The 287,256-nt window shown below is 40.1% G+C and overlaps 1 protein-coding gene across 4 annotated transcripts; it reads right to left on the bottom strand.

Moving 5' to 3' along the window:
* Positions 1-99,438: 99,438 nt before the first annotated feature.
* On the bottom strand, positions 99,439-285,507 carry MID1 (midline 1). 4 transcript variants are annotated; one of them, XM_086768102.1, is made up of 10 exons: positions 285,386-285,507; positions 203,812-204,527; positions 150,194-150,289; positions 134,100-134,207; positions 130,854-131,002; positions 127,287-127,414; positions 119,088-119,231; positions 106,978-107,139; positions 104,310-104,517; positions 99,439-102,746 (listed from the first exon to the last, which is right to left on the bottom strand). In XM_086768102.1, exons 2-10 carry the CDS (start codon positions 204,469-204,471, stop codon positions 102,398-102,400), a joined length of 2,004 nt encoding a protein of 667 aa, XP_086624228.1. In that variant the 5' UTR covers positions 204,472-204,527; positions 285,386-285,507; the 3' UTR covers positions 99,439-102,397. The 4 variants fall into 4 exon arrangements, with proteins under 4 accessions (XP_086624228.1, XP_086624232.1, XP_086624239.1 ...); XM_086768106.1 differs by lacking the exon at positions 285,386-285,507 and adding an exon at positions 252,399-252,621; XM_086768113.1 differs by lacking the exon at positions 285,386-285,507 and adding an exon at positions 247,809-247,915.
* Positions 285,508-287,256: the final 1,749 nt, after the last annotated feature.

The following is a 287,256-nucleotide window of genomic DNA, read 5'->3' as shown; positions in this document are numbered from 1 at the left end:
ATGGCTTTGTGCAAATGAGACATTAATCAATGGTTTATCCTAAAGAAGCATTACAGATTTCAAGACACGCTCCAGAGAACAAGTTTGATAAAACTGGTGTATCAGCAATATCCTAGTTTAAGTTAAATTATTAATTTCAGAAGCTGGTGCTGGAGTCCCGGAGCCTCCAGCTTCTTCCACGGATTGCTGTGGCCCTAACACAGCCCAATGCACACATCAAAAAGCCAGGAGGAATCAAGTGTACAGCAACTTAAATAAACAGTAACAGTTCCTGTAGTTTGTAGTTGGTCATGAGGGACTGAGCCTTAGACCTGCCTGTCGTCACTTCTGAGGGCACACCTGGGAAATGGAAGAGAAACTGTTGAGAGGAATTCAGCACTGCCCTGTGCACTGCCCCTGTGCACCTTGTATTCCGGCCTAGGTGCTCATTTTGCCTAAACCACATAGCCTATTGACAACCGTGTGCCCTTTTGCTCCTTTAGGAACAAATACATTCCTTCCCATATATTTCCTACAAGCAATGTTATTCCCCTGTGCTGTCCTGCTCCTCTCTTGCTTCCAGCTCCTCTCCACTGTGGTGGCCTGGATGCCCACCAAGCACAGTCTTACAGACACTGCATCCCACACTAGAATCATAGAATCATAGAATCACATGGTTGGATGGGACCTATAAGATCATCTAGTCCAACCGTCTTCCCACTACCATTGCTGCCACAGCTACTAAACCATATCCTGTAGCTTCTCATCAAGCCGCCTCTTGAACACTGCCAGGGATGGAGACTCCACCACCTCCCTGGGCAGGCCGTTCCAGTGCCTTACCACTCTTTGAGAGAAAAAGTTTTTCCTCAAGTCCAATCTAAACCTCCTCTGGTACAACTTGTGGCCATTTCCTCGGGTCCTGCTTGTTGCCTGGAAGAAGAGGCCAAACCCCTGTTCATCACAACCTGCCTTCAGTGCAATGAGGTCTCCCCTGAGCCTCCTCTTCTCCAGACTAAACAATCCCAACTCTCTCAGCCGCTCCTCATAAGACTTGTGCTCCAGACCCCTCACCAGCTTTGTTGCCCTTCTCTGGACACGTTCCAGGGCTTCAATGTCTTTCTTGTAGTGAGGGGCCCAAAACTGAACACAATACTCAAGGTGTGGCCTCACCAGTGCCGAATACAGGGGGATGATTACCTCCCTGCTCCTGCTGGCCACACTATTTCTAATGCAGGCCAGGATGCCGTTGGCCCTCTTGGCCACCTGGACACACTGTCGGCTCATGTTCAGCTGAGCATCAACCAACACCCCCAGGTTCCTTTCCTCTTCACAGTCCTCCAGCCACTCAGCTCCGAGCCTATAGCGCTGCATGGGGTTATTGTGGCCAAAGTGCAGGACCTGACACTTGGCCTTGTTGAACCTCATGCCATTCAGCTCAGCCCAGTGATCCAGCCTATCCAGATCCCTCTGAAGGGCCTCCCTACCCTCAGGCAGATCAACACTGCCACCCAACTTGGTGTCATCTGCAAACTTACTGAGGGTACACTCAATCCCCTCATCTAGGTCATCAATAAAGATATTGAACAAGATGGACCCAAGTACCGACCCCTGGGGGACACCACTTGTAACAGGCTGCCAGCTGGACTCGACTCCATTAACCACCACCCGCTGGGCACGGCCCCCTAGCCAATTCTTTATCCAAAGAAGGGTATACCTACCCAGTCCACGGACAGCCAGTTTCCCTAGGAGAATACTGTGAGAGACTGTGTCAAAGGCCTTGCTGAAGTCCAGGTAGACCACATCAACAGCCTTTCCTTCATCCACCAGTCTGGTCACCCAGTCGTAAAAGGAAATGAGGTTGGTCAAGCATGACCTGCCTTTCGTGAACCCGTGCTGGCTGGCCTGATCCCCTGGATGCCACTCATATGCCGAGTGATCTCACCCAAGATGATTTGCTCCATAACTTTCCCAGGTACTGAGGTCAGGCTGACAGGCCTGTAGTTCCCCGGATCCTCCTTACGGCCCTTCTTGTAGATGGGAGTCACATCGGCAAGCCTCCAGTCCAGAAAGGCGCACGTGAAGTGGATGGGCCCCTCTCAGGGCACACGGGATTTTGTATTGCTGCCTGCTGGAGGACACAGCAAACATGGTGCTACTGGCATTGGTACGCTGCAGAGATTTGTTACTGGTTTTTGGCTTGCTATCTTAATGCAGTATCAAAATGGTGGACTTTTCAGGAAAACAGCCGCTGCATTTGCACAGATCAATCTATACGCCATCTCAACCACTAACTAGTGACTTCACAGTGAAGGCAACCAGGAGCTGGGACATGACTGTGAGAACAGAATCCTGAAGCAGTTATGATGAGCTCTTAGGCAGAATGAGACAGGAATTGCTGACCTGTAGCTGCAGCATTTGGTCAACTCTGCATCCCTCCTTTAATCTTTCTTGCGTTCTGAGCATAATTAATATGCTCAGTCGGAGCACATTGTAAGCACAGTTTTGAGCACAGTTAGTGATTTCAACTCTTGCTATCCTAAGAATTATCTTATATATTCAGGATCAAAACAATCTGATACAGTGCTTTCCCCAGCCACAGCAGCTAACTGGTTAGGAAGATACCACCCTACGTAACAACCAGATTGGGGAGAAGTCAGTATTTGGCACGTCTTCAGCTGTATTTCATTTGAGAAATGATTCTGCAGCCTGAACAATCAGTGCATGGCTCTTTGTGAGGATTTGCAAAGCCCCTGCGGTCTGTTCCTGGCTTCCTCAGCTTTTGGAGGGATGTAGGCCAGCTGTCACTATAGAGCACATACTCTACAGATTAACCAGCCTTTCTTAATCCACAAAGATTCAGCAAAGGGCACAGAAAAAAAATGCACAGATTGCTTAGGAAACTAGACAGTCAACTATTTTAGCTATGCAAAGTTGCTTTGTTGTCTCAATGTGGTGTCTACAAAGGCATCCAACTCTCAGAAGGACCACCTCCTGTGACATGTTCACTGGCTAGTTTCATCACTAGGAAGGAGTAATACCTAAAATAAAGCTAAAATCACATGTGTTTCTAGCAAGTACAACCAATGTTATTGTTTTTCTTTCCTAATAAATTCTAAAAGACAACTTTTTCCCCTGTTGAAGTAAGTCCACTCTTTCAACAGTTGCTAGTGAGAACCGGACTGCGACTGTGCTGCACAGAATTTGATGTGGAGTGCTGCAGGGCTGGTGCATCAAATGCTAGCTGAGTGTTTCTCCTTTGATACATGCAGTAGAACTGAGAGGCTGCAGTAGTTGTGCCACAGAAAGGACTATTCCAAATAATTAAAAAGTTAGATAAACTGTAGTTTCCTGCTTCTGAAGTTTGCCATCAGCTAACATGGAAAGGTAATTCCCTGTTATGAAGCTTTATGATTTATAAAATATAGTTATGATTGAATCATTAACAAAGATGCATTTTACTTAGAGACAAATTTTACTCCGATTAAGTGATCATCAGGCACCAAAATTTCAGAATGAACTAGAGAGTGCAACTAGACTCTTGAAGCCCTGAAGCCTGGGAAGAGAGATACCTGAGCTCTGCCACAGTTCAGAGATGACGGGGGGACACAAACTCTGCCAAAGGCCCCAGAATGCTCCCAGTCAGCACTGAGTTCCAGAAAAAAGTAAAGCACAACAGGTGCCATCAACCAGCCCTTTCCTTTTTCATAGTAGACTCATGGTTAGAGATTCTTGGGATCTGGTGGGGCTGGGATGCAGATTACTTATAATGTTAAGTAAATGCCCTAATCCCCTTAATACAGCTCTTCTAGGTGTTGAGTGGGACTTGACCTCCTGGTGTAAGCACAGCTCACTCACCCCAGTGCAGCTCCTTCCTTGCTAACTGCTGCTCTAGTTGGCTTTCTGGCAAGCCAGAAGGAGCATTGCCCTACAAGCATTTCTAGACTTCTTAGAGATGTCTCAGCTGGCTATGCTGAGTAATGTTGAGATGCAGACTCTGTATCTTGATTTTTATAGGGAACTTAGGCTTCTGCTTATACTGGGAGATGAGGTCCATCACATACTTAGGCCTTGCTATAGCCTGAACACAGTAATTGGCTTCATTTAAGTACAGTTACAAGAACAGAACAGATAAAACCTGAGGTTGCTTCTGTAAAATTCCTCACTTTGGAATATCCTGGTTTCTAGACTGCTAAACAGTTGCTTCACTGTTTCAGATTCCTTAAGGTATTTCACCGGCACTGAATATTCAAATGGTCAAATGATTGAAAAAAACCGCAACAAACCAAGCTGAAGAACAGAACACCTAATATTCATTTGTCATTGACTAGAATATTTAACCTTCACCTATGTAATCACTGTTTGAGGTCAATCACCATTTGGATTACTGTACTAAGTCTTGATTTTTAATCTTTATTCTACTTTTGGGCACCTGTTTAATCATATTGTTTATTTTTTTTTTAATTTTATTCAAATGGTACTGTAATTAGAGGTAGAACAAAGGTATAAACATGGTCTGGCTGAAGGTTTTCCACACCACAGATAATCAACATTGAATCTAAATTATATTTTGGTCACATGTCAACTTTTAAGGAACACTATCACAAAGCACTAGTCACAGGAGCATGAGGAATAAGTCATAACCTCCACTGCACCTCTCCTTTCCAAGCCTGCGGGAAATGTACATGAAACTATTCCCTTTCTCTCTGCCAAGCCGGGTTTGAGAAATAGAAATCCCGGCACTTTCAACAGCTACAACAACTCCTGTTTAGTAAATCTCACCATGCCAGACTGTCTCCTTCCAGATACACAGGCACTGTTCCAACTATAACAGGTTTCCCTCTGCACAAGGATAACCAGGTAGGGCAGGCAACTAAGTCCCCCATCTCCCTCCTCCTGTTCTCACTTCCCTGCTCTGCTCGGAACACTTCTGTCTTTCTCCTCATTCAGCCTCCAGTCCCAGCACACTTTGCCTCTCTGTACAGCTTTTCTGTAATAACCAAAAAAAGTCCCCAAACCTCAAACAAATCAACACATGCGTTGTTTCTGTTGAAGTGGGACTAGTACGCAGAATGCAAATTTACCAGTAACAAAGTAATTAACTAAGCGATAGTCTAGTTCCCAGCATTATTTCCACTGAATAAACATTCAATGCTGGTGAATTATAAAAGACAAGCGCTTGAGGGACCAGGACCAGAAGCGAGCTTGCTCATCTGATGGCCTAATACATACAGACCACAGTAACAGATTTCTTCTCATTTGCTCTTCTACTCCATGTTATAATTCTGGCTTCTTGGTGTTCAAGCTTCAACAGTATGGTGGGAGAGGGGGAATTATTCCTTTGCCAATATCTCTTTTTCTCAGGAGAATGCCCCATTCATTAGGCTATCAAGTATTTTGCTTCTCTTACTGAAGCTGTTTCATTCTCCATGAACATACTCTTTAGGCCAGGAAAGAAAACAGCCGCCTTAGCAGTGGTTACATTTGCTTACTAAGTGGAGAGGTAAGAACTGAATTCCAGGCTCCTGCCTCTCAATATCAAAACCATTGAGATGTTTGTGTTCAATAGGTAAGTCTGTGTGGGCAGGGAAACAAGGGAACTGTGAGAAGTGGCTGGTGTAAGTGCCAAAACCTGATGTGAAATCCAGCTGGATATCCAGCCCGGAATAAGACCTGTGGAGAGGAAAGGTTTAATGTACATCCATCCTCCACATTTCTAACAGGCAGCACCCCACCGAAAAGACCAGTTTCTACAGGTTCTATCATAGGTGTCCAGAGTTACACCAGACATTGTACAGGATACGTGAGCCCTGAGCCCTTCATGTCAGCCTCTTAACACTGACCATCATCTCCAGTGCAAAAATTTGTGACAGCTGTGATTGATGATAGATATGGAGGGAGCAAGGGGCATGATTAAAATGTTCTGCTAGGGCAAAGGGGCATGCTGGAGCATATGCAGCTGCCCGATGGCCAGCCTCTCACAGACAAATACAGGACCTGCCCTTCTGTGGCTCACACAATGAGGCTCTGTGAAACGGATGAGCTCTCTCTTCCTACTCCCTTACAGAAGTTTACTCTTTGTTAATCAGAGAATTGCAACTCACTATTGACACAAGGTGAGGAACAAGAAAGAAATGGTTGACCCTTTCCACCCCTGCCCCTACCAGGGTACTGCCTTCATCCTGTATGCGCCCTCAGCGATGTATTTATGTATTCATTCTCTTGGTTCCTGGCAAAAAGACCCTCAAGCAAAGCCTGACCTGCACCACTCCCTTCCCTTGAACTGCTGGCACACCAAGCCCCACACAGAAACATCAGGCACTCTTCTCTACCCAAAGTGACATACAAGAGAAGTTATAGCAGCAGCATGGACACCTCCTCCCCAGTACAGCTGAAGGCCACCACTACCTCCTCCCATCTCCATTGTCCTGGTGCTTTAGGGCTCTGGGAACAGAAATACCCAGAGGAAAAGGTGGGGGCCTGCTATACTTGGCCGAGGATCCTCCCTGTTGGGACTGACCTTGTAGCTGGCCCTCAGAAGGCCTGGCTGGCCATTTCCTTCCCACTGCTCCTTCCTGCCAAGCTCACGGCTTGTCAGGGGAAGGAGCATTCAGTGAGTAACTCTATGGCACCACACAGCCATCGCAGGAATCGCACTTGGCTCATTTTCTCCCAGGTGCATACAGTTGGCCTCTCCCCAGATCAATGGAAAACCAAACCCACCATTACATCTACCGCAGCTCTGCCTGCACCGAGCATGACAGGCTGGCAGTTCATCACAGCCGCCAGCCACCGTCTCTCCTCACATCTGTCTTGCCGTGCCAAAAAGGCCTCACAACTGCCTTTGCATTTAGGTTTTCTACGAAAACACCTGCTACTCAGCGTATTTTGTCATCCCCCGGCGCTAGATTCACCCTCAGTCTTTATTAATCATCAGGTAAGGAGCAGGGGTTCAGTGCGGGGGCGGAGGCCCACAAGGTGGCACTCGCGCCCTCGGCATGGCGGCGGCTGGGCCGCGGGGCCCGCCGGCCGCGGCCGTTGGGGAGCCCTTGGTGCCCACCGGCTTCTGGCTCTTGCAGGAGTCAAGGCTGTTTAATTGTTTGCTCTAAATGTGTCGTTTTCCTCACGAATTATTATTATTATTATTTTTTTTTTTTTAGCTTGATATACTCTGCAGGGAAAGGGAAAGGGAGAGGGAGACTTCTTTGTTTGGACTTTCTGGCAGAGCGAAAGCACGACTGTCTGAGTTGGCTTCTTAAACCACATATCACATCTGTAAAAACACACTGGCAAAAGGAGGAAAAAATAATTTGCAGTCCTTTCCTGGTGATTTCTGTGAGGCTTTCATGTAACCAATACATTTTCATCAATTATGCATTTAGGTCACAGGAAGAGCTGGAAGAAGGAATTCCTTTGCTATTTTGAAGCTGCTGTCAAGAAGAAAATATAGCCAAGCTGATGGAGCTAGAAGAAATGCAGTTTTGTTCTTCTGTCCTGATATTTTTCTTCTTTATTTACTTGACGATCATTCCTATTTGTATAAGCATTTCCCGCTGCATAGAAAAGTCTGTGTCGGGAATGCACAGAGGCTGTTAGAGCATGGAAATCTCTTATTTTGCAATGGCAAGTGTAAAATGTATGTAAACGCTATTAGAGAATTGAGTAAAAGACCTTCCCTGAAAAACATTTGGACAGATCCAGAAAACCACATAGGCTCCTTGGTGGCAGCATTACCATATGTAACCTTTAGGCTTCTGTGCAATTTACAACCCCGAGTTAGGTGCTTAAATACCCTTTTAAAAGTATAGTGAGAATTAAGTGCTGAGGACTGGGTTTCAATGTAGCCAGCACACAGACCGTGCAGAACCTGATGTTAGCTACTGAAAAACACCAGAAGAGGCCTTAAAAGCTCGCCTCTTCCCTTTATTGGAGACCACAGGGGTCTCTTGTCCCTCTAGACAACGTGCCTGAGCAGAGTCTTGGAGCACATATTACTTGCTCATTCTTTCATTCAGAAAAATGTCTGAGAATGTGTGGAGGTGCTTCTGGTGCTGCATCCCACATCTCCTGTGCTTAGAGCATTGAGCAGGAAGCAGAAAATGAGGGCTCAGGGCTTTCCATCTCCCTACTTCTTTTCAGGAGACTGCCCCCCTGTCCCCTGCCCAATACCACTACTCCCCCAAGCAAAATTAACATGGGAAAAGCAGGAGGGATAAGTGAGATATTAGTGCAGTTAGCAGAAGACAACTCTGCATTCCCACCCCATCTCCCAACTCTGCTTATGTATTTTACTTACTTTTCTTAAATGTAAATTTATCACCAGGCTTGGGAGCAAGGACAGAACTGAAGTCTCCCGCCTCTGAAGTAAATGGCACAGCAATTAGCCTGGAGAGTTTCCCATTGCATACTGTGCCAGCATCATGCATTCTTGTGGCCCAGCTTCAGCAGGAAAGGCCAAGACTGCTTTTCTGTCTGCTCTTTCATAGCCTGAAGGTTACAGCAGTCTCTTGGGAGATGAGGCTGTAGCTGCTGATCGCTCCAGGCTGAGGAGAGTCTTACAGCCAGGTGCTGCTCTTCCGGTGCATCGCTTCTTCCTTAGGTTGTGTACCTGAAAGTAAGTAGGTTGTGACATTCAGCAAAGCCAGAGCACCAGCCTCAAAAGGCCGGAGGTGGGTGCCAGAAGGCTGGCTTGGCTAAGATAGATCAAGTTCTCCCATGTGCTGGAGGCTGTCTCCAAAAGCTTAGGGAATCATGGCAAAGAATAGCACAGTTATTTAGAGATCTGTAGGTGGCTTTGAAAGACATGGATCCTGAACAGGAGCCAACACAACTTGTTGCTTGGGGTAGCAGCATCCCTCTCTCCTAGGAAGGGTAGAGGAAAGAATAGCAGAGAGTAACTGTTGTACCAACAGAGCTAGAATACCCTGGGATCAGGATTAGTCTCTTGGCTAGCACGTATTGCCCTGTACCAGTTTGTTTGCATCAATACAGCTGGCAGTGAGTAAATAGATTCCTACTGACTCTGAGGGATCTGAGAGAGGTGATGGAGATTTTCTGAAATCTCGTTTGAAGTTGTCAGACACCAAAGGTGCTTATTACTAAACAGGTACATTTCCAGCACTGGACTGAGGTCTGTCTCTGCTAAGAGTGAAATGCAGAATGTGCCTCTTTATTCCAGAGCAGTTTTTATTTAGTTGATTTTATTTTGGAAGTGAAAGAGTTAAGAACTACTTCAAAAGCTAAATTCAGCATATTTGTATGAAATATACGCGATCATTTAGGATATTTAAATTGGTTCTTAAAATAGTCTCTCCAGAAAACAGAAAAATCTTCTAACTGGCTTGAAAGGAAAAAATGTTAAATTCTGCTATAAATAAGATTACACATGCAAAAGTTAGCAGTTTGCTTATGTTTATGAAATAAATCTGTCCTGTGAGACAGGGCATTGGAGGCAGGGCTTCTTCATGCCTTCCTCTCGGAGGTGTCCTACTTTCCACAAATACTAAATATTCATTTCACAGGATGAGAGTGACTTTCTGGAACAACCTCTAGGACTTTTACCTAAGGCCTGTGGTTCTGCTGCTCCCTAGCTTTCTCTAGTAAATTGTTAATTATTTAGTCAATGTTGACCAGTAAGAATAGAAAAAAAAAAAAGTTCTTTCTGATATCATCTGCTAGTCGTGGTATTCTCCTGAGGATGGCTCCTAAATCACTGGGCTGCTGACTAGCATTAAAAAGCAAAAATGGCATTTCCAAGAGTAAAAGTCTTCATTTCCTTTACTTTTCTTACAAATACAATGAAGTGGATCATGCTAAATGAAATAAAATATTTTTGTGACATTTTTTTTTGTTGAGGAAAAAGCACTCAAAAGTATTGCAGTCTCCCCCCACTCAAGAATTTAGTTTTATTGCTTAGGCAAAAGCATTAGTCATTTATACAGCACCTCTTAACCCCTTGCAGGCACTTAGGCTCAGATCTTAGCATTTCTTTCAAGGCTGTATCTTACTGAATTGGCAGAATAAAATCTTGTCCTTTGTTAGAGTAAGTACTAAACCATCCATTTACTTTGTGAGGCATAAGATTTACAGCCTGTTTATGAAAGATAAGAAAAATCAGGCTTTGAAATTCCCCTTGATAAATTTTGCAGCAGTGGAAGTATTAGCATTGCTCTTCTAGTCAATTCCTAGTTTGAATAGTTCTGGTTTACTTCGCTCTAAACCCTGTTTACTTTCTGTTTTCCAGCACTGCTATCAGCAAGAAATTACCTTTCACCCTAGAACTGTATTTTTTTTCTATTTCTGTGCAATAGTATATATTAAAGTGTGTTAAGTGCTTTTAAGCCATTGACTGGCAGATACTATATAAATATTTATCTTTGTTATGATTGCTTAAAGCGGAAGTCTTAGAGGTATATAAAAGAAAAAAATTAAGTAGCCCCACCTTCTGCCCTTATCTATTTCATAATCAATTCAGCAAGAGAAATCCCTCACAGAAGCAAAATGTTCAATCTGCCTTGCAGCACAAAACAAGGGTAATTTTAATGTATGCTAAGTTCCCAGATTTACAGTCACAGTTGATCCAGTTTTAAAATGACTTGCAAAACAACTTATCCCAGACAAATGTAACTGAATAGTTTAATTTTAAAAAGCCCTATTTTATATTACCTTCTTTGCAATCAACCTGGATTCTTTTTTTTGCTTTCATTTAAGTGGAGTTTACTCAGAATATTCCAGCTAGTGGGATGGTGGAAATAGGAAAGATGTCTGGTTTTCGGGAAAAAGACTATGTGGCACTCAGCAGAATGAGTTTGCTGGACCGTTCTCATGTTATTGTTCCAGTACCACTAAGGTTTACATAAAAAACCCCAAAGTTTCAGAGAGGCCAGGTGCCTTATATTATATGCTTGAGTGTTCCTTCCTGACCCAGTTGCTTTTCCCATTAGAGTTTTGTCCCATTCTCCATTTGAGGTTTGTTTCCTGTTCCTTTTCATTTCACCTTAGCTTTTCACTCAATGACATCCAAATAGAAAGAGACAGTCATTGCCATGGTTTTCACTCTAAAACTGAACTTCCTGGCTTTTATGGCTTATAATCAATCCCATAATGTCCTGCGATTTCTATGTATGAGTGGCAAGAAATAAAAGGAAGTTTATTTTGCCTATATGCAGACAGGCCAACTTTCACACATTAGGAGCAGCAACTAATCACCCACAACATTTCCTAAAGTTTATGGTGCTGGCAGACAGCTGTTTTCATTCTGATATGATGGTTTCTTTGCAGACTCCTGCTGCCAGCAGTGTCTCAACCACTTTACTGGCGCTCCATGCATCGCACATCCTGAGCTACTGCCTTTAAAACTCCTTTCTACTTTGTAGACACAAAAGCAAACTAGACAGCCAACAAATACTAAGGAGACAGATACTGTTACTATAGCCATCTACTGTACCAAAGGGAAATTTCAGTTACAAACACCTAGAAATGAAAGAAGAAAATGGTAACATGTGGGCATGCATCCCAGCTGCCCCAATATAAGCTTTTAACCTTACTTCTTGGTTTGAATTTTTCTTCCCTTTTTTATGTCTTGGCCCTTGAAGGGGTAAAAATGCATTAACTCTACTGTTTATGATATAGGAATTTTCTAAAAAAGTTACTTGTATTCTCTGGAAGTTAACCAATGTTACTGTGTATACATGTATCCTACCTATGCTATAAATGTATAGAAGTTTGAGCCTTGCCTAAGTAATCATTGATAACAGTATTTAACGGCTCTTTAATATTTGACTTAATCAAGTCAAATTAAGAGACTGGGGAAAGCGCTCATTTCATCTCTGTAATTCTGTCTGCACGGCTTTGTCTGAAATCTCCTATCTGCAAACTTGTTCCAATGCTTCTCATCTTCAAAGACTTCAAAAGTATGTTCTTGAAGCCAAGAATATACCCCACTAACAACCAACAGTCCAAGTGTCTGTCTTTAAACAGAATTAGTGCTGGAAGACCGGCATCTTACACCATGTGTGGCATTAGGCTGTGTTCACAAAGACCAGTGTGAAGTACCTATAAATATACACTTTAACCAGTTCAGCCTGATGATTGGCAGCTTGAAGATAAAATCTTCTAGGAATAAAACATGGGAAAACCTCAACAAATTCTGCAGGACTCTGAACCACCATCCGTTGTTAAATACGGAGAAGAAACAAATAGCTTTTGGGGAGGGGAAGAGTTAGCTTTAATCCATCCCTTTAACAAATATTTATGATCTCTGAGTAATGAGGTATTAAAATCTGAACATTTGAAGTATATTCACTTTCTTTTGCTCCCACTGATACAGACACATTTGTAATTATGCGTATTTGTTCAGTACAGTCATGCTGTTTTTAACTTCTAGTTATTATTTATGTGATTATAGTTCCTAGGAGCCCAGTCATAAACCAGAAGGCTACTGTGCTAAATGTAGAAGGCATGCAAAAAAATGTCTTGAATTCCAAAGATTATAGGAAATCTGCCTATTAACTTAAATGTTATTTTTCCAGTTGGTTTTATCATGGTTCTGATTAATCTACTATACAAAAAACCTTAGCAAGCATAACCAAAAATCAGCACAAAGAACAGATCTTAAACATGGCATGATTTGCCAAAGCATGTAAATCTCTATACAATTCTGGCAGTATAATGTAAGCTACAGTTTAAAATTAATTGAAAAGCTCTAAGTATTTTGTTAAAAACCTTACCAACACAGGTTCAGTAAGGAACAAGTGAAGACATTATTTTATTTGTCTTTCATGTGAGTGATTGTGCTTATAAGGTGAAAAAAAAAAAAGTCCCTAATGCAGGAATTAGAGTGAAATTCTGTGGGGTCTCCGTTGTATAAGAGCTCAAACTTGTCAGCTGTAATGGCCCTCTCTTGTGTTACATCTGAGGCATGTAGATTTAAAGAAGCTGAAATAAATGAATAAATAATGCTTCTTTTTGAAAGTAGCTAATGCGCAGAAGAATACATTGTCCCAGAAGACACCAAAGAACACTTCTCACGCAGCTAAGAGGTGCTTGGTTCTTGCAGAGCCTACTTAACTAGACATCAAGAGAGACCGTCTCTTCGGGTGACTTCTCCAATGACTTAAAGGCACTGCTATAGCGTCTGCCATGCTCCTTTCCATAGCAACGATGCAGTTTTTGTGACTGGGGAATATCCACCGCCTCAGCTGGAAAGCAGCCTTTGGTCTCAGCAGCATCTAGTGCAATGTCATGTTATTGTGGGAGTGGGTTTGATAATCAGATGGAAAGAAGGAAAGATGGTATGTTACAGCGATGTTTTAACTGCTAAGTGCAGGGTACAGGATAGCCATTTCTGTAGGTGCAAGCCTATTAAGTACACACAGGCACTGGAAACTGATTTGATATCAGCTAGGTCCCTGTTACATGCATTAAGTGTATTCGTCTTGGGAATGCTGCCCAGTGGCTTGTTTTAGGACTTAGGCCACGTTAGGCAGAGCATGCCTCCAGCCCCCAGCGAGACACAGCCCCTCTGGCAAGCCCAGCAAGCACAGCCCCAGCAGAGCTCTGCTGAGCATGATCCATCCCTGCTCCCCTCCTGCACTTCACTTCCAGCCAGTGGATGGTTTTCCCGGTGCCCTGAGCAAGACAAACATTCGTAACGGTGCTCCTTCTGAAATCTCAGGGGTCCCTTGCCTTTAGCTGTCTGCCTGAGGAAGGTCACTGTGGCCAGTGTCCCAGCAGTAGAAACATGGGCTCAGAATTGCAGGAAGAAGAGTTGAAAGAAGCAGTCACAGCTGAGTCACCAGCCCTTCTCATAGCTGGGGCCAGATAACAGCTTGCATCCTGTCGATCAGCACAGAACAGGACAGGTAACCCTCAAGAGGCAAGTATTTGCCTATTTGCACCCTTCATATCAGGCAGCTAGCCTGTGCTCCTGGGACTCTCATGCAATCAAAAAGACCATAAGCCTCTCCTCAGAACTATCTGCTAGATGCACATGCCATTTCTGCTCTGGCTGCCTAGGGAATCAGCATCCCTTGTCTGGAAACATAAAGATCTTAAATACCTTAAGTAGGTGGTGTGAGTGACTCCCTTCTCTGCTCCGACTCATCAGTGGGTTGGCAGTTGATGGCGATGCAGGCAGGTGAGAGGAGAACAAAGGAAATCACCTTTATTTCTGGAAGAAGAAAAAGAATGTTCTATTTTTCTTTTAAAGTACGCAGGATAACTGATTCATTTATTCATAGTACTTGGTTTTTAATCTGTCAGAGAATAATGACCCATTATTTTATACTTTTGGGAAATGACACTTTCTAGTACCTGGTATTTGCAGCTGTCAAATTATATATGTCAGCATCTGTCACTCTGCAGTGGTGCTTAACGAACGAGTTTTGCATATCCCAATGAGCTTCTGCTAGGATGGAGGAAAATATTAACACCTTTTCTGGCAACTGTAGGGGCTGACTGCTTTTTTGGCACATTCACTTCTGCTCCGTATAGCCTTACCATACACAGCCTGGACTGCACAGTCTCAGTGGTTGCAACAGGCCTGATTAAATATGCTAATGTACAGATTTCTGCCCATAAACTGCAAAATGTAATATCTTCCATTCCTAGTTCAGATGACTTAACGAAAAATGAAAATAGCAGCATTAAAAAAAAGTACGGAATCTCTAATAGCAGGAGCTATCAACAAAAGTTTAAAACCTTTAGGCCTTGTCAAGTTATTTTGAAGTAAAGACAGTTCTCTCTGGTCCTCAGGCTCTCCATGAGACAGTCTTGTCCAACTTACACCCCAAAACTTGTCAGAGGAAAAAGCAATGAGTCACTCACCACATCATAAAAATAAGGGGGAAAACAGCAGACAATAACATATTTGAATGTTTAATTTTGCTATTCTAAGAAACTAGGAAGTTACTCATTGCCACAAAGAAACCAGCAAAATCCTATCTAGCAGATTTTGCCCAAGTGAGTGTGGCAATGCAATGTCTAAAGCATCAGATGTCTCTGCAGACTTCTTCGTATCTCTAACTCTGAACAGCTTCATCACTTTCAAGGATACTGTGTCCAGCTTATAGCTGATCCATACACAGAGACAAGACCCTTCCTTGATAGATAGTAAAAAAACCTCAAGCTCACAGAAAGAACTTTTTCCTTTTTTGTCACAAATTCTTCATCTTTTACTACATTGCAAACTGGTATCTATTTTAGAACAAGTTATCTGAGCAAAATAGAACAGTTTACCTAGACATTATTTAACAATGCCATGCAGGCAAGCTCATCATTAGCATACAGGAATAACTTTGCTTTTAAGGCTCATTGGATACTGTGATTTATGCAGAGTGAAAAGAACAAAAGCCAGACAAGTTAGATAGCAAAGAGCAGGTGATGCTGCTCCGTGGAGGAAGTATATTGTTCCCCCACTCAAAAACATATGTCTTTTTTTTTTTTAAAAAAAAAAAAAATATATATATATATATATATATATATATATAAAAGAAAGGCTCCCATGGCAACTCATATTCTTCACTAATGAGCTTTCCAGGATTGCCAGGGCTTCTGCGATCCATGGGCAGGACCCTGGACCTATCTTAGAGACACAAATCTGTCGCTGGGCTAGAAACATTGAAAGGGGCAACATATGGGACTTTGGTCTAGGCCCTTTGGAGCAGGACGGGTCATAACCTGACCCCTTGATTTTAGAGAGGATGACTATGGTATATTAAAGCAGCTGTATATTTTGGTATTGTGTTCTGTGTGTTCTAACATGGTGTGTTAACTTTTCTCACTGGAATTTCAATGGGAGAGAAGTGTTAATTCCTCAAGTGAGTCATGCAGAGGAAACTTCACGCTGAACTTCTATGACCAGACACAGCTGCTCCTCATATCAGATATAAAAACTAAGTATTTCAGAATCAGAGTTGTTATATTTTAGAGAAGATCGTGTTTGCTGGAATTCCCTGCCTCTGATGCATGGCAGTTGCCAAATCCCTGTACATTGTAGATACTTAACAAGTCTGTGAGCCTACGTGTTTTTTTGTGGCTCAACAAGGAGTTAGCAAGAAGTAGGAAAGATCTGCTAGGAGCCTATTTCCACCTTATTTCCTGCTTAAACTTACTTTTCTACAGTTCAAATAGGCACCACAAGGGAATGTAAGTTACTGAATCTTTGCTTACACTGAACAGAAGCTGATGCCGGCACAGTTGAGTCCTGGAGATTACACAAAGCTTTCTGCTGATGAAACGAGTGGATGCCACCCACAGCCAAGACAAATCCATGGACTGCAGATCCTACAGACCCTGAAGGACAAGGGCAGTGAGACTCATCATCCTGCTTAAAGTCCTAGAAACTAAAGCTGACTCCTGGCTCCAGCTTACTCATACCCACAAATATCTGCATTGTTACACAATACACTTAATCACGGAAATCTTTTAAGTTCTTCACTTGGTCATACCATTTTAATAAGTGAGCAGAAAATCATCCCAAATATCTTTCTTTCCCCATAGTATTACATATGAAACAATATATGTCAGTAAGCTAACAGCCAAAGTGGAAAGCCCAGCTAAATATATGGTAATGCTACAAAGGAAAATAAATCAGTGATGTCATGAGCTCAGCAAGCACTGCTGTTGAAGAAAAATGATCTTCTGAAATTCTTCTTCTGTCGTTCCTCTGGCCAAAAATGGTTATCAGATTAAAACTGCATATATGAAATTAATTTATTCCTGAAAGTCAAGTTTTCAGCAAAATTACTGTTCTTAAATAGCGCTTATTAGTTGACTTAAAGCTTCCTAGAATTAAGTCTGATACACCCTAATGGCAGTGATTCCACTTATTTTTGCAAAAAAGTTTTATGCCAAGTCTTTCATTTATGCTTATATTGACAATAAAAGCTACCAGTATTAACTGTGATTGGAACATAGTTTAGTGATATTTCAGATATTAGCCATGGGATTAATCTGACTAAACAGATTTCTGTATTGTAGATGTCCTCTACATCTGAACTAACCACCTTTGGCTTTCTCTGTATGGAAAGGAATGGATTTTTAAATACAGCACAGGTCACCTCATCCTAAAGTCAGCATCTAAAATACATTTCCAGTGAATCTCACTGCCTATCTCTCTGTTAATAAAGGAAGAAAAAATGGAGTAAATAGATGAGCTGTAAGCATCTATGGGACAGAAATCTGAAGTAAAGTGAGAGGAATTCCAGCATCAGAAAATATTAATGTGAATCAGGTTGTACTCAGATTTATGGTGATCAGCTCAGTATTTACAAGGAAACCTGAGTATTTGCTGCTCCTTTCTATCAAATATTGTATGCAGTAGGGACCATCTGAACTGCATGTTCAATGGGGAATAACAGTTTGCTAGATCAAGAAAAGTGAGTAACAAGAAAGCTTAACGACAAAAATGAGCGGGTGGGAAGTTGAGCTCATTTGGCAAAGCCCTTCAAATTAAAGCCCTTCAGTGAAATCACTGATAGTAAGCCATGAAATCAGAGCCACTGACCTGAAGTACAGGCTAGACCTAGCATCACAATATTTTTACCCTTCTAAAATGCTTAAAGACAGTCTTTCCTTTTTTAACTGTCTGGACATTAACTCACCTTATTTTAGTGCACTCACAAAACCTTATGCATTTGAGCAAATCATTGAAGTAGAATATAAACCAGCAGTGAACTAATGTAGTTTGTGTGGCATTAAAGAACATGCATAATAAATTTGGGGTTTTAAATACAATAAATCAGTCATTTAAATTTAATATAAGCTGTGTAATTTTATTCTGCTTCATTAGCCTATATAAACACAATAAAATCTGTCACATGTGAACAAAGGGCCTCCTAGAGGTGATATTTTAATTGTAATAAAACTGTCATCTAGATTAAGAGGCCAGCTGAACAATTCATTTCTTCATAGAAGTTAATGCTGTTCTAGAAAATGAGCATTAGGTTGAATTTCTCCTGATGCACTAGTCCTCGGGAAACAAGAACTTTGTTTCTGCTCTCTACTGCAACCAGCCTGCTCCATGGCCCTAGCATCACTCTGAAGTAAAAGGGAGGGGAAAAAAATGGGCCATGAAGCTCTGCTTCTGCTGCCTCCTTTGGACTATTGTCTTTCACATCAGTGGGAATTTAGCTTGGAGAAAGGATTCAGGGAAAAGCCTTCTAAACTCACTAAACATCCTCACCTGCTTTAGTCAGGTAGGAAGCAGGGATTTTCCCTGATGCCCCCTGCGTGGACCAGGGCACCACAGGTGCACACCCACCCTCCCTGGCATATTGCCTCCCATAGGAGTCCCTGAGCCGTTCCCCTAGCTTGGGGGTGTGGGAGGGGGAATTACCACTCAGCAACGTGTGCTCACTGACAAAATTGTACCTGCATTTCCTTCCTGTTGATTTAGGAAGAAGAATATTGTTTTGTTTTTTTTTTCTTCTTAAAATGTTAATAGAACTCATGGCTTATATTAGCTGGCTGAGAAGCAGAATACTCGGATCTTCCCCTGATTGGCTTTAATTGCTTGACTAGATGTCTTTCAGCTGGTAACTATGAAATATTCACAAGTGACATAATCTAATTCCAGCCGGGATAGTTGACAATCAAAAGCTAATTTTGCTGGCTTTACCTCCCCCTCCCCTCTCTCCTCCAGATGCTCTGATGCTGCTCTTCCATATTTTATTACTTCACCTGAGACCCTGTGTAGCCTACACAGGGAAAAACGCGGCGAGGGTCTCTTTCATCAGCCTGTTGTGAAATCACTAATCTGCACTGAAGGGGAAAATAATCTTTCATGGTAAAGAATTATGTGCAATTGTTTACCTTATCCTCTGAATTTTAATCCATAAAACCATTTCCTCCCTAAGAATAGAGCTGCATACTTTCTCAGACAGGCATTTAGCAGCCAGATAGAAAAGCCTCCAATGTGCCTTTGACTCTGATTTCTTAATATCACATTTTAAAAAGAAATGTCTCAGCAGCTCCTCTAAGTGACAGAAACAATATAAAGCTTTAACGGGGGACAAGAGGCATCTTAATTTCTTCAGCGAATAAAAGATTCTGCCAGGAATTTTATGGACAGATTTACATTTCTTCAAAACTACCTCTTAAAACAGTGTCAGTCACTCAGATTTCTTCATCCCTGGTCTGGGTACCTCTGCTGTATGCAGGGGCCAGCAGCCACTCTTTCGTTTGACTAATTGCGGACCTGCTCCTGTCGCAGCTTTAATTTCTGAAGGCAGCGATTTCTAACGCTGAAATGGTCCCAGTATTTCTGAGGAGTCCCCCCTGCATTGCCTCCAGAGCCTGCACCCTTGCTTTACGCTGCGGTGGTGCCTTGGGGTAGAAATACATCCCGTGGGATCCATGGCTGCCCTGGAGCCCGCACTGCTCCTCACATTTGGGAGGCTGGGAGGGGTGTTTGCACAATTTTCCATGGAGTAGGTTAGACACATCCTGATGATCGCTACTCTCCCCTAACGTTTTCCCTCCCTCACGCAGTGCAGAGCCCTCCTGGCCAGGTATTGCATCTTCGAGCAGAGGGATCATCCATCTTCCTACGGGTCAGCTGGATGTTTTTAACAGGAGAAATGTCTTGGATCAAACCCAGTTCCAGAATACAATGTGCTGTATTGGCCTTACTAGAAAAACTAGTGAAAAAGTCTTTGATGTAAGATATTAACAAATCTAAACTGAAACATTTCCATGTCCCTTTGAATTTCACTGTTAAGGTTTTCTTGGCCCCCAGAGAACTCTCTAACCTTCAGAAGTGAAAGGCCAGTGTATTAAAATAAATATATTGAGAGCTTACTGTATCGCTGGGTATCACCCTTGTTTTGTAGATGAAGAGAGGATAAACACAGTTTGTTTGTGCAAAGAAAAAAAAAAAAGAAGAAAAAAAGCTGTAAGAGGTGAGGGCAATTTTAATGAGTTCAAGATAATGGGTATCTGTTCCTGAGGAGCACAGCCAGGCAGCCGGCCCACGTGGCAGGAGGGAGGGAGAAGAGACCTCCCCACCGCGGCGTGCCGTCCCACAGCCCCCAGTACACATGCCCGGGTTCACCTCCTAGTAACTCCTCTGTGCTCATTTCTTCACTCAGCACCAGCTTAGCACCCTCTGGGCTGGGAAGGTGCAATGGGGGACTTAAGTGTCCCTCCTTGCCTGTGTGGCCCTGCTCCACCAGCACGCACCAGAGCTGGTCCAGCACCACAGCTGCCACAGCCTCAACCATTCCTAAATGTTTAAGTGTTTACAGAATCCAGGCTAAACATGTAAGCCATTACAGATAGTTTCAATCTCCAATAAAAAACATAAAGGCTATCTCTGAACTGACCGCATCCCAGCTCCAGCCAGGAGCGGGGCACAGCAGCACGCACCGGTCCGTGACTCTTCTCCTCTGGCCTGGCCGTCTGCCTGTAGACAGAAAGCCCAGATGCACAACTGAGAGCTGAGATGCTTCCAAACAGTGCAGCCCTGGGTCACATCTGCACAGAGAAGTGCAGCGAAGCCTAAGATCCCTCTTTTTGAGGCAGCTGAGACCCCAAAACCAGCTTGGGTCCAACAAGCATATGAAGTGCTTTGCCTGACATAGTCCACCTGGCATCTTTCCACGCTGACATGATCATATAGCTTTAGGAAGGGTTTGTTTTTAGCTAGCCACTTCAGACAGGAACCTGAATAAACACAGTCCTGTGCAAATATATATAGCCTGTGCAAATATTAGGATATTAAGCATGCAAAGAACCGTATCATTTAGTTCTCTTCAAAGTCAAAGGTCCCCAGAGCAAACATTGATAATTGCCTATGTGAGAGCATGATGTCATTTTTCCAGTTGAGTTTAAAGGCGGTAATGAGCAGCGGTAAAACTTCGCTTCCAAAGATTGGTTTCAAAACGTGTCATCACAGAGGCTGTCAAACTCTGGTCATTTTATATGGAGCTGGTAGTGGTTTAGTGCAATAGAACAGAGATCAATATAATCAGCTAATGCCTTTGGACTTTACAAGGGTACTATCAGCTGAAATCAGTTGTTTTAAGTAATTTGTAAAAGGTCTATGATTGGAAAACATTTTCCCCTTTCTTTATACTACATTTTGTTTTCCTGGAGTTTAAAATTACCCTGTTTGTGTGGGTCTTTAATCCGGCAAGAGAGAGATGAAATAATTTCTACACCTTTTTATAGCAGAAGCTAGTACTGAAAATAAATGCAGTTATAAATCCATCATAAGGGTTTTAAGTTTGCCGCAGCAAGTTCTTCCTAAAATAGCTGTGAGTCATTCATGCTCCCTTTGGCATATTACAGATTTTGCCCACTGGGAATCTTCAAACATTCACTCATGTACCTTTGATTTAATGCTAGAATCCAACCAAAACAGCAGGATAGCAAGCAGCCATTTCCAACTGGTCAAAATTCAGCAAGTTTCTACTCTGATCGCTTAACTTAACTGCAAGTCACTTGAGGCACCTGTATAATTAATATTATGCTTGGCACTGTCAGGTAGAGTACCAGCAATGATACCTTTAAGCGCTGACACTGGTATTAGTATCTTCTTTGGCTTTAGAGTTGTAACAACATAAAATAAAATTCATTCGATTGCATACAAACCCATGTAACTTTGCAGTTTAGCAGCATCGAGGACACTGTGTTTGTTCTGCAGTTCAGAAGAAATATCGCTGGCCATAGCACACTAGCTATTACATATCCAACAGAGAAGAGGTTTTTCCTGTTGTAGGACCTTCAGATAAGAGTTATAATAGTTGTACCTAGATCAATACTGATGAGTAGTCTCTTATCTTTTGGCAGCAGAGAATCATATTTTTGGATACTCAGTGGATGTAAAATATGATGTAAGAGCAGCTCTCGCTAAAATCAGTTGATTTTTTTAGTACAGATATCATTGTATCAAGATTTCACCAACGTGTCAAGTTTTACTGTTAGCAGCAGAATTGAGAAGGAAAGTCTTTCCCAATCTTCTGACCATATTTTTGAGGTTTTGTTTTTTTTTTTCCATGCAAAAAGGAATTGGAGAATCACATTTTCTAAAATTTCCATTGTCCAGTAGCCCAAAGAATTTTTCTTTGGGCAGGGAGGGAAGAAGGAAAAGGGGAATAGGGAAGATTAACAAAATGGAAATAAAACAGCCTCAGAATACTGGCACAAATTTAAAAAGGCAGGGGATATTTTCATAGAATCACAGAATGGTTTGAGTTGGAAGAGACCTTTAAAGGTCAGCTAGTCCAACCCCCTTGCCATGGCCAGGGACATCTTTCACTAGATCAGGTTGCTCAAAGCCCCATCCAACCTGGCCTTGAACACTTGCAATGATGGGACATCCACAGCTGCTCTGGGCAACTTGTTTCAGTGTCTCACCACCCTTACAATAAAAAAAAAAAAATGTGTTCCTTATATCTAGTCTAAGTCTACCCTCTTTTAGTTTAAAACCATTACCACTTTTCCTATTGGAATGGACCCTACAGAAAAGTTTGTCCTCATCTTTCTTACAAGCCCCATTTAAGTACTGGAAGGCTGCTATAAGGTCTTCCCAGAGCCTCCTCTTCTCCAGGCTGAACAGCCCCAACTCTCTCAGCCTATCCTCATAGGAGAGGTGCTCCAGCCCCTGACTATTTTTGTGGCCCTTCTCTGGACCTACTCTTAACAAGCCCCGCGGGGGCCCCAGAGCTGGATGCAGCTCTGTTTTCTGACAAAACATCTTAACTGCATGAGAGTGCACCTATATAGGATGAGTCTAAGAACAACAGAAGGGAGAGCTAATGACAAGGCCAATGTTTCTCCCCTGGGCTCTTTCTAAGCTTTCCCAGGATCATATATGTGATAAAGGGTGTATTAGATTCTCTCAGCAGAATTTATTATGTCTATAGATGCTTAAAAGACAGATTTTAACTTTGCATGTGTTCACAGAGGTATTTCAGTTTGAGCTGACTTTAGTTAATTGGCTGAGTGCAAGAATGGAATTTAGTGGTGAAACTGTTGTATATACAATGGGAGTACAAGAAGGAAACTCAGGTCAAAACCAGCACAACCTAGCTGAGATTTCTCCTGTTTTGTTTCACCCCCCACTTTTTCATGGCATAGTGCACAGGAAAACTCCAGGCTCAAACCAATCCTCATCCATCATCTAGGAAATGCAGAAGCAGAAGTGTTGTGGAAAAATTCAAAGGTCTGATTTTTTTTTTCAGTTGTACTTGGATTGAGCAACAGCTGGGATTTTCCTTGCAGATAAGCCAGTGGGAAAAAAATATATGGGGAAATATGGGACAGATACACTGGAAAAAATAATTGAAGATCACAGATCTGTCAAATATTGGGTATGCTTATATTACAGGGCAATGCAGGTTTACAGATTGAGAGCTGGGAATTTCATTATTTCCATAGAAGCCAGTTATCCAACTTAAATTACTTTTTAATTAATACATCTATTTTACCATAGATAAATGGTAACCCATTTTCTAACCCTCATAGAAGGGTTAGAAAATCCTTAAAAACATTTAAAAAGGTATATTCGGGGATTTCCAGTTGTTCCAAAAAAATTCTTCTTAATCCAGAACTGGACACCCCATAATTTGTAAAAAAATGTATTGAAGGCAGCTTGTGTGTATCATGTGCTCTACAGTAGTCAAATATCTGTCCACAAGAAAAAAAAAATGTACTTGAAGAAAAAATACATTTCTACTGAGGAATATTAAGGTTCATATGTCATTGAAGGTTATTAAAGCTGGGCTCAATGCCATGTTTTGCCTTGATCCTTTGGATTCCAGGAAAAGATTGATTGTTTTTTTCCCAACAATTAAACTCCCCTGCTTTCTTACAGTCATGCAGAATGATGCCAGTTAGACTAGTAATAAATTGCTTACATTTTTCCAAGCATGAGGTCTGTTGATTTTGTAACACTAAGCATTTTCTTTCTTTTCGCTGTCATGTATTTTTGGCTATGACAAGCCATACAGAGCATGTCGTGTATTTGCTATATGACAAATTTGCTATTCTTAAAGAAAACCACACTGGCTACGTTGGAGGTAGAGTATGTGGACAGGGGCCATCATTCTGTGGCTTTACCTTCAAATTTTTCTGGTCATTGCTCACAAAAGACAAAGAATTTTGCAGACAAAGCTATTTCTCTGAAAAACTGAAGTATTTTGCTTTGGATGGAGGATAGAACAAAGCCCCCAGCAGAAAAAAAACAGCAGCGCTGTGTAGGAAGCAGTTGTGTAACTAAATGAATGGATGCACAGATTATTTTTTCACCTGTGGAGCACTACATGCCGTAACCCTTTTACTCTTTAGCTTTATGCCCACTGTTCTTGTCTTCCTCTTCCACACCTCTTTTTGCCATTTTTTTTTTCTGAGTAGTTCATTGGAGTCCTTGGAGAAGGTGCCTCTTCTGGGCCGGCTCCGCGGGAGCTTCCTGAGTTCAATGAAAGAGGGAGAGAGGGAGAGCTGCAACTCGGGAGGGCCGTTCAGCAGATCCTGAAACAGGTGTCTAAGACAGGTGGCTGAATTGCCCTCTGAAGGGTCCTAGCATTTTTTTTTAGCAGAGCCTGAAAGGTCAAAGCAGCCCATCTTTTAGGCAAGTGAAGATGGTTCTCACTTGGAATAAGCAGTATGGACATAAATAACCTGTCCTAGGCTGGTGAAATCTACTACAGGAGTTCATCTGGGCTTCAGACAGGCTGAGTTATAGAGATCTGGTTATCACAGCATATGAGGTTGTGAAGAGCTTCAAAGCAGCTATTTCCCACTTAAGCACAAAAAGTCAGTCAAATGATGAAGGTTTGCAAATTAATAATTCCCAGATGGCATGAGAGGAGCTGCTAACAACATTCTTTTATTTTTTTTTTCTTCCTTCACCTCTGTAGTTAGAAGTAGAGCATGGATAACCAGCTCAGACTGGGCATTTGACAATTTTTCATCCATATTTCTAGCTGCAAGAAAGCCTATGAGCTGATCTGGTGAGTCTCATATGCAGAGTGACTGTCATATCAAGTCTGACCATATCTCTCTCAGACAAAGCTCATAATGGTCCACGAAAATTGTGATGGGAGTCAAAGACCAACTGTGTGGAGAAGTCAATGTTTTTTCAAATTTACTGTCCCGTCTTACTATAGTCCAGTCTTTTTAGTCTCTGTCTCACTGGGCAGTTAAGAAATTTCATACCTCCCCAACATCAGTAGTTGCTGGAGTGGCTGTGCTCCTCTCCTGCTCTTCTCTGTGGCACCTTACATGTGTTGAGAAGTGTGGCTCTACATTGGGAAAGCACTGCCGTTCACACAGCTTGCTCCCTGGCCGCTTTCTTCCTGTTAGTGTAGCTGCAGATATCTTCTTTATCCATATACACATATAGAAACCCCAGTAAAGAGATTCCTTCACAGACTAAGGAGCGAGGGACCATGGGTGAAAGAGTGAGCTGCTTTGTCTCACGTTTTTTCAAAGATGGGGGTACTTGAGCTGTTGGAACTTGAGCTGAAGAAAGCTTCCTGGAGATAAACTTCTGATCTTGCGCAGGTTGGGACTGCTGGCTGAGAGACAACAGATGCCTCTGGCTGGAAAGTGCTCTCCTAGAGACTATTTCAGTACCTCAGGTCATTGCAAACCTTCCACTTGCATTCCCTGACTACAAAGTCTCTGTATTTTTTAATAACTCGTTTACCAAAAAAAGTAGAGATATCAGTTGAATTTCTTTTTTTTCCCTCTTTATTGCACAATTCAAGTGGCTCCGAGACAACTAAAAAGGATGAATAGAAAACACTACAAATAAACATTACTGCAAATGCTAATACAGTCTTCAATGAGTTGAACCGTAAGCCTCTTCTAGGCTCATGCATATTTCTTTTTTTAAAATGTATGTGTGCAAATGTTTACGTCTTCTTTCCCTCCTTACCCAATATATTCTCAGCATTGGTGCTTGTGTTAACAATTCTCTTCCTTCAACCATTTTTTTGACATAGTCCCCATGAAGTGAAGAAATGAGGAAAAAAAAAAAAAAACAGGGAAAGAATTTTGGTAAGGGCTCCTCTCCTGTCATCTGGGGATTATTAGTTTACAAACCCTCAACCTTTGACCTGATATTTTTGCTGAAGTCTGAGTGAAGAACAAACTCTCTTTGAAGCTCTTCACATCATGTACTGAGGAATGCAGGATCACCAGCACTTTGACTGTTTAAAGCCTGGATGAGTTATTGTAGCAGGTTTCACTGGCTCGGGGTTGGGGCAGGGCTCTTTCCCCTCGTGATCAATCAGGAGGGATCCATCTCATCTGATTTTTTTTTTCCTTGTAAAAGCTGTCTATCTATTCTCAGTATTCATCAAGGTACCCTCCGTGGAGACACGTGGGCACCCAGAGAGGGCATTTTAGCTGACATGAGAGGATATGCCTGGAGGTGATTATTTCCCTCCCCTGAATGCAGAGGGAGACCAGACAAAGTCTGATCAGACAAAATCAGCCGAGCAAAGACTCCAGTTTATAGACACCGTTCGAAAGAAGGCCAAAACCTTATTTTTTCAGTGTTTGCAAAAACTCTGTCACCCAGCACCGCCACACTCAGCCATCCAGACAAAGGATTTAGGAATAACACTGCTGCTCTCAAAGAAATATCTTTTTTTTAATACATTTTTAGACAAGTTCAGTATAAACGATTAAAAATAAAATATTGAGGTTTTTTTTTTTTGTTGCTTCTTGTTCTAAATAAACAAAGAAGGCTGAGGGAGACTTGTTTCTTACCATTTGTAAAAAATTAGTCAGATCTTGGTAGTCTAAACAGCATTGCCAACTTTCACAATTTCTGACAGATCTCACGATAATTCACACTACTTATAAATGTTTTGAAATAATTCAATATGCATATTTTTAAAAAAAGATAAAAATAATATTTTATCCATTATGGTCACAGAGAAAAGCTAACATATGTGAAGCATTACTTTAAAAAAGTAATAAATGCTAGAATATCGTATATTAATTACGTTGACTTACTCATTCTGTTCTATTCTATTTTGTTCTGTTCAGCTTTATTCTATTCTACATATTTAAATTAAGACTCAGCCAGGTGGTAATGTCTACATGTTTTTTGAACAGAGAATAAATTAATTAAAACAAAATCAAGATCACAAGAAATGCATATGAAAGCAGTTGTGCATGAAGAGGTAAATGTATTCCAGTGGAGATATGTAAGAGTAACAGCAGTTTCTCAATTACTTCACTGTATATTCTAAAGATACTATTCCAAGGACCTGTATTTTCCCACAAATACATATATCAGCAAGCGTATTTTTCAGAGATATGAGCTTCATCCTGTGAGTTAGTGCAGAGGAAGAAAAAAGTATTGGGTGAAAAGAATTAAAGCTGTCATTTAGAATGGTGTTATATTTATAGCTACCTTACTATACAGGAAAATTAAGAATTTGTGCTTGGATTATTCTTTCCTACTTTGAAAAAAAGGGCAAAATGGTTACCCTCTAACAAGGACCTAGCATGTGAACTGTGATCTTAACAATCTGGGGCTGATTGCATTTGAAAGGCAGCTGCCTTTTTGAAAACAGCCCAGAGTACTTCTCACTTCTCCCTGCCTTGTTCAGAAGGGAATCCTAGTTTAATGCATTACCCTACATGAAGTTACAGGGCACGGGGGCAGTGGGCGCAGGAGCTCTGTGTGATGGGACCACCACAACCCTGGAGCAGCCGGGAGTGGCATGTGGCCACACGTGTACAACCGGCATCGGGGTCGCTCCCTCCAGCACGAGCCAGCCTGGGACACCAGGCAGCTCTTCCCTCCTCCCAGCCGCCCTCTTCAACAGCTGTCAGGTGTAATAAAAGCCTTCAAATTTGCAGCACAGCCTGAATGACAAATCATCGTATGTTTTACCCAGGAAATATCCCCACACCAGACAGAAATTCACTGTATTGTGCAAGACAACCTCGCTAATGCACTGAGGCTGAAATGGAGACGGTGCTGTCAAACGTGGTAAAAGAGGGAAAAAGCTTAAAAGGCAGCACGTTTGGGAATACTAACAGAAAGGATGCAGGCATGCCTCCAAGAGGGAGCCAGCAATAGCAGCAATGTCCCAGAAGGCAAAATGTCTCTTAGCTTTTGGGATTTATTTGATACTAACATATCTTTAATGCAAAAGACAAACAAAACCTGAAATAAATGGTAGGCTGTTTTGTTGGAGCTTTATGGTCAAACATGCAGTTGCATGAGCGTAGTATCACTACCTTGTCAGAAAGGTGGAAAATAAGGACCATAGCTTCAAAGATGGAAAGTTCAATAGAAGGTAGCTATAATGTATTGATTTTTCTTGCCCTTGTCCCTGGGGCACAGTAGGTAGGAAAACTCTGAAGAGGGACAAGAAGATTTTTCTGTTTGGACAAAACACTGATTTTACCCTCCAACCTGCAAAACTCTGTGTATTTTGTTTGAATGAGATTCGTTGACTGGGGTACGCTCTCTGTCATTGGGATTCATCCTATCTGACTTGAGATGTCTACCATAAAAAAGTTTATACCTGGGTTGCTCACACATACCTCTTTTCACAGTCAAAGAAAGAGGCAATCCTAGGATTTGGCTCTTGTAGCATGCATACATGCATAGAAACATAGCTTATGAAGCGAGGTACCAGTTTCCGTATGAATTTCACCTGTTAAGTCCTTGCTGGGTAATACAGCCAGATGTATGTACATCCAACTTGGAGGTAAACATCTGCATCTGGTCAGATAAATCACATCTGAGTGTCTGTTGTTGACTGAATTCCTAGTTTAGTGTGGAAAAAAATGCATTGATGTCAGCAAAAAGATGAAAGGGTTTAGAAAGTAACTGGAATGGGAAAATATGCCTGCCTCATTTAGAAGTACGAAAGCAAGTTATTTGGAACGTCTTCCTTCCTGGTATAAGGCACTTCAACATTTTTCCAAATGTCTAATTTTATCCTTGATAGATGATTGTGTATGTAAAGATTTCACCCTTTGTTGGAAGCCCTTAGAAAGAAATCTTCTGTTCTTGAGGTGAAAATGGATCATGGCAAGAAGAAATAAATTGGTGGCTGCTGTGTTCCTGAATTGCAATTTTTCTTTTCAAAAGTCTAACTGTTCTCCTGCAGGTTTGTTTTGTTCCTTACTTGTTGCTTGATAACCTTGATTTGTAATTACCATCTCATTTTAAAACCCAGAATCTGAATGCAGTAGACAAATGGCTGGTGTAACCGATAGGTCAGTGTTGCATACGTTGGATATGGTCTCTGAGCGTGGAATATTTATTCTGACATTTAGAATGCAGTTTTGCTGCCGTGCCTGTCCTGAAACTATTGGAAGCAAATCCTGATGTCCTTATTCTGTTTTATCATGCTGGTTACTGAACCACTTCTGTCCAACACTGAGACTTCTAGCTACAGCAATGCGTTCTTTAAAATGTAACATTAATTACTGAAAAGTGCATTTACCTTACACCTTTCTAAAGCAAGTCCCAAGAGATCTAGGCTACTTTTCTTCTCATCTCAAGCCAGTTTTGTTCATGTCTTCCAAGTAAATTTTTTATACTATTTCTTGCTTTATATCACTGTTTCAAGAAGCAGAGAAAAATCAATATGGACTGGTTAGAGCATAACATTTAAAATGGTAATATTAAAGAGTTAAAAGCGAGGTACAGAGAGGAAAGCATTTAAATGAAACAGACCAGGTGAAAAAGAAATACAGTGCATCATGCACAGAGAATGTGTTTATTGGAGTAGTCCCAGTTTCAGATCAAAGATATTGCAGTAGTGGCTGGAATCCATAAAATATTTTCAATGCCAGTAAATGTTTCACAAAACCATGCAGGGAAGTCTAGGATGTTCTTTTTCAGTATCATATTAAAAGAGGGAAAAAAAACCACCACAAAACCAACTCAGACCAGAAGTCATTAAACCACTGATCAGGATTTCCTCTATCCTATAATATACTAGAAGGCAGTTCTTTCAAATACAAATTCTGATGTGAAAGAAAAGAAGAAAATAAAAGGTAGACTTGAAAAAAAAGAAAAAAAAAAAAGAAAAAAAAAGTTAGACTAAATGCTGCCTGCTGAACAGCAGCCAAAAACTGCAGCAGGAGACTTGGTATCAGAACCGCGAGCAATCTCACATGGGTGCACAGCAGATCAAGGGAATGACTTTGAAGGAAGACCTTGTGTGTGTTTACTGTGACCTTATAAACCTGTTAAAAGAAAGGATGTGGAAGGCGAACTGAGGAAGTATGCTGCTGGGGTTTCTAGCCCAAAGCTTCCACTGTCAGTTTGGGCTACTGCAATCAAATGTTAGGGAATGGGGATTTATTTCTCAAAATATTTATTCTTTGTCAATGGGCAAAAATGTGGACAATCAACACAGTTTTATGGAAATGACATGATCTATCGCAGCAAAGTGTGCAAACCTGCATATGTAGGAGATTGTCCCCATTCAGCTATACCTCATCCTGCTGTCTGGTACCTCCAGCATGGCCACAGCTTAGAGCAGTGCTATAGAAACTCATTTTTGCAGCTGTCTTGCAAATCATGATGTTAAATATCACTTTCCTTACGTGAACAGCAGACACGGACAACCTGAAGAAGTGTAAGCATAGCTACTATGCTTTTCCTATGTTTTTGCAAGGTGACTTTCCCATTTCTCCTACTCTCCTGTCTTTGACTGCTTGCTCTTGTTCTTGATATCAGAGTCAAAATATCTTTGCTTGGGAATTCTGTCAATTTATGGTCCCAAAATTTTTTCTTGGCCCAAACCTCCCTGTGGTGGAGGTGTCTGCTGACAGCTTGGTGTCTGCTGAAAGACAGAGAATAATGTGACTGACATAAGGAGGGTGAAGTCAAGGCTAGATAAATTATTGCACGCTGCTAGATTTAATTAGATTGAGTGCAGCATTCTGAGTTTGCAAATTATTACTAGGTGACTTTTTAGATTTCAATTCATCTCACCTAACCTGAGAGAGAGAGAGACCTTAAGGGGCGGTTCGTCACTTCCAAAAATAGATATTTAATACAGGTAGGACAGCTTTGGGATAGGAGGACAGACTTGGATAGCTCATCAAGGGAGTAAACAAGGTCAAACACTGATGTTTTTATTCAATTGACCTAGTGTGAAATGTGTCATCCTTAAATGCCCAGCTACATCTCTCATAGAGATTTTTTAACAGTTGCTTCCAGCTACTCTCTGGAGCTGAGAAACATTGTGTATGCTGAACTATTTGGAAACAATCCCATTTTTAAAAAATAATTTGAAAATGCAGTATGTTGAGGTTAACATCATCCATCTGAAAATCTTTGGATTGGATGAGTATTTGAAAACAAATACAAGGTGTGGGGTTTCTGAGGTAGTTTGGTCAAGACTTCTAACTGGTTGAGGATCAAAAGTTGCATTCAGATCAGGCACTCTCTTTGCACATATGGTATTGCTATAACTAATTAGGCTGGGATTGTTTATTTTGCAGGAAGTTTAGGAAAAACAAAATTTTCCATGAAAGAGCTCTTCAGTTTCTAGCCAGCACTAGCAGTATGAGCTGTATCACCAGTTATCATAAAGCTCTTCTGCCTAGTAGTCTCCTGGCTCCTTTCAATATTTGACCTCATTTTAATCTGCAATGCTAGGCCAGTAGTCAGATGTTTGGTATCACCCTTGTCTTATATCTCTTTGCTTACATCTTTACTTCAGTTATAAGTAGCATGCACATATCTAAACTGTTTTGAGCTGTCAGTAGTCACCTTTGCATCTATCTTCACAACTCTGTTCACACATAACACTACCTGCACAAGCCTGAGCAAGTGAGAGCTGAGGACAGTCATTACGCAAACGACTCAGCAGAGACCATAGAGGTTTGGCAAAGTGTTAAACCACCTGAAGAAGCCGAGCCCCTGTTTCAGGAATGAGATATTCACATTCAGTAAGAAGCCTCAAAATGTAAATTTTTTAAAGCTCAAAATTGTCTCACCCAGCTCTGTTGATTTCAGCAGTTAGGAATGGGCTGAGATCAGAGGCAGTAACACCAAAACTCCAAAAGAAAAAACCATTCTCACATGAAATTCAGAGACACCTAATGTCAGGAAATCTTACAGGAAGGTTTATCCCCTGAAGATACATAACAAGATTCTCCAGCCAAAGAAGACAAAATTAGTACCGTGAAAAACATCCAAGCAAAACTGTATCTTGTGCCCTCTAAAAGTCCGTCTATGCATCTCCTAGGCTAAAAAAAAAAGGAAGTGATATGTAGTTTACTTTTGTACTGGTTTTGTGATTCTGCTAATTAACAATTTCTCCTTAAAAGAAAGTAATATTTGCATTTTTATTTATTGGTTACCCATGTAGCTCTCAGCTTGCTAAGATTTAGCCTGAAGACGTGGGGCTCTGAAAAAGAGCCATTTGGGTAGAAATATCAGTGAAAGATACTTCTGCTGTCTGTTTTTACTATGCTTCTTTTGCTTTTGGGCAGGCAAGCATGTTGGCCCAAACAAACATCATAAGCTTGTCACTGAAGATCTCTCCAGATTCAACCAGCTCTTTTCTTGTGAAGCTCGTGCAAGAAGCTGGTGTTCAGAAGTACTGTTTTTTCTCCAACAGCTTGGTCTATTTCCAGCAAAGACCTGTGACTGGGGAACCACATTAGGAACTCTGCATTTACATGTTTCCTCATGCAGTGTTTATATAGACCATCAGATTTGGCTAGAAATTAATGTCTTTAATACAAGAACACATTCCTTGAGTCTGTGCCTTTCCATTAACAAAACCAGAGCATCTTCACAAGTACGGTACCTTTCAGTGAGATTCATCTCTCCTGACTCCGGATAGTAACAATGAAGATATCTGCACCTGAGATTATTGAATTGTCTTAAGCTTCATTTGCAGTCAACGGAGAAAACCTCTAGGGTGTGATTCATCTGGCTTATTTGAGATTTTACAAAATGATGAATTGCACTTAGAAGGCCATCTTTCTCTCTATTGACTGCAAAGTGAGCCTGGGATGTTTACCTGAGGTGCAATTATCTAGTGCTACAGCTTGTGTCATAAAAAGACAGAAAGAGGGAAAGAGGTGTCTCGTTGGAGTAATACCTAGTAAGAGAAAGGCCAGTACTGGTACTAGGGGCCTCATAACTAATCCTTCTGACTATGGTCTTTATACACAGGACTTGGTATTTCTGCTGCCTCCTTTTAACTTGTTTATTGGGTCACTTGTAACAGCTTATTAGTTGCATTCCCGCTTCTTCTGACAACAGTTGGCCCAATTGTCCAAAACTAGTAGGATCTGATTCACGACCTTTCTTGACCTCTCGTTAGGATTGCAGCTGGGCTCCAGTTTATCAGCAACAGTCTGAAACAATTTTAATCATTGTTGACCTCCACAGCCAAGCAAGCAACCCTATTAAAATTAATGAGATGGCAACCCTGTAAGAGCAGGCAAGACTGACTGATGGGGAAGCTACCTGATGGCAGCAGAGTCTCTTGACAAATCAGACACACTCAGGTGTCTTGTCAACTTGGCACTCACTTTATTTTCCCACATGAGCCACCAGAAGTAGACACTTCTGCTTCTTTCCACCTAGCACTCACTTCCTCAGGGCGAACAACTGCCCAGAGCAATCCAGTCCTATTACTCTCAAAGGATCGTGTAGGAATATACAGCTACACTGAAAGAAAATGCTACAGTAGGAGGTGGAAGTTTCCTTAAAAAGCTATTCTTCCACAAGAAATAAAGATGAACAACATTTTTAATCTGTATATGTTTAAAAGCAGAATGTTGACTGTTTATTTCTGTTGAAAATTCATATTAAAAATAGTATATCTGGTACTGAAGAATGTAAAAAATCTGATGTAGCAGTGGTGTCTCTGGAGAATTGCATTTGAGCACTTCATGTTCCTCTACTCCTCAATTGGCTGAGGTTGTCTTTCTTCAAAGCACATCACAGCAAGCAATTCCTTTTCTACTGAGAAGTGAGAAAATGAAGAGTCATGGAAATTAAGTCTGATAAAGAAGAAAAAATTAGATTCTCATAAATTCTGTTCTGAATTACAGCTTTTTTTTTTTTTAAATATTTAACTGAAAGGTTTATTTTCTCCATGAAAAGGGAAACTCCATCCTCACATAACTCTGTTTGGCAACCATTTGGAAACATTACAAGTGCCGTGCACATACAGCCCTGATTTACCATCCTCTCTCGAGTCTTCCATGGCTCGGTACCCCATCTCATGAGGTGTCACACCGTACAAAAGAGGTCATTTTCCAAAGAGTATGCTAAAGACTTGAGTCCATTAACTCTTAGAATAAGGTTGGATTCATTCCACTGAAACTATTAGAAAATGCCTCACATGTTACTGAGGTCTAATTCTGAGCCCTCAATATATAAGGCCCCAGCACACATTGGACATTGGAAGTTCATGTTTCTTGACTGATTAGAGAATTCCTCTGGTTAGCATCAGGGACAAAGTTGGTGGTCTCTGGTTTTCTTTAGCTTTAATCCGTTAGCTGGTCAGGAAAGCTGTTTCAGAGAGCATTAGCGAAGCATACATGGAAAGGGGACAGAGGCCTTGGTGTTATGCAGCTTTCAAATTCCCGAGAGAACAAACAGATAGGCTGCAGGGGACTTCTGAAAGGGTGCAATGTATGGCAAAATTGTGAAAGCTTTCATGCAGGGGGACTGACTCCATGCTAAACTGGTGGAGAGCTGGAGAAGTAGCTCAGAGCAAAAGCATCTTACATTTCTTATCAAACACTCCAAGGTTATCGCAAACAGCCTCACACGTTTGTGCTGTGGGGCTCCATTAAGTGAGATTCTTTCCCCAACAACCCACACTGCCTACAAGTTTCTCTCAAAAGCTTTTTGTCTGACCTTCCGGGTAATTGCACATGACCTATAATTGCAGAGTTCTTTTTTTTTCTTTATTTTAATTCAGTGAACAAAAGTGTGGGTCTTAGGTTTTTGAGACTCAGTATCTTATTTTCAGGGGCTCATATTAATACTTAAATACTCTCTGGATTCGGTTACCTTTATGTTTTGTACATAGGCCACCTAAAAAAAGTCAGGGGAAAAGGCAAAAAAAGCAGCAACCATGGGATTGTTTCCAATTTTTAAATAAACTGGAGCATATTTAAACAGCAATGCATTTTGCAGTTGTCTTTAAAAGAAACATTCTTACATATTGTATCAGATTTTTTATTATTTTTGCAAACTGTAAAGAAAAATGCCCAAGAACTCTGATGGATGCAGTGACTGTGCAATTTCTTATACAACTGTAACACAGGCAGCTCCACTATCAGAGAAATAATATCCTTCAGGATTTCAGACTGTGTATTTATGAAGGCTCAACAGAGTGTCACATTAGAAATTCTGCAGCTCCATTTGTTAATGATCCATGGAGCGAGTTGAAGCAACCAAAATCAACATTGATTGCAGAAAGAAGGACAGGGTGGTAGAAGTTACTCCTGAGCATAAGAGCCTGGGAAATTCTGTACAAGCAGCCAGGAAAGAAGCAGAGTCATGTTTCTGCAATCAAGAAAGACAACAGAACAGCTCAAGATAAACATGGAGGACCCCGGCAGTGCTCTGCAGCATCTAATAATAGTTTGTTCCTTGCACCTGGAGACAGCAGGACTGTGTTCTGGGAAGACGAAGCACGGGAAGGATGGAAGGCAAAGAGTGACTAAAGACAGTTGGCTTTGGTTTTTTTTTATAAAATCTCCTTCTTCCTTCTCTTTCTTCCAAATCTGAGGTACTGAACTTTACCTCCTTCAGACAGTGTGAGACAATCTCCCCATCACCCACACATTTTACCTCTCAAAATTAAGCAAGGAAACAAAAAGACAGGAGCAAATATCCTGATCACTGGGAATGGGAAAAGGAGTGAGGTCCTCTTCTTTATAAAGGGTCTTGACTTTGCTTAGAGCCTTTTTTCCAGCCATTTCAAGAAACATGAGTTTGCTGCTGCTGGAGACTGTGCCAAGCTAGTTTGGGAAGGAAAGTCTACAAACAGCATTGGTGACTGCCTTAATTAAGATGAGCATGGAGATGGAGAGCATTATTCTACTATGGGTGAGACAAGGGATTGTAAGTGGCTACCAAGTCACAGGGCAGCAGTACATCCCTCCTATGTCCCTTTTTCTCCTTTATTCAGTAAAGCCATCACTCAGGTGTAAATAAGAGACACTGCCATAAAGAATCAAAAAAGAAAGGAGGATGGTAAGTGCACATAGCATAAAAAATATACTTGTCTATTTTAAGCTAGTAGTGAGCCAGAAAAATCAGTGAGACAACTTATTATATTTCCTCAGCAAAACCCTGCAACAACATGTCTTTTAACCAACAGGACTCACGGCACAGCTGACATCGGGAGAAAATATATGTGTATTTGACAAGGTGTGCTCAAAGAGCTGTTGGAGCCGTGGGGCGCTTGTCACAAGCTCTTTTTTCTGACAGCACCAAAATTTCAGCACTGCAGCTCCTAGACACTCGCTTTGACAAAGAGAGAGAAGCAGAGTCCCACGGTCGCCCCCTTAGTGCCTTTCAGGGCGAGGGCAAGACAGCTGAGATGCTGTCAGCAGCAGTTGCACTGATGCTACGGGAGGAGGCAGTGCATTTTCTCTGATAACAAGAACTAAAGTTAATAGGGATTTATCTAAAATAAAACTAGTTTAATTTCTGTCAGGGTCCAGTGTGAGACTAGGACTCCTTAGGATAGAAGAAAAGGAGAAAGATGGCACAAAGCAGTTTGAAATCTTAACATCAATTTGGCTACTTGATTCTGAACTAATAAGTGAATGGATGGAGAAATGAGGGAAAGAGAGGATACTAATCAACACTCTGCCACTAGTAGTTGTCAACAGAGAAAAAACAGACTGTTGACATTGATTTTTATGATCAACTCTTGCTCTCTTCGAGTCACCAGTGTCCTGGGGTTTTAATGTTCCTGAAGCCTGGGATAATTCACTCTGATCTTTTAGAGTAAGATTAGGAGCAGAGGGAATGCATGAAACAGTCTCTATGGATTTGTAATGTCATGCAATCTTGTTGCCTCTTAGTGTCTTAGGAAAAATTATCAATGCAAAATATTAAAAGCAGTTTGCTTGGATTTGGGTGAGAGTTGGGTTTTTTGTTTTCTTTTTTTTTTTTTTTTTGCATTTTTAAGTGCACCAAGTTGAATTGTACCATCTGTCTCACTGAATTCTCATTCTGCTTTATGGTGCTAGTGATTTTGAAGGCAATAGAGTTAGCCAGCTTGCAATATCAGCTGTAAACAGAATTCAAACTTTTTGGATCAGAACTTGAACTAAACATTTTACATTAGGAAATAGTTGCCATGTTTATTTTTATGTCAGCATTTAGGCCTGGCCATGGGTGTTGGATATTTAATCAGAATATTTTTCTCTTTAGTACTTCTCCTTACTTCTTCCTTACACACATACACACTCTGTAGACTTTCCAGGCATGTTTTAGAGCACCAAAGGTAGCTACTCATTCAGCTAACAGAGAGAGCTCTTAGTAATTATTTCTTAAAATAGTTAACTATTAACTAGTTAAATGTCTGATGAAGTAATGCTTTCTGCCTTAGGTGTTTGAACTCAAGGAGTGAAATATTTTCCTTTTCTTTATTTAGAAAAAAATCAGAAAAATAATACTAATCTATTTACCGAGAAAGTCAGGGCTTTTATTTAAGTAGCAAAAGCCTGTCTCTTTGTTTAGTCCATTACACTCTGTGGCTCTGTTCAACTTCAGGCAACATGTAGATGATCAGCATTTTGGAAAAATCCTAACAGCAAAACCAAAGTAACTCACCTGCATGCTTGCCCAAAAAACTACTAGCCTAACTTTAAACAGTGTTAGCTGATGCATACATGATTCTCACTGCTTCCATTTTTCTCTCACGCATGTTTTCCATCCAGACTGGTTCTCCTTCACCTCCCTAATTTCTTCCCTTTTTTAACTGTACATCCCTTTATCTTTTTCCTCTTTACTGTGGGAATATAGTAACTACTCGATATGTTTCCTTACAAGTATATGCATTTATATCTATCTGAATTTAAATATTTTCTCCACCTTCTGGCAGGGGGACTCTCTATTAGATTGCAGATTTGACATTACAAGCAGCTTCCAACAAGCTGTAAGGGCTCAGAAAGAGAGTTCTCCAAAGCAGCTTTGCTTATGATTTGCTCCACTTCCTCTTGGTGGGACTGCCTAACAAGCACCATGCAGACAGCCCATCCCAATGAGCTGCGGGCAGCCTGCCTAATGCAAACCAACCATGCCTACTCAGATAGATGGGTTCTCAGCACGCAAGATACTCTTCAACTACTCAGTGCCCACATTTGCTCATTTGTTACCTGCACAGATGCCTTCAGCAGACAGGAGACACAGACTCGCTATTACCTCCTCTCTATCCTCCTAAATTGTGACCTGATTGTAAAAGGATAATTAGATGGAGACTCTGAGCTGCAGCCATATGTTGCTTCTTCACCTGAGATGGCATCTATTCCCTTGGTGCAAGACACCCTTTTTTTTACTGCAGCCCTGGTATAAAATCGGATTCAAAAAGCTTATTTTTCACATCATTAAACCATTCCTTTCTTTTTGCTTCTTTGAATTTAACTTTGTTAAGGTATTTGGTCTTTCTCTTATTTTAACACCTACTGTCATTCAGCAGAGAAAACAGATTATTCCATGAAACAGTAGGGAGAGATATTCTGTCCTCTTCCTTTCCCAACATTCCCTAAAACCTGCCATAAGCCATGGCTTACTACCGCTTGTATAGGACTCCAGACTGACGTGTCCCACAAGTTGTACAGGTTTCAGAAGGCAGTGATCTTCAGGCTCGGTCTTTGCTGTCAGGCAGGCAACAGCAATAGAAGAGGAAGGAGTGCTTGTAAAGACTTTCTGAGCTTATTATCTGAGTAGAGCTTTGTGGAAGACATTTTTTTTTTTGTAAGCAGAGCATCCCAAAGTTTGTTTTGGTTTGGTTTCTTTGGGTGGAGGGAGATGCAGGAAGATTTCCACCCAGCAGGTCATGAGCAAGTTCCTTCCCTGTGATGGCCACACATTGCTCTGTGCGATCATAGCGGAGATCCCTCCAGCCAGCCAGCGTGGTGGGACAGTTTCCTGAGGAACTGTGGGAGCGCTTCATGCCTACATTCACATTGTATTCGAAACTCATCATCAAAGCAGGATTTCTCTTGATTATAAACAAGTGTTAAGAATCATACACAGTTGCAAATGACTAAAACTCTGTTGTTTGAGGTCTGGAGTTAGAATGAACTGGAAAAAAAAACAGTGAAAAAAAGGTTTTATGGAATCTTGTATTTGTTCTTTTATTATTCAACTGCTTAATTTATTTTTTTTTTTCTTAAAGAAAAAGGATTTTAGTGTATGATGACAGGATTTACTCTGAGCATATAGAGCCATTTATGGAAGATTTCTCTGAAGACTGAAGAAAACATGAGGTTTAAAAACAATTTGAACAAGAGTAATGTACCAAAGTTTTTGCGGTCTCTTTTTTTTTCCTATGTCAGGTCATTAGTTAAATTCACTTTTCACATTAAAAAAAAGAAAGTTCCTTATAGTTTAAGACATTTTAGCTCTCTCTAATAATAATTCAGTGCTATCTGCAGTTAAATTCAGAAACAGAGAGAGATATTTTTAATGTCAATGAACTCACATTTTAAAAAAATATTATCTGAAAGGAGATCTGCTTCGAAACAATGGGTCTTAATAGTAATGAGTGACAGTCACACATTATATTTTATACAGAGAGCTGTACAACATATTACATAAGTGACCTTATCCCTATGAGACTGGTAGGAATTATTCTCCCCAGTTTGATAGGGAAGACAACTATAGAATAAAGATGGTAAGTAACTCATTCAATGTGATACACTATACAAACAAAGTTTGCCAACAGATTTTCTAATGCTCTAAACTTGAAGGTATGCTAAAGTTATCAGAGTACTTAATATTTTAATTCACCTAAAAAGAGCTAAGGAACTGGATTCACTTCCCATTTTAAAAATTAAACAGTGTTTGTACATAAATTACTAAATCAACTGCAAAGACCTGAAAAAAATCAATGCTGTGGACAACAGAACAGTAAGAATGGAAGAGAGAAAGACTCACATGGCATAAAATAATTGATGATGTAAAATTCCACCTAGACTTTCATAGAAAATGCTCATGAGATTCATAGGAAAGAATCAATCCTGAAAACGCCCTGTGTCAAGGAGGCGTCTTAGATCTGAACATGTTTTTTGAGTGAAGTCTTGCAGCTTTCCTGATTCTTGTAGTCAGCCACAAAAAAACTTCCTGCCAGACACCCACAATGTTTATGACCATCTATTTTGAGAATTATTTCATAGCCATAATTGAAACAGTAGGTGAAAGAAATTCTTGGAAAGCATGTTCTTTAGAATAATGTTGTACATATAGATGTATAAAATGATAAAATAGAATCATTATCAGTCTACCAGCACATTCAATAAGTTCATGTTAAAAATGCAACAAAAATAGTTCACATTAAGGGATATAGGCAATGTTACAAGCATAGGAAAAAGTACAAACTCTGTATCCCCAATGTACTGAAATTTTCCAGATGTTGACAGTGTGTCTTAGATGACTAGACAAATGCTAATTCCAACACAAATGGCCAACCAATGAAAGAATACAGAAGCCATCCTGTTACACCCAGCCAAACCATAGATGCAGTGCTGACAAGAACATATTTGCTCAGGGAGAATAAAAAAGCCACAGAGGAAGAGCCAGGAGTTATGTCTCCCTTGTGATAGGCACTGTATACCCTTGTAATAAGAAGACTGTCTGCAACTCAGCGGGCTTACGTGTCATGGAGTTTGGCTGTGGACAGTGAAAAAAAGGTTACTTCAGCCTTGTGGGGCTCCAATATTGTTCAATTCTTGGAGATTTTAGAAAACATCAGTGTGCTCATTTTAAAAGTTCTGAAGAAGCAACAGAAAAATTATGTCATTCAATTTTTAAGTCTTGAAGACAATTCATGTGGATACCTTCTCAAATGGGATACCTGTCTGTAAGGGTAAAAAAGCACTGTAATGCACAGAGCTAACGTTACACAAGGAGGGCTATAGTTTAATTTTAACACACCTCCATTTTGAAAAGGTGAAAATCTTAAGAGCAAAACAGTTATTTACTTCACAGAATACTTAATAAGAAAGGTGAAACTTACTGCCAGACGATGTTGTAGAAATCAGAATCAAATATAACTACAAAGAGACTGCATAAATGAATGAAGGATAAGACCATTGGTGACTGAGAACCCAGGGGAGGTTAAGATGGAAAGAAGGTATCTGTGACAGGAATATAATCATTCAGACCAGTTGTGAGAAGATGGTTTTAGATGTCTAGCTCACATATGATTCAGAGTCCTTTACACTGAAGTATGCGTTCCTATTTAATCACTGGAGACATTTAGGTGACTTCTGAAGGTTGTTCGAGTGCCTGAAGGTAAACTGTGCAAAGCCACTGGGATAAGTTTCATTACCACAGATCAGTATTTTCAGTGCTCTATACCCATGTGGCTAAATGGAGAAGCAACAATCGAAAGGCCTTGATAAGAAAAATCCTTTAATTTTTTTTTGCTTCATCTGCTGTGTACCTTACTGTCTAATAAGAAAGTGCTATGAAGATAGCCTTTATTCTGCTCCATAAAATGTGTGTGCTAGTGTTTTCATTATGCAGCTCAATAAGCAGCTTCCCTCCTCCTGCAAAAAATCAACCTCTCCAAAAATCATGTTCACAGTATATACACCTACATGCACAGAGAGATTTTTTTTCCATACAAAGACAATTTTGAATGTAACTGCATCACATCCCTTTGCTAAGAGATGCAGTTTCATACCCAGTGTAGGAATATGCAGTTGAAACAATTTGTTTTCTGTAATAATTACTCCTTTAGGCAAGGAGGGATATTGCCATGTGTTTCAGTTTAAAATATTCTTGCTTTACCTTTCTTTTTCTGTAAGACATTAAGAATGGTTTATTCTTTCTGTGAGTGGCCGAAGTTTACAACTAGGTTTTAAGAACATTCCCACTTTTTTTGATAAACACCTGCTTTTTAATTTAAAGAGCTCAGACTGTAGTCCAAGTTAATCAGCTTGGACTTCCAGATGTAGGACATGTTAAATCACCGCGGCTTTTAAGTATACAGGAAATCCTTTTGGAAATGCTTAGTGCATATGGTACTTTTGAAGTTGTTCAAGTTCATTTTCTCCCTCCTCCTTCCCTCCCCCACAAACTTTCTCCAATGCTTTTTGATTTTGTTTTATATGGCCCTTGAATCGTATTGCCGTGGACCTTTGAGGGCCTGAAGTGAGGCCTGACATTCTGTATCTAGACTTAGACAGTTTTCTCTCCAAAGGCAAGGACACCATTTTGTCCCCAAATACAGGCACACAGTTCTGAGTCAGTTTATCCAAGATACATGGATGGAAACAGCAGACATGACATGGGCCCGTTGGGAAACCCGCATCTTGCTGGAATAGCAAGAGGTAGGTGAGACAGCTAACAGTGCCCAAAACAACACTACCTGCCTAGGTTCAGGCACCTGAATCCTGTTCTAAATGTTGGCAACACACCACAGCGTACTTCTACCTCTAAGCTTGGTGTCTAAACCCCACGTTATAGTCAGTGGTCAGAACTAGGCAGGACTCTTTCCACTCTAAAATGCTGTGAGGCATGCCCAGAAAATCGATTTCTCTCTGTTGACTATGAAACGTGTAAGCACCGAAAGCTAGGTGAGATGAGTTACACCTTAATGTCCACATAAACTGACGTAATCTGGGAAACTCCTGGCCAACTCAATTGTTACTTTGTACTAATGCAGAAAAATTTGGCCTTGTATTACCTATTTTTTATTTAAAATTTTCTATGATTAATTGTCATCATTAAATTCCTTTTACATTTCCTTAATGGAGAGAAATTAAAGGTTTTCCCCTTTTCCACTCACATTTTCATTTGGTTAAATGCATTTTTCAGGGGTGAGCAAGTAGCCCATTCTAATTTGTGAATTGTATAAATATTCAGGGTTCTTTAACTGCTTAAACTCTCACAACCACTATTAATTAATTCTAGGTTGCCACTACTAGAATTTTCTGTTAATTAGTATGTTTATGTGCCAAGATGTGAATCGCAAGTTACATGCTCTTTGCTGGTGAGTATATACTGCATTTCACATGGTGCAAGTGCTTTTACAACACTATAGTCATCGCAAATGTTTCACAGATTGAATTTACATGAGATCACAGAGTAACTCATTACATGAAAGAAGCTTTAATATACTGCAGTCTTCAGTCTTTCTATATGAAATATGACACACACTTTATGTACTGTATATGAAACATATGTCTGTCCCACATAAGAATTAAGGGTGCAACGGCTTCACGATAAACACCTGTCGCCAGTGTATCTAAAATATGACTAATGTTATCACAAGATCTGAAACACTTTACCCTCATGGTGACTCTGTGACATGTTGCTATCCCCATCTTAGTGAATCATAGAATCATAGAATCATAGAATGGTTAGGGTTCGAAGGGACCTTCAAAGGTCATCTAGTCCAACCCCCCTGCAAGGAGCAGGGACATCCCTGACTAGATCAGGTTGCTCAGAGCCTCATCCAGCCTGGCCTTGAACGTTTCCAGGGATGGGGCTTCCAGCACCTTTCTGGGCAACCTGTTCCAGTGTTCTATAACTCGCATTGTAAAAATTTTTTTCCTAATTTCCAATCTAAATCTACCCCCCTCTATTTAAAAACCATTACTCCTCGTCCTATCGCAACAGGCCCTACTGAACAGCCTTTCCCCATCTTTCTTGTAGGCCCCCTTGAGGTACTGGAAGACCGCTGTCAGGCCTCCCTGGAGCCTTCTCTTCTCCAGGCTGAACAGCCCCAATTCTCTCAGCCTGTCCTCGTAAGAGAGGTGCTCCAGCCCTTTTATCATCTTCGTGGCCCTCCTCTGGACCTTCTCCAACTGGTCCATGTCCTTCTTGTGTTGGGGGCTCCAGAACTGGATGCAGTACTCCAGGTGGGGTCTCACCAGGGCAGAGTAGAGGGGGAGAATCACCTCCCTCGACCTGCTGGCCACGCTCCTCTTGATGCAGCCCAGGATGCGGTTGGCCTTCTGGGCCGCAAGGGTGCATTGCCGGCTCATGTTAAGTTTCTCATCCACCAGCACTCCCAAGTCCTTCTCCTCAGGGCTGCTCTCAATCCATTCTCCGCCCAGCCTGTATTTGTGCCTGGGATTGCCATGACCCAGATGCAGGACCTTGCACTTGGCCTGGTTGAACTTCATGAGGTTGGCACAGGCCCACCTCTCCAGCCTGTCGTGGTCCCTCTGGATGACATCCCTCCCTTCCAGCGTGTCGACAGCACCACACAACTTGGTGTCATCGGCGAACTTGCTGAGGGTGCACTCTATCCCACTGTCCATGTCGCCGACAAAGATGTTGAACAGGGCCGGGCCCAGCACAGACCTCTGAGGGACACCACTCGTGACCAGTCTCCACATGGACATTGAGCCGCTGACCACCACTCTCTGAGTGCGGCCATTCAGCCAACTCCTTATCCACCGAGTGGTCCGTCCATCAAACCATGTCTCTCTAGTTTAGAGAGAAGGATGTCATGCGGGACAGTGTCAAAAGCTTTGCACAAGTCCAGGTAGATGATATCCGTTGCTCGTCCCTTGTCCACCGATGCCGTCACCCCATCATAGAAGGCCACCAAGTTGGTCAGGCACGATCTGCCCTTGCTGAAGCCATGTTGGCTGTCACCAACCACCTCCTTGCTCTCCATGTGCCTTAGCATGGTTTCCAGGAGAATCTGCTCCATGACCTTGCCAGGCATAGAGGTGAGGCTGACCGGCCTGTAGTTACCCGGGTCTTCTTTATTCCCCTTTTTAAAAATTGGGGTTATGTTCCCTCTCTTCCAGTCATCGGGGACCTCACCAGATAGCCACGACTTCTCAAATACAATAGCCAGTGGCTTGGCAACTTCATCCGCCAGTTCCCTCAGGACCCACGGATGGATCTCATCAGGACCCATGGACTTGTGCACCTTTAGGTTCCTCAGATGATCCCGAACCTGCTCTTCGAGTACAATGGGCAGTTCTTCATCCTCGCAGTCCCTGCTTGCACCTTCTACAGCTTGGGCGGTGGGACAGGAACTCTTGTTGGTGAAGACTGAGGCAAAAAAGTCATTGAGATCCTCAGCCTTCTCCATGTCCTGGGTAACCAGGACACCAGTTTCCTTCCGGAGGGGGCCTACGTTTACCCTGGACTTTCTTTTGTCCCCTACGTACCTATAAAAGCTCTTCTTGTTGCATTTTATATCCCTGGCCAGATTCAGTTCTGCCAGGGCTTTGGCCTTCCTTACCTTATCCCTGGCCACTCGCGCAGCCTCTTTGTAGTCCTCCCAGGCTACCTGTCCCCACTTCCACCCTCTATAGGCTTCCTTTTTTACTTTCAGTTGGTCCAGGAGCTCCTTGCTCATCCACGCCGGCCTCCTGGCCTTTTTGCCCGACTTGTTTTTCATCGGGATGCACCTCTGCTGAGCTTGGAGGAGGTGCTCCTTGAATATAAACCAACTTTCCTGGCCCCCTCTCCCCTCCAGGGCCTCCTCCCATGGCACTTGGCCCATCAGGTCCCTGAAGAGGCTGAAGTCCGCCTTCCTGAAGTCTAGGGCAGAGAGCTTGCCATGTAGTTTCCTTGCTGCCCCGTGGATCTTGAACTCCACCATGTCATGGTCACTGTAGCCAAGGCTATCCTTTAGTTTCACATCCCCGACCAGCCCCTCCCTGTTGGTGAGCATAAGGTCGAGCATGGCACCCCTCCTTGTCGGCTCCTCTATTGCCTGCAGGAGGAAGTTGTCGTCCATGGGCACAGTGCAGCACAGGCTGGCAAAGTGACATCCCGAAGGCCACAGGGGAAATTTAAGCTAATATGGGCACTGGAAACTTTATCACCCACCTTAGCCTGTATCATCCATGCTCTTCGATTTCCAGAAATATGTATTATTAACCTGTATCTCTTACTTTTGTGGGTTGTGGGGTGATTTCTTTATAAAGAGTTTTATTAAACATCCCTGTAAACATTCAAGGTCAGATTGGATGCGGCTCTGAGTAACCTGATGTAGTTGGAAATGGCCCTGCACCTTACAGGGGGATTGGACTCGATAACCTTTAAAGGTCTCTGCCATACTATTCTATGATTCTGTGATTCTCAAATCTTATTATACTGTTCTAATAATCTTAATCTTTGGTACATGTATTACATGCAAGATAGTGCTTACCACTTAAATTTTATGATCATCACAATGTATTTGTAAAGGAGAAATTTAAAATTACTTCTTTGTATTAGTGTTGTGGTTTTGTTAGTGAGGGGGGGCCTAAGGTGGCAGCTTCTGTAGGAAACTGCTAGAAGTCGCTCCCCTTTGTTCAGTGGACTCGGCTGGGCCTAGGGCGGATGCTCTGCTGGCCAAGGCCGAGCCGATTGGTAGCAGAATGTTCCGTGATAACACCTCTGTGATAACGTATTTAAGTAGGGGAAAACAGAAAAAAAAAAGAGAGAAGATGTGAAGAAGCTGAGCGGGGGCAGAGGTGCAGAGGGGGAGGCGCAGGCCTCATGGGCCTTGCAGGCCTCACCCTCTGGCCTCTTGCCAGGTGGCCGATTGGGCCCAACTTGGCCCGGCCTGGCTGCGAGAAGTGGAGACGAGATGAGATGGATGATGTGAAGAGATTCTGAGAGGTGTCTGCCAGCCTGTTGTGAAGAACTTTTCTTGTGAGAGGAACAGCTGCAGACGCTAAGGTCAGTTCAGAAGGAGGGGGAGGAGTAATGCGGCTCCTGGCCAAGATTCCCCTGCAGCCTGTGGTGACGACCATGGTGGAGCAGGTTGTCCCCCTGCAGCCCATGGAGGTCCCAGAGATCCACTTGGAGCCCGTGAAGGACCCCACATTGGGGGAGGTGGATGCCTGAAGGCGGCTGTGGCCCGTGGAGGGCCCGCTGGGACAGCCGTTCTGGAGGGACTGCACTCCGTGGCAGAGATGACCCACGCCGGAGCAGTTTCACGAAGGACTGTGGCGTATGGATGGGACCCCACACTGGAGCAGGGGAGGAATGTGAGGAGTTCTTCCCCCGACCATGAAGAAGCGGCGTGAAAAAACATGTGATGAACTGACCGCAACCCCCATTCCCTCTTCTTCCCCCGTGCCGCTCGAGAGGGGAAGGTAGTAGAAATAATGTTAAGCTTGGGAAGAGGGAGGGGTGGAGGGAGGCTATCTTGTTCTCTGTTTCATTATCCTGCTGTTTGTAGTAATAAATGAATAGTTTTCCCCAAGTCGAGTCTGTTTTGCCCGTAATGGTAACTTTAAGGATTTTCTCCCTGTCCTTATCTCAAACCTTGAGCCATTTTTCCTATATCATCTCCCCCTATTCTCTCGGAGGGTGGGAGGAGTGAAAGAGAGACTGCGTAGTCTGGTCCCGATCGGGGCTGAACTACGAAAATTAGTAACTCGTAAAGGGTGCATATAAGAGGATATTGAAGTCGATTAATAATGCTGATAAAAGAGTTCATTGGTTTGCACTAATCTGGACAAGTTTAGGCAGGAAATCAGCATTGCTGCAGTGGCCCTCCTATAGGAGTGAAGGGAGAAAAAGCTCAGCTAGTTTGAGGGTGGTTGCTCAGTTTACCAGAAAAATTTTCTGAAATGGCAGAGGATCAGACTCAATGACCCAGCAAGTCTCTTCTAAGCCTTTACTCCTTATTTGAACTTTCATATTTTCTGTTGTTTGATTACTTTCTTTTTAAAACTTCTTACAGGAGGCCTCCAGCATTTGCTGTTATAGCTTTTTATTTTTATTTAAAGAGGGAAAAGATTGTATTTAAAGGTTGAAGGTGGGCTTCACTGAACTGTCTTCTCTTAATTCCTTGCCTTAGTCTCTTTTGAGTCCTTTTCTTTGTGTTGGTATTTGTCTATTTCTCATTAGTTCACTCAATTCCACTGAGTAGAATTTCCTTTTAATTCACTACATTACTCATTTTTTAAAGACATTATGTATCTGAGGGAGATGAAATATAATGCAACTTCAATGAAGCACTGTATTTTTTCTTCCTGTCTTCTACTCAATCCACCTGTTGTATGTGTATGAGGCACCAGCAGGAGATTTGAGGAGGAGTTTGCAAAACCAGGAGAGTCATATTCATAAAGAAAATCTAAGAGAAGATAAGTCACCTTTATTAAAACCAAGCCTCTGGGATTTTTATTTTTTAATCCAGGAGAGAGAAAGTTTCCTGGTAAAAATCAGAAGTCAAAGGCTGTGATTAATTTGTCTTTGTAAGGTCAAAAGTAAACAAAACACTCCCAGAGACAATCTGAAGTATTAGGACTTTATCCGTCGGTGTAGCTGCTCAGCCCTGAGTGGTATGAAGTCAAGCAGAGGCTCCAGAGCAGGAGCTCCCCTGACAATCCCCAGCACTCCTATTCTTGCTGGTGGAGTAGAGATAGGAGACTGGGCATCTGAACAGTTTGAATGAGGCTGTTCCAGATTCTGTTTCTCATTTATTATTATTCACTACTGAAGTGGTGGAAACTGGGAGGGAGCTTCTCAATACGGTGTGATAGTAGCCAGTTTGGAAGATTCTTCTTGGATCATTCTCCAAAATCAGTGAATAATAACCTTTTCTAATGTGAACTAAAGGCAGGAGGCCAGCTGCAGTAAAAACACGGTCCAGGTCAAGTCTGAAAAGCATCAGCTGGATAGTTGTTCACTACCCAAATCTTGGAAACTACCCTTCTTACACCAGTTTTGTGACTTGTCTGATCACAGCACAGACCTGGCCCATAGTGTTGCGGAATTTCCACAGGAAATGTATGAAGATAAGGCTTGATCCAACAAAGTGCTGAGCAAAATCCTTTGCTTGTGACACCTATTCAACAAGAGTGCAAATAGGGCCCATTATTTGTCTGGGAGGAATTCAAAGGGAAATAATGACAAACCTATGTGGTAGACTTACTTAGGGAGCAAAAATTGAAAGTTACTGCATGGGAATGGAAAAGAAAACCTTCAAATTTGGCAGCTTTCACCTGGGTTTTTTTTTAGGAAAAAAAGAACAAAAGTGATTTTAACAGAGGGTATTCTAAACAAAACCAAAATATTTTAAGAAGATAGTGCATTAAAAGTAATCACAAACATGCGTAGAAACCCAACCCAGCTGTCCTTGTTCAGGCAAAAGCCTGAACAAAGTAGTTCTTACCTGAAAAGCATACTGGATTGACCTTGCTTGTATAACATAAGGCAAGATTCAACTCATTATTAGAACACCTAAAAAGAGGTAGTATTAATAAGAGACTTGCAGTTGCTTGGTGGTAGATGTTTAAGCATCATTTTAGATGCTAGAGGGTCGCCTGCTTGGACCAGCTTCTCCAGAAGATGTCCTATGACTTCTGTGCCATGCCTGCTGGTCCTTTATGGATCTGTTGGATGTCCTAGCACATCTCCATTGACATAAGGCACCTACCTTCAGGATGACGTTAGCAACTGATTTTCTCATGTAGCTCAAACACAGACACCTCAATTCACATGGCTTAATTCAAGGGTGAATCCTGCCTCCATATTGTCCAGTACATCACTGGAAAAGAGCTGTGGTGACATTACATGTGGAGTTGTAACAAAACAATAGATCAAGCAAAGAGCAGAGGCATTACTTAGTAACTGCAGTAATGATTGACGATAATTCAGCTGGAGCAATTGCACTGACTTACAAGAAAAGAAATGATGAGAGGGCAGTAAGACAGAAGAGACAGGGAGCAGCAAGAGCATTTTGTTGACATTTTTCCCTAAACCACATGATTTTACAAGGAAAATCTTATCTGAAAGTACAAAATACATCAAATAAAGACCAGGAGGCTTTCTGATGTGTTTTTGGTGTTCAGTGTATCTTTTCTATCATTCAGGTATGTGGACAACTCTGAAGACCAGGTGGCACTCGTGTGATAAAGCTTCACATAGCACAAAGTCCCTAGTTATTTATAAAATAAAGGTCGTAGAAACAAAGGTAGGTTGATTGAAGGGAAGTAATAGAGATGTTCACATAAGAAAGTGTGCAGGACAGATGCATGAATATTATTAGAAAAATTCACAATGAGTCCCCATGGTGAAATGAGCAGCAGGTGCTGGGCTGCTGCAGGGGAAATTAAGCAGGCGGTTTGAAAGGGCAGATAGATACCATAGCCCTGGGACACATTCATTATGGCAGAGGAGATGTGAACACTCCCTTAGCACATGCAATTACACTCTGCTGATTTGAAAACAACCGATTTTATTGTGAAAAATAAAGTCATAAGTGGACAAACAGTCAAAACAGCTCTTGATATTTTCTGAGGGCAACAACTTTTCTATGACATGGAAGCACCAGAGAAATCTGAAGCTATTAAAAGAGAGCTTTGGGGAAGGCATTATTCTCAGATTTCAGGACAGGAGCAGTGGCGAGTGCTGGTCAAATAAAATTCCCGAAACCCAGAGAAAGGGTCTATTTTCCTCGTAGAAGACAGTCATTGAAAAGGAATAAGATGATTTTAATAACACTAGTACCTCTACAGAACAAATATATCGGTTTCAATTTTTCTTAAAAGTCTCCGATGCATTTATCTTACAAGGTGGCAAATGAAATGCTATTCTAGTGAAGGCCAAATACTCCCACTCCCCAAGAGATAAATTGAGAATAAATTCACTGACCTCGGTGTAGCTAGTGTGGATTATGCTATTGTGTCATGAAATGAAAGTACAATTTGGCTCTTGCTCTGCTAAGCAAGGGAACTGTCAGCTTCATAAATGAAACCAGCCACATAGCAACAGCCTGGCTTCCCTCATCCAACACAGACTCCACTTTTAATTTCCATTTGTATTAAGGACGCTTTATTTGGGTCATTAAGAATTTCTGTATTAACACATCTGCCTTTGACTATGGAAACCAGAGAGATGGTTTCCAAAAGCAGCAGGCATGTCACCAGTGAAGGAAGAAAAGGGAAGATCCAGGAAAACAGCTTTAAAACATTGTAAAATGTGTTAGTTATAACTAATTATTTTAATCCATATATTAACTGGCTGAAAATACAAGATGTATTGCAAGATTTTATAAATACATCAAAGACTTCTGGTTACATCAAAAGACATTCACATTCTTTATCTATTATGCTTAGGGCTTAAGGTTTTCTATTAAAACCAGTTGTCATTTTTTCCTTTGAAGAGCAGATGCTCTAAAAGAATATTGATACTTCAAAAGAATGTACCTTGTACATGGGGTAGCACTTAGTAAAAATTTTGTCTTATGCTCCTCTCTCCCCGTCTTGCAGAAGAGAAACATGAAACTAGTCAATGCATACTGTCAAAAACTCCATTACCATTACGTTAAAAAGAAAATTCCTCATATTTTGCCCCCCTTCAGTCTACTCTGTACTTGTTTGAGACGTAGGAAAGGCTTGGATTCACACCTGCTTGGACAGAGCGGGGAAGCTAAGCCTAATACTGTATGTGGGGAACCTTATTGCTGTGCAGTCTTATTGCGCTTTTACTTTTGGAATGGTCAATACATTGAAACAGGTCAGAATCACTCACCTGAAGCTGAAATAAAATCACCGTTTTTAAGACCTTTCCCATAAGATTTCAGTAGACTTTGAGTCGGTCCCTCAAATGCTTTATAAGTCAAGCAGAACTGAGAATTACATCATAGAAACATCACAAGGTAAGGGGAAATCCGATGCTTTTCCCCATCAGAGAATATTAAATGGCCATAAAATTTGGAATATAGGGGTGTCAAGAAACGTAACTAATGAGTGGGAGGCAATAAAGAGGTAGAGAAAGTTATATGACCGTAACTGAAGAGCAAACCAAATCAAGACTTGCCAAAGAGACAATCCTGCTAAGGAAAGGTTGCTGCAAAGATGACGGACCCAAGCCCTCTCAATTTAAGGTAAAGCAGAAGGCAATGCCCAGAGAGTGAGAGTTCAGTTCAGATGTTAGGAGACTCTGAAGGCAGGACATATGAACAACGTAGGAGGGCAGTGCAGAGCTGGAACAGATGCCCAGAGACATTGTGGGATCTCCCTCTCCAGAGGATTTCAAGATGTGGCAAGACATTGCCAGGGCTGACGACTGTCAGTAGCCCAGCTTTTTGAGCTAGATGATGCCAGAGGCTTCTTCCAAACAGCATTTCTGCAAGTATCTGTTTTGGTGACGGAAGGGCAGCATCTGCTTAGTATTGCCATGTATCTTCTTGGAATGAATCTTGCTTACAATATGGCAATACTTTGTTCTATTCATGCTGAACATGAAAGGGCATGTCTGGTGTACTGGGGCGTATTTGTACTCAATATAAATATATTATTGGCATTTTGTTCAAAATTTGTGTAGTAGAAAGCTTAACATCAGATTCTCCCAGTGTCCTTGATATCTATGGAGAGATTTCACAAGGATTTTCAATTCCTATTGCGTTCATTATTCCAGAGAAATTGCTAATCTTAACAGGAAACAATCATCAAAATGAAGCATAACTATTTTGTCTTTGTGTATAAGCTTTTTTTTTTTTTTCTGCCATTCCTACTTATATGGGTAGGTAACTACCAGCTTCACCTCTCTGCAGTGTAGTTACCTCATTTATTTACAACTCTATCCTAGAGCAGTTTGAATAATCTTACAGTACATATAATAATTTTAAACAATTTGTTTTTATTGACAGATGGGATTACTATGAACACCTAGTGTAACCTAAATACTTCACTAAGTTAATTTCTTCTTTAAGATAATACATACATTTTAGAAAAGTATGCAGTCTTAATTTTAAAATTGCTGCTGCTGTAGAAACTCCCATTATTCTCAATAACCTGTTCCAAAGTTCACCTATTCTGGCCATTGCAATTTTGTATCGTACTTCTAATTTGATTTTATTTCATTTCAGCTTCCATTCACTGTATTTTGTTATATGAAAGGTTGTATCTATGTAAATAATGTCTAAATGGTGCCACGTAGTTTAGTTTTCAAAGAATTTGTAAAAGTGCATCTTAACAATATGATATTGTCTCTTATGTGCTTGAAGTTACACAAGCACTTTAAACACTGAATAGGAAATTCAGTTCAAGTTTCTCTTCCATTTTTACAAGTAAATGAAGATCAAACAAACCAGAATAAAAAAATAAATCAACAAGAGAAAGTACAGTACATGTATGAAAGCTCATTCCCATGAGTTTATAATGTCAGTAACACTGGCTGGCTCATTTTTAATTTATATCAAAGGCAATATTTAGGCATCTAGTGCAATTCAGTCAATTGGAGATCAGAATATTGTCTGAACTATTTAACTCTTCTACAAGTTTAGAAAGGGAGGATCCCAGAGGTGCTTCTCTTCTGAGTGATGAGCAGAGACTTAACCCTCTGACTCATATCAAGTTTAATGCAGATTGTGTCCCCAGATTCCCATCTCTCCCTCCCCCACTCCCAATTGTTAAGGACAGCATGTGTAAATAATAAGCAAGCAACCAACTTGGTTTGTTTAGGTTCCCATTAATGTCTGAAAGGGGCTATGGTTGGTCTTTATATATTTATTAACAAAGGAAATCCCATGGTGGAGAAGTGTTATTTAGGTTAAGGAACTAATATAACCTGTCCATAAAGAAGCTTATGCTGATAATTAGAGAACTTCTAGACATTATTGCAGACAAGATCTGGAATAGCTTTCTACTTGGAGGCATTAAGGAAAAAAAAATCTAATTAGCTGTAAAATAGAGCTTGATCAATTATAAACCTATGGGGTTACAGGATGTGACTGCCAGAAATGACAGGGGACTGAACTCAGTGAAGTTCCTCTACTGCTTTGATTTTTACTAGAGTATTTCAGCCCCTCTCAGTTGTTCTCTTGCCTAGCCAGAGTTTCTCATGTGGGACACTAGCTGTATTCATGATATGAGAGAGAAGAAACAGGACTGATGATTTCATAAGAATTTCGGTTCATTACATCTTGTTCCTCTCTGACCCAAGACCTCCATCATCCTTTTTCACGGCAAAGTGTGCACTTCTCCAACATGGGTCTGTCTCTCTGTAAGTGTGTTCACTAGTTAGGTGTAAATCTGTAGGTACATTTCTACTCCACCTGGCCTCTTCCTCTGCTAATGACATTACCAGCTCCAGACTTGCACAGATTTCTTTCAGTGATGATTTCGCCCACACTTTCTTGAGAAAAAGGGAACTTTCCTCTGTCTCATTCCACTGCCATGGGTACAGGTACCCCATTTTGCCATGCTCAGAGTATGACATCCCATCATCTGCACCTCTTATCTGAGCAGCAGGGCCAGCTGCCTGTCTGCATCCTTACTGGCTTACGTGTCCTATTGCAGTGGAGAGCAATTCTGAACCTCAAGGATCCCAATGGAGCCTGTGACCACATGTTTTCATTTGTATTGTCCTCCACAGGGCTTATGAAGCATGTTAATGGTAATGCCAAAGACAGCTCTCCAGCTGCAGGCAACGTAGGCACATACTTCACTGGATTGCCATCGTGCATGTACTTTGGGATACCCCAGAGAAGATACAGCTTCCCAACCTGACAAAGCTTTTGGCAAAGGACAGAGACACAAAACATCCCATGTCTCTTCTAAGTTCACACCCATAAAAACAACCTGTGTCATGTTTAATAGTTTACTCTCTCTCTCCTACCTTATTATATGGAGTCATATCCATTAATATACGTGAAAATAAGCCTGCGCTATAAAGGAATGGCTGGCAAGAAGTTTTGTCCTTCATAGTTTTCTTAATTTGAAGACACTTTGCATCTCAGGCATTTTGAAATAGGACAGAACAGGAATTTTGTCTTATTACAACTTAACGTATTTCAGATTTGGATGGGTACAATTACCCTGGAAAATGCTCTGGGCATGGTATCCTTCAAACTGACTTTAAACAGGATTGGATAACTACGCAGAAAAAATCACCTGCATTCTGTAAAGCCTTGTCTGTAGGCATTTATCATATTCTACCCCATGAAATAATGAGGCAGATCACCACAAGGGTAGACCAGATGGATAAAATAAAATAACAATTTCTCTTTAGCTGTTTGTGTCTTCTTTTACCCCACGTTGCTTGTTTTTTTTTCTGTTAACCAACTCTTAATTTCCTCCTCCCAGCTTGCAGAATCCATTCATTTCAACAGAACATAAGCCACCCTAGAGCCATGAAGTTGAAGAGGTTACAGAATTTAATCAGTTTGTTTACAGTATTCATCCTTTTAATTTTTAACAGCCTACATTTTCTCTGTCATTCTCCCAGGGCATTATGGCAGCAGCAAAGCTTTTCCAGACAAAGCTGCCAAGCCTGAGCTTTCAAAATTTTCCCTTCACAGCTCAGGATGAATGCCACTGTGGTCTTACTGGAGGAGGCTCTGAATTAAAACAGGAACCATTTCAAGCTATAGGGTCTGTAAGAGAAAAAAGGTTGAACTTGCTGTGGAATTAGGATATCTCCTTGTTTTCTGGTCGGTCTGCATGAGACGTATCCCAGGCCCTTCCCTCCTGCTGTTTAGAGCTCCACTTTTGTAGAGGCCCCTGCCTCCTATGGAGGTTCTCCCCAGAGCCCACATGCCTTTCCTATCTGTCCCGCTGCAGCTCTCCTGGACCAGCAGTGACTGTCCCTGCCATGCAGGATTTACCCTGGAGTCAAGGGGCCCAGGGGATATTGTTATTCTTTATCCCTCACTTGTAACTTAGCCAGCTGCCATGGCAGAGAAGTTTTTGGGAGGACAGGCACCGCAGAGAATGCACTTACAAGCATGACGTGTAGGGAGCTCATGGGAAGGGATGAAGAGCTCCTTTTTGGCTCCGGGAAGTATAACAAGAAACTAAGCAAAATAAAACAATAAAGTTTTGGAGAAAGTGAGATAAATTATTCTGTAAAAGAAGAATTCCAGCCTCTGATGCAGAGATTTGGGATTTTGCAGTGCATAGCCCATGGCTGTCAAAACCACGACTGTTTGTGAAGTAACGACCATCTGAGGAGCAACCTTCTAGCGCTTCAAGCTATAAAAGTTGTAGATGTCAGGGGTATCTTAAAGGGGAATAGCTTTAAGAATGAAGTGTTTGAAGGAATCTTGTTGAGACATACCACACTGAAGATAAATCAATGCAATCATTCCTGGAAAGCCTGGCTGACAAATTTCCCTATCGCATAGTTTGTGGGGATAGCATAAAATGTTTCCTGCCTTAATCATACAAACATTCCTGGTAATTTCAGAAAGACCCAGACTAAATCTTGGAATAAGGCAAATAGGATTCAGCCAAGAGTTTTCTAGTGCTTATGAAAATTCCCCAGGAGTCAGAAGGAAAATTACAGCTATTTTAAGGTAGCCTAGAATATCAGAGATAATGCTTGCTGTGGACTTTTCAGAGGAATTTCAAATTTAGAATCATAGAATCATAGAATGGTTAGGGTTGGAAGGGACCTTCAAAGGTCATCTAGTCCAACCCCCCTGCAAGGAGCAGGGACATCCCCAACTAGATCAGGTTGCTCAGAGCATCATCCAGCCTGGCCTTGAACATTTCCAGGGATGGGGCCTCCACCACCTTTCTGGGGAACCTGTTCCAGTGTTCTATAACTCGCATTGTAAAAAATTTTTTCCTAATATCCAATCTAAATCTACCCCCCTCTGTTTTAAAACCATTACCCCTTGTCCTATTGCAACAGGCCTCTCCCCATCTTTCTTGTAGGCCCCCTTGAGGTGCTGGAAGAACGCTGTAAGGTCTCCCTGGAGCCTTCTCTTCTCCAGGCTGAACAGCCCCAATTCTCTCAGCCTGTCCTCATAAGAGAGTTGCTCCAGTCCTTTTATCATCTTCATGGCCCTCCTCTGGACCTTCTCCAACTGGCCCATGTCCTTCTTGTGCTGGGGGCTCCAGAACTGGACACAGTACTCCAGGTGGGATCTCACCAGGGCAGAGTAGAGGGGGAGAATCACCTCCCTCGACCTGCTGGCCACGTTCCTCTTGATGCAGCCCAGGATGCGGTTGGCCTTCTGGGCTGCAAGGGTGCATTGCCAGCTCATATTGAGTTTCTCATCCACCAGCACTCCCAAGTCCTTCTCCTCAGAGCTGCTTTCAATCCATTTTCCCTCCAGCCTGTATTTGTGCCTGGGATTGCCACGACCCAGGTGCAGGACCTTGCACTTGGCCTGGTTGAACTTCATGAGGTTGGCACGGGCCCACCTCTCCAGCCTGTTGAGGTCCCTCTGAATGGCATCCCTCCCTTCCAGCGTGTCGACGGCACCACACAACTTGGTGTCAAATTTGGTAGAAAAAGTGTCATTCTGATTAGATTCACTAGCTGCAGAGTACAATTTCTACAATGCTGCAGTGATTTTGGTTGGATAGATTTTCCCCCATATTAAGAAAACAGCTTTCTACAAGACAACAATGACATATACAAGAATATGGCATATAGTACTTGTCTATATAGACTGTCTATATAGACTGTCTCAGTCTCACATGCATTAAGCTTATATAACTAGACTCTTATTTACAAACCATTTAAGATCTTCAGTGACAGGTGATACAGTTGCATAACACAGACTATAAATACATAAACTGGGGAAGATGTTAGGTTCAGCTACAAACCTAAACTACTCAGCAGACTGCATGGTTCTTCTGTGAAGTTTCTGTCACTTCCAACCAGTGGTAAATAAAAGCAATGTTTAAACAAATGGGCCAGCCACCATCTATCCCGTTTAGGGAATATGACTACCCACGCAAATTGGAAGAGTATTTTTACTGCAGAAAGTATCATTCTTTCAGGACAAAGGAATTTCTGTTCACAAAGAGTTATCTGTTCTGTAGCGGCCTGATGCCTCTCAAATGCAAGTTGTCAGCAATTCCCGGCAGCGAGCTGGATGCAGAGGACAGCTGAGGGGAATGCCGGGAGGAGCCGGGCTCCAAAAAGGCAGCGCAGAGAGAGAGCATCTGGCGGTGGGGAACCGTGACCGCAGCCACTGCAAACCTCACACAGGGAGACACTTACCAGCACTTCCAGTCACATCCTTTCCAAGGAGATCAGCAATTCTCGTTATGGACTTCCTTTAGGACTTCAGTAAGGACCAAGACTTTTCTTCCCATCCACTCTTGAATCAACTGCAGAAACAGAAAATGTCTCAGGACCCCTTGGGAATGCTTGTTGGCTATCTAAGCAAAACCACAACATTATGTAGCTGTGGGTATTGAGTCCTTTCTTGGATCAGTTTTATTTTATCAGTCACGTGTAAAGTTGTATCCTGCTGGTTGCCCGCCCTAAGCCACACAGTAAGAATTAAAAAAGGAAATAAAAAAAAAGTGGCATTCGGGGTACAATTTCCAGAGGTAATTATTGTGGTCCAGTCAAAACATTGTCTTTTTTTTATAACATATGGGGATGAAAAAAGACAACATATTCCCTCACGGCATCTTTCCGTGCTTCCGCTGCAACAATTAAGTTAACATGTCACATCTGCTATACATCCTAACGAGGGAAAACAGTAAGGATTCTAACCCAATTCATCCAAGAGCAAGAGCTCTGAGATACTTGTTTCTATAACCCTAGAAGCAAAGTCATTGTTATAGCTGAGGTGTGTGACTGGTACTTACCTCTTTCTCTGTACCTACAAGCAGTTCACACAATTTAATATTCTTGTTTTCGTATTCCAGTATCTATCATACTTTTTTTTTTTCATAGAGTTGCTAACCTGGTAACAAACAAGTAATGTCTGTCATACATTCATGTGTATAAATGTCTAAGGCACCATCAAGTAAGGAAGTAAAAGTAGAATCAGAAATTAGTCAATGGAATGAAAAAAAAAGGGTCTCAAGTTGCCAGAACTCTGTCTAATAAGTGATAATTGAATTTTTAGACTTTCAAACTAATCGCTTTGGCTTTTGAAGAAAAGGATCTGTCCCCCAAATAGTTTACACCTAAGTGGAAAAACAAAGTTTTGGCTCAGGCTTGATCACAACTACTAAAATTGTTATTCAGGCAAATCCAGATTTCGGGAAGAACTAAAACTTTGATGCCAAATTTCTGTTTCTAGCCTAAATTGTTATATATAGCATGCCAAAAATATGTCTAGAAGAACTAACCTGCCTGAGGTTAAAATGTTTTCCGTGATATACAATGTTTGGTTAAAAATGTATTTAGGTCGATGACAAGCAAAGCAGGGTGTAATTTAATTTGAAAAGAAATTACTTTAATGCTGTTAAACTCACTGGGAAAAGTCAGATTCATAAAAGGTAAAGGGAAATGCTGACAAACCATAACTATCACAGTGTTAGAGAGTAAAATGGTGTTAAATAATGTGCATATTTTGTGAGGTATTCTTTTTATAAGTGACAGGAGAAACATGCATACTTTGCAAATTTTAATCGTAGCAATCACTTCCAGATCAACAAAGGTTTATATATAACTTCATTTGAATAAAGCAACTGCAACGGGCTTCATCTCATCTGAAATTAAGGAATTTACAGATTGAGCCCAATATTCAAACACCTGAATTTAGGTGTCTACCCTACCCTCTGTATGTGAGTAAGGTGTTACAGTGAGTTGAAACCAGTATCTAGAATTACTTTTCATCAGCTGAATCTCTTTAGACCCAAGGAGGGGAAAGTTCAGTTGCCTGAGCAGGCCTTTTGGGATAGTAAATGTTTTCTCTGCTTAGATATTTTCAATTATTCTACACAGTTGCAGCTGCTGCTGCAGAGAGTCATAGACCAGATCTGCCAGCCCTGAGTGGTCAAGGCCTCGGGTGCCCTAGTGCATCTCATTTGGCACTAGTTGCAAAAGTTTAGGTAACTGAATCTCACCTTTTGCTTATTGTGGTTACTAGGGGTTCGATTCAGTTGCCTAAATGAGGGTGACCTAAAAATAGGCCATTTCAGAGGATTCAAGATGTCAGGAAAATCTACTCAGCTACAGCAAATATGCGTCAGGCCTTATGGGCAACGCACGCTATGATAGGCAGGCAGATAAAATATCTTACTTAGGGCATCTTAAAAGGCAATAGGTTGCTAAGTCGGGGCAAGACAATGCAGGTGTCAGTTTTCATTGATTGTACCAGGAACATAAGAGTCTGAATCTGGAACTGAATTTCTGGGTGAGTCCTGTATTTAAGCTGGCTATCACAACTCCCTCCATAGTCAGCAGAGACAGATGCCTCCACAGTCCCTTGCCTTAGACTTTCATTTCTGCATGGAAGGAACCTTTCTGCAGAAACACCTCTCCTACTCTGCTTTGATTAGAGAGGGAACCAGTAGGAAAAGCTTACAGGAAAACAACAAAGGGGAGATGAGAAAAATGCCATCTGAATTGTGTATTATTTAAGCACATCAGCCTCTTCCATTTGTATTGGCTTGGATAGGATCTACCAAGTTCAAACGAAAATCTTTAACTTTTAATGTGAACAAATGCAAGTCCAAAGAAACTTCAATTCACTGAACTTGAAAGACAGACTGTGTAATAATATGCCAGGTTGTTCTGCTTTTATAGCCCATCTGTTTCAAGTGAAATACTTGGTGGGTTTGTATTGACAATAGAATTTCTTGGCAATTATAGTAGAACCACATTTTGGTACGAAATCCTTTTGCCTTTGTATTCTTATACAGGCTACTTGGAAATTAAATCAGCCAGTTGTGTTCCTCTACAATCTCTTACTGTCATTTTGAGAAAATCTCCACAGAGTGATGTAAATTCTCCTGCATGAGCAGGTCTCACTCCAAAAGCCGCCCAGAGGTCCAGAGGCAAAATTCTACCTCTGTTTTTTGCTGTCACCAGCCTATAATAATCTATTTTTAAGGTAAGAATTGTTCTACTTTTTAAAGCAATTTCAGGACAGGAACTGTTTTGCCACCTTCTGAAAATTGTTATGGAGTATATTGCTATTTGTTTTTTGACTTTTTAAGCAAAGATACCCAAGCTAGTTTTGTGATTGCTACTTGTGACCACACTTTGGCTACAGGCCTCCCTTAGAAGTAAGAACAATAGCAGAAAGATGAAAGGATCATCTTTGTTTCATGTTTTTTTTACCCCCCCCCAAAAAAAAAAAAAAAGGAAAAGGAAAAAGCCACTTGCTGCAGAAAATAACGCCTCTCTTCCTAAAACATAGATTTAAAAAAAATTATTCCAGCTTTCTGGTATTCGAGTAGCTAGACAGTTTAGACAGAGTAGTGTGTTTTTACTCATCTAAAATATAAATTTTATAGATTTTCTAGGTGCCAAAAAGCAAATAAAAGAAATCAGCATGTAATGCTGCACTAAATTAATTTAAATTGCTGTGCTAAATTTATTTTCCTCTGTACTCCAGATTAGGTTTCAATGGATTTGACCGTAACAATACTGAACGTCATCTGTATTTTAGTACTAGTCCAGACTCATCCTGACTCAGCTGTGAAGTATTTTGCTGCCAGGACGATCTCACTCAGTTTGACTAAAGATATTCTCAAAACTCTTCCAGTGATTTCTAACTGTACTGTGGTCACACTAGATAGGAAGCACACATGGTTGATATCAGATACATACATTTTGAATGCTGTTTATCAGAAAGGAGTATGATGTCAGTGCATAGCGTAAGGGCTTTCAGTGGTGTTTAATAAGATCAGTGCTATGATTTACTGTGAAATTGAAACAGAGTTTTGTGCCAAGGGCATTATGAGAATAAGATTGTGATTTGCTAAAATACAAGCTTAAGGGAATACAATGCAAAGGGAGTTAACGGTAGGATCTGGCTGAAAACAGACATCTTTCTTAGCTTTAGCTTTCAGGAAAAGGAGAAGAGCTAGTTTTGATTCAGAGCAGATTCATGAATCAGCTAAAACTTCAGACTGTAAATCTCCTTTTGATCCATTTGAATATGACAAAGGACTTCACTGGGGTGAGACAGCAGCTGCAATCAAAACTTCATTATAATTTACTTTCCAACAGTGATCACCCAGTAATGAGAGAAAATGCCCTTGTAGATTGTACCCTGTGCCAGAAGGACAGAGCGAGCCCCCTCCATGACCGTTCTCCAAGGGAGGATTCGTGTGAGTGGGACATCTTACCTTGAGGAGAAGCTAGTGAGATGCTTTTCAGCTCGATTAACAGTATTCCTCTCTGCAGCATGTTTTGCAGCTGAGCAAGGACCTGATAATATTCAGCATATAACAGCCTGATGTGGACAAAGCCAGCAGCACTGCACTTGTACTCAGTCATGTCCCCTCCCCTCCATGAGATGTTCCTGTATTGGCTCAGTTCTGAAAACTCACAGTTTGATGTTCTGATGTGGAAACAGAAACTGAACTAAATTGCATCATGCCAGGAGGAAGAGCCACAGTGTGTCAGTTTGTCACAGTGCTGCATACTATCTCAGCTTTCCCCCAGAAAGTGTGATTTCATTCTTTTTATCAAAATAACCTCTAAACTGGTTCTATAACTCATACTTTTGAAAACAATATAATTAGCTAATTCTTTACATTTTGCAAAATGTCCCTAACTGTGTTAGACCCCCAAATACTACATTTTTGCCCCTGAAGGTTTTAGTTTCCAATGCTTGAAGCAGTAAAGCCTCACCTCCATGTGTTTCAGTTTTATCCCTCCGTTCTTCACTTGCCAATGCATACAAATTAAGGCCTAGGTAAACCTTTTCAGGATGCTAATGGCGAACTCCCCCGTTCCCACGATAGTGCTAGCAGGGTGCAAGTCTATGAAGAAAAAAGGAGGAAATTAGCCTGTCACTCTGGGAAAGCAATGCCTACTGATACAAGGAACAGTCTAATCTCAGTAGCCTTCCTAAACAGTTTACATGAAAAAACAACAAACAGAGGGAAGGAAGGAAGAAAAGGATTTCTGTTGTGAATTGACAGGAATGGCTGTATTGGGTTTCTGCTGATGAAATCTCTGCGCAGCAAAGAGTTCGAAGGAATAAAGGAGGCTTTTATGCCTTATTAGAGTGAAAGAAAACAAGACATAATGGTGGAGCTGAATATGAAAGCAAGCTTCTCAAAACTTACGTGAATATTTGGGGATTTACACTTCATGTTTCTGGATAAGCAACACATCCACCAGTTTCTCGTTTTGGTCATTTTGGACATTTATGCATGTCCAAAACAGAGATTATACACTGTAGTCAGAGATGATAGCAGCTCACCAGGCTATTTTAAATGCAGATTAAAAACTACTGAAAGCGGACTGGATTCTGGATACTGGATACTATACCAGTAGTGTGCTAGTAACAGCAAGTTATTTTAACATAGGCCATACAAATTACATTTACATATACAGTCCAAATGTTTGATCTTTAGTACATTAGCAGTATGCAAAACGGAACGCATTTGAGAAATCCCTGGAATACAGAAGAATATATTTAATACCAATAGACTGCACAGAAGAGAGATAAACTTCCAGATGACCTTTTGGACATAAGATTAATATTCAATGGGGAGATGGTAAAAACTTGACTTTTTAAAAAAATACAAATGTAAAATTCCTTACAGCATTCTGCAACCATACACTTCAGAGATACATTAAAATGTCAATATTGGAGCACTGACACTTATGGAAATACTAGGTCAATGAAGTGGTGAATCTGATTTGATGAACTGGATAACTGGTAACACACAAAATCTCAGAGCTTAATTCTGTAATTTTATTTTCTAAAGCAGTGAGAATGCCAAAGAAGGTATGAGGAGAAGATTTAAATCTTTCAATAGGGAACATAATGACCCAGAGTACGTCAATTAGACGTTCTGCCCTCAGGAGCATGTAGGACTCGTGGTTTCACAAAGTGAGGTCTCTGTCAGAAATACTGGCTGCAGATATTCCCATTACTATATTTTCCTGAGTTCACCTGCACAGTTTCTTGAATGGATAGACTGTGAACTCTGTTGGGGAGTCAATCAGTTTAATGTAATTTCTGGCAAGTTTTTAGGGTTTAATTGTTGGAATTTTTTTTAGTTCTGAGCAACTACACAGAGACTCATGCTGGAGCATGAGTCAGTATTTCCTCCCGCCCTGCCAATTCACACTTTGTATTATGAAATCTATTAGCCTGTATGTAAAAGATTAATATAGCAAAGCTAGTGTCTTGCTTGATGACAACAAAGGCATTGCATGAACTAAATGCATTAAAATGGTAAAAGATAATTACCGAGAAGAATTCTAAAGGTTTGAATATAATTTTTGTCTCATACCAATCACCTCGCATCCTTACATTTGCAGTTTCACTCAGTACTTCCTCATCTTTTGTTGATCATAGTTCTGACTGAGTTTTAACCAGCCAAGTTAATTTTGAAAGGTTTAGATTCTGTGTAACTCCAAGGGTTTGTGAAGGAACTTCAAAAGCTAACTTTAAAATTTCAAGAAAATGTCCATGATATAGGAACTCTCCTTGCATACCAGACATATTTCACTCATCAGAATTGCTTTCTTTAGGCTGCTACTCCACATAACCAAACTGACTCCCTGCATCTCAGAGCTTGTTGCTACTCAGTCTTTTGGGGGGGTTCTGGACAAGACACGAACGGACCAATAACCTGCTTAGAAATGCTCCTTTGGAGAACAAATTTCCTCAGGTTTAGCCAGCCATCCTAAAGTCATATTTAACATGAGAAAAGTGTAACATAAATAATTTCATGATAAGCGCAAGGATCAAAAAAAAAAATTATTATGTTTGAAGACAGATACACAGAGATAGGTAGAAACCATGCCTGCTGACTCTGGATTTTGGTAAACTCTGTGAGGGTTCCCTACTGCTATTTCAACTAAAAAGCTGTTGGCTATCAGTGGGGGTCTTTTCTTCTACATAGGATAATGCACAGAGGCAAAAGTCGTCTCGTATGTTCAGTTCCATACAGACTGATCTGTTACTACGGAACTCTTGTTACTACGGAATCATAAGTACTTTTTATGATTAATAAACTTTATCAAGGTGTCAGTTTTACCACATCTTGCTGGCTGACCATTGGAGTCTGACTTCTCTTCTGCATTGAGATATTTTTAAAATTTGCTGGGTCAAAGCCAAGCAGAGATCTTCCTGTAAACACAGCTGTTTACTGAAGATAAATAACATGTCCTGCTAATAACCTAGTACTTCCGAGTGCTACTCACTGTTTTCAGAGAACTACTGACTTTCTAGCAGTTGCATACTAACTTGTGTGTATTATTTTGCAATAAAGAAATGGAGGTTTATATTCTTTCCAAGACTGTTTATGTTTGTCATACGTATGCATTAATGGTACCCTAACTGTCTTTATTAATTGTTACCCTTAAAGTACCCATTATCTTAGGAACTTTGAATCTGTTAAGGTCAGGAATAGCTTTTTGCAAGGAGTTTCAAATACGAGTTTAGAGGTACATTGAAGTGTAGAGAAAAGTGCCTAAAACATTTTGATGAATTATTTATTATTTATCACAATAATTAACTCAGACAAGAGGAAGACACAATCTGCAAATGCAGAAATTATGATAAATAGGCGGTCCAGCAAATAAGAAGTACTAATTCAAACCCTCTAAATCACAATGTGATGCAGATGCAAAATAAAGCAGAGCCAATGTATAGGAAGGAACAGATGGAATTCCTGCATCACAGAACAAATCGCCATAGGAAACATCTGGAAATTATCAGGAAAAAGCAAACAAACAAAGAGGTCCCCTTAAACTCTGGAGCTTGCTAATCACAAGTCATTGTTTAAAAGAAGCTGGAAAACAGAGGTACAGCAGGTATTGTGAACAGAAATAAACATAACTAAAAAAAAAGAAAGGATACAACAATATTTGATAGTTGCAGTATTTTGAATGCGATATAGCATCCTTAAGGAGAGGCTGAGCAATGTTGAGATGATATTGCGTCTCCAAGGCATATCTGAACATGGGAAAAGACTGGTGTTTGCAAGGGTTAATTAAACATATTCTAACACATTAAAACACATACAGCAGACAAGGCAGTGCAGAGTTCAAAATGAGTTGAACTGTTCTTGTTGGAAACCTGGGCATCATAAACATCTGTAAACAGAAACCTAAATCTATGCAGATGTGAGTGTGTCTAATACACATAGAATCATAGAATAGTTTGGGTTGGAAGGGACCTTTAAAGATCATCTAGGCCAACCCCTCTGCAAAGAGCAGGGACATCCCCGACTAGATCAGGTTGCTCAGAGCCTCATCCAGCCTGACCTTGTGTATTTCCAGGGATGGGGCTTCCACCACCTCTCTGGGCAAACTGTTCCAGTATTCCACTACCCTCATTGTAAAAATTTTTTTCCTAATATCTAATCTGAATCCACCTCCTTCTGTTTTAAAACTGTTATCCCTTGTCCTATTACAACAGGCCTTCCTGAACAGTTTCTCCCCATCTTTCTTATGAGCCCCCTTAAGTACTGGAAAGCCGCTACAAGGTCTCCCCAGAGCCTTCTCTTCTCCAGGCTGAACAACCCCAACTCTCTCAGCCTGTCCTCATAGGAGAGGTGCTCCAGCCCTCTTATTGTCTTCGTGGTCCTACTCTGGACTCACTCCAACAGGTCCACATCCTTCTTACTTTGGGGGCTCCAGATCTGGACGCAGTACTCCAGGTGGGGTCTCACCACAGCAGAGTAGAGGGGGTGAATCACCTCCCACGACCTGCTGGCCACACTTATTTGATGCAGCCCAGCATGCGGTTGGCTTTCTGGGCTGCAAGCGCATGCTGTGCAGGAAACATGCTCACTCTTGTCTGGGTGCTTTGCAGGGGCAGGGTGCTGTGCTGGCTGAAGAATACCCTCTGCCAGTCCTCTGCTTCAAGGCTCTGCTGCTCAGCGGGGCTGTGCCCCCTACGGTGCTGCGCCCTCTACGGTGCTGCTTTTATGGACACCTAGTCAAAGTGAGCCACTTCCTAAAGACATGTTTTGTAAATTAAATCCCTGTTTCAGTTAGGTCGGAGAAGAATATTCAGCTTTCTCAGTGACAAGACATATCACCTCTTCATTTAGTGCATGGGTTTCTCTGGAAAGCTCCTCTGGAGTATCTTGCTTGACCCATGCACTGAGAAGAGATTCTAGATCCTCACTCCACATTTGAGATCATTATCTGAAAGCCAAGCATCTAATATGTAGGAAACATCTTACACAACTTGTATATGCTTTAAGTCTTTACTGATATTGACCCTACATCATCTGTGGTTCTGATACACACAAAACATGCTTTTTTTTTTTTTTTTTTTTTCCCCTTCAATTGCACATTATATTATTTCGGAATTCTGAGTGGTTTTAGGATCTGCCCCTGCCCAGATGCTAAAGAAATATATCCAACCCAAGATATCTTACATGAGCAAAGAAAGATAGCTTTGAGTAACAACTTTAAAAAAAAATCATAGTAGTCAAGATGAGGAAAATGCAGTTCTCATTTATATGGTCAAGTCAAATAAAACAAATTAGGTCTCAGTTAGTCCTTTATTTCTTTACCAAATTTATAGCTCCCATATGTGAGATTTGTCAGTCTTATGAGAATGGCGCAACTAGCCCTAACTACCTCTGGTTTAACTTGAATTTAAATGCTCTTATGTGCCTATTTTTATAGAAATAAAATCTCTTCAGAGTTAGTTTATTATTTTTACAACTTGACATTTTTTATATATGTAATATTTGAGACCATATATTTCAGATTTCTTTTTCTAAATCAGCTTTAGTAAAGTGGAATTTAGCTTTAGTAAAGTGGTAAGAATTGCTCTATAAAACTTTGCTGGAGGAAAAAGAAGAAAAGAAATGTGAAAAGTTTGAGATATGAACCACAATCTGAGCATACATTGTTGTCTTTAGCAAAATTTTGTCATAATAGGAATGGTGGCAATAACATTTTAGATTACATCAATTTTCGCATGACCAGAATACATTTCAGTTTATTTTCTACGTTTATTGCGATGCTCAAGGTTATGCATCTGCCAGCGATGCATTGTCATATAATGAAGGTAGTAAAAATGTAATGAAGAATAATATCTGTCTTCAGCAGTCCATTGCAAGGACTCTGTGCTGGTATAGCCTTTACAACCCTGGAAGAATCATGTTTGTTAGCGTTGAGCATTGAGATATGTGATACAACCATGGCAAAAAGAATATGTGTTTTTACTTCCCTGTCAGATTGTTGTTCAAAACCATTGGCTGTTTGGAGCAGATAGGGTAGCCATCCATAGCTAGTATGGAAAGTAAAGGATGTATAAGCTTGTATTTGACAGAGACAGCTCTATCACAGAAGAATGGAATAGCATATTTGGGTCTACATTTTATATGTTTTTACTTAGACACTAGTGGTTTGCTTATCTTCTTAAAAGCTTTATTTGCCATAATGAGAAACAGGACTGGGATTAGGCAATTTTACAACAATATTTTAATAACTTTCTCAACAAACATCTTCAAATCACTCTGTCCCACGGAGACCTTGGTGATATATTTTTTTTTTCCAGATAGTCCCCAGAAACTTGTTTTCTTTTGCTCTTTTTAGAAATTCCCAGCAGGGAATGATCTTACAAAGGAAGAAAGGCCGGTCAGCCTCACCTCTGTGCCTGGAAAGGTCATGGAGCAGATTCTCCTGGAAACCATGCTAAGGCAGAGCAAGGAGGTGGTTGGTGACAGCCAACAAGGCTTCACCAAGGGCAGATTGTGCCTGACCAATTTGGTGGCCTTCTGTGACAGGGTAACAGCATCGGTGGACAAGGGACAAGCAACGGATATCATCTACCTGGACTTGTGCAAAGCTTTTGACACTGTCCCACACAACATCCTTCTCTCTAAACTAGAGAGACATGGGTTTGATGGATGGACCACTTGGTGGATAAGGAGTTGGCTGGATGGCCGCACTCAGAGAGTGGTCATTAACGGCTCAATGTCCATGTGGAGACCGGTCACAAGTGGCATCCCTCAAGGGTCCGTGTTGGGCCCAGCCCTGTTCAACATCTTTGTCAGCGACATGGACAGTGGGATAGAGCGCACCCTCAGCAAGTTTGCTGATGACACCAAGTTGTGTGGTGCTGTCGACACGCTGGAAGGGAGGGATGCCATCCAGAGGGACCTGGACAGGCTGGAGAGGTGGGCCCGTGCCAACCTCATGAAGTTCAACCAGGCCAAGTGCAAGGTCCTGCACCTGGGTCATGGCAATCCCAGGCACAAACACAGGCTGGGCGGAGAATGGATTGAGAGCAGCCCTGAGGAGAAGGACTTGGGAGTGCTGGTGGACGAGAAGCTTAACATGAGCCGGCAATGCACCCTTGCAGCCCAGAAGGCCAACCGCGTGCTGGGTTGCATCAAGAGAAGCGTGGCCAGCAGGTCGAGGGAGATGATTCACCCCCTCTACTCTGCTGTGGTGAGACCCGACCTGGAGTACTGCATCCAGTTCTGGAGCCCCCAACACAAGAAGGACATGGACCAGTTGGAGAAGGTCCAGAGGAGGGCCACGAAGATGATAAAAGGGCTGGAGCACTTCTCTTATGAGGACAGGCTGAGAGAATTGGGGCTGTTCAGCCTGGAGAAGAGAAGGCTCCGGGGAGACCTGATAGCGTTCTTCCAGCACCTCAAGGGGGCCTACAAGAAAGATGGGGAGAGGCTGTTTAGTAGGGCCTGTTGTGATAGGACAAGGACTAATGGTTTTAAAATAGAGGGAGGTAGATTTAGATTAGATATTAGGAAAAAAAATTTTTACAATGCAAGTTATAGAACACTGGAACAGTTTGCCCAGAGAGGTGGTGGAAGCCCCATCCCTGGAAACATTCAAGGCCAGGCTGGATGAGGCTCTGAGCAACCTGATCTAGTCAGGGATGTCCCTGCTCCTTGCAGGGGGGTTGGACTAGATGACCTTTGAAGGTCCCTTCCAACCCTAACCATTCTATGATTCTATGATTCTATGATTCTATGATTCTATGATTCTATGAGTTCATTGAAGCAGACTTAAAAATTCTGAGAAAGGAAAATGCTCTAGAAATTATTTGTAAACAGAGTCTAAGCAGGGAAAGTCCTTCCAGAATGTGAGCTAATAGATATAGCACTGAGATGCAAGTAACATCTTCACCAGTGAAATACACAGAAGATATGCAAATAAATAGGAAGAGCTGTTTGTACTTCTTAACCTCAAAATCTGTATTCGTAGACCCATTCACTGTGACAGTTTTTATTATGTCTTAATATGATCTTTCTACTTGCCAAACATATATAAATTCTTTTGAGATTTCTGGGAGGCAAGGGAATTTGTGCTAAAAAGTAGGAAAAAAAGTATAACTATACTAGCCATTGAAAATATCTGCAAATGATCTGCCATACAGCTAGCTGCATGAAGGAGTGGCGTTTAAATTCAGAGTTTTTTCTAAGTTATTAATTTCACAGTCAGTGCTGGAAATTTTTCTCTGTTCTTTTATATTGCTCCAGATTGCAGTTGGTAATGCTTTAAGAAATAGCATGAAATTAGAAAATAAACCAATTATCATTGCCTGTTCCTTCAACTAACTGTCAATCAAAGTTCCCATACAATTCTCCCAAATCTTTCTCCTGCTCCCCTAGAAAGTATCGGGCTTGTTAAAACTTATTTTTCCCTGCAGCATAATACTGTTAAAAATATGTCTGATTAAATTCCTTCAGCTTGAAATTACTTTCATTCCGTTTGCAGGTCATGTTGAAACAGCCTTTTTCAGGTGAAGATTCACAGTGCCCTTTGCCATCCTTGCAGTAGAGAAAGCAAACTTGTTTCTGGCTAAAAAAAGACCATATTACAATAGAAAAGAAATAAGCATCACATTTTTTTCCTCATAATTTTTTCTTCCATCCTTATCCACAGAGTATTTTGCTGAATAGGGAATCCTGCCTTAGCTCCTTTAGATTCCCAGTTGTATAAGTATAAATCTATCAAAAGTGAAACTTTTTTAAGTGCAAAAATACTTATTTTTAATGCTTTTTCTTGATTCTAAATGTCAGAATTACTTTCTGTTCACTGAGCAGAGGAAGGCATAAAAAGTAAGATTTATCACTGTCTGATGGGCAAGACACTTTTACCAGACTGCTTTATGGGATAACGACTGCTTATAACAAATGTCTAGCTGTAATGGGCAACTTTTGTCCCTGAATGAGGTGAGAGCTGGGGCACTCTGGTGACACATCAAGGTTCAGATCCCAATTTCAAATCTAGCAGAGAACCCTTGTTCTGGGATTGTCAGGACAGCGGATGTACGTGAAGGTGAAAATCCCCAGGGCTGCAATTACCCCTGAGTTTATTTGAGAAAGCAATGACCTGCCTTAAGTTTCAGGTAAGGATGCCTGGCAGCAGACTTGAAGTACACAGAGGTGTCCACTCTCTCAGCAGGAAGGAGCTAACCTGCACAACCAAACCTTTCCCTTGGTATTTCTCACTGGTATCCTGCCTTCGGGAGGGTATGCTGCTGAGGCAGCAGGTTACTCGTGTGGAAGATATCGATGCCAGCAGGCAGCAGAGCACCAGACAGTATGGTGTGGCAGTCCCACTGCATTCAAATCTGACACGAGCTAATCTTTTGGAGAATAGTTCAAGAACTGATTTTTGTCACGCATTTCTTACATAATTCCCCAGACACTACTCCGCAAGCTGCTCAGCCCAGAAATAGCATTTGTGACTGTGTAAGCATGCTGCTCTTAGAACATATCCAGACTTCATGTTTTCCCTTATTCCCTGTTCGAAAGCTGCTTGGAGAGGGACAATGCTGAGTTGAGAGCTGAGCTCTCTCTTCTTAGAGAGCTGAGTAGGTGCAGAGCAGCACAATATTGACTGTAAAGAACTTGCTGTGTCTGTTACCATGAGACACATTTCCTTCCTACGTCTCTCTTGGATCTCACCATTGTAAAGGGCACCCAAGTCGTGCAATACCAAAAAATTCACATACCATTTACCTGATATTCACCATTATTCTGGGGTACCTGATTATATACAGTGACACACTCCATCTCTTCAAAGCCTTTATAATTTGTTGATTTTTTTTGTTACAGGATGAAGGTTATATTTTTGTTGCTCCTGATTTTAAAATAAAAAAAAGTACAAACCTGTCTTTGCCCAGATGAGGACAACATTTTAACTCTGGCAGACAAACCTACACCTACTTAAAACCAAGAACAAACAGAAAATGAAAACCATCTCTGTCACTTCTCAATAGCCACCAAACAAAAAAAAAATTAATACTTTTTTTTAACCTTTGATACAGGTAAACCACATGTGTATTCCCTTTACTAATCTGTTTGAACAGAAACTTCTTACTTGCCCTGTTGCTGTCACTCAGGAAAGGAGCTGCTGGTCAGACACAACAGTATTCCTCTAATCACTTCAAGAACCATCAGAGAATGCCTGTACAGTTTTATTTACTACCCTGCTTGAGAGAAAAAGCACCTACTGAGGGGCAGGGAGCAGACCATACACTCTTCCGTCATGCCCACAGAGACAATTTAGTTAAATTACAAAAAGGTTTGTCTCTGCGTGGTTCCTTTGCCCATACTCCAAGCTGGCCAAACATGCTCCAGCCCAAAAGGCAAGTGCCCTGTACACTAGGAGGGCACCATGCCCAAGCTCATATACATTGTCACTAAGCACATGCTACCTACTGGCCTTGGCCGATCCAGTATAAGGAGAGATGCTGCCAGCATAAGGAGAGATGCTACAAGCAGAATAGTATGCATATGTTAACATGAGAAATATGTTTTTGAATGAAGGCAAATTCTAAACACAAAACCACAAGCATACAGATGGATGGTTTTATTGATGTAATGATTAAGTACAGGCAAATTTATGAGATGTTAAGTAACGACATGGTTTTTGTTGAAGAGAAAAAAAAAGAGTAGTAAAAGACAAATTATTGTCAGGAATAAGACTCAAGTTCTCAGCTAAAAGTACTGAGCAGATTCCATGAAATGCGAACCAAAAGAAGAATAAAAACTGTCAGAGCCAATTAACAGAGCCTCCTACTGCCTGTACTTAATGTCAAAAAATTATGAGACATCCACAGGGAGACAGCTGTTAGACGCACAGAGATACTGTTACTGACCTCGGTAGGAAAGGTTAACGTGAACCACAAATCTGAATATCATCAGCATGCTTGCGATAATGAAAGCCATATGACACAATCAATGCTTCAAGGAGATTTAAATTTAATGAAAGATCTGAAAGGCTCAGGACAGAGTCTTGAGGTTCACTGACACTCACAGTGCTTACGACTGCGAAAAGCTTGATCAGCATGTGGCATCAAAAGGGTGGTTGGTTATAGGGTAAGACCCAAATCTCATCCCAACCCATGGAGCTTGTCAGATGACAACTGTTGAAGCGATGCCAAAGGTAGCTGCTCGGCTGAGCAAATTTGAAGAAAATCCACAGAATGACACTCAAGATCCTTGTTTCCCCACAACAACTGGCCTGAAAATACAAATCCACCTGGTTATAGGCTAATCAAATAGTCAGTTTGAGACGACACAGGCTAAAGGATGTGTGGAAGGAAAGACCATAAAAATAAGTGCAAGTTTCAATGAACTATAGGAGACGCTAAACCCTTTGTGTCAGTCATAATGGGAGCTTCACATTGGTTTTGGGAGGTTAGAATGTGAAAAACTAGAATCTGGTGTGAATCCAGAATGACTCACTGAAATAACAAAAATGAGAATTTTAAACATTATTTCCTTCCCTGACAGTTCAAACTCTTAAATTAGGCCCATCGTAGCATGGATAAATAATCTTTCTCCATTCTAACAATTAGTTCCCTAGCTGTGTGTCCCCTTACTTGACCAAAGCATACATGATGTTGCTGGCAGACAATAAAGATATCAACATAGTATTTCTAATTCGAACTCTGATGTAGACTTACAATAGGGAGACTTAAAGTATGTATAATTATATGTAAAGATTCACATAATTTAAGGCATGCATTGTTGTATTGCATTCCTGAATATTCAAAAGGTCAATAAACTTTTTCTTCTGTTGAGATACATTTCAATGACCACACTGTTCAGCTCTGTCGCTAAGATTTTTTAAAGGCTCTGAGGTCATTTCAAAGCTAGGCTGAGCTATACAATTTAAAAAGAGGTGCATAGGGAACAGTCATTCACAGAGAAGGAAATGACTAATTGGACTGGACTTTGACTTCAGTTCAGTGATATCTCTCAGAGATACTATTTCCTGTCCATGGCTTTTAAGGATGCAGAGTGTTGTAAGAAATTTGCTTCAGAAACACAATTTCAGTCTCTCTGAGAGGATACAGACATCTCTGGAAATCTCAGAATCCCAAAACAGAGTAAAATTCAGCTCAAAAAGCCCTTGGATATACTATTCAGTAATTAACACCCATCCTGTTTTGGAAAACATGACACACAATTGCCAATTCTGTGTTTGACTTGCTGTGTACATAGGCAAGATTTTCGCAGCACATTGGTGTGACTGTGCATCTGTTTCCTTTGTTGTGTTGCTAATTAAGTTTTTTTTTCCCCAAAAACAACTCAGAAAACACACATGAGAAATTTTTATTATATTTGTACAGTAGTAAGGAGTCTTCCAGGAAAAGTCTTAAAATGAAAAAGAAAAAAGTTAACAGAGTTTTAATGTAACCTGAATTTCCTAGAATGTTTTCAGGAATATTTCAGTAGTGACTGGAGTGGTAACACTTACTATCTTATCATTACACTACTTGTACACCATTATAGCATATAACAAGAAACAAGCAACTACTGGTCCTGGCAAACTTACAGCCTAGACCCACTCACAAAAGCCTGGTGCCCGTGTTGGTGAAGCAAGTCATCCGTAGTTGGGTTTTTTTTTTTCTCATTAAGCTCTTGTTCTGCTTTGCCTGTGAAAATGGTAGCTCTCCTTGCACTGGAAGTTATTTACCATCATGAAATATTTTGGTTTAGAAAATATTTATTGTCCAGTCTTCTGTGTGTAGAAATTATTAGCTTTTTTTTTTTTCATACAAAACCTACAAGTGAGTCTCATGATCTGGCTTTCCTGCCTGCATGCCAGCCTGATTTCAGTGGGAAAGGTGGTGCAGGCTCCCCTGCTCTCCAGGATTCAGTGGACAGGGCGCTCTCCTGATGTGCTAAGCTGGCCAGCTGCTTCGGTGGGGGACACCTGTAATTCCAGAGCCCTCTGTTTGCTGTAGAAGACACATAACCACTATTCTAGTTGTCCAAATGAAGGAAATAATTTCAGGCGCTAAATCCCATTTTCCCAGAACACACACTACAGAGGTAGCTCCCTGAGCAAATACAGACATTGATGCTAGGACAGTCAGGCATGAAACTCAGGTCTGTCTTTGGCACAGCTTTAGCAGTGGCAAATCCTGGTCTGAAAGACTAATATGCCCCCACACAAGGTCTAGAGCTCTTCAAGTCCCTAAGTAAGCCTGGCAAATTTGGCTTCTGGGCTTTCCAAATTGTGGCAACACCTATCACATCACCATGAATTCTATGCTGAATCCCTGACGTATTGGATGTTTCCTCATGTGCACGGGCACACGTGTGTCCATGTGTGCGTGTGTGCTTTCATTTATTTATATGCAAAAGTACCTTCAATATAGCTACATTATTAACCTGTTCTTTATGTATTATGTATAGACAGGAGAGTGAGGACAAGACCGTGAGCAATGTTTCAACAGGTTAGCTTGAGCCCATTTCTCTGTAAGCATGCATAAAATATATGATGGTGTGCTATAAAAACTTGGGAATTTTTATGGAGAGGGATTTGCCAGGTGACCTGAATGGAGACTGAGTAAACTATGAAGAACATGAGCAGCTAGAAAAGGTAGCCAACAGATGCAGCACTTGGTGCAGCAGCCGCTGGTGCAGAAGGGGGCATAAGAGGGGGACAGAAAAGCTGTACAGGTGCTTGGCAATGGTGGTGACATGCCACAGGGCACAGTCCCATTGAAGCAACTCCCTCTGGCACAGAAGAGACCTCGACGCAGAGAGAGCTCTCCCAGGAGGACACAGGTCCAGGGAACTGAGGGGTGGCCGGTCCCTCTCTACGCAGGCCGGGGCAGAGGGGCTCCTCACCTGCAGCCCATGGGCACAGGAGGAGGCTCTGGGTCACCAGGGAAAGGAGCTGGAGAAGGAGGTCAGCAGGCTGCGTGGCATCAGGCATGATGAAAAGGAGAGTGGCTTGAACTTCTCTGTGGCTACAAAAGGAGGCTGAGGGGCAGGCAGGGTCTGTGCCTATCAGTTTAAGAAACTGAGACAATGGCAAAGGCTAGAAGCTGGTGACTTTGGGCATCAGGGAGATGACTGCTTCTCTGCCTGCAGGTCTGCACCTACCAAATGGGTTCAGTGCCCTGGTAGCAGTCAAGGGGCTGGGAGTTGTCCCCAGCCCAGCACCACAGCTGCTGAGCCTGAGCCCCATGGCCGCACCTGGAAGAAGTAGCTAGTGGGAGCAGTGGGAGACTCCCTCCTGTGGAGATGATGGCCCCTATCTGCCAACCTGATCTGCTTTTGGGGGAGATTGCTGCTTGCCAGGGGCTTGGAGAAACAGCTATGCTCCTTGGTCCCATGCTATTCTTCCTCATTGGCACCAGCAATAAGCCAGGGGAGACCTGGAAAGTGTCATTCATGGCTTCACGGCCCTCATGGCAAGGATGAAAGGCTTGGAGGTTTACATGCACATGATTTTCTCCTCAATCCTGTCAATGAGGGGAAAAGGCTTCAGGAGGAGTGGACAGGTCCTACAGCCCAGTCCCTGGCTGTGCATCCTGTTGATGGGGACTGTCTAGAAGAGATAGGATCCAGGTGGCCAAACAGAGCAAGAGCAGTTTTGCCAACAGGCTGGCCAGCATGGGGAGAACATCATTAAAGGAGGAACAATGACAGATGGAAATGATGATCCACAGCCAAGAGATGAAATGGTAGACTCGGTTGGTAACCAAAAGATGTGCACAAGGAGACTTAATCAACAAACTGGGCCCAAGGAGGCCCGACTCAAGCATATGCACGCAGGTAAGGAAGTGCCAAGAGAACAGCAAAAAATATATGAACTAGATAAATGAACAGTGAGGTGGACTAAAAACTGGCTGAATTGCCAGATTCAGATGGCTGTGACCAGTGGCACAAAGCCCAGCTGGAGGATGGTCACAGGGGATCAGTACAATTGCCGATACTATTTAGTGTCCTTATTAATGACCTGGGTGTTGGGACAGAGTGCACTCTCAGCAAGCCTGCAGGTGTTTCCTACAAAACTAGGACAAGTGGCTGATACCCTAGATGGGTATGCTGCCATCCAGAGTGACCTTCACAGGCTGGAGAAATGGGTAGAGAGTTACCGCATGAAGTTCAGCAAAGACAAATGCAAAGTCCTGCGTTTGTTATTCCTGGGGACGAATAACACCAGGCACTTGGGGGCCAAGTGGCTGAGAAGCAGCTTGGTAGAAGAGAACCTGGCTGATCTGGTGGACATCAAGTTGGCCATGAGCCAACGTGGCAAAGAAGGCCAACAGCATCCTGGGCTACTTTAGGCCAAGTGTCATCACTAGGTCAAGGGAAGTGATCCTTTGTCTGTAGTCAGCCCTGCTAAGGCACCTCTGGAGTGCTGGATCCTTTTTTGGGTTCCTCAGAACAAGACAGACATGGAGATACTAGAGTGAGTCCAGTGAAGGGTCACAAATGTGGTTAAGAGACTGGAGCATCTTCCACACAAAGAGAGGCTGAGAGAGCTGGAGGGAGAAAGGAAGACTTTCCCATCTCAACCTGGAGATAGGAAATTTCAGCAGGATCTTGTCCATTTATACATAAAAATACCTGGTGGGGGGAGTAAAGAAGAGGAGCCAGACTCTGCTTGGTGGTGTGCAGTGACAGGACAAGAAGCAGTGGACGCAAACTGAAACACAGGAAGTTCGGTTTAAACATAAGGAAAAATTTTCTTTGTCTGAGGATGATCAAACACTGGCACAGCTTGCCCAGAGAGGCTGTAGAGGCTCTGTGGAGACGTTCAAAACCTGACCAGACATGATCCTGAGCAACCTGCTCCAACTGACTCTGCTCTGAGCAGAATGGTTGGATGAGATGATCTCCAGAGCTCCCTTTCAAACTCCGCTACTCTGTGGTATGCCTATTTCAGTGAAAAGATGCTCATTTTTTAGAAATGTGGTCATTTAAAAAAATGCTTGTAAAAAAGCCTTACGCCACATTACATTAATTTTGCACTTATCATACCTGTGTGTGCTGATGTGTGGGGTTTTTTTTTATGAATGTATGGAAGCATTCACGCATAAATCTCAGACAAAGGGAAAGACTGATATACCCACAACTAATGTAAGCACATGTACACATTTCTTTAGACATTTCATTACCTTATTTCTTATCCGGAACTTGTACACTGCCTAAGACTATGGAGCTCAAGCCTTGTTTGGTGTCTCTGTGTCCAATGATAAATAAAAATATGTGTTAGCTATAATGAAAGGTCAGAAAACAACAGATACCTACAAATTTCCTGTGGTTTTCAGACAAAAGACACTTCTTTGATGCACGAATGCAGCATACTTTTTTTTTTATGAAAATGGAGAGTGATATTAAAAGGTACATTTTTCCATATTAAATGTTTTCATGATACCATTCTTGTTCAGTCGGTGAGAGTTTCCAGTTAATACTCCATACAGAAGTAAGGGGGAAAAAAAAGATTTCCTGCGATTTTTAAAGAATACCAAGCAATCCAATCTCACTTGGCAGGGATTTTTCCACCACCTAAGAAAGTATCCATTTTTGGGTCAGCAATGAATGGCTTGTCTGCAGCAGGGGGCTTTTAATATTTCAGCTGTGTTCACCAGGCAGCGTGTTACTACAGTCTTTGACAATTACCAGAAGGAATGCAGGAACTGTCAAAACATCTGTTTTCCAGCACTTGCATATATAAAGGCTTTCTAAAAAGCACAGGTACTTGGAGCCCTGAGCGCTTAGTGCAGTACCAAGGATAGAGAAGCAGAGACCTTGGTTTCCTTTTCTTTCTGTATCCCATTTACTATTTATTTGCAATTTCATCTCTTTTATAGTGTTTTGAGTTATAGTCCCTGCTCAACTCCTTTTATTTTCTTCTCCTATGTTGCAAGTGCTATTTTATTTCTTGTTCCCCCCCTTCTTCCCATTTTATCTATCTACTTTTAAAGCTAGGGACCTGCTAAACTTCTGATTTTTGTCTGGATCCTCTCTGGCCCTGATACAACACCTGTAGCTTTTTGATCATGATTTTGAAATCCCTCTGTGACCCCCCCTCTTCCTGCTGTGGAAGGGATGATCCAGAAACAAATTGAAAGATGATGCCTGCTCAGCTCTGTGCCCACAGCCTCTGCATGATGTCGAGACAGTGGTTGTATGTGGAAAGCTTGGGCATAAGGAGCACCACAGTAAAAAAAAAAAATACTATAATACCATTCAGGGAAGAAAAAAAGTGAAGACTTCAAAACTTGATGAAAAAGGGACTCCTATGAGGTTATGGAAAAAAAAAAAAGACAGCAGAAAGATGAAGAAAAAATGTCTGTGGAGAGCAAAGGTGCCTGTGGGGACACATTTTGAGAAGGAAGAGAGATGTGAGTAGGGTGGGAACTAACAAAAAGAATTATTCCCATCTGCCTTTCATCTGGTACTGAAAAAAGGTCCATGATGTACTCCTAGGCATGTTGTCAGATGAAAAGTAGCTCAGAATTAGAAAGGAAAATAATGGCAGATTTACAACATAGTTATTAGAAATCCCAACCAAAGCTGCAAAGAGCCGTGGGGTAACAATGAAGGGCAGCCATTGCTGACAGTAGCTAGAATTAGATTTGATACCCTGTAGAGAGAAATGTCTCTTGGTCCTGAGCACAAGGTGGATTTTTTTACTTCCTTGTGCCCTGTGGCGTGTCTCCCTGGAAGAATGCACAGTTGTTTCTGAGTCGTTGCAGTCAAGGTCTCAAAGTTGCTGAAAATGTCCTTTCAAAATAGCAAAAAGTTGTAACATCTTAACAAAGCTTTGGAGCTAAATGGATAGTTTTAATTCCTCATTATGTCAATAATTTGCTCTGTAATTACAGCTGATACAGTAATAAAGATAAATGATAGTCAGCTAAAATTATGTAGAAGGATAATTGTCTCCTTAAATCACACAAAGACATCCATTTGCATATGGCAAAATCCTGGCATGTTCTTTAGCAGTCCTGTCATTTGTGCTGATTTCCCAACAACATACAAGCCTAATTTGTTCTCGGGTTTTTTTGAGGAGCAAGTATAAAAACAATTGATCCAGACTCTGGCCATTCATGCTGAGGCTGGATTTCTTTTATGCCTCTTTCTGCGGGACACCCAGGGAAGCTGAGCAGAGACCAGCCCTTTTCTGTTTCAGGGTTAATACTCCTGGTCCAAGCCACCCGCATGAACAGGCACAGGTTTGCCCAGAGGCTGCTGGAAAGGCTTTCCTCCCCCCCGCCAGCAGTGCCTGTCTCGCAGTCAGGGTTGCGTGGCCCTGGGAAACATGGATTACCAGCCCAACTCTTCAGCCTCTCTCCAGCTCTTTAACCTCACACATCGGCTGCAGGACCCCAAGCAGGGCCACACAGGTTTCACCACTCTTGGTATTGCCTTGCTGTATCACCCACGACAGAATAGGGAGAGCTCTCTTCCTTGGGCCTGCTTTCTTTCCCAGATATGACCATTGCTTTTTGTGGGAACACCAGTACCTTTCTATGCACATTCAGTGGCTGGCTGCTTAGTTAAGGGGCTAGCTAAATAATTTTTCCCCTTGAGAAAAGCTGATTTTTGCCAAACAGTGTGGTGACTAGGGATATATCGTGTAGAAGTGGAGGAACTGTGGGCTGCAGGAAACTCTATGTATGACACATTTGTATAAAGGCTGCCTCTCTGTGTGTGTATCTGTCTGTCTGTCTATCCATCTTTATCTGCTTGTATCTATTATTTGTATTTTCATTTCTGCTTAAGTACAGTGTGATCAGTAATCATCAAAGGCAAGTTACAGCTGACATTCAATGACCAAGTGTCTTTGAATTAAACCTGAGACCAGCCTGTTGCAAAGAACTCTCATCTTACTTTGCAGAAGAAACAAACTAAATGCGACAGGAACCCAGAGGGGCAGAAAACTTTCAGTTGGTCTGGTTGGCATTAACCACCTCACTACCCCAGCATAATGAAACTCCATCAAACACAATGAAATTCTAGAAGCCCCGAGGATTATGTGAGCTGTCTCCTACAAAGCAGACTTGTACTCTCCCTGACTGGTGAAAGCCAGTGGAAAAACAACTGTCTGCGGCTAATGGAAATTATCAACATCTTCTTCAAAGAAGCTAGCTTGTCAAGCTCCCTGAAAACAGCCATAATTTCAAAAAGAATAAGGAAGTTAGAAAAGCCACTGTCTCCAGCCTGGGAAAATTGCTGAGAGGCAGAGAGTGAAAAGCATGTGACGTCTGCCATCATGCTTCGTAACTGAGCTGAACTGGTCCTCAAGGACAGTTACTTAGGACAATGAATATCAATCTAATCCTAAAACTCCTGTTGTTTGGCTCTCTGCAGCTGCAGAACTGCAGAGCACAATCTACAGAGTCACCACACCTGGTGTAATTGGCATTACCGTGGTTTCAATTATTCCTCCTTAACAAAAATCAGTGACTCATGGTAGGCAGTAGTCTTTTGAGCCCAAATGTTCCTCTTTTCATATTTTCAAAATATAAAGAAAACATTTGGGATTGTGATGGGGTGTTATGTGATGTGATGTCAGGCCCACAGAAGGCTGACAATGCTCTGGCATAGCCAGCAACTTCATGAGATTGTTTTTCTCTCTAGGAGGAATCAGCATCTGGAGGAAAAAACACTGAGTCAGACTATCCACACCAGACTTAAATAATGCTACCTGTAAGAAAAGAATGAACTAACTGAAACACCATATTCCATTTCCATATTTTCCTTTATTTACAAGACTGGATAGAAGTTATCTAGAAGAAGTTGTACAGTTATCTAGATAGAAGTTGTACAGTTATCTGTACAATTGATGTTAGGAGTGCCTTATTTTAATCACCAGCCATGAAATTGCTCTCATCTAGTTTAAGCTGACTCAAAATAAATTTGTGAGTTTAGCTAATCATCTAGGCTCCTTCTGTATTCTGTGGGGACTTACAGATATTTATAAAAGGTGATTCATTCCACCCTGAGTTTTCAGGACAGGGTGGAATAATTAGTCTTCAGAGGTGTCTGTCCTTCTGCCTTGGCTATAGCAGGAAGCTAAATGCTAGTTTAGGCTAAATGATTAGCATTTAATTGGTAGGCAAGATTAATCCCAGTTAATTTTAAAACTTCCCTGGCTACAACACGCTTAATGCCTTCCCATGAATTCTGTAACAGACTTTATTATTGCTCAGAGGTGGAAACGAGACATGGTTCAAGCTCTGGAACACACAGGCAGACTTCTGCCTTGTGCTGAGCTGTTGGAGCCACATTAGCCCTTTATCTCAACTTTCTTGTGGGTTCCATTTTGTGGCTGTGACTGATTTGAAACCTGGTGTTTACTTTTCAGTGGTAACAATGAACTGAGTCTTACAGAAACACAAAGATATCCTAGGCAAAGGTCCTAAGAGACAGGAGACTTTTTTTTTTTGCTGGGGTTCTGTTATTTGGGGGGTTCATGTTGAGAAGAGTGGTGACTTTCCTGCTTTTTTTTTCAGGGCAAAAGGCTGAACCACACATATCTAAAGCCATGACATATCTTGCAGGATAAGGATTAAGAATTACACTAGATAGAGATAGGATTTTTTCAATTATGAACAAGTTAGATGCCTGATGAAGAACATCATAGGAGAATGGGTGCAGATCACTCTACCTTCTGCCTCTTGCCTTTTCTTCCTCCCTCCCAATCTTCCCTTTCATTTTCAGCTCATGTAGAATCTCTCAATATTAAAATGTTATTTTAGTAAATTTTTTTGCCTCCCAGATTCTGCCTTCAGTGAGAATCCACTTTGATCATGATAATTAAATGAATTTTTCAACAGTAGTACATTAAATCGCAATTTTGTGGTACTGAGTTTGGATCACAATTCTTCCTAATTTTATGTGTAAATCTGGCACTTCCTACAGTCACTGTGCAGCACTGAGAGAAATGAATCACTGACCTAGGGGAGAGTCATATAACACAGCTTCAGGTTTCTGTTACTGAGTTTTATAACAGTAGTAACATAAGAATTTATTGCTGACCTGATACACTGGAACAAAATCTTGCTGCTTAATAAAGCTATTAAACACTCTGGATTTTTCCCACGTAAGAGATCAAACTTACAATATTACCCGATTTTCTCTGGCACTACTAGTCAGTATTTAATGCCATTGTACAGAACTGTATGGTTTGTCCATAGATTTTATAATCCTGGAAGATACTGTGTCTGGAAAGTGTTTTTATTGCAACTCAATACATCCTAGATATTCCCATCAAAGCTTAAACATCACTCCATCAACAGTGCTTGTTAGGGAACGACACCTGGTGTGTGTATAGGAAAGGTTATTATCTTTCCCTTTCACAGTAGAGGTTTCTAAGTCTTAACAAAGGACTAGCTTTTTATAGCTGAGATTAAAGCTGAGAATATGACAAGCAGAGAGAGGTGCTCCTCTGTTTATTGAATTATCTGATGATTTAAACAGCAGGGGGAAAAGATAATTTTCCCCCAAAAGCATCTTTTTTTTTTTTTTTCCCCAAACAATCATATGTGTAATGCCAAGTTCTAAAACCATTATTTTTCTAGGAAATTTTCCACCTCCATTGTTTCAGGTATATCTGTTTCTCAGAAAGGGATTTTTGATTTGTTTAATTCTTGAATTATGTGTTTTCACGTGCAGCTGAAACTAGATTAATTAAAAGTGGAATTAAGGTAAGATTTTCCTTTTTAAACTATAATTCTGTTACATTAATCACTGGAACAATTTCAATATAAAATCTCTCCATCTACTGAAATCTTTAAACCCACTTTGACTGCACACTTAGGAGACACACTCATACTGGAAGGTACTGGTGTAAATCACTGAATTAAACTGAGTTTTACTACAAGGGCGATTCAGCCTGGCTCAGCGAGGCACCATTGTGAACCCGGTGAACCCAGCTCAGTGCTGCTTCTGTGGAAGTGCTGATGGGGGATCCCTGAGCCCTCTCCTAAGCTAAAGCCACGTCAGCAAAGAAAAGTGAAAACAAAGATGATAGTGAGTCTGTCATGGTCAGTCCAGGACTTCAGAGGGAAATGCTGATGTGAAGGCTGTAAAACTATCTGGTGGGGGGGGGAAGTAGAGAGGCAGATGATGGCAGTTCAGCAAGATGAAGGCTCAGTCATGCAATGAGGGATGGCACTTTCCCTGCCTGCCTGGTGGCTGGAGGGCTAGCAGAGCCTTGCCAGTGAGTGGTGAGTGTATTAGCATTATTAGCCAATAAATACATGCTGTGTACTCACAAACCGCATATAGTCCTTCCTCAAGCTTTTGCACAGGCTGAAGGATGCCCAGTTGATAGGTCGGTCATTACAACTATGCTGATGCCAAGGGAGCCAGATCCACCTGCCCCTCGCCAGCAGCCCCCTCCCTGTCCCCCAAATCAGTTTGCAAGGCTGCCCTAGCACACTTGCACATGGTGCCTCGTGTCCTCTGAAAGACATGTTCCTGCTCCCTCTCATTGCCACGCTCATGGCGTGCCTGTGTGCCAGAGGTGAGACTTCCAGCCCAGGGGCTGGCCTCGATGGCCACCCTCCACATAATACAGAGAAGCAGCCAGTCTTCCTCTCTGGGCTTAAAACCTAGCAATGCAGCTATCTAGATACCTATCTGCATGAAACTTTCATTTATTTAGGCAAGATATTAAAGGCAGGTAATATATAGTGTGAATATATACACATTTATTTACTCTAACTATGCCGTGATTTATGAGTAAACTGGGATAAAAGTGTTCCTTAAATGGCATAAGACCTTCATCAAGGTCCTGCAAGCGCCTTCTCCTACTGCTAGACAGAACTTCTTTGACTCTTCCCCCGGAAGCTGAAGGTATGGCTATGAAGTGCTTGGTAGCAAGTGCTGCTAACCTGGCAGCATCTGGCCTGGAGACACTGAAAAGGAGAAGAGGAACCTTCTGTAATTTAAACAGCTTGACAATAAAAATTATGAGATTCTTAGTAAATGGAACACATTTAATATTGCTTGTCATGTTATAGCTGTTCATTGATCAGGAGTCACAGCATTCGCGTATCTTTTCAGTTTTTAATATTAAATTAAAATTGATCCTGAGGCAAACATTGAATCTTTCTTCAACTTTTTGAATGCATTTTTTCTTTAAGTTTTTCTATTCTATTTTTTTTTTTAAAGCACAAGAAAGAAATCTCCAAAACAGATGGGAAGTTGGGTTAAATTCACTGATACAACTGGAAAAAATGTGAGGCTACAAATGTGTGGCTTTTTTAAAAGAAGTGTATTTGGCAAAAAGTTGTTAAGTCTTGTTGCCAGGACACTTTAAAAAAGTTTTTATTTCAAATCCATTTTATGAAGACTTAACCTTGCATTTCACTTACATCAATGGATGAGACGTTAAGTGGTCAAAGCATGGATGCACATATGGACAAAGACCCACACTCTGGGAACGCCATCTGTAAGCCTGCCTCAGCTGGAAAGTACATGGGAATTATGTTGCAACAAAGCAATTCACTTCTTCTACTTTGCCTCCTACCACTATATGTTAATTTGGGAAAGTCCAATGTTCATGTAGCTCTACAGCTTCCAGACCACAACTGGCTTGTATATGGCCAGCTTAAAAACCGGGCATTTGCCAAAGTGGACATATCTAAAAAAGAACATAATTATGTGTGTAATGGGTCCTTGCCACATGGATGGTCTCCCTGCTAATGCTGAAGGCAACATGCTGCCATCATTAATTTTTATCTCCACGTGTGTATGGCACGCGGGAGACAAGACCCAGACTGGGAGAGCCGTCAGAGTGCACGGAGATCAGGAGGGGCCTGGGGCTGGGGCTGACACCCTGGCCGTGGTACCAAGCCAAGGGGGCTGCTGCAGCAGATGAGTCTTTCCCTGGAGTTCTCCGGGCTGTAAGCAGCCGGGATGGCCAGACAGACAGGAATCTGGCAGCTGCATCCTGAGAACACATGTGGCCTCTGTTAGGGGTGCAGAAAGGACACTTTGCTTTTCTCAGGCACAGCGCCTCGTCCCCCAGCGAACACAAATCCATCAATCCCTCTGCAACGCCTGTGGAGGACAGCAGCAGGGAGGCAGCACCGAACCTCTGTGCACCTCCAGCCACTGCAGCTCAGTGTCCTGGGAACAGAGAGATCTGGCCTTACATGAATAAATCACACAACACAGATGGAGGAATTTGTGCCTTTTGCTATATACTTCTTTAAGTATGATAAAGAGCACCTGTTAGCTTCTTCTATGGAAGTAAAAATAACTTCAACTGACTTTTTCCTTATGCATATTCTTTTCTGACTCTAAGGTTCCCCATTTGCATCACAGTGCCATCCTGATTCCCAATGGTATGAGATTTTTTTCTGTATGTTCTCTTTTCTTCCTAGATTAGGCTAGTGATGCATTGTATCCACTAAGGACTTTTCTAAAATCAGATGTGAATCTCCTTTCTTTACTTCCTGACTTCTTTCAAAATCGGAGAGAACACCAGTAATTCAAATGCAAGTAGCGGTGCTGGGAATGGTTTCTGACTCACTGTAATTACTGGCACAAAAGCAGTTAAATAGAGATACTTATAAATCTGCTATGAGGAGCAAACGGAAAAGATTCTCCTCCTCCTCCTTCCTATTATACATAAAAATATCTATTCTGAAAGGGCAGTGAAGTAAAAAAAAAAAAAAACCAAAACCAAACAAACAAAAAAAAACCACCAGGATTTTTTCCTTTTAGCCTGAGCCTCAAGAAGCCAAGTCTCAAGTATGCCCAGGAGGACCTACAAAAAACAGGGTGCCAAAGTTCAGCAGTAACGTAAAACTGAATGAGCAGAGATTCCATTAGAGATTAAAATGACAAAATTAAGGTCAATTAATTTAGGTCAACCAAGGAATGACCCAGTTGTTAACTATGGGCCATTTTATGTGTGTAGAGTACCTTGCCTGCTGCTCTGGAGAAGCCATGTCTCCTATAGATCACATCTGCCAGCCCTTGCATGTCTCCCATGCCCTGGGGTTTCTCAAATGGCAGTAGATGCCTATACTTAGGCTCTAGCCATTTACATATTGGCATTTAGGCGTCTTGGTTTTGAACCAAACATCTCATAGAATATCTGTTTCCTTTTTCATCTGCTCTGAAATTAATTTGTTTGTTTGTTTGTTTTATACTGCATATACAGAAAACTTTTAGTAGTTCCTGGAAAAATAATCACTTTTTTTTTTTTTTTAGAATAACAGTCATCATTGTTAACTCTTTCTATGCCTCTTCATGTAAAATAGATTGGTAAGCACCTAGAAAATAGCTACAAAATGAGTAGCAGTTAACATGCTTTTGTCAAGAACAAATATATCTGACAAATCTTATTTGCTTCTACAGTAGGGTAACCAGATCTGGGAAGAAAGGAGAGGCAGGGCTTGTCATGTAGTTAGTACTCAGTGAAACTTCTGGCACCATGTCCTGTGACAACCTTAGAAACAAACAAGGGAAATGTTCTCAGACTGAAACTACCACAAGCAGGTGTAAGAGTCCTTAGAAAAATTCTGCTCAGAGATGAGCTATCATTGAGCTCATTGTCTCAATACTGGCACTGATGGGTATTACTTAGAGGAAAGGAGGGTCTGTCTCAGGCTGAACACTTCTTGCTTAGCTCCCAGACACCCCAAAGAGGTGTCTGACAGAAAGCCAGACTTTAAATTCATTGCAGCATGGGACTGAAAACAAACATGATTATAAACAGACATACACCTGACAAGGTGAGGACAGACTGAAGGTAGCTCTCCTGAAGAGTCTACAAGGATTGCAGTGACTGTGATGGGTATGTGATTCAACATTGCCATGGTGTCATGAGAAAGGCAACCACTATACTGGGGTTTGAAGACTTGCAAGATGATTTGTTTTATCGTTGTGCTCCTAACAGTTGCTAAAGTCCTGCACTGAATTTTGTAGCCGGTTTTGGGAACTGCCTTTGTAGTAAAAGCAATGTAGATCAATTGAAAAGAATCCACAAGGAAGCAATACAGATGATGACAAATCTAAAAAACTATGATTTATGGGGAAAAACTGAATCAGCTAAAGACTTTAAACCTAAAACAAACAAACAAACAAGCCACTATAGGGGATGTGGCATCAGTCTTCAAGCACAGCAAGTGAAATGTTGCTTAGCCGCTATATTTGGATGTTTATGGCTCTTGGTGTCACAATTAGCTTCAGTTAAGCTCATTCAGTAGGCCCATGTGTGCTCCAGTTAAACCTCTTCACTGGTGTTGGTATGCCACAACACCATAATGGGGCTCAGGACATACTCTGAGAAGGGCAAGGATGCTATATGCCAGCACTTGGGCCTGGCCTAGCCCTGCGTGGGAGAGCTGATGAGACACCAGCACAGGACTGCGACAGCTGCAGGCACACTGAATTCACCGAGAGTTTCCCTTGACTAAAGTGATTATAAAGCATGTTAATTCAAGGAATTATTAACTACATACCATGCCATGCCTCTGCCAAGAGAAAAGTGTAGAGATGATAAATCTTGTATTGTAGTTGGCTCATCTACTTTATAATTTTTTCATTTTTTGGTAATAATAGGTGACTGAATAGGTGTGATTATTCTAGCACGAGCTTGATGAGCAGTTCTGAGCAAGTTTAGATAGAACATCTCTGAGGCAAGGCTGTGGGAACGTGATGGAAAACTGTCTTTCAGCCAAAAGTGAAATTAAATACATTTTTTGTAATGCTGGCTGGAATTTGTGACTCAGAGATAATCCCAAAACTATGTTGATTTAGAGAGAGAGAAAAAATTCCTCTGAACTTCATTTTACTCATCTTGCCCATAGTTCATTAATCCCAGTAAACCCCCTTTTTATTCTCTCTCTCTCACCTGTGCACCTCTCCAAATTTAGCTTTGCTGTTATTACCCTTGACTTCAATGGTTATACACTACAAAATAATTTTGGTCCTTAACTGTTTCAGTTTCTATGAAATTATGTGGGGGAGAAAGCTTGTGTGAGCAGGGAGGAGTGGCTTGGTTTCAGAGAGTCACCTTGATCTAATGTGAGGGTATGAGGCTGGGAGCCCTTCCCCTCCCCTTGCCATGAAGGCTGCTATCCTTGGTCATAAAAAGCCAGGCAAATGCACCCATATGTTGACCTGGTGTTTTTCCTCAGTACAGCTTTCACTATTTTCCTAAAGGCTATCACTGGGATAAATTTCTGGAAAGTTACCTCCAGCTGCATATGCCCTGTGATTTCCCTTCAGTGGGAATTCTGTAGTGAGGCAGAGATTCATGAAGAAATTACTAGTCTGTTTACCATTATCTTAAACTGAGATTAGATAAGGTTTAACTACCTCTCTTGCTTTTGTTAAACTCGATTCTGCTCAAACTAAAATAATTACTGAAAGTCACAGGTAGACTTTAGCAGAAATTAAGAGGTAGAGTTAACATTCTTTATTACAAAAAATCAAGACACATTCATACAATCCAAAACTTGTTAATAAATTGTTATTTCTTTTCATATCCACGATTTCCTTCGCCTGGTAAAAGAAAATCACCAACAGATGGCCAAAGCACCATCTTTTATAACCCAAATCATCTAGATTACACATTCATTTATATATATCCCAGAATACATCTGCAGTATCTTATTCCAATAACTAAGCATCAGTTCATTTACATCTACATGAATTCCACATTTTAATACCATTCGGAGCACAATAACCTTACAAAGATTTTGTCAAAATCCTTTTGGATTACAGTGACTGTGGTTACATTTCATTAGCATCCTTGATAGTGAGACCTCACCAATGCCTTGGCAAAACTTCCTCATCATCCAGCATCAAACATCCTTGCCATCCTTCAGACACATTCCATTCCAGCAATTTGGCACAAAACCATCCATCATTGTTTTTAACCACTTAATCAGTGCCTGCTTCTGTGTAAAAGATAAACCAGCTCTACTTCTGCCGCATCAACTCACCAAGCTGCCAAACCTAAAGGACTCACAGGGACACAGTACCCACCTAGTTACATCATTTACCAAAAGCCTTGGTAGGGTCAACCAGAGCTGGAAAAACGTGGCTTCACATTCCCGCTGAGTTATTGGAAGGGCCCAGTGTTTATAAGGAGATAGAACTAATTCCATACTTGTATGGATTGGGAAATACCTAAGGATACGAGGCCCTGCTTCCACGTGAATCAGGATCGTAGGCTGACTGAGTTTTAGGCAGCAGAAATGAAGGAACATTTTGTTCAAATAGTGAAAATGAACAAAAGTAATGAAGCAAGTTGCCACAACCAGTGAAAATAAGTTACAGTTTAAAAACTGTCTCAATTTCAGTAATCAATGATATTACAAATCACAAAGGTAAGGAGAAAGACAGATATTTTACAAAAGGTTTTAATGCTCTGTTGTTCCCTGCTGTTGGACATTTCAAATTTCTCCTTCTTTTTAATGAGTAGAAAAGGAAAAGAAAATGTTCTTAGTTCCTTCTGTCATTTATTTCAGTTCCTTTACTTTCTGCTGCCTCTTCCAACTCTGAGACCCCTAAGCAGTGCAGTTTCACAAGCTATTCCCATACTTTCTGCCAACAGAAATCTTCAGACTGATCCCTCCAAAGCACACAAGACTGTCTCAGTCCTGTCCATATTCCACTTTTCACTGTGACTTGAACCCCATTAAATCCCTCTTTGCCAAGCCTTTTCCAAAAGATTTGCCTAGTTTGGGTGATTTTCTGGCAGTTTTCCTTAGTTATCCTTCCTGGAGCACTAATCCTTTTCCAGTCAGAAAGTGCTTCCTGCAGAAACTCTCACCTTTTATTAGAGCAATTATTTTTCTACCAGCCTGAAGAGCATCTACAATCTTCACTGTAACATTTCTCCAGCCTGAGTAATTTCCTTCCCTTTTACGAAGAACAAGCAGTTAAGAATAGTTTGCATGTGAAGGGTTTTTTCAACTGTGCACTCTATTAACCTGAAGGATGAATCATACCTCACCACAGTATCATTAGGTAAATATGCATGCTGTTCAGAAAGACATAAAAAGAAACCTCTGAAAGTAAGCTATACAGTGTAGAGAGGGGAGTCTAAGATAAAACCCCGGAAAAAGGGATATTTACATCCATCCACAGAATATTTTTCTCTCACCATTAAGATTTTCTGGACTGTAGCCATCCAAAACAATCTGCCATGAATATAAAAAAGACTCTTAGTTATACTTCAGAGAACTAGCTCTATTTCCTTTGCAGGAGATGCAAATAAATTACCTAATAAAGTAAGTGCTCCGACCTCAACATCTGACTTAGATGATAAAGAGGTAACACTTTCTTCACCTATCTCTTATACATTCCTTCCAACTTATAAGTTGGCTGCTTTTCCATTAGAAGAGAATTATGCCGAGGAGCTCTTGATTCCATAAACAAAACCCATTTGCCACAGACACTGTGAGTTTAATACTTGTACTTGGTCTATCATATCCATATATGCTTACTATTGTGAAGAATGAATGATGCAGCCATGTCAATTAGTATCTAGATATTCTATCTTTGATACAATCTTGTAGTTGCATGTTGAATTCAGGAAACACCACAGGAGACCTGGTTATGATATCTATTAAAACAAACTTTAAGAAGAATGATAGAACAATGCTAACTATTAATAGATCACATTTTGCAGCATTGGTTAACCTACCCAATTTGGAGTCTAAAATACTTGTGCATACAATCAATGCAATAGAGTGCATACAAGCACATATAATCTCCAAGATGGTTTGTTGTGTGGTTGAACAGATGCATTTTCATTCATTGACTTTGCCTGGATGGCCATTTTACTGAAGCATTATTATAAACTCACATTGAAAAAACAAGGGCTCAGTGGCTAGAACAGTCTTTGGTTAGGGGAGATGTCTGCATTTAATATGACTTTTACTTACAATGTTTCACCTTGTCCATATTTAAGAGGAGAAATTCAGACTTCACAGACACCAATGAAAAATTGCCAGCCTACTTCAGCACAGCAGGGATTTTAACTCAGAATCTCTCTGTAAATTTCTGTATTCTATCCAAAGAAATGGATTTACTCTATAATCACCACTATAAAAATGTCAATATCCCATTTGCTAAATATATAGAGTGATAGTCACTTGATTTGCCTTTAGCTATCTAAAAGTCAGGCATCAAGTACATGTTAGCTGTCTCTGATTCCTCATATGACCCAATGGTGAAAGATCAGTCATGGAGTGAGATTCTTCCTGTTCCAAGTTAGATTGCTAGAACACCTGGGATGAACCCTTGGAGAAGTTATTTTCTTCCCTTTCATTATAGAAGATACCTAAAAAATATGCTTAGGCCTAGTCAACTAATATTTGGGCATTTGGATTGAAGGGAGATTAATCTTACCCACAAAGCTTCAGCTCCAAAACAGCAAGATTCCTTTTTTACTCCTGCTGTCCTGTGAAGTAACCTTCTTGATTTCTATGGACCTAACAGTTCATAATGGTTTTAAAATAGAAGGAGGCAGATTCAGACTTGATATAAGGAATTATTTTTTTTTTTACAATGAGTGTGGTGGAACACTGGAACAGGTTGCCCAGAGAGGTGGTGGATGTCACATCCCTGGAAACATTCAACGTGAGGTTGGATGGGGCTCTGGAGCAACCTGATCTAGCTGAAGGCTTTTTGCAGAAGGTTGGACTAGATGACCTTTAAAGGTCCCTTCCAACCCAAACTATTCTATGATTCTATGATTCTACAAACAGGTTGACTGCATTTATTATCGTACCAATATTGATTTATTTAAAACTGTTATTCTTCTTTCCTGGTGCTACCCCTAATCATGTGTTTACAGACTCAACAACCTTGTCTCCCTTCAGCCATCGATTACTGGACTAAATAAACGACATACACATCTCCCCTTCTAACCTAGGCTCTCCCTTGGCTTTCCCTTCTGAGGATCCTTTCTCTGATCCTGTGTTACTGAATATCACCTTTCTCGACTATGGTAGACCAGAACTTTGCAGTCTTCCAAATGAGCTTCTACCAGACTCATTGCACCATGGTATCAACTCTTTCTTGCTTTACCTTCCCAGATGCATTCCGCGGTTATTTTATTTCTGTCTTCAACTTCTATTTCTATTTCTACCTTTCATTATCAGTGTTCCTGTCATGATAAGTCTTCCACTTGCTTTCTGTTATTATAATGTCTGATTAAAAATATGTCAGAGATGAAACAGTTCTAACAAATAATAATTTTACACATATAGGTTTGGTATGACCCTTCATGCAGAGGAATTTGACAATTATTTTCCTCCCATATGTCAAAATTCTAGGAGAGTGTGGAGAAATACAAGGGACAATGATGTTCCACTCTTTAAAATTAACTGTGAAGCCTGCCTGCCCACAATCACTAACAGATATGGTGCATAAGGAGGTGGCTTTCCACGCCTTCATGGAAACACGGAAAAATGCATCCCAGTCTTACACAGACCTTCCCATGATGATGATTGCCACTTTCAAATTTTCTCCTTGAGCCTTTTGGACACACTTTTAGAAGATGTGTCATGTTCACATCCTGTCCTGCAACAAATTTCCTTTGTGTTTCCTGACTACAGCAGAAGCTGGGGAAACTACTAGAGAAATGTCTGAACCTTGCTAGTGTAGCTAGTTTAACCTCTCTTTCTACATGGTCAGGTTCCTTAGCCAGAGGAGCCTGCTTAAAGCTTCATAGCATAATTCTGTTGCCACACCAGATGTGGAGAGAAGGGCCAGACTGTGGCCTCACTGTTCCTGACATGAGAAAGGCCAGGGAAGGATTAGAGCTGGAGACCTTTGGGAGTTGGGTTGCCTCTCCTTCTACTTTTGGGGAAGTAGGAAAAGTTGTGCCAGTGGGAGCTCTTCTGGGGAAAGTTGCACCCACACACACCAACCCACCCTTCAGCATGATTTGCAGAGCTTTTAAATTCCCCAGACAGATAAAAGGCTGTCAGGGCTTTAGCACTTCTGTGTGCAGAAGTGCAGGTGCTTTATACTAAGTCCATAAAAAATTTTCCTGTCCCCGTACCAAATAGCAGCTTTGTAGCTGGAAAAAATGATGTCTATTCCCACACCTATATAAAATTGGTCACTTTTTTTTTTTTTTTAAATGCTACATGTTTCTTCTTGCATGGTTAAAAATACATGAAAGCATTCATAACTTGATAGTAATTCATCCTTGAAACTGGCTAATGGCTTATTCAGGCTCCAAGACTGGTGAGAACTCTGTACTTGTTCCTGCTAAATTTATTCATCCTGAGAGATTTCCAAGTAACACTAATATGGAGCACTGACTTCATAAGAACAGAAAGACAAAGCGTTCCTGTTTCATCCTCTCCATGAATGGATGCAGGAAGGCAGCATGAGGATTCTAACAAGAAAGGATAGTTTGGGTAGAGTTGTTTGAACTATTGATTATGAAAAAAATAACATTTTTTTTCCTCTATTGTTCTTTTTGTGCATATCATCTAAAGATTTATCCTAATTTCCTTAATTTGTCTTGCATTTGTAAGAATTTACAGCATAACTCAGGGTCCTTTCTTAATAATAACTCCTGTTTGTCTAAATATATGAAATGTAGGAATGCTATGACCCAAATCTTAGAAGAGAAACAATACCAATTATTAATTTTACAGGAAAGAGTCCTGTTTTTCAATTGTTCAGCCCTGTGCTACTTTGTACTGATCATTATTCATGCACATGTCAAGGCTGAATTCAGTTGTGTTTCTCTCTGTTCACCTACATGAATATTTCAATGAGAATTGATGGGATGCTCTCCTGAACTCAGTGTGCAGCTGTATTTATTCTCTAGGTCCTGTGTTTTTCCTCACCTCTCCCCTCTGCCATAAGCTACTGACATTGTATCATCAATGTTTGTTTTCAAGGAAGTTTGACAAAAACATAATAGCTTAAAAAACCTCAAACATTTTCAACTCCAACAGATGTTCAATGAGGATGTGGATATGAAGTGATGGATAAATTGAGAGAGAGGTCAGTCACCTGATGAAATTAAAAGAACACGTTACTGATTGTATTAAGGAACACATCTCCACTTGCTAATTTCTAATTCTAGGTGGGATCTACCACTGGTTGTAATTGCTAGTCGTGATTATCAGAGAGGCCTTCCACCTCTTCCCACACCCACAAATCTATAGGAGCTTGTTTCAGCCTCAGTTTATCCATCACTGCTACTCATGCAGACAAGATGACAGAAATATGGATTAAATTTCCCCCAGCCAGTGGGAGATGATCTCACTGTGCTAGCACCACCTTCACATCTGCCATAGGGAGGACTTTTTACATATTCCATAAGGAATTCAACCCAATGGTTCCCAAAAGAGACACATACTTCTAAGCTGGGAACTACTGCTAGAGAGGACAACAAGGCCTAAAAATGAAAAAAAGAAAAAAGAAAAAAGAAAAAAGAAAAAAAGAAAAAAGAAAAAAGAAAAAAGAAAAAAGAGCTGGCATTAATGAGGTTAAATATATATATTGCTATTAAAGGGAACTTGTTCCAGGATTATCCTAAAAAAACCCTACTATTCCTCTTCTTGTGCTCCTTAATCAGGTCTCATTACATTGTTTTAATTAGAGAGCAATATCACTGCTTCAAAAATATTCTCAATTTTCAAGTTGCCATACTGCATCAGTGTTTTGGGTTCTCATTTCATTTTCTGTGAGCCTCCTGAAAAAGGTAATTTTCAAGGAAGTAGAAAATAAATCCAACTTTTTAAAACACAGACTTCCTGCTACTCTAAAATCCGAAATTGAGACTGAAAGCAGAAAAGACAGGTGAAGAAATAGAAGAATAACAGAGAAATATTTTCAAGTGTAATAGTTTGTTCTCCATATAAATATAAATGAGAGAGAAATTAAAAAAATTACTAATGAAAACTTTTCCATCTTCTTGTATGGCAGTTTGCTGTCATTTTTAAAATGTTTCAGTGATCTGAGACAGCTATAGCATTTTTTCACTGTTCAATGACTAACGTTATGCAAACCACAAAGCCTCCATTTGCTGTCTTTCAACCTTTTGATTATAAGCTATTCTATGAATACATGGATTTTTGGGAATGCTCCCTATTACCATGTGTCTCTGTGTATTAAGAAGAAATGAGGTAATATTCCTTGAAAGGAAACATCTCTACATATTCAAATAGTTATATAAATTAGGACAAGGAGTTAGAGGAAGTAAACTTCTACACTCTTTAGTTATTATCCATTTTTAAATGGAAGTCCAAGAACAATAGTCTTATGTTGCAGCATTATATCATAACTTATGTATCTGCTGTTCTCATGATTTTTATAAGAGTAACACAGCACCTGCTAAGAGAATTTTTCCCACCCTACTTGGAGGAAACAGCAAAGCTCTGCCTCAACAGTTCACCCAAGAAGAATGTTATTGAACTGTACATTTTAAAAGGACCATACATTTAAAAACACACCTGTGCTGGCCTTGGGAAACAGCTCATGAGAAACTGCAGTTTTGCTAACAGCTAATGTGCTTTCTCCAAAGACATGATCTAATAGGAATGTTGAGCTGTTCACAGGGGCTCCTGCTTCACTTGGGTTTGACCCTTTGGAAACTGAGGATTCATGGGCTTGAACCTACCTTTATGTAAATCAGGACTACCTCCTTTGAAGTCAACAGATGTAAAGATCTGGAGGAATAAAGCAGAATCAAGGCCTGGGGCTGTCATCCCTGCCCTGCTGCTTTTATTCAAGTTAGGATTTCAAACATATAATTGCAATATTTTTTCTCCTGTCATTTGGGAATGTGGATTGGGGCTGAGCCGTAACACAAGGAGGAATAGGTGCAGACTTGCTTTGCAGAGCTGCAGCGTGGCACCAGGGCAGGTAGCGGTGGCAGCTTTCCAGCTGTCCTGTCCCTCCAAATGATCTCGCTTAGCACTGCTCCAGAACTCCCTCTTTTGCCACCTCCGTCCCTCTCTCAGGCAGCAGTAATAGTGACAATGTTGATCACATTGTAGGAGAATAAGACTAAAAAAAGTAGAGGACCTCATGCCTTCCTAGTAGAGTGTCGTGCTTCTAAATCAGAGCTGCCCCAATACTGAAGGTATTCAATCCCGTAACTTTCCTATATCGTCTGTGTAAAATACGTGAGCGTCTCACCTTGAACTGGTATCACTAGTTGTGTTAGAATTTCTCACTCAACGTAAGGTGAATCCCACCTGGGAAAGCTATGGTCACTTAGTCAATGGCTTTAGATCATTCCGAACATTGGAGGTGATGTTGCAAAGATTATGGTTGTAGTTAATGGGTTCAGAGGCACGTGACACTGTAGGGCTTGCCAAAATAAGTAACATGATGGAAGATTACCTTACTTACAGTCTTACTAACATGGTCTGCACTTGAATCAGAAAATCAATTTCAAAAAAATAAAAAAACAGAACATTCCACTCAAGCAGTGGAGTTCATGCAAAAGCCCACCTCACAAGAAAATACTTGGACCTGCACTGTTCAACTCCCACACGAGTGACGAATCAGTCTGTCCTGGCACAGAGATTTACGTACACAGATGCCTGAAGCCTCATGGTCCAAACCAAGAGTCTCACCTACACTGAAGCATTGTTAACAACATTGCTCTTTGGTCTCTTTAATTTTTTAAATATGAAAATCAACTGCTAAATCAAAGGTTAAAATGTAAAGAGAGTTTCTTTCACTTCAGAAAGTGCAGTAAAAAATAGATCATCATAATGGAACACCCGCCATCAGCACTTGGGAGTGACCAGGGCTTTCCTCCACATGGAGAAGACAAAGATTAAGGCTGAAGTTCAGAATACTGTGCTGAAGATGATAATTTCTAAATGGGCAACCAACCCAATAACACAGGAAAATACTGCATTTTACATTCCTATATCTGAATACACACTTCCACTACTGGAAAGATCAGTATGTGAAAAGACATCAGAGATGGTGTTACAATAAAATTGCTGGTACATCACTGCATAAGCAATCTGTGCACATTTGTTTGTTTATCATTAGCTTCCCAAAGCTGCCCCACCGACGGTCTTCAGGCCGAGTGCACCCTGACCAGTTACTGAGATGGCCCAGTGTGTACTTTCTGTGTGAGTCCAACACTTCTTCACTCCTAAATCAGAAATGAAGACAGTGTTTCAAATTAAAACAACTAGCCTGAGTTTTGGCGATACAGATAAGAGCCACTAGCAGTTCTCACTTTGTTTTGGTGCATGGGCTTACCTGAAATTTGTGCTGTTGTAATTAAAAACAGAATCTGGGAACTACTAGACATCTGCTTTATCAGAATAATTAAGAAAGGAATACTTACACTGTGTTTGAGGTCAAATAATAGTTTAATGAAATCTCCCACAGCTGGTGACTCTTCATAGTGATATAAATGCTGACCATGTCAAAATGAAATGGTCAAAGAGCTGACACTTTAATTTGTTTAATCAGTAATGTCCTGTTCAACTTCTATCATGGAAAGAATATAGTCTTTGCAATTAAGATGCAGGATTAAAGCAGATAATGCACGCTGCTATTTAGTGACCTACTATTGCTAATGTAATGACAACATGCATGTGTTTTCACCTGCATTTGCAGATTTCCAGCTTTTCACAGTGTACCCACACCTGAGGGACTTTTATTTTTCCTATCCCTGGGACCCACTGCTCAGTGAAGGTCTCTTTGCTGAGCAATTGAGAAATGGGATACCCAAAACAGACAAAGATAAATGCATGGCAGAAAATGCAGCAATCTCAGCTCTCTCGTTGCTCTCTGAAAGCCATCAGTGGGAAACTACAGTGGGCTGGAGACAGTTGACTAAATAATTTATGACCTACAGCCCATTCCTGAATGATTTTTTTCCCCATTAGACATTGATTAACACATGGAAAATCTTATCCAGCCTCAGAGAGAAAAAAGTCCCCCACCATTCCACTACCTCAAGCTTTGACTACCTTGAGTGGATGCTATAGTCTTCTAAAAAGGTTGTGCTACAGTTTGCTCTAACTCTGCTGAATTACACCTTGGGTTTTAAGTACACCTTTGAAACAATCATTATACCAACACAAGCTTTATCTACTACATTCATTGCTTGCATCTCAGCAGACTATTCCTCAAAATTCTGCCTTTGTTAAACACGGCATTATAAAATGCTACCTCATTCCTAGTCACAAAACTTTCAAAAATCAGGGAAAAACCCTCATCTAAGACTGCACACTACATTAAAATACCATGTTTTATTTTTACATGAGGATTACCACTCCCCTAGATTTCAATTTGTTACTATGGACCATGCAAAATGCCACAGACCACAGAGGCTACATTTTCAAATGGATTTTTTTTTTTTATTGATTAATCAGGCATTGAATCAAGTATTGTAAAATAAACAGATTTTGTTCATTTAAAAATGTCCAAAAGAATACCATTCATAGCAAACTTGTTTCCTCATAGTCATACAGAATATGAAATTGTTCAAGAAACAAGCAAAAAAGGAACATCTGACTAATTACTGTCAGTCTGTGTGTGTATCTATGTCTGTATGTATATACACAAATTACACACTATATTTGTGCATATACTGGTGTGTGTATACCCATACATATGTGTACATATATACACAAACATATGTGCACAAAGAGTACTGACTGAATTGACAGTCCACTGGAGAAATGTGGCTTAGCTCCAAATGAAGTACTCTGTGTTAAAATAAAAATGATACAGCAAGGCCTGTAGATAACAGGCCATTCTTCTTCCATTGGCCAAAACCATGATCTGTCTTTAGACTCACAGTCAATTGTTACAGTGAAAATATGTGAGATCATTGGGGGTCTTTCCAAATTCATGGTATTACTTCCATCCAGCTCAATCTCTGCCAACATTGTGTGGTCAAACGCTGAACAGTGTTTTCAGTTTGCCCACTCCTGAAATCAGCTTCTAGATTTAAGATTTCTGGCAAAAGAGAAGATACACAGCCTTGCTACGTGTACTTAGGTAATATATTCTTTCATTTTAGGCAAAAACTTTGCTACAATTCTACATCAAAACTCCTTTCCTCTGGCATCTTTTTATCACTTTGCATCAGTCATCTCCTGTAAACTCACCATAATAATTCTCATGCCATCTCAGCTGCCTTCCAAACATCCCAGGCCAGATCATCTGGGCAATGTACATCAGACTGTATTGGTAACATTGTGCTCAATTATAAAAAGTAATGTTTGGGAATTTATTTACTTTTCATTTTTTATATTATACATTTCTTTATTATTAAAGACACCATGATAAACCCTGCCATTCACTATATGTACACATTTTCCTTTATTTATGTCAACTCTGGAAAGATCAGTGGCTCCTACCTGTGAACCATGGGATGCTGCCCCAGCTGAAAGCCATGGTACCAGCAACGTACTGTCAGACTTTTCTCCATTTAATTCAGCAGTTAGCAGGGCATATAAAGGGAAATCAAAGGAATATGGATAGGCATTTATTTTCTATTAAAAAAAAAAGGAAAAAAGCTGATTGACATGTATGTATTTCTCATCTTGCTCATAAATTTTTGATATCATCATAAGGCAAACTGTAGTACAGCTTGGTACCTGGAGAATTAGTATTTTTAAAAATCTGAAGCTGAGCTTGGGACCATTTTACTTTGGATCCAGTAGTGAAGAAAGTTCACTTCATTAAGGCATCCTTTTCAAAAGACACCTACAGCATGGTTTAAATTACTGAGCGAATCTTTTCTTAAAGCTGATATTCAGTTTATCCTCTTCTACACAGGCAGATTCTCACCACTTGCATAGTAACAACAAAATACTGTAGGAAAACCATTCTTTTAAAGTTGTTGTATGCCCCAAGTATCCCCCCCAAATGATAATTTATACATCAGCATTGTAGCAATCCCAAAGGGCTTCTATTCTGTAGAAGGAAAAGAGAAAAAAAATGCACCTGATTCAGTGTTGAGATAAAGTAGGTACAACCTCTCTTGTCTTCACTGAAGTTCATCCACCAACACAGGGATGAATGTAGGGCGTGCCCGTGCAGATTCCTGCTGCTGCTGAAAATCTTTTATTTACTCCTCATTCACAAAGAAAACTGTGCTTTCCCAAACAACCCAGGACAATGATAACTATGAGCAAACCCCAGCTGCAGTGTTTCTCCATACAGCACATGTAAAACAGATTTCCTTGCTTTGTTTTAGAGACTACATAGTGTACGACAATGAAACATTTGTATTTAATTTAAAATCAATGATAAAGTGGTATATGTCTCACTTCCGAGTTGTTGGCTGGGCTTGCTGTGTTGAACCTTGTAAAATCAGCAATAAGCATTCACATGTCTACCATCAGAACCGTGACATCTTCTATTACAATCAGTCCTTAAATGATGCCGTGCTTTATCGAATTAGTCTACAGTTAGACCTTGGATTGGCTGCTCTCCTCCAGTGTTGCTGAATCTCAGAGATGGTATCAGTCTTTCACATCCTCAGTGATTCTACAATGTTTCCCAAAGACGAAAGCAAAGCACTGGTAGATGGGAATGTTGCCATCAATAAAATAAATCACCAGATGATTTATCCACTTACATTTCTAGGAGATATTCCACATGTTTTATATGAACAGAGAGCACTGCCCTGTGAACAGAAGTAAATTAAACTTTCTTCTTTTACTTTATTGGCTAGCTCCACTTCCTCATTTGTTTATTTTTATTCTTTTTGGTCTGCACATTCCCACATGCAATGTAGAAATTAGGAGATCTCTCACTCGATAGGACTGGCAATGAGAGTGCTAATATTGGCACGAGTAAAACCTGCAGTATACTGACTTGTCCACTGCGAAGTTTTCATCCTTCCCATTTCCTGCTTATATCCACTGTAAATAAGGTGATGTATAAGGACTGATGAAACTTTACTGAATAGGACCATCAATGTGCAAAACAAATAAGTCATTTTCCAGGTGTCCAAACCAGGCTTTCCCTTCTTTCTCTCTTTTTTTTTTTTTTTTGTTTTTATAAATAATTTATAAATCTTCCTGTAAGAGACTAAATACAAAACCAACCAAACAAAACCAACTGCAAAAGAAAGTTCTAAGATATTATTAAAGCCACTTCTTGTCCTTCTGTACAAAGTACACAGTAAAGAGCTATCCTCCCCTCCTCAGTTCTGGCCAGATTTGGCAGTGACAGCTGGGATGCTGTGCAGTTCACCAGCTCCAGGCAAGCTCCCGTGGGCAGCTGCTTGGCTACCCTGGGAAGACGTGTTGTCCTACCTTTTGGCTTTTAGCAGTCATGCGAGCTGCTCAGAGGAGTCCAGGTGGTCAGGGATAGGCAAGCCAGTTATAATGGTCAAACACTTATTCCACACAGTGAACGTGGGGCACACTGGCTGCCCAAATGTAATATCAAAAGTGTAGAGGTGTAGGGAGTTCAAAGCATCGTAAAAAGCAAGGGAACCATTGTCATAGTCCAGCAAAATCCCGACCCGCCGGAGGTGAGGTGCAGGCTCGATGGGGATTTCTTTGCTGTTGTGCCTCACCACCCACGTGTTATTGCAGCGGCAAAGCACCCAGGAGGCAGAATTCTTCCCAATCCACTCGTGCTTCGGTGCTGACTTGTAAGAAATGCCAATGGCATACCTGCAAAACAAAAAACAACTCAAAGAAACAAATACTTCCTGCCACGTTTGTCTCTCTATAAAGTCAAACCTTAGCCCAGAGGACTGGAATCCCCCAGCCTCTTGCTTCTGCTGGTTACGTTTTAATTAAGTGATGTTTCACCACAATATCTGCACAGGTTTAATTAATGTTTTTTCCCATCTCTCTTTTGGTACTGAGAGGTCAGGGAAACTTTATTGTCCCTCATATTGTTTGTAGTTTGGCTGCTATGGTAATTTTTTGGAGCACTCACCTCTGGTATTCAAAAGGAAAACTGTTGAGTACTCAGCAACTCAGAGTTTAAATCAGTGGGCCTCCAATTTCCACTTCCAAACAGATGAATACAGAGGAATTCATTGATTTTAAAATACATTGCTATCTGCCAGCTAATCTGATCTCTCCTTGCTCCTTTAATATATGGCCCAGAAGAAGGAATGCAAGAGTAAACATCAAAGGACACATTAAAAAACCCATTTTTGCCATTCCCAAATATGCTTTGCCAGATGTTGGTGTGGTTTTTAGATTCAAATGAGCATTTTTGAGACAGGATTTTGGGCCAAAGGAAGCAATTGTAGGTGAAGACATTCGCTCTGCAAACCATAATTTATGACAAGATGTGCAGGGTAAAAGGATTCTGAAAATGTTGTCATTAATGGACACCGAGGGCAAATACCTGATTTCTCATATATAACAGAAATGTAAGTTTCTCACGTTCTAGAGACACTGCAGTATTTGTTGGGCTTTCAACCAACAGAGATTAATGTGCCATAAGTTACTTTATTTCCATTCCTTAGTGCTGGCACAGGCAAACAGCATTTTTCTTGTTGGAGACAGTGGGCATACCTGAAGATCTTACTGATTTTTCCACTCCATTAACTTCCATCATGATTGTTGCCTTTGAATCCCAAAGGATCACATCTCTTCTACTGACTGAAGGGCCTGAAATCCACCACCACAGGACACAGAGGATCATTCAGGAGCAGAGGAATGCACTCCTCCATTTCCTGTCCCTTGCTTCATACCCTGGGGCATGGACCTACAGCACTGCTGCTCCGTGCCCCCTCCCCAGAAGCTAATCTGACCTCCACCTCTGTGAAACTGGATCGTTACATTGTTTTCATATTCTGTTGTTGGTTTTTTTTCTTACTAAGGGATGCAAAGATCTTTCACATTTAATAAAGAAATTACCTCGCTTACAAAGTTTGCTCTGTTGTATAAAAAAGATTAAGAGCTCAGGCTCTCCAGTTCACTAAAATCTTAAAATGTACCATCTGTGAGTTCAAAAAACAACCATCCCCAGCCATGGAGTAAAAGTCCTGTGAAGGCCACTAAACATAAACATGATCTATCTGGCAGATTTAGTTGCAGAGTACAAAACTGCTGGAGATTGGGAAAACAGCCTGACAACCTATGTGAAAGTACATGCTTGTCCTGCTGTTGTACTGTTCCCCATGCGTCTGCTACTGGTCTCTATCAGAGAAACTGCAGCAGGTCCTGCACAGTGTGAACCAGTAATTCTTTTCACATATATTTTTAAACACATACCATGTACTGCCGCTTATAACTACTTCCCAGTAATGCCGCCCGCTGTCAATGAAGACGTTGCCAGCTACTCCGTAGCTCCCTTGGCTTGTGAATCGCTCCGGTGTGTGACTCTTCTTGGAGGATGTTTCATCACGTTCCACTGTCAAGTTGTCATGAGACACTTTCAATTTTCTATGAGCAGATTTGGGGTCCAATTTAAATGGCTGACCTAGAGGTGCAGAGACAAAGATGGCAGAAGAATGGTTTGGTTTTGATTTTAATAAGGAGAGTGGATTAGCGAGCCTCCAAGAAGCCCACCAGATTACATAACCATATTAATCTCCTCCTCTGAAGCATTCTTCAGACAGACCAACCTATTCTGCTCCCTGCAATAGCTAGTTTGCATTGTCAGTTTACTGTGATTCTTATTGTGCGCTAACTTCCCTGTGTCGATAATCCCTGAAAAGAGCCCTGCCTAATCATCATGCCCATTATCTCTGACCTAGAGGTAACCTGAATACTCTAATTCTTGCATGTAATTGAAACCAATATACATGCTAATAAAGGTCTGAGGGTTGCTTTTTTTCACAGCATATTAGATTTAGAATAACTTACGTTCTGTTAATTCTCTATGGATAAAGCTCCATAATAACATCTTCATCATGACTACAAAAAGTATGATTTCAAATCCCACAAAATGAGTTTGAAAATAAGAAGAAGCACTAGCCTTGTCTCTTCATTCACTCACAGCTTTATTTATATCAAGCACAGTCAACAATTCAGGACCGCTTTGGAAGGATGCCTATGTGGTGCTGGATATGATGCATTAAAAAGAAGGAAGTGAACTGTAACTTGGTCCAAATAATATGGTGTAAAAACATTACTGAGGCTGTTGCTCTTGGCAAGTAATCTTCAGCTGTAGCAGAAGGTTTGTAGACAATAACAGGAAGCTTTTTTGGTAAACTGAATCCTGTAGATATATAAAGTCCTCCGCAATTCTGACAGGCTTGCTCATTGTGTCAAAAAGCAGGACGATTATTTACCTCCACCAGGAGAAAACTAGGAAAGTATGACTCCATAAGTGGTCCAGCAAATTCCTTTTCCCTTCTGACTGCCTTTCATATCAAGGGGGAAAAAAAACTGTAAGTGGAAGATTTGATGACATGCACAGAAAACAGAAATGAGCACTCTCATGAGGTCTGTGTGAGGCACTGATGTGTACTTCAAATAAGATGTAAATTGTCCAGTTTATGAGGGAACAGTTAAGCATTTCTTATGCACTAAACATGAATGCATTAATGTGGGGGGTAAGAAGAAATGAAGTTAATCTGAACAGTGACGGTTAATATGTGTTGGTCCAGATCTCTAGGCAATCTGAAAATGCAGACATTTAAAATGGAAGATGATTGAGGCAATACTAATTCTCAGTTAACATTATAAGAGATGGGTGAGGAATTGGATAAGGACTGCTTTTAGCTTTAGAGTTATCATCTACTTTCATAATGTGTATTTAGTTATGTATTATGATCAAGTATAAAATGAACCCATTGGAAAGTATTTGGGGCACATTTTACCTGCTTTTTCTTACTGCTCGGCAGCAGTAAAATACCTTTGCCTCTCTAACTGGTTAGTAGCTTTCGTGTTGCTGAAGGATGACATCTGAAGGATGTCTTTCTCCGTACTGAAGTCTATCTGGTCACATCATTTCTCACAGTCACCTGAGAGACTGCTTTTGTGCCACACTGGGTCACAAAGGGACACAAGAATAAAAGATTGCCATTTCCAAATGGGTCCTCTGGTTATGCATTTGCTTGTAGGTTACCAGGTTTAACAATAAGCAGATTCTTGGTAGCAGATGTGGGGTTTGTAGGAGCAGCTTTCACACAGAAATGAAAGCTAGATTAACAGGAGAAAGGGGAAAACTAGAAACATGCACGTGCCATTCCCTGCAGCCTCCTTCTTGCAACATTCAGTATCATCCCTCTTCAAGCACCCTCCCTGCAGATTTCAGAGGGTGCACAAATCCCAGTGTTCCCTTTCCAGTTCTCAGAGCTGCCTGTGATGACTACATGAGTGAGGGATTGGCTGGGACACAAGAAGAAAAAAGCTGAAAACCAGTCTTAAAATTGCTGCACTACATCTGCTAATAATTTGTGTAACCATTGTTTTTTTGAAGTGGGATCTCTGACTACTCTACCACCTTGCTGAACTCCATAAAAAGCTGAGGGGGATGGAGCTAAGAAAGTTTTCCAGTGTCCTAAGAAAGAGATAATTTTGGAGGATAAAATTAAACTAGCAATTATCTTATGAAGATTATACAAAAATAAAATGGTTTATTGCAAACATAAGAAGAGGTTTTGCTTTGTAGAGGAAAAAGAGTAGAGAGGACATCAAAACAAAACCACAAAAAAAGTATTTTTAATCATTTCAGATGTGATAGCTCTGTTCCTAAATGATATTTCCAGTGACCAAACTACAGATGCCTGTCTAAAAAAAAAAAAAAAAAGTCATTTCTGCACTACCGAAGACTCTGGCAATCTTGAATTGAGTTAAATAAATGGCTTTCATTGTGGGAAGCACTTCAAACAAGTTAAACTGCTCTTTGCTCTTGTATCTTCCAAAGATCAAACCTAAAAAGAAAGGCAAGAAAGGAGAAGAATGTGTGCATGCCGGATTTCATGTTACTCACTGTTTGTCTTGAGCTTGCCGGGTTCGCTGCTTCTGCTGCCTGCCTGATTAATGGCCTTAACAATGAAGATGTACTTAGTGCCACTCTGTAGCCCGTGCACTGTGTAGTGGTTTTGTTTGATATTGGGAACAATCATCCAGCTGTCGGCTGAGTTGCATAAACCTGCAATTTCAAACAGAGCACATTAGTCATAACATACTAAACGCTTTGTAACAAAGGAACATTTAGACCACTCCTGAGCACCAAGCGACTGATTAAGGGATGCAAGGAATAATAAGAAGGGCTTCTACAAGTATGTCAGCCAGAAAAGGAAGGTCAAAGAAAGCATACCCCCCTGATGAGCAAGACTGGTGAACTGGTAACAACAGATGAGGAGAAGGCTGAGGTACTCAACAGCTTTTTTTGCCTCACTCTTCACTGGTAACCCCTCTTCCCACATCTCTCAGGTGGATGAATTGAAGGATAGGGAGTGGGGGACCAAAGTCCCTCCCACTGTAAGAGAAGATCAGGTTAGTGACCACCTGAGGAACCAGAACATACGTAAGTCTATGGGACCTGATGAGATGCATCCCAGAGTCCTGAGGGAATTGGCTGATGTAGTTGCCAAGCCACACTCCATGATATTTGAAAAGTCATGGCAGTCAGGTGAAGTTCCTGCTGACTGGAAAACAGCAAACATTGCATTCATTTAAAAAAAAATGGTAAAAAGGAGGATCCTGGGAACTACTGACCTATAAGCCTCCCCTCTGTGCCTGGGCAGGTCATAGAACAGATCCTCCTAGAAGCTATGCTGAGGCACATGGAGGACAGGGAGGTGGTTTGAGACAGCCAGCATGGCTTCACCAAGGGCAAGTCCTGCTTGGCCAATCTAGCGGCCTTTTATGATGAAGTCACTACATCAGTGGACAAGGGAAGAGCTGTCTACCTGGAGTTCTGTAAGGTCATTGACATGATCCCTCACAACATCCTTCTCTCTAAATTGGAGAGATATGTATTCGATGGGTGGACTGTTTGGTGGATGAAGAATTGGTCGGACGGTCACATCCAGAAGGTAGTGGTGAGTGGCTCAACGTCCAGATGGAGGTCAGGGACAAGTGGTATCCCTTAGGGGACTGTACTGGGACCAGTACTGTTTAATATCTTCATCAATGACATAGATAGTGAGATTGAATGTACCCTCAGCAAGTCTGCAGATGACACCAAGCCCAGTGGTGTGGTCAACATGCTGGAGGGAAGGGATGCCATCCAGAGGGACCTTAACAGGCTCAAGAAGTGGGCCCATGTGAACCTCATGAGGTTCAATAAGACCAAATGCAAGGTCCTGCACATGGGTTGGGCAATGCCACAAACAAATACAGGCTGTGGGATGAAGGGACTGAGAGCAGCCCTACTGTGGAGTAGGATTTAGGCTAGTGACGGATGAAAAGCTGGACATGAGCCAGCAATGTGCACTCGCAGCCCAGAAGGCCAATTGTATCCTGGGCTGCAGCAAAAGAAGCATGGCCAGCAGGTCGAGGGAGGTGATTCTGCCCCTGTATTGCACTTTTATGAGACCCTACATGGAGTACACACCTGGAGCACCCAATAGAGGAAGGAGGTGAATCAGTTGGAGCGAGCCCAGAGAAGGGCCATGAAGATGATCAGAGGGCTGGACCACCTCTCCTATTAGCACAGGCTGAGAGAGTTGGGGCTGTTCAGCCTGGACAAGAGAAGGCTCCAGGGAGACCTTATAGTGGCCTTCCAATACCTAAAGGAGGCTTGTATGAAAGATGGGGACAAAGACAAACTTTTTTGAAGGGCCTGTTGTGATAGGACAAGGTGTAATGGTTTTAAACTAAAAGAAGGTAGATTTTGACTAGGCATCAAGAAGAAAATTTTTACAATGAGGGTGGTGAAACACTGGAACAGGTTTCCCAGATAGGTGCTAGATGCTCCATCCCTGGAAACATTTAAGGTCAGGTTGAATGGGGCTCTGAGCAACCTGATCTGGCTGGAGACGTCCCTGCTCTTTGCAAGGAGGTTGGACTAGATGACCTTGAAAAGTCACTTCCAACCCAAACTATTCTATGATTCTATGATCTGGATTTCACTTGTGCACCTTTTGAAGTGTTGTTACATTTACTGAGTTGCTACTTAATTCCACTAACTCATTTCATCAGCCCTCAGACAAGGTACCTTCTAAATTCTTGCTATGTGAAGTCAACCATTAAAAATGGACATTTAAGAAATTATTCAGTGGAGGCATGAGCAGTCTGAGATTTTTCACATCCCAGCACAACAAATTCTTTATTGCTTAAGAACTACAGGATTATTGAGATTCCCTCAATCTACTGTTTGGATTAATGAACTCAGTTTAAGCCTCAGAAAACTAATGTAAGCTACAAAGATAGGAGGGCCAGGGAAGCACCTTTGCTGATAGTCCCCAGGTATGCATTCTTCAGGACCTGAAAAAAATCATGGGAGGCCAAACAGGGTAGAGCATGGTCTCCAGAGCAAACTTTGGGTCTTACACTCCAGACTTTGCTAGGATGCAATCAAAGCCAGCAAATTTAATGGATGCAACTTTTTTATTTATGTCCTTGTGGTTAGATGTCAGCTGGTGAAGAGGTGGATAATTTTCCACTTACAAATGTTTTTGGGTATGTTTGATGCCAACTACAGAAGCATAATATGTAGGAAGTAAGTAAAATAAAGGAAGAGCAGTATCATCTGCCAAAGAGGAAAATACTCCATTAAGATGTACTTATTCGTCTACATAAATTTTTCCTACTGTGATATCACTGCAATGGCAGTCCATTACACATCACTGTACATTTTGAACAGTTCTTGGTCTAACGGATCCCCAGTCTGAAAGCTTTCTACAGCTAGAAGAAGATTTGTGCAGATGCAAGTGTATGCATGCATATACATATGTAAGGCTGGAAAACTTAAAAGAAAAATGCTTGACAGGATTAGGAACCTGACAGACTTCTTTGTCTCTGCCTTTACCAGGCATAGAACATGCTATGAAAGCTGCTATGTTATTAAAAATCAGCTTTTAACTCATGTTTTACCAGTAAACTAGTAAGTCCTAGTGAAGAGAATATTTTAGAAGCCAGTAGCAATTTCAGCTCTGCATATTAGGCAATACAAGACCTTTATGTAAAGTAAAAATTAAAAGGCTACTGGACACAAAACTTGAAAGAAAAAGACCTGGGATACAGGTTTATAGATTCATAGACAATTCATAACCATACTGAGAGAGTCCTTCCTAATTTGGGATGTGCTTTTTATAACAAAATATCATTAGAAACAGAATGCATACCCCAAATTTCAATCTAAGAATTATGTAGCTTTTGTCTCAAAGTTCTCTTATACTACATAGCATTCTTGAGAGGTAGGCAGCTATTCATCCTGGTGTGTAAATGGATAACTGAGGCACAATTTCAGGTGGGATTCATATCACCTTATCATCTAATGAAGAGCTGCAACGCCTAAAGTATTTTTCTGGACACTGAGGAGATGCAGAAGTAGTTTCTATCACTTTTCCAGGTGTGAACAACCTACCTACCTACCTACAACAGCCTCTCTTTTTTTTTGGCCACAGAGGAAGCCTAGGTGACTAGAATAGGTGAGATCTCTAAATTCAGGTATCTGAAATGAGGTAAGATAAATCCCCTTGCCACCATGATTTGAAGTCTGGAAGTCTAAGCCTGTGGCTGAATGCACACATGGCTTGTAGCCTTTGGACCATGATTTACCACAATAAGAACATTTCTTTGTTGCAGTTTCCTGGTGCAAACCGGGAAAAAAGAATTATTTTATGTTCCTTATGCTCCAAGTAGTGAACATCCTGGCCACATGCAGCCTCCCTAAATATCAGCTACAAGGGATTCAAACAGTTCGCTATATATGGATAGAAGCAGCAAAGGAAAGCAATCTTGCAGAACTGTTTCTCTCAAGACTGTTGAAAAACTAGATCATGCAGAGCAATCACCTGTCTACCTCATGAAAAAAAGAGCCCAGTGTTATACCCCATGAAAACCCCAGTTGTGCATAGCACCTGTAGTAAACTCCTTATAGCAACGTCAGTCCACATCTTGTTTCACTGAACCATACCTACTGAATAATATTTATTTTTTTAGGCTGGGTGTGAATGGGTTTCCTAAGAGGAAGAGAGGAAATAAAAGCAGCAGTTTCCTGGCATAAAATATTTCACTGACTGCTCAGAGGGATCTTAATCTTTTCCCAATAAAAATTTGCCACAGGTATTAAAGTAAAGACACAATTGTTCCGTAGCTGAACTACCACATTGATTTTGCATTGAGACCATCACTTACCTGGTTCATAGGTGCAGTTGCAAAATAAGTGTTAAGCTAAAAGAAAACAAAATGAAGCTCTGGATTGAGAGGGAATCCCGGATGGCCAAGGAATCCCTAACTCAGATACCTCTTGTGGGGTATCAAATAACATATGACAATAAGTGGGATTAATCCAGACAGGAGTCCTGGAAGTGTCTTCTCCCACAACCACACTTCAAAAGTAAAGGTCTACGCTATACATAGGCCATGTATAAACAAACCCTTATGCAGACACAGAAGTGCCCAGAGTTTTGCTAAATCATCTCAAAACTGGATTTGTATCAGTCACCACAACTGTCTAAAGGGCACATTTTTCAGGCTTGCACTTTTTATGTTACCCTCCAGAGGCTGATCGCTCCTTAACAAAGCATAAAATTTGGATCTAATATATGAAGGACTGTAAAGGTACAGACGCATTGTTGAGTCTCCAGTCTATCCTCTCCTCCTGTGTATGTGGATTTATACACACCCAATACTCACTAGTCTGTAAATACTAACTCAGGGTAAAATATTATATTATTAAATAATCTAGTTAATGCGTAATTTAGATTTCTGTGTACAGAAGGCAGAGCCACCATAATTTTAGGTCTTGCTACATCTTGGCTTCTGTTGCTGGGGTTAATGGCAAAATGCTGGTAGGCAGGTATAGATTCATCCTACCTAACCTTGAGCAAAGAGCAGAGTTCCTGAGTTAGGACCTCACCTACCCTAAACCCTCTGCACAGTCAATAGACAGAGTTGGGAAGCCTCCATTTGACCTGACTCATGTTCCAGGGGAAGGCTCTGACCTCTTTGATGACACAAGATACCTTGGGTTTCTTTTCTTTGTCCTTCCAGTCTCACGCATCCCAGACTACCAATGTACAATAAATGTTGGATGTACAGTGACTGACTTGGTTACTTTGTTCAACAAATCTTGCTGCCTCAACAAGCTTGGCTCTCGCCTATGCACCAAGGGGCTCAATGATGTGACCATGTGTTTCCTGATTGTGAGGTATTTGATAACAGGCCTTAAACTGAACTTTGATTCAAAAATCTTAGGAATGAAGTTTTGATGGTGTCAAACTACAAATCTAAAATCCTTCAAAACAGAGAATCGTAACTAGTGGCAGCCAAGCTTTTGGGTATGAAATAATATTTTGTCACTGCATCAAAATAATTTGTCGCCAGGTATGCCCTGTCAGGACAGCTTTTCTTTTCTGAATAGAACAGAAGATGTTGAAGAAAGTTCAGGGAAAGGAGCAAGCAGCCTGGTAACATGGACATCCAGGTGTAAGGTCTGCCCCCTCAGCTCGCTGTTGGTTGCAGCAGGTTAAGTGGAAAAGCACACATCTTCTCACTGGTGCAGCAGCAGGAGCTAAAGGTCTCCTATTGTACCCACTCTTAATCCAGGCTACATTCAGGTTTCTTATTTCAAAAACCCAGGGCTTTTCACAGGGTTATGCAGGTGGTAAAACAATGTATTTTAAAACTGTAGCCTGCAAAAATGTAGAGAATTTAAATTACATCCTGGAATGGTGCAGTGAGGACAGTGATGTCCGTACAGGATGTGTGAGCTTTCAAAACAAGTTTCTCAGATTCTGGAGGTAATAATTTGTAAAGCTATTTCCCTGGTGTTGGCTGTTGATGCACTTTAAAAAAAAAAACAGATGGGAAAAATCCTAGGGTGTAAATCCTCCTAAAATTTACACTGGTAGATTTTAATAAACTATATCTTGAAAACTGGAAGAGGAGCACAAAGGTCATGGTAAGGTTATTTAATCACAGAATCATAGAATAGTTTGCGTTGGAAGGGACCTTTAAAGGTCATCTAGTCCAACCTCCTTGCAAAAAGCAGGGACATCTCCAGCTAGATCAGGTTGCTCAGAGCCCCATCCAACCTGGCCTTAAATGTTTCCAGGGATGGGGCATCCACCACATCTCTAGGCAACCTGTTCCAGTGTTCCACCACCCTCATTGTCAAAAATTTCTTCCTGACGCCTAGTCAAAATCTGCCTTCTTTTAGTTTAAAACCATTACACCTTGTCCTATCACAGCAAACCTTGATAAAAAGTTTGTCCCCATCTTTCATACAAGCCTCCTTTAGGTATTGGAAGGCCACTATAAAGTCTTCCTGGAGCGTTCTCTTCTCCAGGCTGAACAGCCTCAACTCTCTCAGCCTTCATTCACAGGAGAGGTGCTCCAGTCCTCTTATAATCTTTGTGGCCCTCCTCTGGACTCGCTCCAACTGGTCCACATCCTTCCTACGTTGGGAGGTCCAGAGCTGGATGCAGTACTCCAGGTAGGGTCTCACCAGAGCAGAGTAGAGGGGCAGAATCACCTCCCTCGACCTGCTGGCCATGCTTCTTTTGCTGCAGCCCAGGATGCGGTTGCCTTTCTGGGCTGTGAGTGCACATTGCTGGCTCACGTTGAGCTTCTTGTCCATTAGTGCCCCCAAATCCTACTCCACATGGCTGCTCTAAATCCATTTTCCGCCCAGTCTGTATTTGTGCTTGGGATTGTCCAACCCATGTGCAGGACCTTGCACTTGGCCTTGTTGAACCTCATGAGGTTCACATGGGCCCACCTCTCCAGCCTGTCAAGGTCCCTCTGGATGGCATCCTTTCCCTCCAGCATGTCAACCATACCACAGAGCTTGGTATCGTTAGTGATATCTCTTGAGTATTTTAATTATTTTAAATACTTCATTTAAATAAATTATTAGCAATTCAAATTGGTAGAACAAATAAATTAGGTGAAGGCAGCAGATAGCTCTCCACTCCCACTCTCCAATCCCATGTGAAAGAAAATAAAATATACAGGATTTCTGCAAAACATATCATTTTTTTTTTTTAAGAAATATAGGCTTTTTATGCTCTTCAAGAGGCAGGAGTTTTCTGGGTTTTACCCCAAACTTGCTTTTGTGCCATTAAAATGTATTCTTTAAAATCCTTAATAGCAATCTGAAGATTGTAAGAAATCTGTTTTTAATAAATTAAAACATCCAGAAAGAGACAAAAGCTACAATCTTCAAAAATCAATTGGTGAATCAGAATTTTCCTGTTTTTTTGTTTTTTTTGTTTTTTTTTATGGAAGCTTGGGCTCCTAATTGTCTTAGATCCTTCAACAAAATTTTATCCTAACTCATAGGAAGATTAAACATGTAACACTGGGAAGATTCTGACAGTACACTGTATCCTTAATACAGTGATTTTTAGTATTTAGCCAATGAAGCTAAGTAACTTAAATTCCATTTACCAAGAAAGAGAGAATTATTTGCTGCTTTTTGTCTTGAAGGGAGAGATGTTTTTCATGAGGACATCTTGTATTGCAGTTAGCAAAAAACTGAGTGTTTAAATCTTAACCTTCCTGAAGCACACTAAAGCAATACCACGATGTTATAAAAATGTATACTTAATAAATACTTGAAAATTTATTGAAATTGGATACTGAAATTATAATGCATGTTAGCTAGCTAGTCACAAAGTCATTTTAAAAGCCTTTACAATATTCAGATTGCAGGTGATTAGCTGCATCTCAGAAATGCAAATGTGCCAATGGTATAACTCTGAGAACAACTGCTTTAATAAAAGACTGCTTAATTTAAAGCTCTGTGTTGCTCTTATGCACAGAACAGGGCTGCCAAGCGTTTAATAGCCAAGCAGTTTGGCCACATTTGGAAATAATCTTTCCTGTATGAAATAAGATTCAGAATGAAATAGTCTATTTGGACCCTTTCCATCCAATGTTAACTCTCCGATTTTTCAGTTAATAAAAAAGAATATAGTTGATTATGTTGGACAGAAAATACACTAGAAAAACATAGCATTGCTTGCTTTTGTTACTGAATTCTTAGCAATCTCTGAGTGATATATGCCTCTGGTGGGAGATATGTACAGAAGAGTGGAAAGTGCAGTCAGTCTGGCTATGTGGTTTTAAGAAAGGTATTCCAAAATAACAACCTCCATTAGCACGGTAGGTGAGTATGTACGCAAAGCGATTCCTATTGTCTCAGGGGAAAAAAAGCTTGCTGGTATAATGCAGTACTTGAGCTACTCCCTCGTGAGTAATTCATGGCTACAAAACCACAGAACTGAAGACAATCTATGAACATGTTTACATTATCTGCTACAGGCAACACACAATACCAATGGAAACTTTTTGGGATATGACAGAGAAATACATTTAAAAATAATTATGTGCAACAGCAAGCAAATACCATAAATAGAAAGAAATTTGTGCCAATCCAAAATCCATTCCATTAAAGCAGTTTTGTTTTTTGTTTTTTTGTTTTTTTTAAAAAAAAAGATCACCTAGCTTCAGTTCATCAAAACATGAAGGCTTCAGTGCAGTGCCTGCTAATGCCACTTACAGTGAAAATAGCTCTCTGTGTAACACCACACTATTGAGGTACACTCTGATATTTTAGGGACAATCTTGGAAACTCATCAATAAAAGTTGGGATATTACATCATTCCACAGGACAAAGAATATAATCCAACAAAGTGAAAAAATGTCCAAGCGGTGTTCTGAGTAAAATGAGGACATTAGTGGGCAAATCTCCTGTACCAGTGAAAGTTGGAATGAACTGGGAGAATCCCATGTGTTAGTAACCTGGGCAGATCTGTAGCAGTGAGATTTGGTGGGAATATCTCCATTGGAGGTGTTCATTAAACAACGAGATTTAAAAAAAGCTTTACAGCATTTAGAAAACCCTTCTACATACACATATATATGCATATATTTAATTTGGGTTAGCATTATAGCTTTCAATTACACTGAAACTAACAGCCAGGATATTTGTGTAAGAGCTACTGCATTAAAAAAAAAAAAAAAAAAAAAGAGAAAAGAAAACTGGTCAGTTCTTTCATTTCTTTCTACTGTCATTTAAGGTGTTCAGACCATTTTGTAATCAAAATTTCTTACAGTGTTGATTTGTTTTCTCTTCAAACTTTTAATGACACCATTTTTGCAAAGTGATAAAACAAAAGTTCAGATTGCACACTCAGCACTTCATGCTATGCTCAAAAATGATCATTTTGCATCTCCGAAAGTAGACTAATTGATACATGGTTTGCAGATCAAAGCTTTTGCCTTCACTTGGGAAACCTGCAGTACAGTCTAAAAATGAAATACCTTGCTATTTATTCACTAGTAAGCAAAGAGTGAAACTCCATATCACAAAGGTGTGGAAATAGCACACCTTTCTGCTGCCATGTTCTCACGTAGTGCCAATAACTGACTTGCATAAAGCCTTCTAGCATAAAGCCATAGATAAAAATAGGTCAGAAGACAAGCAATGTGCTGTGTTATCATTAGGACCTATCTGCTTAGCAGCGATTAATCAGAGAAGCTTTTGCTTCCTTATCTACTGTGTTCCAATTAGTTCCAAATTACTGTTAGAGCTTTTTGGTATCCAGCTTGCTCAGATGTAGAAGCATATGTTGAAGGTTACTTGGTCTTTCCAGCAGTGTTAAATTTTATAGTGTGTTGTCCAAAATTAGGCTGTTCAGTGAAATATTAAATTGAGGTTACAGCAAAAAAAAAACCAAAACATTTCAAAAATCCACCTGATTTTTCCATAAATCTCAAATACCATGATATATTCACAGTATGCTACTTTTAAATGATTTTAAAATGCCAGTGCATGAAGCCTCAGAGAACCTTTCAGATAGCCTGGAGAACTAACTCCAGTGTAGCAATGGAGAAAATGAGGTGCTCACACCAACAGAGGAGGCAGTGCAAGAGTTTGATTCAGTGCTGAGACTTGGCATGGACCACACCATTTTTTCACTGATACAAAGTATGTAAACATGTCCACAGCACTGACTGTCATCAAAACATCTCAACGAATTTTGTAAGAACAAAATCACTTCTGCACTGGGTCAGAGCTAAGTCTATCTAGCTCAGTGCGTGCCTGGGGTATCTGACGGTAGACAAAAGCAAGAGCGTAGGAAGGTGTTAAGGAACAGGGAAAGCGCACAAAGATCATTTCTCATCACACTGTCCCAAGCTCAAACAGCGTACAGCTCGGGGACTTCCTGAGCCAGGAGGAAGTCTCTGCACTTCATTGTTCTCAGTGGATTTTTCTTGCATGATCAGTTCAGTCATCTCTTGAGCTCAAACAGACTTTTAATCAACTCTGTGGCAATGAGTTCCAAATTTAAATACATACTGAACAAACTCCGCCTTTGGATTGATTTGGTTCATTTCAAAATCCTTCAGTTTCATAAAGCAAGTACATGTTAGTTAGAGGTATGCCCATTAAACATATGAGGAACAGGAAGAATTTAAGTGACTTCTCGATATTCATAGTCAATGATTGCTATGCACTGAACCTAGAAGTCTTGACTTTCTGGCCAAAGGTTAGACATTACAGTTTTCTCAGAGGAATAGTTATTTAACAACAAAACAATTCGAGAAATAATCAGTAAGCTTGTTTGTTCAGGAAAGCCACAGATTCAAAATAGAGAATGCATTTAATAAAAATGTGCTACAATACAAAATACAAAGCAATGATAGTTAATGTCATTATAAGTCAAAGTTACCATATTAATTGTTCTTCTGATGTTTGCCACCCTAGACTTCAGTATACTAACTGACACCTACGCTTTGTAGCCTTGAAGACAGTAAAAAAATCAAGGGGAAGGACTTAATCTGTATTTCTGACAAAGGTCCAGTTGTGAAGGGTATATAAATGACAACAAGGCTGCAGTTCTAACTAGCCCAGACAACAGAAATGAGGCCTTTGTCCCTGTGCCTACATCTGCAACAAGAGACCTAAGACGCAAGAGGCAAGTTGAGAAGTGGGCCCATGTGAACCTGATAAAGTTCAACAAGACCAAGTGCAAGGCCCTGCACATGGGTCGGGGCAACCCCCGGTATCAATACAGGCTGGGGGATGAAGAGATTGAGAGCAGCCCTGCGGAGAATTTGGGGGTACTGGCAGATGAAAAGCTGGACATGAGCTGTCAATGTGCGCTTACAACCCAGAAGGCTAATTGTATCCCGTGCTGCATCAAAAGAAGCATGGTCAGCAGCTCGAGGGAGGTGATTCTGCCCCTCTACTCTGCTCTGGTGAGACCCTACTTGGAGTACTGTGTCCAGCTGTAGGGTCCTCAGCACATGACAGACATGGACCTCTTGGAGTGGGTCCAGAGGAGGGCCATGAAGATGATCAGAGGGCTGGACCACCTCTCCTGTGAATGAAGGCTGAGAGAGTTGAGGCTGTTCAGCCTGGAGAAGAGAAAGCTCCAGGGAGACCTTACAGCAGCCTTCCAATACCTAAAGGGGGCTTATGAGAAAGATGGAGACAAACTTTTCAGCAGGGCCTGTTGTGATAGGACAAAGGGTCGTAGTCTTGAACTACAAGAGGGTAGATTTAGAGTAGATATAAGGGAGAAATATTTCACAATGATGGTGGTAGAACACTGGACCAGGTTGCCCAGAGAGGTGGTGGATGCCCCATCCCTGGAAACATTCAAGGTCAGGCTGGACAGGGCTCTGAGCAACCTGATCTAGCTGGAGATGTCCCTGCTCCTAGTCTTCAAAAGCTCTCACTACATGGCACTCTCAAAAAACACAGAAGACATTTATCCGAATGAATTTTAACCGAATTTAAAACCTTTGAAAATCATTATTGGTTTGGATTTAAAATTTTGGGTTTAAATCTTCCTAGAAAATATTTTTTCCTTTTGTTCTTGGTATATAAGTAAATTTATGTTTAAAGGCACTTGATTTACAAAGAAATTACAAGGAAACAGAAGTAGGAAAGAGAACGTTTATACTTACTAACAACATTAGCTTGTCCAGTGAAGATGGTGTACTGCAGCTCATAAGAGACCACACTGAACTCATCATCCGATGTCCAGTGGACAGTAATGGTATCATAAGAAGCTGTACAGAGCTCTTCTCGAATGGTGGGTGGGTTGGGAGCTGTGAGATACAACACAGGTGGCTTACTGACACAATCAGTAAAATATTTCCCTCCTCACCTGAGATTAGGAGATGCATCTGATGTATTATTTTGCAGTTATACTGTCCAACAGACTTGTCAACAATTTTTCACTAATTCCAGTAGTAACTTATATTATCAATAAATTGTTGCAAATGAATTATTTCCATCAATATAACCACCTAGGAACTCCAGATTTTGAAAATATTCTGTATTAAAGTAGCTTAAGTTTCAGGTGCCCTAGCACAAGTGATATGTTGGTGGTCACATTAAACTGCGATTAATGGGTGCAACTGACATGTTTTTCTAGGTTTGTTTCTGACCATCACACTAAAATTTCACATATCAAAAGCATGTATCAATAGGGAGGGTCAGCACGCTTCACTGTTGACTTGAAAGCAGTGTTTGCCTAGGCTATATTACCAGAGATTGGCTAAGTGGTATTTAAAAAACTTAATTTTGACAGAGCCTCCAAACACTCATGCTTTCATGGTCAATCTCACCAAGTTTATTTTTATTTATTTCCTTGCTACCTTTTCTAACATAGATGCATATAATTTATGTCGGCTATACAACTCACTTTTTTTTTCAGCCTTACGTAAAGAGTTCTTATCATAACATCATGAGTGTATGACTATTACAACCTAAACTTCAATGTCATTGCTAATTAAATAATTCTAGAAAACAATCCAAACATCTTACTAAAAAGTTGTCTCTCTGGTTGTTTTTTTTTTTTTTAATCAATAAACAAGATCTCTGTGTAGCAAGCTACATATTCTTCTCCCATATTAACACACAGGTTTATTACAAAAATCTATTTAAAGAATTGAAACTTGAAACAAACTTCTCAGGTCTAAATTTTCCTTGTTTGTATTCTCTAGAAAGCCAAGCATCTAAATAAGAAACAAATGAGTTTCTTTGAAAGACTGCTGGGCCTTGCTGCATACTTGCCTCAGTGGGAGCCTCATTCCTAATCATCTTCCCTACATGGCACCATCATGCAAAAAAAAAAAAAAAAAAAATTATTGTGCCTAATAGTGTTCCTTCCAGCTGTTACAGAGGGAGGAGGGAGGGCACTCAAGCTGAAACAACCACAATATGCCTGAATTAAAGGAAAAGGAAGGCAACACTCAATGGTACTTTTGCTGTCAGCTCTTTAACTTCCGTTAGCCACAAATAATGGCCTCAAAAAAAGTCCCTCTGAAGGAATTCCACCTTTACTTTTGCAACAACTTATTTTTATGAAACATCTATTTTACTTTCCATGAAGAATTTTTATTGCTCATATGCCTGGTTTACTGATGTATGTTCCCAAAGATTAAAGTGCAGATGCATTTCCAAGCTGCCTCTTTCAACCAAGGGACATAAGGAAACTTTCAAATGTGTTTCATGATATGACCGTGATTTGTGATGCTCTAAATATTGTAGCACGGAAGTTTACCAATGCCTTTTTTTTTTTTTTCTCTACAGAAGAATCCTTGCGACAGATGGCTATTAATAAAGAGAGAGAGAAATGAACTAAATAAGAACAGTCATCCAGGAGAGGAATGTAAACAAAAGGAGGAAGAAAAGCCCCAAAATCCTCAGGAAAGATTAGTGCTGCAGTTTAGAGGTTGTGTACTAACTGAGGCCAACTAACTGTTGTGAAAGCTATGCAGAACTGTATTGGTCCTATCAGCTACATTTCAAAAATGTATTCAGCAGAACAATTTACTGGAGGTTTTTTTCCCTAGCTGAGGCTTCATTTTTATAGTTTGCCTATCCTTCAAAGGCAAAAAAAAAAAAAAAGTAAAAAAAAAATTAATTACAAATATATAAGTGGATCCATTATTTTATGTGCTAGTACTCAAATAAAGTCTTCTTCAGTTACCTCCAGCACCTAACGGCAAAATCTTTTACTTGAGAAATGTACCTGTTATTACTACAACACAGATAATAAATATTAATTCATGGAAAGCAACCATTACCAAAGGTTTAATGAACTGTAAACTGCATTTCAATAGCACCTAAGTGTCTGCAACTCCTTTGAAAATGACAGCTTAAGTTCTCTTTTCATATGCACACCTGGCTGGCCTTATGGCAGGAGATTTACAGGCCTTCATGTAATGAGAATGACAGAAAAAAGAGATTTGACCTAAACAGCACATCTTTTCTCTTGCTCTTATGATTAACTCACAGCCACCTGAGACTGTACTTCGTGAAACTCAGCTCTTCGGCAACACTCATTTCATAAACCACTCAGAATTAAACAAAATTTACCTGCTTCTCCCGCAGACAGACAGGGAAGTCTGCATGCAAATGATTTGTTATGAATTTCAAAATAACGTAGAAGTCTGACTGCCAAATTCATCATTCCACAGCACAGACTCCTTTGGAGAGTGCAAGGCCGTAATGCAATTAAAGAAATTGGCCTTAATCAGTTATCTTCATTATTACATTTGGCAGTGTGTGACTTGCTGATCATGTTTACTAGTAGTGCTATGGAGCTCAGGTGCCACAGGGAAAGCTCTACAGAGACTCCAGAGTGATCTTGGTGCTGCACCAGCACCTTCCCCCACGTGGCCTTGACTCGAGTGTGCTGAAGAGGAAGCCCAGCACACTTCCAGCACAGAAGTGGAAGACCTAGAACCTCATATCCACCCTTTGGTCCTGTTTCCCGGTGGAGAAGCAGTGATTGCCCACAAGCCCTTCCAGTCCACTTCAGGGTGAGGACGGAGCACTGACTCACAGTAGTGACCAGAGTGATGTTTGATGGCTGATGTTGTTCATACTCTCAGTTACTGGCAGCCTCCTGTCTACAAACTGCCACCCAATGTCAGGGAGAGCTGAAAAAAATATTGAAGCAGCTCTTGAAAACTGCAAATTTACAGCCTTGAGCAGTGAGGGAACCTGAACTCAGTGCCAGGAGACTTAGCAAGGCACAATGAAAGCTGCGGAGGTTTAAGGAATTGCTTCCTAACATCTGTAGCTCTCCTTGATCATGGGGTGGCAATCTCCATAGAGGACCAGGGCAAACATCTGGGAGTGGTAACTGCTTCAGTCAAATTGACTTTCATCCACTTGCATTCATGAATCAACACTCTCTGACAAGAGTGAAAATCATTGCTGAAGGCTGTTTTAGTTCATTTGTGTGACTTCAACTCAAAACTGAGCAGGCACACTTAAATAGTCAGGAATCGCATCTGAAGTGCCTGAAAGGCAATAACTAATATTAGAAAAGCAGTTTCTTAAATTTGCTCCCAGAAGTAACTGACCTTGTGAGTACACCTACTCCCTTTCAACCAGGTTAGTCTAACCCACCCATTGATGTTCAATGTTATCTGCGTGGCTTTTGCTCTGAAGCAGACTGAAAGCAGTCACTTGGTCCATAGACCTGAGAGGCAGTTTAGGGAATCTGGAGGTGAATTAGGATTCACCTCTCATCGGTGAATTTCAGCATGAATAAAGTGGCTTCTGGGTGACTATTGAGACTATTTCTAAATACTTTCAGCTCCAGCTCACAGAGATTGACTAAAACCACCTCAACTTCCTTTTGTTTGCTAGATCTCCACCTCCCTGGTGGCATGGGGTGATGACTTTGTAAAGGTTCCTTACTGATTTTAATACTGAGTAAAACCCAAAGATCTAAGCCACCTCCTTGACTTAATGGTGCTAGAAATATTCATATTGCTGGTATGAACATGAAAGAGCTGAGGAAGCTGCTCTGAACCTCTCTCAGCTGTTGGTCACAGGCTCCATGGTGTATCATAACAGTAGACTGAACCAGCATGTAGGAACTTGAAAGGCACAGTTACATCAGATGTGATCTTTTAATACTGAAAGAGATAAGAGGAAAGATAGGTTGTGAAGGGTTTCCAGAATGAAGTTGTTTTCATGTGAAAAAAACTTCTGGTATATGCTAGACAATGCATATTTCTTAGTACAGTCATAGCTAAAGTGATGGATGAAGAAAATGTATCATTGTTTCAGATGGGATTTCTGAAGCAGGGCAAATCGCAAGGTCGAAGAATAGATGTTCCTGCAATTGATTTCAAAGCATTAACACACAGAACAAGTATTTTTGATTCACAATGGATAAAAAAAGTCCTCATGTTAGTAATATTGTGCAGAGAGTTTGCAAGTGATGATATACATTGCCTGGATCTAGCTAGATAAATGTTTAGAAAAAGATGAGTTCCAGATGAAGAGCTTGAGCAACTGGCAAGATAAGAAAGCTTTCAAAAGACATCAAGGCTACATATACAGCGAATAGAACAGTCAGAGGAAGATTAAGGGTATTGTTTTACTCTACTGAGCTTGACATCTCAATGTCTGGCTGGCAACTTTCAGAGATTTTTCATTTGGATAGCAGAAGCTTTGGACAGATAGCTGTGCAAATGATAAACACAAACTAGTTAAATTTGTATTTGGGGAAAAAATAGCCTAGAAGAAAGAAAGGTGCAAACTTCCATGTGCCACATCGAAAACCGGGGCTGGGGAAATGGAGGATGAAGATCTGAGAAACAGTACACTGGGAAGAACCAAAGGAGAAGAAAATCCCCAGAAGACAACCAAGGTCAATTGCTTTGATGGCAACTGACAGCAGACAGAATGAAGCTGGAATTCAGGCTTTGACATTTTGATCAGAAACAGTACAGACGATTGATATAATATAAGCTTCTTCACTTGACTCACAACGCAGATGTACCACTAGGACTTACAAAGGGTCTTCATTTTACTTAACTGTGAAATATGACAAAAATAAAGCCCAATTCACTCTGTCACACAGTTTTCAGTTTAAGATCTATGAAGATTCCATTCATTGGTCTGAAAGGGGTAAAATAAAATAAATTATCCTGCAGAGTTTCTGAACAACAATAGAGAATAATCATGTGCATTTGACTCTTGGAACTTTATATACACATATATATTACATACATACATATATTTACATAAACTTATTTTAACTGTCTGCATAGGTTGTATTTTATGCTCAGATGATTTGGACATGTGTTTTGGATTTTGTGATTGCAGCCATATGCTATTTATTAATGTGAAGAAAAATAGTACAAAGACAGAACCAGCTAAAACTGTTCTTCACTGGCCATCAAGGGCAAAGATAAAAACGGCAGATTAGGAAGAAATAGCAAAACTGTTTGATACATTTGCAAGTTCCCTTAGACTGCATTGTGAGCAATTTTTCAAGACCATGTATGAGGTGGGAAGAAGGCAGAGAAGGAGCAGAAAGGATCTTTGTGGCATTGCACCCTGTAGCAAGACCACCCTTCATTTTGGTAGAGATACAGCCTTCATTTTCTGCAGTGCACAGCAATTAGGCCGGTAATATTGACATGGGATGTACAAAGGGAAGAAGACCTGGAGGGTGCAGGAACAGACTGCTAGATGGAGTTCACCTCTTATAACTTTGAAGATGCAAACCACAATTACTTCTACTTGAATGAGCCTGTCTAGCCTCCGTTTGGAGCCAGCTGGGAGAAACAGACACCTCCAGCATTGAGTCAACTGACTGATAAATATGCCTTAAAATGAGGTGGTTATTCCTCTTCTTCGACTATAAAGGAAGCTGAGGCTGATTATGTTACAGGTAGATTCCTAGGTTAGAGCAAATGAGTCTGGCTTTTTCTTAATCCTTCCTTTCATTTCCTTGGCTTTTTATGATTTTGTGGTGAATACTCAACATGGTGGCAAAATTCCAGTAGACTTTCGGTAGAGGCAGACACCATAACATTTCACTGGTGCTGTATAATAAGTTATCACCACATTATTATTGTGTAGTATTTACTTGAGTATGTGTTAAACACTGATTGTATTCAGCAGTTACACAGTGAATACAGAAATTTCTTGCAGATAAAAATCTCTCGTTCAGATAGCAGGGCTCTGTAACACAAGGGTGGTGCTGCCCTGTACATGCAGACAAGCCTTGCTCCTCCTGGTATTAATCTGTTCACTCATTCCTCTGCAGAAAAGCCAGAAACCAAGTCCTCTGCATGGAAAAGATCCAGTGGTTGGCAATGAGGAGACTCCACATTCTCATATTTTTCTGAAATAACACAAGTATATCCCCTGCAAACTGGGCTAAGAGAATGGGCCCAGGAAGCATTTTCAAGTGCTTTTCTTACAGTGCTTTGTGACTTTCATTGCAAATTCTCGCTGTTAACAGCAGATGCTTAAAGGCCCTGCAAAACGAAAATCAACTCCGTGTCTCTTCTGCTTTCAATTGAACTGGAATGAATTGTTCTAATTCTGGCATGGAAATCAAAACACCCTAAATTACAGTAATTTGTTTCTCTTTGTGAGTCATTATATACTCTGAGATCACACATTACTCAGGACCTAATCCTGTGGGCTTCTTCAGGCCCAGGCTCTCAGTGAGGGGAGATGGGGCTCCACTCTGGGGAGAACCCACCCCATGCCCTGGGGGCAGAGCGCACCGCCTGCTTTCTAGTCCCAGGCATGGCGAGGTCCTCCAGGTCTGTGACGGGGAAAACACACAGTGTCACTGGAAGGAGAAAACATCTTTCATTGCAAGCCCTTGGATGCTGATTGCTTGAACACCACCTGGTTGCTGATGGGAAATTCGCCAGGCTGCAATTTGTAGCAGCGAGGAGGCAGCCCCAAGGGAGAGGGTAACAGGTGGAGCGCCCATCCCCTGGGAAATGGGATTTTGTTTCTGCTCTCCTTCCTCTGGCTGCTCCAGGCTGAGTTCCAGCTGTTCTTGCATTTCACTCTGCTGTGGTGGCTTTTAACAATTTCTCACTCCCGCTTGCTCACACCCTGGTAAGGAGGAATGCAAGGAGAGGAGGTAGGGAATGCATTCCAGTGGTGCTCTGTAGCATCCAATCCTTCCCGGGGCATTCTGGGGCTGCTATGGGGGGGTAATATATTCAGGATTAAGAGGCAGAGTGTATTTGGTTTATGTGGCAAGGTTTTGGTAGTGGTTGGGCTGCAAGGGTGACTTCTGTGAGAAAATACCAGGAGCTGACCCCATGTGAGACACAATTCATTCTAAGAGACCCGCTGCTGCCCAAAGCTGAGCCCATCACTGATGCTGGTAGTGCCTCTGTGATAACATATTTATGAAGGGGGAAAAAAAGGCTGCGCATTAGCTGAGAGGAGTGAGAAAATGTGAAACAGCCCCGCAGACACCAAGGTCAGTGAAGAAGGAGGAGGAGGAGGAGGAGGTGCTGCAGGCACTGCAGTAGAGATTCCCGTACAACTTGTGGAGAAGACCATGGTGAGGCAAGCTGTCCTCCTGCAGCCCATGGAGGCCCACAGAGGAGCAGAGATCCACCTGCAGCCCGTGGAGCACCCCATGCTGGAGCAGGCTGATATGGCCTGAAGGAAGCTGCACCCTGTGGAAAGAAGCCCATGCAGGAGCAAGTTTTCTGGCGGGAACTGTGGCCCATGGGGGACCCACAATGGAGCAGTCCATCCCTGAAGGATTATACCCCATGGAAAGGACCCACTCTGAAGCAGTTCTTGGGAGACTGCAGGCTGTGGGAGGGACCCACAATGGAGCAGTTCATGAAGAACTGCATCCCATAGGAGGGAGCCCATGCCAGAGCAGGGGAAGAGCGTGGGGAGGAAGGACTGGCAGAGACGACATGAGATGAACTAACCTCAACCCCCATTCCCTGTCCCCCCTGTGCTACTCGAGGGGAGGAGGTGGAAGAGTTGGTAGTAAAGTTGAGCCGAGGAAGAAGAATGGGGTGGGGGACAAGTGTTTTTAGCTTTGTTTTTATTTCTCAGTGTCCTACTTTTACAATGAATTGGCAATAAATTACATTAACCTTCCTCAAGTGGAGTCTGTTTTGCCAGTAGCAGTGATTGTTGAATGATCTCCCTGTCTTTATCTCAACCCAGAAGTTTTTAATCTTATTTTCTCCCCGTCTTGCTGAGGAGGTGGAGTGAGAAAGTGATCTGGTAAGCATCTGGCAGTCAACCAAAGTTAACTGACCACAGAGAGGAATGAAGAAAATCCTATCACTGATGTTTTATGAGGAACATATATTAGTAGCCCTTGAGAAAAAAATTACCTGTCAGGTAATCAAGGCACTCCAACAATTTTTTCTCCCTGGTAAAATCAAGTGCGAAAGTATCAAAAGTATCGTTGAGATTAATTTCAGGAATTAGAACCTGGGAGGATGCAGTTGCCATGGAAACCCTAAAATGAAAAGAAAAAGTCTTTTAGCACACAAGGCACAGTAACATTCATATCAAGGTAGGACCTGGTCATTATGATTTTTATCAATTCTCAAAAAGCTTGACAAAAACTTTTACATGTACTTTATATGTTTTTTTTTGGTGAGCAAAGTCTCCAGTGAAGTCTCCAGTAAAAATCTCTGATTACTTAGCTTTTGCCTAACGTGCAGTGTCAGATAAGTTTTTAACAAAATATTGGTGAAACAACAATATACTTTGAATTGTTTTTTCTAGTCACCCATTGAACCCAAGTAGCAACAGCACCATATTTGTGTTTCAAGCACTCCTGACTCTCTCCCAGCCCTTGTTTTCCCAAGCAGTTGCTTGCTCCAGGCATTCCTTGGCACTGGTCTCCCATGAGCTTGGTGCAGATCCCCACGACTGCTCAGCCATTCAGCACAGCACACTGCTGTTAACTTCAAAATGCACAGAGGGGAGATAAAACAAATAGATGTCACCACTGTTTATTTTGAAAGGCTTTTGCCTACAAAGCATGTGTGCGTACTTACATTTCTTCCAAAACTGAAAAGTTTCCTTGCCTATCTCATTTCAGGAGCTACATCCACTTTTTGTCTGTCCAGCCATATTAACACAGAGAGACGAGCTTTCACAAGAAAACTGCCATCAGGATCTATCTTTCAGATCCTTCAGCTTGATATCTCAAAATATGTGTTACCGGAGAGCTGGATCCTGGATACGTTTATAGAAAGTTTGGTCCATTTAAGCAAAGTAGTTATTAAATCTCATTTGTTAATTGTTTGAGTTTGGAGGTAAACACACAACAATCCACACAAGATACGTCAGTTATCTGTCATTCCTGACACACCAGATCAAAATATTTTGATTGCTTCAATTAGTTTCTCAAATTAGAGTATTTTTCTGTAGCCATTACTCAAATGGCTCCAGGCCAAATACTTACTAAAAACTATGTTTTCATATATTTATCATGTAGTATTTTAGGAAAATGGAGTTAGGAAATCTCATTGTCTTCAGCATAGTTTTCAAAAGCTGAGCTGAGGAGGTTTCCTAGTCAACAATTAATGACATACAGTTTTCAGCACTGTTTGTCTTGCAACTATAGTTGTAGAACTTAGTTTAAAGTAGATCCTAGTACAGATAGTACAGAGGTATTTTTTTTTTTAGAGGATAATTGAACCCATGTACTTAGAGGGGAAAATTCCCTGAACTCTTTCACAATGGCTTTGCTAAGAAACCAGAAAGCAGGTACCTAAGATGAAGAGTTTCTTTGAATATCTCCATAAAGCACATATTTATTGCTCAGAAGACCATATCACCAGGCCCTGGGCTTTGTTTGCGGCTAGGCATAAGGTGAACTGTGAGTATGTGTGCTAAAGTCAGTTTTCAGTGAGCTCAGCAGTTCGCAGGTTCAAATACCATGTCACCATATGAGGTTCAGAGGACTGAATTTCATCTACTGCCTGCTCTGACACTGTATGTGGTTGGAAAGGGGTTTTCTAGGATAAATGCATTTCACCCACTGTAAATAATGTACGACCCAAATCATTGTAGTGTGTGTAATGTCTTTGCTATACATAGTTACCTGTTGTGCTTACAACAGAGAATATTCTCCTGCAATTACTCTGAAATATGTGCATGAAGAAATGCAATGATCATAATTTCAGGAGACTATTTTAGCTGCTGGAGCTCAAGGCCCTGGTGAGACTCTTACATAAGCAGCCTAGAAATAAATAAAATATTGCTCACCACATGAGAACTAAGAGAGTTACTTGTGGGGAATAATTTATCAATCAGATTTAGTCTCTTTTTCCACTTGCAATTTGTCTGCAAGCACTTGGTGGTTTTTTTCCCCACAGCTTTATTCACTGCTTGAAACGATTCTCTGATTTTCAGGGTGTTCACTGCCATCTCATTATAGACAGCAATCTGTGATAGAAGAAGTAGATTTGATTGGGCACATATGTCAGCTGGTCTCATTTCTGCTCTCTGACTGTCTCTCCTGTGACTGCATTTATGGTGCAACTGTTCATGCTTACAAGTTCATGCTTCTCTGAATATTCTCTGGTAGCCAGTCAAAAAGTTTTGTGTCGCCACATCTTTCTGCCCTACTGCTTGTTCCGAACTGATAAAAGGTCAGACCCTCACCTTCAGCTTTTTACTCATGATACTCATGTGGTAGTTTTATTATCAGCTTCAGCGGGGAAAAAGAAGTGCCATGATACAGCTTGGTGACAGAATACAAACCAGAGTCCGAGTCTAACAGAGAAAATGTAATCCATTGTGTTGTCTTGCCTTGCCTTGTCTTTCTCAACAGATTTTCAGTTCTCTGAACCTGTAATGAGCGACCCAGTGTTGCTGGCTTATTTATAAACTGTTTAAATAGCTTTGGTGAAGCCTGATATTCAGAGCATTTGCATACAGCACTCCAGAGTAAGTGATAGATTTAAAGAAATAAATAATAAGAGCATGGAATTTCATGCTCTGTATTCAGTGAAAATTGGATGGACAATGTGAAGATATAATTTGAATGCACAGATTAAAAAATAGCTGAATAAATTAGCATACTTTTTATAGCTTTCTTTTTCATTGTCCAGATACATTCTCCCTTTTTCTTTTTTTTTTTTTTTTTGTTTCTCTGACTGATGGCTAAGCAGCTGATAATTCCAGTAGAACTTTTTTTCATGAGAAAATGCTGCTGAAATTCAGTGGGAATGTTTCAGCATTCACAGCATTGCACTGAAAACCAGACCAAATTTTCTGACAGCACAATTTTCTGGAAAGACTCACTCCCTTGTGTTTGAGTTCTTGATATATTTGGAACAATGAGGAGGAGCTAGGATCCTAGAACCAGTAGAAATTCCATGCACTCAGGGACCCAACACAGCAGCTGTCATAACTTCCCAGGCTGTTGAATCTCTAACTCTTTGAGTAGGCTGCCTCAGAGATGCATATTGCAGGTTCCCAAAGTTACACATTTTGTTACCTTGCTGCTTGTCATTTTGTGAAGAATATGAATCCATTAAGATCATTCCAAATTTCTTCTAAGGAATGTTGTCACTGCCTGATTTCTTTCTCAATCTCAGATTTTTTCACCAAGCATGAATCCCAGCCTCCAGAAACCTACTTCTTTAGTGTGTTTAGCACCAGACATCTGCTTGGCAACCATGCCACCTCCTTCATTTCTGCATGCTATTACTCTTCTCTTAATTTCACACCCTTTTTTGGCTGCATGTTTTGATTTAGCATTACAATTAGGTCCTTACCACTCTAGTACAGCACAAAATGGTGTTTTGGGAGAACGTGTCAATTAACCCCCTGCCTCTGACCACATCTGTATTGGGAAAAGACAATACGGCAACTATGACAACCCATCTGCCTTAAACTGAGGTTTTTCTGTTTATTGAGAGGAACATCTTCTTTACCTTTCAGTGATATTTTTAGCAGTTTGCAGGAAGCGAGCGTGATCGTTCTCCTTCAGTGACTGTTCAGCCTGAGAGATGAGGGATGTTGAGCGCTCAATGCACTGTTTGCAGTTTGCAATCTGCTGAGCCAGCTTTCTCAGCCTCACCACCTTGAGTGGAAACATAAGAAAGTGGTCACATATCTAAGGTCACAAATCATGATTGCATTTGCACTTCCGAGGCAAAGCTGGAAGGCAAAAGGGGAGTTAAGATGAATGGTTTTGCTGACAAGAACTCCTTTCACACTAGCTTGATGGTAAGCCCCATCTAGCCACCTAACATTTTTAATAAGGGGACAGGCACAGCCTTTCTGCCTCAATATTTTCCACATGGAAAACAACAGGAGAGAGCCAAAACAAGCACAGCTGGCCTATCTTCCAGCAGAAGAAACGTCATTTCCTGGTGCTTTCTGCTTACATGATAACTGAGGACTATTTAGATAACTGTTTCCCTGATGTGATGAGACCTGTGTTAAAGGCATCTTACAGGTTAACTACTTTTTTCCTATTCCTGAGGTGAGTTTCATTAAAAAATAATCTGAAAATAAAACTTGACAGAAAAAGACTTCAACTCTACATGCCTGCTCTTTTCATTATGTGCTTTCAGTCAAACAGGGTGTTTTCTTGTTGGATATTTTTAACTGGACAAAAGCACAGTAGTGCTGGAGAGCTGATTATTATTACTGCAAACATATGTGCCAGAGATAAACACAGTAGATGTGATCGTAATCATTAGCTGAAAAGTTAGGGAGGGGCACAGTCAATCCTCCATTTAAAGACAATGTTGGCTAATAAAACTTCTAGTTCCTGAAAGGTCTGGGAGTCCTTCCCATTGTTATCACAGCAGGATCATAGTTTGAACAGGAGTAAGAAATAGGAAGGAAATGAAATAATTCTAGAGTTCAGAAAGACATTAAGACCCTGTTACATGTAAAATGAGGAAACTAACAACCAAGTGGATTGGCAGAAATATCCAAATTTATAATCGAGATAACATTCCCAATCTCAGCAATTAGGGCACAAGCTACGAAGTTGCTGAGTTGAATTCCAAATATAATTGTATCCTAAGCAGACATAAGGGTACCTTAGTGTACTTACCCGGCAACAGAAACCAATAGGAAAATAAAGCTTTTGGAAAACTTTCAAAAAGAAAATACTGGCCAAATTATTTTTGTCTTGTAACATTGATATTTCTCTCAAAGATACGAACAATAAGGGGGGAAAAATGTTGGGAAAGCATAAAGATTTTGATAATGTGAATGATCTGATCAGCTTCTAGGATGAACTAATGCCATGATGTTTTCTCTAACTGTGCATTTGCAGAGATTACAATTTGGTCTATAACAGTCTAACCAGGGAAAGGTTCACTGCAGTATTAAGTAGTTCACCTGTTAATTTACTTTCAATCAACAAAATAATGAACTGAAATAAATGCTACCTTGTGAGCTTTTAGCAATCAGAAGGCATGTCATCATTTGTGAGGTTGATATACAATGTAGGTTTTTTGTTTGCTTGATTCTTTTTTATATCTTCTTCGATAAGACAACCGATGATAAACTTTAAAAGGAAGATCCTCATCTCGCCCGCTCTCCATCCACCCCCGCAATGTCAGGAACAACATCTGCACTAAAACTATGTTATCTATTTGGTATTTCATTTTTTTTTCTGTTACATACTCTGTGGGATTTTATAGGTTTGATAGATAAGATTAAAGATGGAGTTGCACCACATTGTCAGACTCATGTGTTTGGAGCTGCAGCCTTGCAGCCATAGCTAGAACTTTATACCTGAGTTTTTCCAGCTCTGTAGCCATAACTACCATTCTATAGACAAAATTGCCATGCCCTATCATTCAGAAAGACTCTTAGCCACAAGTTCTCTTAAAAAAAAAGGTACATTGGGCAGAATTCCCTGTGGCTTTTCACATGGGTCTCTTCAACCCCTGAAATCTTTCAACATATGCAACATCTGGGGAAAAGCTTTCCAGATCTTAACTGGACCTCCATTGCTATCACTTTTGGTTGAAGAAAGTAGAAGAATGATGATAGATTCTGATATCAGGTATATTCAAATAAATTGCAATTGTATTATAAACCTTCCATGCTCTAATGCACATTAGAATACCATTTTGCAAGCAATAGATTTTTTTAAAGCAGCTCATGTATACAGCACAAATCCAAATGAATGGAAAGTTTTCTACTTCACTGCAAGCACAGCTGGCCTCACTGCATACAGAAACAGTTGAAACAATAGTGTAGAAGACCATCTTTTCCATTTTGAAGAGAATTACATTACATTAACAGCATCAGGAAATTCAGGTTCTGTCACATAATGTACAGGACCTGTGGCTTCAAAAATATGTTTAAGTCAACCCTTGCCTACAGGCTTTTTATTTCAAGTTAATTGGACTATCCTGACAGCCGCATGAACCATTTAACCTGCTCTTGACTTTATTCCTTTCCTGAGCTTTTCCCACACAAGAAGAGTTTATATTTGACTTAGTTAGTTTAGCAGTTAAAGAATAAACACCTGGTACCTAGAAAATAAGAACATTAATTCAACTCTAATGCGTTTCTGAGTTAACAGATAGCTAGCAAAATGTGTTGAAACTTGAGTAACAAGAGATTTTTCCTGCTTAATATGTTTACTGCTAATAATCATTGTACCTCAGGAATTAGAAGTACACACAATTGAATTTCCTGCATTTCTTTTATTTTTTATTTGTAAATATGTTAGATTTCCTATTCTCAAGAATGACAATAATTGAAACAAATTCTTTAGGTGATAGTATTTTAGTAAATAATTAAAGTATCTAGACTAACACATTCATGTAGATAATTGCTAGCCACAATACCAAATGTTGTGACACTTTGTGAAAGTGAAAACTTCGGGGGAAACACTGTCAGATATAGAGTGAAGAAATCATTAAGTAGGTATCATTTTATTATCATTTACTGATGGTGACATAATTTCTGTGATTATCCTTAAAAACCATAATCACATGTAGTAAGAGAAACGCCACATAAACTGTTGAGATCTAGTACACTAATCTTGACATTTTTCATTCCTTTTTACATGAAAGTAGCAGTAGCCCAGGACTACATAAGGACTTTTACAGATTTGTATTAATAGTACCCGAGGTCAAAAAGCTGTAAGCATGAGGAAGTAGTGTTGACCTACTTGTGATCTAAAGAAGAAAATTTTTTACCTTTCCTTCCTTGATTTTGGTTCCAATTATTTGTCGTCTTTGCTGGATTATTTCAATAAGCTGGTCACATTCTTCCATCAGCTTGGTTTCCTGGCGGGATGCATTTACCTACAAAGCAAACCAGTTTGATTAGAAAAATATTTTTGGACATTTTCCTTTTTCTAATTTAAATTTTGTAATTTTTAAAATGTTAGTTTTAGCTTTTTTTTTTTTCTTCTTCTTTCTGCACATAATCTATGTGTTATTTTGTTTTCCCTATCTTGGACTTGTGAAATACTGAAATGAGTCTGAATTTTTTGTTTGAAGGAGGTAGGACTTGCAGATGGGTACTCATAAGGTATTTCTAAGTCAAGTGAGAAAAATCTGGTCTTTTGAGTACTGAATGATGTCAGTTATAGAGGACATCTATGAGAAATGAAGGCTTTTCATGAGGGGCTTGACAGATCACAGATTCAAGCGATGTACAGGACCGCAGTGAACACTAATGCATGTAAGAGCACAAGTACTGGATCAGACAGTCCATCTAGTGCAGCATCCTGTCTCTCGTTGCTACTAGTGCCAGCATCTGCTAGGAAAGCATCTTAGGAAGAAGTTTCAGCATGTATGATGATTCCCATGAATATTTTTCTCATCCTCCAACCATTTGCAGCTCAGCGTCTTCTTCAACCAGATACAATTTATACATAATTCCCAATCCTCAGAAGAGTTAACTTCTGTGAATGGATTTAGTCTCTCCTTCAACCCCTGTAAACTTTAAGTATCCTACCATCCTACAGGAGTGAGTACCACAGCTTAACTCACAGTCAAGTGAACAACTGCCTTCTTTAGAGTGATCTGAACCTTTCTCCTTCCAGCTGCATTTGATGACCCCAAGTTCTTTTACTGGAAAGGACAGTGAACTACTGATATCTATCCACAATCTCTGTGCTGCTGCTGATTTTAGAGATCACCATTTTGTCCTCTAGCAGGGATTCTTCTCTATATTGAAAAGTCTTAAGCAATTCAGTTTTTCCTTGTATAAAAGCTGTTCCATACCTGCAATTATCCTTGTTTTTCTTCTCTGTAACTTTGCCAGGTATCTCATCTCCTTTATGATATGGAGAACCGTACTAAGTACTCAAAGGTGCAATGGCATATGTTCTCTACTTTGTCTTGATTACTTTAATAATGATTCTAATGTTTCATTTCCAAGTGACATTACCAAGCCACAGGTATTGGCTGTCTGCTTTATTATTACCACTTTGCCTCAGCAACGAATCAGCTAGAAAGTAATAGCTGTGATCTTGTAGTTTTCTACAGTCTAAATATATGAGCCACAGAAGCTGGTTTTAGCAAAAAAAAAAACAAACCTTCACAAAGAATTTGAGCTTTCTATGGAAAATGTTGCCTTTTTGTAAAAAAAAAGTAAGAAAACTTTAAATAGAAAAGTTTCGGTTCTCAGCTGAAAATGTTTTGTTTCTGGAGGAGACTGGTTTTTTTTTCAATTAAAAGTCAACATTCTGTATGACAAGAAAAATGTACTTCCTCACCATCAGTAGTATGCGTAACTTACATGTATGGGTAAAGAGTCAGAGGCAAAAACGTTCTAATCATATCTAGAATAAAGAAAAATTTAAAGAAGTTATTTCAGAGCTGTGTTTCCATATGCACTTTGCTAGAGCCATGTCACCTTTTCCATTGGGCTAGTAAGAGCTAATGGTGAACAACAGCAGGGAACAGATCCAGGTGACAAGAAGCTATGTTTCTCCCCTTGGTTATTTTTCAGGCTGATGAGCCCCTTGATCTGTCTCAGCTTTCTTTTTCTAATTCCAACAATGTGTTTAAACATGCATTTACCTGTAAGCACATTATGGAGCTCATCAAGATTAAGCAAAATGCTTACATATAAAAATTTGGACCAGGGCCAATTTTACAAATAACCTTCTTATGTGGAATACATTGTGTCCTCTGGGCAAAGCGGGGGCTTGTTTACAAAGGCCTGATTTCATTAAGGTTTTGGAATATCCTTCTCAAACATTCACAAAAGTAAAGTTTGATTGCATATTTTACAGGCTTAATTATTAATTAAGATATCAGGATTATAAAGAGAAAATGTAGTTGCTTCTGGAAGGGGTCCGATGGTACTGAAAGTGCTGGGGAAATGTGCATGCAGTTGGTGCAAGATGTAGAAACTACTTCCACTGTGAAGATTTAGGTGCCTATTTATCTACTTACATTCGCTGCTTGCTCTGCCTGGCTTCCCACTGTGGTCTGTGAGGAGAGACAGATCACGGAGCAGCTCATCCAAACCCTCTGGCAGTGCCAGTGTCTCTCCACTGACTGCTCAGGGACCCTAGAAGAACTAGTCAATCAACACTGTCCCTCCTATTCCCCCTCTTCTCATCATCCCACCACCCTGGCTGCATCACACCCTCCCATCACACACCGTACTTTGGCTCGAAACTCTGCGGAGCTGTTTTCAATGAGCCATCCAGCGCACATGTTTCCCCAGCCCCGACTCCAGTTTCAGTAATGGACTGAAATTCCACCAAAGAGCGGGGAATCTCAAACGGGCTTTGTCAGGGGCAACGATCACATTCACTGGACCTGGGCACAACTCCTTCTGTGTCAATACTGAGGTCTGCTCACGCCAGAGCCGACTTTGGCACTTGATTATGGTAGCACTTCACAGGATTTTTGAGTGGCTTCCACTCAAACTGGTACTTCTGTCACCACTTGCATCACAAATTCATTTTGTCGAGCAGATCTAATTAATCTTGGGAGTAACTGTCATGAAACATAGAGTTACAGGAAGGTTAAGTCAACATTGTTTCATTTAATGCTCTGGTTGGTTTGAATAATAAAGTATTAATTAAATCTTAACTTAAAAAAATCTAGACTAAGAAAAACAAAATGCTTGGAAAAAATCTTTGGATTTCTTACACACTGACTGCAGACTTCTTGGTTTTTTTTTTAAATCTGAAAAGTATCCCCTTTTATAACCTTCATTTGAAGACATTTCCAACTTTATATCTTGCGCAAGCTTATTAAAAGTGAAAAAAATATTCCAAAATTATTTGATATGTCTGAGCTTTGTATGAAAGAAAAAAAAAATCTTGGGGGTTTTCTCAAGTTAAAATACTCCTTAATCAAATTTTCAGCCTACAAGGCCTCTGATTCAGTAATAACTTTATAATTGAGCACATGCCTAACTTTAAGTGCACCGTATTAGCTGTGGCCCTGAAGGGACTATTTGTGAGATTAGCATTGAATATTATTTACTTGTATGTTTCTGAGGAGTCATATGTCAGACCAGAGAGCCACAGGCATGGAGCAGGGCTCTGCCGTACAGGTGCTACAGAAATACCAGAATAAGGCTCTGCCTTCTGCTTGAATCCTTTGATGAACAGCAACCTTGACAATAACTTCCAGCTGGGGCTGGCCAAGGAATGCAAGTTCTGTCTGGTGAAAATATTTGAGGTTTTACGTTCTACATTTTTCCGCATTAAAACAAGCCCTCTTTCCAAGGAGTTCATTAAAGGAGGCTGAGAGCTGCATTAGAAAAGTCTGCAGACTGTGGCGTTTGTTCACTTTGCTTGTGGAAGGCTCTGAATTGTGCAGAGAGCAGACTTAAATCTGGGCTTCCTCCATTCCAGATGAATGCTCACTCCTTAATCCGAGATATCTATTGCCTGAGAACTTATGCTGGACTTGGGGACACCATTTTGTAGAAAATTTCACTGACATCAATACACTGAGTTTTGGCATAAGCAAATTCCTTAAAAAAATCCATGTCCAGAACTACTTTGAACCTAAAGCTTTGTGCTTTGTTGGTATCATTTTTATAAACTCCTCTTCCATGCCACAAACCAGTTTTAAAACTGACTAGGTGGCCTTGTTATGATTTAGCAAAAATGATGACATTTTCTACTGCAAACATGCAAGCAAGGACTGATTCTAGTCCTGCTGCTTTTGTGGGGAATTTATTCCTGTTTCTGTAAGATCTGAAGACCTCAAACAGACAGTTTACAAAAAAAAAAAAAAACCAAAAACCAAAACCAAAAACTTCAGGGTTCTTTCCAGGTTTTCCAGACAGATGGATAGGGTCTGCTGGCCTTTGCCTCAGGGAGTGGGTGTAGAAAAAAAAAAGAAAAATGGGGGTTCCTCACATGTCTGACAGGGAGCTGGAAAAAACAAGCCCTCCCAGCCCAAAGGGGAGAGCAGGCCAGCTGTTCCCGTCTCCGCAAGCTGAGAACTGTTTTGGAAAGTGTTCTGCTCTCTGCAGAGGCTTCCTTGGCTTTCATCTTCAGAGACCTGAGCTAAACGCAGCTTAGGTCATAAGAAAATGAATGTGGTGGTTTCAAAGTCCCCAGCAGATGTTTGGGAAATCACAGAACTACAACATGGCTAGAGGTTCAAGGTTACTGGGGAGCTTCTCTGATTAATTCAAAGGCAAACAGATTCATACCCACAATCCCCTCCCCAAATCATATACTGGATTCAAATTATTTTTTAATATCTTGGCAGAATTGTCCTTGCAGGAGCAAAACTCTCCCTCTGGGAGTCCTTATGGGTGAGGCAATTTTGTCCACAAGTGGAAATGCACATGTGACTTTTCAGCAAATAATTTCTAAAAGACAAGCAAAATAAGACACCCTAAGTTAGGGGTGGTCTGTTTTTTTAAGACTATACTATCTAGATTTATATTAGATATTAAGAAAAATTTTTTTACAATGAGGGTGGTGGAACACTGAAGCAGGTTGCTCAGAGAGGTGGTGGATGCCCCATCCCTGGAAACATTCAAGGCCAGGCTGGATGGGGCTCTGAGCAACCTGATCTGGTTGGAGATGTCCCTGCTCCTTGCAGGGGGGGTTGGACTAGATGACCTTTAAAGGTCCCTTCCAACCCTAACCGTTCTATGATTCTATGATCTGGGATAAATTCATCAAAATCAGAGTAATTTTTATTCTCTAGTCCTCCACTACTTCTGCAAAAGGGAAGAAAGTAGGTTGTAGAAAGAGTCTGATCTTTGGAAAGTGAGGTATGCATTTGAGTTTTGGCTTTACTATTTAAAAATTATCTCAATACCTCAAAAAATTATTACTTTGCAGTTGTGACCATACAGGTGAAGAAGAAGTATCAGCTTTTCTTTATGGGTTTGAGTTGATGGTTATAGAATTACTATATGCTCACAAATAAACAAAAACATCAGAAAATGAAATTACAATGATTCTACTTAACAACTTTAACATAATTGCCATATATTTCACTCTAGATTTTGAGCCTGAATTCACAATACTTTGAAGTAATATTTTAACATCATCCATGTTTGATTTATTTAATGGAAATACAAAGGATAATGATTAAGACACCTTTATGAAAACACTTCTCTTTCTTTTTATGGATGGCTAGACTGAATGAGAGTCATGGATTCAAAGTTCTTTCATTTCATATCCCTGTTTGATATTACGGGTTATACAATGAGCCTTCTGTAGGGCAAAAGCAACTCTTGGAACAAAGCTTTTTCAGACTTTATCTAGCCTAAGTGTAAAACTGATTTTATCTATTATGACAAACCGCGCCTTTGGAAATATGTTATATTAACCAGCTTGCCATCTGAATGGATCATCTACAACTCCTTTATTCTGAATTGGTGCAAGAGAAAAAAGAATGGTCATCTCCCATTTCAAGTGTGCCAGAGGCTTTGTTTTTGTTTGCATTCCACATCTATCTCTAAGCAGGAGACCTGTGTTTAGAGGCAGTCTCAGAGCAGGTTAAACAAAGGTCAGTGCAAAAAAATACTGCAACTTACTCGGGCTACCTAGGAATTTTGTGAACGAAGAATCGATCAGGCCAGGATAGCTAAACTACTTTGGGTCAGGCTGATAAGGCTATCTGCCCCAATCTCAACTAAAAGTAAACCTTTTTGAAATGCTCATGTTACTTATTAAAATACTGGTTTAAAGTTTTTTGCTCCACTGTGCCTTGAAACACATTATTGAACAAACCAGCAAGATATTTAACAGTCTTCTAATGATATTTACAATCTAATCACAAAACAAAACCAAACCAAAGCAGAAGTTTCATGGAAAACAAACAAATTGTTTTTATAAGATTTCCATTAAAAAACAAACAAACAAAAAATCCTAAACTCAGATGATCTGGAAAGTTCTCATAAAGAGCTACTCCAGAGACGCTTATGCTGACAGCTGTAAAGCCCATCGACTAGGCTTGCTTCAATGAACCAAGCACTGTTTTTATAAAACAAAAAAGCAGCATCACATTGGAACAATAGCTGCCATTTCTTGGGAAAGGAAAGTACACAGAGAGACAAACCACAGTTTCCCAACTGGGTTAAACTGCTCTGGGATCATACTGCCAAAAAGACAAAAGGTATTCCCCGTTTTCTCTTCGTCCACAGAAGCCAGTGCAGCCACCTGGGGAAACGGCTGGGCTGAGCTCATCTGGCTGATGTGCATGTTGCACAAATCGATGGGAAGCAGGTCAAGAAACACAACAGGGAGGGCAGAAGCACAGGTGGGGAGACTTTTTGGCAGCAGTGAGGTTTAAGATCAGATTAAGCTGTTTGTGAAACCAAATCCCTAAGAGGGATGTGGTTTTTTAAGATGCAGTAAAAGGGCCGTATAAATAATTTCTTTTCAGGTATTATTTTTGTCCTTTATGTTAGTTCTTTCTTTTTTTTTTTTAATTGAACAATACTTATTTTTTTGTTTTTAATTTTGTTTTACCTGCTCACATGAAGCCTTTGTTCCACACTGAGCAAAATATTCCACTTGGTGTGTTTTATCTAGAGCAGAAAACCAAAACCAATGAAACAATCACTGAAGTTCAAAGGTCTGCCTGTCCTTTGATGAAGATGAAGCCAGTGCCCTTGTTATCAATAGTTCCGTACTTAAACCTCTCATCTAGGATCCAGGGTCTTTAGCCTAGTGTTTAACGTACTCTCTAGAGGACTGATGCCTTTGGTCTCCTTGCTGCTCGAATTGCTCTTCAGCTGTCTCTGTTAGGCAGAAAAAGGAGGAACTCAGGAGCATTTTGTTCCCATAAAGGTAAATGTCTCAAAGACAGAGGGTTCTAAAAAGAAACAACATTTTGACTGACAAGTTATATTCCCTGATTGCAGGCAAAAAATACTACCTGCTGCATTAGTTATTCAGTGATTAACAGTGAACTAAACACCATTTTCTAGTCTAAGGACAAAGTTTTGCAGGAGTATCGGTCTAACAAGAATGTGAACACATACTCGTGTATGAATGTGAGACAGAGGGAGAGATGGAGCGAATGGGAACTGGTCGCCTTTACAGGCAATGGCAAGCACTGCTGTTTGTTTCTATATAATCTGTGTGACCTGGTGTCATAATTGCAACTCAAATTTCCAGAAGTTACAGTTTAGGTGCAATAACATATTCCAGCATGTGCCTAATCTGTACATAAAATGTATGCATAAGTGTTGCAGTTATATATATATATATAGGACCAATTATACATTTAATTAGCAATTTGTGAAAGCAATTAAATAATTCTATAGGCAAATAATATTTGCCTATTATGCTAGGGCTTACTGGGCATACAGCTTCAGATCTTTGAATGAATACTCCTTATTGCCATGTGCTATGCAGCATGTTTTGTCAGTTTTTATTTCTGAGTTTCTCTTTTCTCTAATGCTATATAAAATTAAGACTCTGACGAAAGGTTACCTGAGATTTTCATTGAGTGAAATCAACTTTTATGAGAGTGGAATTAAATGTAGAACTGAAGTAATTAGAAATCAAAAGTAGATCATGCCATATATTTCATCTAAATAATGCCAATGGAGAAAGTGTCTCTTATACCCTCTCTCATTAAAAACTGTCTTAGGAAAAAAATGCTGTAAACTCCTCCTTAGGGTTTTATGCACATCATGAAGTTTGCTAATTAGTCTGTTATTGAGACTAAGAAATCCCGATTTCCTTCAAGTCATATTTCCCTATTTCATGAATCAAAAAATGTCAGTTACTTATAGGACTTAAATATAGCAAATAAATTTAGCTGCTCAACAAACATTTTCAGAAAAATGGAAGATACCGGGGCAGAGGAAAAAGCAGCTTTCAGTGGAGCTACTTTCCAAGTTCTTTGCCCCACATATTTCACAGTGATGGTAAACACCTATTTAACCTATTATCCCTTTCCTACTACCTAAAAAAAAACCCACCCCAGCAAAGTAGATTCCTTATTCCAAACTACAGGTGGTCACCTTTGTAAGACTATGAAGGTCATTTGCCAGGATCTATATACAGGCTTTCCACCTAAATTTTCCTAACAAGAAATCCCCAGTATACTTGGGCTTTGACTGAAATGATTCCATATCCCAAGAAGGAGTAAGTACCATGAAACTGAGTGAAAACAGAGTCCTCACTGGTTTATATTGTCACAGACAACGCCTCTTTGTTGTTTGAGCGTCCTCAGGGAATCACACTGACAGTCCAGTTTTGATTTTGCTGTCCCTCAAGTAACAGAAATGCTATATATATATCTTACATAAAAACTGATGGAGACATTTTGTTGCAAAATTTGAAGAAGCTATCTTGTAGATGAAGTCTGATCAGAAATTCAAATTTTCATTACTTTTAATTTTCCATTCAGCTAATTTCTTTTTGATCAGCCACACAAGACAAGGCAACAGCAGGATTTTCCAGGTGCTGCCATCTTCTCTTTATCACTTTTGCACTATATTACATGGATTGAAAATGTGTCCAATACGCGTGTGTGTGTGTTCAGTATCTGTGCCAGTGAAATAAAGGATCTTTCAATATACTGCTTCTTTTTTCAGCTGGTTATATAACATGTCTACAGAAAACACCCTTTCACACACACAAAAACAATTTTTGACTGGGAACTTTGTGCTGAGATTTAGCCTGCAGCAGATCTTTAGAAGTGAGCTAGAAACTAAGCATTTCCATTACAAACAGAAAGCAAAGGGTGCAGCAGTTTGAGGGTTACATTGTTAGAGGAAAATGCCTTCCCTTCTTTATACAACCAAAAATGATTTTGCAGCGGTGTCCAGAATTTGCTTCCTATGACGTTTGGTGAATTGAAAACAAAACAAAACAAACAGAAGGACTGAGATACAGATGTTATAAAGCTGTCTACAAGCAAAACCTATTTCCTTTCCCCGCCCCCCTAGATAATTGCTCCAATTTTTCCTCCAGCTGAGTTCAGATTATGTTTCTGCCTAACAGATGAGACAAGCTTCATGGTATTGACTATATAACAGAGGTTTAATCATATGTTTCCTAGAAGAGATGAGAAAAAAGTCCAGAGAAAAAAGTCCAGGAAAAAATCTAAAATTGCTTAGAAAAAAAAGTAACTGGCAGAAGAGGCTCATGCTCAAATTTGTACCTTATGCCAATTAATGTCAGGATCTAAAAGAAGTTTGCAGAAGCCTTACACATTCATAGAAGCCATATGCTTTGGAAACCATGACAAAGCAACAAATTTGCTGTGACACAGCACTTTGTCAGTCAGAGAAACCTGTGACACTAAAACCAAAGGGAAAACCCTAAGCGCTTACAACATTAAATCCTTCCCTTATTCCACTGAGGAGTGGCTAAATCCTGCATACAGCTGGAAAAGTCAGAGGCCAGCAGTGCAGGATGTGGCCCCCAGTGCCTTGGGGTGGTGGGCGTGCAGGGAGGGTGGCTGTGCTGCAGGGCTCAGGGGGCAGACAGGGGAGATGTCCCCAAAGGCCACCGCAGGTATGACCGTGCTGATGCCCCTCCAGCACACGGCGGGAGACAGGGAGATGTGGCCACAGGGATGCTGTCACCCAGGGATTAACCCATATTGCCATATCCTAGGCCTGTCAATCCTAATTTTACGACAGTAGTTTTGGAAGATTTCTCCAAGGCCCCTACAGAAATTTTCAGATATTCAAATGAGCAATTTGCGTAGTGCATTTGTTACGAACTAATTACTACAGCCTTGTTTAACTCAGTGGACTGGATCCAGCTATAGCCTCTTCTCCCTCAGCTGAGGTTGAGGGCTTCTAGCTAGACTGTTAATTTATGCCAAAACATAAATATTTACACTACTTCCTTTTCCCTGAAACATCTTCCCCTTATAATAGCTCCCAAACCAAGTAGCTGCTTTCCTGACACGCACAGGGATTTTGATGGACTTTTAAGAGCCACACATCAGTTTAGCCACATGTTAGAGGGCTCTCTGGTTGGGTGAATGTCCACAGAATTTAAAGATAAAACTCCCCAGGATGCCTTTTAATGCTTTTTAAAAATTTTTTCTACAGATAGCATGAGATGAACAAATGGTGTGAACTAGGACTACAAATAAATGTATTTAAGATTAGCAGCCATTTCTATGCCATTTTCTCAGTTTGCAGAGAAAACTATATTTTATCCTGTGAATCAGTTTATTATTTGATGCAGGCAAGCCTGCTGAACCTGGGGAGGCAGCCACAGCTGCCTTCACTAAAGGGAGTGAGGAGCAGAGCCGCATCACTGGGGTCAACCCAGCGAGCTGCCCCGAGTAAGAGGGTGCTCTGCAGAAAGCAGCCTGGCCAAAGTCATGAGGTTGTAGACCTGCCATTGTCTCCAAGAAAGAAAAAACAAAACTTTGTTGATTAACAGCCTTTGGATTTTCTGCAAAACCAAGAAATGGCAGACGGGATTACAGAGGAGGGAAAAGTGGGAAGATGGAAAAATGAGCGTAAAACAAAGAACATGTTAGGGATGTGTCTGAAAGAGAAGTAAAATCAATGTGCCAGGGTGCTCCTAACAAAACAGAAAGACTTGGGACAGAAAGGAGTGTTATAGTCTGAACTGTTCACTTTTCAGAATGTGGTTCCCTTGGAGAAAATGGAATATTTAAAATTCAGTGTTACCATAAACTAAGTATAAGCACAGACTATACTTTCATATTAGACATGAAATCAGTCATTCAGATACTATAAAATGTTTAATAATACCTCTGCTGTGCTTAAATCAGTAAAGAATACAAGTTTGGTTTGATTTATTCACAAAAGTTTTCCTGCTGATATGCCCAGAACCACCTACAGGAATGCAAGAGTGGAAGTAGACTTCTCGAGTCTCCCAAGATCAGGTTCCTCATCAGGATAAATCCTGTCATAAATTGATAAACTCCATCTAAAAATAGGCAAGATTTATGTCTCTGCTGCTGTGATGAAAGGCAGCCTCAGATCCCCCCTCCCCGGTGTCTGGAAGAGGTCCAACTTCCAGATAAGATCCCTGACCAGTCCTTGTCTGCTCACATGAACAAAAAGTGAAAAAAAAAACTTTTTTTCAGAAGGGAATAAACATTAGTTTTACAACACAGAGAGACTAGAATTTGGCCTTTGCTATCGATAAGGTTACAATTGCCTGATGGGAAGCATGTATGGGTAGATAATTCATCTGCAGTGAAGCCAGTTACTGGGAAGCCATTAACAGCTCACTTGGTTGATGAGAAACAGTGGCTCTTCAACAACATTTGGTTTGGCTGGTGAGGATTCATTTATTCAAAAGACACAGAGCCTGCTTGCTGTTCATTTGTGGAAACATCAGCTTCTGCTCCATATCAAAAGTCAAAAAAGACATTTATTTTTAATTTTTCATGTAATATTGATTTTTTTTGTTGTTGTTGCTGACAGGACGAAGGCTTTAAAAATATTAGTGTTTATTTCTACAAATAAGTGTTAATTAGCATAACTTTTAAAAAACTTTATATACCCCTCAATAAAAACTTGCTAAGTTTAACACAAGGAATAATAATTTCCTTTCCTTGATTTTCAGGGTTCAAATTAGATGTGAAACCCAAAGCTTCTTTTCTTTTTCAACTGTTTTTAAATTCCCCAAAATCTAAATCAACATCAAAATAACATTATTAAAATGATTTAAAGTTAAGTAAGGAAAATCTAGGTATGTAATAGCAATTTTTACTGTGCACCATCTATATTTTTACATGCTTACAAATTGTGTACAAGATACCTTACATCATTATCTGTAATATATAGTGTCAAAAAATGAAAACGAAAACATTTCCTATAAAATAACTACCTGTTTGGTTTCAACCTTTGAGTTTATATGGCAACACTAACACAGTCATTGGAAACTTCAGCTTTTCTTTTCCTAATATTTTGTATTTTTAAATTTGTAGCACTAATGTTACAACCAATATACTGTTTGCTTCATTCAGGTTTCTTGTTCGGGATGAATTTCCGTCACAAGGAAGCACAAAGACAAAAAGCATACTGACTTTAAGAAAATCTATCTAAGCCTCAGCTTCTCTAATGTTGGAGATATTCACATCATATCTGAAGTTTTCACACAGCTCTGAGAAACAGAGATAGCTTTAAAGTTTACTTCCACATCCCGTTTGCCCAATTTCCAGCGTGGCCTAGATCCAGGTTTTTCATTGAAGCTCATTTCTTAATATTTAGCTAATTTAAATGCTAATTAGACTAATTTGATGAATAAAATGTGGTAGGAATTCATTAACAACTTTGCTGCTATTGCTTTATGTCTATAGAGAAATTTTCTAAAACAGTGCTCCAGGGACAGCAGCGCATCTGTTACCAGTTGAACAAGTTGGATTTTTTGTAATACTAAACCTTAGAGTTGGTAATATATTGCAGCATTGCAGAGGAGATGGAGAAGCAATTTTAAATTTTCCAGATCTAGCCCATCTTGGACATAGGCCACCAATGAAGAAGAGGCCTTATGCTGTCCTGGGCCCATCTGCTTCATGGGTTTTGCTCTGAGCTTTATGTACAGAGGAAGAAAACGTGCCTTGTCTCTGTCTCTCATTACCTCCTACAGTCATCCCAGCTGATGCTACAGTTGTTCTGCCTGACGTTATTGCTGCCTATACAAAGAACTCAAACCGCTCACCTCACGTCTGATACTGTGGAGAGACTTTCATGGTTTTGTTGAGCCCCATGAAGTCAGTGAGGCTCCACAGAGGTGGAGCAGATAGAAAAACGGATGAGAGAATCTCTTTGGAAGAACAGTCTTGGGGTTTCTTGTTTTGGTTTCTTCTTGGTTTGGTTTCGTTCTGTTTGCTTTTGGTTTTTTGAGTGGATTTTTTTCCCTTTTTTTTTTCTGCAGCATGTGCCATTACCACAGTCAACAAGGTACTTAAGCAGATGCCAAATTTTCCAGATGTGACTTTGAATTGACAACAAGAAAATGTTGCTCTTGGGCTTAATTAGGTGACTGAACTTTAGTCTGAAAAAGAAAGAAAATAAGTCCTATGGAGAACTTCCATGGAACCTTATAAGGAAGAAAAAGAGGCTTCTCTAAAAAGGGATTGCCCTTCTGCAGAGCTGGCAGGTGGCTGTGTTACAGCAGCGTATGTCACAGCTAACTTTCTCTTAAATTATATCCGTGTTTCAGAAGCTCTGGGATAAGGCTACCTTCCTCACTCAAATTCCCCAGGGCTGTTCCCCAGGTAACACTGGTGAAGAAACCTGGCTTCCTTTCACACGTACACACAACCAGACTCAAAGTGGAACACTTTTTCTGCATACTATTTTTAATTAATACCGCCCGTCTGCTAGGAACATACAGTGCACCCCTCTCTGAATAAATGAGGCTGCTGCAGAAATTGCAATGCATTCAGAAGTGAAAGAGTCCTATGTAGAAGCCTGGCAAGACAGTGTTGTAACACAAACAAAAACCCAACCATTTTTCACAGAGAAAATAAGTTTTCCCTGCTAATCAGACTACTAATTAGCTGTTCAATGGAAAATACCTTTTCTCTGTGATTGAGGTCTGAAGCTCGTTGCGCTCTAAATCAGCAGTATTTATGTTGTGCCAGCTCCTCTGATTCCTCCTCCATTAACTTTCTGATGTCATCTTAAATTGAATTTAGAACTTATGAAACTGTTAGCACTGCAAATTACGAACTTGGTGTATCTCAATGAATCCAGTATATCTGTCAACAAGCGTGTGTGCGTCACGATGTTGAGCCTTTCAGTATTTCTCAGCCACAATGTACCTGGAGGAGGGGAGATAATGTTTTGTATCTGACATGTCACCTGGGACTCATGACTGAGATTGACATAAAGGAAAGCACTGGTGATAAAGTTTTGATGCTGTGGGGATATTTGTGTAATATATACTGTCAGAAAGCATAACTCATGTTGTATTTTGCAAGTTTTTAATGATATGGAAGCTTTTTGTTCATAGTGGTTTTGGTTTTGTTGATCTGAATGTACTATAAGGAACTGAAAAGGTCTTATAAAAGGTCTAAAAAAGAGTCCATTTTGGACTCTGAACTCATCCTATGTCAGCTCCTGTGGCTGTGATTATTTTAATTTGCATGTACATCAGCAGGCCCCATGGGGTCATCTAAAAAGTCCCCCAGATTTGGGAAGAATATGGATTCAGGTCCCTCCCTGCTAAAGATTTTCTGTGATATGGAATATGTAGCTGAGGCAACTCAAAGGCCTGCAAGCATCTTTTTTCATCTGAAGATAAATATATTTCATGTATGACTTTCGAGGTCACCAATTTGGTGGCCCTCTATGACGGGGTGACGGCATCGGTGGACAAGGGACAAGCAACTGACATCATCTACCTGGACTTGTGCAAAGCTTTTGACACTGTCCCGCATGACATCCTTCTCTCTAGAGAGACATGGGTTTGATGGACGGACCACTCGGTGGATAAGGAGTTGGCTGGATGGCCGCACTCAGAGAGTGGTGGTCAGCGGCTCAATGTCCATGTGGAGACCGTCACGAGTGGTGTCCCTCAGGGGTCCGTGCTGGGGCCGGCCCTGTTCAACATCTTTGTCAGCGACATGGACAGTGGAATAGAGTGCACCCTCAGCAAGTTCGCCGACGACACCAAGTTGTGTGGTGCTGTCGACACGCTGGAAGGGAGGGATGCCATCCAGAGGGACCTTGACAGGCTGGAGAGGTGGGCTCATGCCAACCTCATGAAGTTCAACCAGGGTCCTGCACCTGGGGCATGGCAATCCCAGGCACAAATACAGGCTGGGCGGAGAATGGATTGAGAGCAGCCCTGAGGAGAAGGACTTGGCAGTGCTGGTGGACAAGAAACTTAACATGAGCAGGCAATGCGCTCTTGTGGCCCAGAAGGCCAACCGCATCCTGGGCTGCATCAAGAGGAGCGTGGCCAGCAGGTCGAGGAAGGTGATTCTCCCCCTCTACTCTGCCCTAGTGAGACCCTACCTGGAGTACTGTGTCCAGTTCTGGAGCCCCCAGCACAAGAGGGGCATGGACCAGTTGGAGAAGGCCCAGAGGAGGGCCACGAAGATGATAAAAGGGCTGGAGCACCTCTCAGGACAGGCTGAGAGAGTTGGGGCTGTTCAGCCTGGAGAAGAGGAGGCTCTGGGGAGACCTGATAGCGGTCTTCCAGTACCTCAAGGGGGCCTACAAGAAAGATGGGGATAGGCTGTTTAGTAGGGCCTGTTGCAATAGGACGAGGAGTAATGGTTTTAAAATAGAGGGGGGTAGATTTAGATTGGAAATTAGGAAAAAATTTTTTACAATGCGAGTTATAGAACACTGGAACAGGTTGCCGAGAAAGGTGGTGGAGGCCCCATCCCTGGAATCGTTCAAGGCCAGGCTGGATGAGGCTCTGAGCAACCTGATCTAGTTGGGGATGTCCCTGCTCCTTGCAGATGACCTTTGAAGGCCCCTTCCAACCCTAACCACTCTATGATTCTATGATTCTATGATTCTATGATATATATTTAGATACTTCATTCTGATTAAAATAAATCATCAGTGGCCAATAAAAACCTAAATTTCCAGCTGTAAATACTACTCTACCTCACAAAGGACCCAAAAAGATAAACATGTTGGATAGTGAGTGATGTGCTCAGTGGTGTACTGAGCACAGTGGTGGAGACCATACAAACATACTGTAATTTAAAAGAGGACAGCAAGGAATGTAAAGGGGGTCATCTCTCTTGAGAATACCATGTATCAGTGAAAAAGATCCAAATCAGTTTACTATTTTAATTTAGTTTTGCACTTGTTTTGGTTTTTTTTTTCCTTCAAAATTTTTGTTCCTGAATGCTAGAATTGAACGTAATTAAGTTTACAAGTATTTCAAATGGAGGTCAGTACTCACTTCTACATGTTGACAGGTCTGAATGAGTTTCGCCAAAAGAGTTTCCAGTTCAGTATTCCTCTTAATAAGGTTGGTGAGGTTACTCTCCAAATTTTGCTGTCAAAAAGAAAGGAAAGAACACATTAGCATTTTGAAGAATTTAATATTTAGGCGAACAGTTGAAAAATGGATATATCTTCAGGATCTGAATTTTGTAATTACACAGGTATGAACATGAGACTTTCATTTTAATATGCACCATTAGATGTTTTGTCTATGTATCAAGTATGGCAAGACAAGAGAGCAGAAAAGTTCTTGATAAGAGCGAGTTCTAGAAAATAGAGTTTATAAAGACCTATTAAAAACTGAATTAAGCAATTAGTTTTAGTTAGGGGAAAAAAAAAGAGTAAGGAGAACAACAGGAGGCAAAAAAAAAGTTTAACTAAAAACGTGGTTTATTTTGGCTGAGAACACTTTTTGACTCCTTATTTCCTGCTTTCAGTCTAACATCTGAATTTAAAAGCCTGCTGGAACTGAGGTCTCCAAGCATGTGCCCCTTTGGGACTGTACTTGTACAGACTCAATAGATGGGTCAGCACTTTCTTCTTAGGATTCACAGTGCTGGAAAGGTTCATCTAATTGATTTAATTCCTTAGTTCAGTAGAATCATATTTTTTAATAAATAAATCTAAAAAAAAAATCCTTTCTTTGCATAACAATGCACAGACTGCTCACAGACTGTGCCTTCACTAATTTTTCTCAAGAGAGAACTTGTGGCTGATGTCTCTGTTTATCAACTGATTATGGCTGCAATAAATATCTGCAACTGTGGGAGACCAGAGGGCTTTCCAGCTTCCAGATCTGAGGCTGCATCCTGACCACATGTGAGACTGAGATCTGGGGACAAATGTTTCAGCCTCCCCTCTCCTCTCCGCATCCACAGGAAGGAAATTCAAGTGCATGAGGATGAGGGGGTCTGTGATGGCGGTGGGGTCTGGGCTGTGCTCCCTGGTCTGGCTGCCTTGAGACCAGGACCCTGCGGTGCACCGTGGAACTTGACACTACCAGCTCCTTGCTTTTTACTACACAGCCCGTGACAGCTGCTGTTTTACATAAAATTCCATCTTCTAGAATCATATGGGCATGAAAAAGTCCTGGTTTTGCATGAAATGCAGAGTTTCCACAGAGACAAAAAGAACCCTGTAGAATCAACTTGAGCACAAAAAAAAAAAAAAGAAGCAGAAAAAAAGAAGGAAGCCATTAAAAAAAAAAGTCCTGACTGTAAGCACTCATTTATTTCACGAACTTTAGGGGCATATATTTGATTTTGAAAATCCTGGGGACTGTTGGCGTGACAAGCTGTTCCTCATAGTTATTCACCTATTTAAGCGTGTGAGGCTAGTCCCTTGCTTAGTATTCCTGACATCCCTGCCTTTTAACTGTACTTTGTCCCCCCAGCAGTCCCCAGTACCTAGGAAGCACTGAAGAAGAATACCAGAACTGGGTCCTGTGCTTCTCTCCCTACAAGGGCTGCAGTGTCTCTGAAGAGCTCTCATTAATTTCATGCCTCCTCATCTTTTATTAATGGGCTTCTCTTCTTCATGCTACTACTACTTTTCCCCCCAATGTATCTATTCCACCGCTTAAGTCCCTTCAGCTATCATTAAATCACTTGGCTTCTCTCATCCTTCTGCCCCACCTCCATGCACACATTTAATGTGTGTGTCTGCGTGTGTGTTTCCTGGCGCTGTTACTCCCTGCCTATTTCATGCTGTTTTAAAACACTTTGTCCCTTGTTCTCCCTTTCCACAACTGCACAGTGTCCTTACTCCTTCTTGCATATGGCTACAAACAAATGAAGCTGGCAGTATTTAATCGCTGAGCCGTACATACTTTGGCATTTACCAGGGCTGATGCTGCAAATACCAGAGCAGCAGTCAGTCCTGTTCCATTAAAGACAGCAGAGGATTTTGATGGCTTTACGTATATAACCCTTCCAAGAAGCGTGATGAGTGTCTGAAGTACATAACTTCGGCATTTTCTTCCCAGCACAGCCATGCATATCGTGTATCACAAGCTCTGGCTGTAAAAATACCTTCTACACTGCATTTCTTTTATAGCCCGTAAAAACAAAGAGTAACAAGAATTGCCATTCTTTACCGAACACTTTGAGCCCTATCTTATATTTCCATAAGCTGCAGTGTGAACGATCATTTAATTGCAAAGGCATGTTTGCTCTGCTGTTAGATGTCCCTTTGTAGAGCTAAGACTCACATGCAAAGTCAAAATACCGTATCTAGTTACTGTATCAGATAACCCTTGTCTTTAAGAAATAGTTTGTTAAGGGGAGTCCAAATGTGCAAATAATCTTGAAACGATATTTATATACCTTCTTATTGCCCATGTATTGATTTTGTGCATGTTCTAATATTTCATACCAAAAAAAATTAGAATTAAAAATGTAAATTCTTGATTGGGATTGCCTAATTTGAAACGTTTTATTGGACACAATAAATACTAACAGTTGGAACCTTCACATACCATGAAGAAAAGATGTTCTCAAAGCTGTTAAGGAATACTGCAGTTATTTTCAACAACTTGAAAGTGTCTTGTACTATGGCGATTAATATATGAAGAGCAAGTATTTTTCTCTGAAACAAATTTATTTACCCATAGATAATATATGGATTATTATATCCAGGATATTTTCACACCCTGGATAAAGAACAAAATTTTCAAATAAGTTTTCTATCCAGTGAAGATAAACATAAGCCCAGAAATATTTACTATGGTTTTCACACAGGTGTCTTGATTTCCTCTGCATTTCCCAACTGTGAAAATGGAGGATTACTACTAAAGAAGTGAGTTGTCTTACAAAAACTAGAGTTAATGCATTCCTGTGCTCCAGCTCCTCAAACTGTGTCATTTTAAAACTGGAAAGCCTGGAATTTTGTTTCCTTGCAGTTTGGTATGCAAGAGATTGGGGTCTTTTTAAGTTAAGAAATATCAGAATTCTGATAAATTTCTGCTAAAGAACATCAGTTTATATTAATGCTTTACTAAATAGCAAGAACCTGGCAGCTGCTTTCTGACATTAATGTCAATCTTTTCCGTTTCACTAGGGCAAGTACTGAATGGCAGCTCTTAAAACTGGCCTCACTTGAAAGTTTTAAAGGTCATAAAACTCAATCAATTCTTGCAGTATATTTACCCAAATATTCTCTTGGTGGTATCTTCCTATAGTTTGTTCCCCTGTTCCATTCCTGTATGGACCATAGCACTGACTTGGTACCACTTGATAATACATACCAGAAGCCCTCAAGCCTTGCATTCTTTCTTTACTCTGTATAGGAGGAGCTGGAAAGGGCCAGAAAGACTTAAAATTTCATAAGTATTTTAACTTGCTCAGACTTTCCAAACTGCCACAAACTCATTTTACGTCCACACCTGAAACTTCTCAGGTTGTGTAAAACTTCACCACCAAATTTGGAGCTCTGGCCACCGTGAAAAATTGATCCAGTGCTGTAGACCAGCATACATGGAATACTGAATTGTAGCCAGGTTTTAAGTCTGGAGGAGGTGTGCTCTCACATTACAATAAGTACGTATGAAAATGAGCAGCAGAATAAGCTTATTCTAAGTATCTTCCTTCCTCTCACCTAATCCTCTACCAAATTACACCTGTATTTTTAGAACAAATCATTATTCCTTAAACACTTCCACCTGCCTTTCCTTACCTTATTTTGTCACTTGTGAATTTTCATCATTACCTGTCTATTAAAAACTCATCTTAGAAATGCAGGGGTTGGTTTTTAAAAGAAGGACAATAATTGCTGTGCATTTGCTTTGTGAAGAGGCTTCACACCTGTTAACTCAGTGGATGCAAACTGCTCTCAAAACCCAAAAGCCAGACTGAATGCTTCCTAACTTACAACGCAGACCTAGCCCAAGATCTTGACACTCCATGCATACTTTGCAATTGTTTTTACAACATCCAGTATGAAGTGAAAAGACTGCTTACTGTCCATTTAGCATGGTCTGACAACTATACTACATAAATATTCCTATAATCTTGGGATAAATCCAAGTGGATGAAATCACAGGCATATAATTGAAAAGGACAGTTGAGGATGATGTTTCATTTTGCCTCTGCGTGCCTATAAAATGATATGATCCAGGGACTGGAGTCTGAAGTTGGGAAAATTAATGCTAAAAATTAGAGGAAGGCAACTCAATGTCTTCTTTAAGCTGTTGTCTACCTCACATTGAACTAATGAGCTTGTTGCTGTAACGATTGCATGCAGCTTGTGCCTTGATTGAAGTGAGAGGTCAGACTAGATGATCATAATGGTCTCTTCTGGCCTTTAAATCTATCAGTCTATGAAAACCAAATGTGAACCCATGCCCTTTGCCAAATCAACAGTCTCACGCAAAGCACCGCTTGTCTAAAATAGGAAGGTAGCACAAACAGATAGTCCTAAGCTACTATATGGGTTGAAAATGCTGTCAAAATAAATTAATGTAAGCTTCTTAGGAAGAAAAACTCTGACTTGTGTGCTTCTGCCTTATGTCACAGCAGAGAAAACAACAATATCCCCAAGATCTTCTTCTCAGAGGCATTTTCCTGGTCCATACAAAATGTCTATTTCAAAGGGCCACAAGATAAAACATATAGCTATAAGCTACAATGAGATTTTAAATTCCATTTTCCTCATTAAAAAATATTTTCCTACCATTGTTAAATATAAGGACACATTTGTATTTTCTGCTCACTGCTCAAAATTTAATATTTTGAGGCTATCTCCTGGTTTAAAGAAGAAAACAACTTTGGAGAGCCTTCTGGGCTTATCAGAGCCCTGCATAGTGGAAATTAGGTTAAGTAATTATATAGGCTTCATAAGAACCACAGCCATCCTCCTATCAACTCTTTACAAATGGTCAAACTGAAAAAGAGATTATGTATTTTCAGATTTGGCTGGTTAAAGCATTGTTCTGGTTTTGTTAGTGGGGGGGGGGCCTAAGGTGGTAGCTTCTGTAGGAAACTGCTAGAAGTTGCTCCCCTGTTTAGTGGACTCGGCCAGGCGTAGGGCGGACCTGCTGCTGGCCAAGGCCGAGTCAATTGGTAGCAGAATGTCCCGTGATAACGCCTCTGCGATAACATATTTAAGTAGGGGAAAACAGAAAAAAAAAAAGGAGAAGAGATGTGAAGCAGCTGAGCAGGAGGCAGAGAGGGGGAGGCGCGAGCCTCATGGGCCTTGCAGGCCTCACCCTCTGGCCTCCCGCCAGGCAGCCGACTGGGCCCAACTCAGCCCAGCCTGGCTGCAAGAAGTGGAGAGGAGATGAGAAGTGAATAAGATGTAAAAAGGATCCTGAGAGGCATCTGCCAGCCTGTTGTGAGGAACGGCTGCAGACGCCAAGGTCAGTTCAGAAGGAGGGGGAGGAGTAACGCGGCTCCTGTCCAAGATTCCCCTGCAACTCGTGGTGAAGACCATGGTGGAGCGGGTTGTCCCCCTGCAGCCCATGGAGGTCCACAGAGGGGCAGAGATCCACCTGCAGCCCGTGGAGGACCCCACGCCAGAGCAGGTGGAGGCCTGAAGGAGGCTGTGGCCCATGGAGGGCCCGCTGGGACAGCTGTTCTAGAGGGACTGCACCCCGTGGAAGAGATGACCCACGCTGGAGCAGTTTCACGAAGGACTGTGGCCCGTGGGAGGGACCCCACGCTGGAGCAGAGGAGGAATGCGAGGAGTTCTTCCCCTGACGATGATACAGCGGCGTAAAACAATGCGTGATGAACTGACCGCGACCCCCATTCCCTTTCCCCACCCCGTGCCGCTCGGGAGGGGAAGGTAGTAGAGATAATGTTAAGCCCGGGAAGAGGGAGGGGTGGGGGGAGGTTATCTTGTTCCCTGTCTCATTATCCTGCTAATTTTAGAAATAAATGAATAGTTTTCCCCAAGTCAAGTCTGTTTTGCCCGTAACGGTAACTTTAAGATTTCTCCCCGTCCTTATCTCAAACCTCGAGCCGTTTTTCCTTATATCATCTCCTCTTATTCTCTCGGAGGGTGGGGGGAGCGAGAGAGAGACTGCGTAGTCTGGTCCCGATCGGGGCTGAACTATGACAAGCATGTAACCAAAAGCCACACGAGTTACACTGCAGTAAAACAGAGATGAAGAATAAAATGCCACAAAGTAGAAGTGTGATCGTATCCTAACTTACTCAGGCTAGCAGGGCAACTACAGCGGTGTTGACATGGCAGATCAGTCTTTAGTGCATGTAGGCCGTCTAGAGATCATAAATATACACCCTGTTGCTCAGAAAGTCCAGGCAACCACATCTTCACTGCAACTGTTTTTCCTCCTAACTTGAAGAAGTTATGCTTGCACATGCTCCAGTTACGTTTCCACCTTGTCGTGGTGACGTACCCTATGAACTAGGCCTGTTGCTTCCAGGATTCATGTCTCACCTATTAAAAAAGTTGCCAATCAATTCCAGAAGAACTGCCAGAACATCAAGCACAGTTTTGAGCCAGGTTTTGGCTGTATGCGAGTTTAATGTTTGCTTTGGTGTCCTTTATTTAAATGGACATACCAGGTGCACATGGAAAAACTTAAGCTAATTTTTATTCTGTGTACTTGTCCTGAAACAGATGACTACTCTTCCGTAGGATACACATGCTCGACTCTGTATTTCTCCAGCCAGGGAACGGTAACATTGGCGGTTAATAAGAATGATTGACCTCAAGTCTCAAATGTGCCGAGCTTGACAACTGCAGTTCACATTTCTAAGTGAAAAGAAATAACAGCTATGCTGTTGATACACTCCTGGGGACTAAGAGTTTCACCTCAAGTGATTACAGTATATCACAAGGAAAGACCCATGAGATACTGTACTGTTAATTAATTGCCCTGGACCATTTTCATTAAAAGTGCAATAAAAACAGCTGCATTTGAAACCACTATGACTTAAATGATGTTAATCAAGTTGGGCCTATTTCCATATTTCATAGGAATGTCAATTATTTTTTTATAAAACCTGATTTAAAATGCAACATTGTGAAAATTTAAGGAAATCCAAGCATTTCAGGTTCTTCAACACATAAAGTCTTTATTAACTGAGAGGGCAATATTCTAGGGAAAACTTACAATTGCACTCTCACTTCTCTGCAAAGCCATGCCCTCAAATATACCATGGATGCTTGCTGCTTGCAGCCACAAGATCTGCCCTTTGATTTAACTACACTTCTCAGCCCTGTGAGTTGCTTTGCTGCCATGAGTTCTTTCACTGCTTCTTCTCCCCCTTCCCTAGCTAATAAAGGTTTGCAAAACTGTATATATATTTGAAGCCTAAATTTTTTATATTCTTTTTTCTTCAATGCAGTAGTCTAACTGGAAGCTGAAGTGTTAAAAGAGCACAACAAATACCAGACACCTTGTATTTAAAGCATGCCATTAAAGACTTATTGTGGAAAGCTAGAATGTTAGTAAGCTCATGTTTTTCCCCATGGGCTAAGGAGAACTTGTGCTGTTGCACAGCTGTCCTGCAGCATCCCAGCTTCATCCACTTCCAGTCTCCCTCATGGAACATACTTGAAACCAGAAGTTCAAGAAGAGCTCCTGCTCATGAGACGTCTAATCTAATCTTGTATACGGAAGATTTGGGAAGCATTCGTTCCAAAAACTGAAGCTCTGACTTTTGCACATAACTAATGACAGACATCTATAGGAAGAGAAAGCAAAAATCTCAGCTAAAGAACCACAATTTATGCAGTATCATTAAAGTCCTGGCTTCTACAGGTGTCTGCCTAAATATTTCTGAAAGTTTGCATTTTATTTAAGAGGCTATATTATGGAAAAAAATTGGGTTTTAGTCAGTCAGTACATATTACTGCATTTTGTGGTCAAAAAATTCCATCTTATCTAACCAGGTATGTATAAAAAGCAATTCAGTATTATGCAAAACTGGCAGGTTAGAAAGGACGGCTAGATAGGTGAGGAATAGAGAGGGTCAACATGGTGATTTGGTCTATGTTAGGTAGCTGGTTGGTGGAGCTGTCACAAACCTAATTCAGCTCTTTCTGCTGGCCTGCAACAAAGCTGCCATTTCAGGCAGCTGCACCCATCTGTATTTATGTTTCTCAGTATGGCAAACAACACTTCGGAGGACCTCTATAGATTGCCCTCCTGAGCATGTTAATTGTCCATCCAGAAAATGAAGCTGGAAGTCTATCACCTGGCATGGCTGGAAGGACTGCGATGTCCAGGGCACACCCTGGCTTTATCTGCTACTGGTGCAGCATCTAGAAGTTGAGCTAAACAGACCAGCAGCAGGAATTTATTCAAGAAATGGGAGTGATTTTCTGTGCAGTTCCTCTATAGTGAGGAAACAGGTGCACCTGTGAACACAATATATTCCCAGTATGTTGCTATGGAGCCATACAAGCACCATTAGTAAGCCCAAGTGAATTCAGAGCACAGCATCTCTTTCAGAAAATGCCAGTCCTACTGTCCAGCAGCACAGTGCACGAGGGAAGTGTCAACCAACCAGTCAACCAGAAAGACTCAACAATCATACTAAACAAAGCACCACTTGCAATAATGTTTTAAGTTTGGTTTGTTCTTTTTTTTTTTTTTTTTTTGTTTATAAACTCTCCAGGATTTTGCCAGGAAGTACACTATGAGCTAATTCTTCCACTCTGGAGTGCTTTGGTTTTGCACCACTGAAGTCATTGGTGGCTTTGCCTTTTCCTTCCAGTGAATAGGCTCCAGCTGCAAGAGGTTACTTGAAATAAAAAAGTTGGCATCCATCCAGTTTAATGCTCATTCTGATACGTGCTCATTGCTTTGCTGTCCACAGTTAGGGCTTGGTCCAAACAAAAGTGTACATCTTTCTATGTTTTCTTCTCTCCATTTGCTCTGTTTCCTATTCAGTAAACTAAAACCTTCTACTCTATTGAGTAAATGCCCCAAAAGAATTTTGGTATATTGAACTAGAGTTACTCACAGTTTTAAATTTTAGACATGAATTTAAGTACTTTTTTTTTTAAAAAAAAAGAAGGCTTAAACATTCATCTAAAATACCTGTCTGGCCTGATAATATAATTTATCAGTGTTTTTCTCTGCAATGCTTTTGACCAAGCACCAGATTTTGAATTTAGGAATTAGGGAAATAATAATCCTTGATTCAGATTCAGCTACCGAGTTGTTATTGTATTTAAATCTTTGACTTTACAACTTGCTATGGATAAAATCAGATAATAATATTAAATAATCTTAGTAAGATTACATACTTAGAGACTTATTAAAACAATGTGATGGTGGTGATCTGAGTTTGAACAAAACTGAGTATAAATTGCAAGATACAGATCATGGCTTGGAATCAGATTTTGTTTCACATTTCTGTGATACTCAGGTGAGGTTTCTGTTCTGACCTGCCTAACCCTTTTTGTCAATACTTCATCAGACAACAACTCTGAATTTCAGATTCCCCAACCAAGAGAAAACCCCTCAAAACCCAAAACAGACAAAATTCAAACCAAGACAGTAACAACAAAAAACAAGGGGCTTTTGGTTGGAAAACTAGGTTCAGGTCTGAGTAAAATTTAAATATTGATGCACTGGAAAAATATCCACAACAAAAACAGCACTTCATTTTTGCTTTATATTTGCAACAGATAAGTGAAAGAAAAGCATACCAAGGAAACAGTCAGGAGGCAGAAGTATCATCCTCTTACTTAGTATACAACACTAAAAGCTATGCGTCTCCTTCCCCCAGCAGTAGACCCAACTCCATTCCCACACATCCTGATCTCCCTCACCACTCTTGCCTCCAAAACGTGTAGGTATTTTGCCCCTTTGCTGTGACCCGTCCAGCTGCTGTGAGGACACGCCCCTCACATCCTCCTAGGTTTCATGAACCTGAGTTGAACCCAGTTGGTGGCACTCGCTTTGCTGGCACTGCACAGTGCCAAGAGTTTCCGGGTGGAAGGTCTGAAAGTAACTTGGATGCTTTAGAAAATGCTCAGGGGGTGAGACATGCATGCTACAGCCAGGAGAGCACCTGAAGAAATAATTTCTTTCCTTCCCCTGCTAAGATATTATTTTTCAGTCCCTATTGGAGTGCACATTCACATAGATTAAAATGCAATAATCAATTCAATGTTAATCCAGCTATCATGTGAGGGGCCAATAATTCAAGGACAGATTATTATTTAACATCTCTTGACAATGTATATGGAATGGTTAAAAAAGCCAACAAGCCAAAAGCAAATATCCCATGTGGAGGCCTCAGCAGACTTGGATATTTCACTTATTTCAGCATTGCAGATAACCACAGATGTGTTTCATTTCACTAACATGAACTAATCAATTAGTATGAACTAATGAATTGTTCATACTAATGTGAAATTAGGATACTTCAAAGCAATGAATTTTAGATCAAGAAAGCATGTTTGCTAGTACATTTGTAGTTTATTTTTACTATGTTCCTATGATAATAAATCACTCATAGCATGCCAAACCATAAGCATAACTCCAGCCAATTCTAATTCATCAATACTTGAGGTCCCATAATTATAATCCAAATGTCATTTTCTGGTTTTTGCTTCAGCTTACATACAGCTTGAAAGCATATCTGGGGTAAAACTTCCATTGTTAAGAATCAGTGGACTGTGACAATATATTCCTAGTAGCACCACAGAACTCTGGTCTCTCAAGAAATTTAAAGCATGCCATAAAAAAAAAAAATTCTACTGTAGTTTGGCAAAGCAATAGATCACATTATATGAAATCAAATGACATTTTAAGGAAAAAAAAAAGTGTAAATAGATGCCCAAATACATGCACCTGTAAGATTTCAAACTCACACTGCACAAGCACAGGCTTATCTATCACTATTTCAATTTCTAACACATTATTTTGCACTGTAGCTTCTGAGTTGGAACTTTCCCGTGTTTTCTTGGCATTTCAGATTCTCAGCAGAAAGGCAGAACACTAAGAAAGATCTTCGTGTTCTCTTAATAAGAGAACTGGAACAATTAATAAGAGACTTGGATGTTCTAATAGGAAGAAATTTTGAACATTTTTCAGATAAAATGAGGATAAGATGCTTTATCTTTGGCCTTAACATTAAACATTCAAATTTGCTTTAGTAAATTTGGTAAATCTGGCATGAGAAATGAGAGCATTTAATGCACAGAAAACCAGAGGAATTTTTAAGTACATATATATCCTAAAATTTCATAAATGCCCAATTAAGAACAAAAGACTTAAGAATAACAGAGAATAAATCATCTGAATCCTCAGTCCCTTTCCTATAAGAACAGCAAGATATAACACAACCCTTCTTTAAAAGCCTTCAAAACTTAAGAAAAATCAAGATCATTTTAAAGTGCCATTTTCCTGTTACCTTTTCTTCCTCCAAAACATCAAATGCAGAAATGATGGTCCTCTAGAGGAACCCATGCGTGAGTAATGAAGCCTTCTAACTTACCTTTGAATGATTTACTAAAAGTCTTAGACTCTTTCATCTTTTCCAGTAGAGCATATCTTAAATTAGGGATGCAGAACTGAGTTGGTCTTACATTGGTCTGCTGATCATCTTCACATCAGGTGGGCTAATGCTAGGAAAATGTAGAATCAACTTGCCTGAACCCTCCCATATAGCTTTGGCCACTTTTCTGTAACCATTTATCATGACAGGAATTCAGGCAATAAAAAAATATGTGCCTACATTTTGGTGAAAAGACTAGCAATTTAGAGAGATGTGCAAATCCAGTTACTCCTGGAGAAAGAGAGAGGGAGATCTTAACATTTCATTTGACACATTTAGATAATATGACCAATTTATAGAGACTTCCTCTGGACAAATTATTAATTTGATTTATCACAGCCTTTGAAGTTTTCCCTACTATCAAGCCTGGCAAACTTTTTCCACTGAAAACATGAGCCAATGCTGATTACTTAAAAATATGCTTTTTCATGGCACTTTGGGAAGATATAAAAACTGTAAAGCCCATGGAAGTATTTATTTGAGGCCTTTAATTAACTAATTTTGATTTTGATCTCAGACAAAGTTTTCTTCGGAAAAAAGACATGAACTTAATTCACTCAGTAGGTTACTTTTTTTTAGGTCTATTTTCTACATTTGCTGTTTCTAAGAGTCAAGCCTACTGACTTTATGAGAAACACCTTCTCTTTAGCCATATAAAACATACACAAACAAGTATGCATTTACACAGATACTCTTACATATTCTGTAACACGGAAAAATGTTTTGCCATGAGAGAGTCTCTTCTGGTATTTCTGCGCATGATTAACAATAGCATTTTGAGGTCACACAACACTGATTGAGGGCTGAGCCTGACTTTGTACTCAACAGTATTTAAAACACTCCATGAAATATAGCTCTTTAACTTCCTTTGTTCTTTTCCTTCACTAAAAGAGTTAGGTTGGACTGAAGGAGTTAGGTCTCTTCTCCCTGTAGAAGAGGAGGCTTAGGGAGGATCTCATCACAGTATTCCTGTACTTCAAGGGCAGCTACAAAGAGGACGAAGGCTCTCTCTTCACAAGAAGCTATGTAAAGAAGACAAGGGGCAACAGGTACAAGTGGCACCAGAAGAGGTTTCATCTTGATGTAAGAAATTTTGTACATATCATTCACTGTAACAACCTCCCCAGGGACATGGTAGAGTCCTCATCACTGGAGGTTTTCAAGATGCAATTGGACAGTCTAGCCTCATCTAGGCTCCCTTTCCCTTGAAAGGCTGGAACAGATAATCTTTCAACGTCCCTTCCAAACTGAGGTGCTCTATAATTTATGATTTATTAAGTATATGTATTGAAGACCTGTATCTATAATTGAATCATTCTTTTAAGCGTGGCTCTGTTTGCATGTGCATGTGCAGGAGTGTGCACACATATGGGTGTACTTTAGCAAACACTACAGTGAAATCAACCCACGGGTTAGCTTGGGCCCTTATTCTAGCTCACTGGGCTCCATGCCTGTATTTTGAGCTGATTTGCCCAGTTTGAGCTCATTTCAATTATGCAACTCTTTTCCAACTTTGAACACTATAGGGTCACTAACAGTCAAAAATGAGCTATGGAAGAGGAGAACTGACATCTTTCTAATTCCTACTGGCCTGCTCCACTCTTTCCCGTATCTCCAGGAGTGTGAAAAGCAGAGCCTGGCAACACTTGTCAACCCCCAGGATGTCAGCCTCTCCTGGACAGAGGGGCTTCGATTCCTCCTTTCTGCACGCACGTCTGTTTGCCCCTTGCATAAACACGCAAATCTGTGAGATGGCCAAGAAAATAATTGTGCAAATAGCTGAGGGGGTGCCAGGAGGACTATGTCACATGTTGCCAACGTAACTGATGTCGAGAGCGGCTCTGTTTTCCCAATTGCTCCACTGATTCTAGAAGTGTCTATATTTCGCCATTACATTGTGACAGGAAAAGCAAGTTGGCATCAGTAAGCCTTTCACTTTGTTGTAACTGCTCATGCAGGATATGGAAATTACATCTGGGAAATTCCATATTCTAGATAATATTATTGAATACCGAAATGACAGCTCCATTAACTTCCTTTTTTTTTTTTTCATTTGTTTCTGCTGAAGTGGTTCCTATTCCACATACTTACAGTGTAAAATCAGCTTTTACACAGAATTTGTTAATTAATAAGGATCTTATTCTATTTTATAGTTAATATCTCAGGGTTTTTTTTTTTTCCCTTGACAATGTAAACGTTCTCAAAGCTAACAGCAACTCAAATCTTGCAATGTCTTTGTTTCCATAGTAACCACCGTTTCAACCAAAAGAAACAAATGGAACATCAAATACAGGAGGCCTTAAAATGCCTTAAATTACTCATTTAAGTAATTAAATAAAAATTGATAAAACCAGTTTTCTTAATAGAGATAAACCAGGAATAGTGCTTTGTACTTTCCCTCTATGAATTTCAATTACTTTTACAAGAGAGAAACATTACGATCCTCATTTTACAGATTATTCAATTTCCCTAAGATCAAATGCCTTTAATCCAAACCCCACTGAAGCTAGGCTAGTTTTCCTACTGAGTCAGTGGGCTTTGAATGAGATTCCTCAGAAGCTGGTAAAGTTAAGAAGAGGCTCCCTCCTTGTCACAGACACCACGTAACACATGCTTGCACAGACAAGTAACCTGGGCACTCAAGATATTGATTGATTAGTACTTTGTTGTTAGAGTGGTATCGGTATACTTGATATCAAACTATTGCTCAAACAACATATACAGGATTCCTGTGGCAACAAAAGCAATGACTCAAAGATGCCTAGGTTTGACGTAGCAGAGGTGCGTTGCTCTTGCCACAGTCCATTGATACGTGATCGAAGTGAAAACTTACTAGATAAACATTCCAAATTAAAATTTCTAAAACTAGTACCTCAGAAACAATTAATGAATTTTTTTTTGTCTCGATCCTGAGTGCCATTTTGAAACTGCATGTCTGAAAAAAGAAGATTTTGGTAGTTTCTGCTGGGTTTGTCCAGACCTTTAAGTCTGTACATTCCCATTACCAAACATTCACTGCAGTATTTCTCCAGTGTATGACATTAGTTGCTGGGTACTTTTCATAGAATTATAGAATCATCACTTTAAGACCATGGAGTCCAACTGTTAACCTGACATTACCAAGTCCACCACTAAACCATGTCCCTAAATGCCACATCTATATGTAACGACACATAATTTCAACGGAAGTAGAAGTCTAATTTGCTTCATTTTGCAGAGTGCTCTACAGGTACCTTCAGAGTTGTCTTAGGTACAAAGGAAATTTCTACATCAAAAAGAGTTTTGAGGCTCAGGGCCAAACAACTAGCACTAAAATTAAATGTGAATGAAAGAAAAGGAAGCCACCGTAAAAGTAATGTATCTAATAGCATAACTTGGTGATCTTCTTTAAGGAAACACTGTCCTTGGTAAAACAGCTGTTCATCCTGACACTTACAGAAAAGGTCCTGAGGATCCTAGTGGACAACAGGCTGACCATGGGCTTTCATGGCAAAGTTGGCTGTTGTCACCTTGAAGGTGGTCAAATGCTGGAGCAAGCTGCCCAAAAAGGCTGTGGAGGTCTCACTCTTGAAGATATTCAAAAAGTTAGTCCCTAAGCAACCTGTGAAAATCTGAAGATCTTTTAAGATAGATAGTTAAGCCTTAAATCATTTTTATATAAAGAACTTAATGAAGTATATTTATTTAGCAGGTTTCTTATACACTGTTTTACCTTTCACCAGGGCTGCGAGACTTATAATATCCAAATATGAAGTATGCTAATGTAGTTTTTATGAAAGAACAAGGAACTAATAAATGCTTATTAATTTAAGATTTTGTTTTAAATATTCAAGGAGACAGACTTCAGGAAAATCAGCTTTTAAGATTTTTATAAGCTTATGAGCTTTATTAGATATGCCTAATATGCCCATCTTTACAGCACATAGGTGACAATTTTTTTTTGTACGTTTGATTACACTATTTAATGTATGTTATAAAACATGAGTGAATAATGCAGCTACATAGCTTGTTCTATTAACTTTATTGAATCTATCTTTTGAATTCCTATCTTCTGTGGAATATCAAGTTTCAGTGAATAATACACTTTCTGGGTAGTGCACCTTTACAGAAATATCACACCTCTTCTAGTTCACCTGGAATTTGCCACAGAGACTGTAATTTATTAAGAGATATTTTCAGCTTTCAGGGCAATTGTGAGAGATGGTAAATAAAACAGAGCAGAAACTCAAAGGCATCTTCTGCCTTTACTATTTCATACACTTTATTAAAAAAAAAAAAAAACCTATGTTTTTTTTTCCTCCATTCAGCATTGGTTAGGCACTCTAAGCTAGGGTGGAAAAATTGTCACCCCTTTTTCAAGACTTGGCTTGTCAGCATGTGGCACCAGACAGTTGCAATTTAGTGATCCTGGGCTGCACTGATAAGCATGAAAGTTTTGAAGAGCTTTAAACTAAAAACCCATCAATGGAGAGAGCAGATTCAAGCCTGCTTTTAACATTTGCTTGCTTGATATGAAAGCTGTAGGCCAAAAGGAAGATAAAACCTTAAAATGTGTGTGGATTGCTTTACACAGAAGTGCAAATAAAATAAAGATAATTTATTACTACACACTGTTAGAAAAGTGTAAAAAGCACCATCTAAATGAAATACAAACCCTTATATAAAACTTGTGCCTATTTCTCAGTTTTCCTTGAACAGCCTCACTGCCCTGTTTTCCTCTGTCCCATTAAATTGTGCTTTTTTTTTTTTCCAACAGTCAAAGATGTTATTTAGCTGAAGTGAAATCCTTAATTCTTTTGAGGTTATACAGTATGGTTCTCCTAATTAGGACATCCTGTGGAAACTGAAAAAAAAAAGACTGGAGAAAAGGAAAAGAAATACTATATAATACTTTGTACTGAAATAACACACCAATTAAATAAAAATGCAAGCTAAAAATTGCATGCTCTTCATTTTTCCCTGGAGGTCTTGCAAAAGGCTGAAAGCATTTTCTGTTTAGTCCAACAGATTTAAAAATTTGAGTGCTACTCTGCATCAGAGCTGTAATTAGTCATTTTGATAATAACAATGGAGTTTATAATTTCACACCAGGCTGATCATCACTTAAAACCATTTATTTCAGCTCAGTACATCCCCTGTTAATTGGAATGTTTTGTTAGGGGTGTTCCCATTAAAATAGTCATGTCATTAGGGCCATTAGGCTCAACCTCTTCTCTGGAATACAACCCAGGAAACAGCCCCCCCGAATACACACATATTGATAGCTGGTGTGGATACACTAACCGCTGTCTTCTTCTTCAACTGTGAGCTTTAGGTGAAAAAAAAAAAAATAGTACGCAAAATGTTGCAGTCCCTCTTACACATGAGGTCAGATTCTGCAATTACAGTGGTGATGTCTGGCCTTAAAAAGCTGAGAATTTATAAGGTCTGCCTGCAGCAAGTTTTAAAAAGTAGAAGGTTTGCTATACACAAGGAGCTAAATTCAGCCATTACCTGAATGTAAGAATCAGATGATTTCCAGAGACGTAGCTCAGTTCATAATTTATCCCCAACTATTTAGAACGTATTTCAGGCTTTTCAAAGCTATTACTCATATCAGCAGGGACTGTACTTTCACCTATGATTATGCACATTTGACACTTCCCATTATTAGATCCTGATTTCACATACAGCAATGTCAAACTTTACTTCTTCCAGGTTAAATTTCCCAGTTACAGTGTTTCCTTGGCCTGATTTTATTTAATTTTTATTTTTATGAAAATGTCAGCCAAAACCACCAGCTAATTTCACAAAACAGGCTAGGGGAAATATGCTGCCATCAATGAGAAAATGTCTTGCTCTGCTGTTCCAGTGCTTTGAAAGCTGCTTAAATTTGGCAGGATAAGTTTCTGTGCAAGGTTGTTGTAGTTCAGCCCTGATTGGGACCAGACTACGCAGTCTCTCGCTCACTCCCTCCACCCTCCGAGAGAATAGGGAGAGATAATATAAGAAAAATGGCTCGAGGTTTGAGATAAGGACAGGGAGAAAATCCTTAAAGTTACCATTACGGGCAAAACAGACTCAACTTGGGGAAAACTATTCATTTATTACTACAAACAGCAGGAGAATGAGACAGAGAACAAGATAACTTCTCCCCACCCCTCCCTCTTCCCAAACTTAACATTATCTCTACTACCTTCCCCCCACCCCGAGCGGCACAAGGAGGGAAGAGGGAATGGGCGTTGCGGTCAGTTCATCACACGTTGTTTTACGCCACTGCTTCATAGTCGGGGGAAGAACTCTTCACATTCCTCCCCTGCTCCATCGTGGGGTCCCTCCCACGGGCCACAGTCCTTCGTGAAACTGCTCCGGCGTGGGTCATCTCTTCCACGGGGTGCAGTCCCTTCAGAACGGCTGCCCCAGCGGGCCCTCCATGGGCCACAGCCTCCTTCAGGCATCCACCTCCCCCGGTGTGGGGTCCTTCATGGGGTCCAGGTGGATCTCTGGTCCCTCTGTGGACCTCCATGGGCTGCAGGGGGACAACCTGCTCCACCATGGTTGTCACCACAGGCTGCAGGGGAATCTTGGCCAGGAGCTGCATTACTCTTCCCCCTCCTTCTGAACTGACCTTGGCGTCTGCAGCCGTTCCTCTCACAAGAAAAGTTCTTCACAACAGACTGGCAGACACCTCTCAGAATCTCTTCACATCATCCATCTCATCTCCTCTCCACTTCTTGCAGCCTGGCTGGGCTGAGTTGGGCCCAGTTGGCCGCCTGGCGAGAGACCAGAGGGTGGGGCTTGCAAGGCCCATGAGGCCTGCGCCTCCCCCTCTGCGCCTCTGCCCCCGCTCAGCTTCTTCACATCTTCTCCCTTTTTTTTTTTTTTCTGTTTTCCCCTTCTTAAGTACGTTATTGCAGAGGTGTTATCATGGAACATTCTGCTACCAATTGGCTCGGCCTTGGCCAGCAGCAGGTCCGCCCTAGGCCTGGCCGAGTCCACTGAATAGAGGGGAAACAACTTCTAGCAGTTTCCTACGGAAGCTACCACCTTAGGCCCCCCTCACTAACAAAACCACAACACAGATATATGCCTTTTTGCTTTTAGCTGAGAGTCCTTCCAAATTCAGGCAAGACCTGAAAAAACTGTACTGTTTTGCAACTAAAAGTTCTGAAGATAGCCAATGCTAGCTGAGCTCCAGACTCCCAGCTGACAAGATGGTACGTGTACCATCATCATACACCTCAGGGCTACTAAAACCAAATTACGACATCCTTTTAATGACTCCTCCCACCTGATGACCAAAGGCAGAGTCAGACTGCAGACCTAAAAGCAGAGAGTTTCTCTCTCCTGTGCCCTCAGTTCCCTTCCCATGAGGGTCCACTAGTCAATGAAGTTCAATTGAAAATTGAAATGAAGCAAGCACCATAGTTTGATTAGAGATAGAGAAAGGAGTTTGACATGGAATCTGGTGGATTAGCAATAGATAAAAATTGCTCCTGCTGAGGCAAGATTGGAAGGAGGTGGTGGGAAGAAATGGGGATGGACAGCTGGAAGAGCAGAGTGAGCAAAGAGTTACTTTGGAAAAGGGTTATGAGATTGGGAGGCAGGTGAGCTGGAAGCCTTTCTGGAAGTACAACCAGACAAGAGACCCTGGAAGTGAGAGGGTAAAATAGCAGGGGAAATGATAAGCCCGAGAATGAAAAAGAGGCAGAGATGGTTGAAGGATAAGGTGAGGGGAGGAAGAAGAGGAGTGGAAGAAGGACTAGGGGACAGTAGGGACTAGTCGAATGAGAATCTGCATATGGGAATTACTGTGATGGGGAAACAGCTGAGGCTGGGAAAATAAAGCCTTGGAGGGCAGAGCCACTGGGGCAAGGGATAACTGAGGGCAGAGCCCTGAGTAGAACAGTGGTGTGCAGAAGGAGGGGCTTGCCAAAAATACATGAGCATCCATGGAGATCTAAGCAGAGTGGGAACCAAAGGAAAAGGTTAGAATAAATATGGATGTAGAGCCAGGGAGATGGTACTCTTGGGGCACAGATGCTGAGCACATACAACTCGAAAAGGATTTGAGCTGGCAGATAGACTGAGACTGGGTATCAGAAAGGTGGAAGACTGAGTCTACAGAGAGAAGATAGGAATTAGAAATTAGTCTCCCTCAGAGGGAGAGGCCTTTAGGTGAATAATTTTGTAAGCTTAATAAAGGCCTTTGTGCAGACTCAGACTGACAGAGAAAAAAGTCAGCTCCACACAGCGTTCTCATAATTCTCAAATGATCCCTATGATATCAGCTATACTTTCCCATTTAGCAAAATATTTCCATCCGCCCGCAGAAGTACAATCATATATTGCAACAGAATCACATAGATGAGACCAATAGAGGCAATTTTGTGTTTTTAATTGTTTCTCACAATTCTTTTTGCAACCTTGGGTATTCTGCTTATATGCAAAAAGTGAGAAGTAAAAAACATAAACAGTCCAACGGTTATCTCTGGAAATTCTGCTCTTCTGTAGAAACTGAAAAAGGAAACTATCAAAGGATTCTTTACTCTTCTAAAGTACCAACCTGTGATTTCTCTTTCCATTAATTTTGCCATTGATTTGATTTAGGTAGGATTTCACCTCATCTATCTTTGAAAAGGAAACTGAAATGAAGCACTTGTTCTCCTAATGCAGATTTTAAATAATAAAAGGCTGCAATGTTAATATAATGGTTTAGTTTCCATTCTCATTAAGGATATTTCAGTGTAAGCGTCAGCTCTTTACTCTCTGCAAGTCAGCAGGGTGTTAGAGGACAATATTATATCCTACTACCTCCTACCAAGTATAATGTATAACACAATGCAGTTTGTCATCAGTTTTAGTCAGACTGAGTGTTTGGTGATCTTATTAATAAGTTCTCCAATTAGAAGACTCTGTGAATTTTGTAGTTCTTGGTTGGTTTGGCTTTTTTTTTCCTTTTTTTTTTTTTTTTGGAATTGCCAATCAAAGAAATTACAGTGCTTTCATTTCCCATATTACAATTATCTCACAAAATGTGTTTACTCACAAAATGTATGACAGTTTTGGCCTAGAGCAATTTGTTGCTTTGGAAAGTATCTAGAATTTTAAGCATCTGCCTTTTAGGAGCAGATCCTTGGTTTATGTAAATTGTGAATCTGACAAAGTTATTTATGCCAGTTGAGAATAATTCGCTGCTAACTGTGCTGCTGCTATTTACTTCGAAAACCAGGCAAGATACTTTATTATAGTTATCACGACAAATCTCCCAGATATCATATTTTCGAGGCTGTGCTACTTAATCTGACATACAATCCCAAGGTTCTACATGAGTCATTTAAAAGCTTACATTAAAAACATGAAACACACTGATATTTCAGGCTAATACAGAACAGCCAAGGGTACCTTTATAGTACAATTATGACAGCTCTTAAGCGTAGGATTTAGCAACGCAGTGGCATAACTTTGTCATAAGAATGGGAAAACAGATCAGAAAACTACAGGAGGCATTTTTTAGTGTTCTACTCAGTGGCTATGTATCAAACAAGTTTAAGGTGGTCTAGGCTGTAGGCACCTCTTGGGAGCAGCTCCCTCCAGCATGTGGGATCACAGTGGGAGAGACCTTGCTCTGCCGTGACACCAAGCCATATGCTACGTTGCAGGGACTTGTCCTGAGATTAGTCCTATTGCCTGGTCACTCTGTCTGCCTGCAGTGCCCTGACTAAGCCACCCTGCCCTCACACCCCCGCTATGTCATGTGGTCCTACAACCACTGGCATTCAAAACTTGTGTCCAGCCACCTGGCAACGCTTTGTCTCACACCAAAAGAAGTGAAAGTCTAGCCTATCAAAGTGTTCCAAAAGCACACTAAAATGTTAATTATGAATGTATAGGGTTCACTGAGGTTCAGTTCCATCTTCATTACCAGATGCACTCCAGTCAAGGATGCCACAACAGCCCAGCTGTCCCTGCCACCCTTCTATACCAGGGTTGACACCTTCAGTGTGGACAGCACTGAACTGCATGGATTTCCAATCTGTCTATACATTCAGTTCTGTGGCCCTGGCTTGGATTTCCACCAAATAAAGAAGCAGCTGGTGTTACAGTAGGCTCAATGTGTCGACTTATGTTTTTCAAAGGTATGTTGGCTGCAATTGCAAATACATTCTTTGTGAGGTACTCATAAAGAAGCAGGCATCTAGAATATAGATCTGAAAAAAAAATCTGACACTTATTAATTTCAAAGGGACTTAGACTCCTAAATGAAATCCACTCTAAACTTTTGAAAATATCAGGTAAAAACTCATACTTTTCAGTCATTCATGTTTCTATAGCCAAAGCATATTTCCCTATATCTTACATGGAGGCCAAATCTGGTGAAAATGTCACATAATGGAAAAAAAAAAATCAATTTCTAGGCACTAATATGGCGAAAACTAAACCCGTCCGTGTTCCTTCCATCCAGAGACAAGTTAAGACCATTTAGGAAAGCCACAGTCTGACCATGCTAGTTAGTTTGAAGGTATTTTAGTATTCATCCAACACTTGTCATATGCAAAAGGCGAAACATTCTTCCCCAATGCTTTTATTCAGTACCAGCCATTTCTCTTACACTGCTAGATACTGCTATTTGTTCAAGGAATAAGTCACTGTCTGGAAGAAAAACTGCTTTTGAAAATAAAATTCATATGTCTGACTTGACCCCCACAGAGATATCCCATCAAATCCCAAATCCCTCGTGAAAAAAATACTTAGGCAAAACGAGATTTACCATTTCTTTAAGAGACTCTGGAAATGGCATCTAGCTCTAGTGCACAGCAATATGCTTTTAAATATAACAGATTTACTACATTACTTTCCTGAGTATTTGTCTAAGGAAAATCATTCCCGACTGATAACATCTGGCAAAGAAAAAATAAATTAGTTACGAGTCGCATTATTTTGAGCACAGGCTGGTAGGAAACAAACTACAGAACAAGTTTTCACATATATTTCACATATATCTTGACTTGTATTCCCAGGAGTGGTGTTTATTCTCTGGCCTTTGCCATGTCACATCACTGAGTATTTAAGTTCCTTCATCTGTAAAGGCAAAAAAGGTAGTACTGGCCTAACTCTGTTTAACACGGCAATGCAAAACTGCCCTCAGGGTAATATGCGGAAGCCTTCCACAGCTCCTGTCCCTGACACTGCCACTTGCTGGTGTTCATGGGGTGGGAGCAGCCGCTACACATGTTCTGGAAAGCTGTACAACTTAATTCTCAGCGTGCACTAGTCAACTGCTTGGGACTGGTTAGATACAAGCCTTACAAGAACACTGAACATGAAGAGTCCTGTAGTCTTTAGCATGATATTGTCACTTACTGGCTATGATGACAAGGCCAGTTTAAGAAGTATGGGCCTGCCCTCCCCACTGCCCTATCCCGGCTGACACCACTCTGTGCGGCTGCATTGCAAGCCAAGTCTGGGTTACAAAATAAACCTCTGAAATAAAGTTGGAGAGAATAGGAATATACTTCAAACCAGGATGAGAGATCCAGTTTGCAACACAGCTGCACAGACAACTGTAGCAGAAAAACCAAGGGGGTGATGAGCTGTGACAGAGTGGGAAGAGCAAGGTGCTGAAGGGTCAGAAATTGCCAGGCGATCTTCACGTCACAGCCAGCATCTTGTGGATTCACTAAAAAGTAATCCTGACTCAAAAAGTCCCTTTAAACACCATAAGATATATAGATCACTACTTTACACCAATGTTGTGATATTAAAAGGGGAGAGGAATTTACTGAAGAAAAATATGAAGTCAGCTTCTGATACTATGTGGGATGATAAAAGAGAAAGAGAAGGAATATAATAACTGTATAACTGGTGCCAGTTCTCAGAAAAGCATAAGCGGAGGTGTGTGATCATGTCACCTTGGTGAAACGTCAATCAATTTGCAAAACAGCCAGTCAACTCCAGCTGCAAATTAATGTTACTTACTCACTAAACCTGATAATTTAATGATATTCAATTTACTTATTTTGAACTAGCTATGAATGTCTTACTTCCCTTCTAAGATCGATTTTAAATTTACGTATGTGGCCAGAAGTCTTACTCTACTTTAAAGTACAATAAACAAAGTCCTCATTTACTTCCATTATCTGACACCATTTATTTCCCATGACGACTGAAAATGTATTCATTACTAGATGTGTATATGCTTGTTTTCAGAAAACTGAATTACGAATGCAGGTTTCCTTACCTGGCCTATCATAGCACTACAGAGAGATACTGCCACAGCTCCTGAATTCTCAGCAAGGTCTGGACTCCAGGGTTGGGTTAGTTCCTTGGTGAGAAAGAAATGAATTGACACAGACAGAGTTTATGGCATCCTTGCATCTTTTATTTATGGCAGATGCAACTTTAAAGAGAGGAATTAGATAGTAAAGTCAGGATGAGACTCGGAGACTGGTTCTGAAATTGCATAAAAGACTCCCTCATTCAAAACCTCACACTGTTTCTCCAAGTAGAGGGAGGACTCTGTTTAAGCTCCTTTCCTCAGACAGTCAGATAGGAACTCTTAGTTTTATTTGCCTTACTTTTTTTTTCTTTTTTGGCAGCTAGTGACTTAATTTCAAAAGTTGTTAAAATAGCTTTAGTATGCCATTTTTGAAAGGAGCATTCCTGCTCTCACCCTTTCATCAGCACTACAGCATGTAGGAGCATATAATGAAGTGCGTCAAAATATTAGTCTTGCCAAAACCAAATCCTTTCCAGAGGTTGATGATTGTAACAACCAGTGCCAGTGAGACAGTGGATAACAAATTGTCTCAAAGTAAGTGGTGAAGCAGAACCGTCCTTTCTATGCATGAGGTCTCAGATTAGCTGAAACTGCTTACAAAGCTTCTGTAAGTGACATTTTTCCTAGGTTTCTAGAGTCAACACCATTTTCTTTATGCTTATGACTGCTGAAAGTCTTACAGCCCTTCTGAAAATGAAGCTACTTTTACTTAGAAGTGTTACTGATTTGTTTTTCCAGACGACTCGGATTTGAAGGACACATTTACAAGGCATGGATTTGAATAAGCACTAGAAAAATTAGGCCCCTGTAAGTATTATATTTGGGGCACTCTAACTCCTGAATAACTTTTGCAAATCTTGCATAAGCTCAACATGGTTGATTTACACCCCCTATTGTAGCATCTATATACTCTGCCACACAAAGAAGCATCTTAACTGCTAGCTCTATGAGCAGAGGGTCAGTCAGATTTCAGCTGGTCAGACATACTTTATTTGCATGCTGTTATAGTTCCCAAGAACTGGTCTATCCTAAAGAGCTGTTCTTTAATTAATTCTTTCCAAAGATAATACCACACATTCATCATATCTAAGCAGGTAGACTTTGCCATTTGCAATGATAGTGCCCCATTTCTACATCTGCTGAGCAGGAAGGGAGCCTTTTTCTCACCTCCTGGAATGGTGCAGGGGGCTTAGGTTGGAATTCGTCAAGCGGCATGTATGTGCTCAACCTTAAACTCCTTCATAATTATGCAGACAGTTACCTAGCACCAGGAATCCATCTGAACTATGCCACTTCTACAACATGCAAAGGCAGATGTGAGCCTTCAAATTACCAAAAAAAAAAAAAATAATAAAAAAGCACATGAAATAAATCAATATTCAGAGAATTAGTTAATATACTAATTATCAACAGAGAGGAAAGGACAAAACATTGAATTTTGACCCTGCTAGAAACCCTTTCCTTTTTTAGTGCATGAAAAATTTATCTATAAATAAAATGTCACCAGTGAATAATTGTAAAGTTAAAGGAAATTTGTAGTAATTAAGGGCAGAGCCCAGGGACACTGCCTTGTTTAAATGTTAGAAAATTTAAGCTAAAACTTAAATAATTATAATTATCCATAACCCATAGGTGACTAATTGATTACTGATGAGTGATAGTTGGTCAAAATTGAACTAACTTATGTTCTTTACATGTAAATATTATAGATAGTGCTTTAAAAACAATAATTTATAATTAGAGAAGTATCCCCAATGTTTATAAATTAAAAAAAAACTTAAACGTAACATTTTTTTTCCCCTGCATTTTTTAATACTTACTATATTGTTACATAGTGGATCCAAGATTAAGTGTGAATTATTCAGTAGTTGTGAAATACTCACAATAAAGCAACAAATAAGCAACTGAAATGGCATACTGTCCTCCTCTTTCCATCTCCTGCTGCAGAGTCCTGTCACACATCAGAACTCTGCTGTGCTAGATACCATATAAATGTAAGAGAAAAATTTAGTCCTCACCCAAAAGCAGCTAAACATTACAAGCAAAAATCCTACCATTAAAAAAAATTAAAAATTAGTATCACCTTTTATTAATATTTTTTAATTCCTTCACATACAACAAATATTCAGAACAAGCAAAAATAAAAACTTCACTGCTTTGGAAGTGCCGTCGTAGAGCCTGAAGTGACCTTGCCTTGAATCATCAAGCTTTGTTCTAGCTAAGGGGACCGAATGTCAGAAATGAATGTGCATTTGGAGACTGGTAGCACTGGGACAATGAGAAGAACAGGGAAGACGTAAGAGATGCAGCAAAAGTACCACTGTGTCGGCTGTTCAAAGGAACCATGGGAAGCTGCAATTCAAGGGACATCAAAAAACAGGAGGATACTAAAGTGATGGCGAAGTAACAGAGCTGAAGCAATGTCTGGGACGTGCAATTGTGGCAGCAGTACCATTGACAATGAGGAGGAGTAAAAGCAAAGCTGGAATCAGTATTCACGAGGAGGCACGCTTGGGAGCCTAAATGGGGAATGATCAGAATGTGGGCAAGCAAGTACATGAGCATGTGAGCAGCTGTATCGGAAAATAAAAGGCTGAAGATTTGAGAAACTTCAGCCTCTCTGAAACCATTGTTTTAGATAAATGCATACATACAAACACAGATACATAAAGATATATACCTGCCTATGCATGTACATATACACACACCGATATATATGCATGTATTTGTCAGTGGTCAAAAATATCTTGAAAAAATGAAATAACTTATTTGAATGTGCATTATTCAACCAAGGCAACTGGCTGATTTTCTCCAGACTCCAGCAATTTTTATCTTTCTTTCATAATGTGTTTGTTTCTCCGCAGCTCCTTCCCTTTCAGAGCTTGTTCCTGACTTATCTCAGCTGCAACAAGCTAAAACCAAGCATGCTGAGAGAAGTACTGCCTGAGTGTATGGGATGCTGAGATATGACTCTTAGAGAAAGATGTCAAGCCCCACAAATGTCATTAAAGGTCAGAGCGTCAAAAATCTTAAAAATTAGTTTCTTAGATGCATATTCTCTGAGGGAAAATTTTAAAGACAGCAGTAGACAGATGGAGACAAGGAAAGAGTTGCAGCTATTGAGAAAGGAAGTCCATGTGGTTTAAGGAATAAAAGTAAGCGTGGGAGCACAGGGAGGAACATGTGTGTGAGGAAAACCACAGGTGGCCGAATGTATTCTAGCAGAAAATGAATGAAGGCTGCAGAGTTTTGTAAGAATGATGATAGAAAGAGAACTGTATTAACTGAATACACTGGTCAGAGATTTCATGAGATAAGGAAAAACATAGGCTTTAGCTTCTACATTTTCTTTTGGCCCCAAGATAATTCTTTCAACACAGCTACAGATAAGGAGCTGTATTTTCTTTCCTGAATTGCAGAGCAATTTTCTCATCAGGTATGACTATGCTAACGTGTGGTGTCTGTGTTACTGCTGTGATTTCAATGTTTATAAATAGTTAAATATCAAACATATATTATATTGAACATATACTTTAACTTTGATATCCCATATTATTGATGTGAACAAGTTGCCTTAAATGCAAATCAGCAGCCTACCTGTGACTGGAGCATGCAGTTCCTATCATCCTCTTTCACAAAGTATATGTTCATTTATAGAAACAGTTATGAACTTCCAGCAGGGAGTTCCCCCTAATCATTACCGAAGAATACAAAGGTTATTCTGAGATGGTTCTCCTTGTTTTATTTCCCTCAAGCAATTTCTGTCTCTCTCAACAGAAATTGTATTAAAAACAGATCATTCCTGTAGAAAAAAATAATAATTATATATACCAGTATTTACAAAAAACAGCAATAGAAAGTTTGTTCCCAAGTTCCTAATTGTCTCTGCTCCCTCTATTTAAACTAGAATCCCACACACAATCCAGTCACCCTGATACCTATAGATCCCTGCAATAGTTCTGTAAAAGATAGGTAGTGTTCACCTTTGGACTAACTCTTTTCTTTGCAACACAGATTGAAATGACTTAATTAAGGAAAAAAAAAAAAAACCAACCAAAACACAAGTGTGTTTCTTTGAAAGTTTACACTGGAATAGAAATTTAATCTTTCTGACCTAATAATGTGTATAAGTGACAGGAGATTCAGTTACTGGTTCTGAAATGATAAAAAACTGTAGAAGTCAGTTACAGCATTAAAAGTGGCTCTTTGCCCAGGCATTAGACTATATTTAATTTAAAGTTTTTTTCTTGCAGACTGAAGAATGGAATAGAACATTAGACAGTAGATGATAGAAGATAAGATAATTTCTTAAATATTAAGAGTCAGGATAAGAAGAGAGTATACAGTTTTATTTCATTCAGTCTGAGCTTTCTTCTAAATAATGAAAAGCAATTTAATAATGAATTCCCCTGTTAACATAAATAATAGCTGTTTCCAATGCTTATCTCATGTTCTCTGTGAAAATAAAATAATACAAAATGACTGTCATTATTTTCCTGATGTTTTTGGCTCTTGATCAAAGATGAACCTGATCTGATCTGCCTGTGCCCTATACTGAGATTTTCTACTGGAAGTCACACCGCAGCACTCATTATTTGTGAAGTTTTGGGTTGCTCTGTTTGTTCCGCTAGGACACAATACTTTGTCAGACTTTTAAGATACATCTATCTAACAAAATTAAAAATAAAACATTCGTTCAGCTTCCTTTTTTGAAATAAACATTGAAAGAATTGGAATAAAATAGGTAATCCAAATCTGAAACCTAGATAGGAACTGAGAAATTTTTTTAAAGTTACTTGAGGGAGCAATGTTTACTGGTTAGAATATAAGCACAATACTCGTACTTTGACTATTGACACAAGAAAAAACCCTAGGTTCCATCTCAAGGCTTGGCAGCAACTATGGGTGAGATGAACACAATGCTTTCTGTTCTTGGTTTAAACTAAGGGTACACTCACAGAAACCGTGGGAGTAGATACGGTTTTGAAGTGCTTCAAGAAGAGAGAGCACAATAGAAGTGATGAAAGAAAGTTTGTGGTGCTCTGCAGTGTCATGTCGCTTCCACTTCATGCTGCAGTTTTCTTTGAGGTTCCAACAAAGCTTTTCTCCCATCCTCCCTAAGTTCCGCTACTACCTTAACTCAAAAGTTTAGATAAAGATTCTAGATTTAAAAACCCAGACAAAAATCAGGAGATAATAGCTATATTTGTCATAGTGTCCAAAATTCACCATGAGCAATACTAGCCCAAAGACTGAAAGAGTTGATTTTCAGGTGCAATCCACTATACAATACAAAGCCTGCATGATCTCTGTGATCTATACTGCAACCTTTGATAGTGACGATAGGGATAAATAAAGTCACAGCTAGTAGCAACAAGCTGCGACTCTGATTTTCAAACTTAGTTATACATGCTGCACTCCTACTTCACAATGATGACTTACAATACACAATAATGCTAGCTGTAGTGCTTTAAATGGACCCTAGCCCAGACAATGTTTAAGACTCAATTTTTTATTTAAACCTAGAATACCAAGGAATTTAGGGGATTTAAAAAAAAAATAAACTTTTCTATTTTTTGTTTATTTATAATTTTCAAGTGAATCTGTCCTGCTTTATGCAACCCTAAATTTAAAAGAGTATGTTCCTTTTTTTTTAATGTGTTTGTGTAGCTTTGTTATGTGGTGGAAAATATGACAAAGAGAAAGGGATGCTTTCAGTTTGTTGTTTCTCATACTGTATTAAAACAATGTTGGTTAGAAGCATTCCTAGAAAATACTGTTATTTAGCAACTCTACTTAGTGCTTTGAAATGGCAGCTCTTGGCTTTATCCCATAGCCCCTCATATGAGTGACCCTTACTCTTGCAAGTAGTACAACTAGAGATAGCAACAGATTGCTACGTACCACATATTTCTGTTATATGGGGCTGATACACTGTATTGGTTTTTACTGTTCATGCCTCTCCCTTCTTAAAAGCTTATGCATTGAGATATCATGTGCAGTCTTTAAAAGCTCCATTGCAAATGGTACCACAAAATGCAAGATAATTTACATTTGCAAGCAACACGCATTGGAGTGCTGTGACCTCTTGCAGGTAGAGGTTCCATCACAGTTATCCCACCTCATAGCACTTAAGCACACTGAAGGGGCAGGTTACCCATAAGGGCAGAATAAATAGCTTCCCGTTACCTCTAGCCTAGGCCAACAGATAAATGCCACAATTTATCCAATGCATATATTTAGAAAACTTGACTTTATCTGAAAACATAGCCTTTTTTTTTTTCATGATATCTTGAATTAACTATAATCCTGAAGGTTTACACATTGTACAAGTGCAGTATAAAATGATATGTTAAATAATTAGGAACCTATCAAACAAATACTGCTCGTAAACATCCATCTCTGAGAGTCTCAAAGCAGAGGTCTTCTATAATTCATGAAAGACATGACTTAAATAAAGAGACCACTCAGTCTGGCCATTGAGGAATGGAGTCAAGGAACCTCACGAACCTTGTGAAAGTAAATCGACCTCCTTATACCACAGTCAGACTACAAGGATAATTAAGTAAAGTAGAACTGCACTTAAAGTTAGATGCAACATTTGCATCAAACATGCCTCAACTAAAAAATCACATTTGAGATCCCAATCCTGCAGACAATTATACACCTGGATTTAATAAGACACAATGTTTCATGGTCCCCTGCAGAACCTTAACTATGAAGACCTAATATTAGAATTAGACTCTCAGTCACCTATATATGGTAAAAGTACCTATGGATCTTTAAAAAACCAGAGGAGACATTATCTCTGCCTTGTAAACTTTAAACCAAACAGCCAACAGCAAACAGAATAATGAGTAGTCTGAAACAATGTGTGTATATTGTTTTTTTCCTCCAAATTAAACATTAAAAAATCTATTCTAGAAAAATCCAATATTTTAAAGGTTTCCAGACACACTTTGCATGGAATGAGACAAAACACTATATAATGATATTATTAGGGCTAGTAGAGGAGTTAATCAATAAATAGCAGTCAGATACCTAATTCACGAAGCAATGTTCATGGTACTTGGGCATTTAATTGCTCAATTAAGCACTCAGGCTAAGCACATGGTTTTTGCCAGAGTGCTCTTATGATTTATACACAGTATGATTCCCTGGACCTCACATGAGACTTTACTACTCAAGATGCAGACAAAACGCTCAAATTAATCCCAGTAAATTTTTCATGGGTACAGCCATCAATTTCCCCTGATACTTGTGCAGTGGCCTCCAAAGTCATCCAAGGCTTTTTTCACTGATGCCAATGAGCCCTGAATGAGGCCTGCCATCACAAAACAACATTAATACCAACTTTGAAACAGCAGGGTACAGAAACCAAAGCACACACCTAAAAATGGATGATAAAAACTGGATGGTACTTTGTAAGGAGTCACAATCAGCACAGAAAAAAACTAGGGTAATAATTAGGTCTAACTCCCTACACATAACCCACAGTATTTAGAGTAAGACTTAATTTGGTGATTCTGGATAAAGTTTTTTTTAGGTGAAAAAAACTTTAAAAGTTTCTCATTGAGTGTCACATCTATATTCACTGAGTTCTTTAGTGTATTTCAGAGCTGTAAATACATTTCACATTGATACCTAAAGGCTGAAGTAGGTACTGAGTTCAGCTAGATGACTCCTGCTGTACTCTGAGGCCCAGAGCAGCACAGAAAGAAGAAACTGCAGTACTTTTGGTGAATCAACTTCAGATTTGACCTACAGAGGCAGCTTTGTATGGGGTAATGTTAAGTAACTCACCGTAGGTTCATTTAATCCTCAGGTCTCTTGCAAATAAGGCTGCCAAATTGCATAGGTGCTTTGTGAAATCACCTATTGTACATCAGACGTTGAACTGAGACTTCAGTGTTCATCCTCTGCCAAGTCCCCAGACATAAAAAGCTCATGTTTTACCTCACTAAAGACCCTTTTTGTGACAGCAGAATGAGAGCTGCAACAGACTGCAGGATGCCAATAAAAATAAGAGGTTTACTAAACTTTTTTTAGACATTAAATGCTAGCCTGAGGGTCTTTAGCTCTTGGGTGTTTTCCATGATGTGAAAAAAAATACAGCAAATGCACAAAACCATTTTACATAATGACAGTCCCTTATCTTGTAAGAAGTCATTCCGCTAAAGGGCAGGTTCCTGCTCCCATTTAAATCAACAGCAAGATTTCCACATACAGGACTGGGGGCCTTTACACAGCTTTTATCTGCCTTTTCTTTTCTTACATATTTTCTAATCATAGAATTAGCATATTAAATATGCTGATTTTTGTTCTTTCCTGTCCTTCTCTCTTTTTAAAAGTTTTTACAAATTAACTAAGTAAAATATGTGTCTTGAAATACTTGTATATTATTAAATTACGTTAAAACAAGGCTTTTCACCAGTTAGTTTATACATCATCAAAATAAGCAGCCCTTCAATTCAGTCAAATAGCAAGTTATAATGCTCAGGGAGGTCAACAACTGTAACAAGATGATGAACTCTGATGTTCTCCAGAATAAGAAGTCAATAAATAACTAAGAAGTCCACCAAACATCTGCCTCAGAAATATCTTAAAATGTATCAGAACCACAGATTTCAGAAACACAGCAGTTACCCTCTTTTCATATGAAGTTTGAAAGCAAAAAAATGCATTAGCATACTCAAAATAAATGTAATTGTATACTTTAAAAATAAAAGTAGTTGAGTAGCATTATCTTAATTCAGGAGGAAAGAATGCTGTCTCAGGAGGAAAAAAAGAGTCTCCAAGAGACATAAATTTTTGTTCTTTAAAGTAGATGTTAACTGATTTTGTGTCTCTTATGGGTCTCTGACCAGAAAAAGAACCAAGTAGACACAATAAGAAGTCATTCCAGAAATTCAAATTCCTACTGAAATAGTGTTGTGTGAATTGGAAGCATTAGTAGAAAAACAGGATATATTTTCCAACTATTTTAACCATAAATTGTTAGGCTACTAGTTCATGAATGAAATAAATGAACTGTATGAAATAAAGAAAATAAAGAAGAATTAAATGAATTAAATAAAGATGAAATGCATAACATCCTAGTGACACATCACCTTGGACCACACAGGCATTCTTTCCTCTTCAAGACTGATGTAACTAATATGCTTGCAGGGCATTTATATAAACTTCAAATACTTACTAGAGATATTTCCCCAACAGAGTCAGTTTTTCTAGTGAAGCATCCACACACAGTGTTAAGTGGGTCAGCAAAAGTAAAATGGACCGTTCTCACTATGCAAAAACCTCTCTGGAGTTAGGTGGAAAGAAAACCACCAGCAGCTTTCTATGTGCACCATCACGTGGATCATCCAGGATGGCAGGAGCTTAGGTTACATAGAAAAGGACTCTGTTATTGCTAGGCAAGATTTCCTGATCGAAAGGCTGTGAATGTTGGCTGTATATTCAATAAATTGGAGGTGTTATGGGCATATAGAATGGCTGGGGCTGCAAAGGCCATCTGGGCAGTGTGTGACTCTTCCCAGGGACCTACTGAAGGCTTATTACACAGTTGAAAGCTAATACATAAAATAGCGCATTTTCAGGAAGGCTGGGAAATCCTGACAGCATCAGAATTCCTATGCACAGGTAAAGAGCAGTGTGCACATGCCTGGGTGGTGATTGCTGGAAATCCCAAAGACGTTTAGGATTCCAGATGAAGAGCAGTAAAATTAGAAGCATGTGATCCATTAAGAGTTACCATCTGGAAATTCTTTTGTGGCCTTTAAAATTTGCACAATCCAGAAGGAGAGGGCTTACCTGAGAAAACCTGGGTGTATGGAAGCTTTTTTATTACAGACTTGCCACCGATAAGAATGTGAAAAATATATCATAGTAATGAATGCTGCTGAACTTCAGGTTAGCTAGAATCAGGGAACCGCAGTAGTTTTCCTAAGCCCATCTCTCCCATGAAGTCCACCTGAGCAGAACAGACAAGGCTGATAGCAAACATCCTTCTGATCTGATGCAGAGTTGATGTAGAAAAGCTGTGTTGTTAGTACACAAGTTAAACTCAGCTGAAAAGCTAGGTAAAAACTAGTACTATAGCTCGTTCATCATTAAGAAATTCCACTTAAACTAGTAAGGTGTTATTTTCCAGAAATGGATAAATGCGTTTTGCTGCCATCAGCGGTCTACTAGAGTATCAGTATCTGTATTTTGCAAAAAAAAAAAAAAGTTAACTTCTTAAAATAGAAGTTCCCTCACTGGGAATGGACCTCCGGCTTACACATAATAATAAAATGGGCAATAAAAAATTTTGCCCATTCTAACTTTATCCTGTAATTGAAAGTTTGCAATCGTAAATTTCTACTTAAATAAGAACTAAGCAATAGAAAGTAACATTGTGGCTGAGAGTCCTTGCAGAAATTATACTCCAGCGCTCTTCAGAAGGAGAGGTTCATTATGATGGCACTTACTTTTAATGAAGAGAAATCAACTAAAAATTTGACAAAATCAGAAACATAACTTTTTCTATATTGCTTATTATTTGGATAATTTTCATTCCCAAGACTGTGCTCCATAGGCTGTTAAACAAACCTCCAGGCTTCTGGATTTTACCTGCAACCAATGTAAAAGTGCAGAAGAGAGCAGCACTCTTTTGGCATTTATTGCTTGACAATGTCCTAAAGCTATCAAAAATCAGTGGTTGGAAATCAGCCTTTTCCCAAGGCATCACAGAACTTACTGCCATTCCTTGATTGTTTTCAAAAGCTTAGCATCCACAAATCTCCCTCTCCTTCTCCGCCACATTGAGAAACCTGATGTTGGGTTCCAGAGCACTTGGCAGCGTCTCTCCTGTTCCCTTCTGCTGTTAAACCACACATTGCCCTGGGGTTTGCGAATCAGATGCACATCAGGCTTCGTGGCATGTCTCTGACGGAGAAGCCTTTGAGCAATGCAGCTCTTCTATATTGTGTGGTTCACAAACAAGAGAAGCCCCTCAGTGCTTTGAGGCTGAAACACACTTGCAGGGACGAATTGCTAATAGACAGTTTCCTAACGCTGGTAGGAGAAAATGAGCCACAGAATCCACGTGCATCAGTAAAGAAATCCTTCCTTACATGAATGAATGAAACATTGCTTGTACAAACAAGAAGAATGTAAAATCTTTCCTTCTTTCTCCTCCATTTATTAATTTGTAGTGCAAAAACATACCATTCAGTAATCAGAGTGATAACTCATGCAAACACAAAAAAAAAGCTGATTTTTAGCGTTTTTTTTTTTTTCTTCAACCTCTGTGTGAAGCTTCTCAATTTGAGATTTAACCTTGGGATTTGCAAAAGTACAGAAAGCTGATTCCTGTTCGGAGAACTTGTCCCACCAGTGCTCTCCCTAAATTACAGCTGGTCAGTTGATTAAAGATGAAGGTATCCAGAAAGGACTGGATTTGAGGACCACAGAAATCCAGCTGCAACAGGTAGGCCAGAACGGCCCAAACTTGGACCCCTACCCTTCAGTAATAAGCATCCTGGTTAATGATCTCTAAATGTAAACAGCTGGGATCAGATGCAACACATGCAAAGGCAAGCTACAGAGATGAGGAAGCAAAGATGGGATGTTGCAAAGATATGGCAATGATCAAAACTGGACTCACCACATATCCCGAACCAGGCTGTAAGAACAAAAGGGCATTTCAATGGGTGGAAATTATTTGTAATATATTATTTTCCTCACATAATAAAGAGGAAGTCTCTTTTTTTCCCCTTTGCCGTTCTCTTATATATTGGATTGAAACACTTCCTTCTGGTCTTCTCTGCCAAGTATCAGTATCAGAGGAAATATCAGCTCACTATTGTTAGTATATAAATTAGCTGAACTTCATCTAAGACCAGTCTGTAGAACTATTGTGCCAAAAAAAAAAAGAAAAAAAAAAGGTCAGTATTCTCTTAATGTACAGCATCCCTATTTTAAATAAACCTGCACAGAAAATAGAATTCCTTTGGAGAATGTAAAGGAGTATAAAGGAGTATAAAGACATGAATAAGACAGTACATGGAAAGCGGTCTCCACAAGTGTCTTAGCTCCATGTAGGCCAGACATAACCTCTTTCATACTGAAAATTATCTTATTCTGCACTACGTAGGCCTGTGACTGTAATGGATTTTCTGGGTCAGCAGCCAAACTGAAATACAGGAAGCAAAAAAGTGGCTGTGCCTCTTAGGTCCTGTCCCCATCCTGGATGGGGAAAAAAATGAACTTTACTCAGAGTTCTCACTTTTTTAAGGAGAGACTGAACCTCCAGGCTCTAGGAGAACCAAGCAGGAAGGCAAACACATCCAAAGACATCTCTGCTGTTAAAGCTGTTTCAGCAGCTGTTCAGGCTGCGGACCCTGGAGACAGCAGAACCCAGCACCTCTGGCTGGCTGGGCATAAGAGACACCATGCATGGCACCAGGGAGAAACTATGCTACTGTGCTTTCCAGAGGAAACGGTCAGAGGAAGAATGGCTTTCTACCCTCACAAGTGAAAGACAGAAAGTGCAGTGAAGAGAGAAAGAGAAGGACCCACTCCAAATTCCCTCTAATTTTCTCCTTGGAAACACTGTCCTTTTGCAGAGGGAGGTGCACTTTCCAAGACTCTCATGCTGAGATAAAAATCAAATTCCATAATCCCCGAGTCAGTTGGTGAAAGAGGGGCAACACGACTAGAATTTATGTCCAGGCTGGTTTTTTCCTCATCTCAAACCAATTCTACAGTTGTACTCAAAAGTGGAAACAGCTTTGTGATGAATTTGTGGTCACTAAAAATGTTACCCAACTCTATCGATTAAATTGCAAGATAAGGCCACTCTGATCCTTCCAATAAGCTCAAGATTATGCCAGCATTTTTTCAGCGACTTTGCAGAACTTTACAGCAGCCCATTAACCTGACCAGACAGGCCAAAACCAAAGTCATCACCCAGTAATGCTAAAAAAAAAATCACAGTGGAGCTGTTGAGCAACTGTTACATTTTTTGGGGGTATGGCATAGGATAGAGGCTCCCGATTGCCTTCAGCAATACCGAAGACATTACATATGAAATCCAGGATAACTGTAAAGCTTATTGTGAGCTGAAACAACATGGCAACAAATGATTTCAGCCTCTCGCTAAGATCGCCAACACTGTCATTTGGCAAACCTCTGAGAAGACATCAATATTTGTTTTTCTAAATCTCAGATAGCTTTGGGTTTGCAAAGCTACATAAACAAATGAATTACACAAAATCCGTGACTGACCTACAAATCCCACCCTGCCTATTTCTCTCTTCACTTCCCCTTCTGGCAGTTCAAATCCAGAAGACATCAGTCTGTGGCTAGCGTAGATTTATGTTGCTGGAACATTTACCTTGAGGCCAACTGTTAGCTCTAATAACTGTTTTTTATTTCTATCCGAAAGAATGTTTACTGGCCAATGCTGAGCAACTGAAGGATACAGCAGGGTCATTTTGTCTTCTTGCTTTAAACTTCAGGGTAGAAAGACTATCAAACCTCAAAATAAAGTTTAGCTCTAAGTAGACGTATATATATACACATACATAATAGGGATTCCTACCTAGCTCTGAACAATTTGCTCATAATATTTTTTAATGTTCTTTCCACATCAAAGATGTTCTGTGAACTTTACTGTTGAATATGTTAGCCTCTAATCTCAACATTTGATCTCCACACTTTCCTTTCTTTAGCAATTTTTTTTTTTGCTTTTCATCAAAAGCCTGAATTTTTTGTCTTTCCCCTCGCATCCCTTTTTCAATTAGTTCTGCTAGCACTGCTGTCAGTTGCTGCTTCTGCAACTTTGCCAGTAACTGCTATGCACTAAGGAATAAAAACAAATAAAAAATTAGAAGATAATGTGAAGGACTTTATTTGAAGACAATGTGAAGGACTTTGTTGGCTTCATCTGATCAGCTGTCCCTGAGCTGAAGTGTTAAGTAACTCCTTTGTGAACATGTAATGTTAAATATTGATGAATATCCAATTTTGAAGCCATAATACTGAATATTCATATTGGAAACACAATCCCAGGAGCTTTGCTTAGCATATAAAGGAACAGAAACATAGCTGTTAAACTAAAGTATGCTTTAAGCTGCAATATTTCATATATATTTAATTAGAATGGGCATACTAAGGCTTATTAAACACAAACATTTAAAGACTCATATTTAGTCCAAATATAAATTCCTCTCTCCTGAAATTAGAATTTAATTTGGGGTCAGTTTTAACACAAATTAGAAATAAACCCCCCTTTTTTATGAGACAGGAGGACACTGGTTTTAGTTTTACAGTTTTGTAACCAAGAAAATTATTGTAGTAGTCACTTCATCAAAACTCTCAGCACTTTAGTGACTGTTTGTTTGATCTTGAACAGCCCAAGCAAAGACAATGTTGGTGCATTCAGCACACATTCATCATGAAAGTTTTTACAGATGTTTGAGTTGTGTGTTGTATCTCGATGTGCCAGCCTGGGCCCTGACAGCTCCAGGAGAATTCATCACGCAAGAGGCCAAGCTGCCCAACATCACTGCTTTCCCCCAGATGGGAGGTCATTTAAGTTACGGTCAAGTGTCTATACACTTGCTGACAGCACAGAGGGGGAATGTTTTTGTAGGGGAGCAGGCAGGGAGGATAAGTAAACTCTGGGCCTACTTTGGGGTTGTGACTCTTCTTACCCTGATGGTGGCAAAGCCGGGGCTCCCACAGGCTTCCTTTGGAGGACCCTCTTTCCTTGTTGACCTTGTCATCGTGAAGCGCAGTGGAGAATTTTTCGAATGTAACCCATCTAAGGTTTCTCCTCCTCTCCTCCCCTTGCCTTCCCAATAGGCTTTCCAGCATGGCTTGGATTAGCCTTAAATTCTTGCGGTTTCTTGTTTCAGATTTCGGTCCGGCCATTTGTTATCTCAGTTCTGTTTCTCCTCTCTCTGTTCTTAGAATGACAGAACACAGGATTACCTCTCTGGATAAAATTATAAATGCTTTGCTGTCGAATTGCCAGTAACAAGTCTCTGCCAAATTTATATTCTACAATTCCCCAAACAGCAATTTAATGACATTATTTTCAATACAGCACCATAGCAGCTGCATTCATTTGATGAGGATTCATTACGGTTTATGGTGAAAACAATGGCAAATTAGCTCTGATGTGTTTTGGAATTTGCTTTTTATTCAGTTTCGAATAGCCCTGTTTTAGTGAGCATGACTCCCAAGCCCATTTGATCCTGCAGTCTGTGAGAAAGTGGGAAGGCTCTGACAGGAGTTCTGAAAAATCAGATATATATACACCTGTTGCAGCTTAGTTATTGAAGTCCTGCTGGTTTGTGGTTAAAAGGGAATTACCAGAGAGATCCATGCCACTATATTTCAAGGAATAATCTAGGACTATTTCAAAAGTCATGTGTATAAATCAAAATAAATACATAAATAACAAATCCTCACTTTTGCCCATATTCTTCATGGATGAACTTTTCCCAAAGGAAAAAAAGATTATATCTCTACCAGAAATCTAGTAAGAGTTCTCAAGGAAATCTAAAACAAATGACTTCTGTGTCTGCTTCCAAGCTCAAACTTTAAACCAGATTTATGAAATATTTGTTCAATTTTTTGAAACTGTCTGAAGGACTTACTGTAAGTTCTAAGCACATACTAAGGGGTGACATGAAGCTTAATCATACAGCGAAATTCACAACAGGGGAGTAAAAATCTCCAAAGATCAGATTTGTTCTCCTATCACTATTCCCAACAAAAGCCACAGCTTCACATTAGAAGCTGCATTTGAAGCTTTTGCCAGAGTGCTGACATCATGTGAGGGGTCTAACTTCTGCAGGGAATTTTTGTACTAGAAAAAGTCTTTGTATAAGCACAGTTATAGCTTGACTTTTGTACCTCTGTCATTTATTTTGCTTTGTTTATCAATACAGTTGTTTTTATTGGCAAAAAATACTTTTCGACCACTTAACGACACAGGAAAAAGAAAGCTTTCTTTTTTCAGCTTTCCTCAAATTCTGAAAGGTTGATGCAGTGTCAAGAGTCACATCTGTACATCTTAACAGCACTCTGTGGTGATAAAGAGAAAAACCCTTAACAGAGCTGGACACAGAGAAGTTGCTATATCCTCTTCCTATACACAGTTAAGGGCTATAGGTGGAATTGCTCCTCCTTGCTTAAGATAATATTTAAAGTCCATTCAATCACTTTCCTCTCTGTCCTACTCTGTACGATCCTCATCTTTTCTTTGTGCCAGAACCAGAGTACCTCTGACCCATCACTGAGGCATTTCAACTTGCTAGACATCCAGAAAAATTATTCACTTGCTATGTGGAGTTGCTTTTTTACTTACCTCGAGAGCTGGCATAGCTCAGGGTGGGATCAGACAGGCATGGCACAGATGCTGAGGAGGAGGTAGAGATGCACTACTACAGGAGGGGGAAAATGGTGGACCAAATTTTTAAGGTCCAATTTTTCAAGGCTGAACTGGAGGCCTTTTACTCACACGACCAAGCTGTTACTGCTTCACAACACTAGAAACCAATTACATGAATTCTGACTCTTAAACAAAATATTGAAGTTACATATATACTATATAAAAGAACAAAACCCCAAAGCTTCAAAACACTTCTCTTTTATGTGACATGCCCAGTTTAAAATGGCTTCCCATTACTGAAGCACTTAGCTATGCATTCCACGGCTTCTAACAGACTTTTCCTTTGAATTTTTCTGTACAAATAATGACTCAGAGAGAGCAGCCTTGAGACAGGCAGCTTCCAAGATCGGATATTTGCCTGACCTTGCAGACCTCCTCAGGAAGGAAATGAGTTCCTCCAAGGAACACATGTGACAGCAGATTCAGAGCCTGTTCAGCAATCAGGAGTCTTTCAATGAGACACTCTGATCTTGAACTTCAGGATAAACTGAGGTTCCTACCATGCTTAGGATATGTCAGTAAAAAAAAAAAAAAAAAAAAAAAAAAAAAGTAAAAACTAAGCAACATCCCCTTTACTTTACTCTTGTTTTCTTCCCTGGAGTGAGAGTTTCATTGCTAATTATGAGCAGAGTCATCACAAAAGCTCTCCTACATCTGAATTTGTAACTTGTGACAATCATTTACTTGTAACCCAACAATTTACTTGTAAGTCTATACTGCAAACACTCTGCACAGAATAGAGGCAACAATTAGACTAAAATAGCTTCCTAATTTATTAAAAATTATTTTGATATTTTAACGCATTAAACTCTAAAGCCTTCACTGACTTAAACAGTCCTAGAAATAAACATTATGAGATTTAAGAGCAGAACTCCAAATTGGTTTTGTTTGCTTGTTTGTTTCTTTGATCTTTCCTAAAGAGTAGTAGTGATATATTTGACAGAAGAATTACATTGCTTTCAAGTAAGAACATGCAAATTGATTTAGGCAGAGGAAGAATCCATTTAAAACTGCTCAAAATTCAGACTTCATTTAAATGTTTTTCAGGTGTTCAGAAAAATGTCTTATTAGCTTATCATTCTCTTTACCCAGCCTCTTTTAACAAAAGACATTGCAAGAAAAGTATTACTCTAAAGAGGTGCTATTAATTAGGGTAATTCACTATATGTTCAGACAAAGGTTTTCAATTTCTATAAATATAGACAAAGCTGGACTTAATCAAGTAAATTAAAGGAGTAAAAAAGGTTCCTCTGGTAATATTCTTATCCAAAAAGAACTACAGTAATCCATAGCATCCTGCCTGCATAAGAATTTCAATGCATCAGAATTTCAGGAGAGCTGAAGCACGTGCCTTCCAAGCCTGAAAAGAAAGCTAATTCAGCGGAGGGAAAGACAAGGTAAAAACCACAGAAAAGCTTCATGGTTGCTGCTCTAATTGGTGGATCTGAATGGAAAGGTCACTGTTTCCTCAAGAATGATCATAAGAAATGCTCAAAAGAGGGTGAAAACATTATTGTATGTCTAATATAATGCTCCTTCCCCCCAAGTTGCAGCATGTTTTTTAAGTTGAGGGTTGTAATCAAATGCAGAGGAGAGAACAACACCTGCTCATACTTAAGGCATATGAAAGGAAAGATTGCATCATCATATAAATTCACTCAAAGTTTGCATAACCTCAGCAGGCACCTCAAGTGGGTGCTTTTGGTAAGTGGGCACCTATCACCCCTTGGGACGAAAAAGGGCCTCATTGTAGGAGCTCCCTCATATGGCTGAGTTTTCAATATCCATATGGATTTTAAGCCTCAGTGCTAGCCTTCCAATAGCAAGCACTTACAGAAAAACAAATGCAGCTCACTCCTGCCAAGTGGAAGAACACCCTGTGCAATGGGAAAGCCCCAGCGTTGGTAGGGCCATTCTGGAGAGACCCACTGCCCCAGCAGACCCCAGCAGTCGTCTACACAGGGGAAGCAGGAACCATAGGAAAGACCATACAGCAAGCAGGAGGTCCACGACTTCTGGAAAAACACAGGGGCTTTCTCTCCCAAGCATTTCTTGCATGTATGCGTTTAGAGTCTTTGGGTCACAAATGAAACCTTTTAAATACCTACTCAGATGAACCATCATCCATACACTGACCAATATGTTTTCTTCTCTTTAGTAACTTACTATCAAGATAGATAGTGCTCAGTGTGAATGAGTTATATTCTCCATATGCTGCTGGCTTAATCTGGAAATAAAGTTTGCACACACTGTCATTAGCTGTAGCCTAACGAGTCTGCTTAATGCTTCTGCCACAAGACACATATGTTGTGAACAGCTGCCCATCTTTAATCTCTTTTAAAGTTTGACTGTATCATAGTAAATCTCGGGCGTATAGCCTGACATTTCAAAATAGCCAGCACATCTCCAGAAGCGCAGAGATGAGTTTCAGTCGGGAGGCTACTGTAACACGGGAACCTACAGCAACTGCCAGCCGGTCTTAGAGTAAAGCACTGGCACTTACCAAGGGAAGATTAACCTATATAACCCACACAGCAACATAGATTCTTCTCTTTTACTTTGCCACAGGATGTTTTTGTTTCTGTAGTAGTCAATGAAAGATGATGTCTTTTCTTTCTTACCTTTTCTTAACTATTTTTACCTATCAGCTAGACTTAAATATGGAAAATTTCTCTGGCATTCAAATAAATTACAAACTTGAATTGACATTGCTATTCATAGACAGCGTGAAATCTCAATATAAACTGCATGGGGTAAACAGGAGAGCTGAACAAGTCTTAAGTTTTGTTTGCATATATGTGGATACTTTTAAAGAAAAGAGAAAAGCTGGATTATTCTGATCAGGGAAGCACTTTCGTTATTGTTTTTCTTCACCAGCTTCAAATCAGCCATTGTTTCCTCCAGCTCTGATACTCTGAGTGTGCTAAGAAATCTTCCCATACTATCTGCCATCACAGATCTTCCAGCTTATTTGTAGCTGTACAGGTTAGTGTTTAACCTAGAATCACAGAATCATAGAATGGTTTGGGTTGGAAGGGACCTTTAAAGGTCATCTAGTCCAACCCCCCTGCAAGGAGCAGGGACGCAAAACCAGAAGTTTAATACCTTTAAAGTATGTATTTCAAAATGTGTGTGAATTACAGGTGGAATTACATGAAACAATGCAGAAAAAAATCCTAAAGTGGCTTATGATTTTAAGCATACCCCTGGACAAGAGGCATATTAACAATCCCATCCTGACATTAGTCCTGGGACCCAAGAGCTCCGTCCCCCGCTCGCTCCCATCTCTTCACTCGGCCTAATAGCACATTGCTATTCCCATCTTCATCTGTCTGGGTATTAACAGTGATTTATCCCCCACAACTGGTGAGCCTACATTAAGTAATAGTGTAAGAAATTATTTGTGCCGTATGGCATTGAAAAGGCCTCTTTGTACTTTTTAGCTTTTTAAAAAAAGACTATACATTTTATTACTATTTATTGTAATTTATATGACCTGTTGCATATGTTATATAAAATACTCCTTCTCATTGTACCAGGTTTCTATTTTCATTCTATTTAGAGCACTCTTTGGAAAAAAAGATAATAAGATATGAGATAGATGTTCTCTCATATTTTGGAATCTCGTATTTCAGTTCTTTTTTCAAATTTGGGGATCATAACCTTTTAGTCAATAGAGAGTACTGTTATAACAGTGTGTTAGCATCAGTTTGGACATCAGAACTGATTTGTTATTAGACTGGCACATAAGACAGGACATACAGAGCCAGGAGTTGCACTGGGACCTCTTCTCCTAGATGAAGGGCACAAGAATCCAGGTCTTTCAGTGCAGTGACAAGGGGGAGTGAGGCTATTGTATTTCAAACCAGAATAATTATAAGACATCAAATAGTAGTGTCTCTGCTGACTAGTGGAACTAGTCAGTATTAATTTACCTTTTTTTTTTTCTAATTTCATCTTACTCATTACATAATGCCAATAGCTTGCCTGAATATTACTGTGACCGTATAAAATTTCTACGTATCTGGCATGCTTGCTTTCGTATTTTGTTCTAAGCACAGTTGAATAAATATTCCTTGAAGCTGAGATTACATCTCATATACTTGTATAAGATCTTATATTATAGGACTTTTTTTGAATTGAGCCTTTGGGAATTACCATAGTGAAATAATTTCTGTTCTTTACAGACGCAGTTGGCAGATGATAGTACAGTGTAATACTGCCTATTGCAAAGTCAAAAAACAAATGCCCACAGAGATTTCCTCTTTTTTTTTTCCTTAAAAAAAACCTGCAACTTCCGTACAGATATGAAGTTGTATATTGCTATAGCTATGAAGTTGTATATGGTATATTACTCCACAAAAATATTCTTGCTTTTCCAAATCTTCAGCATTCAGTTTCTAAAGACAGTGTTCTGTGGGTCAGTAGAAGGCTACGGGCGGTCTGATGAGGAGTCTGTCATAGTTTAGAAGATCATTCTCAATATCACAAGTAAATGAACAGATAAATCACCAAGGAAGAAGTTAGCCATAGGCACTCCCATTACATTTCTCATCTGTGCTGAGTTTGATACTCCTTTTCTGTAAAATATAATTAAAGGATCATGCTGCAACTTTATGTTATTATGGCCAACATATGGCCAACAGGAAGCTGAAATTACAAAGTTTCGGAAGAGAAGACTGAGATTACATTTTAGAAGGAAACTTTCATTTCTCCAAAAAAGCAAATGTTGTGAGCATGGAAGAAAATCCAAACCACCAAACCCTTTTGCTTTCAAAGTCAAACTGATGCAGCTTTGAGCATTCATTCAATACAAACAGGTAAATAGCCCAAAAATTCTGGAAGTGCAATAATATTGTAATTGAGATGGATGAGGAAATACATCTACAGAAACATACTCCTGACTATGGACTTATTGCTTGTCTCTTCTTCCCTTTTCAATTTTCAGCAATCAGAATCTCATGGAGCTCTTTCAGAGGAGACATGGCGTATTTGCAAAGACACAAGCGCTAGCAGGCAGCACAGATTTTTCCAAATTCTGCAGTGTAATTCTAGCTATGACTAAGTCTCACATCTTGGCAACTTGGGACAGCTGAAAGCGGGTCAGTAAGCTCTAACAGAGGGCACCTGTAAGGTACAGAGGCAGCGCAGAGCTCCAGTCCCTTGAGTGCTTTTGTCAAAGGCACTAAAACAACCCTGTATATGCTCCTCTTCCACAGTCGTAAACTGGGATATTGCATAGGGCCAACAGCCCACACAAAGGAGACATTTGTAAAACAAGTGATACTTCCACTCCAGTCTGGAGAAACTAAAGAAGAAAAGGCTATCATAAAAAGAAATCCTGCTGGCACCATCAAGGAACATCATCAAGAAAGTCAGTGATATATTACTTATTTATTGACTACCTAGCATGTTCTAAGCATTTTACTGATTGAGACAATGCACTTTCAATTAAGCATTTATACTGTAAAGGGGCAAGAATTGCTTACGTAAGCATTTACAGAAGGTCTAGGTATAACTCAATATAGTCACACTATAATAAAATCATCTAAATTTATATTTTCTTTTCTCCTCCTTAGTTTTTCACTGACTTTAGATAGCTGGACAAGAGAGCAGGCTCTATCTGATTTGCGAGAGTGCATTATAAAGGAGACGTGAAAGCTGTGAAGGACAGGAGTCCCCTTGCCCCCACATCCTTGGTGTGAGTGCTGAGTCTCAGGGGAAACAACGTCCCCACCAGCAAAATAAAAGGCTTCCTGCGTGAAGGGTCAAGGGATGCCAAGGGAGATAGGGGGCTGGATGGCTGAATTTGGGAAGAGATAAATAGACATGGGAGAAAGAGGGAACACACGGTCTTATCACCCATATCAGGCTTTGAGTCCAAAGCGTGCTTTAGCAACCCAATACAGCTTTCCAGTCCATGACATTCTGGAGGAGCTTCCCTCTCCATGGACTATTCAGGCTTTCCAAATTAGACACATCTGATTGGTATGAACCCCTATGTACAGTTTCAGAGTGCTGAGGATACATGCAAGTACTACCATTTTGCTAGGCAGCGTACATTTTCCTGAAAAAAAAAAAGGCCAAAGAGAATCATACTAGATGTACACTTGTAAAGACTGAAATAAAAAGCAGTGTACTGAAATAATTGCTGGATTTTTGTTTTAAGTCAGACAATACATATATATCTATATAGATATATATATAAAACAGGTCATGCAAATTGTTCAACATAAGATGAAGAACTAAAATGCTTTAATCGTGCTTCTATGATTGTGTGCCATTACAGGGCAGAGTTAAAGTGATTTGGATTTCTCTTCATGGAGTAATTGAACATATTAAATTCAGCTTCAGAGAAATCTGAATATTGAGTGTTCTGCAGTTCTTATTTGGGAGATACATCCAGGATTTGGGGTGGGTTTTTTTTTTCCAATTTAAAGCATGCTATTAACCACCTTCAGCTTTGTCTGAATGTATTTTCTGTCACTTTTTTTTTAAATTTGCATTAAAATAAGGTTATACCTCAAAATAAGTTCAGAATATACATACCTAACATATAGACATACATATTCATACTCTTCCACACACCTCTCAATGCCATCAAAGAGTGCGAGATTTAGCCTGCTGTCCATGGTAAGTCTTGTTAGCTGTACTCACCCAACTAGCTTTATCACTCCCTGATAAAGCACTAAAAGAATTAGCTCACTTATTCTATTTATCAGTTATAAGAAAACGAACTGTTATGCTAAAACCCGTAATTGTTCTGCCTTTGAAAGGTCACTTGCTTGTAACTTTTCCTGTTACCAGCTCTATCTTTGTATACCCTGGTAGGCAGACACTACATTTCCCAAAGAAAGGGTCAGCCTGTGCCCATCACTAAATGTTCTAAAGGAGTTCGTTATTTGCCCTTAACCTCACCTATTGGCTTCATTTCCATTTTTATTGCTTTATTTTTTATTGCTTTATTATTTATTATTTAAACACAAATTCTCATTCTGAGGCAGTATCTGTAATGCACTATATCCAACCTCCAACTCTCAAGCATCGTATTATCTAAAACCACATAAGCAATGAAAGGCCATTCAGGAGGTCATTACAATAAGCAAATTCAGAGCTAGAACATGGACTTAAAGTCCATTGTCTGAACAGTTTGGACAAGATCCATGGAAAACTATGAAAATACTTTTTACTTAATGCCTGGTCTGGCTTCTGTGGAAACCGGAGTCATGAGAACAAAGATGATAATGCCATACTATTTACGGTTTTATTTAATTATCTTGTTCTTCCTGAATAGATTATGCCTTCAATGCCATAATTTCCACTAAAAATTGAAGGAAATAAGTAGTATGCAAATATTTTTGAAAGATTTGCCAACTGTTAAATTTGTGAAAGTGAGTTTTAAAAAACTATGGCTTGTATTATTGAACAGATCTTCAGAATATAAAATAAAAAAAAAATCTTATAGTACTTTATTTATAACTATGGTAAAGTCAGAGTTCATTATCCACCATCATAAAGACAAGGAACTTCAAACAAGGCTAAAACATTCTAAAATTTACCAAAACACCCCTCCCCAATGTTGTTATCATTGTATTGACATTTTATATTTTTCTTCTAAACTCTAACAAAGAAATACCAGCTGGAGGAAACACAGCCTCTTGAGACAACATTTGACTAAAGAGAGTATGTTCTAAAGTCTGCCTTAATATTTATATCTATTAACATAATCAAATAAGTGCAGGTGGAAAACCTTTGTAGTAAAATAGTTCATTCCTGCATCGATCACCTTCCATGAAAAAACTTAATATTTTTGGATCTTTGCAAATACTGAAGCACAGCCAGTTAGTTACATTTTTGCATCTGTTTCTGGCTTAAGTAATATCAGATAATATTGCTTACTAATAGATGTGACCATTCATCATTTTGACTTCATAAAAAATTAATACACTGAAATATCTGCCAAGTAGTATCTAATCTAATGATAGTGTTGAGCTGCATCTAATCTAATAATAATGAAAGTCCACAAGTTCCACATTTTGTCAGGTTGGCTACAGTAGTTTACCTGTATACTAAACCTGCATAATTGGCACTACAGAAAGTAACTTTCTACACTCTGAATCTATTGAGTACAATGTAAGGAAAAGTGCCAGTTATGTAAATGTTTAATAACACATATCACTATAACACTGACATACTATGTCTTTACATATAGAATCAAAGAATGGTTAGGATTGGAAAGGACCTTCAAAGGTTATCTAGTCCAACCCCACTGCAAGGAGTAGGGAGATCTCCAGCCAGATCAGGTTGCTCAGAGCCCCATCCAACCTGGCCTTGAACGTTTCCAGGGATGGGGCATCCACCACCTCTCTGGGCAACCTGTTCCAGTGTTTCACCACCCTCATGGGAAAAAAAAATTCCTAATATCTAATCTAAATCTACCTCCCTCTATTTTGAAACCATTACCCCCTTTTTTTAGTGTAAATTGCTTCCACTAAATAGGAAGTTAGTAAAGTTAGGTGTACATAGGGAAACTATAAATTTAGATGTGAAAATATTCAGCTGCTTAAAAAAGATAGATGCATGGAATAATAAAAATGGATGCCAAGTAAAACAAATAACGTGTAATTTATATACATATGTGATCAAAATATTTTTACTAACCTACACATATATATGAAACTGTATATATTTACTTAAAATATAGGCATATATCTATTTATTCAAATTCAAGATTCTAGATTTTAATGACTTTAGACATTGCTAGAAATTACATGTATTTCTATGCAAGGAAAACAAGTCTACATACACATACATGCAAATATATGTAGTATTGCCTTTATGTACTAACACAAGCACTATAAAGATGCACATAAAATGAATAAAATGTGTATAGACAGATATTTACCTGTATGTGCATAATTCAAAATGCTAAATAAAAATGGTTGGAAAGCTTCAACACATATTTTTCTGGCCTCACTGAAAAGACATTTAAATATGAAAAGTTTAAAATTTCATAATATACAGCAGGGAAGCAAACATATTTTTGTGCTCTATTTGTAGAAGCTGTGGTCTTGACAAAGTCTCCTACCTTTATACAGTCAAAGTAGGCTTATATGAGTTGAATGCAATTCTCCCTACATGGAAACAATTTATGGCTGCTTCCCACCAAAAAAAATATTTGTGAGTAATTGAATTGATGCACCGTAGAAAACGGAACCTTTGCATCCTAAATCAACAGTGTTGGAAAGATACATGTGTATGGATTCTGCCACTAAACCTAGATGAAAACCACACAAATAAGAAGCTCCCTTTTGTTCCTGGAATTGCTGAGTGCCATTCAGAGGGCTGCTTTGCCTTCCTAAACATGCCCAATACACGTCAGGACTAATAAAATTCAGACAAAAACAGGGAGAACCACAGCTAACCTACAGCGGTTTGATTCAAAAAAGATCTGTCTTGACTAAGCAGTAGAAAAATTGTGCCAGAATTATTTTTTTGGCAAGAATATATGTGTCAGCGGCGAGATTCTCAGTAAATATGAAGGTGAGTTAAAACATTAATTTCAATGGAATTATGCTGGCTTTATACCATTTAAAAATATGGTTTACCGTCTGGCTTCCTCTTTTGTTACATCTCTTCATGGCTCTTTGCTAATATTAAATGAACAATATGATTTTCATCCACAGTTTGTAAATTCCCCTAAAATATTCTCTCTTGTTCAAAAAAGATCTTATATTTTTATTTTTCTTGTAATTTTCTTGAGAATAAATATATCTATACAACAATGGTGATTTCCATGAATTTTCTTTGAAAAAAAAAATGAATGTACGTTTCAATTGTCTTTTCCTTTCAATTGCAACAAGACAAAAACCAAAGAATCAGTATCACAAGTAATTAGCTATAAATATTTTCTTTGAGGTAATATAGTGGGGTAAGCATAAGCATTTGCACTTTCTATTTTTAAAGCTCTCGTTGTTCATGCAGCTAGAAATTATTTCTAATTTCTACCACCATTTTGACCACCACCTCATAAATTCAGTGTATCTCTGGGATATTTGTTTTGGTCATGGTTTATTGTTTTTCCATTTTTAATATGCATCTGTCTATGATCTACTTAAAAAAAAAAACAACAATGCATCCATAAACACTAAACCAACTATAGGCGTGAAGGTATATCACATGGTTGTGTAGCTAAGCAAGAAAGGACTGCTCCTGGAAGAAGACAAGTGCTCTCAAGCACCTCTGCCCCAGTACAAGTTGAGAAAGAAAAGCACCTCTCAGGGTTGGAGGCACAGTTGCAAAAGAAAAACACTTTCTCATTTTCAGATGTCCACAATTGCTATTACATTGACTGTTAAACACACTTCAGCATAGATGCCTCTATTGGACAAGTATACAGAACTCCTAATTAAGGAGTTTCATTTTTGCCACAAAAGGAGCTAGACTGAAATGCTATCTTTTGTCCTTTGCTAAATGAAGGGTGAGATACTGTTTAAATAATTAGTAACAGCGCTGGAAGAGAATGCGAGTAATTAGCATAGCTTGACACTCAGAGCAACACCAGTTGCTGCTGTTAGCATCAACAATGTGCCAATTTAAAAAGAAAAATCACAAGAAAGAAAGTGTCACTTCAAGCAGTTTTGCTTTTCTTTTTTAAAGATACAATTAATCACACATTTTTGAATGAATCCACTACACTACTGGCTACTGCACATTCCTCCATTCAGAATTTTCTTTAAAGATTTAGGTAGCCTAGCTATCAAACCCCACATATTTTAAAAACCTGCAGCACCAATAAAGCAAGCAACAATTTGTTTTTTTCAGGTGGGGATATTCTGATCCACTTGAACACTGAATTTTCCAATGGCACGTGCACATTATCTGTAAGTTAACAAAGACCATCTGCAAGCTTGTACCTAAGATTTACATTAGCAGCATGACAAGTGACTCAAGAGGTCGTATCACCATTTATGAAGGAGGTGGCCTGAACATGAAAATGGACCTGAAATTCTTGTCCATCAGCTACCAAACAGTGGTGTGAACAGGTATCGTTCCTTTACTCCTGAGAGATAAGTGCCAATCTACTGAACTGAAAATCTCACTCTTGGAGTTTGATACAGAAAACAGCACAAATTTCTGAGACAGAAGAGGCAATGAGGAAAGGAAATACATAGTTTTCAGATTACCTTCTTATGAACAGAGAATGGACACTGAATCTGGATGGAAACCACCTAGCCTACTGTTCCTGAGCTCAGAGCATAAATGTGTCATAATCGCTGGTGTAATTGGCATGATTGATGTAGTCACGGGCATTAGCAAAGTGAAATAGGCTGCTTCATGACAAAGAGGATAGGAACTGGATTTCATGTTGAATAATAATTGTCCGTGTAAACTACTTTCAGGTAGTTTGGGTAGAAAGAAAGTCCATGTCTCAAAAAAATCATACAGATATTATAAACAATGGTACAAGTTGCCCTTATAAGGAATGAGTTATTTGACTCAGATCTATGCTAACCATTAAATTAGTGCTTGAATTATTCTTCAAGGAGGCTGCTGAAAAGTACTTAATTAGGCTTCTTGAAAGTGAGCTAAACTCGGTAACATCTAATGTGAATGTACTTGCCTGAGATGCCCTTTCTCAGTTTTCTTAGGCATCTTTGCACAGAAAAGTCATAGGTCATGCAAAAATACCCTCTTTTTTTTTTTCCTAACTATCTGCAACAGTATGTCAAAGATCGCAAATGAAGATGCATGCGTTTTCAAGTCTTCTGTCAAGACTTGCTGTATCTATGTACATCAACACTAAGAAAGGTTTAGTACATTTTTACATCCTCAAAAATATACTTATCCATTATTTAATGTTGAAGGTATTTCATGTTAAGTAGTGTATTCCTACTCATATAAAGTTTATAAACAATACACTGTTAGCTTACTAAATAGTAGCACCTGTTAAGTGTATAAACCCATTGGATTATTGAAAAACTCTGTAAATCCATGCATCTTCTATTCACATTTATAATCCATGCCCTGTTTTATCAATGACTAAACATTTATCTATTAAAATAATAAACTAGTTTAGAACAAAATGAAAGCAAAAATAACAACTCCTCCTTAGTAAATAAAAAAGTCTTTAAGAGGTGAAAGGAAGCTATGAAGTCCAGGTAAAGAAGTGTCTTTCGTTATGTTAATATAATCACAGAATATGATCTGCATGTTTGCATATGCATAGAGGCACAAAATCCACACAGCATGTGTATGCAGATTTCAGCTGTGCTCACATAAAGTTATCATAGACACGGTTGCAGCTAATTTTTGTCTGAAGGCATTGAAGAAAACCCTCCCCATTAATTAAAACTATTAATTCTATTTCTTTTTTCACCTCCGAAATTCCGAGTGAGAATTTCGCCCTTTGCCCTCCACACTTGTGGTTTCTCAACTGCAGAACATCTTTAAAAAATTCCCGCCAGCCGTGTACAGGCACACACAGCCCGTCTGGATGGAGCGGAGGGAGGGAAGTGTGGGATGCTTAATCCCTGCCTGTGCTCTACAGCAGCACCTAGGAGTGCGAAGAACCTACACCCATGTGGGTGGGAGGCCACTCAGCATGACCTTGCTGTTCAGTGGGAGCTCTGCCTACGCCAGCCGCCTAGAGAGCCGTCACAGCACCCTGACAGCCGGTCACCCACTCCCACCCCACCCAGGGCATCCTGTGTGGGGCCAGGGGGCTGCCAGAGCCGCCTGGCTACCTGGCAGGGGATGTGCCAGCAGCTCGCTGAACCGTGGGAATGCCACAAGAAGCTGAGAAACAATTTTTATTTTGTTTCCCGGACCACGCCACCTGCGAGCCCATGTGGGAGGCAGTGCAGGAATAGTGGAGCCGGCATTCGGCTTCCCTGGCTGGATGGCCAGCTGCCATCCCTGAAGCCAGCACGGATAAATGCATTGCCTGTTAGCAGGGATGCAAAGGGCTTTTCACAATGAAAGCAACCAAATGAAAAATAATCAACAGCAGAGCATATGACATTTCAGTCAGCGCCTGTGTATGTGCAGTCAGGACTAAACCTTGCCAGCTGCCACAAATAAAGCTGTAGGTAGATACGAAAATTCACCTAAACAAGTAGTATACGCTGCATATTCCTTGTGATACCTATAAAGAAAGCAAAGCACAACTGAGGAATCTTTCCTTAAGCAAAATCCAACACCTTTTCAGTGTCGATAAGCAAATGCACATACAGATCTGTATGTGTACCTGGTTCGATTTGAGACCACACACCTCTCTTTCCCAACCCCTGCCCAAATGAGGAATTTAGCATGCAACCTACGGGTGCTTTCCCTCCCAACCACATGCTGCTTGGCTAGAAAGGCTGACACGTAGCACTAACCTTTAGCTTGTCGTAGCGCTCACTTAAAGCTGCCACTTGATGGTCACGGTGTCGCCCAACCAGTTTACACAAGGCACAGATTAACTGGTCGTCAGTCACACAGTACATGTTAACTTTCTCATCCTCGTGCTCCAAGCACATTAATCCCCTGATGTGAGAGTCCGGGATGGGCTCGATGAGCCGGTGGCCGGTAAATGGCTTCTTGTTGGGGTGAGTGGCTTTCAGGCACTCCTCGCAGTAGGACACCTCGCAGGTAACGCAGGTTTTCACTGCCTCCTGGGCAGGGTCCTGGTCGCAGAACTGGCAGAGGACCTTCTCACAGGACGACATGCTGTTGCTATCGAATGCCCGCTCCCGGCGGGTCTCGCTGGGGGAATTAGGCCCGCTGACTGAGGCTTTCTGAAACCTGTCGATGATGTTCTGCAGAGTGACGTTGCGCTTCAGCCCGTCTAGACCGCGCTGGCTGAGGGTGATGACATAGCGGCAGGTCGGGCACTGGAAGGCGGTGATTGACTCCACGGGCTCGTTGGTGGCGCAGTGGGAGACCAGGATGCGGTGCGCGCAGTTGAAGCAGAGGCTGTGAGCGCAAGGCAGCAGCAGCGGGTCTTCAAACAGCTCCAGACAGATAGGGCAGGTCAGTTCCGACTCCAGTGTTTCCATCTTCAGGCAAAGCTTTCTTGTGGTGTCAGCGAAATCCAGGGAAGCTGATCAGCTATCTGGAAACACACGTAAAATTCAATTAGCCTAGAGAGAACATGAGGGGTCAGCCATGGGGGGTTGTCAACTTTCGCCACTGCTCCCAGGGCTAACGACCCACCACGCCGGGCAGGCAAGAAATCTAAAGTTTTGAACCTGTACATGCACACATCAAGGTATTTAAAACTGGATGGCTTTATTTTTGTCTTGCCTCTGTTCACTTAAGAGTGCAAAACAAAAGCTCCTTCTTAATTTCTTTCCCTTTCCCATTCCTATGCGATCGAGGAAAACAGCAGATGTTTCTGTGCATTATTAAAACTCAGAATGATGACCTTCAAACAGCCTATTACAGCAAAATTAGATTTATTCTGCAGATGCTGCTTTTGGCTTCTCTAATCTAGTAGTCAAACTTCTTGTAAAAACTTCACCTTTGTATAGCATTGTGCAAGGATTAGTGCAGATTATTATAACCCATAACCTTAAATCTCTCTTTGCTATTACAATTAACAGAGTTATTTTCTCAGGTGGAAATTTGCATTTGCTACTCTAGCAATAGCACAGCATTTAGAGTACGTCTGTATTTACCTGCGTAAAAATCTATCTGAATATATGCATGGAATACTGTTTCTAGGAAAGCATGTGATATTTTTACAAATAATATATATCTCTCATATACTAATATACTCCTCCTATGTTTTTCAAGAATATACACAACTATTTATGTACCTGCATTTTTATGCACATGTACCGGTACAGATATACACAAACATATATCACAGACATATTTGTAGAAAGATAAATATAGCCAGAGGATCACATAATGTTGCAATTGAAACGCCTAAAGAAAGGTAGATGAAGTAAATGACAAACAGCAGTTTAGCCCAGATTTCTGATGATCCTAACCAAGAGCATCTAGAGAGTAAGACAGTGAAATGTGTGATTTGCTTAGGGGTTTGTGTGCATATGTGCTTTTGTGTGAGTACTCACTATTGCTAAAATTTACAAACTACCGCTTTCTTTAGTGGCCTTATTAATCACCTGAAGTGGATTAGGAATCAATGACTTCTAAATGGAGGGCATGGGTTTTTCTGGAGAACGCAGCAGTACACCCCTGTCAGAGATCAACTGAAACTTCATTTTGTTTCCTTTCCTGTGCTCGGCGTTACAAAGACTGGTTTTGAATGAGTCGCCCCACACAGCTCTCCCTGCCTCAGCTCCCATCAAGGGCCCATCGCTGCTGCAAGCAGACGGGTCAGTGAAGCAGAAGCAAAAGCTATGCTTCACACTCACAGAGCTGTACCTCTTCACAGTACAATCTATTTAAGCTTTGTTGCTCATAACCGAGGACAGCTTCAGATGGCACAGCTGCATGGTCTTTACACTGTAAAGTCATTGTTTGGTTGTGTGAACTCTTGCCTCCTCCCCTGACCAGGGAAAAGGAGGGATGGACAAGAATCCCCGCAAACAAACCTTGGTTCATTAAGGGTGAGGAGAGCCCAGGGCTCATTAGCAGCCTTGGGAACCCAGTGTGCTTGAACCTTCTGTCCTTCATGACAATTAGTGTGGGGAGCATAGTAGCAGTGACAGGAATGCTACCTATAACCCCAGTATGAACCACCGCAAAAAGGAAAGTTCAGCAAACAGAGGAAAGGTTCAGATGCCCATCAGTATTTAGTACTCCTTGCTCTGTGGGAAGAGCACTAAGGCATCTATTCCAGAGGTATGCTTAGAAATTAGGATTCTTTGCCTCTTTGCACTAATGCACCCTTTCATTCTGCCAAGAAATACTCATTATGTGAATATTTTAAAAATGCACTGACCCCATCACAAAACTTGCTTTCCTGTATATTCTGTGACACTGATCTTACTTGAAACAAAGTTCAGTTTGCCAAAGACTAATTAATTTATAACTATCCATCAGCTACCATAATTGCATGGTGCATCTGGTCAAAATTAAAGGCGTGGCAATTTGATATTAGCAGGAAGACAACTCCCCTCCTCTCTCCTTAGCCACAGCTACACAGTGCAGAAAATATGAAAACCTTTTCTGCAAATGAAGAATGGTTTGTCTTTCCTCTTCTTCACTCTCTGTATCACAGAAGTCCCAGAAGATCAAAATCTCATTCACATTGTTTGAATCCCTTCCACACCACAACTGTGTACCTCATCATCCACTTATCCTGCAGGCTGAATGTTGTGCTGGAAATAGGAGAAGGGGATTTCGGCCTGGCAGGAGACAACATTTTAAAAAGGCCAACTAATCATTGCTCATCTATTGGCAGTGAAAACCTGCCAACCTTTCAGGTTTGTTTTTTAGGGCTGTATTTGAGTTATGGGGCTTTCTTCCACACTATCCTTTCTGCACAAAATCCCTCCTGCTCCTTTCTGTGCCAAAAACTTTAATTCATTCAGTTTCCTTCCTAAAACCTCCGTATTTTTTTTTTTCAACCAAAGGCTTTTTTTTATGGTACTCATACAAAAGAGAGGTACAGATAAACAGATAAAACCAGCAGAAAAACATTTGCATCACTGCCTCATGGGAAGATGTTTGAATCACTGTCATAGCTCCACAGAAACATCCCCATCTCAATTGTTGACTGATTCTGATCTATCTGACCTGAATGAGCAGCAGCTTAGCCCTGACTAATGCTATTCAGTATGAGTAAGGGTGCCAAAATCTGATCTTAGACTGTAAATGTCTTGGAATAAGAGACTATCTTCCAAGGTAATCAAAGCTGAGTGACTGAAACAAAACAAAACAAAACAAAAAGGCATTTCCCTGTTTTCTTTTGCAGTTGCCAATAAGTCAAAACACACTGTGTCTGGGACTGAATAATAAGTCCTTTAAGAGGCACTGAAGAGGGGCTGCATTTTCTGGGCGATCCAAAGATTACTCTTTAATCGACTGCAATTCTGCTTTCACTTTTAGGTTGGTGCCTGAAGTACAGTGTGCTGCTGATCAAGCTACAAAATCTTTCAAACTCACTGACCCTTGCCTTAATGTTTCGTATTTAAGTTTGAGGGGTTTTGGGGTTTTTTTTTGGTTTTTTGTTTTTTTTTTTTTCCCTTGAGAGTGGTAGAGAATCCATAGCTAAAGTAAACTGGAAGATTAGGGAGAAACTTGATACACATGGTTTACATATGCACATGGTTGTATTCCACATTCAACATGGCCCATAAACAGAAAGCCACATAAACAGCCTCCAGAAACAGAAAGGAAAGAAGGAATTTTGAGTACATAATTTCATATTTGCAAAAATATGGAAATACTGGTAGAAAATTATACTATTACCAAAATGATATTGAAATTAGAAGTATTATTTCTCTACTCACAAGAGGTAGTTTTAAGAACAGATATCAAGGTAGAAATGATTGTCAAAAGACAAGTATTATTTTAAAATCAAAAAAATATACTTAAGTAACTTTGGAACTGACATCTCCCTAGCACACAACGATTAGTTATGCAAAATGTGCAAAGCAGTGCAGTAAATGAAATCCTGATCTCAATATAGTTCATGGCAAGACTTCTACTAACCCTAGTGAAATTAGCATCTTTGTATTTAAGCATGACATATCTTGCAGGTGGTATTACTGCCTTCCCCTGCACCGAAGTGCACCCAACACTTTTCAGAAGTAGAGAGACAAGACAGAAACTAAAATTAAAGCTGAACTAGATAAATTTCAGTATGTTAAGAACTAGTAGAGCTGAATAGATTAAAAAATCTGTCGAGCTGTTTCATAACTGGCAGCAAAAGTGCTGTATTATATCTTCCATTTGTTTTATACTTGAAAAATTATGGATCAGAGATACTACCAAAGTCCAGAAGACTGTTCCCATTGACGTCATGAGACCCTAGTACTCAAAGCCCAAAACCATATTTTCTGATGAGGACATAAAATATGCAGTTCATCACTTTTTGAAATATTACTATTTATAGGAAAATCCAGTGATTTTGTAGCCCTGAAATCAGACCAGAGCTACCTGAAGGCTGACTGCTGATTTTGCATTGCTGGGAGTCCTAGTGTTATGGATGATCCTACGCTTTAAGTACAGAAAGCAGTACATAGAAGCAGCAGGATAAAAATACTAGAAAGTCTTGGTGAGGGGATTAGTGCTTACTTAGAACTGTAAGCACTTCCTCCCAGGAAGCAACAATTTATATATTCTAAAGAAATCACATGCTGTTAGAAAGATATTGCAAACCACACATTGCTACGTGGAGCTCTTCTCACAGCAAATACCCCTACATGGCTCCTGTAGACAGGCTAGCACTCTTTCTGCACCCAAATGACAATCAGGAAATCACAATTAGTGTCTAAAACAATTGCCTTGCTAACCGCCTTGGGAAAAAGACAAACATCCAACACTAATACCATAGGATCTAGTGATGCTACAGTAATAAAATACTTCAAGAAGGTGAACACCATTCTTTAAAGTTGGATCTGGATAGGACATTTCAGCCTAACTAACAACACTCATCAAAGAGGCAACTAGTGACCTCATGGTCTTTACGTTTATCTGTTTTTCGCTGGTGTTAACTAGATGATCAATAATACTGATAATTATTTACATTTGTTGTATTAACAAAGTAACTCTAGCGTGATATTGCCAAAGAACATTCTTCACCCTAACTCAGCACATTCAAACTAGAACATGAAGTGTTCTGAAGTATTAACATAATGTCTGAGGTGAAATGACTAAAATATAAAACTAAACCTAAAAATATTATCATCTAAATAAGAGAGGTAATAAAATGTTATGCATGTATATATGCATGTAGGTGTGCATACATATATGTATCCTGGGTTTATAGTACAAGAAGAATTACAGTCAACACACACATTCTTCCTGAATAAACTATGGCAAGTGCTTAAGCAGGATACATACATAGCTGTAGTTTTCAAAGCGGCAGTGTTTTCCTGTTAAGTGCACTATAAAATGAAAAATTTTAAGTTTACATTCTTCTCATAAAATCTACTGTGGGCAATTAAAAAAAAATATTTGCAATTTCTTCTATTAGCTCTAAAAAAAAAAGAAGAAAAGAAAATGCTATTCTTTTTGTCATTTTCTATCTTGTTCTAGGATATAGACAAAATTGTGTTTGGAACAATTTTTCCTTTCAACAAGTGAATGTGATTGTTTCACATCACATTCAATAAAAATCTGAAATGTGATTAAACCAATGGACTGCTTCATAGCCCAGTTTGTCCCAAGTCAATTACAGCCTTTACCTTTTGCAGTACAGACACTGAAGTCTATGAGTGCTCAGGATGCTATCTAATACTCATAATTACCAGCAGCACAGCTAGTGAGATAGTGTAATTTGTGTAAGTAGCACAAAAGGAACTAATAATAAAAAAATCAGATTTTTTTTCTTTAGAAATGTTTAATGAGAACTGTTATAATGCTAAAGAAAGTAAGCTGCATACACACTGAAGAAAGCAAATACTTGTTTTCCCAGGTTTTTTATCAAAGTAGTGCAAGTTAATAAATATTCAAAGGACAGTGCTGTTCAACAGCTCCTGATATGCATAAACAAATACTCAGTGCAAAAGAAAATGACTAGTTTACCCTATTCACACATTTTCACTGACAGAAGAATGATTAGCTGCCTTGTCTAGAAGTTACATGCAGTGTTTCCATGATGTTGAGATATCTGTTTGCAACATTTAAAGGATATTAATACAGCAAAAGCATATCTACTATGCTGTTTGCAGTGATATAAAGCCTCTCTGGTTGAAACATATGCTAGTGAGAGAATATATATTCAAAAAGCCAAATCCTGTATGTTATTCAATGAGACAAGAACATCTCACAGAATTAAGGTCTTTGGCACAACATCACATATTCCTTCTTATGGGAGCCAAAACAATAACTAAGCCTCAAAAGCTAACAGGCAAGAAAAAAAAAAAAGATCATGTTTTGTAAATCCCAAAGCAATCAATAAATAGCTGATCTAATATTATCTATAGTATTAAATACACTATTACACATGTGCACATAAATCTACATCAGTATACATTTGGAATGCTTTTTTGCCTTTATTTTTTCATATTCTTATAACTCTCATAGTTTTATATTCTTTAGATACAAGATTTAATACTTCCTCTAAGTACTTCAGGGGACCGAAAGGAAGGGATTGTTTAATCTTTAGCACATATGAATCAGCATAGGTCTACTGGTATCAGCAGTGACCTGCTAACAAATTTATGGCTCAAGGTCTGTTCCAAAAACCTCTTCAACTAAATTTGCACTCTTCGTTTGAGAAATCGGTATTTATTCCAGGGTACATCATAAGTATACAACAACAAATATTGAGGGAGCAGGTTCACATCTTGGTCTGGATATTGGGAAAACAATGACTGGAGCAGACCCAAAAACTTGCCAAAGGGGACAAATTGCTATATACCATACAACTATTTTTCTCTCTTGTTTCAAGCTAAGAGTTTCCTAGATGATGGATGCTACTCTGCAACAAAAGGAAGATAAAATAATTTTACCCAAATAGTAAATACCAAAACCCACCAGTTTTCATAGGGCTTCTTTTGCACAGTACAGCTGGAAATCTCTTCAATTTCCCCAGCCGGGAATTTCACTTGTGTAATGCCTTAGGTGACACGGTACTCCCTGATCTTTAGCATAGATGATACAGCAACAGAAATAGCCAGAAATAGTTCAGCACAGTTCCTTCCAGTCATATGTGTTCAGACACACTGACACGTAATTTAGTGCAGCTTGGAAATGCTGAGGCCCTTAAGCTACTGCAAGTTTTCAGGGAAAATCTTAGGGTGGCTTAAAGAAATGATTGTATTCTTTTTCTGCCAAGTTGTCCTATGAATTCCTTCCCTGCAGCTAAGTAAAAGGAATCATAAATTCTACTGAAATTCATAATCATTGCCTCCATCTAGATAATGACATTTTAAGTTCTCAAGGATGAACCCCGAGGTCTGCTTTCTTATCACAGAGAGCCTTTAAAATAGCAGCAAGAAATGTCACAGGAACTACAACAGCTATGAAGGTGTGACCTGACCCACCACACAGGATTCTGATTTTAAACTACCCACAAGATGCACTTTTGACTAACTAAAGCTCCCTGTCTTTATAAAACTATCCCTATCGTATTACAAGGCACACCATGTTAGCCTCTCGCTGTCCTGCTCTCTACTCCTCATATGTGATCATTAAAAAAGCCTATGAAAGGTTTTTGACTTTTTTTTAAAAGAACACACGTTCTCAGAGTTATATTCTCTGCATTTGCAAAGACTACAAAGAGATTCTGGTGATTGCAAAAAAAAACCCACCCAACTGTCCAACAGTAAGGAGCTCCTTCTAATTCATGCCCGCTGCACTCTCAGTAGACTGAACTCTGTAAGATCAATGGTGTATTTAAAAATCAAGATTGTCATCAGGTAATTAGAAGGGGAAATTAGCTGTAAACCGTGGGAGGGTGGAGAATAAGGAACAAATTATGTCTGTGCTCTGAAGGTAATCTATTTTAGACCTCTGACAGAAACCTCTGTCATTGGTGCAGGAAACACCCAACTTGGGTTTCCTGGGCCCAGGAATAACAAAATAGGAACCAACAGGGCTGTTCCTCCATTTGGGGAGCAGAACTCTCATGTGGGCCCTTGTCAGACCCTGAGAGGAGTGGAGACATTTACCATCCTCCTGGTGTCCCTGGGGCCACCATAAGCATGCTTCTGCCACCCCACCTGGAGGTACTAGTTTCCTGTTCTCCACTGGCAGAATGATTTTAGGAGCATTCTGTGGCCCTGTAGACCAGAACAGAAATCTGCAAATACCTCATAGTAGCAAATCACTTGCAGAACTAGCGTTTCCCCTCTCTTGCTGCACAGTGGTTCCTAAACCACAGAGGATGGCATTCTTCTGAACTGGTCTCTGTAAGGTCCCTTGGTAGTCAATAGAAAGAAATAGCCATGTCTAAAGGCATCTCATTTAAACTATTTTAGATTATAGAATCATAGAATAGTTTGGGTTGGAAGAGATCTTTAAAGGCCATCTAGTCCAACCCCCCTGCAAGGAGCAGGGATACCTTTCACTAGATTAGGTTGCTCAGAGCCCCGTCCAACCTGGCCTTGAATGTTTCCAGGGGTGGGGAGGTCTACCACCTCTCTGGGAAACCTGCTTCAGTGTTCCACCATCCTCATGGTAAAAAAAAAAAAAAAAAAAAAAAAAAAAAATTACCTTTAGGATTAAGAGATCTGCACTGTCTAGATGTGCTTATTTCATGCCAAATATAAAAGGAACTTAAGAACATAACAAATTAAGAGTATATCAACTAACAAATAACGATTTCCAGTGTTCTTGAGCTTTAAAAAAAAAAAAAAAGAAAATGGAGAATCTACATCTATTCTTTGTTATTCTTACGAGCTCAACAATCACCTGTTCAGTCAAATTTGCTGCCAATAATTCTCTTCCAATGTGTCTCAGTTCTATCATTCTCTGTATTTAAAGACACAAAAGGATACACAGAAAACAGAATTGAGTTGCAGGAAAAGGATCCCAAAGAAACCTGTTTCCAGCTGACACTACTGAGCGAGTATTTTTCTGGTTTTGGATGGTTCTGGTCCCTGTTGCACATGAAAGGCATAGGGACAGTTCCCAAGAACCAGATGTAAGGGAGCCTGCACTAAATCTTAAGACCAGCCTGCTTGGCATGACAAACCTGACTTCAACTTCTGTATTTTATTCATAGGTTTTTGACAAAATAGTAGCATTCCTATACTGCATATCATGAACCAGGTTCAAGACCCTTGTCCTTCCAACTGTTCATCCTTGTCCTTCCTGCCATCCCACTGCAGCTCTCTAACAGGCTTCAAAGGGTTAAGTTTCTCCCATTCACAATACTAAGGATTGTAGTAACTACTTTACTACTCCTCTCCTCAAGGTCGCCTGACATTACCAAATGGCAATATTAACCCAAATAACCCAAAATGGTTACTGCATGAGTAAAAATTCTGACCCCGACACACCAGGACACAAAACAAAAACAGCAAAATCAACTGAGAAGAGAAAGTACAGAGCTGTATGTAATGGTTAACAAGAGCTGGCTGTTCTCCCCCTAAGACACTCAAGGGTTTGGCATCCCAACCCAGCCTGTTCAGTGAGGTACCACCCCTCATTCACAATGAGATGCAAAGTCTCAGTCTTTATTCCTTGCTAATAAAGCTAAATCCTAAAAAGGTGGCACGTTTCCACTTAACCTCTCTTGAAAACTTTCTAAGTCATGTCAGCTGGTGCTTTTTGCAGAGAACCAGTAATGCTTTTTTTGCTTGCCAGAGGCACACCCACATGTATTTTGTTTCTTGAGAAAGTGTTATGTAACAGAAACATACCACAATAAATGCTGGTGATCTCAAATATTTTCTTCTATGCCTTTACATCCTTTAAGAATGTTATCCTTTAAAGACTTTTTAAAGACCTGAGACAAAACCAATCATTAACCACAGGCACATAATCTTGCCTCACAGGTTTTTAGTAACCACACTGTGGCAAAATTTCATTGCTTCAAGCTAAGAAATTAAGAGCAGCAAAGGGCTGCATTGTACCAGCAATATAATTTTCAACTTAGAAACTGAAGTGGTAAATAGCACTAGTCTTTTTAAACTCTCCTGATGACCAGAGAGATGCTCTGGGAGCTGAAATAAGTTAGGAAACCAAGTAACACCAGCTTCTAATTCAGCTAGTGAAGTGATAAGGAAAAAAAATGATCCAATTTACCTGTGCTTCACTTGACATCAACCAGAAAACTGTGCAATAGCTAGAAGCTCCAGTACTAAATTTAATCTCACTCTGTCAAGTGAAAGTGTTGCCATTTTGAGCTGTCAATATACAGTATCTTCGATGTTTAGAGTCCCACTTCCCTCCAGCCCTGAGATGTGGGTAGTGTTTGGTTTGTACAGCTCTTCTACTATGCTCAAGGAGATCCTGATAGTGTGACAGGCCTTGTTGAGTAGCCTCATGAAATGAGTGCAAAATGCTTTTTCACTACCTGGCTATGGCTAAGTGTTCTGCCAAACACATGCACACGTATGCATACACATACGTACACATGAAAACAATCTATTTGCTCTAGGTGGCTGGACTACTTACTAGTTTGGTTGGACTACTTACTAGTTTACTTGACATCCTTAAATTAATTGTCCTGCAGGTAGTCTTCAGAACATCCCAGAAGGGATTAGGAAGAAAACAACTAAAATGAGTAGTCGTTTCTGAAAGACTGTATCAATATCCAAGATAGGCCCCCTAAGTAAAAGGTTCTCAGTGTCACTCATGAAATAGCTTAGTAGCTTTTAAGATAGCATGGAAAGAGAAAACAATAGCTTAATTACATCCCTTTGAGACTTTCCTCATCAACAACATATAAAGTCTCACAGTTTATCTCAAAAAACTAGAATAAATTATACGTTTCCTGTCAGCTAGCAAGCAGGTCACCGTTACCGTAATAAAGGGAGTAGCACTTCTGAAAGAATTACTGGCATGCATCTGCACAGCCTCTAGCCTCAAGCTCTTTTTCCAGGATCTTGTTAAATACCTACTTTAAAACTTGACTGAATGTCAGCTTATCTTGTTCTCAGACAATTGCTCGGCTTGAAATATTGTACTGAGAAAATCACATCAGAAATGCTGTACCTGTGGACTACACACACTTCTCATCTTCCTAAACATCTGGCACATTTTGTGGGCTTTTGTGGATACAGAACTTGCATTTAAAATAACTGCAGTGACCAGACCATCACTCTGAGCACACCAGTACCAAAAAGTACATCCTCTGAAAAAACATCATCTCTCAGCCATCATACTTAAGCACGTCATCACTTTAGGTTATGTAACTTCACCAGTTACACATAAACAAGAGGGATTTGAAAGACTTTGCACAAGGAGTGGAGCAGGCTTTAGGGAATGACCAGAATTTTTCCATTTTTCTCATGTAAACATGTATCTCAGCCTTCATCTGCTATTCTTAAAACAGAATTATAGAGTTCCAGATGTTTATAACAGTATGAAGATGCTAATGCCCCCTTATCTCTCTTACTAGTTTTACAACAACTAACACAACAACAATAAGCTCTTATTTGAAAACACAAGACAAAAAATACTCTTTGCTAAAAAGTTCCTTTTTTTCCTGAATTTTCAGTACCAAAAAGATAATTCATCACAGCAACAGAACAAACCTCAACTCCTCCCTTACAACTGCTAAACACATTATAAAATATTTCCTAAATTACTTGCAATGGCAAGCCTACACATACGCATCAGCTCCAGCTCCCGAGAAGCCACCCAGCTGCATACCCACCGCTGGATCCCGCCCTGCATCTCCTGGCTGAAACATTGCTGCAGAGGCAGGGACCACGCTGACCCTCTTGGAAAGCACCAGCAACCCAGCCGGGACAGGCGGTAGCAGCCACCACTGTCCCAGGAATCCTGTGGCAGCTCTGACTGCGTCTGCAACTGCGAGACAGTCGTGACCGAAACACAACAGGAAAATCTCCCCTACAATTGCAGGAAAACCCGCTCCACCTAACCGCCTCCGCCAGGATCCGTGCTCCCATAGCCAGCCCTTCACACTGCGCCCACAGCAAAATACCTCCTCTCCCTCCCAAGGGCCAGTCTCAGTGGGGTGAGGAGGCAGGGAGAAACAGATCCTCTCCCAGAGCATCCCAGAAACCCACCCGATGGCTGCGGTGGGACCAACAAGGGCAAGCTCAGCCCTGGGGGCAATTAACCCAGCGCTGAGTGACACTGGCTGGCGGCCCCCAGGCCCGTAAGAGGAGGCTGACCTCGACTGGCCAAACCTGTCACATGCAAAATGAACGTTTCAGACATTGCCGTTCTCCAGAAAGGAAGAACTCTGCAAGATAGACTCCTAATAAACAAGCAGTTCACCTGTGTTTATCATTTTGTACAAATATTTCTCAAAAACTTAACAAGACAAAGTCCAGCAGGAGTTTGCCAAAAGTGGGGACAGTCTGACAGAGCACAGTGCCTGAGGGAAAGACTTTCCCTCCTACAAACACCATGGAGATCTGAAATTCAGCAGGTGAAAAATAAGATGATGGCAGTTACTTAATTTTTTTTTTTTTTTAATTTTAACTAAACTTGCACGTAAGCAGCAAACTGCAACAGGAAACTACAAATGCTTCAGCAAAGTGCCCAGGAGGAATCCTGACTGAAGTCACACCAGACATTTGGTCTCCAACAAAGGTGTTAAAAATTCATGCAAAGTGGAAACAGCAGGAAAGAATTGCTTCCTTGTGTTCTCCGTTTTCCATGTTGCAATGCCCTCTTTCATACAACGGTATCACAACAAAGTGAAACGAAACATACCTCAGACATTTGAGCATAAGGTTGCAAACCCACAGTGTCTTTGGTCTTTCTTCCATGGACAAGTCTGCACTTTGTTCTCATCGAAACAATAAACAACTGTTGTGATGACTTATTTCCTATTCATTTCATTTCTTTGAAACAATGGACTGGAGCCCTCACAAACAGACGCTCTGCATAAGGTTTTTAAAGGTTTCTGCTTCCAACGCCTGTTAGCATGTGTGTGGAATCACACCTTGTAACCAGCAAAATGAGCACGCAGAAAGCAAGACAGACGTGCAGAAGCATTATGATTATTGGAATTCTTTTTTTCATTATATTAAATGTCCATGGATAATCTAGAGTCAAGTCAAGTTATAAGGAGCCCAGCAGGGGCCATAGCACAAGTCCCAGCCGGAAGGATTTTACATTCCTCAGCTCAGAGCTTGTCCTTGATCTTTCATTAAGCAGCATCATGCAGCTTCTTTGGACCTTCCCTCCAGCCATACTGGCTCACACTTACCCAGACACATTTGGGACCAACCAGTCCAAAGACCAGTATTCTTAGCAGGTGCTGCCCTGCTGTTCTGTTTGTCTACCTTATAGTGAGACTGAGATTTTCACACCCTTTGCTTGCAGACAACGAGCCACAGTCTGCAGGAGTTTCGAGAAATAAATAGTTTTTTATATTTAAATCTTCTTGATCCGTCATGAAAGTGACGCAAAACAATTCCAATAATCTTAATTCTACTGATACATCTGCCTTGATTTCTGCACATGTGCTTCTTCAGTTTCAGGGTGACACTGCACATGTTTTAACAGACAACACTGGAAAAACCTTTCAAAACTTATCTGAGCATGTCATTATGATGGTATGTCTGCAAAGGCTTCAGCACACTTTTCACTACATATATACAAGTGTGCAAGTAAATAATTATACGTGTTCAAAACCCATAGCCTCAAAAACTTGTGCCACTGGCTATGCTATCTTGTTCCAGTTATGATTCCAGAACCTTAGTTTAAGATAAAGAATGCATCTGGCAAACATCCACATCCTTACCACACTAATCTTTCTTCTTCCACTTTCTGAACTCATGTGTCAAGTATAAAATAGATGACTTCTAGCCTTCCCCTTTTGCAATAACTATTGAAATTCAGGAAAGCCACTCTGTGTCTTTGGACATAGAGTTAGATTCTCATGTAGCAGAGAAGGACTGAGATATATGACTGAATATGGTCAAAATAACACAGTTTAACAAGATACCATCTTCAGAGCTCAGAGCCAGCACAGCTTTCCATGTGCATACATATGGTACCCACAAAGAGCTTTGGTGAATCTTACTAAAGAAACACAAGATGTGTCAGCCACCAATGACCCCTTTCTGCTGAAAGTTACCACCTTCACCACAGAATGAGTAGATTATGTGCTAAACCACGCACATGCATTTCTTTGCAAGGTACAAACTAAAAAAAAAAATGATTGCTCAAGGTGTCTACGGTTGCCGTAAGTTACAGCAGGGGAAAGAAGCGGATAGCTGGTGACAGTAATTTCTTAAACTATGTCCAAAAGATTCACCAGATTTCAACTGACAAGGCCCCTAGCTCAATCAGGTCATGAAGAAATTCAGTCTAAGACTCCGAGATAACATATTACTAGAGAGGTAAATTAATGTATTTAAATTTAACAGAGCTTAAGGCTCAGATACTTAACGAATATCCATCTATTTATTGAACCACTGTAGAATTATCATTTCATCACATGTGAGTTCTAAATTATGTATTTCTGATGACAGAATCTCCAGAATTTATCTATTTGCTGTGCAGCCTTCTGTTTCTGCAGAATTTGGGGTCAGCTCTGCATGGGAAGAATTTGTCCAGTGCGACCCTGTTGTTTAAGGGAGTGCCAAATAGCACGCTGTGTATTCCGCACACCGCGTAGCTGTGCTGTATAGTAACCCAGTATTCTTCTGGTTACAATGCTCCTTGTAATGAAGAAACAGAGCACCTTAGGAGCTGGAGTAGATCAACAATAGGATAGAAAAAAGGTGCCCAACTGGGTTACAAGAAGTCCTATTTCCACAAAGCATTCCAAGTCCTAGAAAAAGATAATGCCAGGACTATCTGGGAGAAGCAACTTAGGGCACAAAAATGTACTCCAGTGTCACTACAGGAATTCACTGTACATTCAGTACAGTTTTTGTTCGGTGCAGTGGTCTCACTTATAAGTCAGGCATAAACATCTTGGTAAAAACTGCCAGACTTGAAAATTGGTACTGGTGTTTTTTAAGAAACCAAGATTTTTATTTGCTACTTTGCAAATCCTAATATGCAGTTAATGCTTTGCCATTTGCCCACAAAAGAGAAATTTCTATGCCATTCATTCTATGTGTAGAACAGAAATACAATCTTTTTTTTTTTTAAGCTTATTACTTGTGGAATTTTATTTTATTTTATCTTATTTTATTGGACAGGGGACATACATTTTTAGATTGATAGATGCTGCTGCCAGGCACAGGCAATTGATACTCCAGACAATCAGTCCACTGTCTACAGAAAGCAGATGCTATAGCATAATATTAATGAGATCATAGTGGAGCTGTAATATTAACAATTGGAACAAATATGCTAACATATCTGCAGTTTGTAACTTTCTCACAGGCAAGCACGCTCACATAAATTATTGCTGCCACACAGCTAATCCTAGGATTTTCTGATGAATAAAAATAACGACAATGGATTGGTTAGAAATGATATCTCTCCATTCTTTCTTATCTTGCCATGTTGCCAGTCAACACAGAGGGGCTGATCCAAAAGGCATTTGAGACTCACGCTTTTGCCGAACAGGGCCGCAGTTAGAGCACCCTCATCACTATTCTGGACAGTGGAGACCGCTCACGAGTGGCATTCCTCAGGGGTCCGTGCTGGGCCCGGCCCTGTTCAACATCTTTGTTGGCGACATGGACAGTGGGATAGAGTGCACCCTCAGGAAGTTCACCGATGACACCAAGCCAACCGCATCCTGGGCTGCATCAAGAGGAACGTGGCCAGCAGGTCGAGGGAGGTCATTCTGCCTCCTCTACTCTGCCCTGGTGAGACCCCACCTGGAGTACTGTGTCCAGTTCTGGAGCCCCCAACATAAGAAGGACATGGACCAGTTGGAGAGGGTCCAGAGGAGGGCCACGAAGATGATAAAAGGGCTGGAGCAACTCTCTTATGAGAACAGACTGAGAGAGTTGGGGCTGTTCAGCCTGGAGAAGAGAAGGCTCCGGGGAGACCTTACAGCGTTCTTCCAGTACCTCAAGGGGGCCTACAAGAAAGATGGGGAGAGGCTGTTCCGTAGGGCCTGTTGTGATAGGACAAGGAGTAATGGTTTTAAAATAGTAGGGGGTAGATTTAGATTGAAAATTAGGAAAAAATTTCTTACAATGCGAGTTATAGAACACTGGAACAGGTTGCCCAGAGAGGTGGTGGAAGCCCCATCCCTGGAAATGTTCAAGGCCAGGCTGGATGAGGCTCTGAGCAACCTGATCTAGTTGGGGATGTCCCTGCTCCTTGCAGGGGGGTTGGACTAGATGACCTTTGAAGGTCCCTTCCAACCCAAACCATTCTATGATTCTATGACAGCACATCAGAGACGTAGGGCTCCTGCTCTGGGCAAATACCTTCAGTACATTACTGATTAGTCACGTTCTCTGCCCATCCCAAGTAAAAGAAGTGGAGAAAGAATAAGATGCTCCTGCCTTTTAGTCAGTGTCTGCACCTTGTGATTGTCTTTGCACATCAAGGACACAGAAGGAAGAAAAAGGCAGTCCAGCTTTTTGGAACGATTAGAAAATGTCACGTCAGCAAGAGCAACTCGTGTGATGCAATATGAACAGCTTCTTAATATGAAACTGTTTCATATGAATGCTGAGTACCAATTCTCCTTCAAGTGGTTGTTTAATATGAATTGCTCTTTGAGCTATAAACCCTCTCTGTTGTCGCATTGATGGAAGTCTTAAGACAACAATGGGTGACTATATGCAGGTATGCCTTTTTCCCCTCTAATGCTTCACCTACATTTGCAATGGTATTTAAATATCATTTGAATTTTCCCCAATAAGCCATACTGTAAGTGATTCACCATTAATGCTCTATGGAGAAAGGCAAACTGGAATTTCAACAGCAGCATGTGATCTTGAAACTCTGTGCCTCGCTGGAGGAGCAACAGGTAGTACTTGATTCATATTAGATGACGAGATTATGAATTGCACCATCAAATGTCAGATTTCCCTTATTCAGACAAAATGGTATCAATCTAAACTTCAAAGCATGTCACAAAGAAAACAAAACCCTTGCTTACAATGTACAGCAGCTACTGGTAATCTTGGGGGGTAGGTGAGGCAGGGAGAGGGAAAAATAAAAGCTACTCCCATCCCATTTCACTGCTACACAGGACTTGCTTTTAACAATTCCCTGTGATCAATGAAGCCATTTGCTCTGTGCTGCATTTTGAGTCTTGGAGAGAGAAAGAGAAGATTAATTACTCTGTTCCCAATTGTTAGATTAATGATACAGCACTGGATTCTAATCTGTCCCTTTGAAGGACATTGAGAGAATGATCAGAGCAGTAGTATGAAAACATCAGTAGGACAAAATTATTAAAGTAAGATTGAAGAATATCAGTTTGCAGGTTTATGCTTAAAAACAGGGGGGGAAAAAAAAGACATAAACTACCCCAGCCAAATCCACAGGATCTTATTTCTTTTTATATCTTCTCCTGCACCATAGCCTAGAGGATTGTTTACCTGTTCAAACTCATCCCATAGAAAAGGTTTTGTACTGAAATTATAATTGTCTTCTTTTGCTTTGTTGTAAGCTGCTTTTTAGCAGTATGATGTCAAAACAAACTTGATCTGAAACTTACTAGACATGAAGCCTGAAGTTTCTAAACAAGTCTTCTGAAGTCTCTGCTACTTGGAAAATAAATTATTTCTAAATGTTGCAGAACACAATGAGATCTCAAATCTACAAAGCCTCAAAACTTCGGGAGGTTTAGAGGTCAGTCTTTATTCTGAGGCTGCTTGCCATATGTAAATCCCTTAGTGTTTCATATTTTTTTTTTAAAATATTATTTTAGCATCACAGGCAGATTACTCTCTTCAGTGGTAAGTGGTTTACAAAGAGGATGTCTGATTATGCTTTACCTCTACATGCTCTTCTGATTCTGAAATCTAGGATGCGAATATCGTGTTAACAAACTTGAGAAACACTGCCTGAATCGGTTTGTGTGTTTATACTGTGGCCAGAAGGAACCCTATTAGAGAACCAATTTAAATTTCTATTCTTAAGCATTGAAACATAGCCCTTTGTCTCATAGGAAGATTATGTGGTATTCCTGAGTAGTATTACAAATCTACACTTCCAGTAATTAAAAGTATATTTTAGCCTTAAACCAAGCTCTAAGTTTTGCTGAAGACAACAGTGATGCTCCAGTGTTCAATAAGGAATAATTAGTATTTCCATGTCCAATGTCTTAGTAAGTAGAAAGTTGTCTTTATTCTTTGCTTTTAAGGCAACATCCTTGCTGAAAACAATGCAAGCACAACAATGAGTCACATGAAGAATACAGAATTAGGTCAAGGTTTCTTAAAAAAATTACGTTTAACTCAAAATTCCTGAAATATTGCAGAAAAGCAATAAAGACCGATACATATGAAACACCCTCATTAAACTTGACATTAAGACATAATATGTTATCTTTAGTAACTCAGACACTGTATGTTCACAGGCAAGTCCAACTACATTTTTCTTTGCCATACATACTTCCTACAGGTTATGCTTTGTCTTACTAAAATTAATGTATTCCCAAGTAACTCACAATAATTGGAACGTACATAGCTCTCTCTGTTACCAAACTATTACTTTAATTATAAACTTAGGACTGCATACTCAAATATATTATTTTCATATTAATAAAATGTTGTTTCAAATGACTCGCACAATTATGTGATAAATTTCTGTCATTCACATGTACACATGTGACTTGCAGCTGAAACTGCAATTCTTGTGTTTCCAACTAAAGCCACAGTTCAACAGCTTTCTTATCAAGGGAGTGTCTTCTTACTACAAATAGTAGCGGCAATTGCTCTGTAGACACTAAGAGACAGCATCAGATACATGAATTTCCTGGGAATGCTAAGTAAAGTTAAGTACATAGACAAATACTTAGAGGATTAGAGCTTCTAAGTAGGCAAGTGTATGCTAACAAAATGATCTTTCATCCTGAGGGTATATCTATTGTCTTCCAGGGATATTCCTATATTCACTGTACCAGTATATTTTAAAATGAATGAGGACCATTAGCAAGTTGAAATTAATAGCCTTGCAATGTATTAGTTAAAGAAATCTGTGCCTTTTAACAAAGAACATTAACTCATGCAAAGAAAAGCAACGCATCAGGGAACACAAATCCTTACTTAACAGCATAGGGCCTATTAAGTACTGCCAAAGGCTGCAGGATCGAGACCCTCGACGTGTATGGAAACATGTACACCCTTATGTCATATTCTTAAGAGTTTATCAAGTGAAGAGATATAACAATTTACAAATGCAAATGTGTAAAAGAAAAGGATTATGGATATTCAGTGCTCTCAATGGAAAGCAAATTGCTTAAACCCTAAAAATTAAATACTTAGTCTACAGTTAGTTCAAAGGCTGGTTCTTGTAACCTCACATAAGATGAATTTAAACACAGACCTCCAGAGACTGCTAAAGAAAACATCTCCACAAAGGCTGGCCTTGCTGATTATGCTTGATTTACGTGTTGATTCATGTTTTTCTGATTCTCCAAAGAAATATAAATCACTGTAATGCATTACATATTTTTTTTGGTATGCACTACTGACCTGTTCATCTGATTTTTCCTCCATTCAAAAACAAAAAAAAAAAAAGAGAGAATTCATAAACCAATATGGATTGCAAAGAGTGTTATTACAAAGTTTAAGTTTTAATTAATGAGACCATTATAGCTAGGAGTACTTGTTAAACATATAGTTCTAATTAATCCCATCAATCACTCTCTCTCTTTAAGTACTCGTGATGTGCAAGAAACTAAATGAGCACTGATCGTGGGTAGCAGAGCAACCATTTCTTTCTGTTTGTTATTAAATCTCTAATTATCTGGCAACTTTCCTATTGTGTCATACTATTTACTCTTTATTCTCTTCTCAATGTCTTTATCAGGGTGGTGCACCTGCATCTAGACAGAAAAAGCACAGTTCACTGACAAATTACACATTAAGGACTCATGCAGGTATTCTCTCCAATCAGCCTGAAAAAAAAAAGCCTGTCACTAAAGCTGTAGGCTCTCCAGAGCTCCTGCAGTCCTTGGTATCATTATCACTGTAGCCTATGTAAAGGAATTTTCCCCCAAAAGTAATGCTGACCAAAAGACAAGGAAAGAAATACAGTACAGTTTACTTTCTACTTTTCTTCAAAAGAATCTCCTGCTACAGTAACCTATCATAAACTGCAATTAAAAGTGCACCTCCCAGCTCAAAACCAGTGTGAAACAGTGCATTTGTTCTCAAGCAAGAGAAAAGGAAAAAGCTTAAATGACAACAAAGTCTAGCAGACAAACCTAAGAACAAAGGCTCCAGTAGTGACTCAAGAAAAAAATCAGCTAGTTATTTAAGCAGTAACAATATCTTTAGGGAGTAATTGTTACAAAAATTCAAAGTCTAAAGCATGAAATTTTCCAGCCCGAAAGGAATGACAAAGTCCTCTAACTGGTAGAGGTGTTAAACTTCATGTTTCTGTCGATGAAGAAGCCATCACAGTCAATTATATGTTTTAAAAGCTAAAGAACACACAAGACTGATCTTAACGTGCCACACAGAAGACCAGCTGAGAATAACACAGATTACAGCTATTAATTTTAATCTACTTGAACCTCAGATTTTTAATACAGACATATCTTTTTATAGGAAACAGTCATGCTAGATTAACCAAATGTTCCTCTTCATTGCTGCCCTGGAAAGGCTTCGTCCCATAGAAGATATGTGAGTTAACAGAAAACTGAGGAACAAACCAGTTACTACTGAACCTCTCCCAGGAATACCCACCCTACTGCTGGCAACAGGCAGCTGGACAGCCATCCATGTGCCCTTCTCCCATCAGTTATTCCTTTGAGAGCTCTTTTATACTTTGAGCCTTCATAACATCCCATGGCAATGAGATCCACTGTTAGTTTTAAGCTTTGGACCTGCTAAGCAATAATTTAACAACAAAGCGTATGCAGTGCCTAGTAGTGCTTTCCAGTGTGAAGCTGCACAGCATTTTAGTACTACTTGCAAATTCAATTTTCCATTCCAGGTACCATTTATTTGCCACAGCTATCACAAATTTATTTTACCGAGCTCTCTTTAGATCAAATAGAAAAAGCAGAAGTCCCTTGAAAAAAAGTAAAGTTACTGGGCTGCAAAGAACAGACTAGGCTGGGTTAGTCTTTAGCTACGTTTGTTGACTTAGCTCAGTTTTCAGTTGCCAGTAGAGACAGCCGCTATGCTCTGCAATTTTCCTCTCCGTTTGTCAGTCTTGTATGTATTATCAGCTCAGGAATGCAATAACTTCTCTTTTCTTCTCTTTTTTTTTTTCCCCACTTTTTCCATCTAATTAATGCCAACCAGAATAAATGTGTCTTTGTGAACTAGTCAGACATAGTAGCAGCTGCTCCAGGTGGTAGTTCGTGCCCATCCATATTTTACAAAGCAACCAAACAGGTTCAGCAACATCCCACATCTGAGCATGACTTGGAAAAAAAAACAAACAAAAAAAAGACAAACAGGACAGGCCAAGCAACCCACCTTTGGATTACTCTGCACTAACTTCCATGAATCTGTGGCAAATTCAAGATCATAATGATTTTTGTGTAATAAAAAGAGAATAATTCATTTTTTTTTCCATAACAACCAAAAAAAAAACCTGTGCTCAAAAAGCTTGAATGATGGCCACAGTGCACTTATTAATCAGCAGCCAGCCTACAGGAACTTATTTTCTGGGGAACTAGTCTGGCTGGCAGCTAATTCCTCCTGACAGGAGACTTGCTGTATCAGTTTTAAAACCACAGACTTATAGGTGGATGTAAGGATACAAATGTCACAGTTCCTCACCACCTTTGTTTTCTGCTGGATCATCCTAGTATTGTCTTCTCCTTGCATTTGTCCCAGCTGGGAAAATCCCCAATCAGAACATGAACACTCATCATCTCCCTTCCAGCCGCAAGAAATGATGAAGAGGCATCACCTGAGGTGATGGAGGAAAGAAGCAGCTACAGTATGCCGGAAAGAACATTTTTGCTGCTACTGGAAGTTAGAGAAAATACAGTTGTTATATCCAGTGAGACTGATGTGTTAAGGGCTCTGCTCCTGCACTCTATTTTGCAGTGTTTCCTATTTCTTCCAAGTTCCTTGTCAGCACAGACATCCACACTCAGAATAGTGGCAGAGCTGTCATCTGCCATGGAGTCACACTTGGAATACAAATCCATGCTTTGATCTGTTCACTCCATGATTAGATTTCTTGCAGCTTCTTTTCCCATCTTAAGTTAGGAAAAGATGGCTTCAGTTGTCTCCAGTGCCACAGACAGGATGAGCTGGGTAGCATAGGGCTGATTCAAGAAACAAGTCCGAGAAAGGGCAAATGGGGCAAGGGGGCAGGGCAGGAGATATATGTTGCTTAAGTCAGGTTTCCTGGCTCAGAAGACTGATAGATAAGTTCCTCTAGACATGGCTGAGAGCAAAACTTTAATTTCAGCCATTGAAAAGCTAGACAAAGTTTTAGCCAGCTGTTCAGGTTCTGTCTAGAAAATGGAGTGAAACTGGCACCCCAGGATGGGATAAATCTTCCTCTGGAGACAGATGTCCAAAATAGATAGCATGAGTGTCCCTTTGTAGGTAACCATCTCTTCTGCTGTTAACTCAGAGAAAGCCAATACAGCCAGGATGTTCTGGGTTCCTAACCTTCAGACAGCTAAACCAGACCTCTCTGAAATTGAGGGGGGGCATATAATTGCAGTGAACACACAGTTGTTACTCAGTTTATATCACTTCCTTCAAAGCTTGCTCAGGTTCCTAGATTGCCATTAGGAATGGATGACCCAGTGTTCCTTCAAGACTTTCACGCAGGCCAGACCTACTTAAGCCAAGCAGAAATGGGGAGGGCTTGTTCCTCTGCATATTCCCCCTGTCTAAAAACTTTGCAAATGCACTTGGACGACTTCTAGATGCAGTGATGAGGGAAGATTCCATCTTAATGACACAAAAATACTCACACAAGTTGGGGCAAGAAATTAAGTCCATTTTCAGTAGCTTACTTTAGTCCAATTTCAAACAGTATCTAAAATACTGATGAAAGTCCATGGTAGCTCTCATTTCCAGCTCATAAGAACCAAGCCTTACAAAACTCTTCATAGAAGCCACTTCTATTTTTTTTTGCTTGTCTTCCAACTCAATTAGCAACACTGCATGTGTGAAAGGGCCATGTATGGACACCTTATATGTTAAAATACTACTTTTATGATATTTTCTGGAGTGCTTTCCTTCCCTAAACTATGGACACCTCTAGACAATAAGGACCAGTTTAAATCCCTGGCAGGGGCATGGCAGGTCTCCTGTCCAAAATATATAAGCAAGGTACGAAAGATGAGCTGGTAGCAGCAGAGCCTGGCACAGCTTTCAGCTCATCTTGAGGTGCCAGTAATTTAGCAACAAAACAACAGAGCTCCTAACGTAGGGGCAATACCAGAGAAAGACCCCATGTAAAATACCAAGTATTGCAGTCCTAAATGTGTAGAATACCCTGCAGCTGTTGTGCAGCCCATTTCTCAGGCAGTAATGCCAAATGGAAAATTAAAAAAAGAAAGAAAGAAAAAAAGTAGTGTATATGTGGGAAATAGAACTGATAGGACTCATTTTTCTTATCTGTATTCCTAAATGTAACTATATGCTGTATTCTGAACTACCTTTGTTGACAACTGAGACCTTCTGCTTGACAAGATATTAATTTTTCTCCCTTCTTTCAAAGGAAATTAATCTAAAAGACAGAGGAAAGCAATTTATGGCGTACTGCTTTGTTGTATTAAAAATGTATGATCCTTAAGGACTGCATACGTTTCAGCTAATCTGAAGTAAATCTATCAGACTAAAACCATCAGCAATACACTACCCTCTCTGTTCAAGGAGCTAAGCGTACCAGCCACTCAATGAGATATTCTCTGGAAAAGATCAGAAACCAACACATTTTCCTCCTATTAGCATGGATGAGATGCACAAGAAAGCCCAAGAGATGAAATATTTTAGCAGCCATGCGTGAATTCAAAAGGCAGCAGCACAGCCATCACTTACTTAAATGTTTAATGCTGAAAGACGATTTAACGCTATCCTCAGTAAATCTTCATTTGTTTTAGTTAACTAGAAAACAAATGTATTTTCTCACATTGATTTTTTAAATTAATTTAGTAGTAATTGGATACAAAAAAAATCTACAAAATAAACAAGCAAGCAATATAGAGATATTATCTACATAACAGAATTACCAGCAGGGGAGATGGGGGAAGGTATTTTTTCTTCAATATTCACAGTAAAAAGTATGTTATTCTGTCATCAATGCTAAGCTCCTTTGACACAAAGAATCTACTTTAAAAACGGCAGACACTGCATCTGAGAAGAGAGATTAAAAAGTCTACCAAGTGGTTCACCAGGAGCCTTGCTATCACTGCTATTATTTCAGCATAAACCATGCCTCATTTAAAGATACCTTTTTTTTTTTCCCTAGTGCTGACTTTTGATTTCCCAGTCTTGTTTTCTCTTTAGAGTAGTGATAGTGAGGTAGCTCTCTTGTGAGGAACTCAGAAATTATGATTATGTGACTGGCTGAGTTTAATGAAGGAAGCTTTGTTCTCTTTCTTTTCTCCCTCTTGGGGCCAGCCAAGTTTTTCCCTCTCTTCCCCTCCCTCTATTTGAAATTCAACTGCTCAAACATCAGCCATACATACATAAACCCTCCTCTTCTCCACCCTCTTAACTCCATCCCCACAACCCGGCACATCAACATCCAGAAGCAATTCCCTGGTTGGGTGATTTTTAATCACTATCTTGACTGGCAGCAGAGAGATTAGGCAATGGTCCACTCGAAAAGTAGCTTTAACACACATTAGCCTCCTGAAGTGCTGAACTCTAAACCTCTTTCTTCTGCTATGTCTACTCTGTATCCCACAAAAACCTTTACTGATGGTTGTGAGGCACAGCTTTTGATCCATACTTGGTTACAGAAATGGTATTAACTGGCACAGTGTTTTTCAAAAACTGCAACACAGCTTTTTTTTTTTTTTTTCAGAATTTAACAATGCAAGATGAGAAACATCCTTTTTATAAAGAATTTTTTTTGTTGCCTTTATTACTTAAGGCTACGTTTTAATTTATTCCAATATAAACTTACTTTAATTAATTTATTTACTATTGCAGAGTTTTACACTACCCTATCATGTCTATTACAACTTCAGGATGGGTCAGATGAAAAGAGATGATTGAAGATATTGATCAGTCAGCATGATCATTAACCTAGCACAGTTTCTGACTTGATGGCCACCTAACAATATACCATCTGGTCAGATTCTGCTATACTGATACCTTTAATTAACCACTGCAAATCACTTTTACCATAACGCAGTTCCTTCTACTGAGGATTTCTTTTCCAGCAGCACCAAAATCTTTTACAGTTGTAATGCAGAATAGTCTGTCATCTGTGAGAATAAAGGCATCCTATCCAGTGGGAAAAGTTTGGCTTTGCACAATTTCAGTAAATATTGGTGCTGTTTAAAAGAAAGGAATTTGCTGGTTTTTTTTTTAAAGCCAAGTTTATACTCCATGCCTCTTTTTACTGCAACTGTGCCAGTGTGCTTCAAAATGGGTCTGTTATTGCCATGCTCAGCACTGTGTTAAGTGCGTGACAGTGGTTTCATAAACAAGGGACTAAAATGAGACCACTGAGCTCTTTATTGTCACCTAAATCAGATTACAACCTAGGCTTTTCAAAGGTGAACAGAAGACTGCAGACTAAACACGCAGCACCACTTACATTAAATCTCAGAGGAGCAAAACATTTTGAACTCTTAGGAAGAAAAGAAAGTTAATACTTCATTTTGCTGTGCATTCATGCCGGGATTTTATCACACACATAGAGCACAGAGCGCCTTCAGCAGAGGAACTCTGCTCCCTTCACCACTTACTTTACTGTGAATTATTTTGAAATGTTGAAGTGCTACTATTCAAATAAAAAACATATATTATTAAGATCTATGGCTTTGCATTATATTTGCACTTGGGATTATGAAGTTACAAGAATTAGAAATTCCTGGAAACCAATGTACTAAAACGTGATTCTGTGAGACACTGTCCTTGTCTTCCCGAGTGCTTTATTATCAAGTCAAACTGAGCTTCGTAACTGTCTTTCGGTGGAAGGTGGGCTGGACCCCCTTTGTAAACAATCAAGACATGGTCAAGATGGTTTACAATTAAGAATCATGTAAACAACCACAAGATATTATCAGCCTTTCTTTAGATGTTACCTCTTTCATTTGCGTGGAAACCTCAATATATTATGTGCACACAAGGAAAAAGCAACAAAAACCCAAAACATCTGTTGCGTGACATATCTTTGAAATGACTCAACTATACAGTTACAAATTGCAAATTCAAGTGACTGACCATAATGCCTTTTCACTTCTAGAAGACGATAAGGTAAATCATATTATTCAGGTTTTATACCCAAGCAATGCGGAAAAGCATCTGACAATACTATGAACAGAATTATTCATGTGTATGCCACCACTAATGGTCTGAACAGTGAAAACCAGACACGAAATCCGAGCCCCTAGTCAGTGAGTGATGTTAATTTTTCAGCAGCATTTGTGTAAAGCCCTCCCCCAAAAATAGTCAAACAAAAAAATCCTACGTCACATACCTTCAGGCTGCATCGGGAACATGGATATCCTACAACAATATTTCAGATGCAAAGCAAAACAGAGTTTAAAATAATATGTAGGAGAGTGAGGAGAATATAAACCATTCAAAGCATAATACTTCACCATCCACTTGAGATTGTCTGACAAATATCTTTTTTTTTCTTTGAGTCAGACCAGTACTCAAAGGGCCACAAAGGCTTAAAAAGAAGATCTGTTCTGTCCAGTGCGAAGATAAATATCACCCTATTGCACCAGATGAAGTACACCAGTTCTCGCGATGGATTGCTTGTTTGGAAAAAAATCTCTAGTACATTGAGTAGTGCTTCTTCCTAGGACTAAACATTTTAAGACAGTCTTTTAAACCATTCTCACACCTAGATTTTTATTCTGTTACTTCGTATATTAAAGAATGAGGGCTACAGTCTTGCTTTCAACTTATACATTTCAGAAGCAGATGTTTGTTTATATTGGAAAATGACATATTAAAAAGATATAGTGTAGATATAGGGGGAAGTGGTATCTTTTTATGGTCAATATTACCAAGCCTCCCTTCAGCTCCCCATCTGCTTTTCTCAGGTGCCTGGGGGATGGGAAGGAATTGTGTGGTGGTACATGGCATCTGGAACAGGCTGACCTTTCCTGGACAACTGGTCTGCAAATTGATTAGCAGAGTGCCATCTTCCCATCACAGCCCACAACAACGCAAGCAGGAGCCTCAGTATTACCACCCTCACAGGCATTCAAGTCAGAAATCAGATTTAGAAAAATTATTTAAAAGCTATTATTTTATTACATTTGACATGAAATAATTTGAGAAATCTTTCCATGTGCTTCCTGAACTTTGATTCATTTGGATTTCTGCACTGACACAAGAACGCAACTGCATGAAAGTCAAGTCTACGAAAGCCACCCAGTGAGGGACATGGGTGAGCGTTACCCTCATTAAGGGTGGAAGTCATCATGTCTACATCTTTAGCTGGTTGAAAGCTAAATGTCCAGAGATCAAATTCACATTAAGTCTCTGAAATCTAGAGCAGGATAGGGTTGCTTGCACAGCCAGTGACCACAGTGTTTGTCCAAATTGTTGTTTCCTCAGCTAAGGAAAGATGCTGCTGCAGCAGCAAAAGAAACCTGGAAGGAGGCAAAGGGGAGAATTCCCACCCATTGTACCAATTTGGTGTTTGACAACACTGTTCTTTCACCAGCCTCTTTGAAGATACTTGTGCCATCTGTCAATCCGGACACACCACTAGAGATGAAATCTGGACACACAGCTTATTGGTGAGTTTTACCAGATGTATTTAAAGTTAGGAACATGTCTGCCAGTTAAACTAATAGTATAGTTGGATTCCCAATGGGGAAGTGGTGGGTAAATAGTCTGACACAAGTCACAGTCTTCCTTTTAAAAATAAATATGGATGCAGAGACCTGAGTTCTCAGATTGGGATCTTTGGTTCTCTGATATAGTAGCCTGGACATATCTTAGAATAGTTTTGATTATGATATTGGTTTATAATACAGACGGGAAAACCAAAGGCAGATTTCCTTTTTTCCCCCCTTTCTTACTGCTGTGTCTTACATTTTCAAAAGGGCATATGAGAATATGTATTTTTTATACGTCCACATTGTGTCCAATTTTTTTGAAGAGTAAGTGCTCAGTATTCTTTGAAAAACAGATCCATTTTATATGTTATATGTGACTCTTGAAAATACAGACGGTTCTCTCTGACCATCATCTTGAGTAAGCAAAACCGAAGTTCCAGTCACATAGTCAAAAAAGTGCTGTTTGCATCTGCCCACGTGTGCCTTGACATTTCCAGTGCTCAGTATACCACTATTTCCTTCCTGAACCACAGTTTCCCCTTTTTGTCTCCAAAATACTTAGCTTAAAATCAGAATTTGATGGATGTAATTCTTCTAAATGACAGCCCAACACTTTCAAGTTTGATTTTCTTCCTTACCAGAGTTGTGCAACAGGCTCCATGTTTTCCTGCGGCATAATTTTGTTTAAATACTAAAATAACAAGACCTTAATGGAACATAAAATGAATACATCACTGTAGATAGCTCTTTGCTGCCAGCCATTCCTTACAGTCTTTGCCATGCACGGCTCATTACACAGGAAACAGTTCCAGTTTTCTTGTACCCTAGCTCCAGTTTGTAAGTGCTATTCCTCCATGGATCATAACATCAGCCTTTTTATTCCCAGATTTTAAAACATCAAACTGCTAAACACATTTTAGCATTTCTTGAAATCATTGGCATTAAATCACTACATTCAAACAGCCAAACAGACCGGATTATATATGAAGGCTGTCTGAACAGAGAACACTTGTTCGTCTTTTTCTCAGCATTATGAATGCAGGAAAAGCATAAGGTGTCATTTTGGAGGCTATAAAGAAAACAGCATTCAAGCATAGCTTCAGAAAGCATTTTAGCTATTGAAACTCAGCAGCCGAGGGCAACAAAAATTTCCCATGGATTTAAAATTCATAGAATTGGCAGACCTTTTGTAGAGGCAAGGGGTAAAGTTCATGCGTTTCATAGCTTCACTAACTCCAAGAAACAACGGTGCCTTTATGTACTCCTGAGCTTTTCTATAGAAGAGATCCTTCCATAGTTAGCAGAGATAAGAAATAATGCAGCACAGATACAATAGTCTCATACTTCTGAGCAGTACAGCATCCTAAACACATTCATATGCTTGGTCAGCAGATATTCTGTACCTTTGGTTGAATTACAACGTTTTAACAGTAAAAAGCTGTCTGCCTCTTGCAGTTCGGCTCCTTGTTAACTACGGGAAGAGGCAGCTCTGCTCGGAGCGGATGCCTGGGAAGACAGAGCGAAGTCGGTGTAATCAGGCCCCAGTAGGGATCTGGCAACAAAGCCCAGAGAGGAAGTTAAAAGGATTAGCACTATAACACTGTTTAGCATTAGCACTCTTCTCTCTCAGCCTGACCCAAAACCATCTTCCTCCTCTTAAATCTGCCCTTCATAATTTTTACTGTGCTCTGAATACGTAAGTTCACTCATGTATTACTTAACCTCCTCACTTGAGGGAGAGTCACTTCATTGTGCCTTACCAGCAGTCTGAGTGTGGCTTGCTCATTAGCTGTATCTGCATTGTTAACATCATCACTCAGGATGAGCCTGGTTTGGAAAGCAGTATTAGGGAAATGAGCAGTTCAAATGCTAATTCAACAATATCTGTGCCTTTGAAAAGCAGAAGCCCCTGTACTTGCTGTATGTCCTCCTGTTAGTGCTTTTGAGATCATTTTTAAGCAATCTCCCAATACTTTCCATTAACTGAGCTTTTGTTCGCATCTCTTACTGATGCTGGAGCGTGAAGTTTCATCCTCTCACATGAAATAACCCAGACTATCAGCTCTGGATGAGCACTTAATAATGATCTTCAGCCCCTAATGAACATCCAGTCCTTAGGCCACGACTGAAGCAGTAGAGCGTGGGAGTAAAATACGCATAGTCTGAGTATCGGGTTCTCTGCATCCATCATTTCACTCTATGGGTCAGCTGTTGACCGGTCCAATACGACTTGTTAATGTAGACATAGGCACTGAGCATGCTGAAAGCTTGGCACATTCAGGAAAACCTGACTGAGGATTCAGGTGGAGGCAAGTTTGGTAAGTGCGGAACATGGAGTTTCAGAAACAGAGCATTCGGAAAAAGCTGAAGTCATGGGAACAGGAATGAGTGAGAATGTAAGACACTGAAAAGACAGGAGATACTCATGATTGGAGTCCTCGTTTCTGAAGATAAAAATGTGTGGTATGATGTAGATAACACTTGTTGCCATAGGTGAGATTCCATTAAGAACCCTGCAGGGTGTAATACAGCTCTCAGTCATGTTAGTAATCTGGATGGCATAAATGTTTCTGAAGTTAACATTTTTAAAATTAAGTAGTCAGTTTGTGCCCTTGCTCAGTTAACTGTGACTAAATATCACAGAGTACCACTTAAAATAAACTGTAGCATGAATTCTCCTGAATAAATCATTCCTGGCTGCTAGGAGACTGTAGTATCACTCTGCTAACCTTCGTTGGACACATCCTCTGTAAAGGAGGAAATCAATTTCATCTGACTTTAGGTAAGAAAGGCAACATCAAGCAAGATTTTTCTGCATGTCTTATACAGCCATCTTTGGGATATGACAGATGTCAGGGGAAACAAAGCCCGCTCTAAATGATACTAAATTTCAGTTCATCTGATGAAGTAAAGGTGTCCATAATATAGAACCCTACAGATGACTAGATCCTACTAATCCTGGGATTCTTTCATACTCAATAGGCATTTCAAGGAAGCAATTTATCTGATCAGTTTTAGATAGCTTTCATCAAAAAAAAAGAATCCTGTTGTGGAAGTACCTGTATCCATGGACTATAAAAGAAGTCTGCAGCAAATGAGCTAAGACATATATGTCCCATTGTCAGTGAATATGTTGTCAGATGACTCCCATCACAAGCATGCAGTATATCCAGAATATTTCCAGTTAAATTAGTACACTTCCTGGAATGTAATCATGCATGGTTTAATCAAGATTAGAATGGCTTCTTAAAAGAGAGCATCTCATAATATTACCTAAAAAAAAAAAAAAGGACTTAAATAAACAAAAATTAAAAAAATATAGAATCATAGAATGGTTTGTGTTGAAAAGACCTTCAAAGATCATCTAGTCCAACCCAGCTGCTGTGGGCAGGGACATCGCTAGATCAGGTTGCCCAAAGCCCCATCCAGCCTGACCTTGAACACTTATAACGATGGAGCATCCACAGCTTCTCTGGGCAACATGTTTTTGAGTGTTTCACCATCCTCACTGTAAAAAATTTCTTCCTTATATCCAACCTAAATTAGTCTCTTTGTTTAAAAGCATTGCCCCTTGTCCTGTCACTACAGGCTCTGCTAAAAAGTTTCTCTCCGTCTATCTTATAAGGTCTCTTTAAGTAACGAAAGGCCCCAATAAAGTCTCCCCAGAGCCTTCTCTTCTCCAGGCTGAACAGCCCCAACTCTTTCAGCCTGTCTTCATAGGAGAGATGCTCCAGCCCTCTGATCATTTCTGTGGCCCTCCTGTGGACTCACACCAACTGGTCCATGTCCTTTTTGTACTGAGGACTCCAGAGCTGGACGCAGTACTCCACGAGGGGTCTCATGAGAGCAGAGCAGAGGGGGAGAATCACCTCCCTTGACCTGCTGGCCATGCTCCTTTCGATGCAGCCCAGGATGTGGTTGGCTTTCTGGGCTGCGAGCATACGTTGTCAGGTCATGTCCAGCTTTTCATCCACCATTATCCCCAAGTCCTTCTCCACAGGGCTACTCTCAAGCCATTCATCACCCAGTCTGTATTGATACTGGGCATTACTTCATTAGGTTCACATTGTCCCACTCCTCAAGCCTGTCAAGCTCCCTCTGGATGGCATCCCTTCCTTCAAAAAATATCAAATAGGCCACTGAATTTCTTGCAAATGTTTAATTATATGCAAATGCTTATAAAATGGCTTCTTTTAAACCTACAGAGTATCACATCTGGATTCCCTGTTGAAGTTGGTTTTAAAAGGTATGTCCTTTGGAAGCAGCATAGACTTTTGTTGTCCCATTGTGTAAATAATATTTCTGTCTTAAAAACATACTGTCATTTTAATCTTTTTAAACAAAGATGAGGGGAGAACACAATAGAGTACTATTGGATTTAATGCTAGCACAATTTTTTTATTGTTTTCTTAAAAATTCCAAACTGACTGGAGATGCCTTTCCCTTACCCTATTCCCTCATGCTTTATTAGACCTTGCTGAAACACTTAACACAACACTCCTTCACTAATCCTGACTTCTCAGACAGCAGCAATGCTCAATATGATTGTTCTGCCTAAATCTTTCATCACAATCTATTTAAAGCCTTCCCAATACTTTTCTTCCTTATATTAAAGTGAACATCCCACATAACAGCAGGAGGTGTCAGCTCTGTATGTCAATCCATACATAGTTTGAAGATAGATTGCACAGATGATAAAGATTAGTTTTTCAAGGTTTTCTTGGGAAAAGCCTAGTTCCTCAGGTCTTCTTTTATTTATCTCCTCCTATCCTTGATATAAGTAATAAGCCACAGATTTAGAGTCAGACATCTAAAATCCAGTTAACAAGGCAGATAGATAAACTTGTCCTCACTCAGATATTTACAATTTGCACTCTATTGTTTTTTTCACATCAGTTTTCAGACTGACATTCCTGTGTCTGTTACTAAGATTTGTTGGGGCAATTCCTGTGGTTCCTCCAGCTGCAGCTCAACCACTCCATGATGTTTTCCATTCAATTGCAGGAAGACTTCCCCAACCTTCTGTGCACTTGGTATAGTATAGATAGGTACTAGAAAGCTAGCAGCATAAGCAGATTTAATCTGTGTCCTCCCCCTGAGGTGAATAGGGGATGTAGAGCAGCTGACACGAAAGCAGAACTGGGGGCCTACTTCATGCCCATGTCTATGTCATTGGCCTGGGAGAGTTGAGGGTCACCACCCAAACAAGATCAATAAGTAACTCCTCAGTTGCAGCATGGACATACGGAGATATAAAATTGTAACAGAGCTACAAACTGACCCAGTCCAGGCTTCCTGTCTCAGCACATTTGCATTTAAAAGATAAAGATAAACCTGCAAAATATTAAAAATACAACCACGTACCAAAATAGTAAAATATCTGTGAATTATTTCATGCACTGAAACAAAATGCTCTGAATATTTGAAAAATGTGGTCAACACATCTTACATGCTCAAAGTTAAACTGATAGTGTCCATCTAGAGAGGATTTAGAGGGCATTTTGTGGAGCAGTCCTTCTTAGTATAAGCCACTAGTCCAACTAAGTATAAGTATAAGCCTTAGTCCACTTCCTAGTACCATTTGCAATTTCCCCAAAAAGAATTTCCTGCTAGTGCGAGGACACTAGCAATTTATCTCCCTCATTCTGAGTCATTCTAGAGGCTTTTATGGTTTTTGATCTTTTATACTATCTTCCTTAAATATTTTATGAGATACTATGACTCATTACACTACTTGTATAATCAAGATTTGGAGAATAGATGTTCCTGGTACCCTTCAATGAGCTACTGGAACATCATCGCTGGAACTATATTTGAGCAACTATATTCAAGATTGGAATAGGTCCCTTGTTCTTATCTAAATATCGCTACTAAATTTTGCATTAGTTTCTGCTTCAGGACAATCACTGAATGATGTCTGAACAGAATCTGCTGTTGATGCCTCATGCAACATTTAAAGCCTTTTTTTTTCACTTCTTAGAAACGTATGTGCATGTCTGTCTGGATAGAAGCATGGTAAGGGAGGAAGAATTTAAAAAATAAACATCGTAGTTATCTTGTTATAAAAGCATATGAAGAAACAAGGTACCTGCAGTGTTTACCTTAAGGTAGCTAGCAAGATCCTCACTATAGCCTAAGCTATCCACCATATCACGACTTTTTCTCTCCCAGAACAGCTAAAATATAACAGTAATCCTGGGATTATAAAAAAAGACCAATTTTGTTATTACTGGGGTCAAGAGATCTGATCAGATTAAGTGCTTCTTACTACTGGAAACCTGTTCTTCAACAATGAAACACAAAAGTTTTTAACAAAATTAAAATATTTTGTATTTTACATTTCATAAGTCTCTTTTGTATCATCTGGTCTGACACAAAATTTCACAATGAGATAATGTTTTTTAAAATTTAGGGGAATTCTCCACTTCCTCTTTCACCAGATGTTTTAATTCCAAGGAGTAGTTCAGCCTCACTCACAGATCACAGGAATAAATCAAATTTTTTTTTGTGATAGAACAGCTCCCTATTGAGAAGTTCAGTTTCATAAAAATATACACATTTTACAGGAGTATGTCAACTTGAATAAAATGTTTTAAGGAATAAGCCAAAAATAATTATTTCAATTAATTTGCCATTAAATGCAAATATTTTTTTGTTTACATATACTATGTAGAAGAGCATACTTAGTGCTTTAATATAGTCAAGTAAAACAAAACAATAACTCAGTCCAGATACATCCCAGAGCACAATAACTGAGTCTTATTTGGGGGTTCATCTGAAAATTAAACAGTTTCAGTGGGTCGACTGGTTTGGAAGGTTAGGTTTTGGGTTTTCTTTTTTTTTTGAGGGAGCTAGGGAGAGAATAAAGACTGGATATAGCTGGGGAAGAGAGTACCATTTTAAGAGAAGCATATTCCATGAAGATACAGTATACATTTCAACCCTACAGGAAGGAGCTCTCTCCTATGCATTCTTAAATCATCAATATCACCAGTTCTTACTGCTTTTTGTAAGTACAACTGTAAGTAAGTAAACTTCAAAACATCTTTCAAACTCATTATTACAATCTCCATTTCCAGGTAAGACCAAGGCATGACAAAATTTTCCAAAGGCTCTCCAGTATGTCATTGTCCAGCTTCCCCTCCTGATTAACAGTTCATTTCAGCAGGCTGGTGTGCACTGGCTAGCAAAGGATTTGCTGTTCTTGCAACTTTCTTAGCAGCTGTACACCAGAAAGTCATAGCTGCCCTGGACCACACATTGGCTAACGCTACTGACACAAAAAGCATCCTCTCCTCCAGCTCTCTATGGAAACAAGCCTAGCCAACAATGTGTATCATCAACAAAAACCAAAGGTATGATGTTATGTCATCATTTTTATCCATATGCAATCTTTAATATCATCGGTGCCTCCTCATACAGTATCCACTTGTCAGCCTAGAGCACAAGTGGCAACAGCCATAGGAATTTGTTCAGTTATTCCCATTCTCCTAATGTGTCTCTCTCAAGCTTCTCCTGTCTGCAAAATGAAGTAGTGTGGCATAGAGAGTCTCCTACTTCATATAAGCAGACTTTCAGCAAGAACCTTCCTATATTTCCTTTTAAAAAAAAACTAGAGTCTTTCAACAACAACAACAAAATAGAAACAAAACCCCAAATGTTACAGTTTACTCATTTGCCATTTTGCATCCTGTTTCTGAAACAAGAGTTGACAGGCCAACATATGTGACCAATAACTGCTGTTCAGAGTTAAGCTCTGCAAACAGTGATTGACATGGAGCCAGGCATGCCATTAGCCAAGGGAGTTATCAACTATAGACTAGCCAAAATAAACCCCGAGAAATTTCCTCTGGGTGTTAATCACTCTGAGTATCACTCTTTCCCACACACTAGGCAAAGAGTCTTGACCTTCTGATTTAGAGCAAAACCACTCCTATTAATTAAATAATTTGTCCATTATCACCTGAAGGCATACATAACCTTTTCACCCTACACAAGAAAGAGAACAGAGTAAGTAAACAAATGTCTATTGTAAATATTACTAAATCCCCGAACTTGCTGGATTTGCTACAGTGCATATGCGATCCTAATACCACTTAGCGTATATCTGCACAGCAAAGCACATTAACACGTATTTTTTAAATCTCTAAAGGATAAGTCTTTGCACAGCACTTTTAAATTAAACAGTCCAAAGCTGGGAAAATTAATTAAGTCAGTCACCTTTCAACTCTGACGGCTGGACTTATGCCTGGCCTGAAGTCCAGCATCATACAATATTTGTCCATATCATATAAGCTTCTAACTGGTGCCACATCTTTCACAGCACTTCCTACTGAGATGACATATCACAACATCAAATGTCTTTATCATAAAAACTAGCTTTTCCCATATAACTGCAGTTATAAAATTGTGTGGGACAAACTATTTAAACACTCTATGTAATAACCTCAAGACTGAAAATGCCAAAAGCCTTGCAGTTTTATGAGAAAACTAAGCCTTATATTTCAGCTGCTTTTAGAGATGTTAAAAACCCAACAACGCAGAATATTGCAGTGGTTTTTTAATGCCCATTAGAAAGAAGAGCTTACTAGGAAAATAGTTTTCCAGAGGATTTATACAACAAAACTCCATTGATCATCCCGTTACCCTCTTACACTACAACACAAAGGGGCCTGTAGAGGACAGGTACCATCAGGATCCGTTCTTTCAAGAAGAGATAGGTCTGACAGTTTAATGGAGAAAGAATGGGAAGTTACAATGGCTGTTGTGAGTGTTTAAGCCATTTTGTATGCCTTCAGAGGTCAGCTTTATCCTACTTACCTTTCTGTCTGCTGCCTTCCTTCTCTTTGCCTCCAAGCTCTTGATGTTTATTAATTACTCCTCTTCCTCGCAACTATGCTTACCAACCTAACTTCTGATTCTGTAGCACTGAAAAGTCTTATTTTCATCCTCAAGGCTTTCAAACAAGCTTCATTCACAATTTCTGTATAAAGACTCCTTCCTCTGCATTCCTAATGCAATTTTAAGACTCTGGTAATCCTTTCCTTCTCTGCAGGCTCCTCCTGGTCTCCTCTCCCACATAGTTGTTTTCCCTCTGGGCCTCTCTCTGTCCCTCTCTTCTGTACTTTATTTTCTGAGTAACTTAGTCTAGTCTTAGGAATGCACCCTGGTATTTTAAAATGTACTGCTGTCAAGAAAAATAGAAAGCTGCTTCCCCCGTTGTTATGCAGGAATAGCACACAAACAGCCAGAGCTGCCCCCTTCTTTCTCTTCCCCTTCCTTTACCTCTTCTCAAGTGCCTCAAAAAGTAGTCATCACCTGGCATAGCACCAACCAATGGCACAAATATTGGCCAAAAGATGTTTGGAAAGGCTCAAAAATATTTTCAAGCTTAGGATTTTCAAAGAAAATTTCCAATTCCAGTTCAATGACAGAAGAAAGAGAAGATGTTAAAAAATGCTACCAGTATTCTTCTTCTTTGTCATGCTCAAATTTCCAGCTGCACACTGACCAGGACAGGAGTCCCAGGTTGGCAAAGCCTACCTCCCTGATGAGGTTAAAAGCACATTTGAAAAGAAGAAGGATTGAGATGGCATTTCCCCTCTTTCTTTAAAATCCCTCTCTTCCCTCTGGGCTCACCCTACAGTTCTGTGAGCTCTAATGTTGTCCAGATGGCTGGGGAAAGAGCAGGAGGTTAAAGACAGAAACCAAAAAACTGGGGTCAGGGAAGCGAGGAGGCATTAACAGAAATCCAAGAGCAGGGATAGGGTTGGGGGCAGTGAGGCTCAATCCAAAGAGGTAAAAAAAAAAATCACTGGACTAGGATAATGTACTGGAATTAGTCTGAAAACTCAAGGAAACCTTAGGAAAAAAAAATCAGTACCATTGGTTTTTAGTCTCTCTTGGGGCATACCTACCTCATCAGCTCAAGACAAATGAGGAAATAAAGTGCATTTCTCCACAAACCTGTTTTCTCCAGTAACAGTTTCCAGATTTTCTAGACCACAACAACACAATCTGTCTTCCTAAAGCTAACTCCGCTACAATATTTAGAGATATAAATTCACAGAAACAGACAACAGAAAAAGTCATGGAAATAGACAAATTAGACAAGATCCATGATCTAATACCCCAGGATTTCTGGCCCAGAAAGACAGATGATGCTTGAGAAACAACTAAAGCCTTTTGTGGGCAATCATGCAATAAGACAGAGCTAAAGGGGAAAAGGCTTGGGTGTTGGTTATTTTTTTTTTTTTTGTTATGTTGGCCAGCAAGCCTCTCTTGGAGGCTGTAAAGAAACTTTCTCAACACAGCTATAAGAGCTTTAACAAAGATAGATGTAATGTCCTGCACCTGGAAATAAGTAATCCCAAGCAACAGCACAAGCTGGGGACTGATGAACTGAGGAGCAGCTCAGCTGAAAGGGACCTGGACGTGGAGGCAGGCAGCAACCTGAATGGGATACAGTGGTGGGCCCTGGCAGAGAAGGTGGCTAGCAGTCTCCTGGGCTGCATTAGCAAGAGTACAGTCTAATAAATCAAGGAGTATGGCTATTTCAGTCTACTCAGCACTTATTAGGCCACACCTGGAATACTGTAACCAGTTTTGGTCCCCTCACTTGGAGACATTGGGAAGGGTTCAGCGAGGGCTACCAAGATGATTAGGAGGTTGGAGAACTTGAGATATAAAGAAAGTTTGAAGGAAACAGGTTTGGTTGGCCCGGAGAAGAGAAAGCTCAAAGGGGATCTAATCACACTTCTTAAATATCTAAAAAGCCAGTTATAGAGGAGATGGAGCTACTCTCTTCACAAGGATGCTCGCTGACAAGACAAGAGACAGTGGGCATGAGCTGCTGAGGGGGAAATTCTGTCTGGGTAAAAGGAAAAAAGTTCTACCTCATATGGAGACTGGAAGAGAATGCCCAGGGAAGTGGTGGACTCTTGCGCGCTGGAAATGCTCAAGAGCGTTTGATTAAGTTGCTGTGGTGCCCTGTGTTGAAGAGAAGTTTGGAACAGATAATCTCCAGAGTCCAATCTGAACTTTCTGTGAATCCCTATCCATGCACAGTCTTGCTAGCTATATGATTAGTGTTGTCAGTCCACAATCATCTTCTTTCTCAAGCATCCATCTTCACATTGATTTTCACAGGTTAAAAATACCAGGTATTTTCTTTTGAAAATTGGGATTGGCTGTTCCCACTTTTGATACACAAGATACAGCAGTACTGTCATTTTGTTGCATCCTTCATTTCCTTGACATAGTAAACTTGAAGGGGCAGCAGACAGGTTTTCTTATTTGTTTATAAACCATCATAGTCCTGCATGATCAATGTACAAACATATGCATGCTCCCAAGACATTGACTACCGCAGCTTCTACTACTCTGGGGATATATGATATTTATTTCCAGTCATTGCTAATCTTTCATAAGCAGTTTACACTTTAGTTCTCTTTAAAGGGAGGAGGAACATGGAAGGCAATAGCAGGCTTCTTTTGCAGTCAAGACATTCAAGGAGAGTTATATTATGGGAGGATTTTTTAACCTTCAGTAACAAAGCTTAATTAGGGATCGAGAGCAAATGTTATAGCCCAGAAGAGGCACCTCTGAACGCTCATTCTTATCAGGCTTTTGTTCCAATTAAGCTGGTTAACAAGGGATGTAAGAGCATTTGCATCTGAAGCACACTGAAAGACTTCAGAGAGCTATTATAATTTTAAATTTTACTTGAGCTGAAAAAATCTGAATAAGCAGTACCTTTTGAAGATCAGATGTGTTTGTGAAGAAATGGTGAGGAACCTGTACAGCTCTTAACTCACTGAAATATTTCAACAGTGTGAGGAACAAGCTCATGATGAAACCCAAGAACAAATTTCTTATTATTCAAGAAAATATAAATGAAATTTAAAATTGTAAGAAAAAAAAAAAAACCAACAGAAAACCAGGAAAGAAAGCCTCGTTTTGCTCTCACACTATCACCTGATCTGTTCAACATTTGTCACCAGAGTGCAAATTTACTCACAGACATACTTTTTGATTAACTACCATAACACAATATTTTGAAGGAGGATTCCATCCTACCTCCTCAATCCCACTGACTTCAGCAGAAGCAAAATTAGGCTTCAGAGCCGCCCATTTTGGATCAAGCAAGGCTAAGAAGCAAAAGGTGCAACCCTGCAATAGCCTACGTTGGTTACACACCAGTAAGGGTTATGGCTGTGGGTGGACAGGTAAAGCTAAGAAAGAGACAGAGCTTTCCTTTGCTAGCACTTATCAAAATGTTTTAACAGCAACAGATTATTTTTCCATTACAGCAAGGAACAGTAGCATTTAATCCTGTAGTTGTCCCCTGAGGTACTACAATTTGAGTCCTGGTAAACACAAATTCTTGCCTTACAAGTCCAGATGGTAGGAGAGAAAAACAACAGCAAACATAAATATGAAGAAAAATCCTTGAGATTTTGTTGAAGACTAAAAAAACAACCTCAGTTTTTCCAAGAGAAATACTGATGACTTCATATGAGATCTTATATTTCACAAGGAATGTATATGGCATGATTCCTTTACTCCACTCTATTTTACATAAGCATCCAGGTAAAATTAAAAACGTTATTTTCTAGTGATGAAAAACCTGTATGGGAAAGGTGTCCATAGCTACATGAGTTAGCACAGCCATTCTTTATTCATGAACTTCAATGAGCTTTAGATGCAAAAGGGACAAGATGCTTTTCGGAATTGGTAGCTATAATTTTGCTGTGAGTAAATTCACTCCTTTTTGTTGCACAAAGGACATACATAAAAGTTTCAAGAGATTTTGTTTTATATCAGTTTTTTCCCAGATCTCTAGAATTAGCCCGAAGGATCCTTTTAGAGAGTAAGTAAATACATATAAAATATTAGGACAACACTGCAATGCAAAAAGGATGTTAAAGTGCTCATCCAAGGAGATGACATAACGAATACTGACATAATTTCCAAGCAGCAAAGCAAAACTAGGTCAAATCACATTGACCTATCTAACATAATAAGCTTTTTTTTTTTCGGATTTTTACAATGTAGACTGTGTCTGCAGGCATTAATGTCCCTTGTTATCTATGTATAGTGTTGTCACTCTGCTTTAATGTCTTATCACCATCTTGTGTTAATTAGACCAAAACAATATAGTGCACTTTTGAACTGCTTAACTCCCAGTTTGAAATCTCTGCCTAAACTATATTTCTGAGGTTATCCAGTTAGAAATGAAGTCATTAACTCTTTACGGTCACTTGTTTCAAGAGGTGCTACTAGGGCTGGTGGAACAGCGTAACTTTGCATACAGGTCAAAATACAAAGCTCTGTCAGTTGTGTATTACTTGTCAAAAATGAGGTCTGCATAGTTAACATCTGTCAGTGAGCACAGTCCACACTAATTTTAATAGCACCCTAGTCAAGGCAAAACCCAGGTATATACACTCTCCTGAGCATTACATGGACAAATCCCCTCCATGTTTGGCTATCACATGTCCCTTTCAAAGCGCTTTGTCCACATGCTTTGAAAGGGGCAGTCCTTTCCTTGCTCAGGGCAGCCTTCCTTTCCCATACTCGTTTGTTCCTCTGCACGTCAGATTTACAGCACACGTATTACTCAGTGAGACTATAAACAGAGTTGTGTAGGCTTCCCCCTACAGCCTCTCACAACCCCCACAAGAGCAGAAAAATGAGAAGTGAGAACGATATCTGTCTGCATCCCTGCCTCCAGAGCTGAGCTGGGACCAGAGACCAGGCTGAGAGCTTGAGGCCCCAGTGACCCAGGGAGCTGGGGCTTGTTGGGAAGGAGGAAAAAACCTGAGGCAGGAGACAGAGGCAGACCTTGGTGATCCACAATGTTATCAACAGTGTCTACATATCCCTGTAAAATATACAGATTTTGCAATACGGGCATAATCTTAGGGGAATAACCCAGTATGTCCCAATGATAAAATACTCTCCAATACTTTTGGACTTTGCTTGATGATGGAGTATACATTAAAAATGGGATTCTGGCTGTTCTTATGATGGAGTGTCTGGATTTGGCAACTCCAATTCTAAATATATATATGTGTAAATATGTAGTGTTTCCCTTTTCTTGCTTTCTTCTTTTTTTTTTTATGTCTCAAATAATATCTCAGTAAGAAAAAAAAACCCCACACAAAATAAATAAAACCAAAAAAACCTCATAACCAACCAACCAACCAAAAAAAAAAAAACCAACAAAGTGCACCACAAAAAAATCATATTTATCATATCCAAATATGGATCATATTTCCATATGGGACAACCAGTGAAAAAAAAGTAGAGAATTTTTTTGAGACTATTTTGCCAGAAAATACTGATTTCTCAGTATTTTTTGGAAGAAAGTACCAGCCTTAGCTAATGCTCATAATAAATTTCCTGATAAGAAAAGAGATGGAGATCCCAGAGATGGTCGGGGGTCTCATCTGAGCAAGCTTTCTCTTCCCCTGACTTGTAATGGTGCACTGGCTCGCCAATATCACAAATGAGTCTGACTTACCGCTATGGTGGAGGAGGGGAGGGGGGGTCTCTCTCAGCTCCTGGTGCAGCTGTTCAGTAATTAAATACCTGCAGGCTCAAAGAGCCAAGTTAAGACCATTAGTCATGGGCACCTGCTCGGGATGCAGGGGTGCCGAAGGGAGGCGGTGGGGGATGCCACGGGCCCACAGGTGCACAGGCAGCACAAGGCGGCTCGGGTGCAGTGTGATGGGGAGCTGTTGGCACCACCAGAGACATGAGAAATATGTTGGCCTCCTTGCCCCAAAATATGGAGCGACTGTCATAGCACATCACCAGCTTCTTTCTGGGACCATGAAATATCCCTCCATAAATATTTTCATTGCAATCTATCACACTACCATGAAAAATCTTATCAGCCCCATGGATCTCCTTATTTACCATCCCACTAAGCCAGGAGTAAAAGTCTGGATTTTCTTTTATTTATTTTACTGTCTTAAAATTGCTCTTGCACCCAGCTATCCCAACACGAATGCAACCAGAAAAGTTTTATCATACTTCATGGCCAAACAAACATAGCCTTTTCGCCAGCTTTTTTGTCCTCCCACATCCCCTTGGGAAGATATAAATAATAATGATAAACAACCATGACACGACAGCAAATAGGAAAGAATTTTAAAGAATTACAAGCTATTTTTATTGTTTAGAAAAGAGATCAAAATCAGCTTCCTACCCTTTAGTGCCTTTTCCAGCTTTCAGACAGGGTGGATTCTGCACTGCAAGCCAGGGATCTCAGGGATATACAGTAATTCCTCACAGCTTGCTAAAGCATTACAAGCTGTAAGCTGCACAACTGTAATAAAAGACTTCAAACCCAAGAACAGGCTAAAGAATGGAGTACCCTAAGAAGTCTGAAATTCAGTTCAAACAAACTCCAGCACACATTCAAAAGGCTATTCACATGGTTGGATGCGAACACAAGTCTGCTCCTTTCTCTCAGCTCAGTCTTCACCCTCAGCCAAATCAAATTGTTTCTCTGAATCAAATTCTTTTTTCAAATGCTGCAGCACTTACTGAGCTTCAGCATCTCCCCTGAGCATTCACCACCGAGCTCCGAGCTCCCAGTAGCTCGCTTTCCTCGACCCCAGGCTCCAGCAGACCCCTTACCTCTGGTGCTACTCTGCGCAGGGACTCTGAGGTCTGACAACTTTTTGCAGAGCTCAGAAGCTGCTGAAGCCCTCCGTACCCGCTGCCTGCCTCCTCGTCCCTCCCCAGTGGGGAAGCCCCAGGACCGGGCAGCGGTGGGAAGCTGGCAGCCAGCGCAGCAGAGTGGCGAGCAGGCAGGAGGGAGAGAGCCAGAGACAGGGCTCCTATCAAAGATCAGAGGCCTGGTGGGGCTCAGAGAGAGGGAGATACACATCTAAATAATTCAGGCGCTATTAAAAGCTTTAGGTTGGGCTCTGTTCGAGATGTGAGGTGAGGCTGAATTTCAATGTATTTCAGGCTGCCATCAATGCAGAATGTGGTGCTACTTAATAACCTGACACTGACAAACCAACATTATTTTAAGAGTATTCCACATAAAGTTAATGAGGAAAGTGGCTATGCCTGGGTTTGCATTTTTATAGCTTCAGCTTTAGGTTGAAATTCTATCATGTGAAGATTTTGAGAACTTCAAGTCTGACCTCTACAGGTAGGCTGCTGAAATAGGTACAGTATCTTTTGGTTGCAAATTGTACATAGGACTTTCAGAAACTGGAGAAAGGTAATGGATCAGATGTACTACAAAACATCAGGTTACTCTCACTGCATCTCTAAAGCCGTATTTTAAAAACACTACTATCTGTAGTATTATCTGTGGTAATTTGGTTCCTACAGATGCTTTCTTGCAAAATGCATAGATGGTGCAGCAGCACCAGAAAAAGCACATCCAGTGCGAGCATTTTTACATTCAAAAGTGTTATGGAGTTTTGCTTCTGCTTTTTATTACCTCTCCCCCTTCCTCTCCAATCTTCTGTATCACCTGCTCTTTCAGAGCTACAGAAACAAACGTTACTTTGAAACCGATAACATCCATTGGCGTTTTGCAAGACTGATGTTTTTAAATGCCCTGATTGGTGCCACCTTTTTCTAATCAGAACCAACCACTCTAACAAACTACCCTTTGTCCGGGGATCCCGTCCCCTCTGTTCCCACCAACCTACAGCACATGTTGCTATAGCTACCCTGCATGTCTATTTACCACACAAGTGATCAAAGGAAGCAGACAACACACATACACACACACGCATAAAAAAAACCTCGCCAGGCTTCCTACCGAGCAATGTCCAGCCGCTAATTAACTGATACACTCCCAGCCTACGGACTCTGTACACTTGTTTTCTTTATTCTGCGCAGTACACACACACGCACACACAAGAGCATCATTCTCCAGGATGCTCATTCTTCCTTTACAGACCAAACAAACAGCAAAACATCCCAGAAGGAACTTTAAAAGCGAATTTCCTAAAGCAAGGCTAAGAATTACAGTACTGCAGGATAAGAATACAGCTTTTCCACTGAGGCACACATTAAGGATTTTAAAAGGTACGCAAAAGAAAATAGGAAATAAGAAACACATGCTAAGAACTTAAGCAGCTGTAAGGAAAGATTGTTTTGAATATTGCATGTGTTTTGCACTGAAATTGTATGCAGCATTTATTCACTTGGTGAGTTATATGTACGCTAAAAGCTCTACGACTGCAGTCACGATGAGGAACTGTAATGGCTTTATGTGCCTTAGAAACACAGTTTTTCATTTTTAGGTGGCCTGTCAGTTAACAGTTGTTTTGTTGAACCTCTTTATGTGATGAAAGGCTCAAGTTTGCCTCAATCAAAGTCAATGGGACTTCAATAGCAAGAGGCCAAAACAAGGATTTGCATTTGTTGTTGATGACACTCCCACAAGCTGCACTTCAGGGATACGTTGTGGGCGAAAGTGAGTGAAAATTAAGTATTAAAATTCACCAAACATTTGCTTTTCTGTGAAGGAGACTTAAAACAGAGCCCACAGTGCCCTCTCCAGTTCTGCAGCAAACTCGGGGAATCCAGCCACGTAACTGTGTCCAGCCACACAAAACCGCTGCTCTACCACATGAAGGCTGAGCATCTTTTCAGGAGTTTCCATCACTTTGAAGTTTCCTTACTTAGGAATTTCTTTTTAAGTAATAAACTAAGCCCAGTACTCTGCAAAGCAGAAAACGTGTTACCTGCAAAGGATTTTTTTCTTGTCAGGTTACTGTTTTTTGTTGGTTTTTTTTTCTTGCAACCAATACAATATTTGCACCAAACCCTCTTACCTCCTAAAGACCATTGGCCTGGTAAAGTGGTAAAGTAGGTTGACTCTTATCAACTTAACAGGCTCCCCATTACATGTCTACAGTAATTCCTGCACTTCTGGTGGGGAAATTAGTGCATTTGTCTTGCTATGTGCTATTGTTCAGCATCTGCGGGCTGCCTTTGGGCCAGATGAGTCATCAGCACAATACACAGCTTCATTCCAACACCCACAACATGCTGCCTGCTTAATGGTTCACTCTGCAATCCCAAATTAAACTACAGCTCCCACCAACAGCTTCTCAAGGTGGGAGCAGTTGCTCCCAGAGCCTGGTAAGAGGAAGGAGTTAACCCACTCCATCACGGCCTTGTAGCCGGCTGGTGTAAGGAGGGGGAGGGGAGCACCAGGAAAGGCAACAGGACAGGTAGGGAGAGAGGTGGAAGAGCAGGTAGAAAAAGCTCTCTGTTGTTCCGAACAGGAGGGTCACAAAAAGGGCCAAACAGAAGAGTCACTTTCTGCATGTTCCCCTTCCCCGTAACAACTTCCACCTAGAAGCAGGCACAAGGGCTCCAGCTGCACATGACATTCCTGCTCCTAAGCGTCTGCTGTGATGGATTTCCTAAACATTCTGTGCGGTTTGTTCGTAGCTCCTCACAACCTTCAGTACCCACTAAACCATGAAGCTGGCTGCCGGGGGCTGATGCACCCAGTGGCTCTGCCCCCCACCTCAAATGCCCCAGATTTTGTCCCTCGGGCCCAGCAGCGTGCACCAACTTTCCCTGCCAATCTATTTGCGCACAACAAACCCATCAAACCCAGAGAAGCACTTCTACAGCGTTCACTTGGCACGGGAGAGAGAAGCTGCACTCGCAGGCAGGTGTTAAACAAACTCTGGCAGCTCCTCAGCCGCCACTCCCCACTCGCACCCCCGGGGAGGCACCGGGGCGGGGGGCGCATAGCTGGGGCAAGGAGAGGAGGCAGGAACCCACCGGGCTGGGACAGGCCCAGCAAGAATAAGCCCGCCTGTGCTTGTGCTCACACCTCTTTTTAGGCTGGAATGTCTGCCTCCCACCCTCTCCTTGTCTTTTGGAGGGGGAGGGAGGGTTCGTGTGTGCATTAACACTTGCCCCATCTCTATTCCAACTTCTTTGCCTGCTCTTTTAACCCACTGCCTAGGAATCATCATTACCCACGAAGCCTTATGCTTTAGGCAGAAATATTTCAGGAGAGGAAAGTGCATGCTTCACAGAGTATTTTACTTTTTATTACTGCCCTCCTGTAACATTTCTGCTGCTTCCTCATCCCTCGTGGGCAACCCCCTGTGCCAAAGTACCTTCCTGTGGTGATAAAGATTTCTGATGACTACGTGCATCCAACTGACCAACTTGAGCTATGCACTATATAAAATGCCCTTCATTTTGTTTCACAAGGACAAGAATTCCCCTCTCTCTTTAAAGAGCTATAAAAGTGTGGTTTTGGCTAGTGGGAAGAAAGAAATGCCTTTCTTTCTCCCATTACCTACATTGTCTCTTTTTTTCCCCTTCTCCACTTCCTGTAACTTGGAGAAAACTGGTGTAAGGAAGCTGAGGTTTCCCATCATGGTTTCAGAAAGTGAACGGAAAACAAATGCTCCATTTGCACTACAGGTGCAAAATCCTCACACATGCATTCCCTGGATGCGTGCTATAAAAGTCCCACTGAGAGTTGAATGAATAACACCCACACAGAAAAGAACCTAGAAAACTTCTCTCATTTCCTCATATTTATCCATTGCCTACCTAGAAAATAGCATATTAAGTGCAAGTTTCGGAAGTGCTGGCAAGGCTTTTTAAACTGGGACAGATCTCTGAATCAGTCTTAAGACACAGCCTAGCCAGTTTTCTTTGCTTCCACAACACTCTTCAAACCGTACATTGTTGTTGTAAAACTACGAACAGTGTGCCTTTTAACTGTGAGAATGAGAATAAAAGTTCCTTTTGTCTCCTCAGGTGAATAGAAGTCTTAAAAAAAAATCTCATTTGAATAATCTTAGAAAAAAAATCCCTAGAAAACCCATCTTAAAGTACTTTTGTGAAGCTGTAAGACAGCTTGAAACTACTACATTTTAAAACAATCAGAAGATAAAAGCACTGGCAGGCAAGGAACTCATGCAGAGCTGTTTAATAAATTATCCCTGGGCTGAATTATTGGCATACTTAGGTTTATAACAGAGCAAGTTCTTTCCTTTCACATGTCACAAACAAGGCTGTGAGACAGCCTACACAATGCATTTAAACCATGGCAAACTGGGATTGATTTACATCCCTCGCAAACCGCTTTCATGCCCCGTAACACACAATGACCCGCATGGCATCACAGAAGTTGGTACCGGTACCACATGGGGCCGGACAGGCGAGGGACTCGCCTCGCCTGTCTGGCCCCGATGGACAGCAGCTCCTTACCTGCCTCATGGTGAGATTCCCATCATCCATCCAGCCGGCAAGGGGCTGCTCACACCACGCTGCTGTCGGCAGCGCAGAAATCCATCAAGTTTCTCACCGTAAGCAAGTTTTCCTCCCTCCTCCCCCACAATTATTTTTTTTTCCCTCCTCCTTTTTTTTATCCTTTGCTGGGGGGGACTCCTCTTAAGACAATGTCAAGTTTCCCAACCTTCCTTTCCCCAGCCTATTAAAAGTCAGGAGTGGGGAGGCAACTGTCCGCCTGGCTCTAATTTCAAACCGCAGCCCAGGGATGTAGTAGTTGGCTGAATTAGGCCATGAAATAGCCTCGCCAATCAGGAGAAAGGGGAGGGAGGTAGAGCACATAAAGGCTGCCTACATGAGGATTAGGAAAGCTTTCAAGGATTTAAAAGACTGAAAGCAGCTGGAAACAGTGTCTAGGGCTAGAAAGAGGGAAGTCAATTTGCGGTGTAAGAGATTATTCCCGTTCTCATCCAGCTGCTCTAGGTCTGCTTAAAGCTTAACGGGCTTCCAGGACTTCAGCAAGAAAACGTAAATGTCCAGTTGAAACCACCGAAACATCGGAGTGACGCAGAAATGCTTAACAGCCACCCGGTAAAGTGGCAATATCCCGTATGAGTCGGAGCTGCATGCACTCCAGAAGCACCGATTTCCTTATGTCAGACTAAAAAGTAAATTACATAATGACAGGAGCAGGAAGTAGTAAAATACAATCTGCCGTCTCCATCAAGAGCAAGTGCCAGTCTGCCGGAAGGAACAGAAGTATGTGTGTGAATCCATAGGCTTTGGTCATGTTTTGTTGCAAAGCCTTATTTGTCTTGGTGGCAAACGTTTAAATATCCTTAGTACTCCTGTGTTATCTGCTGCGGGTGATTTCCTCATTCCTGAAGCTTAGTTCTTTGTCCAAGATAACACTGGGCTCCAACGGCAACTTTAAAGAAAAAATAATAGTAGATTTTTTTTTTTTCTAATTTGACATTGAGATCAGCTTCTATCTGCTGCCCCTTGGTGGCTTTCATTAAAATAAACGAACAAAAGACAAAAAGAAAAATCCCAAATGTGAAGTGCATGAGTTACACCTTTCCTGAGTTAAAAAAAAAAATATGCAGAGAAATACAAACCTGCAGATTCATACCACCCACTCTTCTCCAAATTCTTTGCCTCTAACTTAATATTAGTTCAGAAGCCTGTTAGTCTCTCTGTTCCACTCTAAATGGAAATCTGTCTTTTGATCTTAGGGGACAATCAGGCAAATCTGATGTCTGAAGAAAAGACCCAGTATCATGGATTTGCTTCTGCAAGGGCTTTATCTACCAAAGCAAAAAGCAGTCACAATCCAGAAAAATTCCTATCACTACAAGAAATCTTACTGAATTGAGTTTCAGGGGAAAAAAAGTTACAACGATGTGCTGCCAGGATTTTAATTAAAGGCTTCCTAAAATACATTTCCTTTTAACTTGTGATAAGCTCCAGCACTGGCTATGTCACAGGGAAAGGAAGAAAAGATCTGAAAAATGTTCTCATTTGCTTTTCTGCTTAAAGACAACAATGATTTCTTCTTGTTAGTGCAACCAAGAAAGGAGTTCAGGTAATACTGGCACTGTCCAGCTCAGAAGCAAGGCATGAATGGAGGGAAATCTTGATTTAAAGCACTACTGCACTTTTCCCAGTGCTCTTGCCTGGTCCATGTCCTCAGGTGGAAGGATCCAGTCATGCTTTAACATACAACACAACCAACCATCTCCAGGCACCAGCACAGTACATTGCACAAGGGTAAGGCCAGCCATTTACACTAGCCAACATGGAGACAACTTGGTGATCCTCCAGTGACGGTCTAGTCCTGCACACTTGCACAACAGCTCGAAGCAGCTGCCATGCATAGAGGCGGGTGCATTAAGAGCACTTAACAGGAATGCTTGTCCTCTGTTCCCCCAAGGTAGCTCAGCAGACACGTATCACTTGAAACGAGTATGTGGTATGCGAAGACCTTTTACGGTGGTTAAGCCTAGGAGAATCCTCTCCAGGATGCATTCAAAGGAAGCATAAAAATGCTTTCCTGAAGTATTTAGAGCCTTAGGGATAAGCTTCCCTGGTGAAGGTGATTTAGCAAAGGTGCAAAATTACTTAGAAAATTAGTAAGGATTATAAAGGATTCACTCCAAAACCTTGTATTTGGTTTCAGTGCTTTAAGAAGGGCATTTTGAGGACAGTTTCAGAGTTTCATAAGGAAACATAGCAAAAGGTTCAGTAAGAATTTAACCTTATAAAGATAAAACAGCTGCAGAACTTTTCTGGAAATGCACACCTTTTCATGTGCAACATGCACTCCTTACAGGATGGGATGGGAACTGCATTCTAATGAAAACAGCAGAATGTGGCATCAATAAATGAGTTAGTTTGATAGCATAAAAACTCAGTTTTAGTGTTATAAAAAAAAATAAAATAATGTTAACAAAATTTGTCAGTGACACATGATCAAGCTAGGGCGTGGACAATTTTTTTTTACTGAAATAACCAGGTGACATTGGCAGTCCCCATTCTAATTCCACCATTCACTTTCCACCTTTGAGGAATGTGTTTTGTGATTTTGAGATGCAAGAAAAGGCAGGTGCTGGCTTTTTACACCTTCCACTGACTACCTACTTTCACATCTATAACCCAAGTGTATGTGTGTGCATGGGAAAGTCATACCCTCTTTCGGAAAGTGAAAGAAGACTCTGCCCCTGAACGAAGAAACTTTTGCAGTCTGTCCAGTGGGAACCTATGGAGGGAAGAGCAGCCAGAGGAGGGAGTGCCAGGTGTTGAACTTACACCTGGCATCACTGGGAGCAAAGATCTGTATAAGTGAGACCAAAGTCATAGTTGTGAGCCCAATAGTTTTAGAGGATTCTTATGAGGTTAATTCAAGTTAAAAGACAAATGGCCAACAAGTACACTAAATCATTGTCAGTTTTACGTTCTGTGAACTCTGGTTATCAGCAGTAATGGTCAGATCCCCCTCAGTTTAACCTGCTCCAGCAGACATAGAACAGTAGCTCAATGCAGATGTCTGCCATGCTCCTTATCACACACCAAGCACCTCCCAGGCAAAATGGGCAGACATGCGAGCCCTCTGTCAAGCACCATGTTGGCCCATTCACTAAAGCAGAGGCGAGGCGGGATAATTTTAGCTGGGCTTCCAGTAGCAGCAGCATTGACCAGCAAGAACTTCAGCATGGTCCATGCTGTTCTGCTCCTGGCAAAAGTAGTTAGCAGGTAATTGTGAGAGCTCAGGGTGTTGGGTGCTAACTCACAATCCTGCCTCCTTGCTATTTAAGATAAAGAGGTAGTTTTAGCATGTGTCCTGAGCTGGCTTAAGTAGCCAAAAAGCTTCAGGAGTTCTTATAAATGTGCATCAAAACTCACCGTCATGTAAAATCAGTTACAAATTATTTATTATGTACAAATATCACATAGTTATACTAAAACTATACTATATTTAGTATATACTAAAACTTGGTGTTGTGTTCTTTGTCAGTGCGCCAACTTTGTCAGCTGAGTTTAGTGGGATGAGGCTTAGTGGCTTAGTTCAGTGCTTATCAATGCAATCGACAAGTCTGAAGGTTTTAAGTTGTGATAAGGCAAGGACAACAATCTTGATACCAAAAATTTACCACTGTTTCAAAACCTGAAACTTTTGCTTATTCTGATTTGTTAACTCAGCCTTTCTTAATTAGTTTCATTCTTTCCAATGAATTACCAAACACAGGAACAGTTTTAAACTGGTGGACCAGATGCAAAGCAACCTAATGTGGAATTAATGGGTCACTGGAGTTATTTTGGTGCAACACAATTTTATGTAGTCCAGATCAAGCTAGCACTGCACCAGCTGCAGGGGGAGCGCAGAACGGGAAGCAGAGAAAAGGACTTTCATTAGCTGAATTCCAGCTGCCATGGAAATCCTTCTGGGCCCAGAGAATTCAATATAGGCTAAAGACAGAAGAACCACTCTGTCTCCTTACAGAGCTGTGCCAAATAGAGACAGACCAGACCCCAGGATCTGATTATATGGTAGGAGAGAAAGAGTTGCAGCAGGGGAAAAATATGACCCAGCACATAGCTTAGAAGGAAACAGACCTAGCTTGAAAACCAACATATTCCGGTGTGAAGTCAATCACAAATAGATTGCCTTTAATTTGCAATATAGATAACGAATAAAAATAAATACATGCCTTTTTAAATTAAACAAGCAGCTAAACTGTTGCACTTTGAGAGTAAAAGGTAATATTCACACCTAAACTCTTGGTGTTGAAATTTATTTCTAATGGTTTTTATAGTCCCTCCCTTGGTAGTTTCAAATTGGCACCTGCAGGAAGAGCAGGATGCCCAGAATACAAAATACTATTTAATAGCCCCAGGTAACACTAGAATATATAACTCAAGGCAACACTGGAATGTCAAAAAAGCCTCCAGAAGAACTGGCACAAAATATGAGGTTGCAAGATGAAGACAGATTCGTGAGAAGACAGTACAAACAATGAAAAAAAAAATCTGAAATACTGTTAATACGAAAAACTGCTCTCAAGATTTGAAAGTGTCACACAATGATTTTTAAAAATATATTTAATATTTGTGAATATAAGAATGTGCAGAGCTGGATCTCACAAAGCAGTGCTTAACTGCTTTTATCAACATCACTGCAATGAAGACAAACTAATTACCCTGGCAGAGTATCTGGCTCATGGGTATTTAAATGCACACACATTTTCCAACAGAAGTTTAAAAATAAGATCAGCAATATCAGACATCCTTAATTTTTCCAATACACACTGAAAGCCACGGTGCACAAAGATGGCCTTAAGGCAGACCTTTGGGAAACTTACTGCTTTTCAGTCAAAATGACTCAGCCTTTTGGTGAGCATCACTAAAACAGGCAGAGATGAGAAATATCAGAGCATCCTGCAGTCCTCTTGGTGAAGTGGTCCTTAAATGACCATTGCTTTCAGTTGGTTATTTACAGCATCCCTCAGACTGCTCTGATCTCACTTGGGGCCGCACCAGCTGCAGGCAAGAGAGAGGGGAAGATGTCTTCAAGTCAACTTCTTCCTCCATCGCTTATGTAATGTAAGTAATCCACAGACAGACAGAAAGGTGATAAAAATGATCCATCTGCACTTGCGTAATGACAACACTGACTAGACTTTTTGATTAAGGTGTTTTAATCAAAATAATAATATCTGCTGGATTTCACTTTACCACATCTGCTACAAAGCAGATACTTGATCTGCTAGGCTGAACAAGTTGGTGCACATTCATGTGTAATAAATCGGTGATAAGAAGACTCTGGTAGTCTATTCCAAAATTATATGGAAGTACAGTAAGTTAAAAAGACTGACAAAGAAGGATGATTTAAGGGTTCAGAGTTTCTAAAACATCTGTTATCTAGTATATAAAAATGCAGAATTAACTGGAAATCATAATTAGTTTACTGTTGTTTCTCCATTTTATTTCCTAGGTTTTTACAATTAGTTGATACTTTAGTGATAACTATACCTCATTACTCTTAAAAGTAATAGATAATAGTTAAATAACACCCATTTTTCCTTAATATTCCAGTCTTAAGAAGTCTCCATGAAAACAAGAATGATAAAGTAACAATGAGAAGAATTGCCTTATGTTTCTGTAACCCCTATTAGCATAGGAAAAAAAAAAACGTTACTTTATTTCATTGCATTTTGTACCAACTACTTATTTATTGACAACTGCAAAAAATAGTCATGCAATGACTCAAGCTAAGCAAATAAAATCCAGGCAAACAGCAAAAGCTGTATGATATATGCCTCTTACAGTCAAACACCAAGCAGTACCTATCAAAACCAATACTGTTCTGCTGTTCCAGGAGTTATCTCCAAGTACATGCTCACATAAATTCAATGAAGAGACATCTTGCCACAATTTCACTGAAATAAGTTAAAATCTGATCTGATAAATTGTCATGTGAAGCAAGCAGGTACCTACTCAAACTTCCATTATCTGCATGTTAGCCGAGACCATCAAACCATGCAAATCATTCCTTTCCAAATGAAAGCCCCTAACCACAGGTTTACCAAAAAATGTGTAACATTTTCACAGTGAAGCCATTCTGTACTAAGAGAGAGTTTTCCTTCAACCTGGACACAGCAGGTTAGACTTGTAATATGGTGTGCAGAATTCTGTGCCAGAAGTGCGAAACTCTAAGCACTGTTGGGACTATGTCATACCCAGGAAGAATTATAGAGAGATCTACTCGGTGTTGCAAAACTTTCCAAGACACAAGAAATGCTGGCACTTTAACATCTCTTCAACCCCATAGCTGAGGCAAGGCATTAACATGAAAAACTGGAACATTTCTGCACCATTTTTTCTTCTCCACATTTCTTGTTCTCAGAAAACATTTGATATTTCAAAGTTTTGCTCCGTTTCCCTGGAATGACACTTCACAGCTTGGGTGACACTTTGCTGAAAATGGAGCTCAGATATCTCTCTACAAATCCCATCCCAATTCCAAAACTGCCACGGGAGGGACAATAAACCAACACTTCACTGACTTGAAATCAGATGTTTCGGCTTAGATCAAGAGAGTCAAAGTTATCTAAAAGTTCAAGTCAGACTAAAATCTTCTGTTTCTTTTTTCTAGGCAGAAAAAAAATTGTCAACAATCCACATTTTCTCATGAAATGTAATTTAATGAGAAAATTACTTTTTGCAGTTGAACCTCCCCAAGAATATTCCCGTAGGGAATTTTCATTTATCTCTTCTCTCCAGTGCCCAGCTACCCCATGACAGTTGCCTGTCACATGGAAAAAGGTCTTCTGAGAAACAGGCAACTTCTTGGGACAGGAGAGGCAAAAGTCACCTGTCTGTCAGCTATACAGCAACCGGGTCAGATGGAAACCTTGTGAAGTAAAGTGACTCCACATTGTATCTTAAGCAATAGTAATACAAACTGCAACCTGTAATCCGCTTGTGTGTCCATGGGCAAGGCATTTCATCTCCTCCATTTTAATTCTCAAACTGTGCATTGAAGCTGCCTTTATTTTCCTGAGGGTAATAAAGCACAGAATAAATCTGTAAATACTAAACCGTCTTTAAATATTATCATAATCAGGGCAGCATAGGCTCTTCCATAAGCAGGAATGAAAGACACAAAAAGACTAATCTTTGCAGACGTAACTACAAGTTTCTGGGCTAAATATAAGTAGCCAGAGTGGGAAAGACAATATTAATCAGCAACACAACAAGCAGACTGCTGAAATTATTTCTAGAAAATTCTGTGTGCATGCACATGAATATGTAAGAGAAATATATTTAGTTCTTCAAGTAAAATTAAATGTCTATTCTTGGACTTTCTACATTAAAAAGAAAGAAGTCTTAATATTGTCTTCCCTTCAACTGAGCAAAATATTTCCCTAGCCAGGATATGAATGGATTGCAACGTTTGAGGTGAGATGAGATCTGTGACGGACAGGCTGGGAAATGACAAAAAAAAAAAAAATGCCTAAACCCAAACCCGAAGTCCTTAGACTCTGCCCAGGAAAACCTCTTTATACAACTGAGAACTTGCTAACATATGTGACTCATGATTTGACTCACAAGCTTCTGGAGTTCACTGGGGTTACCGTCAAGGTCAGATTACCTACGAAACATCAAATTACTATCTCCCCCCACTGCTTTGGTGAGGCCCTTGGTACTGCATATGTAATATATTTATGTGGGAAGTTTTACAGAAAAAAAAAAAATCACGTTCTTCTAATTTCAAATGAGAAGAACAGGCAAAGAATTCAGAAGAAAATCAAAAGAACCTTCTTACCAGAGAATTTTTAATTAAGTAATTCAAGGACGTGGGCAGATATCACAAAGCACTAGTCACAGTGGTAGAATAAGAGACAGTTTCAGAGACTCTTCCCTACCACATTAGGGCTTTTTCTCACCAGGTGCATTGCTTAAAATTATTTATGTGTGCAGCAGCTAAGGAGGGGTTTGAAATGCTACACTTATAAATAGGCCCCTTGGGAGTACTGCCCTGGGAGGACTGGTCTGGTCAGGTGTCACCCTTCTATCTGTGCCAAGCAGCCCTTTTTTAACCTTTAAACTGTTTTCAGATGGTACTTTTATGAGCCACTGAACCTCATTCCTTTTAATTACAGACATATATAGTGTAGGTTTACCAGTTTCCAAAAGAATTTTTACTTTATTTAGCTAACATTTCCAGATGTGTCCCCTCTTCAGGCTTCCCTTTTTGTTAAATGGCACTGGCAATAAAAGACAATGACTGTAAAGATAATGTACTTCTTCAGGTTCCAGGCAAACCAGTGTTATAATCCAATTCTTTTATTCTCATTTATAATCTACCTTTATAAAAAAAAATACTATAATTAAAAAAAACCAGATTGATCCATGAAAACTGTATTTTTGTAGTTGGTGTTAAGCTTTTCCATGAAGATACTCAGAAATGAAGTAACTCAGAAAACCTGATTCAGGTAAGACTTGTGGAATGTGAAGCCCAGCACAGAAATAAAATGTTAACCACTAGGCTTTAATTGTTGCATCTTTTACTTCCATAGTTTATTTTTAGTCTGCATTTGTCACTTCAATGCTAAAATTCTCAGATATTGCCAAGTGCATCCTATTCCATGAGTCCATATATAGGGAGACCCAACCATTCTAACCCCTGACTGCAACATGCTCTCCAACATCATTATTTTGCACCAACGACAGGAAAAAAAAAAGTACAGAAGTAGTTGCTACTGCACGTTACCCCAGCAGTGAAGGTTAATGAATGCCTTCTAAACTATTTCATGTAGATTTTGATACCTCAGGCCACACTTTGTCACATACGCTCATAGTCTCTCTCCTTTTTTGTTCCAACATCTTCATTAGCTTGTATTCCACTGTAATACACTATGAAAGTGCAATGATACGCAAAGGTCCCAACGCCCATATCATAAAGGCCTTTTGCACACCTCTTGGGCACCAAGAAGGCCCTTTATGTCAACGGGAATGGGGAGTGATGTCCTGATAATCCATCCACTCCAGCCACCCATGCTTTCAGTGCTCTCAGTTTCCCATCTACCACCTGCAATTAAGAGTGAAGAACTTGGTACTACATTACACCGCAGACCAAAATTAGACGTGGAGATGCCTCAGCACTTACAGAGGAATTACAGGCCGAATTGTGCAACCATGTTGCCTGATTACCAAATCACTTGGTAAGCATCGATTTTGCTATCCTCCTTCTATATGCATACTCAGGAGTAGAAGCATATACACACGATGTATTGCACTTCACACAGAAGTGAGACAGAAAGAAGAATTATACTGAGTATTTGAAATGAAGATTTCCATGATTCAAACACAGTTTCCGTATGTCTTTTACCAAAGGAACTCTGAATTCACTGGGATCTTCAGATAACTGATAACCACCTGCCTTTCTAAGTAGTTTATAGACTGAGAAAATAAAGTCCACCACAAAAAAAAAAAAAAAAAAGGACAACGTGCAGAATCTTTTGGGAAAAGGTGATGATACTTCAGCAGGGGAGCTCTGCAGGCCATCCTGTCCTCCTTAGCTTTAAGGGCTGTGGGGCACAGAAATAACTCCGCAGAAAGATTCACCTGCCATACCCACATTTTAGACTTGAGAAGCATAGAGCTCTGACCACTTGCAGCTTGGAACATAAAAAGAGGGGAGAGCACCTGAAATGCAAAATCTAAAATGGCAGAAGCTGTCACTACATCCAGAAAGATTGTTATTGGTACGGCTTTCTGTGATTCAGAAGCCTGCAAATAAAGTAAATGGCACAACTGCATTTGTAAATTGACAACTGTTTCAAGGGAGGGATCTGTGCTTACCTGGTTATTTTTGGGTATTGCCTGTGAGTCCTCATGTTCAACCCTTTCAGGAAACCTTTCCTTTTATGTTGCCTCTGTTTGGCCGCCATAAACCACTAAAGCCTTTGGGGCACTTAACGGAAAGTGGTTATTATAGGCACGCTGTGGGTGGAGTGATGTCTCTCCACCACCCTGCTCTCTCCAGTGACTCCTGGTACCCATTAATTTTTTGCTGTTGATAAATAAAACTGATATATATATAAGCAAAGTAGAAGGGGAAGGAGAAAGCAGATATTAGACAGGGGAGTCATGAATCTCAAGCATTTTCACACATTTATCTTTCAGTGTACCCCTCTCCAAGAGATAATACCATCAGCATTTTACAAATATTAGCAGGGCATTTGGTGCACATTTCATTAAGATGTTGCAGTGTCTCAAACAGGTGATAAGGGGTTGCTATGGTTACTATATTACCTTAGGCTGAATACTAAGTAGGTTCACAAAACATATATTCTTACTTGTTATGTAAAATAGTAGTCACCCAGCTGGCATTTGCTTATGGACCCCTTTTGTTTTGTCAAGGACTTTCCACTCCTTCATCTTTCAAAGAAAGTGGATTTTGGTACTCTTTAGAGAAAGGCGAGGTCACTAACCATTCTCTTTCAGAAAAGGGGACAAGTTAGGTAGCTTATTATCTAGCCTGTTTATAATTAAATCGAAAAATGACTGCTCCACTGTATTGGAATTGTGAGAGCTTTTATTTCAGTGGATTTAATGAGTCACGGAAATGTGTTTACGAGGCAACAAGCCCGCACTACACAAAGGACTCAACATTAGCATAGCAATAGACCATATAGCTTTTAATGGCCTGAAGCCTTTGTCTCACATTGAGATGTGGCCCTGAGATGGTCCCATCACCAACATTTGATCCAACGTTCCTTTCAGATGGGTTACTTTTTACTTTGGACCTGAAGGTGATATTTAGGAAGTCTATTATCCGGCATGCAAACTGGGAGAAAAATGTGTCACATCAAATCATGACAGTTTAATAAGATATTACTCATGGACAAATGCTTTCATGCACTGCCTACTCCGAAAGGCAGGTTGAAAGGAGTTACTGTAAAGACATCAAATTTGATATTTTTATCCTTGCCTGCCCCCTTCATGACGCAATTAAAGGAAAGTGTTAACACGCTAACCTCATTTATCTTATTGATTAAGATATTCAGAATGTAAACAAATATAAAGTTCCCTATTTTTTATTATGATCAAAACACCACTTTTTGGCTTTCTTTGGACCACTGTAACCATTATACACCTGGTACCCTATTCTGAAATTTTTCATTGACATTGGCTGCAGTCATAGGGTAGAATCCTGCTCCTATGAAACTCATTTACAGTAGCAACGACACAATTTTTACTGCGCTGAATGTGACTAGGATTTCTTCTACATGCCACTGATAAACTGATTGTGATAAGGAAAAAGAAATAAAATTCCTCCAAGCTACGGTAATAAGTTACTCGGATGTATTTGAACACCTGTTCCTATACCAGTGTTAGTAACTAGTTCAGTTTTGAGTAATATTAAGCAGGAGCAAACGTGCCTGCAACTTCCAGATCTGCTTTCACAGCTTGTACCCAAAGAGATTCCTGGGAAATGAATTAATATTTTGCAGTCTGAGGCAGCAAATTTTTATAGCAGGACTGAGCAACAGGGTAGGAATTTGTGGAAGATAATATATTGAGCAGATCTAAGGACTAACCAGGCACTTACCTTATGTATTCTGAAGCGCAGAATTTTGCATATTTCTAGAATCAAAAATGGACATAACATATTGTTCTTGCAAGGTGTTACATGTTAACAACTAGAGCACCTTCTGTTAAAACTATTAATATGTGGCTTATCACTTCATAAAAGCTTGAAATCTCAATGCAACAACAATAAGCACATGTGGTACATATGAAGTCAATCTGCAAATACAATAATGAGCATTCAGCAAGAAGTATTTCTGTGCTATAGTTAGCAGACATAAAATTGTCGTGTTTGTTCTACAATCCCCACTTTTGTTATTGACAAAATAACCCATCCATACTCAGTCTGTATTTGGGTTCCTTTCCAACGTGTAAGAAGGTCTTTTGTTGTGTCCTCATTCCTCAGCGCACATCAACCTGACTTGTGAAGTCTGAGGGCAACGGTGAAGTCAGCCACCAGCAGGCTTAGCAATTTTAAGGAAATGTGTTCCCAAACCTGCAGCAAACCCTTTGTTCACCAAGACAGAGATGATCATCTATCATAATGATTCTGTCACTGGCTTGAGTATTTAGGTACTTACAGGATAAGCAATGGTTGTAGGAATAAGCATGAAAAAGGGGATGGGGTGATAAATGATGAGAGAGAAAAGCAGGGGAAAAAAAGAACTATAAGTTCTTCCAAGCAAATATGCGCACCTATGTTAAAAGGGAGTAACAGGCTCACGACAACCAAACTCATGAACACACAAAAACTGAACAAGCTATCAGAAGATTTGGAGAGAGACGTTGCACATGGGAAACAACCCCCCTAAAACTTATCTCATAACGCAACAAAGGAGACGGAAACAAGGTCTGCTGTAGCAAGCAGCTGGCGTGGGGTTGACGTTGTCGTGGTTATTTATCGAGGTAATCCATTCCCTTTGACGGACAGCGGGCAGAGCCAACGGGAGAGCGCGGCCTGGCCGGGAAGCCCAAGGGGGAGGGGCAGCCAGAGGAGCCGGGCCCGCTGCCAGGCCCAGAGCGCACCCTGGCGGCCGGCCCTTCTCTTCCCCGCCCCTCCCCTCCCCACCGCCTGCCCCACCCGCGTAACTGGGGGCAACTGGCAAGCTTTGATGTCCCGTGGCTCAGAAAGAGGTAGCCGGGAGACCGGTTTCTTGTTGGAATTGCAAAAGCTTTCTCTTTGCAGAGGAAAGCTAACATTTCGTAGTTTTGGCTGCTTCTTGGCTGAGCTTCAGACTCAAATTTAGCAATGTTAAAACAAATTTTAAAAACCATATGCAGCAGGCAGTTCTATTGGTTCTTGCTGATGATGCCATCCATAACATTGTAAGGTATCTTCTTCCAGTTCCTGAGATGTGACATGAGCTCTGCCTCTAAACCTTCCTAACACGCAAGGCTGATTTCTACATGCAAAAAGAAGGCAGCCTCAATTCAAAATGGCAACGATTTTTCTCCTAGTTTGAATAATTGTAAAGTAGGAGCACTACTGGTGCCTAGCAGAAGTACGCTCTATTACCCTTTACACTCCAGCACTACTACCACCTATGTTGTACTTTCTCTGTACTTACAGTCTTAAAAGCTCACAAGACTTTGCATACTTGAAATTAGTGATACATTTTTTTCCCAGCACATGCCTAGCCTCTCGGGACAAAAAAAAAAAATTTGTTAAGGACCAGCTTTCTGCTTGTGAAAATACGATGAAACCACTGAACTCTGACCATTAAAGCAGAGTGCATTCCACATTAGCCTATAGCAACAGGATATCCTGATAGTCAGCATAAAGGGGATAAAAACACCAGCAAGTAAACCTCAGGATAACTCAAACCATTCAATTTAAAGTATGTGGATACCAGTCCATCTTGCTCATTTTCATATTCCTTTTGTCTTGGCTGATTTAATACATTCTTTTTGTTTGCCTTCAGAAAAGGTACCCAGCAAACCCAAACACTGAACTCTTGTATCAAAGAAACAACGCAGTTTTGAATGTCGTGTCCAGGCAGGAGAGAAGCGAGTTCAATACCAGGGCAGCTGTCTTATATATAATGACTCTGTGGAAACAACATTATTCTGTTAATTACTACATCCTCCCAGATTCATGCAAAAACCAGGTCTCCTCATAATGAAATGAACTTTTATCCCTGTCTGCACTCACAGATTTCTGTTACTCATTTCATAGAATCATAGAATCATATAATCACATGGTTGGATGGGACCTATAAGATCATCTAGTCCAACCGTCTTCCCACTACCATTGCTGCCACAGGTACTAAACCATATCCTGTAGCTCCTCATCAAGCCGCCTCTTGAACACTGCCAGAGACGGCGACTCCACCACCTCCCTGGGCAGGCCATTCCAGTGCCTGACCACTCTTTGGGAGAAAAAGTTTTTCCTCACGTCCAATCTAAACCTCCTCTGGTACAATTTGTGGCCACTTCCTCGGGTCCTGCTTGTTGCCTGGGAGAGGAGGCCAAACCCCTGCTCATCACAACCTGCCTTCAGGAAGCTATAGAGTGCAATGAGATCTCCCCTGAGCCTCCTCTTCTCCAGACTAAACAATCCCAACTCTCTCAGCCACTCCTCATAAGACTTGTGCTCCAGACCCCAAGATGCACTTCCTAGATGCACCAATACTAAATACTAGGGAATTCTGGCATAAATTCCACTATTTCCCTCTTTGTGAATAATCAGTTTCAGACTATTTGTAGGTGTGAACAGGCTGAATCCTTACCTTCCTGCCCAGAAAACGTACACACCTAGAATTGGTATCCAAGCTTAAACTCCTCTTGGAGATAGATTTTATTCATCATACAAAAACCAAACAAAAGCAATACAACCTAACCTTCAGACAGAGCTTCTTCTCCAAGCTTGTCTATTCATAGCATTTCCTTCCAGGAATTCCTCTATCTTAACTCAGAGAATTCTTCCTCTAACTCATGCTTCCTTTATTTTAAGGATAGTTAATGAAACTGCATTTGCTGTAGTAATTCAGCAGAATGTCAGCAGCTTTGTGCAAGATCGTGACCCTTGTGAAGAGGGTAGGAGAACAAGAGCATCCTGTCACCCCCATCTGTGTCCAAAAGCAGTAGTGCTGACAAATGACTAGCTGATATCTTATTGTTTTTCTTTTCAGTCTCACAAAAAAAAAGACCCCTCAAAGGATAATAAATTTTATTCAGCTGAAATTTTACTGTTTCTCTATATTTCATCAGCCCTGGCATTAATACGATATTATGGTGATTTAACCTTGGAGTGTGGGAATTACTGAGAGATATGCGTATTTTTCTAACAAAAGTTCAGGCATGCTATTATTAGCAATCTATGGTATGTCATCTATGTCAAAGACCAAATAGTTTCTTGAAATGTTTAGGAAACAAGTATATTCTGAATCTGAGAAGTCTCTGTTCTCATTCTGCCGTTCACATGCACATGCAGGAGCGTGCTGCAGAAAGATCCCATCTTGCCAGTATGCTCCTGAACAATCCCAGCGTGTCTGTTTTGATAGTGTGCTCAGGTTTCTCAGCAGGACAAACATGTATTTCAGAGAGCAGACTAACCTCGCCAGCAGACAGTTCTCAAGGTTGCATCTCTGCCTGTCCAAACGCTAGACCTGGGAACTTGAACCCAACCTATTTTAGAAGCCAGTTTCCAATGCCTATGGTTCCTTGCATACATAAGCGTATCTGCCAGTTTAGTACCTCAATAATGCTCAGCCAACTGGCTTAGCATGTCACCAAGAACACACAAAGAAGACGCGCAGAGGGTACTGACACTAAATCCTTTAAGCAATTATGTCAACAGGTTACGGGTAGATCAAGGAGAAAAGGGTGTTTGTGAGCACTCCCAAGATCTGTCTCTGAAAGCATTGTAGATCTACCACATCATTCTTGGTAGGTTGGCTCTTAACAGTCCTATGCTTCTTCACAGACTTGTGGATTGAGCTTTCCCATTTACATCTTATGAACAGAGAGAGTGACCAAAACAAAAAGCAATACCAAGAGAAGTAGTCATTATTTCATTTAAAACTGGCAGTGGCTTGTTCAACCTAAAACTTTCTTCCTATCTTTGTCATCAAGGATATTAAGAGAAAATACTAGTGACAGATGCAAGACACTTCACAGAAATCAAGAGGTAAGACAGTGAAAAATCAAGTTCAAACGTTTTCCTTCCCAAGGAAAGGGTTAGGTAATATAATTATTTCATTAGAAGCAGTGGTCATCTGTTATGCTTTGTAGAAAGACTGGCAAACAATGTTAAAAACATCCATTACATGGAACAGAGAACAGGAAAAGATGTTTATTTAGCAAATGTTAATGTTTCTAAAATATGTTTGATTAGAGTCTGGAATTTATCAGCATTTGCTAGAGCTCAGGCTAGAGGACAAGCATCATCAATGCGCATTGTCAACAGGCATTAGCAAACAGTCCCATCTCCATGTGAAAACACAGTCATGCAGCTCTTCCAACCACAACAGTGCAGCATCCTGCACAAAACATGATCTATGCTTTTTTACATCCCCTTCCAATAAATATTTTATAGCACCTCCCCAATCTGTTAGCAATGGCTTTTCCTTCCTTCAATGCTATGAAGTTAAAGATCAAAAAGAAAGTCTTTAGAAACAGAAAGATAGGAGGCCTTTCCAGCAGAAACACGAGGCTTTAAACTTTTACAGGAGAATTTTATACAAGAAAAAACAATAATGTAACCATGCCTCAGAAGAAAACTGAAATAGTTTGTTAATAAAAAAGGACAATGTTAAGAAGCATATAGCACATGCGCAAAACTGAAAGTAAGCCACTGTTTCTATTTTGATTGGGTGATTCCTTCTCAACAAACATATAAATACTTTAAAAAAAAAGGATAGTGGAGCTTGCTTGCTGCTGCTGCTGCAAGATGCCATCGCAGATATTCTAAGGGGAGAGCAGAGAACGATGCTAAATTGTTGACTGAGATTTCCTGTGAACTTTGATTTGAAGTCAGCCAAACAATAGAAGAAGGAAATATACTTCTTTCTTCAGCCCCTCTGTAAGAACAGCTACCCACCAGCATTTGTTTTCTTTGCACTGCCCCTCAATGTAACCTGAATGATTTACTTCTTGTTATGGTGCTGTTTTGCTGCAGCATAACTTAATGAAAGCAATAGCTTTTGTATTAGAAAAAGGAGGGGAGGGGAAGACTAGACACAGCTTTGTTAAATATATATATTTTTATATATATATATATATATGCAATGTACATTAAATCATAGAATAGTTCGGGTTGGAAGGGACCTTCAAAGGTCATCTAGTTCAAACCCCCTGCGAGGAGCAGGGACATCTCCAACCAGATCGGGTTGCTCAGAGCCCTGTCCAACCTGGCGTTGAATGTTTCCAGGGATAGGGCATCCACCACCTCTATGGGCAACCTGTTCCAGTGTTACACCACTGTCATTGTAAAAAATTTTTTCCTGATACCTAATCTAAGTCTACCTCCCTCTATTTTAAAACCATTACCCCCCATCCTATCACAACAAGCCCTACTGAAGAGTTTCTCCCCGTCTTTCCTGTAGGCCCCCTTTAGGTGCTGGAAGGCTGCTATAAGGTCTCCCCTTCTCTTCTCCAGGCTGAACAGCCCCAACTCTCTCAGCCTGTCCTCATAGGAGAGCTGCTCCAGCCCTCTGATCATATATATACACACACACAAAGCTCCATTCAAATCAAAGAGGAGGCGTCCACTGGCCAATCCACTGTTCATCCAGAATGCAGAGCAGTAGTTCCCCAAAATCAGAAACAGCATAGAAGGACAGTAGGGATATACGTAACAGGGAGAAAACTTTCCTCAGTGTGCCTCATTCTACACTCTCACAAGTAAAAAAATCTCTCAGAACAAGCTTTTGGATTGCATGTGGCTGGTAAAAGGTTAAGGCAAGCTCTTCCCCTTGACTTGATTTGAAATTATGGGGATTTTACAATTTTGGGGATGAAGCACAAAGTTGTCCCAGTAGGGATCCACCCATTCATGGACTTGTTCATGAAAGCCTGAGAAGGCAGGCGATACTTCTGGCACATCACCACACCGCGCCTCGTGGCTGCGAGTTTGTCCTGCGCAGGTCCCAGCCGTGAGAGGCCCTCACTGAAGAACGATATTCACCAGGCCAGGAACTGCGAAACCCTACACATGTGACTGAGAAGACCATCTCAGTTTTATGATCACTCTCTTTAGTGCATATTACTGCTGTCTGCCTGCTTCTGAATTTCCCGTGAGTGATTGCACATTTGTGATTTATATGTACCTGTTTTGAAACAGCTTAAAGTAGCCGTAAGAGTTTGTTTCTTACCAGACTTTTAGCAATAATTAAACTTAATAGGCTTTAATACTTGAATCTGTTTCAAGGGAAAGAGATACACTGGCGGCTGTGGGAAGGGATGTATGCTCTCCGAATGAACAGAGCACAAGGACATGCTTTTATCCCATTAGCAGAGACACTGAGGCTGCTGTAATACAGCTGCAGCTGTTGGAGAAGAGCGCGCAGGCTGAGATGAGCTGCTGGTTATGTTGGAATGGGACAAGGATCCTGGTCCCCTTAAGGAAAGATCCTCAAGGGAGAACAAACTGTTCTCTGTGCAGTCCCTCCACCGCTGCGCTTCTGGAACTTTCTAGGGGTTTAATGTCAAGCAGCTGCTCATAACCACTTCCAGCCCTGTGAGTGTGTGCCTATGAGTCATCAGCTTGTGTGCAGTGTCCCATGTCTTGTGACCACTTGGTATGCCACCATCATCCAATTTAACTCAATGTAACACTTCAGTGAGCAGCTATAACAATGTGAGAGCCCGGAGCACAAGTGACGATCACTGACATGCACAGTGTGGAAGTGATAGCAGCTCCTGTCCTGAGGACTATATCCTTGGTCATTTGTCTCAGGGAACATTCAGAATCTGACGGGGTCCTTTTGGCCGATTTTAATAGCATAACTGAGACATTGCTCTGTGGAAGTCAATGGGATAATGAGGAGTTGCCATTTCTTACAGTTCTGTCAGAAGGATCAGGCTATTTGATCTTTCCTGTGAAGCCTCAGCTCCAGATACCAAGTCATTATGTGAGAACTGAAGATTTATTTTCTTTTTAAAAAGGGATTTAGCCTTTAGACTGTTGCAGAGAGAGAGCTGACAGTCTGACCTGAATATAACCCCGTGCTTCAAAAGCCAGAGGCTAGAGAAAAAGAACGCAGATTTGTCTTTAACATGTTATGATTTTTAAGCTACAATATTATGATTGTGAAAGACGTAGAGCCTGGTAGGAGGTTAATGCTTTTCCAAAGATGACCATCCTCTGCAGGTAAGAAAAGACCCCCTCCTCGTGCTCATGCCAGCCTGGGCAGGGAGGTCCTAGAGGGGAAAACATGTCCTGCTACAGCTGTAAAGGCTGCTGCAAGCTCCCTTCCTCGGCAGAGCAGATGCAGAAGAGGTTGTGCAAAACACACCAACTTGCACGTTAAATACCTGTTGCTTTAAACAGCATTCTGACTTCATATCCTTCATCAGCTTTAGCTCAGGCTTTGCAATCTCTTTAAGTGAAAGGGGCTATGAAGTGTTTGTTTCTGAAGACAACCCACAAACTATCCCATTTCCCACACCTGCTTGCTGCTTGGAAGGGCAGGTATCAATAAGGCACCAACTACAGTGCTCATCTATACATTGTATTTTTTTTAAAATGTCAATTGTACAGTCAACATTACCAGCATTTTACTTAAGACATTCATTACCTGCCCTCCCATCTATTTTTCCCTTTTTTGCCCAGATTGCACAGACCATATGAGCCACGTTGCTGCCTGCTTTGCCGGGTGCCTGTGGGTGCCTCACAGGAAGCAGAGAGGGGCAGCTGCACCCAGGGGAGGCTGCTCCTTGCCCGCAGTCTCCCACATGTCAGCCCTTCATTCCTCTTCTTTCCCTCAGCAGCTGGAGCAGCCGCAAGTCCCTTGAATAGCAGGAAGGACATTTTAACAGATACATCTATATAAAAAACAAAGTGGGGGCAGTTCAACTAAGCAATTACTGTAGAGCTGCTAAAAATCACACGTAAAAAGTGTAAATGCAGCACATGCATATGTGTATGGATGCTTGTAGGTATATAATATCCTATTATTATGATCATTACTTAAGGACACCTCCCATAATCCTGCGTACTGTAAGGCAGAGAATAATTAGCAAGATTGCATCCAAATTTTTCCACCCAAACTACAAAACCAGTAAGTTCCTGGCACTGCCCAAGACCAAATCCTACCACTTCAAACGCAGTAGCAGACATATACACATGTTGCTGCTCATTTTTATGGTGAAAATACTGAGTACATCATTTCAGAAATGTTCTATTAAATGTTTTAACAAATTAAACAATTAAGGAAATATCATCAGATAAATCCAACCCTGATGTCAGTAATATGGATTCAGACTGTTCCAAGCAGTGAGAGCTATGCAGTCACCACAAGAGTGCTTGCTCACAGAGGGATTTAGAGGGGAAATTATAGGCAGATGTTACTCTCACGTTGCATCAGAAATGGATAATGAGAAGCTGCAAATTCTAAAAATTGTTCAGTTGATGGTGTTAGGAACACCAAGCTAATGACATTGTATCTGGGACTAACTGACTCTTCCCCCTTTGAAACTCAACAGTATTTGGGCTCAGGTGGCTTTTCAACTCTCGCATCATCCCATCCCAGCTACCCCAAATCTTGCAATGAGCTTTGGAGAGGAATCTGCTGTCTCAGCATTTCCCATATGACTGGGGTCTGTCTGGCAGGTCATTGCATCATGGAGCTTGATAAATGTAGCTTGCCATCTAAGCTATCAGAGACTTGAATTAGGGCAGCACAGGGAAGATTTACCCAGGTCATTGTGGCAAGAAGCTATACAGGAGCAGTCCAATGTCTTGGAAGCACTCACTATGCTCAAGCTAAAAATGACAATATTGCTTCTGAATTTAAGCTCCCACATGATTTGTCAGCTCAGGTGCTGTGCTGCACTGCATAGCCCCGAGTCCTGAGCGAGCAGAGACAGAGCCAGTTCAGATGTCTCTGCTCTAGCCACGCAGGTTGCCCTAGAGAAGCTACTGGGAAACTCAGCCTACCTTGCTTAGCAGCTTAGGGGGTGTCTTCTCCAAACAACTGCACATATCCTACTAGATAGCTGTGCATGTGATGTCAACACGACTAGACTAAAGCGTTTGACGTAGTAGGGCTGAGGTTGAGAAGGCATTTTGTTTTTCAGACCTAACACTCAGGTCTTGCTGCGTGCTCAGAAGAAAAGGCCAAGGGAAAATTAAAAAAAAAAAGTTGATAGCTTTACGATAGTGGGTTGAAAACGCTAAAGTTAAAAATTCAATGGCATCTTTTGTTGGTGTAAGAGACAGAGGGAGAAGGAGGAATGAAAAAAACAAACATCAGTATGTCTGGCCACTATTACTTTTCTTAGTAAATCAAGCTTTGCTTTTCAAAACACTGTGTGATCTTCTACCAAGCACCTAATGTCTTCTGAGCCTTCCTACATGCTCCTTGTGCTAGTAGTATCTCATTTATTTCCTTGTAAGATGCTTTGAGCCATAACAAGTATGAATATACAGACCCATATTCTATTCTCTCGTATCCTGGTTTACTTTCAGAGCCAAAATACTGCCCTTGGATGCACATGTGCATCTTTGGCTGTAGCCATTGAGAGTTTTCTGCATGTATCTGCAGGGATAACATGGGCCTTGATACTTTCAAACTGCTCAAACACTGGGGCGAGGAAAGTGCTTTAGCCTTGGAGTAATCTTTAAAAAATGCCTGCATCATACTGTATGCATTTGAAACCCCTAAATATTCATATCCTTAGCAGTTATGTAGCCAGAGAGGACCTGTAAAGGTCACCTGTCATGGAAAAGAAATTTCCCAGGACAAAAAGGTCTTAAAATATTTTATTACAGAAATATACTTTTCTAGCCTTAAAACAGATTAAATATATGAGAATTCCTAGAAGTCTATATTGTTCCCCTTAGGGGTGCCAGACTTTATTTACAAAGCCTATATATTGCTATAGCAAGGAGTTTTCATGGATGAAAAGTGCTCAGGGCATTATGATGGATAGGCAGATGGCAGTGAATGGAAAAAAAAACATATAGAAGCTCCACCTGGCTGAATGGTATTAAGACTTCCCCATGGGAGTCATATTAGGATGCAATATTTTTCTCTACTGTTTGCTCTAACAATGACATACATACATGCACAAATAAATGAAATCATCCACAGCAGTCAATAATTTATTTGCTTCGTCCTGGCCGTGAATGTACTAGAATAATAAGCCACCATAAGGGTGACGGTACAGTTACTACTGGCCATTCTACACTATTGTAGCTTTGAAACAATATAGCTTAATCTTTGGTTCCTTTGAAAGACCAAAAGCAACAGACATGTATAGCCCTGCTTTAATTCATAGTTTCGATTGTATATATTTCCTCGTACTAACTGGGCTAGACTGAACCCCATTTTTAACAACTAGAGTCACAAGGGCAGAAGTATCTGTAATGGAACAAGACTTCTAATTCTAAAGAACATAATGACAAATACCCACATGTGTGTAAATAATTGTTTTCTTGTTAACAGGTCCGGGTTTTTCGTTCTTTGTTTAGTAACCCCAAGGGTAATTTTTTCTATGAGAAGTAGAAACATTTAGGATTCTATCTTCCTAGCCCATAACTAATTTATAGGGTCTCATGGTGTCAGGTGCAAAGATTCAAGATTCAATTTGTCACCCCAGTCAATTCCGACTTTAAAAGACAGTGCAGGTATTCTGCAGAAATAAATGAAGGGAAACACTAATGATGTAAAACCAACAGTAGTATCCCCCATGGAGGTCACATCTTTCAAATTCATAGAGACACATCAAGATATAGAATGTCTTTTGTACTGATCTGGAAAAACCATAAAGCCCTATAATGATCTCCTACAGAAGAAACAAATAGAGAGAATTAACATTAGATTTTTCACACTGAACTGTATCGACTAGAGCTGGTTGTTTTTTCTTGGCCTGTTTTTTCTTAACTTATTGATTTTTTTTTTTTTTTTTTTTTACTTTTACCTTTCTGAGTTTGATCTAGCATTTCCCAAGCCTACAGCTCCGTAGAAAGATGACAGCACAGAAATAGCATAACCGGAAGAGTCAGACACCTAACTAAAACAAAATTAAAACAGGCATTTTTGTCTCATTTTCTATTTTTTTTTTCAGCTAGATCGCTAGTCACATAAATATTTGCTTTCTGTGTATGTTCAGCTTCATGGCTGTACTGTTAATGACTACAACAGTGTTCAAATAGCTGTGTCTTTTTTTCAATAATTCCCCACCTGCTCCCTCAGTATGTCTCCCTGGGGCTGATTCCAGGAGAACATCTTGTAGATGAGAGAGGATCATCTGTAAAAGATGTCCAGTGCTCTGATCATGGACACTAGACATCTTGGCTCGGAAATACCAGAATCATGATCAAAACACTGAACCTCTGTCTTTGTTTTCCTTTCTGTAAAATGGGAGCACTTTGTACAGATTTATTTTCATACTGAAAAACAGTGTAAATGCAAATTAATTGCAGTGTTGTTACTTGAATACTCCTGGGAGGATGACTGATTACAGGGATACATCAACACAATGAGTTTCATATATGATACAACATATTTTTAGATCTTTTGCTCTTTGAAAGTACATTGTAAGCACTTAAGTGGAAAATCATAGTACTGTAGAAAACAGTTGTTCATTCTTAAGAGTTGCAAACTAAACGTCTTAAGAAAATGCTGCTCATACCACTTCATATTTTACTATTTTGGTTTGCTTCCTGATTGCGTTCACTTGAATTCAGTACTAATTTAAGAACTCAACAAAACCTTAGAAAAATAATGTCCTAGAACTGTTGAAAAGAGGTGCTGCAATTAGATCTTTCCAGGGAAAACCAGGTTACACATTGGTAAACACTTTTTGCTGTTAACTCTTAATTTCAAACAGTGATTAAATCTTTTAGATGTTTCTCCTGCTTAAAAACTTAGAATCATAGAATAGTTAGGGTTGGAAGGGACCTTTAAAGGTCATCTAGTCTAACCTCGCCCTGCAAGGAGTAGGGACATCTCCAACCAGATCAGGTTGCTCAGAGCTCTGTCCAACCTGGCCTTGAATGTTGCCAGGGATGAGGCATCCACCACCTCTCTGGGCAACCTGTTCCAGTGTTTCACAACCCTCATTGTAAAAAGTTTTTTTCCTTATGTCTAGTCTAAATCTACCCCTCTCTATTTTAAAACTATTACTCCTCATCCTATCACAACAGGCCCTGCTAAAAAGTTTCTCCCCATCTTTCTTATAAGCCCCCTTTAAGTACTGGAACGCCACTGTAAGGTGTCCCTGGACCCTTCTCTTCTCCAGGCTGAACAGCCCCAACTCTCTCAGCTTGTCCTCATAGGAGAGGTGCTTCAGCCCTCTGATCATCCTTGTGGCCCTCCTCTGGACTTGCTCCAATTTGTGCACTCTATTTGTGCAGGGATGGTATTTTACTTTCTTTAACCGTCAAGATAGTTCTTCAGGCTTTAACATTATAATGATACCAAATTTAAGTCATTAAAGGAGAGTTTTATTTCACTTAGGTTTTAAATGTTGGAGTTAGGGATTAAATCCAGCATGTGAGCTTCTGCTATAATGGAAAAAGGAATGAACCTCCAGAATGTGTGGATGGAAAGACTTATCCTTTAGAATTAACTATGAAACTATCTAGCATTTTGATTCATTGAGGTTAGCATAGATAAATACCCATTTTTAAATAGTTATCCAGGATGGATATCAGAAGGAAAGGTAATGAGGAATAATATAAAGCATACTAGTAATATGGATCTACCAAAAGATGGAACGGAGACCAAGCACAGTTACCTCCATTGACGTCTCAGGGTAGGTGAGGCTGAAGATATAACCTGCTGTTAGAAGTTCCTTCTGGATTTAGAGGGAACAGAGTTTCCACAATTATTGTCTGTAGCCAAAATACAAGTAAAACAACAAACTTCAAATACCAAAAACACCTCAAGACTTAACATTTAAAGGTGTCATTCACAGCTGCTTTCTGTTATGTTTTTCAACCATTAAAAACTGACTGTTCCCAGATACAGTTATGTTAATCACCTAAACAGCCATTTTCAGTTACTACATGATATCTGTAGATTGCAGTAACTTCAGTGGCAGCTCTGTCAGTATGCGATTAGGCTAAACAGGATTGTACCCATCAATTTCTTTGTACTTCGGTTAAGAAATGTTGGTAGCATCGGCATTAATGCAATATCTCAACTGCACACAGCTGCTGATTTTTTTTTTTGTATGTTTGGCTTCATTAAGATTAAAATTGCTCTTTTTAGCTTAAGATATTTCAAACACTATGTGTCCAATTTCCAACACTCCGTATCCTGAGGCATGAAATTCTTATTTTATGATGGTAAACATTAAGGCTTAAATAATCTTAAAGTTTAGCTTTTCACAAAAATATTCAACACAAATTCTTACCATTCATCTGAAGGTTCTAGTATATTCAGAAGTATAATAAAAATGTTTTTATAAATCCATACAGAGTAACTGTTTTGTTTAATGATCTGAGTTGAAGAGAGCAGGACGATTTGTACTACAAACAGAAGCATGAAGTTAAGTGAACATTTAATACCAAAAAAATAATCCTCTAAATAAGAGGCCAGACTGCCACTAAGGCCTGCAAGGATGGATTGAACATAATGAAGCCTTTGAGAGGATGTAAGAAATAACAAGGCATTGGCAGGCAAATAGACCAAGGAAGCTTCCTGGGTCTTTTCCACTAATAATTTCTCTCTGTTTTGGCAAGAGGTATCTGTAATTTGTAAGTGGCTTTGATCTCAGGGAATCTTCCCTTTATTTCTGTAATGAGGGAAGACTTCCTGTATGGGAGGCTGTGATACCAGTCCCCTGGGTGGAAGGCCGGGGTACCATCCGACACTCATGCAGTGGCTGGTACTGATCCCAGACACAGTTCATACCTCTCTTCAGAAACCAAGCAGAAAATATCAATGTTGTGCCCGAAGATAGTAGAAAATATAAGGTCCTAAATAGCTCCCTGTTCTTCTCAGCAATCAATTCCAAAACACACAACAGATGTATTTCTGCTTGTCACCACCAGCAGCTCTTATATGAACTATCAGGACAGCAAGGACAGAAATTGCACACAGCGTACATGTTATTTTTACTTTTATTCTGCATCTTTGTGATACTGGGAACATATAATGCCAGAGAGGTTTCTGGTTTCATCAATAAAAGAACTTCTTCCCACTAAAATAAAACAATTCAGAACAGGATTTTCCTTTTAAAAATAAAAATAAATATACACCAAACATTTCCATCTACATTTCACTGTGTATATTTTGCAGCAGTGAAAGATGTGCAGCAAGGAATCAAATGGGGAAAAATTCTAAACATCTCCTAGTCTCATTGGGAGTTAGTCCTCAGACAGGCTAGCCTTTGAAAACAATATTTGATAGTATTCAAGGAATTTTAAAACATATCTGTATGGAGAAAGTTGATTTCTACATGTAAAATAAATTAGCTACAGACCAGCAAGCCTTTAAAAAAAGTATCAGGAGAGACATTGTTAGGAGGGATGAAGTCCTGCTCAGCAGGTTACTCAACTACAAAGGCATACTTAAATTGTGCTTATCCTGATTCCATGTGGGCTCCTGTGGAGAGATTCCTGGGGCTGTGGACATGTGGAACTAATCAATCAGATAAAACCATCCTCAGTTCTTAAAAACCATATTTTGTGGTCAATGTGATTTTGGCACAAATCTGTTATTTAGTATCACACCTGATCCAGGTTACAAATTGGCCAGGCTTTGCCCTCTACCGAAGATGCTATACTACCTCAGGTGTTCTACACAAAGCTAAACAGTTTTTAACTAAGGTCCCTCATTAGAACAATTATTAAGATTTTAGCTTTCTGGAAAACAGCTATTGAGGAACCTGTACTTGCTTGGAAAAAAATCTCAGGGGTGGGAAGATAGGCACCAATGCCTCATGATGTGCTTCCAGCTAATTAAGATGTTGACTGAGCCTACATTAATCACGGTCCATCAGCCTATGTTTGATTAACATGTAAATTGGTAAACTCTTCTGCAATTGCCCTACCATCTGAGCTATAATTATGGGCCTCAAACCAGACAATAACTGGACTTGTAATTTAGATTGTTCAGTTGGGGAAATTGTTTTCTGACACACAGGAAAGAACTGTGAGGTGGAGTGCATATGTATGTTGTTTCAAAATACACATGAATACATTAGAGAAACCCTACAGATATGCATAAACAATGTAAAAGTTTAACGATATCTCAGCAAAAGGACTTAATCTAAGTAGTGCATAACAGAAGGAAAGTGTTTCTTCCCCCTGATTATTTTCTCAGGGGCAATAGTCCTATGCAGTTGATGAAGAGAGGCAGGTACATTTAGAAGTCAGTCCAAATCATATAAGATAGCAGTTATGCCAAATCAGATTAACAGAACAGAATAATAGATATCTTGAAAAGAATTGTTGGGTACAATCTCTTTTAGTCTGAATACATATTAACAGAACTTAGAATAACCTTAGGAAAGTATGTCATATTCAGATGACCTAAGCTATAATGAGCATGCCTGATGTTTCCTATCAACTAGTCCTAGATGTTACCAGCTCAGTACCTTACCAAGGCCACCTGAATCAGTCCAAGGAGACTTTGTCTCCCCTTGGCTAGGCATTTATCTGGAATTTGAATAATTCAGATAAGGTATATTGTTCTCTTTCTCTATTACAAAGCAGCCCAGTGTCCTAACTTCAGCATTCAAAATAGATGCCTTCAGTAGATAGGATAAATACACTTTTCCCCTTCCTTCCTTCTTTCCTTCTTCTCCCTATTATGATGATGAACAGGAACACTTTAATTTTGGTCCATAAATAACTCAGCTCTTTTTCTTCAAGAGCAGTGACATAAAAAAAAGCATGTAAAAAACCAGCAGTTATTCAAATTGTGAGTAGCTCTCTGTAGACAAGCTAACTGTGCAAGGTGGCACTGTAGCCACTGATGATCTGGTGAACAGGAGCAGTTGACTAGACTGTTGACTGTTCATGGGCCTATATATAGGCACCTAGCATTATTTCAGATGCCCTGGCAGAACCAGTTCTCCAGAAATACAGTGCCCACATGTCCTGGGTCACTTCTCACTCCCACGTGGATGTTTAAGGTACCTTAATGTACCTGTAATGGCATTAAATGCCTGTGTGCGGGCAACTGAATTGAACCGTAGCTGTCAGCTGTCATTTGAGCTGAATCACATGTAGACATTTGCACACAGATGCCCACGTTTTTTAGTTTATCTGGAACTGAATCCCATGCAAGTTGTATTGTACATACTCACAGCTTTCACTATATCATTCTCTCAGCATATAATGACATTCTAAAATCATCTTTCTAGGCAATTTATTAGACTGCAAAAAGGAGTGGAGTACAGAAATAGTCTTATAAAAGGGAATAGGACCCAGTGCAAATTCTAATATATGGCCTTGAAACTGCAAGAAGTAAAGATGTCATTGATGGAACTTCCAGAAGACAAGTGGTGTCTCTTTGTAGGACACTGCAATAGTATTAACAGGGTGCATTAATCTCTTCCACAACCCGGAAGAAAACAAATCACAAAGTGCTATCAGTAATTGCCTAAATCTGATCCAGTTAAACTCAATAGAAAAAAAAAACATAAGGCAAAACTGTGATCCAAGTCCTAACATAAGCTCTGTCCTCACCAGCGCACCTACTGGGACTACTTTGGGAGAGGTGCAGACACAGTCAAAATTCATTGTTCCTTCATTTGCCCCTCGAGAATGCTCTGAAAGCCCTTGGAGTCCCAAAGTCTCAGCTTACACCACTTCTACAGCTGGTTGCACTGGATAAGAAGGACCAGTGTAGAAAAAAAGCTTCACACATTTTTCTAATGTAGATGAGTTTTGATTGACAGGTTGACCCTTAGCTTCCTTTATTTAGCACTGAAGTATGATACTCCGGTTCATGGAAGTAAAAATAATCCATCTCTTTTCTGTCTGCATGTAATCCAGAAAACTTCAAAAGCTCTTACAAATCTACATCGATTTCAGCTAATAATGTTATGGGCTTGGACAGACCCAGGTATGGCTGGAAGCTAACAGTTCTTTCCTCTAAGGAAATCACTGGTGGTCTTTCCCAAAGTGTCAGCCAAAAGACCATTAACATTTCAGTCAAAGTTTTAATTGGATAAGACCACATGTCTCAACAATTTCATTCTGTATCAACTATGAGACCATGGCAGACAGCATCCTGCCCAGTCGGCCACACCGTGTGGGCTGAATTTTAGCTTAGAATGGACCACAAGTCAATTTTTTAAACCCTGGAAGTTTATTTATGGAAATGGACACTACTTTTCTAAAAGACTGAGATTTCTAAGATGAAAGATACCTACTATATCCAACATTTACATGCTTGTAAATGTTATAGCTTTTCAAAGAGGAAAATATATGAACATATATAATTGAAACACATTCAGGGAAGATAGTGGGATGCTTGTGAACTTTGCAAACCTCAGCCATATATCATCACAATGTCCCACCGTTCCCATGCTCAGATTGTCCTGCAGATTATCTCCTACTCAGTTGTTCAATTTCTCTCTGTTTGCAGTGGATTTAAAAACCGAGCAAATCCCAAGCTACGGAACAGGCAGCGCTTCTAAGCTGCTGGAGGATGTGCATAACAAAGATGCATCAGTAAACATGCAGAATTTCACCAAAAAGTTTTGAAAATTGCATAGATGTGTTTAGAAACTATAAGTATCTTTTAAATATATATGACAAAATACTCAGCCTGTTCTGTATTGTTACTTCATGAGTAGAAATGACTGAATTAGTATCTATCGACTTTCACAGCAATTTAAGAAAAAAAATAAATGAAGATGATTTTGAAGAAGCATTCAAAATCTCCTGTTTTGTGTCAACTGGGAACTGTATTCTCTAATTCCTATCCTGTTCCACCAGATTGGACCTCCTGCTGCTTACTGTTTGTAAAGTCACAGCTTCCCATGAGAGCCCAGATGTGTTTTCTTCCATTTACAGATAAGAAGAGTAGAACTATTTTACACTGTGTCACCATGACTGATGGTGACACTCATTTCAGGTGAATGTCCTTATTTGTAGGAAGATGGGTAGCCATGAGCTCTAAGCGTAGGCTTTGTGAATCCTTTGTGAATTCATAATAATGAACATAGAAAGTGTTTAATTAACATAGAAGCTGCATGATGTTAGCATGTATCTTTACAGTCTGTTCAAACAACTACTCTTACAGTGATGCAAGCGAGAACATAAGTAAAAGAACACTGCCAAAACCGGCTTGAAAATAATCTACAGTGTGCCAAAGGCATTTTAATAAATTGCCACTAATGTTTATACATGTAGATATAAGTATGTATGTGTATAGTAGAGAACACACTGCTTTTTTGTTTGCTATATGGTCTTTATGTGACATTTGGACTAAGAAATGTGGAAAAGCTCACAAAAAATTCACCACATTGCAGCACAGCACCAGTATGGCATCTCCAACCTTACAATTTCTTTTACAGAATTGCATATGTATTTTGAGAAGCAGTATTATAGTTTTCATCAGCCTAAATCTTCCAGTTGTGACAATTAGCTGGTAGCTAATGACTGCTGGAATATGTTTAGATTACTTTAATTTTATGAGTAAATGGATGTTAAGTTTATTCATATGTGTTTCCCTCCATTTTTGGAATTAATTTTGTTCCAGTTTCACTTAATGAAAGGCATTTATAGACAATATTTACTTCTTTATGCATAAATGTGATATTGGTGATGATCTTTCATTTACAATTAGAGGCCCTTTTCCCAACAATAATGGCCATATAAAAGTACATGTATTTCTACTTTATGATAGGATAGCCACTTTTCTATTTCAGGCAGTTCATTTCAGAGCTGTCTTGCACAACTTTAGTGTAGTTCCTTTACCATCCACATGTGCAGATATACTATCAGTTGTGAGTTCTTTTCAGCTAAATGCCCATTTTTCTCCAAAATCATATTTGGAGGTTTAGAACTCATGAAAACTAGGAAAGAAATAGCAGCAAATACATCTCTCTGTCTCTGTAAACTACAAGATGCTGTTAAACAGTTCAGAAACACTGAACCAAAGTAATTTTTCCACTAGAGAACTAAGGAGCCTTAAGTGGTGTATCAATAACCAGGGAACACATCCTGCCTTGTTTGCTTGCAGTGAAACCAAGGATGTGAAAGTAATAAACACTGCATGCTGGAGATACTGTACCTTTGTCTACAGAAAACCAGGAGAAGCCTAACCTGAAATATCAGTTCGCTGTCATTTGCCAGAACTGACAGTTATTACTAGGAGCAAGGGGAAGTATGTGACAAAGACCACACTAAATTAACTTTTATTCTCAGAGGGAGGAGTAACTCACAATTGTGGTGGTATTCCAAGTGGAATGTGTATCTAGTGGTGCAGCAGGAAGAGATGAATTGTTTCCCGTGTTTCTAAAACTGTTAATAAGCTAAAGAGAGAGAATGTTTTTGCCATTCTTCTTGAAATACTGCTGTCAAGAGTCTACCGCATTCTTGTACCAAATCAGTGAATTTCTCTATCCTTGGGCTCCTCTAACAAATCTCATTAGTGGTTGTTTTAATGGAGATTTTGGGGTTTAAGCCAAAAGAGAACCATAGTAACTGTGCACTTCCTAAACAATTTCATTCATGAATGGGAAATGAGTCTCTAAATCTTTACTCACATGAGTAACCACATTGATATCCTTGGGCCTTCCATTATTGAGAGGTAGAACTGTGAGTATAAATTTGCAGGATTTGGATGTGGCACTTCGTTACTTCATGAGAGTGAAATCTGTAGCTGAAATCAATAGTTAAGCATGTGAGGCATATAAAAGATACACATTCTTCCATGGAGGTCTGATTGCAATGCATCTCTCAATTTTGTTTCGGCATCAACAAATAAGCATATAATTCTAAAGAGACATACAGACTATAAGCAGTAATTACAAAGACACATTTTAGATAGACATGCTAGCTTCAATAGGGCAGTTGGGAATAGTCCACCAGAAAGAATACAATAATAGTGAAAAAGGTCAGCGCTTCTTGAAAAACTAACATACTAAGTCACAGACCAAGTTTCTGGTTCCCCGTCAATCAGTAGTGTAACTGTTGTCAATCATTCCCCCTTACCTTGTTTGTGATTTTTGAATGGCCACAAAAGAAACTTTTGTTGGTAATTATGGTCTTTACAATTCTTCTGAGTCACAGGCAGGATTTTCATAGCCTGTCTGTGCAATAGACATGATCCGCCCCAAGCTGCGCTCACGTATGTCCAACCAATTCAAGCTAAAGTTTCCCACGATAATATGAAGGGAAATAAAAGACTCTGACAAACACAAATCACCATTCTAAAAATAACAAGAAGAGGGGAAAGAGACAGGATAGCCAGGATCTTCTAGTTTTCTTTTTTCTTCTTCTTTTTTTTTTTTTTTTTTTACACTTTTTTCCTCTCAAAGAGGGTAAATCTGATAACTCTCTCTTTGGAAGAGTGCAGTTAGACAGGATATGCACCTGTGCATCTTGAATCTTCTGAAAGAGCATTTATATTCTCTGCCTAACCACATGCTTCCTATTACATTGGTCAGGAGCATTCTGCTAAAAATTATTGCCAAGAATTAATGCTGCTTCATTTATTTTTTAATTTCAGAGTTCCCCTAGGATTTTTCCTTTCCCCAAACATTTCCACCTCACACGTATACATTTTTGTTTTGTTTTCTTTGGCTCTCAGTTCTAGTAACCTATCTGGTCCCTGCTGAAAATGTGAATAAGAGGTTTGTGAGAGAAGATTCTCACATAAAACCCAGTTTTGGAGTTGATCCAACAGAGTGACAAATCTGATAACATCAAAGGCAGAACATCTGAAAATGGGATTTTGGCAGAACAGCTTTTTCAACAAATTGCAGCCTCTATAAATTTACCCATTTCTAAACAGCCGAGTCTGTTTGTTTGCTTATTTTCCTAGCTTCACCAAAAGAAAGGCTGAAACAACTTTGGAAAAATAACAGCAAAGTTGTTCAACGGAAACCAGCTCCTCTACTATAAACAGTGCCTCTCCCCAAACTATGCAGCTGCACAAAGCAGAGACAATGCAAGGGACCCTCAGCATCATTAACCAACTTCCCTTCCTCACCAAACAGCCACTTCGATAACACAATTACAATAGCATCATGGAACAGTAGAACAAGTGGGGGAAAAAAAAGAATAACCTTACCAGCTTCTCCTACAGTACACAGCTGAAAGGAAAACAAAACCCCCAGCTGCCGTATCACATGCAATTGGTCTCCCAGACTGAAAGAACTATGAAAGGCTAAAGTCTTTCGGCCCCTCTGTTCAGCCTCTCTTCAGCTCCCTCTCTCCGAGCCTCCTCACAAAGCCATTCTACTCCCTAATCCTCGCACAGGAAAGAGCAGCACACACCAAATGACTTCAGCAGAAGCGATTCTCCCGGAGGGGTGGGGGAAGAGATGCTGCTGCCGCTCAGCCCCCCTCCCTGCCGCAGGGACATCCTCAAGGGAGGGTATCCAAACAAGCTCACCGGCCACTTGGGCAGCGCATCCCGAACGCAGACAACGCATCAGGACAAGGCACAAGAAAAGTGCACATTTCCATTCTTCACCCTCGCAGCCACTAATTTCTGAAATGAGCACACCCCTGGGTGCTTGCAAGTGTTCTCTACATGCGTCTCTGTCAGCCCACACTGAAGTAGTTAGTCTCTTTTTTTTTTTTTTGTTCTTTTTAAATTAGCTGCATGACTCCCTAAAGCTGTTGCTGGGCCTAAGGTTTTTCTCTTTAACAAAGAACATGTAAATAAAGCTTAAATATTTCAAATAGCAAAATAACTGCAAAGATTTTCCCCCAGAAAATCAATAATAAAAAGTATAAGAAAAAAACCAAACAAACAACAGACAAGAAATCAATAACGTTAGGAATCACCAAATTAAAAGTAATATTAAAAAACCATTAGTGCCTCCCTGAAATGCTTTTGATAGCTAAAATCAGAACAAAACTGCATTTTTCACAACAATAAATATGTCCATCTTCAGTCCCAGTTTATGTAAAAAGAGACAGCATTTTCTTCATATTATTTGTCTTGAAAGCATGCCATAGATATTGAGATAACATCCTGTGCGTATTCTCTGATTTTCAAGAAAGCATTAAGTCTTTATTAAAGAAACGCTACTGCTGTATTAATTTTGAACGCAAGTTTTACCTCTCTGTGAGATGCAGAAATTCAGAAACAGGCAGCTGCCACAAAGTAAATCAAAGACCTAGAAAAGCAGATGGCATAATTTCACATCTTAAATGATGGCTGTGAGCCTTCCAGTAATAATTTATAAGGAGACTTCCTCCTGCTTGTTCCTCTGCTCGGCAGCATGCTGTTTGAGCCTTTCAAACAAAATAAATAGACTTCAAACCACCAGCTTCACAGACACTAACACTTACCAATGCTATTTCAACCTGACACAAGCTGACTTTGTTCCTCTGTGACCCTCGACAGAAAACGGAGGTGACAGTTTGATGGATGAGATCTTTTTTTTTCACAATATGGGTTGTGACTTCACGGCTCTGTCTCCCCATTATTGCTTAGCTGAAGGAGACAGGAACAGAGGAGGATCTTCCACCATACAGAGACATTTTAACAGTGAAAATGAACCAACATGCAATAAATGCCTGGAACATCTTTTTCCTACCTCAAAATTGAGAAGCTGGGGGAATCTCTTTCCACTTTTGTTGGGGTTAGGGTGAGAGGGGATAAGGAATAGGCTTCAAAGAGAGGAATTAATCCCAATGGTTTACTTCAAATCATATTTTAGTTCAAGAAAATGGCAACATCAACAGAGATGGAAGGAAAAGAAAGAATTCTATTTATTTCATTTATGACCAAAAACCACTAGGACTGTGAATTTTGTGAACTGTCTTTTAACTATCCTAACTTAATTATTTAACCAGAAACCTTGGACATTTCTTTACTGGACAAAGGCCTCACTGCAGTAACATGGGGCAAACAATTGCAATGCAAAGTCTTTTATTTGTTATCTAAAAATTATCATGAAATATCAGAGAATTCATATATATTAAAAT

Source organism: Chlamydotis macqueenii, chromosome 1, assembly GCF_036417535.1.
Source record: "Chlamydotis macqueenii isolate bChlMac1 chromosome 1, bChlMac1.mat, whole genome shotgun sequence".
Lineage (NCBI taxonomy): Eukaryota > Metazoa > Chordata > Aves > Otidiformes > Otididae > Chlamydotis > Chlamydotis macqueenii.
The sequence above is the reverse complement of the archived record's forward strand: the minus strand, read 5'-3'. Positions and strand labels throughout refer to the sequence as shown.

What these genes read in the sequence shown, in the direction of transcription:
- MID1 (XM_086768102.1), bottom strand. Translation starts at nt 204,471, where the DNA reads ATGGAAACACTGGAGTCGGAACTGACCTGCCCTATCTGTCTGGAGCTG. An exon ending in AGCGCTACGACAAGCTAAAG is followed by an intron (nt 150,290 to 203,811) that starts GTTAGTGCTACG and finishes TCTTTTTGACAG; the next exon opens with CAAAATTTGGAGAGTAACCT. An exon ending in AGACCTGTCAACATGTAGAA is followed by an intron (nt 134,208 to 150,193) that starts GTGAGTACTGAC and finishes TTTGCTTTGTAG; the next exon opens with GTAAATGCATCCCGCCAGGA.